At 33.6% G+C, this 251,007-nt stretch overlaps 23 protein-coding genes, 1 long non-coding RNA gene and 4 pseudogenes across 48 annotated transcripts; 13 read left to right on the forward strand and 15 right to left on the reverse strand.

Moving 5' to 3' along the window:
* Positions 1 to 6,259: 6,259 nt before the first annotated feature.
* LOC138337021 (cytochrome P450 CYP72A219-like) lies at positions 6,260 to 9,022 on the reverse strand. Its single transcript, XM_004243209.4, has 5 exons — positions 8,375 to 9,022; positions 7,669 to 7,889; positions 7,330 to 7,574; positions 6,856 to 7,246; positions 6,260 to 6,776 (listed from the first exon to the last, which is right to left on the reverse strand). Exons 1-5 carry the CDS (start codon positions 8,661 to 8,663, stop codon positions 6,351 to 6,353), a joined length of 1,572 nt encoding a protein of 523 aa, XP_004243257.1. The 5' UTR covers positions 8,664 to 9,022; the 3' UTR covers positions 6,260 to 6,350.
* Positions 9,023 to 12,383: 3,361 nt separating this feature from the next.
* Positions 12,384 to 13,777, reverse strand: LOC112940051 (cytochrome P450 CYP72A219-like). Of its 3 annotated transcripts, none has more exons than XR_011210823.1 (3): positions 13,755 to 13,777; positions 13,467 to 13,662; positions 12,384 to 13,267 (listed from the first exon to the last, which is right to left on the reverse strand). XR_011210823.1 is itself a non-coding variant. In XM_069287116.1 (3 exons), exons 1-3 carry the CDS (start codon positions 13,549 to 13,551, stop codon positions 13,059 to 13,061), a joined length of 243 nt encoding a protein of 80 aa, XP_069143217.1. In that variant the 5' UTR covers positions 13,552 to 13,743; the 3' UTR covers positions 12,384 to 13,058. The 3 variants fall into 3 exon arrangements, 1 of the variants encoding a protein (XP_069143217.1); XM_069287116.1 differs by lacking the exon at positions 13,755 to 13,777 and having other exon boundaries at positions 12,384 to 13,062; positions 13,163 to 13,267; positions 13,418 to 13,743; XR_011210822.1 differs by lacking the exon at positions 13,755 to 13,777 and having other exon boundaries at positions 13,467 to 13,748.
* An 11,477-nt stretch (positions 13,778 to 25,254) lies between these two features.
* LOC101263726 (cytochrome P450 CYP72A219-like) lies at positions 25,255 to 30,258 on the reverse strand. The gene is made up of 5 exons (XM_004243208.5): positions 28,530 to 30,258; positions 27,868 to 28,088; positions 27,087 to 27,331; positions 26,558 to 26,942; positions 25,255 to 25,946 (listed from the first exon to the last, which is right to left on the reverse strand). Exons 1-5 carry the CDS (start codon positions 28,801 to 28,803, stop codon positions 25,521 to 25,523), a joined length of 1,551 nt encoding a protein of 516 aa, XP_004243256.1. The 5' UTR covers positions 28,804 to 30,258; the 3' UTR covers positions 25,255 to 25,520.
* A 253-nt stretch (positions 30,259 to 30,511) lies between these two features.
* On the reverse strand, positions 30,512 to 34,220 carry LOC101263430 (cytochrome P450 CYP72A219). 2 transcript variants are annotated; one of them, XM_026032114.2, is made up of 6 exons: positions 33,848 to 34,213; positions 32,441 to 32,672; positions 32,030 to 32,250; positions 31,703 to 31,947; positions 31,209 to 31,593; positions 30,512 to 31,057 (listed from the first exon to the last, which is right to left on the reverse strand). In XM_026032114.2, exons 2-6 carry the CDS (start codon positions 32,457 to 32,459, stop codon positions 30,632 to 30,634), a joined length of 1,296 nt encoding a protein of 431 aa, XP_025887899.1. In that variant the 5' UTR covers positions 32,460 to 32,672; positions 33,848 to 34,213; the 3' UTR covers positions 30,512 to 30,631. The 2 variants fall into 2 exon arrangements, with proteins under 2 accessions (XP_025887899.1, XP_004243255.1); XM_004243207.5 differs by lacking the exon at positions 32,441 to 32,672 and having other exon boundaries at positions 33,848 to 34,220.
* A 1,102-nt stretch (positions 34,221 to 35,322) lies between these two features.
* Positions 35,323 to 40,575, reverse strand: LOC101263131 (cytochrome P450 CYP72A219-like). Its single transcript, XM_004243206.4, has 5 exons — positions 38,702 to 40,575; positions 37,612 to 37,832; positions 36,904 to 37,148; positions 36,148 to 36,532; positions 35,323 to 35,828 (listed from the first exon to the last, which is right to left on the reverse strand). The coding sequence occupies exons 1-5, from the start codon at positions 38,979 to 38,981 to the stop codon at positions 35,403 to 35,405; spliced, it is 1,557 nt and encodes a 518-aa protein (XP_004243254.2). The 5' UTR covers positions 38,982 to 40,575; the 3' UTR covers positions 35,323 to 35,402.
* A 1,838-nt stretch (positions 40,576 to 42,413) lies between these two features.
* On the reverse strand, positions 42,414 to 46,171 carry LOC101262827 (uncharacterized). Its single transcript, XR_182937.5, has 3 exons — positions 45,893 to 46,171; positions 45,657 to 45,717; positions 42,414 to 42,610 (listed from the first exon to the last, which is right to left on the reverse strand). It is a non-coding gene; the product is annotated as an uncharacterized lncRNA (long non-coding RNA).
* Positions 46,172 to 48,753: 2,582 nt separating this feature from the next.
* Positions 48,754 to 54,107, forward strand: LOC101262533 (cytochrome P450 CYP72A219). Its single transcript, XM_004243205.5, has 5 exons — positions 48,754 to 49,188; positions 49,427 to 49,644; positions 52,630 to 52,877; positions 53,082 to 53,466; positions 53,548 to 54,107. The coding sequence occupies exons 1-5, from the start codon at positions 48,909 to 48,911 to the stop codon at positions 53,971 to 53,973; spliced, it is 1,557 nt and encodes a 518-aa protein (XP_004243253.1). The 5' UTR covers positions 48,754 to 48,908; the 3' UTR covers positions 53,974 to 54,107.
* A 759-nt stretch (positions 54,108 to 54,866) lies between these two features.
* LOC101253206 (G-type lectin S-receptor-like serine/threonine-protein kinase SD2-5) lies at positions 54,867 to 57,327 on the forward strand (annotated as a pseudogene).
* Positions 57,328 to 63,404: 6,077 nt separating this feature from the next.
* LOC112941850 (G-type lectin S-receptor-like serine/threonine-protein kinase SD2-5) lies at positions 63,405 to 64,442 on the reverse strand. The gene has a single exon (XM_026032115.2). It carries the CDS (start codon positions 64,327 to 64,329, stop codon positions 63,613 to 63,615), a length of 717 nt encoding a protein of 238 aa, XP_025887900.1. The 5' UTR covers positions 64,330 to 64,442; the 3' UTR covers positions 63,405 to 63,612.
* Positions 64,443 to 86,557: 22,115 nt separating this feature from the next.
* Positions 86,558 to 88,262, reverse strand: LOC101252902 (G-type lectin S-receptor-like serine/threonine-protein kinase SD2-5). The gene is made up of 2 exons (XM_026032231.1): positions 88,246 to 88,262; positions 86,558 to 88,187 (listed from the first exon to the last, which is right to left on the reverse strand). The coding sequence occupies exons 1-2, from the start codon at positions 88,260 to 88,262 to the stop codon at positions 86,558 to 86,560; spliced, it is 1,647 nt and encodes a 548-aa protein (XP_025888016.1).
* Positions 88,263 to 88,913: 651 nt separating this feature from the next.
* On the forward strand, positions 88,914 to 94,692 carry LOC101252604 (disease resistance protein Roq1-like; annotated as a pseudogene).
* Positions 94,693 to 94,871: 179 nt separating this feature from the next.
* Positions 94,872 to 97,995, reverse strand: LOC101262226 (G-type lectin S-receptor-like serine/threonine-protein kinase SD2-5; annotated as a pseudogene). Its single transcript, XR_011210824.1, has one exon. The product of XR_011210824.1 is annotated as a G-type lectin S-receptor-like serine/threonine-protein kinase SD2-5 (transcript).
* Positions 97,996 to 98,004: 9 nt separating this feature from the next.
* Positions 98,005 to 101,026, forward strand: LOC101261932 (G-type lectin S-receptor-like serine/threonine-protein kinase SD2-5; annotated as a pseudogene).
* Positions 101,027 to 102,699: 1,673 nt separating this feature from the next.
* On the forward strand, positions 102,700 to 105,365 carry LOC101261634 (G-type lectin S-receptor-like serine/threonine-protein kinase SD2-5). The gene has a single exon (XM_004243203.5). The coding sequence runs from the start codon at positions 102,700 to 102,702 to the stop codon at positions 105,202 to 105,204; it is 2,505 nt and encodes an 834-aa protein (XP_004243251.2). The 3' UTR covers positions 105,205 to 105,365.
* Positions 105,366 to 117,976: 12,611 nt separating this feature from the next.
* LOC101261340 (G-type lectin S-receptor-like serine/threonine-protein kinase SD2-5) lies at positions 117,977 to 123,503 on the forward strand. The gene has a single exon (XM_010325364.4). The coding sequence runs from the start codon at positions 119,452 to 119,454 to the stop codon at positions 121,957 to 121,959; it is 2,508 nt and encodes an 835-aa protein (XP_010323666.2). The 5' UTR covers positions 117,977 to 119,451; the 3' UTR covers positions 121,960 to 123,503.
* A 67-nt stretch (positions 123,504 to 123,570) lies between these two features.
* Positions 123,571 to 132,738, forward strand: LOC101261042 (uncharacterized). Of its 2 annotated transcripts, XR_011210825.1 has the most exons (3): positions 123,571 to 124,493; positions 127,577 to 127,658; positions 131,357 to 132,738. XR_011210825.1 is itself a non-coding variant. In XM_004243201.5 (2 exons), the coding sequence occupies exon 1, from the start codon at positions 123,866 to 123,868 to the stop codon at positions 124,487 to 124,489; it is 624 nt and encodes a 207-aa protein (XP_004243249.2). In that variant the 5' UTR covers positions 123,571 to 123,865; the 3' UTR covers positions 124,490 to 124,493; positions 127,577 to 128,244. The 2 variants fall into 2 exon arrangements, 1 of the variants encoding a protein (XP_004243249.2); XM_004243201.5 differs by lacking the exon at positions 131,357 to 132,738 and having other exon boundaries at positions 127,577 to 128,244.
* LOC101260740 (G-type lectin S-receptor-like serine/threonine-protein kinase SD2-5) lies at positions 125,292 to 127,910 on the reverse strand. Its single transcript, XM_026032116.2, has one exon. The coding sequence runs from the start codon at positions 127,908 to 127,910 to the stop codon at positions 125,406 to 125,408; it is 2,505 nt and encodes an 834-aa protein (XP_025887901.2). The 3' UTR covers positions 125,292 to 125,405.
* A 1,399-nt stretch (positions 132,739 to 134,137) lies between the features above and the next one.
* LOC101260448 (epidermis-specific secreted glycoprotein EP1) lies at positions 134,138 to 135,866 on the reverse strand. The gene has a single exon (XM_019214958.3). The coding sequence runs from the start codon at positions 135,754 to 135,756 to the stop codon at positions 134,410 to 134,412; it is 1,347 nt and encodes a 448-aa protein (XP_019070503.2). The 5' UTR covers positions 135,757 to 135,866; the 3' UTR covers positions 134,138 to 134,409.
* A 798-nt stretch (positions 135,867 to 136,664) lies between these two features.
* On the reverse strand, positions 136,665 to 147,862 carry LOC101260154 (probable sugar phosphate/phosphate translocator At1g06470). 2 transcript variants are annotated; one of them, XM_004243198.4, is made up of 13 exons: positions 147,684 to 147,862; positions 146,111 to 146,828; positions 145,832 to 146,001; positions 143,770 to 143,855; positions 143,412 to 143,461; positions 142,656 to 142,723; positions 141,120 to 141,220; positions 140,967 to 140,979; positions 139,303 to 139,487; positions 139,013 to 139,099; positions 138,461 to 138,555; positions 137,918 to 138,073; positions 136,665 to 137,085 (listed from the first exon to the last, which is right to left on the reverse strand). In XM_004243198.4, the coding sequence occupies exons 2-12, from the start codon at positions 146,593 to 146,595 to the stop codon at positions 137,953 to 137,955; spliced, it is 1,461 nt and encodes a 486-aa protein (XP_004243246.2). In that variant the 5' UTR covers positions 146,596 to 146,828; positions 147,684 to 147,862; the 3' UTR covers positions 136,665 to 137,085; positions 137,918 to 137,952. The 2 variants fall into 2 exon arrangements, with proteins under 2 accessions (XP_004243246.2, XP_010323664.2); XM_010325362.3 differs by having other exon boundaries at positions 136,665 to 137,124.
* Positions 147,863 to 151,062: 3,200 nt separating this feature from the next.
* On the reverse strand, positions 151,063 to 152,801 carry LOC101259859 (heat stress transcription factor A-4c). Its single transcript, XM_004243197.5, has 2 exons — positions 152,325 to 152,801; positions 151,063 to 152,236 (listed from the first exon to the last, which is right to left on the reverse strand). Exons 1-2 carry the CDS (start codon positions 152,544 to 152,546, stop codon positions 151,292 to 151,294), a joined length of 1,167 nt encoding a protein of 388 aa, XP_004243245.1. The 5' UTR covers positions 152,547 to 152,801; the 3' UTR covers positions 151,063 to 151,291.
* A 4,807-nt stretch (positions 152,802 to 157,608) lies between these two features.
* LOC101259555 (17.4 kDa class III heat shock protein) lies at positions 157,609 to 159,553 on the forward strand. Its single transcript, XM_004243196.5, has 6 exons — positions 157,609 to 157,913; positions 158,240 to 158,350; positions 158,462 to 158,654; positions 158,757 to 158,871; positions 159,043 to 159,204; positions 159,325 to 159,553. Exons 1-6 carry the CDS (start codon positions 157,815 to 157,817, stop codon positions 159,359 to 159,361), a joined length of 717 nt encoding a protein of 238 aa, XP_004243244.1. The 5' UTR covers positions 157,609 to 157,814; the 3' UTR covers positions 159,362 to 159,553.
* Positions 159,554 to 166,847: 7,294 nt separating this feature from the next.
* Positions 166,848 to 168,030, reverse strand: LOC543656 (uncharacterized). The gene has a single exon (NM_001247537.2). The coding sequence runs from the start codon at positions 167,983 to 167,985 to the stop codon at positions 166,930 to 166,932; it is 1,056 nt and encodes a 351-aa protein (NP_001234466.2). The 5' UTR covers positions 167,986 to 168,030; the 3' UTR covers positions 166,848 to 166,929.
* Positions 168,031 to 179,834: 11,804 nt separating this feature from the next.
* On the reverse strand, positions 179,835 to 182,962 carry LOC101259266 (protein STRICTOSIDINE SYNTHASE-LIKE 10-like). The gene has a single exon (XM_004243195.5). It carries the CDS (start codon positions 182,026 to 182,028, stop codon positions 180,937 to 180,939), a length of 1,092 nt encoding a protein of 363 aa, XP_004243243.1. The 5' UTR covers positions 182,029 to 182,962; the 3' UTR covers positions 179,835 to 180,936.
* Positions 182,963 to 183,038: 76 nt separating this feature from the next.
* On the forward strand, positions 183,039 to 214,239 carry LOC101258972 (F-box/FBD/LRR-repeat protein At1g13570). Of its 17 annotated transcripts, none has more exons than XM_010325352.3 (10): positions 183,039 to 183,179; positions 186,716 to 186,810; positions 192,838 to 195,193; positions 196,534 to 196,630; positions 197,864 to 197,941; positions 204,800 to 204,920; positions 209,612 to 209,695; positions 212,457 to 213,280; positions 213,376 to 213,537; positions 213,637 to 214,239. In XM_010325352.3, exons 8-10 carry the CDS (start codon positions 212,471 to 212,473, stop codon positions 213,943 to 213,945), a joined length of 1,281 nt encoding a protein of 426 aa, XP_010323654.1. In that variant the 5' UTR covers positions 183,039 to 183,179; positions 186,716 to 186,810; positions 192,838 to 195,193; positions 196,534 to 196,630; positions 197,864 to 197,941; positions 204,800 to 204,920; positions 209,612 to 209,695; positions 212,457 to 212,470; the 3' UTR covers positions 213,946 to 214,239. The 17 variants fall into 17 exon arrangements, with proteins under 17 accessions (XP_010323654.1, XP_010323655.1, XP_010323656.1 ...); XM_010325353.3 differs by having other exon boundaries at positions 192,906 to 195,193; XM_010325354.3 differs by having other exon boundaries at positions 195,110 to 195,193.
* Positions 214,240 to 216,094: 1,855 nt separating this feature from the next.
* Positions 216,095 to 221,201, forward strand: LOC101251699 (protein trichome birefringence-like 43). 3 transcript variants are annotated; one of them, XM_004243732.5, is made up of 5 exons: positions 216,095 to 216,576; positions 218,383 to 218,554; positions 218,836 to 219,014; positions 220,379 to 220,540; positions 220,884 to 221,201. In XM_004243732.5, exons 1-5 carry the CDS (start codon positions 216,317 to 216,319, stop codon positions 221,158 to 221,160), a joined length of 1,050 nt encoding a protein of 349 aa, XP_004243780.1. In that variant the 5' UTR covers positions 216,095 to 216,316; the 3' UTR covers positions 221,161 to 221,201. The 3 variants fall into 3 exon arrangements, with proteins under 3 accessions (XP_004243780.1, XP_010323651.1, XP_010323652.1); XM_010325349.3 differs by having other exon boundaries at positions 220,898 to 221,201; XM_010325350.3 differs by lacking the exon at positions 220,884 to 221,201 and adding an exon at positions 220,716 to 220,869.
* Positions 221,202 to 223,408: 2,207 nt separating this feature from the next.
* Positions 223,409 to 225,755, forward strand: LOC101251399 (protein trichome birefringence-like 43). Its single transcript, XM_004243731.5, has 5 exons — positions 223,409 to 223,736; positions 224,585 to 224,756; positions 224,883 to 225,061; positions 225,220 to 225,378; positions 225,477 to 225,755. Exons 1-5 carry the CDS (start codon positions 223,468 to 223,470, stop codon positions 225,733 to 225,735), a joined length of 1,038 nt encoding a protein of 345 aa, XP_004243779.2. The 5' UTR covers positions 223,409 to 223,467; the 3' UTR covers positions 225,736 to 225,755.
* Positions 225,756 to 226,863: 1,108 nt separating this feature from the next.
* Positions 226,864 to 230,031, forward strand: LOC101251108 (protein trichome birefringence-like 41). Its single transcript, XM_026031832.2, has 5 exons — positions 226,864 to 227,223; positions 227,788 to 227,959; positions 228,353 to 228,528; positions 228,669 to 228,827; positions 229,538 to 230,031. The coding sequence occupies exons 1-5, from the start codon at positions 226,931 to 226,933 to the stop codon at positions 229,782 to 229,784; spliced, it is 1,047 nt and encodes a 348-aa protein (XP_025887617.2). The 5' UTR covers positions 226,864 to 226,930; the 3' UTR covers positions 229,785 to 230,031.
* Positions 230,032 to 237,368: 7,337 nt separating this feature from the next.
* On the forward strand, positions 237,369 to 247,499 carry LOC101258671 (probable LRR receptor-like serine/threonine-protein kinase At1g07650). The gene is made up of 24 exons (XM_004243193.4): positions 237,369 to 237,743; positions 238,453 to 238,627; positions 239,321 to 239,392; positions 239,494 to 239,562; positions 239,669 to 239,740; positions 240,323 to 240,394; positions 240,482 to 240,553; positions 240,652 to 240,723; positions 241,008 to 241,079; positions 241,170 to 241,241; positions 241,350 to 241,421; positions 241,584 to 241,655; positions 241,761 to 241,826; positions 242,275 to 242,337; positions 242,420 to 242,458; positions 242,618 to 242,676; positions 243,046 to 243,440; positions 243,529 to 243,724; positions 244,220 to 244,396; positions 244,741 to 244,859; positions 245,484 to 245,694; positions 245,808 to 246,048; positions 246,587 to 246,737; positions 247,052 to 247,499. Exons 1-24 carry the CDS (start codon positions 237,635 to 237,637, stop codon positions 247,415 to 247,417), a joined length of 3,084 nt encoding a protein of 1,027 aa, XP_004243241.1. The 5' UTR covers positions 237,369 to 237,634; the 3' UTR covers positions 247,418 to 247,499.
* Positions 247,500 to 251,007: the final 3,508 nt, after the last annotated feature.

The raw sequence follows: 251,007 nt of genomic DNA on the forward strand, positions 1-251,007 counted from the left end.
TTTCGGGGATGGTCCCAAAATTGTGTCTAAAACGGGACTCTCAAAAATCATTTAATATATGGAAAAATGTACAAGTAACCCCCTTAGATTATGATCAAAATCCAGAGACACACCTTAACTAAATTAAGGTCCAATTACCTCGCTGAACATATTTTATTTTGTAAATTTGTACACCTTTGTCTTACGTGGCACACTCCGTGACTCCACACAATTGAGACACGTGGAAGATATTTGGATGTCACATAAGCTAAAAAGGTGCACAAAATTACCAAAAAAATAAGTTTAGGGGGTAATAGGACCTTAGAATAGTTAAAATGTGTCTCTGAAATTTCGGTCATAGAATAGGGAGGTATTTGTGCATTTTCCCTTTAATAAATAGAGATAACTTAGTTAACTATATCTAATATTTAATCCTCCTCACATTTTTGGCATAATACATATATTGGACCCTAAACTTGACTTCATATTTTAACTTTGACCTCCAACTTTTGTAATGCACAAACAGACACTTTAACTATCCAACTATTAAATAAATAAATACATGAGTCCTACATGACACAATACAAGTAGGACACCACGCAGGACAAAAAATGACATGTAGGACATGTGTGTTTTTTTTTGTTCAACTTCATACAAATTTAAGTGTCTATTTGTGCACATCCAAATTTGAAGGGCATAAATGTAATTTTGAAGCCAAGTTAAAGCCATATTTTAAATAATTATTTTTGTCCTATAAAAATCAATCAAAAGCTAAATTTGAAGCATGACTTCCGCGATCACACAACAATTTAGTATCGATTATTTGAATGATGCATGTAGATCAACGTACTGTTGGGTTATGGGTCTTTTTTCCCTTCCTATGTGGATAAATAAAAGCCCAATTTGGACCAACTCATTTTTGTCCATAAGCTCATTCTTATGAGGCAAATATAAGCCTATTTTAGGTCTTATTTTCAGATTTTTTAGAGAGTTTTTCAGCAGCCAAAAGAGAGAAAAAAGAGAGAAATTCGCAGTCAAAAATCCAGCCATAACAACCAACTTCAAATTGCGATTCCCGCTTCGTTTCTTGTCCGATTGAGCTGATTTTTGGACAGCATATTATCTTCATCTCAATCTTTGATTAGGAACTGACAGAGTTGGATTTGGTGGTCTGCAACTTCAGTTTTGCTGTCGTGAACAGTAGCTGCGAAATTGGTGATTTTGCTCCTTTAATTCTCTAGATTTGGTGCAATCTTATTTTGTTATTGCTCGTTGTTTGGCACTTTGTTTTGTGGCTAATTTTGGAGAACAATATTGTAACTCTTGGTGATTATAGTGGAGCTTTTGGTCCCGTGGTTTTTTACTCTTCACATCGAAGAGTTTTCCACGTAAATCTTAGTGTCTTGTGTGATTGGTTTATTATTGTCTTGTTATATTTGTTTGGTTGAATTACTTGCTGCCTTACTATCATATTGCTTGTGGTTGTTTGTTTTCTCTTGGTTCAAATCGAAAAGGGAAAGTATAGACTTGGGTATTCTTCCGCTGTTATCCTGTCAGGCATTCTTTGTTAGTGCCTTGTCTTTCCCAACAAAGTGGTATCAGAGCATTGATTATTGTTGATTGTCGTTTTGAATGATGGATGCAAATATGAGCAAAATGGTGTGTTTAACTGGTAGTAACTATCATATTTGGAAAGACAAGATGAAAGATCTTCTATTTGTCAAGAAGATGCATTTACCCGTGTTTGCTTCTAATAAGCCTCAGTCTTTGAATGATAAAGAATGGGAATTTGAGCATCTGCAGGTTTGTGGCTATATTAGACAATGGGTTGAAGATAATGTTAGAAATCATATTGTGAATGAGACACATGCCAAAAGTTTGTGGGACAAGCTCGAGACACTTTATGCTTCGAAGACTGGCAACAACAAGTTGTTCCTATTGAAACAATTAATGAATATCAGGTTAAAGAGGGCACTCCTATTTCTGATCATATTAATGATTTTCAGGGTGTTCTTGACCAGCTGTCCGGAATGGGTGTAAAGTTTGATGATGAGATACAGGGACTTTGGCTTCTTAATACTCTGCCAGACTCTTGGGAAACTCTTCGAGTTTCTTTGACTAATTCTGCTCCAAGTGGTGTTGTAACCATGGAATATACTAAGAGTGGTGTCTTGAATGAAGAAATGAGAAGAAGATCTCAAGCCTCATCTTCTTCAGCTTCACACTCCGATGTTTTGGTTACTGAAGATAGGGGGAGAAACAAGTTCAGAGGTCAGAATGATAGAGGTAAAAGTAGAAGCAAGTCAAAGTCTAAATACAAGAATATTACATGTGACTATTGCCACAAGAATGGGCATATCATGAAATATTGTTACAAGCATAAGAGAGATATGAGACAACAAAAGAGAGAAGGCGATAATGAAAATCGTGTTGCTGTTATTGCTAATAATGATCTTCTTGTTTCTTGTGATGAAAATGCCATTAATCTTATTCGTGATGAGTCTAGCTGGTTTGTGGATTCTGGTGCTACTTCTCATGTCATGCCAAAGAAGGAATTATTTTCTTCTTATACTCCAGGTAATTTTGGAACGTTGAAAATGGGCAATAATCATGAAGTTGAAGTTATTGGCATTGGGACAGTTTGTTTGGAAAGTAACAATGGTTCCAAACTAGTTCTTAATAATGTCAAGCATGCTCCAGATGTTCGCTTGAATTTGATTTCTGTGGGATATCTTGATGATGAGGGTTATGTTAATACATTTGGTGTTGGCCAGTGGAAGCTTACTAGAGGTTTGATGGTTGTGGCCCGTGGTGACAAGTTGTCTAACTTGTATGTATTTCAGGGCTCCATCTCCAGAGACTCAGTAAATTTGGTGGAGAATGATACTTCATCAGAGTTATGGCATAGAAGGCTGAGTCATATGAGCGAGAAGGGGATTGATAGTTTGGCTAAGAAAAATTTGCTTTCTGGAGTGAAACAAGCAAAGTTGAAGAAATGTGTTAATTGCTTAGCCGGTAAACAGAAAAGAGTTTCTTTTCAGAGTCATCCGCCTTCAAGAAAGCTTGATCTGCTGGAGTTGGTACATTCTGATTTGTGTGGTCCTTTTAAGGTAAGATCTCATGGTGGTGCACTTTACTTTGTGACTTTTATTGATGATCATTCTCGCAAACTCTGGGTATTTCCTTTGAAGTCCAAGGATCAAGTACTTGATGTGTTCAAGAGTTTTCAGGCCTTGGTTGAAAGACAAACAGGGAAGACATTGAAATGCATCCGCTCAGATAATGGTGGTGAGTATATTGGTCCTTTTGATAGATATTGCAGAGAGCAGGGTATTAGGAATCAGAAAACTCCTCCAAAGACTCCTCAGTTAAATGGTTTAGCAGAGAGGATGAACAGAACTCTAGTTGAGAGGGTTAGATGTATGCTTTCAGATGCTAAGCTGTCAGATTCTTTTTGGGCAGAAGCACTTAATACTGCTGCTTATGTTATCAATTTATCTCCTGCTATTGCTTTAGATGGTGATGTCCCTGACAGAGTTTGGACTGGTAAGAATGCTTCTTATGATCATCTTAGAGTTTTTGGGTGTAAAGCCTTTGTACATGTTCCTAAGGATGAAAGGTCAAAGTTGGATGTTAAAACTAGGCAGTGTATCTTCATTGGTTATGGTCAAGATGAATTTGACTATCGTTTCTATGATCCTTTTGAGAAGAAACTTGTTAGAAGCCGTGATGTTGTGTTCTTTGAAGACCAAACAATTGAAGATTTTGACAAAGCTGACAAGGCTGATTTTTAGAGTAGTGAGAGCTTAGTTGATGTTAATCCAGTTCCTTTGACTATTGCACCGGAAGAAAATCTTCATAATGAAGAAAATCAAGTTGAGAATGAAGATGGTGATCATGTTCAGAATGACCGGCATGATGTTGTTGATGCTCCAGAGAGTTCTCTCAGACGATCTAGTAGAGAGAGAATTCCTTCATCTCGTTATTCTCCCAATGAGTATGTACTCTTGACTGATGGGGGAGAACCTGAGAGTCTTGATGAGGCCATGGAAAGTGAAGAAAAAGAAAGGTGGTTTGATGCTATGGAAGATGAGATTAAATCCTTGCATGATAATCATACCTTTGATTTGGTTAAGTTACCTAAAGACAGAAAAGCTTTGAAAAACAGGTGGGTTTTTCGGGTGAAACATGAAGATGGTAATCCAGTTCCACGGTACAAAGCTAGATTAGTTGTCAATGGATTTAATCAGAAAAAGGGAGTTGATTTTGATGAGATATTCTCTCCAGTTGTGAAGATGTCATCCATTCGTGTGGTTCTAGGCTTGGCTGCAAGTCTAGATTTAGAGGTTGAGCAAATGGATGTTAAAACTGCTTTCCTCCATGGTGACTTAGATGAAGAAATTTATATGGAGCAACCGGAAGGTTTTGAAGTCAAGAGTAAAGAGAATTATGTTTGCAAATTGAAGAAGAGCTTGTATGGTTTGAAACAAGCTCCAGGCAGTGGTACAGGAAGTTTGGTTCTTTTATGAGTCAGCAGGGCTTCAAGAAGACTTCTTCAGACCATTGTGTTTTTGTGCAAAAGTTCTCTGATGGTGACTTTATTATTGTGTTGCTTTATGTTGATGACATGCTTGTTGTTGGTCATAATACTTGCAGGATTCAGAAGTTGAAGCAAGAGTTGAGTAAGTCTTTTGCTATGAAAGACTTAGGACCAGCAAGGCAGATTCTTGGCATGCAGATTGTCCGTGATAGAAAGGCTAAGAAATTGGTATTATCACAAGAGAAGTACATTCAGAAAGTACTTCGCAGATTCAGCATGGACAAAGCTAAGGTTGTCAGTACACCTTTAGCTATGCACTTCAAATTGAGCACGAAACAGTGTCCTTCTAGTGATGATGAGAAGGAAGATATGAAGAAAGTTCCTTATGCTTCAGCTGTTGGTAGTTTGATGTATGCGATGGTTTGTACAAGACCGGATATTGCTCACGCTGTTGGAGTTGTTAGTCGTTTTCTTTCTAATCCGGGAAGAGAACATTGGAATGCTGTGAAGTGGGTTATGAGATATCTTTGTGGCACTTCTAGTCTGAGTTTGTGTTTTGATACAGGGAAGCCTATTCTTTGTGGTTATACTGATTCAGACATGGCTGGTGATGTTGATACTCGCAAGTCTACTTCAGGGTACTTGGTTACTTTTGCAGGGGGAGCTGTGTCTTGGCAATCTAGGTTGCAAAAATGTGTTGCTCTATCTATTACAGAAGCTGAGATTATTGCTGTCGTTGAAGCTTGTAAAGAATTGCTTTGGATGAAGAGATTCTTGGGGGAACTTGGTTGTGCTCAAGAGAGGTATGTGCTTTATTGTGACAGTCAAAGTGCTATACATCTTGGCAAGAATTCTACGTTCCATGGTCGGTCTAAACACATTGATGTGAGATACCATTGGATTCGAGATGTGTTGAATTCTAAGTTGCTTGAGCTTGAAAAGATTCATACAAATGACAATGGTTCCGATATGATGACTAAAACTTTGCCAAGAGGGAAGTTTGAAGATTGTTGCATGGTCGCCGGGATGGCGGTCTCCTCCACATAGTCGTGAGGGGGAGAATTGTTGGGTTATGAGTCTTTTTTCCCTTCCTATGTGGATAAATAAAAGCCCAATTTGGACCAACCCATTTTTGTCCATAAGCCCATTCTTATGAGGCAAATATAAGCCTATTTTAGGTCTTATTTTCAGATTTTTTAGAGAGTTTTTCAGCAGCCAAAAGAGAGAAAAAAGAGAGAAATTCGCAGTCAAAAATCCAGCCATAACAACCAACTTCAAATTGCGATTCCCGCTTCGTTTCTTGTCCGATTGAGCTGATTTTTGGACAGCATATTATCTTCATCTCAATCTTTGATTAGGAACTGACAGAGTTGGATTTGGTGGTCTGCAGCTTCAGTTTTGCTGTCGTGAACAGTAGCTGCGAAATTGGTGATTTTGCTCCTTTAATTCTCTAGATTTGGTGCAATCTTATTTTGTTGTTGCTCGTTGTTTGGCACTTTGTTTTGTGGCCAATTTTGGAGAACAATATTGTAACTCTTGGTGATTATAGTGGAGCTTTTGGTCCCGTGGTTTTTTACTCTTCACATCGAAGGGTTTTCCACGTAAATCTTGGTGTCTTGTGTGATTGGTTTATTATTGTCTTGTTATATTTGTTTGGTTGAATTACTTGCTGCCTTACTATCATATTGCTTGTGGTTGTTTGTTTTATCTTGGTTCAAATCGAAAAGGGAAAGTATAGACTTGGGTATTCTTCCGTTGTTATCCTGTCAGACATTCTTTATTAGTGCCTTGTCTTTCCCAACACGTACAATGCAAATGACCGTAAATAGTCTTAAAGTTTGCGCATATGCAGAGGAGCACCATACTGAGGATGAATAGACACTACTGCAACTGGAGCATGTGTATATGATGGAGAGAGTTCAAACGAGAACTTCTGTAGGATCATTGCTATTGTCATCTTTGCTTCCGTCATTACAAAGTTTTGTCCGATGCAAATTCGGGGTCCCCAACCAAATGGAATAAACGAGACTTGTCCGTTTGTTGCCTTTGACACTCCTTCACTGAATCGGTCTGGTTTGAATTCCTTCGCGTCTTCACCCCATAATTCCTTGTTATAATGTACTAGGATTGCGGGTATAATGAGTAGTACTTCAGCTGGCAGACTCAGCTCACCCAATTTGACTTCATCTTTGTTTGTTCTACCATATAACAGTGCGGGGGGGAACAGCCTTAACGTCTCGTACAAGATCATAGTCACCTAAGAAAAACAAACATGTATAACATAAGTTGGCATTAGAATTAGTGCACTAATGAGAGAAATTGTTAAACGTACTTACAATTTTGAGGCGACTTAGTCCTTCAAAATCTGGTTTTTCATTTCCGAATACATTCAATACCTCCTCTCTGGCACGTACTTGCCACTCTGGATGTTGGCACAGTAATATCATCGTCCATACGAGCAACACTGAAGTGGTATCTTGCCCGGCAAAATAGAATAACTTGCACTCGTCGATTACTTCTGTTATCGTCATTCCAAAATCTTTGTTTCCATGTTGTTCAATTTCTTTCGTATTGGATTCAAGTAATATGCCTAATAAATCTTCATTATTGTTACTAGTCTCCCCTGCTTTCATCGTCATCAATCTTTTCTCAATGATACGCCTAATTGTCGTTTGTATTTCCTTTTCGATTTCCACCATTCTTTTCTTCTTCTTACTAGGCAAGAACCTTATAATACAAATCTAAGTAATTTCTCTATGCTATGAAGTATGAACAAGAAATTTGATCAAATAGTTTAATATTGTACGTACCTCGACCCTGGTATATAAATCGAAAAAATTTGTTCCATTACATACTCAGCTTGTTCTTTTTGAAGTTCAAATATTATTCTCCCTTCTTCATAGCTACTCCCAAATGCAGTTCGAGAAATGACATCACCGGTCATTAGTTGAAAATGTGGCCATACATCGAGCTCGGCTGATGTTTCCTTTGGAACAGCCTCCTCCCATTTCCTTAGCATTTCGCTACAACTCTGATAAAATGCTGGAACCATATGCTGTTACGCAGACAAAGTTAATTTCATTCATGATCACTGAGTTCTATATACTAGCTATACGCAAAAACAAAAAGATATAGTAGTATGTATAAACCTTTAGTTTCTCAAAATGGAAGGCGGGATTGATGATTTTTCTATGCTTAGCCCATTTCTGTTCCTCAAGGGTAACGAGACCTTGAACCAATAACTTCGCGAATGGATTAGAATGCTTATTCTTGTGATATACATAATGTTTTTCAAAAATTTTCTTTATAAGTGAAGGTTCTGTGATGAATACTATAGGCTTGGGACCTAGCCAGGCAAAAGAATTTTTACCTGCAGAGTATTTATCAGTTTTGTGTTAGTAAAGCTTATACTAAAACAGATTGTAAGTGATCATATCGCCTACCGGTTTCAACAAAACTAGTACTAGCTTTAGTTCAAACTCTATATTTGTGTTTAAAAATCTATTTAATACGTATCAATAGTTTATCAAGAACTCAATAATCTGCTTTTTCAAGAATACGGAATTCGTAAACTCAATTATACTATGTCACGGTACTTCAACTAGAGGAGCGACTAGTTGGTTCACCAAACCCCAACCTAGCATCACACATTCTAAATATGAACTGCGGAACTCCTCCCAAAATTACATTATTCGAGCTAGAAATGACCGCTAGTGGACTATCTTCACACATTTAAACATGATATTAGATCAGACAAAGATCCTGAATTCAAGTCGTGTATAAAAATCAAAAACTATACGATTGGTCCATGAAAAAGAATATGATTAAACAAACTTGGTAGTTTGTTGTACTTACCATTTTTGTTGATGGAGTCACAGAAAAAAGGGATGAGCCTTTGAGGTACATCACCAGAGAAACTGATGGGCTTAGACTTGGCTTCATTGAGTTTATTTGTGAGTTCCTTCAAATCTCCATAGAGTAATTTGTATGGATTTCCATTAAGACCACTTTTTCTTAAGTATTTCTCAAATTTCTTTGGCCTAAACCATGCCCAATTCAACACTTTCCATGTGTATATTACTAACAAAATTGCAACACAAATTGTTGCTATCATCTCTACTTCCACAAGTGATAAGTACTCCATATGAAGTTAATAAAAAGGCTTCTCTAAAGTACTTTTGTTTTCTTCTAAATATGAAAAATTAATTAAGAGAACCTACTTTTATATTAGTCATAATCATAATAAATTGACACTTTAACTTGGACTCAGCTGATAAATAGAACACTCTAATTTTGAGGATGTATATCCAGACAACTTAATCCATCTTCATTGTGTCAGTTGAACACTTTAACTTACAAAAATGATTATCTAAACACTTGTAAAATTTATGTGTCACGTCAATGTTGGGTGTCCACGAGGCATAGTATTAAATAGTAAATTTTAATTACTATAAGGGAGAGTTACACATTAAGCAATATCAAATTTATCAAATTCTTTCAGTTACAATTTATTTATGTTGATGGTGAACTAATATTAAATTGTAAGAAACAATTATTATCAAGAAGATAAAAGATTCTTAATGATATTGTTCAATGAATCAAAGGTAAAGACTAAAGGTTACATAATTAAGTAGGAAACTGATAGGTCTCTTTTATTTTTTTTCCTTTCATCTCCCCTCACCTAATATTTTCCTAGTTAAAGTCACCTAGAAATGAAAATTTAACTTCATCTGATTTTCTTACTAAAGTATGTTAATATGTCAATTCTCTCTTATAAATTAAGATTCATTTTCTCATTTTTGGTATATCATCTCTTTCTTCTTTTTTGATTTTTTTTTTATCATAGTCATAGACTGCTAAAGAAAAGTTGTCATCAATCTTTGTAGAATTGTTGAGTGCAATAGCATTATTATTGTATTTGGATCGAAGACATTATGATTGATTGATTGATTAATTAGAAATAATATTTTTTATCACGTTATATGAATGATAACAAAATTATGAATTGTTTGTACTATTTTATGTAAAGTGATTATAGCGTTGACCATTTATAAGTGATTTTCATATTAGTTTTAAATGTTCTTTTAATATGTATTCTCTTTTTATTCCTTTTAAGTTAAATATATTCTCTATTTATATAAAGAAGTTCGTGTCTAGATTATAATTAACTAGATATTACTTATATAGACTTTATATATTTATTGGCGTAGAACATGTATAATATTATATTTCTTATTTTCAAATGAAATTAAAAATTATCTCAAATGATATTAGATATTTTATTATATGTCAAATTATTTGACAGATATGTTAAATGACTATGCATGCATTTATAATTAGTTTATTATTCATAAATTAGTATCTGTTTCAGGTACTTCTTATCCCCTCACCCCCATCTTTCTTACTTTTTAAATACTCATTTGTTTGAGTCAAAAAAATATTTTATGACTTCTAACCGTATTTATGTTGCGATTCAATATATGTATCGATTTGAAAGATTTACTAATATTAGCTTATGAATTACACGTATATTTACCTTTTTATGTATATTTTATTTTTTAAGTTATGACATATAGCAAATCCAACAATATATGTACCACTTTACAATTTATTGATTGTAGTACAAAATGTATATTAAGTAGTTTAAAATAAATGTGCAACATATATATATATATATATATATATATATATATATATATATATATATATATATATATATATTAAATTTATGTGTTTATGAGGAAAAAAATACCATGTAAGAAATTCAAATTGCATAAATCATGGAAAAGTCTTCCAATCCATATTTTGTCAATCAATCATCCTATAAAAGTCCACAAATTTGACTAATTGGGACAAACACTTTTGTTAGTTGTGGAAAATCCATCAAATGTATACCCCATGTTGTCGTTGATATATATATATATATATATATATATATATATATATATATATAATTGATTGACAAAATATGGATTGGAAGACTTTTCCATGATTTTGGCAGTGAGAATGCAATTTGAATTTCTTACATGGTATTTTTTTCCTCATAAACACAAAAATTTAATAAGTTGTGAAAACTATCCGACTTTCATCAATTCTTATATAATCTTATCAAATGAGCAAATCAAATTCCATAAATAAGATATTGAATATTCTTATATTGAATATTCTAAGGTGTAACATTAATAAATCACATATCTCCATATTCTTTAATAAATAAATACACATAATTTTATAAAGATTCACTAGTCAACAATAGTAGTACTTAGTTATTATTTAATACCCTTCACAATGGTACAAACAATTTCTTCATGACAAGCATGACATTTTTTTTGAATAATTTAAAATGGTTGGTCTTTTTTCTTATACAATATATAATTTAATGGGTTCAGTTTCATATTTTTTTTAAAAAATAAATTGAAAGCACAATTTGGAATGACATAATACATATATTTGACCATAAATTTGGCTTCAAATTTTAACTTTGACCTTCAACTTTCATAATACACAAGCAGACACTTTAATTATCCAACTTTTATATAAATAAACACATGAGTCCTACATGACATAATACACGTAAGACACCCCATATGACAAAAAATGATACGTTATGACATGTAGGACATGTGTGTCTATTTGTTCAACTTTATACAAGTTTAAGTGTCTACTTGTGCACACCCAAAATTGAAGGACATAAATGTGATTCGAAACCCATTTAAAGGACATATTTATGTATTATGTCATTTGGAATTCGAAATCATTGTTTTTGAAGAATTTAGGATTTGATTTCAAATCATGATCCTTCAAATACTGATTTGGAATCATGACTACATATCTCATGATTTGCGCCCTGAAAGTAGGGGTGACAATTTCATCTCATATTAATAAAAGGTACATAAATGTGACATTTAACTTGACTTCAAATCACATTTATGCCCTTCAATTTTGGATGTGCACAAATTGACACTTAAACTATATAAAGTTGAACAAATAGACACATGTCCTGCATTTCACATGTCATTTTTTGTCCTACGTGGTGTCTCATGTGTTTATTTATTTAAAAGTTGGATAGTTAAAGTGTCTGTGCATTATGAAAGTTGAAGGTCAAAGTTAAAATTTAAAGCAAAGTTTAGGGTCAAATATATGTATTATACCTTGATAAAATGAATCCATTTTGATCATATTTAATGGCTTCGATCACTCATATTTTAATTGGTTAAATATGAGTTTCAAACTATTTTAAGAGTCTCTACAAATATGGTCAAAATTGATTAAATATGGATATTCATATTTGACCCATAATAGATCACTTATTTTCACTTTCACTTTCACACAATATAATAATTGTGCTAAAAAATAAAAAATTTAATATTAGTTTTTCAGAAACAAATATTTTTAAAAATTTAATTTGAGAGTAGATTGATGGAAGTGTGGGGGAGGTAGGGGGTAAAAAAGAATTTCTTTTTTGAAAAAACAGTTGTTTCTTTTTGTTTTGAAAAACAAAAAAAATTTAGGAGTAGGTTGTTGGAAGATGGGGGAGGGGGGTCTAGGGGGTGCGGTGGGGTGGGGGTGGGGGGCGCCCAAGGGGTGGGGGTTCCCCAGGGAGGGGGTAATTGCTTTTTTTTTTTTTTGAAAAACAATTTTTTAAAAATAGGTTGAAACCATTTCACCAAACATATTTGACCAAATCCATATTTGCCCATATTTTATTTGGATGGATTATAATCCAAACTATTTTTGCTCAATTCATATTCAATCCATTCAAATCCGATCTGATCCAACCATTTGTCACCCTACCTAAAAGAACTTATGTCCCACTAAAAATAAACTCGATTGCGGAGGAAAAAAATAAATAAAAATCAACCCATTTGAAGAAAAAAAAGTACAATTAAAGGAAGTCAGTATTGTCCTCCACCAAAATGTTAAACAAGAAAAATAGGAGATTTGAGATGGAGCAAAAACCATATCAAAAACTAAAAAACTTTGATAACATTAACCAAACTGCAGTTAATGTTTGAATTCGAACAATGACTTCCGCGATCTCACAACAATTTAGTATATTGATCATTCAAATGATGTATCTCGATCAACGTACAACACCAATGTCGTAAAATATCATCTTAAAGTTTGCGCATAAGCAGAGGAGCGCCATACTGAGGATGAATAGTCACTACTGCAAATGGAGCATGTGTATATGATGGTGAGAGTTCGAAAGAGAACTTCTGTAGTATCATTGCTATCGCCGTCTTTGCTTCCATCATTGCAAAGTTTTGCCCGATGCAAATTCGAGGTCCCCAGCCAAATGGAATAAACGAAACTTGTCCTTTTGTTGCCTTTGACACTCCTTCACTGAATCGTTCTGGTTTGAATTCCTTCGCGTCTTCACCCCATAATTCCTTGTTATAATGTACTAGGATTGCGGGTATAATGAGTTGCACTCCGGCTGGTAAATTGAGCTCCCCCAATTTCACTTCCTCTTCAGACCTTCTACCAAATGATGGCAATGGAGGGAATAGCCTTAACGTCTCGTACAAGATCATCATTACCTAAAAAAAAAAAAAAAAAACGCTGCAAGTCAATTTCAACACTTAATCTTTCATATTGGATTCGAGTAATATGCCCAATAAGTCATCTTTACTAGTATACCCTCCTTCGATTGCTCTCAATCTTTTGTCAATGATACGCCTAATTGTCGTTTGTATTTCCTTTTCGATTTTCAGCATTCTTTTGTTCATTTTTGTAGGCAAGAACCTATATAAACAAACTTACTCAAATTAAAAGAAACATCTATAGTAAAAAAAATGTTAAGGATCAGATGTTTCATATTGAATTACAGAGAGATTTTGCAAGCAGAAAAGAAAGTATCGAACGTGGAAATGTGATGTACATAAATAGTTGTACCTTGATCCTGGTATATGAATTGAACGCGCTATTCTGATCACATACTCACCTTGTTCGCTCTGAAGTTCAAATACTGTTCTTCCTTCTTCATAGCTACTCCCAAATGATGTACGAGATATGACTTCACTAGTCATTATTTGAAGGTCTGGCCATACATCGAGTTCGAATGATGTTCCCTTTAGAACAATTTCTTCTCATTTGCTTAGCATTTTACTACAACTCACATAAAATGCTGGCAGCATATGCTGTAAACAAAAGAAAAAACGAACAACTATAAATGGATTTCTTAATGTTTAAGGCATCTCAATAAACAATACTAAGTCGCGTGGAAATTTACCATTTTTTCTAAATTCTAAATTCGGTTCTCCCTATTATTCAATTAGTTGTCTTACTTCCGTTCTAAGTCAGTTTAAAAAGAACGCTACTTTCTATATATAGTAATTCTTTAATTCTGATATCTCACGTGGCAGGTTTCAGACTACAAGATTTAAAGCATATTCCGGTACAATATACACATATTTAGTTTAAGACTACAAGAATCAAAAGTCTTAATTTCTTTAATCACGTCTCTAAACAATCAAACTACAACAACAATAACTCACCCACTGTGCAATTCCTACCAGGGTGGTGGGTCAGAGCGGATTCCCTTGCTTTAGGGCAGGAATAGCGGAATGGCAGGATAATGTATACACAGAAACTTACACCTACCTAGCGAAGGTTGAGAGGTTGTTTCAAAAGACGTGATTTTCCTTCCCTGGAACTTGGAAACCATCCGGCTGAGTCATGTATATCTCTTCCTCCAACTCTCCATGTAGAAACGTTGTCTTCACATCAAGTTGTTCAAGCTCCAGATTCTGATGTGTAACTATCGCTAGTAACACTCGGATGGAAGTATGTCTGACCACTTGTGAGAAGATATCATTGTAGTCCACTCCCTCTCTTTGGTTGAAACCTCTGGCAACAACCCTGGCTTTATACTTGACTCCTTCTGCTGGTGATATCCCTTCCTTCTTCTTGAAAACCCATTTGCAAGTAATAATCTTTCTCCCCGAAGGCTGTATGAGCAGATCCCATGTCTGATTCTTGTATAGGGACTCCATCTCATCTCCCATAGCAGCAAACCATTTTTCAGAATCAGGACTTAAAATGGCTTCTTTGTGAGTAGACGGCTCAGATGTATCTACCTCTTCAGCAACCTGCAGTGCATAACCCACCATGTCCTCAAAACCATACCTCGTAGGTGGCCGAACTCCAACCCTCCTTGGCCGATCTTGAGCTATATTCCGATGGATATCTGATGGCATAGATTCTAGAATATCAGTTTCTGTCTGTGGCTCTTGATCCTCCTCTTCAGGTTCTTTCAAATCGCTCTCGTTCTGAATGACTTGAAACTCCACCTGTTTATCAAGACTCCCAGTTTCTGACGTAGTTGTAGGCTTCACAATGGTTCTAAGCAGAGAAATTTCATCAAAGACAACGTTCCTGCTCATAATAACCCTCTTTTCTGCTGGAGACCAGATTCTGAAACCTTTCACTCCATCTCCGTAGCCCACAAATACTCCCTTTTTAGCTCTTGGTTCTAACTTACCTTCACTGACGTGATAGTAAGCCGTACAACCAAAAGCTTTCAGATTTGAATAATCAGCAGCTTTTCTTGACCACATCTCCATAGGTGTCTTGCACTGTATGCCTGTGTGTGGTCCGCGGTTAATCAAGTAGCAAGTTGTACTAACCGCTTCTGCCCAAAATCTTCTATCTAGCCCAGCATTAGAGAGCATGCACCTTGCTCTCTCCAGAAGTGTTTGATTCATCCGCTCAGCTACACCGTTCTGTTGTGGTGTATTTCTGACTGTACGATGTCGAGCAATCCCTTCATCCTTACAGAATTGATCAAATTCAGACCAGCAGAATTCCAGCCCATTATCAGTTCGCAACCTCTTGATCTTCTTCCCTGTTTAATTTTCCATCAAAATTTTCCACTCCTTGAACTTCTGGAAAGCTTCACTTTTATGCTTCATCATGTACACCCAAGTCATCCTTGAGTAGTCATCAATAATGGACACAAAAAATCTGCAGCCTCCCAAAGACTCAACACGGCATGGACCCCAACAATCAGAATGGATATAATCAAGTGTGCCTTTTGTTCTGTGAATGGCCTTTGGAAACTTGTTGCGATATAGTTTTCCAAAAACACAATGTTCACAAAACTCTAGGCTCTTAACCTTATGACCAGCAAGAAGATCCTCCTTTGACAGAATTTGGATCCCTCTTTCACCCATATGACCAAGTCTCATGTGCCATAACTTAGTCATATCCTTCTGGTGAACTTCTGACGATGCAACATGGGTTGAACCTGTAACCGTGGAACCTTGTAGAAAATACAAAGTACCACGCATGACACCTTTCAGAATCAGATTTGAACCCTTCCAGACCCGCAAGACTCCATCTTTTCCCGACCAGCTGAATCCCTTGCTGTCTAAAAGACTGAGAGATATCAGATTTTTCGTCATCAATGGAACGTGCCTGACCTCGTTCAATGTGCAGAAGCTACCGTCATGTGTCCTTATTTTGATCGAGCCTGTCCCAACCACCTTGCAGACAGAACTATTGGCCATTGAGATGCTGCCTCCGTCTATCTGCTCATAAGTCATGAACCACTCTCTCCTAGGACAGATGTGATAGGATGCCCCAGAATCGAGAACCCACACATCTGAATGATGAGTGTGCTCATCCGCAACTAGGGCAATGTTTTCTTCAGAATTGGTGCCTTCTTCAACAACATCAGCAGACACTGATTGTTTTTCTGATTGCTTCTTCTTCTTCGGACAATCCAATTTCCAATGTCCCTTCTCCTTGCAGTAATTACAAACATCATCCGGCTTTGCACCCTTCGACATCAGCTTATTTTTCTTTCCACCGTTTTTCCTTCCCTTTCCGCTACTGGTGAACAGACCGGAAGGCTGTATGTCCGTACTTGTGCCGTTAGCGTTATGCCGTAATTGCCTGCTATAAAGGGTCGATCTGACTTCTTTCAGCGACACAGTATCTTTCCCAACAATGAATGATTGAACAAAATTCTCAAACGACATTGGGAGAGATACTAACAGAATCAGGACAACATCTTCATCCTCGATCTTCACATCGATATTACGCAATTCTAATAACAAAGTATTCAATTGCTCTAAATGTTCCCTGAGTTGTGTACCTTCAGCCATTCGTAAACCGAATAGACGTTGTTTCAGAATCAGCTTGTTGGTTAGAGATTTTGTCATGTACAAACTCTCCAGCTTCAACCACGACCAGCAGCAGTCTCTTCATCCGAGACCTTCGTGATGACGTCATCCGCGAGACACAGCATGATCGTCGAGTGTGCCTTTTCCTCCAGAATCGCCATCTCAGGAGTAACGACGTCGTTCTTGTTTTTCGACAACGGCGCCCAGAAGCCTTGCTGTTTCAACAAAGCCCGCATCTTGATCTGCCATAAACTGAAACTGTTCCTCCCTGTGAATTTGTCGATTTTCACGTTCAAAGCAAACATCTCGAAATTCTCCAAGAACACCGATTAACCGAGAGGCTCTGATACCAATTTGTTGTGCGGAATTTGATATAATACGAGAAAATATAAACGCAAAAAACAAGACAACAGATTTACATGGTTCACCAATAAATTGGCTACGTCCACGGGAAGAGGGGGAGCAGTTTTATTATGGAGAGGCAAAAGACAGAATTACAGAATAGGGTTTGCCATAGCGTCTATATATAGTGCTAAGCTACGCCCTAACAGGCTTGGGCCCAAAATACATAATTGACAGATAATTAAGGGCCCAATTCAAGGCATTCAACAGGATTGATGATTTTTCTGTGTTTGGCCCATTTGTCTCCCTCAACATTTGCTAGACCATAAGCCAATAACTTGGTCATTGGATTGGGATGATTTTGCTTTAGATACACATAATTCTTTGTGAAAATCTCCTTTACATGTTCAGGATCTGTGACCAACACTACTGGATATGTGCCTAGCCACATAAAAGAATTTTTACCTGCGAGTAATTAATTTAATTTTTGGTTAGAAAAATTAAAAAAAAAACTTGAGTTTTTGCTACTTTCTCTACCTCAATTTATGTGTCGCACCTTTCGTTTAATCAGTTCAAAAAATAATGATACATTTCATTATTTGAGAAATAGTTAATAACTCTATCAACATTTTATCCACGTTGGATCACACTTATTTGGCAAAAAACCCACAAAAGATGTTCGACATTTCTTAAATTTTATATCCAGTCAAACTACACCACACAAATTAGAACAAAGGGGAGTATGATTTATTGCATTTTCCATAAATAAATTTCAACAACAAAATCACTAATGAAAGCAAATAAAAAAAGGCATATTACATTTCTTCAGCTTGACTTCAACTGACATCTATGTCCTTCAACTTTGGGTGTGTACAAGTAAACTTGTATAAAATTAACAATAGACACATTCATCTTACGTGGCATCCTACATGACAATTTTGTGTCATACATGGTGTCCTATGTGTGTTATACCACGTAGGACGTGTGCGCTTATTTGTTTAATTTTATACAAGTTTAGGTGTCTCAGTATGCACACCCAAAGTTGAACGACATAGAAACATACCATGCATGTTTAAGTGTCTCGTCCTGCATGACAATTTTGTGTCATTCAGCTGAATTCGTTCATCCATTTTACCAAACAGTTGATACACATTACTAAACACAGAAACATACCATTTTTGTTGATGGAATCAAGGAAAAAGGGGATGAGCCTTTGAGCTATATCGTCGGAGAAATTGATCAGCTTAGATTTGGCTTCAATGACACTTTCTTTGAATTCCTTCAAATCTTCATAGAGAAATTTGTATGGATTTCCCTTAAGACCACTCTTTCTCAAGTATTTCTCACTTTGGCTTAAACCATGCCCAATTCAACACTTTCCATATGTATACCAACAAAATTGCAACACAAATTGTTGTTATCATGCTTCTCATCATCTCCATTTTAACAAGTAACAACTCTACGAAAAAGAATTTTAAATCTCATGACCTGCTTCCTCTCAATTAACCTCATATGATTTATATACATAAAATTTCACTAAAATTTCGAATGATGGTACACACTATACTATATAGTACTATAAATAGTAAGTAAATGAATGAAAGTCAAATGCAAGTAGTTATAGAACTATGTGTGTGACTTTCATTTATTTTCTTACTAATTATAGCACTATGTAGTAGTGAATTAAACATTCAATTTCTTATTTTAGACACTTTTGTTGAAAAATACCAATTGAAGTGGTAACATTAGAATAGTCTAACTTCACAATACAATGTGTTGAATGCCTTGAATCGGGCCCTTAATTTTCTGTTGATTCTGTATGTTGGGCCCAAGCCTGTTAGGGCGTAGCTTAGCACTATATATAGACGCTATGGGAAACCCTATTCTGTAATTCTGTTTTTGCCTCTCCATAATAAAACTGCTCCCTCTCTTCCCGTGGACGTAGCCAATTTGTTGGTGAACCACGTAAATCTGTTGTCTTATTTTTCGCGTTTATATTTTCTCGTATTATCTCAAATTCCGCACAACAAATTGGTATCAGAGCCTCTCGGTTAATCGGTGTTCTTGGAGAATTCGAGATGTCTGCTTTGAACGTGAAAATCGACAAATTCACAGGGAGGAACAGTTTCAGTTTATGGCAGATCAAGATGCGGGCCTTGTTGAAACAGCAAGGCTTCTGGGCGCCGTTGTCGAAAGACAAGAACGCCGTCGTTACTCCTGAGATGGCGATTCTGGAGGAAAAGGCGCACTCGACGATCATGCTGTGTCTCGCGGATGACGTCATCACGGAGGTCTCGGATGAAGAGACTGCTGCTGGTCTGTGGTTGAAGCTGGAGAGTTTGTACATGACAAAATCTCTAACCAACAAGCTGCTTCTGAAACAACGTCTATTCGGTTTACGAATGGCTGAAGGTACACAACTCAGGGAACACTTAGAGCAATTGAATACTTTGTTATTAGAATTGCGTAATATCGATGTGAAGATCGAGGATGAAGATGCTGCCCTGATTCTGTTAGTATCTCTCCCAATGTCGTTTGAGAATTTTGTTCAATCGTTCATTGTTGGGAAAGATACTGTGTCACTGGAAGAAGTCAGATCAGCCCTTCATAGCAGGGAATTACGGCATAAGGCTAACGGCACAAGTACGGACATACAGCCTTCCGGTCTGTTCACCAGTAGCAGAAAGGGAAGGAAAAACGGCGGAAAGAAAAATAAGCCGATGTCGAAGGGTGCAAAGCCGGATGATGTTTGTAATTACTGCAAGGAGAAGGGACATTGGAAATTTGATTGTCCGAAGAAGAAGAAGCAATCGGAAAAACAATCAGTGTCTGCTGCTGTTGCTGAAGAAGACACCAATTCTGAAGAAGATATTGCCCTAGTTGCGGATGAGCACACTCATCATTCAGATGTGTGGGTTCTTGATTCTGGGGCATCCTATCACATCTGTCCTAGGAGAGAGTGGTTCACGACTTATGAGCAGGTAGACGGAGGCAGCATCTCGATGGCCAACAGTTCTGTCTGCAAGGTGGTTGGGACAGGCTCGATCAAGATAAGGACACATGACGGTAGCTTCTGCACATTGAACGAGGTCAGGCACGTTCCATTGATGACGAAAAATCTGATATCTCTCAGTCTTTTGGACAGCAAGGGATTCAGCTGGTCGGGAAAAGATGGAGTCTTGCGGGTCTGGAAGGGTTCAAATTTGATTCTGAAAGGTGTCATGCGTGGTACTTTGTATTTTCTACAAGGTTCCACGGTTACAGGTTCAGCCCATGTTGCATCGTCAGAATTTCACCAGAAGGATATGACTAAGTTATGGCACATAAGACTTGGTCATATGGGTGAAAGAGGGATGCAAATTCTGTCAAAGGAGGATTTACTTGCTGGTCATAAGGTTAAGAGCCTAGAGTTTTGTGAACATTGTGTTTTTGGAAAACTACATCGCAACAAGTTTCCAAAGGCCATTCATAGAACAAAAGGCACACTTGATTATATCCATTCTGATTGCTGGGGTCCATGCCGTGTTGAGTCTTTGGGAGGCTGCAGATTTTTTGTGTCCATTATTGATGACTACTCAAGGATGACTTGGGTGTACATGATGAAGCATAAAAGTGAAGCCTTCCAGAAGTTCAAGGAGTGGAAAATTTTGATGGAAAATCAAACAGGGAAGAAGATCAAGAGGTTGCGAACTGATAATGGGCTGGAATTCTGTTGGTCTGAATTTGATCAATTCTGTAAGGATGAAGGGATTGCTCGACATCGCACAGTCAGAAATACACCACAGCAGAACGGTGTAGCTGAGCGGATGAATCAAACACTTCTGGAGAGAGCAAGGTGCATGCTCTCTAATGCTGGGCTAGATAGAAGATTCTGGGCAGAAGCGGTTAGTACAGCTTGCTACTTGATTAACCGCGGACCACATACAGGTATACAGTGCAAGACACCTATGGAGATGTGGTCTGGAAAAGCTGCTGATTATTCAAATCTGAAAGCTTTTGGTTGTACGGCTTACTATCACGTCAGTGAAGGTAAGTTAGAACCAAGAGCTAAAAAGGGAGTATTTGTGGGCTACGGAGATGGAGTGAAAGGTTTCAGAATCTGGTCTCCAGCAGAAAAGAGGGTTATTATGAGCAGGAACGTTGTCTTTGATGAAAGTCCTCTGCTTAGAACCATTGTGAAGCCTACAACTACGTCAGAAACTGGGAGTCTTGACAAACAGGTGGAGTTTCAAGTCATTCAGAACGAGAGCGATTTAAAGGAACCTGAAGAGGAGGATCAAGAGCCACAGACTGAAACTGATATTCCAGAATCTATGCCATCAGATATCCATCAGAGTATAGCTCAAGATCGGCCAAGGAGGGTTGGAGTTCGGCCACCTACGAGGTATGGTTTTGAGGACATGGTGGGTTATGCACTGCAGGTTGCTGAAGAGGTAGATACATCTGAGCCGTCTACTTACAAAGAAGCCATTTTAAGTTCTGATTCTGAAAAATGGTTTGCCGCTATGGGAGATGAGATGGAGTCCCTACACAAGAATCAGACATGGGATCTGGTCATACAGCCTTCGGGGAGAAAGATTATTACTTGCAAATGGGTTTTCAAGAAGAAGGAAGGGATATCACCAGCAGAAGGAGTCAAGTATAAAGCCAGGGTTGTTGCCAGAGGTTTCAACCAAAGAGAGGGAGTGGACTATAATGAGATCTTCTCACCAGTGGTCAGACATACTTCCATCCGAGTGTTACTAGCGATAGTTGCACATCAGAATCTGGAGCTTGAACAACTTGATGTGAAGACAGCGTTTCTACATGGAGAGTTGGAGGAAGAGATATACATGACTCAGCCGGATGGTTTCCAAGTTCCAGGGAAGGAAAATCACGTCTGCAAGTTGAAGAAGTCCTTATATGGACTTAAGCAGTCTCCAAGGCAGTGGTATAAAAGGTTTGACAGCTATATGGTGAAGTTGGGCTATACTCGGAGCTCATATGATTGTTGTGTCTACTACAATAGGCTCAATGATGATTCATTCATCTATCTGGTGCTTTATGTAGATGATATGTTGATAGCTGCAAAGAAGAAGTATGACATTCAGAAGCTGAAGGGTTTACTTAGTGCTGAGTTTGAGATGAAGGATCTGGGAGCCGCTCGGAAGATTTTAGGGATGGAGATCATTAGAGACAGAGAGAGAAGGAAACTTTTCTTGTCACAGAGAAGCTACATTCAGAAGGTCTTGGCGAGGTTTGGCATGTCTTCATCTAAGCCCATTGATACCCCCAGTGCTGCCAATATCCATCTCACTGCCATGTTCGCTCCACAGTCAGAAGAAGAGAAGGAGTATATGTCACGAGTCCCTTATGCCAGTGCCGTAGGAAGTTTGATGTATGCTATGGTCTGTACAAGGCCAGATTTAGCACATGCAGTCAGTGTAGTGAGCAGATTCATGGGACAACCAGGGAGAGAACATTGGCAGGCTGTGAAGAGAATTTTCCGGTACCTTAGAGGTACATCTGACGTTGGTCTCATTTATGGAGGTGATACTCAGTGCTTGGTTACTGGCTATTCTGATTCAGACTATGCTGGAGATGTTGACACAAGAAGATCGATGACTGGCTATGTGTTTACCCTTGGAGGATCTGTCGTCAGTTGGAAGGCAACTTTGCAACCTACAGTGACTTTGTCTACTACGGAAGCGGAGTACATGGCCTTGACAGAGGCTGCAAAAGAAGGGATTTGGTTGAAAGGGCTGGTTAGTGATCTTGGTCTGCATCATGATCAGGCTACGGTGTATTGTGACAGTTTGAGCGCAATTTGTCTAGCCAAGGATCAAGTCCATCATGAGAGAACCAAGCATATTGACGTAAGGTATCATTTTCTAAGAAGTGAGAAGAGAATCAAGGTGAAGAAAGTAGGAACTGCTGATAATCCTGCTGATATGTTCACAAAGCCGGTTCCACAGAGCAAGTTTCAACACTGTTTGGACTTGCTCAACATCAGAAGCTGTTAATTGCCCTGCGGGGCAACTCTGAGGAAGAGGGGGAGGCTTGGCACTATCATAGTGCGTCTGAAGAATCTGTTCGGAGAATTCAAGTCAAGGTGGAGATTTGTTGAATGCCTTGAATCGGGCCCTTAATTTTCTGTTGATTCTGTATGTTGGGCCCAAGCCTGTTAGGGCGTAGCTTAGCACTATATATAGACGCTATGGGAAACCCTATTCTGTAATTCTGTTTTTGCCTCTCCATAATAAAACTGCTCCCTCTCTTCCCGTGGACGTAGCCAATTTGTTGGTGAACCACGTAAATCTGTTGTCTTATTTTTCGCGTTTATATTTTCTCGTATTATCTCAAATTCCGCACAACACAATGCACTAACTCAACAACATCACTAGCTTTAGAATACTATTAGCTAAATAAGATGGAGAATCTCACATTTGTTTCACACAAATTCAAATCTCACACAAATATGAAATTTGAATTCTATCTGGCAAAATGCATGAAATACATCCAGGTCACATGAATCGAGGTACAATTCAAGTGTTTATTCGTATTATTCACTTTGTGTTTGCGCCTCTGTTTTTTACTATGTTTATGTCTTCTCTTTTTTCTATTCACATTATAAGTTTTTGTCCTTAATTTAACATATTCATATCTAACTTGTCTCATTTAGTAAAATTTTGACATTTATTCTTGGCATAATACATAAATATGCCCTTTAACTTAATATCATTTTACATTTATGCCCTCCAACTTTGGGTGTGTACGAGTAGACACTTAAATATGTATCCTACATGGCATCCTACACGGAAATTTGTGTCCTACGTGTATTGTGACAAATAGGACTGTGTGTATATTCGTTCAATTTTATACAAAGTTAAGTGCTTATATGTGCACACTCAAAGTTGGAGGATATAAATGTAAATTTTGAGGTTAAGTAAAAGGATATATTTATGTGTTATACCTTTATTCTTAATAATAGATATCGCCCTTTCACACATTATCTCCATAAATTTTCATATGAATTTACAATACTCAGAATTTCGTTTTATCTTTTCTTTGCATCCATCTATATTACAGATATGAATATAGGAGTAAATGTTGACATTTTGTAACTAATGATGATGCAGTAAGTGAACAGCTCATAATAAACTTCTCTATATAATATTTTTTCAGGTAGTAAAATATTATTCTCTAATTAATATGTAATGAAATATATTTATGTAAGTTAGATATGTTCTGTTGTTTGATTATTACGAAAATCGTTTTATAGAAGTTAAGAAGGCTCAATTAATCAAATTTCATAATAAAGAAAATGCACCTAACTTGATTAATTTTAATAAATAATTTTGGGAAAATGCACAAGTACCCCAAACCTATGCTCAAAATCCAGAGACACACTTATACTATATTAAGGTCCTATTACCCCTGAACTTATTTTCTAAGTAATTTTCTACCCCTTTTCGGTCTACTTGACCCTAATTTGGAAAAAAATCAACCAGCGTTGGGCCCACAAGATAGTGCACCGAAAAAGATAAAAAATTATTAATAAAATGAGTTCAAGGGGTAATAAAACCTTAGTGTAATATAAGTGTGTCTCTGAGATTTCGGGTGTAGATTAAGGGGGTACTTGTGCATTATCCCAATATTTTTAAAGCTGAATTCCGTTTTTACATAAATCTAATATTCTAAAATTCATATATATGAGGTTCTCCATATAATTAGCTAATAGTCTCCTAAAGCTGGTACTGTTGATGCGTAAATGCATTGTGTTGTGATGTTAGACTATTCTTGCGGTACCACTTCAATTAATATTTTTCAACAAAAGCGTCTGAAATAACAAATTTAGTGTTTCACTAAGATTTCGAATAGCGGTCCGTACTACAATATATTACTATAACTAGTTGAATGAAAGTCAAATGCAAGTAGTTAGGTATTCCATCAAAATAGGCTTACTAGTTTAGAGCTCTAAATTGAATAAGAACTTAACTTGGCATATCTACAACTATCTTGATCTTAACTAACTATTAAACACTCCAACTTTAAAAATATGCATCTACACACCTCGAACTCGTTCCCAATGTGTCTCGTGGATACTAGATGCTGATGTGTGACACTTAAATTTGAAGGTGTCTGGATATGCATCCTCAAAGTTGGGAGTGTTTAATTTTCAGTTGACATCAAGTTACAATGTCTATCTGTGTATCTAATAAACTATCCGTTATGTTTTGTGGTATATAGAGGTTTAGGACACGAATGAATGAGAGAAGTATATACAGGCCCAAGAAAAAAAGAAAGTACATAACACTTTAGAAACATAGCAGTAATTTTTGTTGATTCCTACATATGGACAAACCAAAATGAACATAGAGGTGCAATATGAAGTTCATCAGAAATGACCTAGAATAGTTGACCAATAAATTCTGATAATGGTAACCAAGCTGCATTTTAACGTTAACGTTTAAATTCGAAGCATGACTTCAGGCATCATGTGACAATTTAGTATCGATCATACAACACCAATGACGTAAAATATCATCTTAGAGTTTGTGCATAAGCAGAGGAGCACCATACTGAGGATGAATAGTTACTACTGCAAATGGAGCATGTGTATATGATGGTGAGAGTTCAAAGGAGAACCTTTGTAGTATCATTGCTAACGCCATTTTCGCTTCCATCATTGCAAAGTTTTGTCCGATGCAAACACGGGGTCCCCAGCTAAATGGGATAAATGAAACTTGGCCTTTCGTTGCCTTTGACACTCCTTCGCTGAATCTCTCTGGTTTGAATTCCTTCGCGTCTTCACCCCATATCTCCTTATCATAATGTACTAGGATTGTGGGTATAATAAGTAGCACTCCAGCTGGTAGATTTAGCTCCCTCAATTTCACTTCCTCTTCAGTCCTTCTACCAAATATTGGCAATGGAGGGAATAGCCTTAACGTCTCGTACAAAATCATCGTTACCTGAGGAGAAGAGTATTGCATAAGTTGACAGTAGAATGAGAGTGTTTGGGTAAAGCTTTGACCAAATTGCTTTTAACCCAAAATTAACCGAAAGTAGTTTATTAGCCTCAACTTAAATTTTTAAATTTCTGCTTATAACTTTTAAAGCACTTTTGATCTGACCAAAGTTTCTTAAGTACTACTTTATCCCTACTGTATTTCGAAATCCAGTAAATATCTTCTCAAAACAACACGACTAACTCCCTCTCCATTCCTTTCCGTTGTCCGTCCTTCCCCTTGTAAATATACTTTCCCATTTATATCTTTTGTGAATAGCTTTCAGAACATTTAGTCATTTTAACACAAATTCTTATGCACACTTTTTTACCAAACATGTTAGTTGTGTATGCTTCGGTCCCATCACATAAATGTCTATTTGTAAAATCAATTTCAACACATAAAAATGGTTTTCAACCCTTTATGTTTATCAACTACCCTCAATTAGCTAAGCCAATCGGGGTCTTAGTTCACTTCTTGTCAACTTCGACAGTCCTGTAGAATCATTATATTGAGGACACAAAACGTAATCATTCAAAGATTGGAAGAAAAGAACTTGTGTGAAAAGTACTTACAATTTTTAAGCGATTTAGGCCTTCCAAATCTGGTTTATTATTTCCAAAGATCTGCAACACCTCCTCTCTGGCACGTACTTGCCATTCTGGATGTAAGCACAGTAAAATCATTGTCCAAACGAGTAACACTGAAGTTGTCTCTTGTCCAGCAAAATAAAATAGTTTGCACTCGTCTACCACGTCTGATATAGTCATTCCAAAATCTTTTTTACCATGAAGTTCGATTTCTTTCAAATTGGATTCGAGTAATATGCCCAATAGGTCATCTTTACTGGTGTCCCCTGCTTCCATTGCCCTCAATCTTTTGTCAATGATACACCTAATTGTGGTTTGAATTTCCTTTTCGATTTCCAGCATTCTTTTGTTCCTTTTAGTAGGCAAGAACCTGTATAAACAAATTTATTCAAACAGAAAAGTCTATTAGTAGAATAATTGTTAAGAAGTTTTTTCATATTTAATTACACAGAGATTTTGCAAGCACAAAAGAAAGTTTTGAACGTGGAAATGTGATGTACATAAATTGTTGTACCTTGATCCTGGTATATAAATTGATTGTCCTTTTTCGATTACATACTCAGCTTGTTCTTTCTGAAGTTCGAATACCGTTCTTCCTTCTTCATAGCTACTCCCAAATGCTGTACGAGATATGACTTCACTAGTCATTATTTGAAGGTCTGGCCAAACATCGAGTTCGAATGATGTTCCCGTTGGAACAATTTCCTCCCATTTGCTTAGCATTTCACTACAACTCATATAAAATGCCGGCAGCATATGCTGTATATCAAAAAACCAGCAAGTACTTGTTATCAATTGATAACTTCTTAATGTTAATTAATGCAGCTAAATAAGCAATACTAAGCCAAAGGCATATAAAATTTACTGTTTTATCTAAATATGGTTCTCTCTTTGATTCAATTAGTTGTCTCACTTCCCTTCTAAGTCTCTTTAAAAAAGAACGTCACTTTCTATATCTAGTAATTCTTTTTAACTCCAATATCCCACACGGAATATTTAGACCACAAGATTCAAAACATACTTTGCTACATTGTACACATCTTTAGTTTAAGACAACAAGATTCTAAAGACTCCCTTATTTTCTTAAACATCACTCGTGCCTGATCAAACTACAATAACAATAACATATCCAGTATAAGTTCACAAGTGAGATCTGAAAAGGGTGGTGTGTGCATAGACCTTAACCCTACCTAGTACAGGTAGAAAGGTCAAGTATAACAATTCAAAACTGGTTTGAAAAAGCAATACAGTAATGACGAAATCACGTTGAAAATAATGGAGTAATAAAGTAGAACCTTTAACTTCTCGACGTGGAAGACGGGATTGATGATTTTTCTATGTTTGGCCCATTTGTCTCCCTCGATGTTTGCTAGACCCTGAGCCAATAACTTGGTCATTGGATTGGGATGAGTTTGCTTTAGATACACATAATTCTTAGTGAAAATCTCCTTTACATGTTCAGGATCTGTGATCAATATAACTGGATATGGGCCTAGCCACATAAAAGAACTTTTACCTGCAAGTATCTCTTAGTTATCGCTATGATTTATTGTTTTTTCCACAAAAACAACAAAATCACTGATGAAATTCACAAAGAAGGAAAAGGCATTTCACGCGCCCAATGATTTAGCCTAGTGTTTGATTGTTAAAGCGTGTGAGCATCTCATCTAAAAACATAATTATTCGATTACATTCTCAACATTAATGAAGTAAATAATTGAAAGTCATGAGATCTCAGGTTCAATCCTAACAGAGACAACAACACTACATGATTCTTCCTATCTGACCTAACTTCAGTGGACAAACTAGTGGAGGTGTACGAAAACTGATCTGAATACCACAATTATAAAAAAAAAATAAGGAATAAACATTTCACAACTTCATCAAAAGTTCATTCAGGCATTTTACCAAACACTTGGTACGCATTACACAAAATCTTTGTAACTAAGAAACTTACCATTTTTGTTGATGGAGTCAAGGAAAAAGGGGATGAGTCTTTGAGCTATATCATCAGAGAAATTGATAGGCTTAGATTTAGCTTCAACTATACTTTTTGTGAGTTCATTCAAATCTCCATAGAGTAACTTATATGGTTTTCCTTTTAGACCATTTTGTATAAAGTATTTCTCCAATTTCTTTGGTCTAAACCATGCCCAATTCAACACTTTCCATGTACAAATTAATAAAATTGCAACACATATTGTTGCTATTATTTTGCTCAACATCTCCATTTTCACAAAGTCACAAAGCTTCTCTCAGCTCTTCATCTTACTTGCTATACAAAAATTATCACAAGTCAAATGAATCTTTCTTGATAATTTTAAAATGTAAATATTTGATTCATAAGTTAATATTTTATGTAATTTTTAGAGATACACTAATACATTTATACTATGATCAAAATCTCAACACATATTAACTAAATTAATATCTTATTATCTTTAAATATTACACATTCTGTGATTTTAGGTAGGACGTGTGATATAATTGGATGTCACGTAAATAAAAAAAAATGTATAAAATTACAAAAAGAAAATTGAAATAGTAAGATCTTAGTTTAGTTACTACGTGTCTTTGAAATTTTGATTATAATTTAACATATTTATGTCTTATCACTAATTTTTATTATTATTTAACATTTTGCAAAAAAAAAAATCATGTTCAAGTACAAGGATTGTTTGTACTCTAAAAAAAATGTTGCTATTGTTGATAAGTGGATCTTGATAAAGATATGTGAATTTAAAAATATGTAATTGCACATATATTTAGTTATAAAACAAATATAGTGATACGTGATTTATTAATATGGTGCATTAGTATATTTCGATATCTTGTTTAGGAATCACAATTTTCTCATTAATAAGATCGCATAAGAGTTGATTTGTTTTTTCTTTATATATATTATAATTCGTGAGATTTTTTATTAATAAAAACATACAACTAATGAAACCAATTCTATCTGATTTCAAATCATGCCAAAATAAAACCTTAATTTAATCCATTCATTACCAAGAATTTAATGGATGAATAAGAATTTTATGTCCTTAATTTGAGATCTCAAAGTTACATATTAAAATTTTCTAGAGGACATTTCCCCTTGAATGAATCATAGAAGATCCAATATAAATAGTAAATATTGATTAAAAAATTAATTTAAACAATTACACATCCTGCTATGCCTGTTTAGTAAGTATTTCTTTTTTCATAATTTTGTTCTGTCTCTCTGGTCCTGTCCAACCAACAAGACAAACCCTACCTTACATCATCCCATTTATGTCTTTATTTTATTTTATTTTTTTGTCCTACTTTCCATCCTATCTTTGTTATTATTATTGTTCAACCTTTTTCAATATAAAAACAAAATAAAACAGAAGTAGTTGTGTGATTGTGATTTGTGACCTCTCTTAGATTCCATGAAAATATCTTAATAATAGTTTAGAGATCCAAAATGAATAATAAGGTTGTGGCCCCAAGAAAATAAAAAGAACTTATATATACACAAAACTATCTTGATCTTAACTGACAACTAAATATTTTAATTTTAAAAGTGCACATTTAGACACCTCAACTCATTTTTCGTGCGTCTTGTGGACACTCGACACTAACGTGATACATAAATTATAATGGTATCTAGATATGCATCCTGAAAATTGGGAGTGTCAAATTTTAATTGACACCAAGTTAAATATAAAGTGTGTTTCATGGTATATAGAGGTTAAGACACAAATGAAGAGTAAGTATATACAGGCAAAACAAAACAATAAAGTACAGAACACTTTAGAAACTTAGCAGTAGTTGTTTTGGTTGATTCCTACATATGGACAAACCAAAATGAACATAGAGGTGCAATAGAAAAAGTATATGCTACACAACTTTAAGAAGAAGAAACTTTTGCTCCACCAAGAGGCAATATGAAGTTCATCAGAGATGACCAATAAATTTTGATAATGATAACCAAGCTGCAATTTAACGTTAAACGTTTAAATTCAAAGCATGACTTCAGACATCATGTGACAAATTAGTATCGACAATACAACACGAATGGTGTAAAATATCATCTTAGAGTTTGCGCATAAGCAGAGGAGCACCATACTGAGGATGAATAGTCACTACTGCAAATGGAGCATGTGTATATGATGGAGAGAGTTCGAAGGAGAACCTTTGTAGTATCATTGCTAATGCCATTTTTGCTTCCATCATTGCAAAGTTTTGTCCAATGCAAATTCGCGGCCCTCCTCCAAATGGGATAAACGAGAATTGTCCTTTGGTTGCCTTTGACACTCCTTCACTAAATCTTTCTGGTTTGAATTCCTTTGCGTCTTCACCCCATATTTCCTTATCATAATGTACTAAGATTGCGGGTACTATGAGTATCACTCCAGCTGGTAGATTTAATTCCCCCAATTTCACTTCTTCTTTATTCGTTCTACCAAATGTTGGTAATGGGGGGAATAGCCTTAGCGTCTCATACAAGATCATGGTCACCTGTGAAGAAAGGATCGCGTAAGTTGGCAGAAGAATTAGGGGTGCTTTGCTAAAAGATTTAACAAACTTACAAGTATTTCTTGGCTAACAAGTACCATTATATTGAGGACACAAAACATACTATTGAAAAGAACTTGTGGACAGTACTTACTATTTTCAAGCGACCTAGTCCTTCCAAATCTGGTTTATCATTTCCAAATACCTGCAACACCTCCTCTCTGGCACGTACTTGCCACTCGGGATGTAGGCACAACAAAATCATTGTCCATACGAGCAACACTGAAGTGGTCTCTTGTCCAGCAAAATAGAATAACTTGCACTCTTCAATCACTTCAACTGTTGTCATTCCGAAATCTTTGCTTCCGTGTTGTTCAATTTCTTTCATATTGGATTCAAGTAATATGCCTAGTAAGTCATCTTTACTAGTCTCCCCTCCTTCCATTGCCCTCAATCTCTTGTCAATGATACGCCTAATTGTTGTTTGAATTTCCTTTTCAATTTCCAGCATTCTTTTGTTTCTTTTTGTAGGTAAGAACCTATATAACAGTCATTTAGCAGAAAGGCAGAGTACAACTTCTGTTGTATTGTACTTATGTAACGACAAAGAAAGGTAATTGTCGATATATGATAAATAAATTATCGTACCTAGATCCAGGTATGTAAATTGAACGTGCTACTTCCATTACATGCTCAGCTTGTTCCTTCTGAAGTTCAAATACTATTCTTCCTTCTTCATAGCTACTCCCAAATGCTGTGCGAGAAATGACTTCACTGGTCATCTTTTCAAGGTCTGGCCATACATCGATCTCGGTTGATGTTCCCTTTGGAACAATCTCCTCCCATTTGCTTATCATTTCACTACAACACACGTAAAATGCTGGCAGCATATGCTGTACAAAACAAATGAGAGAACCAGCAGTGTTTGTTATTAACGGAAAACTTCAACAAAAACAAAAAAAAAGAAGTATTAACCTTTAGCTTCTCGACATGGAAGGTAGGATTGATGATCTTTCTGTGTTTGGCCCATTTGTCCTCCTCAAGGCTAACAAGACCTTTAGCCAATAACTTGGTGAATGGATTGGGATGAGTTTGCTTTAGATACACATAATTCTTTGTGAAAATCTCCTTTACATGTTCAGGTTTCGTGATCAACACGATTGGATAGGGGCCTAGCCAGATGAAAGAACTTTTACCTGCGAGTAATGCTAGCTCAATAGACGAAGAAACAAATGAAAGAAACAGAGAAGAACATTTTAACTAGACTATCTTCTTATATGACAAAGAATACCCCCAAATTCGCGTAAATGATATATACCCACATATCCTCCGTCATACTTTTGGGACATTGGTACCCATGTCGTCAAAAAATTAGAGCATACATACCTTTTATACTAACTGACATTCACGTGTCATAATCTTATTCACCGATCCAACATTTATTAAATATTGAATCGACAGATAAGATTGCACCATGTGTTCCTGTTTAGTCTTTCGTCAGAGTAAAAGGCATATATGCAATGTCTCCAAAATATGACAGAGGATATCTGCATAACATTTACAATAGTTCGAGAATATATTTGTCTTTTTCCCCAATAATAAAATCATGAGGAAGTAACTGTAAAACAAAGCAATAAACTCGATTAGGCATATATTCGACAACAAAATCACTAATGAAAGTAAACAGGAAATAAGCATTTCAAAACTTGATCAAACAGTTCATTCAGACATTTTAACAAACAGGTAATAGGCCTTTCAAAACTAATTCAAACAGTTTATTCAGGCATTTTCACAAACAGGTAACAGGCATTTCACAAATTAATTCAAAATAATTTTTCTAATTATTTACTTTCCTGACAAATTTTTGACTAAAATGTCATATGTCATCATTTAATTTGTCGCCTTGTCATGTCACTACAAGTGTATTACATATATCATATACTTTTAGTCGATTCTCAAAAAAATATCAAACAAGTCTCAATTTTAAGCCATAGAAATGTTCAATAGATATAAAATTGTTGGGTTGAGATGTGTAAGTGATTTACGTGAACAACTTTAAGAGTTCTAATGAATTAAACTAAAGTTAAAATTCTAACTAACACATGGATAATGACACCTCATTGATAATTACAATATATGTTTACAACTGTGTGTGACACAATCTCATCTCAGTATACCATATCTTCACAAAGTCTTGATTAATATCAATCTGATATATATATATATATATATTTACATAATTGTGAAGATAATTTTTTTTCACTATACTTGAAAAAAAGAGAAAAAATAATTGACCTAAAATCAGGACCACATAAAAGAACAAAAGTAAACTAGAAAAAAAAAGGCATAAGTATCTTATACGGTCTGATCGGAATTTATTGATACACATTAACTAAAGTAAAGTCTTATTACTTTCTTGAATTCATTTGTTAGTCTGCACACCTTTTTCCTTATGTGCTATACTATGTAATTCAACGCAGTTATGACGCGTTAGAGATGTTTAAATGTCAGGTAAGCTGAAAGGCGTATAAAATTATAAAAAATTAAAATATATATAGGATGGCTAAAAAAAGTCTTAATTTAGTAAAGTGTCTCCAAACTTTCGATTATAGTCTAGAAAGAGAAACACTACCCACCTAATCAATATAGCTCACTTTTTTTTTGGTGAGTTACAAAAAAAATTATATTTATAGTCACATATACATACAAATTTCAAAAATTCGTTTTGAAACAAAGTGTTAAATCAAATAACATCAGATAAATTGAAACGAAGCAAGACGAAGAGAGACATACCATTTTTGTTGATGGAGTTGAGGAAAAAAGGGATGAGTCTTTGAGCTATATCATCAGAGAAATTGATTGGCTTAGATTTAGCTTCAACTATACTTTTTGTCAATTCATTCAAATCTCCATAGAGTAACTTATATGGATTTCCTTTTAGACCTCTTTGCCTTAAGCAATTTTCCAATTTTTTTGGTCCAAACCATGCCCAATTCAACACTTTCCATGTATAGAACAACAAAATTACAACACAAATTGTTGTTATAATTATGTTGTAAGAAATCTCCATTGATCTCATAAATGATAAAAACTCCATTGAAAGGGGTTCTCTCACTTGCTTTCTCTTTATTAACTACACTATATAATATAAAAATGATTAGAGTCAAAGGAGTAGTTCTTTGCTATTATAAATTTATAATAAATTGAGTGGGGCCTGGCGAAACAAACCAAGTCTTTAGTCGACTGAGCTGTATCGATCGATTCGATTTAGTTTTAAGTATTATCCGTTTAATTTACTGATATGTTAAATTAATTATTAAATTAATAAGATATTTATTATCAGTTTTATCGAATTTTGATCTTTACGATTTGATTTTTCGTTTCATCACTAAGAAAATATTTTCGTAACAAATATATGACTTGTTCAATAATTTGACACAATACAAGAAAATCAGACTAATTACAACAATAAAAAGACTAAAGTAATACTAAAACCTAAAAGGTAAATGCAGAGGCGAGATAGGATTTTTTTTAAGAATTATAGTGTAATATAGTAATTATATATTAATATTTTTCTTTTGATATTCATGCATGACTAAAAATTAAAATAAATAATTTTATTCTTAATGGGTTATCGGTTAATTCAATAACTCAATATCAAAAGATCAATAACAAACGAATAATTCAATAAAAAATTTTTATAAAACTATTAAATAACCATTAACCTAATGACAATTAACTAATTACAATAAATGAATAACACTTTTTTCAATCTAAATTATTGATCAATTCGAGCTTTCACACCCTTAGTTATATCGTGATAAAAGTGTTTTTGTATAAAATTTTGATGAGAAAATTTGTTTTTTCTTAAAAATTATATTTACACGAGGTAAATTGAGATTAATCACCGCATCGATATGAATATTAAATATTAGACCGGGAAAAGGAAGAAATTTTAGGAGCAATTGACTAGTTATTTAAACTTTGATTTTGTTGCTGGAATTTTTTCCCATCTCCTCTGCCATATATAATATAAAAGAATATAAAACTTATACTAAAGATTATGCAAGTTTATTTAGTCAAAACAAAATCATAATTTTATCCTACCTTGCCGCATGCCCTCATCCACACTCAAATTATCTTTGTAATTTATAATTTATAATTTTATATTTTTTTATAAGAGATTTTCATAATACTAATCCATCCGAGTATATCTCATGTGATCAATTGTCATGTAAGACGTGTATGTCTACTTGTTCAACTATATACAAATAGTAAAATGTTCAATTGAACCTATAAAATTCGTCTTCTTATAAAACAACGGTCCGAGTTCATTTGTCACCAAAAACTAGAGCTTCTGCAGAAGTAAAGGAGCACCATACTTAGGCTGCAAAGCTACAATACAATGTGGAACATGTATATAAGATGGAGAGAGCTCAAACTCGAACCGTTGTAGAATCAAAGCTATAGCCATTTTTGCTTCTAACATGGCGAAGTTTTGTCCAATGCATATTCTTGGTCCTGCTCCAAATGGAAAAAACGTCATTTGGCCCTTTGTCGCGTTTAAAACGCCTTCACTGAATCTCTCTGGCTTGAACTCCTCTGCATCTTCGCCCCATATTTCTTTGTCGTGATGCAATAAGATTGTTGGTATGAATAGCAACGATCCATTTGGTAGATACATATTTCCTAATTTAGTTTCTTCATTAGTCCTCCTGATACGAGTTGCTAGTGGTGGATATAGTCTTAAGGACTCGTACAAAATCATCGTTACCTGAAAAATATATGTGAATTACTTATATCTGGCTTCACCATCGTCAATTTAGTTTCTAAGATATTAACCACTACGAGTAAATCCAGGATCTAGAGTCAGTTAATCCGAGCTCAGAGTGATCACACATAATATGTATGCATATCAATTTTTATTATGTGATCACACTCAGTTCGTAAATTGAGAGTGATCACATAATACATACGCATATCAAATTTTCCTCATATATGTAAAAGAGATGAGTTAGTTCATCAATTGAACTTACAGAACCCGTCCTAAATATGTCATTCACCAACGTATGAGTAGTGTTGAAAGAACTTACGATTTTCAACCGACTTAATTCATCAAAAGCTGGTTGATCACTTCCAAAGGCTTGCAAAACTTCCTCTCTAGCTTTTGCCTGCCAATTTTGATGTCTAGATAACAAAATCATAGTCCAAACAAGCCACACTGAAGTGGTTTCTTGTCCAGCAAAATAAAATAATTTGCATTCTCGAATTACTTCATCGATAGTTAATCCAAATTCTTTGCTTCCTTGTTCTTCGATTTCGTTGGAATTTGATTCTAGTAATGTACCTAATAAGTCATCACCAAATTCCTGCCCTGCTTCTTTTGCCTTCAATCTGTTGTCAAGTAGACGCCTTATCGATTCTTGAACTTCTTTTTCAGTTTCTTTCATTTTCTTGTTGCTTTTGGTGGGCAAAAATCTACATGTTAAAGGATTTAGAAGTTGATAAAACGAAAATAAAACATAATAGCAAGTCTAGTGGTGCAAAACCAAGCAGAGGTCGATTCAGAATTTAAACTTTATGAGTTTAACCTCACAACTTACATCCACCACAAAGAACAATCTATCAATTAGCAACTCTTCCAAGTGTAAACAAGTTGGACCATACAACAACAACATACCGATTGACACCCCACAAAGTGATGCTTAGGAGGGTAGAGCACACCCAGACCTTACTTCAACCCGCTCATTTGTCACCTCTATTAATAATAGTTGGATTGGTGCTCGATGTAGATAACTCTAAACGAGTATGAATAATGTAGAACCATAACTTTAGTCGTAATTACGTACCTTGATCCTGGGATATAAATGGAATTGAACTGTTTCATAATAATCTCAGCTTGTTCTTTTTGAAGTTCAAATATTCTTCTTCCTTCTTCATAGCTACTACCAAATGCCGTACGCGAAATCATATCACTTGTTAATTTTTGAAATTGAGGCCAAATATCCAACTCTTTTGATCCTTCATATGGGATAATTTGTTCCCATTCTTTTAGCATCTCAATACAGCTCAAGTAAAAAGCAGGCAACATAAGCTACTTGCAAAACAAAAGAAAAAATGCATCTCATTAGTTATATATATAAGCGGATTCAAGATTTTAATTCTATCGATTCATTACAAGTTCAAATATAAAATTTGCTGAAATTTTACTATTCTTTTTACCTAGATATCTATGTTTTGAGTGAAAAATATTGAGTTCAGATGAATCTTTTATCCAAGTGTTGCATCCGCCCCTGGTTGCAAGTGGTGTTTGTGGTTTAAGAGCATTTAAGGGAGTTTTAAACACGCGGGTTTCATATCATGAATGTACACAAGACGTATGTCTGACATTCATTGATTTGATGTAAATACTCAGTCACGTCAGTTATTACCAAAAAAAAATGTGTATACAAAAGACACGTGTCTGACATTCGTTGATTTGAAGTAAATACTCAGTCGGATCAGTTATTACAAAAAAAAAAATGTGTGTGTAGACAAATAATTAGGTAGAGTAGAACCTTCAACTTCTCCATATGGAAAGCTGGCTTTAAGATCTTTCTATGTTTTGCCCATTTATCTTCTTCATAGTTTGCTATGCCTCTAGCCAACAAATTGGCAACTGGATTACTGTGGTGAGGCTTTTGATAAACATAATTCTTAGCAAATATCTCTCTAATTTGTTCACTTTCCATTATTAGTATCATTGGTTTTGGCCCAAACCATACAAAACAATTTTTCCCTGCATATAAACACAATATTATTGAGTCTATAAAAGCTTCTATTGACAACTTAAAACCAGGAATTTTATTAAAAAGTTTAAAATATGAAGAAGTAAAAGGGTCAAGGGAGTTCAACATTTACTATGTATATATAAAAATAACGAAAAATGCATAAGTATCCTCCAACATATGCTTGAAATTTCAGAGACACACTTATATTATAATAAGATCTTATTGCCCCCTGACCTTATTTTATAAATAATTTCGACCCCTTTTTGGCCTACATGACACTAGCTTGAAAAAATGTGAACAGTCGTTGGGCATAGATTAGGGGGTAATAGGACCTTAGTATAGTATATGTGTGTCTCTGAGATTTCGGGCATAGGTTGAGGGAGTACTTGTGTATTTTCCCTAAAAATAATTTTAACCATATATAAATAGTGTAATTTTCCAAACCCTTACTAGCTCCGTCCCTAGTTGATTGGACACTAAGTTTGAGAAAGAAAAAAAGAAAGAATTTTAGAACTTGTGGTCTAAAATAAGTCATAGTACACGTTTGTGTGGCTACAAATCAATCTCGTTAAGCATAAGGCAGAAAACTTGAAGTTAAAATTATCTCTAAATAAAGAAGTATGACATTCTTTTTCGACGCAAATTAAAAAGGAAAAGTATATATGACACATAAAATTGGGAGAGTGTGGTATAAGCCATGGGTTAATCCTAACACTATAATTTTGGCTCAAACCCTATATACGTGTAAAAGAAATCAACTAAATACATATACACATTAAATCTTGAACACAAAAAAATCAAAATAGGCATAGATTCGACATCATCTGAACTCATAAAGTTTAAATTCTGAACACGCTTCTAATTTTAGAAGACTTACCATATTTACTAATAGTTTGAATAAAATAAGGAATGATTCTTGGAGCTATGTCATTTGAAAGATTATTAATAGGCTTTGATTGTGCTTCCTTGATGCTCTTAGAGAACTCTTTCAAATCTCCATGGAGTAGCCTATAAGAATTTCCACATAAGCCTTGTTGTCTAAAAAACTTCTCTAATTTCTTTGGCCTAAACCATGCCCAATTCAACACTTTCCATGTATGTACCAACAAAATTGTAACAAAAATTGTTGCTATAATTATGTTGTTGAGGGTCTCCATTTTTTTTTTAATTTTTGGTATCAGAAATGTTTATGACTTTATTAAACAAACATATACTTATAACTGATAAGACAACAAGGGAATCTATATGTTTGCTGAAATCTAGATACCTTGTATTTTAGCGTAGAGTCGGAATTTTAAGTTTATAGGTTCTGAATTCTGGTCATTTTAAGTTATTGACGTTTAAATTAATAATTTGTACATATTAAGATAAATTTGAAGGATGATATATTGTTTGAACTAAAGCTAGTGAATTCAGTGGAACTCGTAATCTGCCCTGCGGTTCCAAATACAAAGAGACAAGAGAATTGTGAATATTAGAGATAAAAATGGAGACGAAAAGGATAAGACAACCTCAAATATTGTTGTTTCCCATTGAAATTGTCTTAGCTTATAGCCGTTTGAATATGCTTAACATTATTTGCAAATATATAACATCGAAATATATTATTTACAAATCAATATTTGTTTTTTTCCCACTATTTAATCTATTTCCATTTCCCGGCCAACTCATTATAGAAAATAAGTAATAATAATATTTCGTCTATTTATTTTTACTTGTGGTATAGTAATATTGCGTTTCATTTAATGTTTGTCAAGGAGTATGTCAAATCAATACTGAACATGTAAAGATGAATTTCTGCACTAACAATACTTTTTCGTCTCAACTCTCAATTTATCAAAGCAGTTTGACTAGATACTTTAAAAATATATGAAAAGAATTTGCAAGATTTCAAAAACTGTCATTAAAATAAAATAAACTTTTAATATATCTTTATAAGTGAGACCAACATAAGTAAAATATTGATAGTATAATTAAACATTCATCAAATAAGAAAATATGTTATTCACTTTAAAGTGAGACAACCACAAGTTCATTTGTCTTTTATTTTTTGTTATAACTTATCAATATAACTCTCGACTTGTCTACTATAGAATACAATAGATTAGGATTCAATTGTCATCTACAATGTATATAGTCAAAATCCACTGATTTAATAAAATTATTAATCTCTTTTTGTAATTTATGACTTTTAACAGATCTCAAGTTAATATATCAACATCATAATAAGATATACAGATACTTAATAAATTTCTTTGTATAAGGCTGGAACAAATTCTATTGGATTCAAACTTGAACTGATTCATAAGAAATGCAACAATATAAAAACAAATCACGAGAGAAAATTGTTAAATTCAAGAAAATGTCAAAGCACCCCTTATTTAAATGTTACACCCCAAATTAACATAACAAGTCCTAAAGCACGGGAGAAATGTTGAGTATATGAATAAACAGATTTAATTCACTAGAGACACGTTTTAAAGTCGCACGAATTTTAATTTTAGAGCTGACAATATCACTAGTAAATTGCGCTGTTACATTAAAAACCAAGCAGTGCCTACACTTTGCTTTTCTTGAATTAAGAGATATTTTAAAATACCAACTTTGCCAATATACAAGAAAAAGAAATAAGAAATGTTTAATCTCTAATTGTTTTTTTCAAGGCAAAGTTAAAGTGCTAAAAGTCTATTAAAAAAGGATATCCACATAAACTATATTGTGTTTGTGGTTTGGTGATAAAGATACAAAACAAAAAAATAATAATCATATATTCAATCCCACTAATAAACAAAATAATTAAAACTTTGATTAATCTAGTGAATCCATATCACAATGCCTTCATAAAGTAGTGTCGGAAAAATAACTTCAAAACATACAATGGATCCCATCTATCTCATGTACCACAACTTTACATGACACCTATGATTTTGATATGAAGTATTTAAAAATAAGTTTTAAAATTTATGATAAAAATAATTTTAGATATTTGTAAAATATTAAATTATTTTAATTAAAAAAGGAAATTTTAATATTGATTAGTTATTTCTTATTATTAAAAAAATAATACACTTCTTTAACCATACTTAAAAAGGAAAAATGTTTTATATAATTGAATAGTTTTTAAGTATTTGCTCAAATTTCTTTGAAAATTTTCCAAATTGTGTGTTCCTTTTTTAAAAAAAAAATGAATTTAATGAGGTTACTTCATTCTATATTTCACATTGTCTTTATATAGTAAACTTCTCATTTCAGAATATAGACGTAAATCGATTGATCAAAATTTAAAAGTTCGAACGAGTCTAATAACTTTTACTTTAATATTTGACAGAAAAAATTCATAAAATATTATTAAAAATATTAATTTAAAATAACTGAAATTTTAAATTTTAACTCGACCTCTTTTCTTAGCACTTTGGATTTATATTACTATATATCATGTCTTATCACTAAGCAATAAGTGCCATTACCTCTTTACTTCGGCTCCACACACCATGTTCAAGGATTCATGTACCATCATGATAGTTGTATTATTGTTTCTTTAGTCTCTTTCTAAAATATTCTTAACTAAGTCAACCATTTTATTTTATTTTTTGAAAGTGGCTATGTTATTTTGTTGCCACAAACTAAGTCAAATTATATAAGGATGAAGTTATTGCATGTATTTTCAATATTTTCTTGTCATGCGAAGGTCAAATAGGAACAACGTGCGGGAATTAAGTTGTAAATTTTAGCTAAAGAATACACAATTGCATTTATATAAATAAATAAAAATTTCACGCTCAATCAAATAAATTTGCATACTACATCATTTATCTAGTGAATATATATATATATATACTAGATAAGTGTTGCCCGTGCTAAGCACGGGCCCAACATTTAATATTTTAATATTTTATGCATTTATTTTACGATATATGTTTTATTTTATAATACATTATTGGTCAAGTCTTGTCTTTTATTTTTGTTTGATTTAATTACGGTATCAAGACAAAATATTTCACCAAGATTTCTTAAGCACGGTGAAAATTCCCTTCAATAATAAAACTTCAATTGGGAATTACTTTCATACATACGAATACATGTTAGCCATAAAACATTGTGGTCACTTTCCTTGTACATTTTGATTTGAAACAATAGGATATAAAAATGATAATTTTGTCTTTGAATTAAGAACAATATATATCAAAGTGCAGGTATCAGCTCTGCTTGGCTGCTTTGTATTGGACTATTAGCATACTTCACAATATTAGATGACTATTTTGTATTGAACTATTAGCATACTTCACAACATTACATGGTTAAATAACATTTTGTTCACAAAACAAATGCACTGTTTACTAAGCAAATTGACAGTATGAAGAAAGTGAACATCAAGAGTAGCTGAAAGTTAACAAATTAGCAATTAACATTTAGGAGTTGCTAAATTTGTATGCATAATATTGCTCTAGGCTTGCAGACATGCTTTCAGCTGATGATGCTGTAGTTGGGAGCATTATAGGTATTTATAATGGACCTAAATTTAATTAGTTGCATATTAAACAAACAAAATTAATATTTCAATGAGAAAAATTAGTAATTCGAACACATTATAGCTGCCAAATTTGTTCATAATATATTTTCATGTGAATGTCATACTACTGAATGTCGAAGTGAGATACTTACTTAGTTTAACATTTTCATATGTGGGAATACTAATTATATACATTTACATACTGTATAGAATTAGACAAAAACAGATACATCTTTCATGCTTGGATCTTCTGGATCATCTTTGATAAAAAATCACCTGTTAGCACATAATCACATCACATAACTTATACAAGACAAAATGGAAAAAATGTGGCAACATTAAGCTTCAACTAAGCCTCATCTTTGAAGCCCTATTTCACGATTGACATAAGACATTTTATATAATAACACCAATATGAACAGAAGTATGTTATTTTTTTAAACTCTCTCATAAATAGATCATTTAGCAAGATAATGTCAATCAGAATAGCACAAACACTACATTTTGTCGTATTGGAATAGAATAGAGAATTAGTGAAAGAAAATAAGAAAGTCAAATGTTTGGCATGTAAAGCATCAATTACAAATGTATGAAATGAGATCTTAGTTAAAGATTAATATTATGTTTATAGTGAAAGATTGCAAAAACAGTCAGGAAAGCAAAGTGACAATATGACCAAACAAAGTTGAACAAAGCTCAATAGGTGTAAAAATGACCACCCTCATCCAAGATTAAGAAAATCTTGGTAAGCCATAAGATACAACTCAAAATATTTTATATGTATAAGACTAAAGGATCATTATTTATAAAGAAATGGATTCATAATGGTGACATTAATGTTAAAGGATTAATCAATCTGGACAAAAAATTTATGAAATATCTTTAATATTTACCTTTAAACTTGTCTTGGAAAAATTCAGTTCAAGAGTTTCAAATTAGATCATCAGCAGATAGTAAATGGACATATGATGACGATATTAAAAATCTCAAGTTTCGATAAATCATGAAGAGGTGGAAACAGAATAACACAACCCAAATTTTAACCCTTATAGAGAAAGAAAAAAATAGCATGATGTACAAATAAAATGTGATGAAAAATGTGAAAGAATCAACAGATTACTATAGTTTTGAAAAGTAACATACCAATAGTAGTGTTTGATCAAAGCCTATTCCAGAGTTTAGATCAATTTTATAGGGTCATGATAAACCAAATATAAAATGACATAACTTGTGCAGGTATATATATATATATAAAAGAGGAAAAGTCTTTGCTAAAAGCCAAAAAAAGTGAAAACAATAACATACACTACTGCTAACAGCCTAAAAAGGAGGAGCCTACACCACTCCATTTGTTATTTTGTAAAGAAATATATATTTTCTTTAAGACACGTATCCTTTTTACTGCTGTAATACATCTCATATAATTATTATACTGCTAACAGCCTAAAAAGGAGGAGCCTACACCACTCCATTTGTTATTTTGTAAAGAAATATATATTTTCTTTAAGACACGTATCCTTTTTACTGCTGTAATACATCTCATATAATTATTATAACCATTTCTCCTATTTTTTCTTTTTTTCTTTTAAATTTAAATATTAATCTACAAAGAAAAAGAAATTATAAACACTTCTTGTACATATACATCTCTATGTTTCATATTTATTTATTTATTTATTATAATAATTATAATTATAAATTATTATTCATATTTTTTTGGTTAGAGAATTTTGATATTCAGACAAAATGAATGAACATATCAGAAATTAAAATTGATTATTTTAAATTTAAATATTAATCTTGAGAAAAAAATTATAAACACTTCTTGTACATAAACATCTCTATGTTTCATATTTTTTATTTATTATAATAATTCCTATAAAGCATTTGATTAGTGGGGGCATCGCAAATAAGAAAGCTCACAAAGCCAAGTGTAAGATCTGAAACATTAATTAGGATAGATAACTTTTTTATGATTAAAGTTAGTAAGCTGTCGAAAAATTGATACGACCTACCTATCGTGAAATAAACAATTAAAACATTATATAATTACAAACCATCTCTGTTCATTTTTAATTACATTAATTTAATATTTTAAGCAAAGAGAAAATTAATATTCAAAAATTATATAATAGTACTATAAATTACAATTTTTTTCATATCAATGTGATAAAGAATGCACTGTAATATGTTAGTCAAAAGGGGAAAAGTCTTTGCTAAAAGGCAAAAAAATGAAAAACAGTAGCCTACACTGCTAAAAGCCTAAATAGCAGGAGCCTACTCCACTCCACTTGTTATTGTGTAAAGCAATATATATTTTCTTTAAGACACGTATTATAACCACTTTCCCTATCTTTTTTTTTTATATAATTTAAATATTAATCTAGAAAGAAAAATAAATTATAAACACTTCTTGTACATATACATCTCTATGTTTCATATTTTTTTATTTATTATAATAATTATAATTATAAATTATTATTCATTAAGACACGTATTATAACCACTTCCCCTATATTTTTTTTTAAAAAAATTTAAATATTAATCTAGAAAGAAAAATAAATTATAAACACTTCTGGTATAAATACATCTCTATGTTTCATATTTTTTTATTTATTATAATAATTATTATTATAATTATTAATTTTTTTTGTTAGAGATTTTTGATATTCAGGTCAAAGGGGGAAAAGTCTTTGCTAAAAGGCAAAAAAATGAAGAACAACAGTCTACACTGCTAAAAGCTAGGAGCCTACTCCACTCCACCTCTTGTACATATACATCTCTATGTTTCATATTTTTTTTATTTATTATAATAATTATAATTCATATTTTTTTTTGTTAGAGATTTTTGAGATTTCAGACAAAATGAATAAACATATCACAAATTAAAATTTTTTATTTTAAATTTAATTATTAACCTAGAAAGAAAAAAAATTATAAACACTTCTCGTACAAATACATCTCTATGTTTCATATTTTTTTATTTATTATAATAATTATAATTATATATTATTAATTTTTTTGGTTAGAGATTTTGAAGTTCAATTAATTTTGACGTGATACATAGATCGAGAACTTCCCTATTCATCCAACGAAGTAGTTTGTGAAAATTTGTAAAGAAAAGGGAAATAATTTCCAAAGAGAAAAAGCTGAAAAAATGAAATTCGCTTTATAGAAATGAAGAGAAAAATGTTTTGTGGACTTACTCTAATAACATTTGAATGAAACCAAGTTAGAGATTGAAGAACACATGCACTTGAAATAGTCGCAGGGCTGTTAGAAATCAATATTATAGTTCATAAAAGTAGAATTTGGAACTTACATTCCTCCAGTGCATTTGTCAATTCGTCACCAACATCATATATTTTTGAGAAAAACTCTCCCTACAAAAGTTTACTGATCATAAAATTTATGCATGTTTTAATCTCAATTTTCTGTCAATTCTCTACTTGCTTTCAAAGTTTATGATATAAAATTTCTAAATTGTATTTATATTATTATTTATTATTTCGTCTAATCCTTTCTTTGACCATGTTTTACCAAATAAAGAAAACATACCTGAAATTTTGAATTGCAAATCGATTAATGGTTGTTGAAAGAAGAGAGCTGGAAGAAATTATGCTTTAGAATCATGTTTGAGTAAGTCTTGTGCTAAGGATGAATTTAATTTTTTTGTTTGAAGAAAGACTGATGTTCTACAAAAAAATGGATCTGCAAAAATTTGCTATTGAAATTGAAATTTGTCCCTTTTTAATGTAAATTACATATTTGCCCTTATTGCTTTTGGAAATGAAATTTGTCCATTTGTTATTAATGCAAAATGACCACTATATCCTTGGTCGTCCTCTTTACCACTCTTCTATATAATAGTAATAGTAATTTAGTTTATTTGACTTATAAGATGGGTACGTTTGCGTAAGTTGAAAGAAATAAACGATTGCGTGATATATTTTAAAAGGGAAAATGCTTGATATAGTACCCCTTAACTGTTATATAAATGACTGATATATACTCCTATCGTTATAAAAAAAAACTCATATATATCTAACGGAAGTAAAACCTAGTTTTAAATTTATATTTTTGACTCTTGATTACAAAATAAAAAATAAAATGACGTAGGGATGTTCAGGGTATATATATTTTTTTTCCTTACATAAAATATTTTTTGACTTCTTTGATTATCATTATTTGAGTTTCTTATTCTTATTTTATTTTCTTTTTTCATTCTTTAGTGTAAATAAAAAAATTTAAATTAATTTTTTTGTGGCTATATTATGATAAAAAATTGGCTATTTTGTAATTTAGTTTTTGCATTTGTAAAAAAAAAATTGAGACATCTATAATAATTTTTCAAGAAAATAGTGAAACATAAATAAATTTGACCACAAAAATAATAAGTTGGTCGTTAAAACAATTGAGGAGGATCAAGTACACCCTATATGGATTATACATATGATTAAAAAATTAAAATTAAAATTAAAATTTTCACTTTCATTAAAGGAAAAGGATATATATAGGTCATTATATAGTACTGAGGTATACATGAGCCACTTACCTAACGAGCGACATCTCGATTTCAAATAACAAAATTGAGGAGAATATCATACACTTTCCCTTTTTAAAATACCTAGTAAAAAATAAAAAGAACTATATTTCTTACATACACATATATTTAATTTGTAAGATATAAAGTTTATTCACATGTCCATCTAAAAAAGCTTTTTTTTTGGTTTTATTGTTAACTAAGGTTTGATTAATTAAACATAACACATGAAATTGTATTATAATTATGTTATAATTAACAGATGCATTTATGCAATTAGTTTTATTTTTCTGGTAATAATTAGGTTGTGTTATTGGTTACTTGCATCACTTGACTTCTTGTGTGGGTATTTGTCAATAAATTGATCAATGATTGGGTATTTGCTAAGTCATTTTAGTCCATAAAAAAAATGAGCTACTATGTTACTCTAATTGGTTAATGAAAATTTTTGTCCATATTTTTTATTTGATATTTTATAAATTGTTATAATAAAGAAAAACAACAATTTATCAGACACTAAAGAAATTCTAAAAAAGAAATATTGCCTATATAGATATTGGAAAAAATACAAGCAATTTCCTTTCGGATACAACAAAATCCTTGTATATACCTATAAATTTTTCTCAGTCTACTTCGAGAGGGATTAATTAAATTTATATAATTGGAGATATGACTTTTTAAAACCTCTATATATTACAACATAACTTTAATCCGTAAAATTTAATTAAAACCATCCGATTGACACCTCTAATAGCGAGACATATTCATCATCTTTACAAAAATCCAATACTAATCTTTTGTTCAAATATTTATAAATATTTAACTATGAACCGAATTATTATCATATTATTTTATCTAAGTTAATCAGGGATTTTGAAACCAACACGGAACAAAACTATATCATGTAAGAGTGGTCCATCCAAATCTTTTATATACACCACTCTATGTGAAAATTTGTTTGAATGTGAATTATGAGGTAGTGAATCTTCTAAACTTATAATTCTTGTCCAAATTGATATTTTACATTTATTGTAACAAAAAGAGCACAACACATATTTGTATAATGTATATTTTTTTCACTTATTATAGTAAGTTATATATATTATACGCGCTGCAATAAATTCTCAGCTCAAGTAAATTGTATCAAATATCAACGTATGTAAAGTAAATATAATACTTTCTTTGTCAATAATGCTTGTCTGCTATTGACTTTACACACTTCTTAAGAAATTATAAATATATAGAAAAATAATTTTACTTTATTATATTACCCTTTGAATATAATCAATAAAATGTAATAGAAAAGATAATTATAATTAATGATAAGGTTAAATTAGAAACTAAGCGTAAAATTATTCATTGATTTCATAAAGTGGATAGATATTATTAGACATCCCAAGATAATATAGTGAAAAATTATTGTTGAACGAAAAAAAGATAACAAATTCATATTGAGAATAAATGTAAAAAAAATCGTAATAACAACAAATAATATGATAATTGACGCTAAGAGACGCTAAAATTGAAATACAGATAGTAGGAATGTAATAAAAACATTTTGTTCAAAGTAAGGTCCACAATACAACACCCTTCTAGAAGGTGTCTTTGTCACAATAGATATCACTATTATTTGTGGTGGAAAAACAAGAGCAAATTTTTTATTTCAAATTACGTAAATCAATAGTTCAAACCGCACTCAAAGCTCTCTTTGTCATTTTCTAACTTATTAACTAAAGAATAAAATTTGACCACGCATTATGTATCGCGAAAATCAGAATTTAAATTTTATGAGTTTAAATTTTAAAACAATTATTTTAAATATATTAATAATGAAATTTTAAATTTAATATATATACATACATTTAATAGTATTTATAAAATAAATATGTAATTTAAAAAACTATTGAGGTCAGATGAATTTGTATCTAAACTTCTACCTCCGCCTCTGAATATGAGGTCCCTTCTTAACTTCAACAGTATAAATAAGTCATTCAACTCCTTAAGGGAAATATCAAATATATAAAAATAGTAATGGAGATTGTTGCTTACTACTTAGTTTCTTTTTTATTAACAATAACTTCAGTAATATATGCATGGAAGTTGTTAGATTGGGCATGGTTTAGGCCAAGAAAACTAGAAAAATGCCTAAGAAAACAAGGTCTCAAAGGGAACTCTTACAAATTAATTTTTGGAGATCTCAAAGAGTTAGCCAAAAGCTTTGAAGATGTTAAGTCCAAGCCATTGAATGTCTTTGATGATGACATAACTCCTAGAATTGTTCCTTATTTTGTTGATACAATCAAGAAACATGGTAAGCTTTGTTTTTGTTTCTCATCTAATGATGTTCTTTGTACCTGTTTTGAAGTTTGATTAATTCAGATTCTGACTGAACATGAGACTTCATATTCCCAGGGCTCGAATTCAAGAACTCTAATTAAGAAGGGACAATTACATTAAAAGTTTACCTAAGAAATTTGTTATTAGTTTATCGCTAAATAACCCATAGCTAACATGACATATTGATATAAATCCATTATACAATTTTACAGGTAAAAATTGTTTTATATGGATTGGGCCAAAGCCTATGGTATTAGTAAATGATGCTGAGGTAATAAGAGATGTGTTTAACAAATATGTTCTCTACCAAAAGCCTAAACCAACTCCCCTCACCAAGTTGCTAGCACAAGGACTTGCAAGCTATGAAGAGGATAAATGGGCAATGCATAGAAAAATCCTCAATCCTGCTTTCCATATGGAGAAGATTAAGGTATTTCTCAAGATATATTTTTATTAATATTTCCTTCGTTGTAACATATGTGATACACTTTTCTTGATAGTCTGTTCGATTAAGAATATCATCTTTCTATGGTTAGAAAGTATTATAACTTTGAAATATTCCTTTTGCCATTAGTGAAATGAGTTATAGTCGTGCAAGTTTAACATTTGTTTTATACCTAAAATTTCAAGTCTGTCTGTTTTTCTTTCTTAAACTTTCGACCAAGGGGGCTTCACACACTCAGAGGCGGATCTAGGATTTGAAGGTCCTAGGTGTTACATCGTTCAAGTAAGATAAGCGGGTCGGTTGCTTTAATTTTGAGTTACAATCGAGTTATTTATCTTTTTTCGGTCTTTATAAACAAATCGATCAAAACATGCATGTTAGTAATATTTTCTTTTAGATATGCGAAAAGGGTCTGATATACCCCTCAACTTTGTCATTTGGAGCTGATATACCCCTTGTTATAAAAGTGGCTCATATATACCCCTACATATAAACAAATGGCTCACATATACCCTTTTCCTCTAACGGAAATGAAAAAAAAGATAATTTTAATCTAACTTTTTATTATTTTTTTCTACAATATATAATCCTATATAAGTAACTTTAATCCTCGTCAAACATATTTTTTTTGACTTTTTTTTGTTTCAATGACTAATTTAGAATTATTATTTTGATAATCAAATTTATTTATGTTTCACTAATATTCTTGTAAAACTTTTTGTAGATGGCCAAATTTTTTTCTTTAAATACAAAAATCAAATTACAATATAGACAAAAAATAGTTTAATTTTTTTTCTTTAAACAAAGGAATGAAAGAAAAAATAAAATAAGAATAAGAAACTCAAATAATTCTAATAAAAAAAGTCAAAAAATAATTTATGTAGTAAAAAAAATTAAAATATACATTGAACTTTGATAAAAGAATCATATATACCCCTATGTAATTTTTAAAAAAAATTAAAAGTAATAAATATACACTTAAAACTATTTTTTTTAATTCCGTTAAATGAAGGGTATATGTGAGCCATTTTGTAACGGCAGGGGTATATGTGAATCTTTTGTATAACGGTAAGGTCATATATGAACCACTTTCATAACGAGGGGTATATCAGCTCCAAATGACAAAGTTGAGGGGTATATCATACCATTTTCCCTTTTAGATATTATGAGATAGAGCTAAGTAACAGTTCAATTTTTATTTCTTTTTAGGAATTAGTGACCTTATTCGCTGAAACTTTGAGGAAAAAAGAGTTTTTTCACACTAAAATTTGAGCTTGTATAAACTATCTAATATTGTTATTTCAATATATTCATATTTCATTAGCTTTATGTGTTGTTGCAAAATATAAAAAAGAAAATACAAATTTTAGTTTCAATCTAGTCATCTTACTTAGCAAGAATGTTGGTGAAGATCGAAAGATCCTTCAAATTAAAAGAACTCTAATTAAAATATTCATCATTATTAAAATTACTATTTAAATACATTCTTAATAATATTTATGTCACGTTCCTAATTTAATTGATAAAGTATAAACATACGACACTCATATCAAGAGATTAATAATTAGTGAAAGAGAAAGTAAAAAAACATAAAGGGAAAAGGGTCTGATATACCCCTCAACTTTGTCATTTAGAGCTGATATACCCTCGTTATAAAAGTGACTCATATATACCCCTACATATAAACAAATGACTCACATATACCCTTTTCCTCTAACGGAAATGAAAAAAAATAATTTTAATCTAAATTTTTGTTATTTTTTCTAAAAAATATAATCCCATATGAATAAATTTAATCCTCGTCGAACAAATTTTTTTTGACTTTTTTTTTTGTTTTAATGACTAATTTATAATTACTATTTTGATAATCAAATTTATTTATGTTTCACTAATATTCTTGTAAAACTTATTGTAGATGACCAAATTTTTTCTTCGAATACGAAATTAAATTACAATACACACAAAAAAAATAGTTTAATTTTTTTTCTTTAAACTAAGGAATGAAAGAAAAAAAAACAAAATAAGAATAAGAAACTCAAATAATTATAATAAAAGAAGTCAAAAAATAATTTATGTATGAAAAAATTAAAATATACCTGAACTTTGATAGAAGAATCATATATACCCCTAAATAATTTTTTTTAAAAAAAATTAGAAGTAACAAATACAAATTTAAAACTAAGTTTCTAACTTCCGTTAAATGAAGGGTATATGTGAGCCATTTTGTAACGGCAGGGGTATATGTGAGCCGTTTGTATAACGGCAAGGGCATAATGAGCCACTTTTATAACGAGGGGTATATCAGCTCCAAATGACAAAGTTAAGGGGTATATCAGACCCTTTTCCCTATTAAATAATTATGATGAATAAGAATTTAAATTAACAAAGAATACTTGTAAATAAATAAGAACGAATGGATCACACATCAATAAAAAAAAAAGACAAAACAAAAGGAAAAAAAAGAAAGAAAAAGCTTCCAAAAATTGATGCGCCAACAAAGGTTCAAACTTGTGCTGCCAATCTTGCAGATTAACTACTTTGCCAATTGAACTGTTAATCATTTTATTTAGTGAGTGACAAAGAAAAAAAATCGTTTTCTTAAACATGTATACACACATATAAAGTTTTTTTCGAGATCAACGGGCACCCATAGATCCGCCCCTACACACACTTATACAATAAGTATGTTGTTTTGTATCCCCTTTGAGAAAATCCTGGCTCCTCCACTGTCGTCTATATGTATGGCTTACATATGAATGTTGAAGATATGTTTCAGTTTTTAACCGTTTATGCTTTTAAATAAGATAGTCGCACATAATTCAATAAAAGAAGTTTGTTTCGTGATCCACTTGTATTGATTATCACAAATTCATGATATGATATAATCAACTCTGCTTTCATTCTGTTTTTGTTTTTCATTTTTTGTTCCTTTCTATGACTTGCACTAATGTGTGGTTTACAAATGTGTAGAATATGGTTCCAGCAATTCATTTGAGCTGCACTGAAATGGTGAGCCAATGGGAGGAGTCAATCTCAACGAAAGGAACATCTTGTGAAATCGATATATGGCCTTACCTTCAAAAATTGTCTAGTGATGTGATTTCTCGAACAGCCTTTGGAAGCAACTATGAAGAAGGTCGAATGATATTTGAGCTTCAAAAAGAACAAGCTCAGCATTTCATTGAAGCTACTCGTACCTTGTATATTCTAGGATCGAGGTATTAAAATTAAACCTTGTTTTCCCCCGAGTTTAAGTTATGTACATTAGCACATATAATATCTATAAGGTCATAACACGTTAACTTTTTGAGGATTCCTTCACATAGTGATTGTAAATGACTGATTTTTGCAATCTTTTCGACCTTGGAAAATAGTGAGTATTGATGATGATATACGCGTTGTTGTGTGTTAAACTAATGTAGGTTTTTGCCAACTAAGAAAAATCGAAGGATGAAGGAGATCGATAAAAACGTTCAAGCAATGATTAGAGGAATAATTGATAAAAGAGTGAAGGCATTGAAAGCAGGGGAGGCCAATACTGATGACTTATTAGGGATGTTGTTGGAATCCAACTTTAAACAAATTGAACAACATGGCAACAAGGATTTTGGTATGAGTACGCGAGAGATCATCGAGGAGTGTAAATTGTTCTATTTTGCTGGACAAGAAACCACCTCTGTATTGCTTGTATGGACTATGATTTTGTTGAGTAGACATCTAGATTGGCAAACTCGCGCTAGAGAAGAGGTTTTGCAAGTCTTCGGTGATAGCAAACTAGAATTTGATGGATTAAACCGCCTAAAAATTGTAAGTCTATTACCTTCTTTGACACACACATAGTTTATTGTTCTATGTTGAATTAATATTGATCAACTCTTTTTATTATAGGTGACAATGATTTTGAACGAGTCGTTAAGGCTATATCCACCAGCTGATTCACTTAATCGAAAGACTACAACCAATACCAAGCTAGGGGAACTAAGTTTACCAGCTGGAGTGATGCTCGTATTGCCAATAATTTTATTGCATCACGACAAGGAAATATGGGGCGAAGATGCAACAGAGTTCAAGCCAGAGAGATTTAGTGAAGGCGTTTCAAAGGCAACAAAGGGTCAAATGACGTTTTTCCCATTTGGCGGGGGACCTAGGATATGCATTGGGCTAAACTTCACGATGATAGAAGCGAAGATGGCTTTGGCTATGATTCTACAACACTTCTCCTTTGAACTATCTCCTTCTTATACACACGCTCCGCAGTCTGTAATAACTATTCAACCCCAATATGGTGCTCCTCTTATATTGCATAAATTGTAAGCTAGCATTATTAAGTTGAAGCATTTTGCATCTTTGGTCTTTACTTTTGTTCGATAGCAAGTCTACATCATCAATAAGTACATATGTAATTTGTGTAAGTTGAACGATCGATGTTAAAAAAAATTCTTAACTAGATTTGTCTCATCGTCAATGTTGAAGAATTCACCATGTGAATGCTATTAACTATTACTAATAGCTAAATGAATAAAAAGATTTTAATTTGACTAAACACAAATTAAGAAAAACAAGAAAAAATTCTTAATTAGCTTGTTACCTTAAACAAAAAAAAAGTGTAATATTAAAGAAAAATTCTTGGATCTTGTGGACTATCAAAACACATAAATGAAACAAATGAAGTATAATTCTTGCACTTGGGATTAATATTCTCATTCCATTACACATGTACTTTTTATGTTCAAATTTAGGTAGTACCGTTTGATCAGAGATGAAATTGAAAAAATAAATTAAAATGCATAATTTAAAAATAAGTAATATATTTATAATTATAAATTATTTTATTAAATATAATATAAAGTTTTAATAGGTATAGCTATTTAGGACAAAAAGGGGAAGTGAGCACTAAAACCGGAATTTTGTTTTATTTGTAGGCATTATCTTTTGAAATGGTCCAATTTTCCAAGCTAACCAAGTTCGAATCCTCGTTGCCACATTTTAAAATCCTGAATCTGCTACTGATTGTATCATTTCTAGAAAAATGGACCAATAGTTCAGAAATTCTAATAATATAACAGGCTGGCAAGTAAAAAGAAGAAAAACAAATTATAAAGGCCGGCAAAGAGAATTATATATATATATATATATATATATATATATATATATAATATTCGGAATTAATTTATGGTTGGACATATATTTAACTTGATATAGGATTATCAATATATGTCCTCTCGAGAGAAGGGAACGAGACTGTGTTTGTCTGTGGTTTCTTATGTGATTACAATGGTACTGCTTGCGTTTTTGGCGTCCTTATATTACCAAATATTTATGATTCTTATCTATACTACCCGAGATTAGTATGGTCAGCAAATCGGAACAATCCGGTTAGAACCAATGCAACCTTGCAACTTAGGCAAGATGGAGGCTTATTCTTGATGGACTCAGATGGAGCTTTGATTTGGAGTACAAACACAAGCGGAAAGGCTGTGGGGGGATTCAACTTGACAGTAATGGGAAATGTTGTCCTCTTTGACAAAAGTAACGACATCATTTGTCAGTCTTTTAATCATCCTACAGACACTTCGGTCCCGGGACAAATAATGGTCCCTGGAAAAAAGCTGATATCCAGCATATCAGCAACAGACTGGAATGAAGGTATGTTCACACTTGATTTTAGAAGTTCTGGCCTTTCTGCTTACATTGAGTCAAATCCACATCAAATCTGTCTCGAGACTTGGTGTGAAAAACCCTTTCCAGTTTCCTGGACTAAGCTCTTTTTTGAAAGGCTATGGTTCCAGACAGATGTTAACCTTAGGTTTCGAATTTTCAAATGCTCGATTCATGGTTGACGGGCATTTAAGGGTGTATCGCTGGGGAGATCTTGGTCAGAGGAGGCTGATCTAGTTACATACTACATTGGTGAGTGCCAGTATCCAACCATCTGTGGAAATTACTCTGTTTTTGCAAATGGGCAGTGTACTTGTCCTCAAACCGCGGTTGATTAGACTAGCTTTCTCCAGCAAATAAATTACTGGCAGCCGAACCAGGGGTGTGTGCTTATCACACCTATCTCTTGTGATCATTCCCAATATCATATTTTGATGGAGCTTAAGTACATAGCTTATATTCCACTCTATTTGCAATATGGTACCAACAAAACAGATCTGGAGAACTGCAAAACATCTTGCTTAAGCAATTGTGCTTGCAAAGCAGCTCAATTTCGATTTAGTAGTCCTAATAACATAATGGGTCACTGCACATTGTTAAATGATGTGTTTTCGCTCACATACGATTATGGATCACCCAATAAGACCACTCTTTTCATCAAGGTCCAGAGCTCTTCTAACTTACATGCCTCTCCATCACTTATCTCTTCAGAGAAGAAACCAAAGCGTGTCCCAGCGATTGTAGGATCCACCATCGAAGCTTCATTTGGTTTGATTCTCATGGTTTTAACTTGCTTTGCCTATATTTTCAGAAGGAGAAAAGGGCTCGAGGAAGATGAGGAGGAGTTCCTTGATCAAATACCAGGAATGCCTACTAGATTTTTCCTACGAGGAACTCACTGTGATGACAGAAAATTTCAGTGAGAAACTTGGGCAAGGGGGATTTGGTGCTGTATTTGAAGGAACACTAAGTGATGGCACCAAAATAGCGGTGAAGCGTCTGCAAGGATTTGGCAATGCGAAGAAATCATTCTTAGCTGAGGTAGCAACAATCGGTAGCATTCAGCATGTTAATCTGGTAAAACTTGTTGGATTTTGTCCTGAGAAATCACACAGGCTTTTGGTTTATGAATACATGGTCAATGGCTCTTTAGATAGGTGGATTTTTCTCGGAACATGGGAAAAATCCCTCGGATGGGATGTCAGGAAAAAAATCATATTAAAATGTCGCTAAGGGCCTAGCTTACCTACATGAAGATTGCAACAACAAAATTATTCATTTGGATATTAAATCTCAGAACATTCTTCTTGATCATAATCTCAATGCAAAAGTATCAGAATTTTGGTTTATCAAAGATTGTGGGGAGAGATGAAAGTAAGATAGTTACAACAATGAGAGGAACACCAGGATATTTAGAACCTGAATGGTTACATGAGGTCATTGCTGAGCAAGTGGATGTTTATAGCTTTGGGGTTGTGATCTTGGAAATCATATGCGGCCGGAAGAATTTGGATCGTCGTCAAGATGAGGATGATATGCATTTGCTTAGTTTTTTCATGAGAAAGGAAGAGGAGGGACAACTCTTGGAAATGGTGGACAAGAAGAGTGAAGACATGCAGATACATAGAAAAGAGGCTGTGGAAATGATGAAGATTGCAGCCTGGTGTTTACAAAGTGATTATACTAAGAGGCCTTCCATGTCCTTGGTAGTTAAGGTGTTGCAGGGTTTAGTCGTCGCTGAAACCGATTTGGATTACAGCTTCACATTTCCAACAATGACGAGAAGAGTTGCGTAACTAATCAAGAAAGGGATGCTGTGGTTGGTATCAGTTTACCACTTCCATCACACTTGTCAGGACCTAGGTAAGTTGCTGGTTAAGTTCCAACAGTGTGACTGCATAATTGCTCCTCCATTTCATGCTTTCATTCTGCTATAAATTGTATCATTCCAATTTTTACAACTTGATTTGTGATTCTTACTAATATTTATCATCAAGATTGAATCGCTAATGAGTCAAAACCATATGCCCATACCTTTGAGTTATCACTTATTATTTGCTGCAAAAAGCCACCAAGTGTTTTTCATAATTCCTTATTATATCGAAACTATTTCAGAAGCATAATGTAGAAAAGTGCAACCCATTGTCTATTAGAGAACGTTAGATTGATTGCAGTCTAATTAACTTATTGAGTATCATGATCCATTTTCTTTTTTCGAGCTCTCATTCATCTACCTTTCAGTCTGTTTAGGATGTTAACAGAGATCAAGTGAACACGTTACTCTTAGAAATATAAAAATGTACTGCATATGAAGATGTATTGATATGCAACGATGCAAATTAGAAAAGAAATTCAAAGCTGAGGGAAGAAATTGGAAACTGTATGTACAACAGACAGATGGATAATGATGAAGGGCATTTTAGTAATCCAATTTTAAACTCAAAACCTTCCCACTTATAATAATATACTAGTTTCTGACACGTGTGTTTCATATGAATTTTTATAGATACGTTAGAATGACTAAAATCTCATGAAAATATATATGTAAATTGTAATGAATAATAAAATGTATCATTTACAAAATTCAAAGACTTACGGCAATAAAACATTCATAGAAAACTAAATTAAGAAGTCTAAAAGAGTGAAAAAAACGACAAAAAGAAACTAAATATTTAAGAAAAAATACAATATAGACATTATTCTTAGAGTCTGTTTGGCTCAGCTTAAAAGCTGGTCAAACTGACTTAAAAGCTGGTTTTTGACTTATTTAGCTGTTTGGCAATACTCAAAATAACTTGTTTTAAGTTTAAAAAAACTTATTTTAAGCCAAAAGTTAAAAGTTGTGGTAGGGGTGCTTTTTTTTTTTAGCTTATAAGTTGTTTTAAGTTGACCACATTTTTATCTTTTTGCCCTTAATATTTTAATACAATCTCCAAATAACGCACATAACCCTAACATCTCTTTCTTCCATTTTTCCCTTTTCACGTTTGGCATAGCAACTTCAGCACTTTTATCCAAACGCATAACTGCTTATTTTAAAAATAAGTTTCAGCACTTTCAAAAGTACTTTTTTAAAGCTGCTTTTATTAACCCCATCCAAATGGGCCCTAAGATTGATGTATATATAGATGATAATATAAGTACAAAATTAGTACATAACTCTCTTAGTTTTTATCGACTCCTTTCATATCCTATCAAAATTCAAGAGTCTTCATCATCAGTTTTTACTACAGAATAAAAATAATAGCCTAATAATTTTGATAGGGGTTTCATGAGATAAAGAAGTTGAATTGATATAAATAGAATAGAAGGAATATCAAAAGATATCTTAAAGTTTTAGTTTTAATGTTTGGAGGTTATGAATATGAATAGATGAGAGTTATGAATATTAAGAGTATAAAAGTTAAATAAGTAATTAGAAAATAATGATAAATAAATGAAGAATATGGGGAAAAAATTAAAGTTAGCAAACCATGTAAAAAGAACAACTAAAGTTCTTATCATGTAATTAAGCATTAATGAATTTAAATTTGTGAAGCTAGAGTCATTCTTTAATAATAATCAAGAGGACATTATCAATGTGCGTCTCCATTTTGTAGATTTGCACCCTTTAAATTATTAAATTTCGTTATTTATCATAAAGGATAATACTTTATTCACATCAATTTTATTATTCATGAGAGGGGGGTTAAGGAAAAAGTTATAAGAAGAGGGAAAGAAAAGAAATTTAGGAAAAGATTTTTAAAAAAATTATAACTATTATATATATATATATATATATATATAGATTATAGATGATAAATATTAATAAATTAGATATTTAATTAGGAATTAATCTTAGGAAGTCTAAAAGTAATTAACATTTAATTAAATTTATACAATCAAATATTTAAATATTTTATAATAATTGAATTTATAGAAAGGGTAAAATCGTAATTCAACTTTCAACTTTTTTGTTCATGCTTTTAGTAATATATGATTAAAAAAAAATTATAACTATTATATATATATAGATTATAGATGATAAATATTAATAAATTAGATATTTAATTAGGAATTAATCTTAGAAAGTCTAAAAGTCATTAACATTTAATTAAATTTATACAATCAAATATTTAAATATTTTATAATAATTGAATTTATAGAAAGGGTAAAATCGTAATTCAACTTTCAACTTTTTTGTTCATGCTTTTAGTAATACTAGATTTTGAAAACGTGCGTTGCATGTTTTTGTCCCTTGTAATTACTACAAAATATATACATACTTAAAAAATTGAATTTCATAATAGAAAATATATTTGTATTGCAGGCTACTTAGTATAAATATTCGTAAAATTATTTAAATACAGTTACAAAATGTATAAATAGTTATTCATAAAACTAAGTAATCAAAAGAGAAAGAGTGTAACACCAAATTAGCTAATGAATTCGAAAATAAAATGAAATAGAGTAGACTAAAAACAATAAAATAGCTAATGAATTCTAAAACTTTTAAATAACAAGAATTAAAGAGAGAAATAGTTCTAATTTATAAGAATAGAGAAACTTCCTCAATAACTAACAAAAGCATAAATAGGTCTATCTCTTTTTTATTGCATATGTGATGAACAATACATTCATCAACAATTATCCATCAATAATTATACATTAGAATAACAAAGCATATGCATCAATAAAAAGTAATTGTGTTGAACAATGTGTCAGTGTAATTACATCCACCAATAATCATTCATCAACAATTATACATCGGAATAACTAAGTGTATGCATTAATATAAAGTGATTTTGAAGATAATTTTTTGGTATTTATAGTTACAAGTTTGGAATTGTAAAAGTCATTTAAAAATTGATGATATACATAACGTCTATGAGAATTAGATTGTTTAAAGTTGAGAATGTGTAAAGTGTCTTACTAAAATCTAAAAATATGTGCCATATTAAGATGTATGGTAATTCAAGGACATTTTTGTTCTTTAATGTTAAAGGATATTTCGAATATAATTTACTGTCTTTTGTTGTTACGAAACACTTCATCTACCGAACTCTATTTTAGAATAAAAAACAAATTAAACATTTCTCTAATTAATCCTACCTAGAAACATAATGGATTAATATTAGTATTATTTAAGTAATGTTTTATTAATTATTTCTTTAATAATTTTTAAATTAGTAAAAGGGTAGAATCATAATCCTATTTTAAAGTTAAGATCTTCAATACACATTTTTCAAAAAAAGTATAAAGATTAATAATAATACTATTTTATGTTTAAAAATTAAAAGGAGTATATACTCCTTAAAATGAGTATAAAGAATCTATGAGATTTTTTATCCAAATATTTTTTTCTAGATAGAATAAATGAAATAATAAGTTCTAAATTTAATCAATAAAAACATAAAGTTGCAGAATATAAAATTATTTAGCAATACCGTTTTTCTTCTTCGACGCTTCCTCGTTTTTCGTTATTAGGGGTATTTATTTACAAATATGAAATCACACCATGATTTTATTTTCATACAAGTAGTAAATCATGTACAAATTCTAAAAAAGCACATTAAATATAATGCATGCTAATATTTGTAGATTTAATTATGAGAAAAAACTAATTACATGAATTATTCAATCCTCTTATCCAATAACCTAGAGTGTTCACTACATGATAATCAACTTGTTATAACAAACATAATCTTTAAAAGAAGATTTGTACATCAGACATGTAAATGAAAAATTTTATTTTCTTTTTCATTGCCATTATTCAAGAAAAAGTAGTCAATTTACCTTCCTTCAACCGAAAAATTGAATGTAACAAACAATGAACTAAGTAAAATATGCAACATTGAAATGAAAAATAATACTTACCAAACAACAAATAAATGTCCATGATGTCTTTAACCTTCTTGAAGAATGCATCGAATACACTGAAATGATTAAATTCTAATTCAGATACCATATTCTCCAAAAATTTATCGTCAATAAATTAACGAAACAACATACATATTCTTTCTCACACAAGTAGGTTTGTTTTACCTCATGAATGTTGAGCAGACTTTTTGTCCAAATGAAAAACTCTCTAGAATTATTTATCACCTGTTGGTTAAAAACATAAATTTTCGATGAGACAAATGAAACAAAACATGTAATATTAGTTCTATCTATTTACATATATGTCTAAAATTTATTGATCAAAAGAAACATGAAAAATTTGAAGAAGAATTTTGTGAGATAAATCACTTCACATGCTATTGTCATGAGAAGACATCAAAATAATATTTTTGTTGAAAAAATCATGTAAATAATTTTATCAATGGAACTCTTCAAATTCTTTAACTTAAAATTAAATAAGAGATGTTTTGAAATGTTTGAACTTCATTTGTTTGAATGACTATTTATCTTTCATTATATCTTTATAACTTTAAAGTTTACTATCTAATTGTTTATTAAAAATACTAATACATTTTTTTAAAAAAAAATATTTAAGTGAAGGATAAAATGGTAATTCAACTTTGAGGTTAGGAGCTTCCCACTTATAATAATACTAGTTTTCGGGCACGCGCTTTGCGCGTGTAACCATGAGTGTATTATTTCTTAAAAAATAATACTACTAAATAATAAAATATGTCTAATTGAGATTTTTTACTTTGTTTTACTACTAATTGTGACACTCCAATTTTCTGACCTCTAAGTGAATGCATCGAGATAATAATATGAGAAATTAATAAAATAAACTTTGTTTGTAATTCAAAAAATAAGTTTGCAAAGCTAAAAGGAAAAATAACAACTATCTAAATTAAATTTTTCTTGATAGTTCCGGTTTATTGGTAGAATAATGCTAGATAGTGTAAGATTAACTTTGAGTGAAGGAAAACATAATCTTTCAACTTTTTTAATGAATGTGTTTTAAGTATTGTATTAAATTTTTATCCACAAACACTTTAAACTAATTAGTTAACTATAAATATTTAAAACTAAGATGTAAATAGTTTTATTATTTATATTTTAAAAATCAGGATATTTATGAATAACTACTTATTTTTATATAAAATTTAATTCTGTCATATATAACTTATCCACCATTAATCTAATATTATATATTTCACCTTTTTTTTTCCATAAAAAGAAAAGAAAAGAGTTAACATCCTATTTTATCACATTCATTCTTAAAGATGAAAATTAATGTATATGTAAAAATTATAAGTACGGAGAAAAGAAAAAAAAAAGTACACACGAGCAAGACAATTAGGCATTTCATTTTGTTTGTCTCTATAGTGAAACTAAACATTTGAGCATATAAAATGCAAATATGAATTTAGAGCAACTTGCTAATAAAACAAGAATTCAACTATATGAAGACAGACAAAAAAGTCTTATTATAATTCTTACTACAAATAAATATAAAACTAACACATCAAGCTCCGATGCTTCAATAATTGAATTCTTATCTATTCTCGTAACTGCATAAGGGAATCTCACAACTTTCACCTCAAATTGTGACATTATTTCACATGTTTAGAGTTCCTACATAAAAGAATTGTAGGAGTGACAAATAAAAGTTCTTCTTGAAAAAGTTAAATTTATAGAACAAAATTATGGAAACATGAAAAGTCACATGAATTATTTTTAAAATAAATATAAAAAAGATAGAGATGAAATTTAATTTTAAAGATACATGAATCTACTTTAATTTCTTGATAATTACTCATTTTTATTTTTATTTACATTTATGTTAGAAATTTGAAAGGTCAAGATTATGAAATGAGAATAAGAAGATTATATATATAAATTATATAAGCTTTAATTTATTAGAGGGGCAAAATGGTAATTGAATTATTGTTAAAATAAATATAAAAAAGATAGAGATGAAATTTAATTTTAAAGATACATGAATCTACTTTAATTTCTTGATAATTACTCATTTTTATTTTTATTTACATTTATGTTAGAAATTTGAATGGTCAAAATTATGAAATGAGAATAAGAAGATTATATATATAAATTATATAAGTTTTAATTTATTAGAGGGGCAAAATGATAATTCAACTTTTAAGTTTTGAGCTTCATGCTTATAATAATATATATATGATATGATGATATCCTAAAACAGAATTTAGTTACTACACATTTATCAATGTAACTAACTATACAAACTAACTAACTAAATTGAATATAACAACTAACTAATTTCCAATAGGAATAAAACGAGGAAGGTTTCTTCACATGGAAATACAAAGGAAGAAATAGACCATGGAAAAGAAAAAAAAAAAAAAAAAAGTGGAACTCACAACCTCTTAAGCTAGTTCTTCACCTTGGACCGGATAAAATTGAAGGCAATATTAAACTAATAGTGTCTTCCCTCTGTCGGTTGTCATCCTCAACCTCGGGTAGGCTTGTGAAATCGTAATCCAAGTTTGTTTCAACAGACACCAAACCTTCCAATGCCTTAACCACTAATGACATGGAAGGTCTCTTGGTGAAATCTCCCTGTAGACACCACGCAGCAATGCTCATCATTTCTGTCACTGCTTCTTTGTGGATCTGCATATCCTCATTGTTTTTGTCAACAATATCCATAAGCTGTAGTTGTTCCGCTTTTGTTTCGAAAACACTTAGCAAATGGACATTCTCATCAGCTTGGGACCTATCAAAATTCTTTCGCCCACACAAAATCTCCAAGAGCACAATTCCAAAGGCATACACGTCAACTTTCTCAGTGATTACAGACCTCAACCATTCAGGAGCCAAATACCCTGGTGTTCCTCTCATCCTAGTTACCACTTTGCTTTCGTCTTTATCGATCAGTTTCGACAGACCAAAGTCAGATATCTTAGCATTGAAGTTTTTACCTAGAAGGATATTTTGTGGTTTGATGTCCAAATGAATTATCTTCTGGCTGCATTCGTCATGAAGATAAGCTAATCCTTTGGCAATATCTGTTATAATCCTTTGCCTTATACGCCATCTAAGCCCATTTTCTTCATCTTTATGATAAATCCATCTATCTAGTGATCCATTTACCATATGTTCATAGATCAGAAGTCTTTGGGTCTTTTCGGCACAAAATCCAATGAGTTTTACCAGATTGACGTGGTGAATCCTGTTTTACCGAAAAAAAGAGGGTTGATTTTCGAAAAGAGTTTATTTTCGACTTTTAGGAGTCGCCACTTAATTTTTTAAGAAAAATCAAGAAAACTTCGTTTCTAAACAACTTAAACAGAAAAATTGTTTTGAAACATTTTAAGGGTTCGGGATTCCTATTAGTATCTTAGGAAGGTGTTTAAGGCACCTAAGATACTCCGTTAATACGGTTTTCCGACGATTAACTTATTTGACTATTTTTTAAAGGCTAGCGAATTTTTTTTTTTTTTTTTTTTTTTTAAAGCTAGATTTCTCAAATCTTAATCAAACTTAATAAAACATTATTACTTTAAAATCCGTTTAAAGTTAACTCTTTTTTTTTTTTAAACTTTTTAATTCTAAGTCAACTCGCGAATTTGAAACTTTATTGTTTTAAGATTTATTTTAATTTTGATAAAATAAAAGGCGTCGGAGGGGTTTGGAGTTTCTAAACCTAGACTATCGATAGTCTACACAAACATGTAAAACAAGTAACGGGGAGGGAGAGAGAGAGAGAGAGATTTGGGTCCAAACTCGGGTTCTGTTCGCCTTGACCGAGTTTTGGACCCACCTGTTTTTGGGTTTTTAACCCATTTACCTGTCCTAATCTAAACATATAAAAGAAATACAAGAAAGTAAAACGATAAGGGCTTATGCCCATTACAAATAAAATACAACATAATAAGAAAATATTCTAATTCGCCTTTGGATTCTTCTTCAATACTTTCAACTTCGGAATCTCCTTGTCTGTTTCAAGGCCTGGCTCTAATGAAAGACTTTTGAGCCTTTACGGCTCTCTCGAAATAAAGAAGACGAGAGTTTAATAATAAACTCAGACGGTGTTACATGCATAAAGATGGAAACAATGATTAGTATATCGCATAATCGAAACCGCAATACATACAAGATAAATCAAGACAACATCCCAAACAATAACAACAACAAGATTTAATTTAAGATAAGGACGATTAGTATAGGGAAACAAATTCTAAAGAACTTAATAATTCAAATCACGCCACTTACCACATGACAAATTTCCTAAGCAAAAATGGCAAATATAGAATACACAGCACTAAGTGAAAGTAGGCAACTAAGTTATTCATTCCGTACTTAGTTGACATATGACATAAACGTATTTGCGTGATAAATCCAAATGACCTCGAACATTCCTCACAAGCTTTGAAACAACAGAAAGCATGCATATTCTGAAACACTTAAGTCAAAGTCTAACAAGAAGAAGGCAACCGGTAACTTATAACAATCAAATGCTAAAGTCTCAAGAAAAGGTTATGTAATTTCGCTAAGCATACACAACTATGTATCGATGAAGTTAGGGTAGGCAGTAAAGGCCTTCTCCATATCAATAATAATCAAACATTTAGACAATTAGGAAGCAACCCCCAACAGCTCATTTCCCCCCCCCCTTCCAACTGGACCACATGGACTCGAATTCCCAACAGATGCTAATCAATGAAAACTTCAGAGAAACAGCACGAAATAGCGATAAACTTCGCGTTACAAACCAAATGCCAGCCAAAACGGTCCTAAATACTGATACGTAAACATCTATGCCATGATGACCACGTGATAAACAAACTAACAACACAAACGAGCAAGTGTGACGGGCAAAACTACGACGTGTGATATATCATGAATTCGAGCTAAACCCAACAAATAACATTCTATATTTAATCTACAAGTCATATATATCATAGAACAGAACCAACTTAAGACCAATGCGATACGATTTACGCTATGACAACCTCATAATCAACATGTGAGCAGCCTCAGACGAGAAAACATAATAGAACAACATCATGTTATATGACACATGCGACATCCTGCAGTTACGGCAAACAAACCATATGCTTAACGTTCACGCATTTGATAATAGACCCAGCACATGAGAGGCTCGCCAAAACGAATAACAGTAGATAACCCATAGCACGAAACGACGAAGAAACAACTTCGAGACAGAAGAAACGAGAAGACGGAAAGAAGGCAGGGGAAGATTACCTTTTCGAGAGCAGCGACTGGTACGATGGCGAGCAGACGACTGTTCCACCACGCGAACCCGGCCAGGCGTTCCAACCAAAGCAACGATCTCACTCCGTTTTTTCTTCTTTTTTTTTCGAACAGAAAACCAGAGGCGAGCGAGAGACCTCCGAACTACGCTCTCTCTAAGATTCCTCTTCTAGAGAACCTATCGTCAAAGCTAGACTACGATATGTCTTTTCTAAGCCAAGAACAGACAGAACAACAACTTTTTTTTTTCGCCTAAAGCTCCAACTCTCGAAAATTTTCTCCAACAAAAATGTCCAACCCCCGCTGCTGAAGAAGAAAAAAGGGGTTTTTATAGCGGAGGAGCGTTAGCCCCCCCTTTTCTCCTTTTGAATTCGAAACTAAATCCCACTTTCGGTCAAACTTCACATGGCACAGGCGTGTTGGAGAGGATGAAATTGACACCTCGCAGACCTACTCGACAGCGTATGGGTCTCTGCGCTTCCGTCTGATTCACGCGAAGAGAAAGATGGAAGGAGAAGAGCGTGGGGTTGTTGGCGTTTGCAGGAGTCGGTCTGTTTTTCCGGATTTCTGTCGAGAGGGGAAGGAGAGAGCGAGCGTGGGGGAGACGCGGGGTTGAGGGAGAGAGCACGGGGAGAGGGATGAGAGGAAGGGAGAAAGCGAGGAGAGAGCGTGGGGAGGGGGTCGCGTGGGGGGTGCTGTTCTTCCTGGGAATGGGGTCGTGTGGGGGAAGGGGTGGAGAAGAGGGGAGAAGGGATGGGTCGGGTCGGCGGGTCGAATTAATGTAGTGGGCGGGTATTTTAAAAGCTGAAGGGGATTTGGGCCTGGGGGTTAATTTTAAGTTGGGTTGGGTTGTTGTTTAAAAGCAATGAAGTGGGCTGTTAAGAGTTTGGGCTTGGAAATTAACTAATTGTCTGAAATTGGGAGTGGGCTTGACAGTGTTGAGTTGAAAGGAATTAAGTTAGTGTTGGGTTGAGGGGTAATTGGGCCTGGGAATAAGATATACATATATACATATACATATATGTATATACATATATGTACATATATTTTATTTTCGCAAGATTTATAAAACTAACTAACTTATACCGATGCGGGTCAAAATTGGGTGTCAACAACTGTCCCTCATTTTACTCGGGTTGACGCAAGCAACTCGAGGAAGATGAAATTGACCAACCAATTTTGATCAACCCCAATCGTTTTAAAGGAAGGATTCGACACAGGGTTTAGGAATTATGGCTGAACCCTTGCACCTACATATCTCAGGCTATATGAGAATTCAGGCCACTTGTAGTTCGATAAGCTTGATTTACCGCACGATTTCAAAGAATCAAAAGCCACCTCGACACCGAATTATGAAGGCATCGAAATGCTCGAGAATAGAATTCGAGAGCGAATGTTGGAATACAGCCGAGTTTTCAACATTGAATCCGCCTACATACCCTTAAACCTTCGGAATCAGGCTGTGTGTAGTTCGACTCAATCGTTGGAAAAGGAAAACTATTATGCTAGCTAACCTTCGGTTTTGGACGAGTGACACATTAAACGAGTATGAAAAAGAGGCTTGTAACCTCTTAGCCATGAATGTGGCGCGCTTCACACCCATAATTAAGAACTTACACGGACATAATTTCCAAATCTTTTGGCGTATTGTCACTCAGATTGGAAACTTGCTTCCGATAAAACAAAACTTTCGGAAGCGAGACAGAAACTGACAGAACTAGAGAAAACCCGTAAGCCTCGAGAGGGTGGTTCGATTGTGGTGGAAGTCGCTCCTCTGCTCGCGTCCTAAGAGTTTGACACTCCTCTTTGGACTGTGTCCCAGTTCGCTGCTAAGAAAAAGTTCCACGTTGTGCTGCATCCTTTTTGATGTCGTCCGCACCTGTGGTTTTTGGAGAATTCATCCTTTTGGATGCTCTCGACAAAGACTGAGATAAAACTCGTCAGCTTAAAAAATGCAATTAGGATGGGAGACAGTGTCTTTTACCATGTCGACACTTCATTGTTCTCCTCCATGTTCGACGTCGACTCGATCGGTCTGACGTCCAGCAAATAAAGCTTATGCCTCGTGTTTTGCAATATCATCTTCAATGTATTCCATACTTGATGTCGAAATAAATAAATAAATGCTGATGCGATATTGATGTTTCTTTTGTTGTCATCTTCGATGCTCTCCATGATGTTTATTTTTATAAGAAATAACATAATGCAGTCGAGGCCAATGGATAAGTATTGCTCTTTCTTTATCCAAGTACGTCTTCTTGCGGGTCATGAATATCTTCCCGCGATACGTAAATTCCTGCGAGATATGAATCTTCTCGCGATGCATAACTTTCAGCGAAGAATAAAATCTTCTTGCGATGTGCAAATTTTGACGAGGCATGAATTCTTCTCGTCGTGCATAAATTTTGACGAGGCATGAAATCTTCTCGTCATGCATAATTATTGACTCGCGATGCATGATTCCGCGATGCATGAATTCCAGCGAGGCATAAATTCTTCTCGCGATGTATAAATTTTGACGAGGCATGAAATCTTCTCGTCATGCATGATTATTAACTCGCGATGCATGATTTTCCGCGATGCATGAATTCCAGCGAGGCATAAATTCTTCTCGCGATGTATAAATTTCGACGAGGCATGAAATCTTCTCGTCATGCATGATTATTGACTCGCGATGCATGATTTCCGCGATGCATGATTCCGCGATGCATGAATTCCAGCGAGGCATAAATTCTTCTCGCGATGTATAAATTTTGACGAGGCATGAAATCTTCTCGTCATGCATGATTATTAACTCGCGATGCATGATTTCCGCGATGCATGATTCCGCGATGCATGAATTCCAGCGAGGCATAAATTCTTCTCGCGATGTATAGATTTTGACGAGGCATGAAATCTTCTCGTCATGCATGATTATTGACTCGCGATGCATGATTTCCGCGATGCATGATTCCGCGATGCATGAATTCCAGCGAGGCATAAATTCTTCTCGCGATGTATAAATTTCGACGAGGCATGAAATCTTCTCGTCATGCATGATTATTGACTCGCGATGCATGATTCCGCGATGCATGAATTCCAGCGAGGCATAAATTCTTCTCGCGATGTATAAATTTCGACGAGGCATGAAATCTTCTCGTCATGCATGATTATTGACTCGCGATGCATGATTTCCGCGATGCATGATTCCGCGATGCATGAATTCCACCGAGGCATAAATTCTTCTCGCGATGTATAAATTTTGACGAGGCATGAAATCTTCTCGTCATGCATGATTATTAACTCGCGATGCATGATTTCCGCGATGCATGAATTCCAGCGAGGCATAAATTCTTCTCGCGATGTATAAATTTCGACGAGGCATGAAATCTTCTCGTCATGCATGATTATTGACTCGCGATGCATGATTTCCGCGATGCATGATTCCGCGATGCATGAATTCCAGCGAGGCATAAATTCTTCTCGCGATGTATAAATTTTGACGAGGCATGAAATCTTCTCGTCATGCATGATTATTAACTCGCGATGCATGATTTCCGCGATGCATGATTCCGCGATGCATGAATTCCAGCGAGGCATAAATTCTTCTCGCGATGTATAAATTTTGACGAGGCATGAAATCTTCTCGTCATGCATGATTATTAACTCGCGATGCATGATTTCCGCGATGCATGAATTCCAGCGAGGCATAAATTCTTCTCGCGATGTATAAATTTTGACGAGGCATGAAATCTTCTCGTCATGCATGATTATTAACTCGCGATGCATGATTTCCGCGATGCATGATTCCGCGATGCATGAATTCCAGCGAGGCATAAATTCTTCTCGCGATGTATAAATTTTGACGAGGCATGAAATCTTCTCGTCATGCATGATTATTAACTCGCGATGCATGATTTCCGCGATGCATGAATTCCAGCGAGGCATAAATTCTTCTCGCGATGTATAAATTTTGACGAGGCATGAAATCTTCTCGTCATGCATGATTATTAACTCGCGATGCATGATTTCCGCGATGCATGAATTCCAGCGAGGCATAAATTCTTCTCGCGATGTATAAATTTCGACGAGGCATGAAATCTTCTCGTCATGCATGATTATTGACTCGCGATGCATGATTTCCGCGATGCATGATTCCGCGATGCATGAATTCCAGCGAGGCATAAATTCTTCTCGCGATGTATAAATTTTGACGAGGCATGAAATCTTCTCGTCATGCATGATTATTAACTCGCGATGCATGATTTCCGCGATGCATGAATTCCAGCGAGGCATAAATTCTTCTCGCGATGTATAGATTTTGACGAGGCATGAAATCTTCTCGTCATGCATGATTATTGACTCGCGATGCATGATTTCCGCGATGCATGATTCCGCGATGCATGAATTCCAGCGAGGCATAAATTCTTCTCGCGATGTATAAATTTCGACGAGGCATGAAATCTTCTCGTCATGCATGATTATTGACTCGCGATGCATGATTTCCGCGATGCATGATTCCGCGATGCATGAATTCCAGCGAGGCATAAATTCTTCTCGCGATGTATAAATTTCGACGCGGCATGAAATCTTCTCGTCATGCATAATTATTTATATTGCCCCCGTGAATAGTAACGGCAAGACGACCTCCAAATAATATATCAACTTGATCGATAATGATAAAAATAATAATTGCATAACTGTCTCTTCTGAGGTAATGCATTGTCTTGATCGACAATAATCATCTTGCTTTGATAACGCAATGCAAATAGCGTCTTCTATAGAAATCGTGAAATCTTCGCTAAGATTCCTTTTTGATCCACCTTTGAATCTGGTCAGGCACTTTGTAAATTTCATGTATTGGGGAATGGCTTGAAATAAACAAACACATTCACAAGCATCTTGGCATAAAGATATGAAATGCTTCTTGCTTTCAATAAAATCACCGGCTTTGGAGATAGTTTTCTCCTTCTCCGTATTCATCAGTCGAAAGAATTCGGCCGATTTCGAAGTGAAGCTATAAACCTGCATCCACAGAAAAATTGTCAGTTTTAAACATACTGATCTGTGTCGATCCCTTCGATTGTTTGCTCCCTGTCTTGACGTCCTCGGTTGATTTCCCGATTTCCCGACTCTTGATAGATAAGAAAATATCTTATGCCAAAACAGATGAAATATAAAAGGGAAATTTTTAAGAGAAGCAAGAAATTTTTTTTAAGAAATAGTATCTCGAAAAAGTCAATGCCAAGTCATGTCATGTCAGGCTTAACGAGCTTCTTTGAGTCCGACGCTTGTCGAATGAATTTCAAAGGCATTCCGTACTTGTGGGGAAGTCCCATGACAAAATTTTGAGGCCATCCTCAAAATTTCTGTCCCAGTTTAGTATCTTGCTCATCTTTCCATTGTAACCGAACAAATCTCGGAATTTTTGAGATCTTCTCAAAAATTCTGTCCCAGTCGCAAACTCGAAATGTCTTTAGTTTGATCCGCTGAGGAGAAGGTTCCTTTTGGAAAATTTTTGAGTCCCTCTCAAAAATTCTATCCCAGTTTCTATTGTAGAAGGGGGAAATAGAAATCTTACGAGAGATATGACCGAGCCCTTGTGGCGCCTACGTATCCCGTTGAGGCAGGAATCAGGTCAAACGTAGTTCCCCTTAAAGGTTAACAAGAATAAAATTTACAAAGAAACCGACCGAAGCCGACAAAGGCCGCCTACGTATCTCATTCTTGAGAATTCAGGTCGAACGTAGTTCAGGTCGTAGAATTTGGTCTTCTGTTTTGACTTGTTAAAGAAGTCCAACTTCAAATGAATTTTTGAGATCCTCTCAAAAATTCTGTCCCAGTTTCCATTATGGAGAGAAATGGAAATCTTCTGGGTATATGACCGAGCCGTTGTGGCGCCTACGTATCCCGTTGAGGCAGGAATCAGGTCAAACGTAGTTCCAACGTAAGGAATAATCAAGGGGAATAAATGGGGTGACCGAAGCCGACATAGGCCGCCTACGTATCTCGTTCTCGAGAATTCAGGTCAGACGTAGTTCGTTACAAGAGGGATAAGAATTCAAATTCGAACAAATACAAACAAACAGAAGATTACAAGTAAAAGATGGGAAATGCAAAACGAACTTCACGCGTAATATCTCTTGACAGCATCTGAGTTGATAGGTTTGGGCCACACAGCGCCATCCATCTCTGACAAGACTAAAGCACCTCCAGATAGTACTTTGCGGACCATGTAAGGACCTTGCCAGTTTGGTGCGAACTTCCCTTTGTACTCGTCTTGATGAGGAAAAATACGCTTAAGAACCAACTGACCAACTTCAAAATTTCTGGCTCTTACTCTTCTGTGAAAAGCGCGAGTCATTCTTTGTCTATACAACTGGCCATGACAAACAGCAACCATCCTCTTTTCATCAATCAAGGCTAGTTGATCAATCCGTTTGCTAACCCACTCAGCATTACTTAGCTCGGCTTCTTGGATGATCCTCAGTGACGGTATCTCGACTTCGACAGGTACGACTGCTTCTGTTCCGTATACTAGCAAGTATGGAGTAGCCCCAGTTGATGTTCTGACCGTCGTTCGATAACCCAGTAGAGCATATGGCAACATTTCATGCCAACCCCGCTGCTTGTCAATCATTTTCCTCAGAATCTTCTTGATGTTCTTGTTGGCGGCCTCTACAGCTCCGTTCATTTGAGGGCGATAAGCAGTTGACCTTCGGTGGATAATCATAAATTGTTCACATATCTCTTTCATCAGATGACTGTTGAGATTTGCACCGTTATCAGTGATGATGGATTCTGGAACTCCAAATCGGCAGATCAAATTGTTGCGGACAAAGTCGGCCACCACTTTCTTGGTTACCGATTTGTAAGAGGCTGCTTCCACCCATTTGGTGAAATAATCGATGGCAACCAAAATAAATCTGTGTCCATTGGAAGCGACCGGTTCTATAGGGCCGATGACATCCATTCCCCAAGCTACAAATGGCCAAGGTGAGCTCAAAGCATTGAGTTCGTGAGGTGGCACACTTATCAAATCTCCGTGCACTTGACATTTATGGCATTTTTGCACGAATTTGCAACAGTCGTTCTCCATAGTCATCCAGAAGTAACCGGCTCGAAGGACTTTTCTTGCCAAGGTAAGCCCGTTCATATGTGTGCCACAGACTCCAGCATGTATCTGTTCAATAAGCCTCACGGCTTCAGCAGCATCCACGCATCTCAAAAGACCCAAATCTGGAGTCCTCCTGTAAAGGACTTCTCCATTCAAAAAGAAATTGAGAGCCATACGACGTATCGACTTCTTTTGATTAGATGTGGCGTCTTCTGGATATGTCCCAGACTCCAAATACCTCTTTATGTCGAAGTACCAAGGCAAACCATCTGGTTCTGATTCCACGTGTGAACAATGGACTGGGTGCTCCTTCAAATCTATATCCAGCGGGTCGATGTAATCAATATCTGGATGTTTGATCATTGAAGCGATGGTGGCAAGAGCATCAGCTAATTCATTCTGTATTCGGGGAGTATGTCTGAACTCGATCTTGCGAAACCTTTTACACAGGTTTTGCACATATTGTACATAAGGTACAATCTTTGGGTTCTTCACAGCCCATTCTCCTTGAACCTGATGGATCAAGAGGTCTGAATCTCCAATAACCAGTAACTCGTAAACATTCATGTCAACGACCATTTTCAAACCGAGAATGCAAGCTTCATACTCAGCCATGTTGTTTGTGCAGTTGAACCGTAGCTTAGCCGCCATAGGATAGTGCTGACCAGATTCTGATACCAAGACTGCTCCAACACCTTTACCCTGGTGATTCACCGCTCCATCGAAGAATAATCTCCAACCTGGATAAACTTCAGAGATATCCTCACCCACAAATGACACTTCCTCATCGTGAAAATACGTCTTGAGAGGTTCGTACTCTTCGTCAACGGGATTTTCCGCAAGATGATCAGCCAAAGCTTGTGCTTTTATTGCCTTCTGAGTCACGTACACGATGTCAAACTCACTCAACAGCATTTGCCATTTAGCTAGTTTCCCGGTCGGCATCGCTTTCTGGAAAATATACTTCAACGGATCCATCCTGGAGATAAGATATGTAGTATACGACGACAGGTAGTGCCTCAGCTTCTGGGCAAGCCACGTCAGAGCACAGCATGTTCTTTCCAGCAAAGTTTAACGAGACTCGTACGGAGTAAACTTCTTGCTGATGTAGTAGATAGCCTTTTCCTTCTTCCCTGTCTCGTCGTGTTGACCAAGTACACATCCAAAGGCGTTATCCGAGACAGACAAATATAGCAACAAAGGATTCCCTTCTCGCGGAGGAACCAATACTGGTGGGTTAGACAAGTAGCTCTTGATAGCGTCGAAAGCGGTCTGGCACTTCTCAGTCCACTTAGTTGGGGCATCTTTCTTCAGCAACTTGAAGATAGGCTCACATACCACCGTCGATTGTGCTATAAACCGACTGATATAGTTTAACCTCCCTAAGAAGCTCATCACCTCTTTTCTCGTCTTAGGCGGAGGTAACTCCTGAATTGCTTTGATCTTGGAAGGGTCGAGCTCAATACCTCTTCTGCTGACTATAAACCCTAACAATTTCCCAGCTGGGACTCCAAAAGCACACTTGGCGGGATTTAGCTTCAAGTTGTACCTACGCAAACGTTCAAAGAATTTCCACAGGTGTGTCAAATGATCCGAACTCTCGCGGGATTTAATTATGACGTCGTCCACGTACACTTCAATTTCCTTGTGAATCATGTCGTGGAAGATAGTCGTCATGGCTCTCATGTAAGTGGCACCGGCGTTTTTGAGCCCAAACGGCATCACCCTGTAGTGATATACCCCCCAAGGCGTGATGAAGGCCGTTTTCTCCGCATCTTCTTCATCCATCAGAATCTGGTGATAACCCGCGTAACAATCCACAAATGACTGCATCTCATGTTTGGCACAGTTATCAATCAGAATATGGATATTTGGCAACGGGAAATTATCCTTTGGACTAGCCTTGTTGAGATCTCTGTAATCAACGCAAATCCTGATTTTTCCATCTTTCTTGGCGACCGGAACGACATTCGCCAACCAGGTGGGATATTGCGTTACTTCTACCAACCGGGACTCTATCTGCTTGGTGATTTCCTCCTTAATCTTCAAACTCAACTCAGGCTTGAATTTCCGAGTCTTTTGCTTCACTGGCTCGAACCCTGGGTTGATAGGCAGCTTATGAGATACGACATCGGTACTCAGCCCCTGCATGTCACTGACCTCCCAAACAAACACATCGCTGTATTCGGCAAGCAAATGAATCAGACTCTCCTTCTGAGTTTTATTCAGGTGAGTGCTGATCTTAACCTCTTTGACACATTCTGAATCTCCCAAATTTACCGTCTCTGTTTCCTCCAGATTCGGTTTATGTTGATTCTCGAATTGTTGAAACTCTTCTGCTACATAGTCTGGTTCCCCACTTTCTTCGTCGTAGTCGTCAGCCTCGTCATCATTTGCCTTATTTTGTTCGTTTAGCTCATGACATGACATGACGTTGGCAGGTTTGTAACTTACGTTACTGAAATCATAAACAGACAAAATTTAGAAAAGTAAAATATAACAAGCAATCGAATCAACAAGGTCAAAATAAAGAGGCTTTCATTTAAATTGAATCAAGATGCAAAGTTGGGTCATGGCACAAGGCCATGTCGCCCTTTAAACAATCATAACAAAATTCAAAATCAAGAAAATGCAGAAATGGTGGGTCTCGGGCCTCTTCCGAACGACCACCGATTTTGGCATGCACAAAATAATTCCTTTCTACCCAAAAGTCCGGGACATCAGGATTGGTGTGGACGTCCAATTCTTCAGCATCTCCCCCGGTTCAGCATCGCGAAAGCCAGCTGGCTCGGCCTCCTCCTCTATGACGGCATTGATCTCCTTGAACAGGTCACAGATTCCTTCCCCGTCGTCTTCAGGCTCGGCATGCTCCCGAACTGGAAAGGAGTGATAGAGATGCGGGATCGGCTTAGTCAACTCTTGATCCCTTCTCCTCTTCATCTTCATATCATCATCTGTGGGGATGTACCCCAAACCATACTTTGATCCCTGAGCAAGGACCGGAACAGGCTCAATAATTCCTTGGGAATCTCTTCCCAATCCGAAACCTGGCTCGAACCCATTTTGCAGCATCACCGTGGCTATCATTTTGTACACGGTTGGCATGGAGTTGAGGGCCAAATCTTCGTTGGTGGCATTCACCAGCTCCACCGTGTAAAAGTCTGCGCCTTGCGGCATCTCATCAATGACCGACACCTGCTTGCCCGAGCGACTTCCCTCGCCGTGAATCACTAACTCTTCATTTTTCCACACAAGTTTCATCATCTGATGGAGAGTAGAGGGGACGGCTCCAGCCATGTGGATAAACGGCCTTCCCAAAAGAAGGTTGTAGCTAGTGTCTATGTCCAATACTTGGAATTGCGCACTGAACTCTGCGGGGCCCATTTGAAGGGTCAAAGTCACAGCCCCTAAGGTGTCTCTTTGCACACCATCAAATGCCCTTACATTGACCTGATTCTGCTCCAGTTTCCCAAGGTCAAAATTTAGTTGCCTCAACGTCGTCAATGGGCAAATATTCAAACCGGACCCATCATCTACCAAAACACAGTTGACAACCTTTCCACGACATATCACGGTAATGTGTAGCGCTTTGTTGTGGGATCTTCCTTCGACTGGCAACTCATCGTCACAAAAGCTGATCCGGTGCCCCCGAATGACTTGATGAATCATAGCGGCCACGTTATCACTACTTGTACCTGAGGGTACGTATGTATCATCAAGAGCTTTCATTAAGGCCTGCCTGTGGGACTGAGAGCTCATCAGCAGGGCCCACACGGAGATCTGAGCCGGAGTCTTCTCTAAATGTTTGACGATGGAATAGTCCTTCGGTTGCATCCTCCTCCAGAATTCTTCTGCTTCCCCCTCGCTTATCGGCCTCTTAGCATGGTCCTTCTTCTGTCCTCCGAGAGCAAGCTCATCAGGAGTGTAGCACCTTCCGGACCTGGTCATGCCTTGGGCCACGGCAGTTTCAATGACAAATTTGGGCTTAACGAGGGTTTTCGAGGGCACCAAGGCAACAGCCTTTGCAGGTGTCAGAATAACAAACTTCCTCCTTTCTTTGACGCTTAAAGAAGCGACAGCCCTTTCCAAGTCCTCATGCATAATAGGGGTAATCATCTTTGTTCCACACCCGTCTTCATCTGTTTCAATCATATTAAGGTTGTCACCTCCATGATTCGCCAACGGATTTGTGTTGACGTTTGGCACCGCCGGTTGAAGAGAAACTACCTCCTGATCGATCAGGTCTTGGATTTTGTGCTTGAGGTTGATGCAATCTTCCGTGTCATGTCCAACACTGTTGGAATGATAAGCACACCTTTGATCTGGCCTGTAGAACTTCGAGTTAACATCCCCGGGTTTGGGCCCCACAGGGTGGATGTATCCATCTGCGGCTAGCCTCTCAAATAGTTTGGTCCGGCTTTCAGCAAGTGTGGTAAAGTTCCTTGAAGGCCTTTTTTCAAATCTCGGACGGGAAGTATCATAACTGCTTTGCCGAGGGGGAGGCACCCGCTGATAATTTGGGGTATTTGTACGAGGAGCTTGGCTCCGGGGATAAGGGTTTGCCTGGAAATTTGGCATTGGAGCTTGGTAATTCGGGAGGGGGTCCTGGTATAATGGAGCTTGGACTTGATAAGTGGGCGGAGGTGGTCGGTAGCTCGACTGTACGTTGGCACAGTTGGGAGCAATATTCTGATAAGGGGATGGGATCTGGTATGGTTGAGGGTAATTTGGGTATATGGGAGAAAAATTTTGGAGATTAGAGGGTGTACTTTGGTATGACGAAATTTGAGCATTCTGATAGGTGGGGACAGTATTGTGGTTATTAGGATGATTGGGTTGTGGGTAGTTGGATCGGTGGGACTTTAGGGAAGGCCTGGAACGATCTTGGGAATGTGACGGGTTTCTAGGGGTTTTTCTTCCCCCATACGAGACAGCGGCAACTTCCTCTCTTCGCTTTCTTATCAATCCTGAAGACCCAGGCGACGCAGACACACGGGCTATCTTCCCCGATTTTAGACCATCTTCGATAGTCTCACCGACTTTGACTATCTCAGCGAATTTAGCTCCGACCAGCAACATGATTCTATCATAGTACTCGGGCTCCTGTACCCGCACGAACACTTCCACAATCTCTTTCTCGGTCATGGGTGGCCTTACCCTCGCCGCTTCTTTCCTCCACCTATAGGCAAATTCCCTATAGCTTTCAGTTGGTTTCTGCTTCATCTTCTCTAGAGAATACCGATCGGGCACTATTTCAACATTGTAGGCGAATCGGTCAATGAAGTCCTTAGCCAATGCATTCCAACTGGGCCACTGCCTGGTTTCATGTGAAGTAAACCACTCGAGGGCCTCTCCACACAGACTTCGGCTGAAAAGCCGCATCAACAAGGCCTCATCCCTGCCAACTCCCACGAGCTGGTCACAATACGCTCTCAAATGCGCCATAGGATTGCCCACTCCTCCGAAGGTGTCAAACTTCGGAATTTTAAAACCTTCGGGAAGGTTCAAATCTGGATGGATGCACAATTCTGCGTAGCTAAGTCCGACGGCGTCTGGGATGCACTGCAGCTCTTTCATAGCCCTTTTGATTTCTTCCTTTATATCGATCTTCACTTCTTCTTTCGCCTTCCATTCTCTTTCCTGTTCTTCATAGTGATCCAACTCAGAACCGTGCACCTCGTGCTCGGCAGGAACGGGAACTTGGAAGGTGGCTCTTTTTGGTAGGGGTGGAGCTATAGAGGGACTTGGAACGTTTTGGGCGGTCTGGTAGTTTTGTGGGTAGGCCTGAGGATTGGTGTTCTGACTCAAATGCGGATGAAATGCTTGGGTATTGAAGGAAGTTTGAGTTTGGTTTTGATTTTGTGGCGGTGGGGCAGTTTGAGTATTCTGAGGATGGGGTGGTATTTGAGGGTGGTTATTTGGAAGAGGTGAAGGAGTTTGGTAAGATGCAGAAGCATATTGAGGGTTTTGGGTTGTGAGGTCAATCACAGACGGATTATGCACAGGTGTAGAAGGCTGGTTCTGAGTTGGATCTATGTTTGATGAAGGGAAGTAGACCGGAGGTCTTGCATCAGCAGTATTAGTACCAAATCCAGGTGGAGGCGCATCCTGTCTCCGTTGCATTTCAACTTTCATTTCAGCAATCTGTTGCATCAGCTGCATGATCAATTCGTTCTGTTCCACCACAGTGGGCTGAGCCACCACAACGTCCGTAAGACGCCCTTCGTCATTGTTGTCTCCCATAACTGTTTTTCCTTTGTCTGAACTTGATCGAGGGAAGGAATCTGTAGGACCTTTCGATCTGGTGAAGTAAGGATGATCTGCCAGCTTTATTGACACAGATCAGCAAAAAGGTACCTGAGAGGTAAAAACAACTCAAAGGCAAATTTGTTAGTGCATATCCAGAGTACAAAATGCATAATATCGCACATAAAACAGATAAGCACACAAGTCGTTTTGTTTGAGGATATCTTAACCCACGAATAAGGACGGATATATATTTTGAACAAACAGGAATTTGTTTGTTTGGCGCTATCTTGGGAAATCTGAATCACGTTGAGCTATGGTCTTCTTGCAGCTGCTTTGCGACGTCCGTTGATCTTATCTTCGTATCTCCGAAACATGGAGGAGAATGAAAATTTTCTGTGATAGGGGCCGGGCCGAGAAGGCTGCCTACGTATCTCACGGGGAGAATTCAGGCCCAACGTAGTTCGGATTTTAGGATGAAAATTTTCCATTCATTCTTTCGTTGTGATTACAAGGGAATTGAAAAACAACATTGAGATTTCTAGAAGACCACATTCGGAGATTTCTTGTCTTGTGGCTGCGTATTCCTTTCCTTTCAGACAGTCGAAAATGGAGGCTTGTAGACGATTTCTTCTTCATCATCCTCCTCAGTCACTTCACGGCCAGGGCCACTGTTATCTGCTCCCCGATCACGGGCGAGGTATTTTCCGCCCTTTGGGTCGCTATGGGTCGCCAATTCCTCGTCGAGCGCCGTGCTTCTGTCCAACAACACAGCAGTCTCGATATCTATCTTCGCCTCTCTCGCCTTTCCTTCGTGTATCTCCAAACGAAGCAAGTTTAACCTTTTCCTTAGGCTTTCGGTTTCCATCTCAACCTCCTTCTTTCTCCTTATCTGTGACGCCAGATCTTCATCCAATGTTGTGACCGCAGCTTTGTAAATCGCCGTGGTCGCGTCTACTTTGAGTCCTTCTTCCTTAACCTTCTGAATCTCTCGAGTGACTCGCTCGATCTTTCTTCGCAATTCCTCCTCAGTGAGCTCCGTCTGGACGTTCTTGCCTTTGTCCATAGCGGTGATTCGACTTTCCTGAGATGATAGAGCGGTATTTAGGATTTATGGTATGGATTTTGTGTGAGAAACTTGAGACTCGGGAATTTTGGTCGGACATTTGTAATGTTGGCTTCTGTATACTCTTTTGAATTTTGGCTAGGAGTGGGTTTACGATATCCTCAATCAAAGCAACATAACACATAAACATTTAAACAAATATATCGTGTCCTAAACATGCATGTGACCCTTTTGTGCCAAGGGTAGGCCTAGCGATCTGAAGGATGTATTGCGCCATTTAAATAAGTAATTGTACCCCCGAAACAAATTTCACTAGATGTCATAGCGTTCATTACACAATCAAAATTAAACGGGATATATCTTGGGAAGGGGATGTAGTGCAAATACACATATAAAATCAATCCCACGCAGGGGAGTTAAAAGGTCGATGATCCAGCTCCTCTTCTGGCCTTCTCCACTTCTTCTCGGATAATGCACTTGCTGGTGAACACGTATGGCTCAGCGAACGCAGCTTTGGAAGATGTTGGTACGGCTTGTAAGGTGTTCATCTGCTCGTCCAAAATAGTGTCCAAACGCATTAGACAAGTCCTTGTGTCAGCTAATTCTTGTGACATTACGGCTAAAACTCTCTGATTTTCTAATTCCCGGAGTTGGTACGCTTGCTCCCTTTGTTGAAATTCCTGTTCTTTCTTATAGAATTCCTGCTCCCTCCGGTCCCACTCTTGCTGAAAATGGTACGCGTGAATCTGAAGCCTTGTCTCCACGTCTTCGATTTTCCGACTCGTGCGTGGTGTCGGATCCACTACACCATGCAAATTATTATGCAACCATGTCTTATATTCGTCGACATACCCAGCTCCATACCTATCTTCGGTGACCTCCCACTTCATGTTGACACGTCCGGCCCATTCCTGGAGGATAATTTTAGCGAAAGGTATTTTGTCCTTCCCGTTGTAATCAACAATGAAAGAGCTGGCATCTCCTTGGGCGGGTATGATTTGGACTTTCCCAAATTGCCGCATTACTCGTGTCGGGTTGTAAGGACGCAATCCTCTGATGCCGGGAAGGACTAAAAATGGCAATTTGGCCCCTTGGGCTGCTATCATCTGAGACCTGAAGCTCGGTAATACCCATTGTATGTCTCCTTCTTTCAAATTGTAAAACACCTTTGCCCACGCATCCCTGGTGGTGTGAATTGGAAATTTACGGATACTCAAGTAGAACTCGTAATTATTGAGAGGACTTGTTTGACTTGGTTCGGCCAAACCATGTAGCTGGGGGTTGTCTCTTTTGCATAGATGCTCTGTCAACCACCATTGAAGTAAGATGTTGCAACCTTGGAAAAACGGAAAACCATTCTTGCACAGGCTCAAAGATCGGTAAATGTCGGACAGGATGACTGGGGCCAAACAGCAATATTTCTTTTCTTCAGATTTTCTACCGACTCCTCTGAACATGGCATTCACTACCATTATTACCCGGGTGTCGATCTCTTTTCCTTCGTCTTTAGGGAACACCATAGTTCCCAAGAGGCATGCGGAGAAAGCGATAGCTTGGGTTTGCCTCCAAGTACTGTGATCATGAAATTCGTCCGGGAACAATCTAAAATAATTATCGTGCCCCCACCTCTCGAAAAACCTCATCAGCGGAATGTTGTTGGTCTCTAACCAATCTGCATTCACTAGGAATAGCATATCCCTCAATTCGTTCTTGGTTGGCCTATCTGGTAAGAGAATGTGATGATCGGGACGCTTTTTCCTTTTGCCACACGTCCCAATCGAGTCAAGGCAATCTTTGATCTCTTCTAGTGTGGGTGTTATTTCGACATCTCCAAATCGAAAGACCATCTTCTTATCGTCCCAAAATCGGGTGATGACCTCGATAAACGTGGGCCATACCTTGAAATCCATTATCGAAGGTAGGTGACCCAAGTAAATCGAGATTTCTCTCTTTTGACACTCCTTAAGATTGCCCCACCATACTCGAAGAATGTCGGGTGCCTGGGTGACCATTTTGAAGTGAAGGAACTGACTTGACATCTACAAAAACATACAACTAGTTAATTTCAATCCCCCCGATACAACAACTAGTTAAACACGCAATACATCCTTCAAATTTAAACAACAAACATGAGCGTCCTATCGAGCCGCAGGCTCTTTGGACTCAAGGTGGACTTTTCTAATGGGCCCGACACTCCTTGGGTGTCGGGTCATCCTAGGCCAATGCACTATTTTCGGGATTTGGTTTCGCTCTATCCTAGTTTGACTAAGAGTGGGTTGTATTTAGAGTGGATTGGGTAACCCAAGCGGACTACTTGGGCTGGGACAATTAACGATCGTTTGACTATCAAGTAGTCGACTACACTCGTCAGGGTGCCCCGAGAAGATTTTTGGTTAACGAACGACTGCGAACCCGCATAATCGTCCTTTAGTGGAAATGTAAAAAAGTGTCGTTTGACGGAAGTATGTATGCTATGTATGCAACAGTTTAAAAAATCTAAATAATTTAAACACTTAAACAGTTAATCACAAATAATCAAATGCGTTAATCTTAAGGTTAGAATCCTCCAAAGTCCCCAGCGGAGTCGCCATTTCTGTTTTACCGAAAAAAAGAGGGTTGATTTTCGAAAAGAGTTTATTTTCGACTTTTAGGAGTCGCCACTTAATTTTTTAAGAAAAATCAAGAAAACTTCGTTTCTAAACAACTTAAACAGAAAAATTGTTTTGAAACATTTTAAGGGTTCGGGATTCCTATTAGTATCTTAGGAAGGTGTTTAAGGCACCTAAGATACTCCGTTAATACGGTTTTCCGACGATTAACTTATTTGACTATTTTTTAAAGGCTAGCGAATTTTTTTTTTTTTTTTTTTAAAGCTAGATTTCTCAAATCTTAATCAAACTTAATAAAACATTATTACTTTAAAATCCGTAAAGTTAACTCTTTTTTTTTTAAACTTTTTAATTCTAAGTCAACTCGCGAATTTGAAACTTTATTGTTTTAAGATTTATTTTAATTTTGATAAAATAAAAGGCGTCGGAGGGGTTTGGAGTTTCTAAACCTAGACTATCGATAGTCTACACAAACATGTAAAACAAGTAACGGGGAGGGAGAGAGAGAGAGAGAGATTTGGGTCCAAACTCGGGTTCTGTTCGCCTTGACCGAGTTTTGGACCCACCTGTTTTTGGGTTTTTAACCCATTTACCTGTCCTAATCTAAACATATAAAAGAAATACAAGAAAGTAAAACGATAAGGGCTTATGCTAATTCGCCTTTGGATTCTTCTTCAATACTTTCAACTTCGGAATCTCCTTGTCTGTTTCAAGGCCTGGCTCTAATGAAAGACTTTTGAGCCTTTACGGCTCTCTCGAAATAAAGAAGACGAGAGTTTAATAATAAACTCAGACGGTGTTACATGCATAAAGATGGAAACAATGATTAGTATATCGCATAATCGAAACCGCAATACATACAAGATAAATCAAGACAACATCCCAAACAATAACAACAACAAGATTTAATTTAAGATAAGGACGATTAGTATAAGGAAACAAATTCTAAAGAACTTAATAATTCAAATCACGCCACTTACCACATGACAAATTTCCTAAGCAAAAATGGCAAATATAGAATACACAGCACTAAGTGAAAGTAGGCAACTAAGTTATTCATTCCGTACTTAGTTGACATATGACATAAACGTATTTGCGTGATAAATCCAAATGACCTCGAACATTCCTCACAAGCTTTGAAACAACAGAAAGCATGCATATTCTGAAACACTTAAGTCAAAGTCTAACAAGAAGAAGGCAACCGGTAACTTATAACAATCAAATGCTAAAGTCTCAAGAAAAGGTTATGTAATTTCGCTAAGCATACACAACTATGTATCGATGAAGTTAGGGTAGGCAGTAAAGGCCTTCTCCATATCAATAATAATCAAACATTTAGACAATTAGGAAGCAACCCCCAACAGCTCATTTCCCCCCCCCTTCCAACTGGACCACATGGACTCGAATTCCCAACAGATGCTAATCAATGAAAACTTCAGAGAAACAGCACGAAATAGCGATAAACTTCGCGTTACAAACCAAATGCCAGCCAAAACGGTCCTAAATACTGATACGTAAACATCTATGCCATGATGACCACGTGATAAACAAACTAACAACACAAACGAGCAAGTGTGACGGGCAAAACTACGACGTGTGATATATCATGAATTCGAGCTAAACCCAACAAATAACATTCTATATTTAATCTACAAGTCATATATATCATAGAACAGAACCAACTTAAGACCAATGCGATACGATTTACGCTATGACAACCTCATAATCAACATGTGAGCAGCCTCAGACGAGAAAACATAATAGAACAACATCATGTTATATGACACATGCGACATCCTGCAGTTACGGCAAACAAACCATATGCTTAACGTTCACGCATTTGATAATAGACCCAGCACATGAGAGGCTCGCCAAAACGAATAACAGTAGATAACCCATAGCACGAAACGACGAAGAAACAACTTCGAGACAGAAGAAACGAGAAGACGGAAAGAAGGCAGGGGAAGATTACCTTTTCGAGAGCAGCGACTGGTACGATGGCGAGCAGACGACTGTTCCACCACGCGAACCCGGCCAGGCGTTCCAACCAAAGCAACGATCTCACTCCGTTTTTTTTTTTTTTTTTCGAACAGAAAACCAGAGGCGAGCGAGAGACCTCCGAACTACGCTCTCTCTAAGATTCCTCTTCTAGAGAACCTATCGTCAAAGCTAGACTACGATATGTCTTTTCTAAGCCAAGAACAGACAGAACAACAACTTTTTTTTTTTTTCGACTAAAGCTCCAACTCTCAAAAATTTTCTCCAACAAAAATGTCCAACCCCCGCTGCTGAAGAAGAAAAAAGGGGTTTTTATAGCGGAGGAGCGTTAGCCCCCCCTTTTCTCCTTTTGAATTCGAAACTAAATCCCACTTTCGGTCAAACTTCACATGGCACAGGCGTGTTGGAGAGGATGAAATTGACACCTCGCAGACCTACTCGACAGCGTATGGGTCTCTGCGCTTCCGTCTGATTCACGCGAAGAGAAAGATGGAAGGAGAAGAGCGTGGGGTTGTTGGCGTTTGCAGGAGTCGGTCTGTTTTTCCGGATTTCTGTCGAGAGGGGAAGGAGAGAGCGAGCGTGGGGGAGACGCGGGGTTGAGGGAGAGAGCACGGGGAGAGGGATGAGAGGAAGGGAGAAAGCGAGGAGAGAGCGTGGGGAGGGGGTCGCGTGGGGGGTGCTGTTCTTCCTGGGAATGGGGTCGTGTGGGGGAAGGGGTGGAGAAGAGGGGAGAAGGGATGGGTCGGGTTGGCGGGTCGAATTAATGTAGTGGGCGGGTATTTTAAAAGCTGAAGGGGATTTGGGCCTGGGGGTTAATTTTAAGTTGGGTTGGGTTGTTGTTTAAAAGCAATGAAGTGGGCTGTTAAGAGTTTGGGCTTGGAAATTAACTAATTGTCTGAAATTGGGAGTGGGCTTGACAGTGTTGAGTTGAAAGGAATTAAGTTAGTGTTGGGTTGAGGGGTAATTGGGCCTGGGAATAAGATATACATATATACATATACATATATGTATATACATATATGTACATATATTTTATTTTCGCAAGATTTATAAAACTAACTAACTTATACCGATGCGGGTCAAAATTGGGTGTCAACAAATCCCACCGACTATGTTAACTTCTGTTAAGAATGAATCCATCACATGACCTAGACCATCCAGACGCTTTACAGCTATTTTGGTGCCATTACTCAGTGTTCCTTCATATACTGAGCCAAATCCTCCTTCCCCGAGCTTTCTGCTGAAATCTTCAGTTATTATTCTTAGCTCATTGTAGGAGAACCGAGTTAGCATTCCCGTAAAGTTTGGTTCGAGATCCATAAAATCCCCAGACTTTGTGGAATCCTGTGTCCTCTTTTTGAAGATAACAAAGCAAGCAGTGATACTTAAAATTATCCCAAATATAGCAGCAAGAGTAGATCCGATTATCACTGTGTGACGTCTTGATTTTTTTCCTCCAGACTGATTCTGTGTGTTTGAGGAATTCTGCACCTTAAGAAGTACTCTCTTGTGCCATCTGTCATCGGTGTCTACGAGGGAAAAGACCTCATTCAGTAATAAACAAGCCCCAGTTCTAGTCTCATCAACATCATATCCGAAGACAACAGCTTTGCAGGAACAGTTTCTTAGACAGGCCCTTTTGCAATCTTCCAACGTTATCCCCCCAAACCAAAATTTGCTCGGAATTGTTTCACGATTGTACTCAAATGCAAAATATGTTGTATTTTTTAGCTCTACGAAACTATGATACTGGGAAGAGTTGCAGTAAATGGATGTCAGTTGTAAACATCCAACATCTTTTTTCCTCTCATCTAATGACCTAAAGAAATTTTGATCTGACGGACAACTACATTGGCCGTTACTTGTACAAATGCCATATCTTCCACACACCATTGGATAACCACAATTCTGTGCATATACATTAAGCAAAAGATCAGATATGTCTTTCCAATTATATCTGTTCTCATCCCATTGGTATGCCCTGAAGTGTCCATCAGGCCCAAACTTCATGAATTCAGCTGGTGATGTCCGAGAGTATGGCGGAGCAGTAAGTGCTTGACCATCAAAACTGAAATACGTACTAGCTGGCCTTCTTGAAGTAAAGTAAACCTGAGGTGGATCGGAATCGATGTAAGTGGTTAGGCTTCTATTGAGAATAGCAAGAGAAAGCAAACCTTGACTCAGATTGGTTTCTGAAACGCAAGCCACGAGCTTCCTCCCAGCAACCAAGCTCTGCCCCGGGAGCAAAGAATCTGTAGGATGATCGAATGACTGCCAAACTATGCGATTGGCTTTGTCAAAGAGCACGAGATTCCCCATTTCTGTTAAGGTTAAGCCAGAAACAGATTTTCCAGTAGTATTAGTGGACCAAACAAAAGTTCCATCAGAGTCTGCCAAGACCAAGTTTCCATCTAGGCCTAGCTGCAAGGTTGCATTGGCTTTCACTGGACGGTCTCGATTAGCAGACCAAACCAACTGGGGATCCATTAACTTTATCTCAGTAGAAACGATATCGGGGAATGCAATGAAGATCCCGAGAAGGCATTCAACACTTTGGTCATCATTGCAGTAGAAGCCACAGAAGTGGTACTTATTTCCATCATTTTCACTCACAAGGATGGGTGTTATTCCATATGAGGAATCTGCATCTAACAAATACGGCCTGTTGGTCCATGAAGTGGAAAGTCCAACAGTAGAATTCAAATAAATGGTGCCGCGAAATCTGGGATGAAGCAAACAAAAAGTGGAGACAAATGATGAACAGCACAGGAAAACACAACCTCTGCTCTGCAATCATTTCTTACTAACAAAATGTTTCAAATCTAATCCTTTTTTGGTGTTCTAATAATGCCTTTCTTTTGGGAACGCGTCTCTTTGGTCAATACAAGAGAGCGGCCACACAAAAATACTTTCATTCCATGTGGTATTATTTTTTTACAAAAGTTTTGTCGACTTTCAATCAGGGGCGGAGCTACAAGCACAGATACACGTTCGATGATACCAAACTCAGTAGCTTTTTCTCAAACAGTATATTCGTTTAAAGAAATTCATAAATATTATTGTCATTACTCATATGATACTTTTCACAAACATAAAGTGATCATGTTGTGGATATTCCCTTTTACACGTGAAGGATAAATATGATATAATTATTTACTTTAAAATATTTTAAAGCAAAGTGGGAATACAGACTAATGTCTTCCTTTATCCTATTATTTTAATGGACACTATAAGCGTTCCCTTTTTTATTATTCTTACAGGTTCCAGGTTGCTTCTTTATTGCTATAAAATAATAAAATAAAAAAAATGAGACCCTCATTAGCAGAAACTACATTTTTTTTAGCAACACCCCCATTCATTTCCACAACTAATTGGAGTATGGATTGGGAGCCCAAACAAAAATAAACCGGATAGGGAGCCCAAACGAAAATGTACTTGACTCGGACACATGGGCTTAACTCAATTTGAAAAGCTTCTTCATGAGGGAGGGGAAAAACCTGTTGTCAGATTGCACTTCCCGTTAAAACCTTGCCCTGGTTTCAGTGGCAGAGCTACAACCTAGTAAGGGTGGTCAAATGAACACCTTTCGTTAAAAAATTATATCGGGTAGCAAAATATAGTCTAATATCTGAATGTATAATAAATTGAACACTCTTCACACACGGTAAAGGTAGATAGTGTAGCGGTAAGCACACTTATTTATCTATAGATGTCGCGGGTTTGATCCCCACTAGCTGTATTTTTTAAATACAAATCTCTTTTTGAACAAAAACACACAGAAAATTTTAATTATTGTGCACCTACTCATCCGTAAAAAAAAGGTTTTGTGTACCCATTCTGCTAAAAAAAATATTGACTCTTTAAAGGTTGAACACCCTCGGCGAAATTTCTGGCTCCGCCACTGTCTGATTTGTGGAAGTAGTGAAAAAAATAATTATAATTCAACTAAAAAGGTCCGATGTAGATGTGTATTTGATCCTTCCCACACGCAAACTTTTTATGATTTTTTTTAATTTTAAAAAATGGAAAATCTAAAGAACCGACTAAAATAAAACCCAAAAAAATCGACTTTATGTTCGTTTGATGTGATTTTTAGATTTAATAAATCAACATAATTGGTTTAGTCATTCCCTCAATCCAACAAAAGTTATCCACTATACTATTTTGGGATATCCCACAATATTTGTCCACTTTATGAAATCAATGGATAATTTTACACTTAGTTCCTAATTTACAGTTATCATTAATTCTAATAGTCATTTCTCCGTTACATTTTATAAGACATTATATTTATTATATTCAAAGATAATATAGTAAAATTACTCATCTATTTATAATTTCTTATGGTCATTCTCTGTTACATTTTTCAAGACATCCCTATTTAAGATTGTTAATTCAAAAAAAAAGTTACTTTTTTTATTGTATTGTTAAGGGACAATCATATTAGGGAGTAGGTAACTATCAAATAAAATACTATTGCAAATCCATATCAATGGAAGCTTAAAATATATATAAGTCAGCTTAAGTCATCACTATGCATATATAACACCTTCAAAGATGATGAAAAACTAGAGAAAGGAAAGTTCATTTCTCCGGAACTCGAGAGTTCAATTGAAGAGTCAAGGATAGCTTTGATCATACTCTCTAAAAACTATGCTAATTCAACATGGTGTTTAGATGAATTGACAAAGATCATGGAGTGCAAGAATGTGAAAGGACAAATTGTTGTTCCGGTGTTCTATGATGTAGATCCATCAACAGTGAGGAAACAAAAAACCATGTTTGGAGAAGCATTTAGCAAACATGAAGCCCGGTTCCAGGAGGATAAGGTGCAAAAATGGAGGGCAGCACTGGTGGAAGCAGCTAATATTTCTGGCTGGGATTTGCCAAATACTTCCAATGGGTAAGTATCGATCATGAAACCAAACTCATCGTCGTATGTTACTCTAAATACTTAGTCCATTTCTGTTTTGCATCACAGAACTAGATCATGGACTGTAATGTAATTATGTACTGTTACTTTCTCTAACCAAAATGTTTAGACTTTGATGACCATTGGTCAGGGTTAGGTCTAATTAGGTGAAACTTTGGAAGAATTTTTTGATCTACAGTTTTTCCCAAGATGTTCAGTTATGCTCATGAACTTCGCGAAATAGTCAAAGATTCGATGAACAGTTTTTTCCAGTCACCGCCTCTCATTCCTCTAAATCAATCACTTCCACTTCAATGGGAAATAGTCTGTCAGGGCTCATGTTATTTCTGCGATGAACTACTATTCCAAATCTATGTTATGACAGTTCTCCCTATCAATACAATTCCCCTTCATTACATTTAAGCTCTCAAAATAAGTAAAGATGAAAAAAGGAGTATACCAACTGATGTACTCGGTAGTTGTTTATATTCTAAATCAGCCTATAATTCTTTTTCCGTCTTTGTTTGTTAACTTGTAGATCTAAAGTTGGTTAATGCATCATCCACAAAATTTTGCTTCTCTATAACGATGTCTCACTTCACCTTGCTAAATTCTCTTTACCCATACTTGCAAGCTCCATGATCATATCTGCAACTAACTTGCAGTCCGAAAGCTGCAGCTTCAGCCTCAGCTACATTGTTACTACAAAGCATTGCAAAATGCCAAATACTCATTGATCCCTTATATCTTTCTGTATGCCTCATTATATTCCAAAATAAATTCAGTGTCTCAACAGCTTGTGGGAATTCAGAAATTCATGGAAAAGACGGGCTTCAGGGAACTTGTTTTAAACCATCTCTGCTGTACATTTGGTTTGGCATGGTTATAATTACAAATCATTTAGATCTAATCGAGAAAGAGGAAACTCCTGCTTTATTGAAATTTAGGCAAACACACACACAGTTGTCTGAAGGGCCAAAAAAATAAACATTTTTTATCATCTTTTGTGGTATGCAGACATGAAGCTAGAGTCATAGAGAAAATTGCGGAAGATATAATGGCTAGATTGGGTAGTCAAAGACATGCAAGCAATGCTAGAAATCTTGTTGGAATGGAGTCACACATGCACCAAGTATATAAAATGCTTGGCATAGGGTCTGGTGGAGTTCGCTTTCTTGAAATATTGGGAATGAGCGGAGTGGGGAAGACAACTCTTGCAAGAGTTATTTATGATAACCTTCGGAGTCGATTTCAAGGTGCATGTTTTCTTCATGAAGTCAGAGACCGTTCAGCAAAGCAGGGACTAGAGCACTTGCAAGAGATACTTCTTTCTGAGATCCTTGTTGTAAAAAAACTAAGGATCAACGATTCGTTTGAAGGAGCTAATATGCAAAAACAAAGACTACAGTACAAAAAGGTTCTTCTTGTTCTGGATGATGTTGATCACATAGATCAATTAGACGCGCTAGCAGGGAAGCGTGAATGGTTTGGTGACGGAAGTAGAATCATCATAACAACCAAAGACAAACACCTGCTTGTTAAGTATGAGACTGAAAAGATATACAGAATGAAAACTTTAGACAAATATGAAAGCTTACGACTTTTTAAACAACATGCTTTCAAGAAAAACTACCCTACCAAAGAATTTGAGGATCTAATCAGCTCAAGTGATAGAGCATACTGGTGGACTCCCCCTAGCCCTGAAAGTCCTTGGCAGTTTCTTGTATGGGAGAGGCTTGGTGAATGGATAAGTCAAGTGGAGCGTTTGAAACAAATCCCAGAAAATGAAATTTTGAAGAAACTCGAACTAAGTTTCACTGTTCTCCACAATACTGAGCAAAAGATATTCTTAGACATTGCATGTTTCTTTTCAGGGAAGAGGAAAGATTCAGTGACCAGAATACTTGAGAGTTTTCATTTTAGCCCTGTCATTGGGATTAAAGTACTCATGGACAAATGTTTGATCACTATATTAAAAGGTCGCGTTATAATACACCAATTGATACAAGAAATGGGATGGCACATTGTTCATCGGGAAGCTTCTTACAATCCAAGAATATGTAGTAGGTTGTGGAAGCGCAAAGATATTTGTCCTGTACTTGAAAGAAATTTGGTACGTAGTTGTGAACTTATTCCTTCTTACATTATTTTCCTTTAAGCATCCGCCTTTAATACTCTTGCTTATTAGGGCACTGACAAGATCGAAGGCATTTTGCTGCACCTGACAAATGAAGAAGAAGTTAATTTTGGTGGCAAGGCCTTCATGCAGATGACCAGTCTGAGGTTTCTCAAATTCCGGAATGCATATGTTTGCCAGGGACCTGAGTTTCTTCCTGATGAGTTGAGGTGGCTTGATTGGCATGGATATCCTTCGAAAAGTCTGCCAAATAGCTTTAAGGGAGATCAACTTGTTAGTTTGAAATTGAAAAAAAGCCGCATCATACAACTTTGAAGAACCTCAAAGGATCTAGGAAAACTGAAGTACATGAACCTTAGCCATTCACAGAAGCTAATAAGGATGCCAGATTTTTCCGTTACACCTAATCTTGAAAGACTGGTCCTTGAAGAATGCACAAGTTTGGTAGAAATCAATTTTTCTATTGGAGATCTTGGAAAGCTACTCGTTCTGAATCTGAAGAACTGTAGAAATTTAAAGACCCTACCAAAGAGTATTCGATTGGAAAAGCTTGAAATTCTCGTTCTTTCAGGCTGCTCAAAGTTAAGAACATTCCCGGAAATAGAAGAGAAAATGAATCGTTTAGCAGAACACGCTACTGCTTTGAGTGAGCTACCAGCATCAGTTGAGAACTTTCCAGGAGTTGGTGTAATAAATCTAAGTTACTGCAAGCATCTTGAGAGTCTACCTAGCAGTATTTTTAGGTTGAAATGTTTGAAAACACTTGATGTGTCTGGATGCTCAAAACTTAAAAATTTACCAGATGATTTGGGACTTTTAGTTGGTTTAGAGGAGCTCCACTTCACTCACACAGCCATCCAAACAATTCCATACTCAATGTCTGTTCTTAAAAACCTTAAACATTTATATCTCCGTGGATGTACTGCTTTGAGTTCACAAGTAAGTAGCTCAAGTCGTGGCCAGAAGTCTATGGGTGTAAATTTTCAGAATTTGTCGGGTCTTTGTTCATTGATCATGTTGGATCTTAGTGACTGCAACATTTCAGACGGAGGCATTTTAAGTAATCTTGGGTTCTTACCGTCTTTGGAGGGATTGATTCTTGACGGTAACAATTTTTCCAATATTGCAGCTGCAACCGTAAGTCGTCTCACTAATCTTAAATTCCTTGCATTGGCTGGTTGTAGGAGGCTTGAGAGTTTACCAGAACTTCCTCCAAGTATAACAGGGCTATATGCCGATGAATGCACATCTTTGATGAGTATTGATCAACTAACCAAATATCCAATGTTGCTTGAAGTTTTTCATTCACAAAATGTCATCAACTTGTAAAAAATAAACAGCAGATGGACAAGGTAAGTACTCTTCCAAGCCAAAACATGGAAAACATAAAACGACTGGAGAGGCTTTTGTATTTGTACTCCAATAGCATTCATTTCACGGTGCATGCAGGTACTATTCATGAATGGCTTATTTAGGATGTACGTCCTTGGTGTGGAAATTCCGGAGTGGTTTACATACAAGAACTCAGGGACTGGATCAATCTCAGTAGCCCTGCCCAAAAATTGGTTCACACCCACATTCAGGGGGTTTGCTGTTTGTGCTGTTTTTGACATGATAAATCCTTTCATTTTAAGGAAATTTAAGTGGGACGGTCCCATGAATTTCCATACTGACAAATTCCTAAGAAATTCCCAAGGACCTGAGGTATGGTTTAAGTTCACAAGCCATGACGGTTTGAGGCGCGAATCTTGGTTTTCTTTCTCCTCAATAGGAAGTGAAAACTGTTGGTTTAGGTGATACTTTTCCAGCCCATTTACCTGTTCACCCGTATTGGACGTCGAAGGATGTTAATTATAATAACTACATTCAGCTTGAGGTTGGTTTCCATGATGAAGTTCATAAGGATGTAGTGGTCAAAGGTATGGGAGTGCGTCTTGTGTATGAGAATTGATGGCAACAGGGAAAGAAATGAAGCTGAAATGCATATGAATTTGTTCAACTTAGAAACATAATTATAATCTTGAAAGCTACTTAGAAATGGGAGAAGGAGTCGATAAGAACTCAGAGAATCATGTACTGATTTTGTACTTATAAGAACTCAGATTTTTACTCTCTTTTTGTGTTTTTCCTCTATCAGGCTTCTTAATTTAGTTTTCTATGAATGTTTTATTGTCAAAAGTCTATATACTTATTTTCTAATTGTTGCATTTTATTACTCATTACATATATATTTCCATGAAATATTAGCTCTTCTAACTTATCTATAAAAATTCATATGAACGCATGTGCAAAGCACGTGTCCAAAAACTAGTCTTACAAAAAGTGGGAACAAAAGAAATAAAATCAAACTAAACTGATTGAACAGAAATATAAGAGCTTTTAAAAAAAAATGAAGTAAAAGTTACAAGATAGTACATGAACTCAAAAAACTAATGCAAAGTTACTGAATATTACATTTATGAAGTTACACTAGAATTATTATCATAGTTCTCAAACATATTATTTACCTTGGTCCAGATAAAACTGAAGGCAGTATTGAACTGATAGGGACTTCCATCTTCTGGTTGTCAGTTAGGTTTGTGAAATTGAAATCCAAGTTGGTTTCAACAGACACCAAACCTTCCAGTACCTTAACCACCAATGACATGGAAGGCCTTTTATTGAAATCGCCTTGTACACACCATGCTGGGAGGCTCATCATTTCCGTCACTGCTTCCCTGTGGAGCTGCATATCCTCGTTGTTCTTGTCAACCATATCGATGAGCTTCTCTTGTTCTACTTTTCTCCTAAAAACACTAAGCAAATGGACATTGTCTTCATCAGCCTGTGACCAATCCAAATTCTTTCGCCCACAAAGAACTTCCAAGAGTACAATTCCAAAGGCATATACGTCTACTTTCTCAGTGATCACCGACCTCAACCATTCAGGAGCTAAATACCCTGGTGTTCCTCTCATTCGAGTTACAACTTTGCTTTTGTCTTTCTCAATTAGTTTCGACAACCCAAAATCAGATATCTTAGCATTGAAGTTCTCATCCAAGAGGATGTTGTGTGGCTTGATGTCCAAATGAATTATCTTCTGACTGCATTCATCATGAAGATAAGCTAATCCTTTAGCGATATCTGATATTATCTTTTGCCTCGTAAGCCATGTAAGCCCGTTTTCTTGATTTTCATGAGAAAGCCACCTATCCAGTGATCCATTTACCATGTACTCATAGATCAGAACCCGGTGATCTTTTTCAGCACAAAAGCCGATTAGTTTTACCAAATTGACATGGTGAATGTACCAACTATCTTTACCTCTGTTAAGAATGAATCCTTTACTTGACCTACACCATTCAGACGCTTCACAGCTATTTTGTTGCCATTACTCAGTGTTCCTTCATATACTGAGCCAAATCCTCCTTCCCCGAGCTTTCTGCTGAAATCTTGTGTAATTATTTTCAACTCATTGTAAGAGAATCGAGTTAGGATTCCCGGTAAGATTGGTGCTAAATCCAGAAGATCCCCAGCCTTGACAGACAGTGTCCTCTTTTTGAAAAGAACAAACCATGCACTAATACTTAAAATTATTCCCACTAAAGCTGCAAGAGCAGATGCTACAATCACTTTCAGAGGTCTTGATTGCTTTCTTTGAGAAACGATTGGCGGCTGATACTGAGCCTTTGCGAAATTCTGCACCTTAAGAAAAACTTTTGTCTTGTCAGTACCATACCAGTTGTCCTGAAGTGAGAAGACTTCATTCAGTAATAAGCAGTTTTTTCTTAGAGTTTTAGACCAAACAGCAGCTTTGCAGGAACAGTTACTCAAACAGGCCGCTTTGCAATTTTCCATCTTTGTTCCCTCGAACCACATGTTTGAACTTGCGTAAAAGTTGATCTCAAATGCAAAATATGTTGTATCGCTGAGCTCTATAAGACTATGATACTGTGAAGAGTTGCAAGAAATGGATGTTAGCTGTGAACATCCAAGATCGGGGTTCCTATTTATTGGCCTGAAGAAGTTTCCTTCTACCGGACAATTACATTGCCCGTCATTTGTACAAATGCTATATCTTCCACACACCATTGGGTACCCACAGTTCCCTAGATCTGAATTCATGACCTCACCTAACTGTTTCCAATCATATGTGTCCGACTGGTATAACCTTAAATGTCCATCAGCCCCAAGCTTTATGAATTGGGATGTATAAGGGTCTTGTAGAGCAGTAAAGGTTCGACCGTCAAAATTGTAAAAAGGACTATTTTGAGCATCACCCCCACTTGAAGCGATATAATACTGAGGTGGGTTGGTATCTATGGAAGACACCAAGCTTCCATCAAGAACAGTAAAAGAAAAGGACTGATTGGATCCTGAACTGCTTGCTATCAGTCTCCTTCCCGAAACCAACTTCTGTCCCGGAAGCAAACAATCTGTTGGATTATCAAAAGACTGCCAAATTGCTTGCTTTCTCTTATTAAAGAGCACAATATTTCCCATTTCTGTCATGTTTAAGCCAAAAACAGATTTTCCGGTAGTATTAGTGGACCAAACAAGAGTGCCATCAGAGTCTGTCAAGACCAAGTTGCCATCTTGGCCTAGTTCCAAGGTTGCATTGACTTTCACTGGATGGTTCTTGTTAGCAGACCAAACTAACTGGGGAGTACTCGTAACCCCGTCGGATCTGTTGTAATATAAAAGGATACCAAGAAGGCATTCTGTGGTACTGTTAGTTATAAGGGGGCAATAGAAGGCAAAGAGAAACTGAGGGCTATTCTTTCTGCTCCGAATAATAGGCGTCATTTCAGAAGGCTCGGAGGTATTGTAAACTCTAACATATGGCATATTGATCCAAGAATTGGAAAGTCCAGTAGTAGAATTCAAAAATCTGACATCATAGTTCCATAAAGGTTGCGAGAAAGCAAACCGAGATGAAAAAAAGTGGAGACAAATGAAGAGAAGGATAGGAAGATACACTCTCTTCTCTGCAATCATATCTTTGTTACAAAATCTAAAGTTCTTAGAAAATTAATTCTGGGATATGGCCTTTTTGTGAACAATTGAATGAGAAAAAGATACCAAGTCAAAATTTTAAATATTTGCCGTGTGATATCACTTTCTAAGCATTTGGTAACTTCTAACACTACTTCCAGCAGCTGTAATTTGACTATATCAAATGACTTCACTTTATCTATTAAAAGTTGAAAGAAAACCTTGTGACGCCTTTAACAATAAAGCATGAATATGATTTATATATTTCATTAATGTTGAGAAACCTTTCGAGTTCCATATCTTCAAATTCGATTAGCTTGGATGTCTCGAAAGGAAAAAGTAAAATTAAGGTCGGACCTGCCCTTAGGCCTACTTAACCCCAAAAACTGGTCAAATCCTTGTCCAGTCAAAACGGGACCGGAGGGGCCTCACAGAAATTTTTTTGGATATGTTTTCTGTATCTCCTAAACTTTTGTTGACTTATACACTCTTCCAGCAGCTGACTTGTTCAGCAAAGAAATGGAAGAAAAAAAAACTCATATATTACTTTCTTGTACCCCGCGTGCATGAATTTAGAAACGAGTGGTATCAATTTAGTTGAGAAATCGAAACTAATGCAGTTATGAGAATTTGTCAACTCTCTTGATAATAGAAAATGCAATGAGAAATCATTGTTATAGTCAAAGTTGGCTGCTGAAAATAGTGTTGGAAGTCAACAGAATGGAAGAAATTAAATGTGATGCCTTTCTAGTAATCAAAGATTGAAAAAGAAACCATATTTAATTTAAAACAGATTTATGCTAAGTCTAAAGATTATATCCCAAAAAAAGGCACAACAGAGAGATTACATATATTTTGGAAAACAATGTTTGCAGAACAGAGAATGTGTTTTCCTATCCTTCTCTTCATTTATGTCCTCTTATCTTCGTCTCGATTTGTTATATCACAATCTTTCCTGGACTACAACATCAGTCTTCCGAATTCTACTGCAGGGCATGCCGGACTTTCCTCTTTATGGATCAACAGGCCATCTCTTATTGTTAATTCCACCACCGATGGCTTCTCAACGCCCATACTTCAGCGGGGAAATGCTGGCCCACGATTCCTCTATGGCTTCTACTGCAGGTACAATGACACAGAATGCCTTCTTGGTATCTTTTTGTACCACAACAAATACAACGAGCAGAACGGTATGATAGATAAACCCCAGTTAGTTTGGTCTGCTAACAGGAACCGTCCAGTGAAATTCAATGCAACCTTGGAACTAGGCCAAGATGGCAACTTGGTCTTGACAGACTCTGATGGCACTCTTGTTTGGTCCACTGATACAATTGGGAAATCTGTTTCTGGCTTAAACTTAACAGAAATGGGAAATCTTGTGCTCTTCGATAAGAGAAAGCGCACAATTTGGCAGTCTTTTGATCATCCTACGGATTCTTTGCTTCCAGGCAGAGTTTGGTTTCTGGCCGGAAGATCGTAGCAAGCGTTTCAGCAACCAATCGGAGTCAAGGTTTGTTTGCTCTTACTGTTCTCAAAGGAAGTTGGGCTGCTTACACGGATACTAATCCGCCTCAATATTACTACACTTCATACTATGCTGATAGTTCTTATTACAGTTTTAATGGTCAAACCTTTACTGTTTTACACTATCCTACTAATTCGACAGCTCAATTCATGAAGATTGGGCCTGATGGACATATAAAGGTATTCCAATGGTCTGTAGTTGATTGGAATGAAGTATCTGACATTTTGTCGCCAAATGTAGATAACTGTGCGTACCCAATGGTATGTGGAAGTTATAGCATTTGTACGAATAATGGGCAATGTACTTGTCCGTCACATGAGAACTTCTTCAGGCCATTTTCTGAGAGGAAACCAGATCTTGGATGTTCACAGCTGACTTCCGTTAACTGCAACTCTTCGCAGTATCATAGTTTCACAGAACTCAAGAATACTACATATTTTTCATTTAACATTGATCAGGAACTAAATTCGACTAAATTGTGGCTTGGGCAGAAAAAGTTGGAAGATTGCAAAAGGGCCTGTCTGAGTAACTGTTCTTGCAAAGCTGCTGTTTTTGAATATAATTGGAATGGGGATCGAAGAGGTAACTGTTTGTTACTGAATGAAGTTTTCTCTCTCAAAGACAGCGAAGAAGGAAGAGGCGAGACAGTGTTTCTTAAGGTGCAGAATACCTCAAAGGCGCAGACTCAGTCTCTAATCATTCCTGGAGGAAAGAAATCAAGACCTTTCAAAGTGATAATAGGATCTACTCTTGCATCTTTCTTTGGGATAATTTTAAGCATAGCTACTTGCTTTGTTATTTTCAGAAAGAGGACACATGAGTCCAGAAAGGCTGCGGATATTTTGGATCTAGCAACAATCTTACCGGGAATCCTAACTCGATTCTCTTACAATGAGCTGAAAGTAATTACAGATGATTTCAGCAGTAAGCTTGGGGAAGGAGGATTTGGCTGTGTTTATGAAGGAACACTGAGAAATGGCACTAAAATAGCTGTGAAGCATCTGGATGGTGTAGGTCAAGTAAAGGAATCATTCTTAACAGAAGTAAAGGCAGTCGGTGGCATTCACCATATCAATCTGGTAAAACTCATTGGATTTTGTGCCGAAAAAACCCACAGGCTTCTAATCTATGAGTACATGGTGAATGGATCGCTTGATAGGTGGATTACACATGAAAACCGAGAAAATGGGCTTACATGGAGCACAAGACAGAGGATAATATCAGATATCGCCAAAGGGTTAGCGTATCTACATGAGGATTGCAGCCAAAAGATAATTCATTTGGACATCAAACCACAAAACATCCTTCTGGATCAATATCTCAATGCTAAGATATCAGATTTTGGGTTGTCGAAGCTAATTGAGAAAGACAAAAGCAAAGTCGTGACTAGAATGAGAGGAACACGGGGTTATTTAGCCCCTGAATGGTTGAGCTCGGTAATCACTGAGAAAGTTGATGTGTATGCTTTTGGAATTGTCCTCTTGGAAATTCTCTGTGGGCGGAAGAATTTGGACTGGTCCCAAGCTGATGAAGAAGATGTCCATTTGCTAAGTGTATTTAGGAGAAAAGCGGAACAAAAGCAACTCATTGATATGGTTGACAAAAACAACGAAGATATGCAGCTCCACAGGGAAGCAGTGACTGAAATGATGAGCCTCGCTGCATGGTGTCTACAGGGTGATTTTTCCAAGAGGCCTTCCATGTCATTGGTGGTTAAGGCATTGGAAGGTTTGGTCACTGTTGAAACCAACTTGAATTATGATTTCACACATGTACCTGAGGTTGGGGCAGGCAACCAAGAGAGGGAAGTCATTATCAGTTCAATATTTCCTTCAATTTTATCAGGACCTAGGTAAACAAATCCATAGGTTTTTGTCTTTGAAGCAACCAATTATTGCTGCATAATGTCAAATATCCAACATTTTCAATTCTAGCATAACTTTTTTACAGTGTATGAGATTATAATTCATAATGTTCAGTAACTTCTATATTAAATTTTTGAGCTTCATGTTACTATCGTGTAGAGGGATCTCAATTCATGTGCGAGTATAAGTATGCTGTCAGCTTTATTGTGTTATGCTATCGGAAAATCTTTATTTCTCTTCATCTAATCTTAGAACATTTAATTTTCCAAAAGCTTCCGTGCTGTCATTTCTGTTGAGTTGTAAGTTGTAACACTCTTTCCAGCAATCATTTTCCAAATCCACAATTTAATTTCACGTTTTACCACTGAACTCATTATATTTTAGTAGTTAAAAGTTTACACAAACCAGATGAACTATTAGTGGATCTTTAGTTACTAACATTCAACTTGGAATTATTGGGCACTTTCCACTGAATGGGATGTGCCATAAATTCCAAAGTCTAAGTCAATACAGAGAGGGGCCTCAAACAAACTTCTTCAATGTGCTATCTTTTTTCAAACTTTAATAATGGGGCCGGGTTCTATCTTTCCACTAACGGGACCATTTGACCATTTCCAAGTTATAATTTTCGTTATTGCAGACAAATCAAGGTCACTACGACTTTCATTTACTTCATGTTATGCTTCTTATCCTCACTCCTCTGCATTTGAGGTGCATGGATTTGATGATTTTAACGTAGGCTAGTACATCGTATGTGTGTTAAACTATTTAGTTTAGAATTATTCTTCAGCACCTATATAGACTCCCTAGTAATGTGATTATGTAAGAGTGGAGTTATTTTAATGCTATGAAATGTATCTCGATCCCTCTTCCATCCTCTTCATAACCTAGCTGTGATGATATTATCAAGGGTCCGCCTTAGATATTTCTAACAAGACTTGTTTTTTTTTTTCCTTAATCAATGAATAGTGACTTATTTATCTCCATCTTCCATCTTTTTCAATCTTTGCCTAATCAATACAAAAACAAAAAAAAATCTTCCTCATGCTATCATTTTCCAAGTTAATTTCACTATTTCGGAACTTTCCTCCTCATTAACTATGAGTCTTCCATAAGAACCATTCCCATATTGATATACGATGACTTCCAATCAAGCAGATGTTATCTTCCAATTGGTTAAGTGAGACGTGTGATTTGGGAAACATTTCCTTTTGACTTGACAGTAAATGATTCACAAAATTGGGCATAACTGAACTCCACACGTTTCAAAAGTATTCCTAGCCACAGCATTCATTATGAACTACTGGAAGATGCTAGCTGACCTACATGTAAAATACAGTTTGATTCGAAAGCTAGCAGGATACTGTTTAACGCTAGATACTTAGCTCGAATATGACTACCTCAGCTTTCAATAAATAACAATTGAACCAAATTGTTATGTAGCAGCCAACAGTAACAAATTAAAGATAATAAATAGAAGAATATAGGAAAATGCAGTCTCTTTTCTTCCTAAAGGAAACCAAAGCAAATATAAATATCAATGTCACAATCTTTACACTGATGGGACCATTTTGACCATTTCTAAGTTACAATTCCGTTGTTGTTCAACCTTGCAGACAAGTCGAAGTCACTAGGACTTTCATTTACTTTGTGGATTGGACGTGAGGAAAGCTTATCATCCGATTGTTATGGTTAATGTGAACTGATTTATGGAGAAAATTACAATTACAGATATCACTTTGGATATTCTGTATGCTCATATCTTTCTTCAACTATACACAAAAAAAATCCATATATTTTATTGATTTTGATTAGGAAACAATGTTTGCAGAAGAGAGAATGTGTTTTCCTATCCTTCTCTTCATTTATCTCCTCTTATCTTTGTCTCGATTTGTTATATCACAATCTTTCCTACACTACAACATCAGTCTTCCGAATTCTACTGCAGGGCATGCCGGACTTTCCTCTTTATGGATCAATAGGCCGTCTCTTATTATTAATTCCACCACCGATGGCTTCTCAATGCCCATACTTCAGCGGGGAAATGCTGGCCCACGATTCCTCTATGGCTTCTACTGCAGGTACAATGCCACAGAATGCCTTCTTGGTATCGTTTTGTATCACAACAAATACAACGAGCAGGACGGTATAGTAAATGAACCCCAGTTAGTTTGGTCTGCTAACAGGAACCGTCCAGTGAAATTCAATGCAACCTTGGAACTAGGCCAAGATGGCAACTTGGTCTTGACAGACTCTGATGGCACTCTTGTTTGGTCCACTGATACAATTGGGAAATCTGTTTCTGGCTTAAACTTAACAGAAATGGGAAATCTTGTGCTCTTTGATAAGAGAAAGCGCATAATTTGGCAGTCTTTTGATCATCCTACGGATTCTTTGCTTCCAGGGCAAAGTTTGGTTTCTGGCCGGAAGATCGTAGCAAGCGTTTCAGCAACCAATCGGAGTCAAGGTTTGTTTGCTCTTACTGTTCTCAATGGAAGCTGGGCTGCTTACATGGATACTAATCCGCCTCAATATTACTACACTTCATACTATGCTGATAGTTCTTATTACAGTTTTAATGGTCAAACCTTTACTATTTTACACTATCCTACTAACTCGACAGCTCAATTCATGAAGATTGGTCCTGATGGACATATAAAGGTATACCAATGGTCTGAAGTTGTATCTGACCTTTTGCCACGATTTGTAGATAAATGTGCATACCCAATGGTATGTGGAAGTTATAGCATTTGTACAAATAACGGGCAATGTACTTGTCCGTCACAGGAAAACTTCTTCAGGCCATTTTCTGAGAGGAAACCAGATCTTGGATGTTCACAGCTGACTTCCGTTAACTGCAACTCCTCGCAGTATCATAGTTTCGTAGAGCTCAAGAATACTACATATTTTTCATTTTACATTGATCAGGAACTAAATTCGAGCAAATTATGGCTTGGGCAGACAAAGTTGGAAGATTGCAAAAGGGCCTGTCTGAGTAACTGTTCTTGCAAAGCTGCTGTTTTTAGATATGGTTGGAATGGGACTCGAAGAGGAAACTGTTTGTTACTGAATGAAGTTTTCTCTCTCAGAGACAGCGATGAAGGAAGAGGCAATACAGTGTTTCTTAAGGTGCAGAATTCCTCAAAGGCGCAGACTCAGTCTCTAATCATTCCTGGAGGAAAGAAATCAAGACCTTTCAAAGTGATAATAGGATCTACTCTTGCAGCTTTCTTTGGGATAATTTTAAGCATAGCTACTTGCTTTGTTATTTTCAGAAAGAGGACACATGAGTCCAGAAAGGCTGCGGATATTTTGGATCTAGCACCAATCTTACCCGGAATCCTAACTCGATTTTCTTACAATGAGCTAAAAATAATTACAGAAGATTTCAGTAGAAAGCTGGGGGAAGGAGGATTTGGCTGTGTTTATGAAGGAACACTGAGAAATGGCACTAAAATAGCTGTGAAGCATCTGGATGGTGTAGGTCAAGTAAAGGAATCATTCTTAACAGAGGTAAAGGCGGTCGGTGGCATTCACCATATCAATCTGGTAAAACTCATTGGATTTTGTGCCGAAAAAACCCACAGGCTTCTAATCTATGAGTACATGGTGAATGGATCGCTGGATAGGTGGATTACACATGAAAACCGACAAAATGGGCTTACGTGGAGCACAAGACAGAGGATAATATCAGATATCGCCAAAGGGTTAGCGTATCTACATGAGGATTGCAGCCAAAAGATAATTCATTTGGACATCAAACCACAAAACATCCTTCTAGATCAGTACTTCAATGCTAAGATATCAGATTTTGGGTTGTCGAAGCTAATTGAGAAAGACAAAAGCAAAGTTGTGACTAGAATGAGAGGCACACCGGGTTATTTAGCCCCTGAATGGTTGAGCTCAGTAATCACTGAGAAAGTTGATGTTTATGCTTTTGGAATTGTCCTCTTGGAAATTCTGTGTGGGCGAAAGAATTTGGATTGGTCCCAACCTGATGAAGAAGATGTCCATTTGCTAAGTGTATTTAGGAGAAAAGCGGAACAAAAGCAGCTCATGGATATGGTTGACAAAAACAACGAAGATATGCAGCTCCACAGGGAAGCAGTGACTGAAATGATGAGCCTCGCTGCATGGTGTCTGCAGGGCGATTTTTCCAAGAGGCCTTCCATGTCATTGGTGGTTAAGGCATTGGAAGGTTTGGTGACTGTTGAACCCAACTTGAATTATGATTTCACACATGTACCTGAGGTTGGGGCAGGCAACCAACAGAGGGAAGTCATTAGCAGTTCAAAATTTCCTTCAATTTTATCGGGACCAAGGTAAACAAGATGCTTAAGATTTTGTCTTTGAAGGAACCAACATACATATGGTTGTGTAATATCAAATATTGCAACATATCCTATTCTAGCATAACTTTTTATAATTCATGAAATGTATTGTTCAGTAACTTCTATATTGATTTTTCGAGCTTCATGTTACTATCAGATAGAGGCTTCACAGTTCATGTTAACTCAATATTGTACGCGGTGGTGCAGCTACTGAATTCAAAATGGTAGTATGCTGTAAGCTTTATTCAAAATGGTAGTTCACAGTTCATGTCCTAATCAGAGTACTGATGCCAAGTTTGCCTCTTTTTTGTGAGGGAAAAATACTAATAATCCACATGGCCTCATAACAGGGAAATAGCAATATACAAAAATGTTGTGCGGAATTTGAGATAATACGAGAAAATATAAACGCGAAAAACAAGACAACAGATTTACGTGGTTCACCAATAAATTGGCTACGTCCACGGGAAGAGAGGGAGCAGTTTTATTATGGAGAGGCAAAAACAGAATTACAGAATAGGGTTTCCCATAGCGTCTATATATAGTGCTAAGCTACGCCCTAACAGGCTTGGGCCCAATTCAAGGCATTCAACAAATCTCCACCTTGACTTGAATTCTCCGAACAGATTCTTCAGACGCACTATGATAGTGCCAGGCCTCCCCCTCTTCCTCAGAGTTGCCCCGCAGGGCAATTAACAGCTTCTGATGTTGAGCAAGTCCAAACAGTGTTGAAACTTGCTCTGTGGAACCGGCTTTGTGAACATATCAGCAGGATTATCAGCAGTTCCTACTTTCTTCACCTTGATTCTCTTCTCACTTCTCAGAAAATGATACCTTACGTCAATATGCTTGGTTCTCTCATGATGGACTTGATCCTTGGCTAGACAAATTGCGCTCAAACTGTCACAATACACCGTAGCCTGATCATGATGCAGACCAAGATCACTAACCAGCCCTTTCAACCAAATCCCTTCTTTTGCAGCCTCTGTCAAGGCCATGTACTCCGCTTCCGTAGTAGACAAAGTCACTGTAGGTTGCAAAGTTGCCTTCCAACTGACGACAGATCCTCCAAGGGTAAACACATAGCCAGTCATCGATCTTCTTGTGTCAACATCTCCAGCATAGTCTGAATCAGAATAGCCAGTAACCAAGCACTGAGTATCACCTCCATAAATGAGACCAACGTCAGATGTACCTCTAAGGTACCGGAAAATTCTCTTCACAGCCTGCCAATGTTCTCTCCCTGGTTGTCCCATGAATCTGCTCACTACACTGACTGCATGTGCTAAATCTGGCCTTGTACAGACCATAGCATACATTAAACTTCCTACGGCACTGGCATAAGGGACTCGTGACATATACTCCTTCTCTTCTTCTGACTGTGGAGCGAACATGGCAGTGAGATGGATATTGGCAGCACTGGGGGTATCAATGGGCTTAGATGAAGACATGCCAAACCTCGCCAAGACCTTCTGAATGTAGCTTCTCTGTGACAAGAAAAGTTTCCTTCTCTCTCTGTCTCTAATGATCTCCATCCCTAAAATCTTCCGAGCGGCTCTCAGATCCTTCATCTCAAACTCAGCACTAAGTAAACCCTTCAGCTTCTGAATGTCATACTTCTTCTTTGCAGCTATCAACATATCATCTACATAAAGCACCAGATAGATGAATGAATCATCATTGAGCCTATTGTAGTAGACACAACAATCATATGAGCTCCGAGTATAGCCCAACTTCACCATATAGCTGTCAAACCTTTTATACCACTGCCTTGGAGACTGCTTAAGTCCATATAAGGACTTCTTCAACTTGCAGACGTGATTTTCCTTCCCTAGAACTTGGAAACCATCCGGCTGAGTCATGTATATCTCTTCCTCCAACTCTCCATGTAGAAACGTTGTCTTCACATCAAGTTGTTCAAGCTCCAGATTCTGATGTGCAACTATCGCTAGTAACACTCGGATGGAAGTATGTCTGACCACTGGTGAGAAGATCTCATTGTAGTCCACTCCCTCTCTTTGGTTGAAACCTCTGGCAACAACCCTGGCTTTATACTTGACTCCTTCTGCTGGTGATATCCCTTCCTTCTTCTTGAAAACCCATTTGCAAGTAATAATCTTTCTCCCCGAAGGCTGTATGACCAGATCCCATGTCTGATTCTTGTGTAGGGACTCCATCTCATCTCCCATAGCGGCAAACCATTTTTCAGAATCAGAACTTAAAATGGCTTCTTTGTAAGTAGACGGCTCAGATGTATCTACCTCTTCAGCAACCTGCAGTGCATAACCCACCATGTCCTCAAAACCATACCTCGTAGGTGGCCGAACTCCAACCCTCCTTGGCCGATCTTGAGCTATACTCTGATGGATATCTGATGGCATAGATTCTGGAATATCAGTTTCAGTCTGTGGCTCTTGATCCTCCTCTTCAGGTTCCTTTAAATCGCTCTCGTTCTGAATGACTTGAAACTCCACCTGTTTGTCAAGACTCCCAGTTTCTGACGTAGTTGTAGGCTTCACAATGGTTCTAAGCAGAGGACTTTCATCAAAGACAACGTTCCTGCTCATAATAACCCTCTTTTCTGCTGGAGACCAGATTCTGAAACCTTTCACTCCATCTCCGTAGCCCACAAATACTCCCTTTTTAGCTCTTGGTTCTAACTTACCTTCACTGACGTGATAGTAAGCCGTACAACCAAAAACTTTCAGATTTGAATAATCAGCAGCTTTTCCAGACCACATCTCCATAGGTGTCTTGCACTGTATGCCTGTATGTGGTCCGCGGTTAATCAAGTAGCAAGCTGTACTAACCGCTTCTGCCCAGAATCTTCTATCTAGCCCAGCATTAGAGAGCATGCACCTTGCTCTCTCCAGAAGTGTTTGATTCATCCGCTCAGCTACACCGTTCTGCTGTGGTGTATTTCTGACTGTGCGATGTCGAGCAATCCCTTCATCCTTACAGAATTGATCAAATTCAGACCAACAGAATTCCAGCCCATTATCAGTTCGCAACCTCTTGATCTTCTTCCCTGTTTGATTTTCCATCAAAATTTTCCACTCCTTGAACTTCTGGAAGGCTTCACTTTTATGCTTCATCATGTACACCCAAGTCATCCTTGAGTAGTCATCAATAATGGACACAAAAAATCTGCAGCCTCCCAAAGACTCAACACGGCATGGACCCCAGCAATCAGAATGGATATAATCAAGTGTGCCTTTTGTTCTATGAATGGCCTTTGGAAACTTGTTGCGATGTAGTTTTCCAAAAACACAATGTTCACAAAACTCTAGGCTCTTAACCTTATGACCAGCAAGTAAATCCTCCTTTGACAGAATTTGCATCCCTCTTTCACCCATATGACCAAGTCTCATGTGCCATAACTTAGTCATATCCTTCTGGTGAAATTCTGACGATGCAACACGGGCTGAACCTGTAACCGTGGAACCTTGTAGAAAATACAAAGTACCACGCATGACACCTTTCAGAATCAAATTTGAACCCTTCCAGACCCGCAAGACTCCATCTTTTCCCGACCAGCTGAATCCCTTGCTGTCCAAAAGACTGAGAGATATCAGATTTTTCGTCATCAATGGAACGTGCCTGACCTCGTTCAATGTGCAGAAGCTACCGTCATGTGTCCTTATCTTGATCGAGCCTGTCCCAACCACCTTGCAGACAGAACTGTTGGCCATCGAGATGCTGCCTCCGTCTACCTGCTCATAAGTCGTGAACCACTCTCTCCTAGGACAGATGTGATAGGATGCCCCAGAATCAAGAACCCACACATCTGAATGATGAGTGTGCTCATCCGCAACTAGGGCAATATCTTCTTCAGAATTGGTGTCTTCTTCAGCAACAGCAGCAGACACTGATTGTTTTTCCGATTGCTTCTTCTTCTTCGGACAATCAAATTTCCAATGTCCCTTCTCCTTGCAGTAATTACAAACATCATCCGGCTTTGCACCCTTCGACATCGGCTTATTTTTCTTTCCGCCGTTTTTCCTTCCCTTTCCGCTACTGGTGAACAGACCGGAAGGCTGTATGTCCGTACTTGTGCCGTTAGCCTTATGCCGTAATTCCCTGCTATGAAGGGCTGATCTGACTTCTTCCAGTGACACAGTATCTTTCCCAACAATGAACGATTGAACAAAATTCTCAAACGACATTGGGAGAGATACTAACAGAATCAGGGCAGCATCTTCATCCTCGATCTTCACATCGATATTACGCAATTCTAATAACAAAGTATTCAATTGCTCTAAGTGTTCCCTGAGTTGTGTACCTTCAGCCATTCGTAAACCGAATAGACGTTGTTTCAGAAGCAGCTTGTTGGTTAGAGATTTTGTCATGTACAAACTCTCCAGCTTCAACCACAGACCAGCAGCAGTCTCTTCATCCGAGACCTCCGTGATGACGTCATCCGCGAGACACAGCATGATCGTCGAGTGCGCCTTTTCCTCCAGAATCGCCATCTCAGGAGTAACGACGGCGTTCTTGTCTTTCGACAACGGCGCCCAGAAGCCTTGCTGTTTCAACAAGGCCCGCATCTTGATCTGCCATAAACTGAAACTGTTCCTCCCTGTGAATTTGTCGATTTTCACGTTCAAAGCAGACATCTCGAATTCTCCAAGAACACCGATTAACCGAGAGGCTCTGATACCAATTTGTTGTGCGGAATTTGAGATAATACGAGAAAATATAAACGCGAAAAACAAGACAACAGATTTACGTGGTTCACCAATAAATTGGCTACGTCCACGGGAAGAGAGGGAGCAGTTTTATTATGGAGAGGCAAAAACAGAATTACAGAATAGGGTTTCCCATAGCGTCTATATATAGTGCTAAGCTACGCCCTAACAGGCTTGGGCCCAATTCAAGGCATTCAACAAAAAACATAGCCAGAGGAATCCCACCAAGTGAGGCTTCGAGATGGTAGAGTATACACACACCTTACCTCTGCTTTGGAATAGAGAGATTGTTTCTTTTAAATCACTAACCCTCTTTTGTGTACTAACAAATTATTTTTTCTATATTATAACTATATCATATCATATATTATTATAAGCATGAAGCTCAAAACTTAAAAGTTGAATTACCATTTTGCCCCTCTAATAAATTAAAATTTATATAATTTATACATATAACATTTTGACCTTTTACTAAATTAAGATTTAATTTATTATTTAATTAAATATAAATATTTTAATTACACAATGATATATATATATATATCTATTTAATTTTCATAAGTATTTACAGTTAGGAAGAAAATTTAAATTTATTCGGTCAATGACTTTTAATTAGAAAAACAATGATAAGATTCCTAAAGTCTTTCTATTACTCCTATTTATTCATGCATCACTTAATTACTGAAGTTGAAAGGTTTTTTCAGTTTTAAGTTTTGAAGGCACTACTAAACTTACATTAATTACAATGAATATTGTGAATGAAAAGATCACTCTTTTGAACTTTCATATGTTACTTCACTCTTTTTAATTAACTTGAATTATTTTCATCTTCCACATATTATTGAAATGTATAGATATTTAAGACATAGAGAAAGAAAATAACAACGGAAATCAAGAACACTCAAAAACACAAGAATTCATATTCTAACCCTTTTTTCGAAAATTTTCTTGGTCTTCTCTATTGCATGAAACTACATGATGGCACAGTATGGTTCTAATACATTTGAAAATGTTATACTAACATTTAGATGAACTTACAATAAATCTATTGAAAGAGTAAGTCACGATTTAGATTACAATTTTTTCCTTGTTCTTCCCGTTTTAGTTTCGTTAATTATGATTCTTCCTTCTATATTAAATGATTTTTTGTTATATTTAGATAATATGTTGATATATTAATAGAAAAAAAAAAGTAAGGTGGACTACAATTTTGAGATATGTTGTTCATAAAAAAAATTATATTTCTTTGATTAATAGTCACTGTATAAAATTAATTTCATTGTATATGTTCTTTTTGGCTATATATGATACAATCCTAATGCATAAATTTTCTTTCTGATATGGTGTCTTCTCTTCAATCTTTTAGTGTTATATTACACTATTTGATAAGTTTTCATTGTATTTGTCTATTTTTTTTCCTTATGAAGGTTGTTTTTGGTTGAAGGGTAAAAAAATATTTAAATAATAAAGTATAAAATTAGATTATCATTTTATTCTGTGTTAAATTAAAATATTATAAAATATTTATTTATAAATAGTAATCATTCTACATACCACACTAAATATTAAAAATATTGGTTATTATGAGATCATTGAGTTAAATCAATATATAAAGACCATAATCAATGCCCAGATGCCCACTAAAGATTTGCATTGTTATATGATTAAAGTCTTCAAAAGAATGTGTATGTTGTCGCATGTTTTTTTCTTTGTTTATTTTGTATGTGTTTTCTCTCTATAAACTTCTTTAATTTGATTTTCCATAAATTTCTTATTGTTTTAATTGTATTTTTATTAGGCTAAAGTTAATCTTTTGTGACTATATATAATGCAAACTGGCTAATTACTATCTAAAGTTCTAAATTTACAGTTGTTGATAAATTTTATACATTAAAATAAGATTCCTCGTTTGATGTTATTGTGATTAAACTTCTTTAATTTGATTTTTCATAAATTTTTTATTGTTTTAATTGTATTTTTATTTAGACTAAAGTTAATCTTTTGTTACTATCTAAAGTTCTAAATTTACAGTTTGTTGATAAATTTTATACATTAAAATAAGAATCCTCACCTGATTTTTTTTGTCATAATTTTATAATTTTATTTGTAATTGTTGGATTTTGTTATTCGTTACATGCATGTACATGTAGAATTCTAATTGTTATAATGAAATATAAAAAAAAAAATTAACATAGGATACACGTGCAACGCGCGTGTGCTGAAACTAGTATAATATATAAAATCAAAAAAAAATAAGTTTTTAATAATATTTTGACAAAGATTTCCCAAAAATATGTCCAATTTATAATGGGTTGGGTTGAGATAGGTCGAGCTAACAAATGAGCTGGTCAATAACAAATTCAAACCTAAATGATTGGATCGTTTGCTACCCTACTTCACACGTCGCCTAGGGTTTGCACTACAGCCCAAGCTTGGCGTACCCCATCATAAAAAAATATATATATTTATTCAACAGAAGGGGGAAAAAATTGAATAACTGATATATTATGTTTCTTGTGCTCCATATGGACATAGTACATGAAAAATCGATACAAACTAATGAGAACATAAATGGCTTGTCAACATTCTGGAAAATTGAAATTAATAATCATCTTCAGACTTTACTTTATAAACTGAATATATTAACGTGATTCGTTTTCCAATTTCAGTAAATACAATATGAAGTCATTTATAATAGTCAAAGTCAGCTGCTAAAACAGTGTTGAAAGTCAACAAAAGTTTGGAAAAGGACACTAGCACATGGAGGAAATTATATGTCATGCCTTTTGATCTAATGTTTCGTTTTGAAAATATCGACAAAATTGTAAACTAAAAACTTCATCAAGTTAAAAATCAAATAAGGTACTATTTGAAGTATATGCTGAAATTGCTCATGACGGGTAAAAATCTATGGACTAAAAGATGTTGAACACTCATGTAGAATTCCTCTCGCTCAAACAAGGTTTCACGGAGTCGAGTTCAAGTAGCATCTTTATATGTATCGGATCATTTGTGGATTGAAACTCTCATCAGGATCTGCGAGATATGGATATGAAACTGGATATGCTCGAACCGGACCGCATCTCGATTTGCACATGGATAATCTGCTGTATTACCCTAAAGAGTCATACTCATATCCAGGGCATTTTGCGTACCGCCCTGCCATAGTCACGAGTCTGTTTATAGTCGCGACTGTTGTCATAGTCAACAAGGTTGAAACTTCCAGGAAAAAACTTCGAATTGGGAGGCTTACAACAATGATATCCTGCCTTAGCTGCTTTATCCTTCCCTCAACCTCCCCAGAAAGAGTCCATTCATTGTTGTCTTGGGGAACCATTAGAATCATCTAGTCATTTTCTTCGATTTAAAAGTAAAAATCTTTTACATAAAATAAAATCATCAAGCAGTTCGTGATTTTTTTTCTTCTCACACAAAAAATGTATCCACAAATGGAAAAAAATATGCAACTAAAACCTAATTCAAAATTAAGAAAAACAAACCATTTCTTCTTGTTTTAATTTCTTCTCTCTTACGCTTGCCTTTTCACGCTGAATCATCAACATTGCAACAGCCTTCTGGTTTGAGCTCCATCAAATCTGATACTACCTCTATCATCAACACTCGATCTGAGTAATTTCTATTATTAAACGCAAATCCATAGTCCGGTTGAGGTTCCGATACATTCGAAGTAAGTAGAAAATTCATTCTCGCAATTGAATCGAAGAACATAGTTTTTTTTCAGAGAGAAAATTAAGAGAATTGAAGAAAATCACTGGCTGAAGCACTTTAAATAAGTGTTTGCTTCTTTCTTTTTGTAATTATCTTAAGTAGTTACAAAAATTAAAATTTACTGGCTTCATGACAATTTGTCTTCTAATGTAAATAAAAACAAAATATGAACGTCAAATTCAAAATTAGTTCTTCTAATTGATACTATTTTTCTTGTTTTTCTTCTTCTTCGAGTAGTTGGATAACATCACTTTGAATTGCTTCAAATCTCTAATTTGTATTGAAACTTTCAAAAGCGTTAAATTCGTGACTTTTTTTTTTGTTTTTTTGCTTTCTGCCATTGAAGAAGTTCTTCATAGCACCATTGTATATCATTATTTCATAGTAATGACTCTCATTAAAAGCATATGAATAGTACAATTGCATACCCAAAGTCATTAGAGTTTTTTCACAAATTGAGAAATTTAAGAAAAACTCCAAATATAAAAGGAAAAACAAATTGAGATAACACTGTGCATTTCAAATATGTTTTTTTTTTTTGTATTTATGCCAAATCACAAAATCAGTTACAACTCAAAAATTTGGTCTACTAATTTATGTTCTTCTAATCTGTTTTCTTCTTCGTCTTGTTTTCTTTATTGTTCCAACTGTCTAATTTCTATCAAAATTTGCTAAAGCATTAATTTCATGACTTGTTTTATGTTTTTCGCCATGTAATTTCTTCAAAGCTCATTGTAGCTTAGTGTTAGTGACAAGGACAGGTCAGGACGGATCGAATAATATAAAATATACTATTAGTGTTATATACGTGCAAATATATAAAATATTATTAATATGAAATTAGTGTTGGTTAAAATATGACTATCCAATCTTGATTGAAAGTTTTTTATGTGTGTTACTGATTAACAAAGTTGGTATTTTTATACTTTTTTTAATATTTTAATATGATAGTTTTTAGGATACATGTGCAAATTTAGGCACATATTTTGCACATTGTGTATCCTATATTTCTTACTATGAAATTTTTAAACATAAATTATATTAAAATACTCAACATATCTGATGTTACTACTTTAAATAAGTGTTTTGCTTCTTTGTTTTTGTAATTATCTTAAGTAGTTACATAATTTATCGATTTTCATGGCAATTTGTCCTGTAACGCAAATAAAACAAAATATGATCAAAGGCAAATTCAAAATTAATTCTTCAAATTGTTAGCTATTTTCTTGTTTTCTTCTTCTTTGTGTAGTTGGACGACATTGCTCAAAATCTCTAATTTGTATCAAAACTTCCAAAAGAATTAAATTCGTAACTCGTTAGAGTTTTTCACAAATTGAATCAATGCATATAAATTTAAGAAAAAATCCAAAATGTAAGAGGAAGACTAGATTGAGATAACATTGTATTTCAAATCTGTTTATTTTGTCTTTTACACACGACAACTAAGAATTTGGTCTTCTTTGATATTTTAATATTAATTTTTAGGATACATGTGCAAATTTGGACACGTATTTTGCACACGTACTTAGGTATATATCTATCATCAACACTTGATTTGAGTAATTTCTGTCATGAAAAGTAAATTCATAGTCCAATTAAGATTTTGATATTCGGAATACGTAGAAAATTCATTTTCAAAATTGAATCGAAGCACAAAAAAAAATTCACAGAGAAAATTGAAAGAAATGCAGGTAAGAATTGAAGAAAATCATTGATTGAAGCACTTTAAATAAGTGTTTTGTTTTTGTATTTTTGTAATTATCTTAATCAATGTAACTGATTTTTCAAATCAAATAAAATATTAAAATCAAATTCAAAATTAGTTCTTCCAATTTATACCTTTTTTCTTGTTTTTTTTTTCTTTCTGTAGTTAGATGACAATGCTCCAATATCTAATTTGTATTGAAACTTTTAAAAGCATTAAATTTGTGGCTATGTTTTTTATTTCTGCCATTTAAGTTCCTTCATAGCTCCATTGCATATATTATTTCAAAGTAATTCTACTCTTTAAAAATAAATGAATAGTCAAATTGTGTACCCAAAGTCATTAGAGATTTTTCACAAATTGAATCAATGCCGTGAAATTTAAGAAAAACCCCAAATGTAAACGGAAGACCATATTGAGATAAATCTCCATATTTCAAATCTTTTTTTTTTTGTATTATGAAATCACAAATTCAGTTACAAAATGAACTTCGGTGATTCTTTATCTTTTACACATGACAACTCAAAATTGGTCTACTTTAATATTTTTATATATTAGTTCTTATGATACATGTGCAAATACGGGCACGTATTTTGCACACATATTTGGATACGATCTCTATCATCAACATTGATCTGGATAATTTATGTCATTAATCGCAAATTCATAGCCCAGTTGAGATTCTGATATATTCGAAGTAAGTAGAAATTTTATTTTCAAAATTGATATGAAACACAGAGTTTATTTCACAGAGAAAATTAGGAGAAATGTAGATGGAAATTGAAGAAAATCAATGATTGAAGCACTTTAATTAAGTGTTTTGCTTCTTTGTTTTTGTAATTATCTTTATGAGTTATAAAGTTTACGAATTTTCATGACTAATTTCTGGGTACGCGCCACGCGCGTGTGGCTAAATAAATAAAAATATTTTTGTGAAGATTGTATATTAACAATATTTTTAAGTTATATTATGTGTTATAAAATAGAAAATACAAATTACATGTTCTTAAAATTGATAAGTATCCTATATGGTGTTTTTATTTCTAAGATCCAAAATCCAAAAAACTATACAACTACAATATTTGAATGAATAAGTGAAATGTTATGTGCTACGTTAATGAAATATGTGTAAAATCAGTAACATATAGAAATCTTTTACCGTAAAATTAATGTTGTGTGTTGCACATATTAAGCCCTAGCGAGAAAATTAAATAATAAGTGACATGTGTGTATTCTTCACTAAGAAACTTCCTTGACGAATCCAACAACATCCATACCTGTAATTCTTGTACAAATCCAACAATGTTCATAGCGTATTTTAATAGCCTTTAACTTTGATATTGATTGAGAAAAAATTGCTCAGAGAAATGATATACTCTTCTTTAGAGCCCATAAAAATGGAGAGGGGACTTGAGGAAAATGAAAACTATTCTTGGCTTTATATAATACTCACTTTAAATGATTAATTAGTCTCTTTAGCTTCTTTTCATGTATTTATCATTGAAAATAACATATATTAATATATTAACTATGTGACATTGTATTGAAATCTACAACTTTTAAGATTCTAGCAATGTAAGGGTAACTGCAAATATTAATACCTATTTGTTCTCATTGACTAACATTTGTCTCTTCATTTTCTTTAACGTTTAGATTATTTAATTTTCATAACTGTTCAAATATTCTCAATTCATTAATAGTAAAAAAAAGTTTACTGCTCAATATTTTTCAAAAATAAAATAATCAAATATGAATATAACATTTTTATTTAGTATAAGAATAAAATGGTAATTCAACTTTACATTTTGGAGTTTCCCACTTATAATATAATATGATGTTTTGTTTTGAAAATATCGATAGGTGCATGTCAGATATTTCAAAAAGGCATATAATATATAAATATACCATTTAACTTGGTTTCGAATCACATTTATGTCCTTCAACTTTGGGTGTGCACAAGTAGACACTTAAACTTGTATAAAGTTGAACAAATAGACACACATGTCCTACATGTCATTTTTTGTCCTACATGGTGTCCTACGTGTTTTGTGTCATGTAAGACTCATTTGTTTATTTATTTAAAAGTTGGATAGTTAAAGTGTTTGTTTGTGCATTATGAAAGTTGGAGTTCAAAGTTAAATTTTGAAGCCAAGTTTAGGGTCCAATATATGTATTATGCCTTTAAAAAATAATGCAATTATGTAGAGTTTGACATGAATGCAACAACGATTTGGAAGAGTCTGAGCAACATAAACTCTAAAAGAAAGTGAATTATGGAGCAAAATACAACTGAAATAATGTCACTAAAGATTGGCCCTAGTTTTGCTTGTGGGGTGGAACAATTATTGAGTTGAAATTGGGAATTGTTCTTCAGTGGAAAATGATGGCATAAGGCAACTCATTTGTGAAGCTAATAAATATATAGAAATATCACTTTTAGAATTTGTTTATGATTTCCTTTTTTTTTTATCATCGAGAAATCGATCGAGATCACCTAGATTTAGAAACTTGAGATAACGGACTCATTCTTCTGCCTTTCTCCACTTAAATACAAGATTGGACACGATGATTATTGTCTCGAGACTCAATTTTCCTATCTTTCTCATCATTAATCTCCACATTTTTTCATTCAGGTTTGCTTTTTCTCAACATTGGTGGAAGTTAAATACCAGTCTTTTGTATTCTACTTCTGGAATTTCTACTTCCTGGATCAACAGGCCCGGTTTTTATTGCTAATTCCACCGCGGAGTTCTATGCATCGACACCCATCCTTGTGAGTGGAATCAGTGGCCCTAGGTACCACATTTGTGGCTTCCACTGCAATTACAGTGCAACAGAATGTGTTCTTAGTGTCCTATTAGTAATATTCCAACACAGCTCCATCGTTGAGAGTATCGATTTATATATATATATATGAACCACAATTAGTATGATCTGCTAACAGGAACCGTCCTGTGGTACAGCATTTGTTCAAATGATGGGCAATGTAGCTGTCCAGTTGAAGGAAACTTCTTCAGGCCATTTAACGATAGGAGACCACATCTTGGTAAACTCGATAGAGTTGGAAAGAGGATTCAATTATCTTTAATTTGATAGGTCATGGATCACCTAACTAATTTTGTGCTACAAAATATGACTTCCCTTTTTTTTTTCTCTTTATAACTGTCGACCCTCACCAATGGCCAGACCTACTGTCCAACCACGGACCGTACTGGTCGACTACGTCAATACGTCGAGAGGCATCACAACACAAAAGCATCTGTGCTGTCATTTTTTCCAAACTTCTGTGCCATAAATTCCAAAGTCCAAGTCAATTGTTGTTCCACTCTGCACAAATATCTTAAATCTTTGCCCCAGTCAATACACACAGGGCCGGGCCTCAAAATAATTTCTTCAATGTGCTATATTTTTCCATACTTAAATTGTCTATGGGTGTGTTCACATATTCGATCGGAAGGAAAATATTTTCTAGAAAAATAATGAGACCGGGTTCTATCTTTCCACTAATGGGACCATTTCCAAGTTACAATTTCGTTATTGTTCAACCTTGCAGAAAAATCAAGGTCATTACGAACTTCCATTTACTTTGTGCTATGCTTCTGCTCTTCACTCCTCAGTATTTGAAAACTAAAGGATCTAGCTAGGTGCATGGATTTGATGATTTTAATGTAAGTACATCGTGTGTGTGTGAAACTATTTAGTAAATTTATTCTTCAGCAACTTTATAGTGAATTACATAGATTTCAGTTCTGAGTTATCACAAGTTATTTGTAATCAATATATCCAAGTTTTATACGAAAACCAACACAGTATATACAATCAGGTTGGCGTCAAGTCGTCCACTGAATGGGACCGGCCATCAATTATAGCTCAACTGTACGGAACATCTAATAAATATACGATGAAAAATGTAAAACAATTTCACTTTCATCTTTCATTTGCATGCATCTTCCAGCTTCTGGGATTTTTCATCCACTTTATTGGGAAAAAATCATTTCTTTTTGACATAACGCGTGAAATTTTTGAAAGAAAAAAAAGAGAGCCTAGGCTAATTTAAAACTGTTTTGTGCTAGTTTAAAGAGAGGTCATATCCCCCAAAAAAGGCACAACTTAGGAAACAATGTTTGCAGAAAAGAGACTGTATTTTCCTATCCTTCTCCTCTTTTTTTCGTCTCGATTTGCTATATCGCAATCTGTACGGGACTACAACACCACTCTTTCGAATTCTACAGCAGGGCTTGCCGGGGTTTCCTCTTTCTGGATCAACAGGCCCTCTCTTATTGTCAATTCCACCAACGACTTCTTTGAATTGGTGACACCCATACTTCAGCGGGAAAATGCTGGCCCACGATTTCTCTGTGGCTTCTACTGCAGGTACAATGCCACAGAATGCCTTCTTGGTATTCTTTTGTACCACAACAAATACAATGATGAGAGCGGTGTGATAGATAAACCCCAGTTGGTTTGGTCTGCTAATAGGAACCATCCAGTGAAATTCAATGCAACCTTGGAACTAGGCCATGATGGCAACTTGGTCTTAACGGACGCTGATGGCACTCTTGTTTGGTCCACTAACACTACTGGCGAATCTGTTTCTGGCTTAAACTTAACAGAAATGGGAAATCTTGTGCTCTTTGATAAGAGAAAGCGCACAATTTGGCAGTCTTTTGATCATCCTACGGATTCTTTGCTTCCAGGGCAGAAATTGGTTTCCGGGCGGAAACTCATAGCAAGCGTTTCAGCAACCAATCATAGTCAAGGTTTGCTTGCTCTGACTGTTCTCAATGGAAGCTGGGCTGCTTATACAGATACTGTTCCGCCTCAATACTACTACACTTCATCCAATGCTGATAGTTCTTATTACAGTTTTGATGGCCAAAGTTTTACTGCTTTACACTATCCTACTAAATCAAAAGCTCAATTCATGAAGATTGGGCCTGATGGGCATTTAAAGGAATACAAATGGTCTCTAGTTGATTGGAATGAAGTATCTGACATTTTGTCGCCATATGTAGATAACTGTGGGTACCCAATGGTATGTGGAAGTTATAGCATTTGTACAAATAACGGGCAATGTACTTGTCCGCCACAGGAAAACTTCTTCAGGCCATTTTCTGAGAGGGAACCAGATCTTGGATGTTCACAGCTGACTTCCATTTATTGCAACTCCTCGCAGTATCATAGTTTTGTAGAGCTCAAGAATACTACATATTTTGTATTTCAGTTCAATCATGAACTAAGTTCGAAGATATTTTGGCTTGAGGGGAAAAAGTTGGAAGATTGCAAGAGGGCCTGCCTGAGAAACTGTTCTTGCAAAGCTGCTGTTTTTAAATATGATTGGAATGGGGCTCAAAGAGGCAACTGTTTGTTACTGAATGAAGTTTTCTCTCTTAAAGACAGCAAAGAAGGAAGAGGCAATACAGTATTTCTAAAGGTGCAGAATTCCTCAAAGGGGCAGACTCAGTCTCTAATCATTCCTGGAGGAAAGAAACCAAGACCTTTCAAAGTGATAACAGGATCTACTCTTGCAGCTTTCTTTGGGGTAATTTTAAGCATAGCTATTTGCTTTGTTATTTTCAGAAAGAGGACACGTGAGTCCCGAAAGGTTGCAGATATTTTGGATCTAGCACCAATCTTACCCGGAATCCTAACTCGATTTTCTTACAATGAGCTGAAAATAATTACAGATGATTTCAGTAGAAAGCTGGGGGAAGGAGGATTTGGCTGTGTTTATGAAGGAACACTGAGAAATGGCACTAAAATAGCTGTGAAGCATCTGGATGGTGTAGGTCAAGTAAAGGAATCATTCTTAACAGAGGTAAAGGCGGTCGGTGGCATTCACCATATCAATCTTGTAAAACTCATTGGATTTTGTGCCGAAAAAACCCACAGGCTTCTAATCTATGAGTACATGGTGAATGGATCGCTGGATAGGTGGATTACACATGAAAATCGAGAAAATGGGCTTACGTGGAGCATAAGGCGGAGGATAATATCAGATATCGCGAAAGGATTAGCGTATCTACACGAGGATTGCAGCCATAAGATAATTCATTTGGACATCAAACCACAAAACATCCTTCTAGATCAGTACTTCAATGCTAAGATATCAGATTTCGGGTTGTCGAAGCTAATTGAGAAAGACAAAAGCAAAGTTGTGACTAGAATGAGAGGAACACGGGGTTATTTAGCCCCTGAATGGTTGAGCTCGGTTATCACTGAGAAAGTTGATGTTTATGCTTTTGGAATTGTCCTCCTGGAAATTCTGTGTGGGCGAAAGAATTTGGATTGGTCTCAACATGATGAAGAAGATGTCCATTTGCTAAGTGTCTTTAGGCGAAAATCGGAACAAGAGCAGCTCATGGATATGGTTGACAAAAATGAGGATATGCAGCTCCACAGGGAAGCAGTGACTGAAATGATGAGCCTCGCTGCATGGTGTCTACAGGGAGATTTTTCCAAGAGGCCTTCCATGTCATTGGTGGTTAAGGCATTGGAAGGTTTGGTGACTGTTGAAACCAACTTGAATTATGATTTCACACATGTACCTGAGGTTGGAGCAGGCAACCAACAGAGGGAAATCATTAACAGTTCAAAATTTCCTTCAATTTTATCAGGACCAAGGTAAACAATATGCTTATGATTTTGGATTTAAAGGAACCAAATATGGTTGCATAATGTCAAATATTGCAACGTTTTGAATCTAGCATAACTTCTTCTTTTTTTTGACAAAAAAAAAAGTTATGCTAGAATTCAAAACGTTGCAATACTTTTTTTATGGTGTATGAGACTATAATTCATGTAATGTAATGTTCAGTAACTTCTATACTAAATTTTTGAGCTTCATGTAGAGGCTTCATGTGTGAAAATAAGTATAACATTGTATGTGTTGGTCCAGCTACTGAATTCAAATGGTAGTATGCAGTAAGCTTTATTGTATTATGCTATTGGAAAAGGCCATTTTCTTGTTTTTTCGTGAGATACACACCTATCAAATGATCCATTAACCATGTAAGCCTGTGTATTATGTATGCTAATATGATTTGGTTCGGTTGGTTTCTCTTTACCCAATCTTAGCACATTCAATACGTCGAGAGGCATCACAACACAAAAGCATCTGTGCTGTCATTTTTCCAAACTTCTGCGCCATAAATTCCAAAGTCCAAGTCACTTGTTATTCAACTCTACACAATACCTTAGTCAATACACACAGGGCAGGGCCTCAAAAAAATTCTTCAATGTGCTCTATTTTTCCAAACTTAAATTGTCTATGGGTGTGTTCACATATTCGTTTGGAAGGAAAATGTTTTCTAGAAAAATAATGAGACCGCGTTCTATCTTTCCACTAATGGGACCATTTCCAAGTTACAATTACGTTATTGTTCAACCTCGCAGACAAATCAAGGTCACTACAACTTTCATTTACCTCGTGTTATGCTTCCGATCCTCACTCCTCTGTATTTGAGGTGCACAACCTCCTACTCATCGAGGCCTAGCACTTGTCCCAAAGCATTATTCATTTTTTGAGGCTACTTGATTCGGCAAGTGAGTTGCTACACACTCCTTAGGGATTTCAACTTTCTTGACATGAATAAGTTGTTGCATCTCTTCGCATAGATTGAGACTATATCCTATCATATTATTTATTTATTTTGCTTGAAGAAAAAAACATATAACTCCATATAACTTGTTGGAAGTAAACTAGGATTATAATGGTATTAAACACAATGCAAAGCATACATTGATACAAAATTCAATTATTCCGAAGAGAAAGATAACGCAAGCAAAAATAATGATCTACCTGGGAGCATAAGACCTCATACTGCTCCAAGGAAACTTTGCTGGTGCAACGCCAACATCACTACGTTCTCCACCACGGCCACGACCAAATCTCAACTTCGAGGGTCTTTTTTTATCTCAATCTTGGAAGCAGAGGGGATGGTTTTGAGGGTGATCGGCATGAGAAGTTTAATCGGAAGATGAAATTCACAGTTCTTCTGCCCAATTCACAATAATACGAATTACCTTGACAGAACTACAAAGTCGATCAAACCGCAAGTTTCGAAGAAAGCAGATGGCGGATGAAGAGAGCAGCAGCAGAGAACAGATTAACGCAGGATTAGCCCTAAATTAAAGAATGACCGAAATACCCTTCAACTTCACCGTTTTTACGGGTTTTTTATTTCTTTTCACTCGTACATCTATATAGTAATCTTTTAGATACTTTTATTTTCAAACAAAATATTCTAAATATTATATTCTTTGGATACTTTTATTTCCTTCGGTGACCAAATAATCTTAATATATTATATTTTAAAATCATATATTTTATATACATATATTCAAAAATTAAAAGAAAGAAAAAAAAAAAAACTTTAAACAAGCATTGCAGAGAATCACACGTTTCTCTCTTCTACCGCTTGAAAATTCCAAAGCAGCACCATATAAATTGTCTTCTTCTCGTAATATCTAACTTCCCATTCTAAAAATTGATTGATTTTTTTTCGAAATTTGCCCTTTGAGATCGATAATCAATGGAAGTTTCTATGATCTCCGATACGCTAACGGCTGTGGTAACCACTCAAGGCTTAGGTGTTTCAAAGTTTCTGCTGAATCGCAATCTCAATTTCTCATCAAACAACGTTTTCTCACTCTCCGATTCCTCATCGGAGCAGCAATCACCTTCCACCGCCGGAGTTCGTCAAATTTCCGCTGTGATTTGTCCGATCGATGCCTTAGCGCCGCCTCCTGTAAAGTACAATAAGGTCAAAGCCGCACCTCGAAGACTGGCTCGTAAGACGAGGCGGATTATACGGAAGTCGTTGATCGGTGGAGCTGATGAAGGTGATGAAAACGGATTTTTATTTGATGGAGGTAATTATGACGGGCCGTTTGGTGGTGGTAGTAGCTGGGGCGGAGGTGGTGGTGGTGGTAGAGGATGGAATTTTGATGGATTTGGAGGGGCAAATTGGGAAGAATCTTCGTCGAACTCGTTTTCTGATCCGGCTTTTGATTTTGTCTATGAGTTGATGTGTTGGGCTGCGTTGTCGAATTGCTTGCATTATGCGTTTAAGAAAGTGGTGAGAATTGTGGCTGGTGGATTCAGTGATACAGCTAGAGAGAAGGTTGTTCCAGTTAGACTCACATCTGTCTACTGAATCAGTAAGCTCAATTTACTGAGTAAATTCTGTTGACGTTGCAATGTCATTCCAAAATTAATATGTAAATAGTAGTGTATATATTTTATCAAACTCTGATCATGATAGCTTGTTATACATAAAGCAATATGTGACTATTCATAGTTGTTTATATGGAATTAAAAAATCGTCATCCTCCGATTTTAGTTTACTTGTACATGATGTTCTTTCGTTTCCTTTACCTTGTATAGCCATGGCTGAAAGGTTCATGTAGCTAGACATGAGTTCAAATCTTAGATACTCTTTTGCTTATTGATGATCTATTAATCTAGTATGGAGGTACATATTACTACCCTTCCATATTCGAAAACTGTTTTGAGTGAGTTTCTATCAGAAACAGTATCTCTACCTTCTCAGGGTAAGGTCTGCGTACCTACCTCATACCTCACTTGTGGTAATACATTGAGCTTCTTGTTGTTGTTTTTAGCTTATATCTATCAAGGGCGGACAAAAGAGGATGCTTTTAGCTTCTCCGGTCATGTGCATGATCAGTGATTTGTTTTTCCTTAGATTTCCTTAAATATGTATTCTCACTTTAAATTTTAACTGCTTCAGTGGAATTTCTTGATTTGGAGTAAACAGCGGGTGTGCATGTAAGTATTTACCGTAGACAACATGCAATTTCAAAAATGTTGCTTTAATCCCTTTGAAGTGTTAGGTTTGGAATGTTCTATACGGTATAAATTAAACCGTCCTTGTTCATTAGATCCACATTTTGATGAGTTGATTAGTTCTCAAAGGGAGAGACTTTGCATGAATAAAATTGAAGACAACAATCATAACTTCGTGAACATTGGAGAAGAAATTTACACAGCAGCAAACAAGCTGCAATAGCATAAAAACAAGAAATTTACAAAAATTCCAAGGAACTTCCTCCTCACCTAGGGCCTGATAGGACCGAAGGCAGTAAAGGAGCTGAATCTGCAAAACAGATATTTGGTATTGCGGAAACAGTTTGTGGTCTAAAGCTGTAGTCTAGATCCTTGTCAACATCTATAACACCCTCCATGGCCTTGACCACCATCGACATTGATGGCCTCTTCGTGTAATCACTTTGTAAACACCAGGCAGCAATCTGCATTGCCTTGACTACTTCTTCTTTGTAAAACTGCATATCTTCACTGTGCTTATCAATAAGATCAACCAACTGCCCTTCCTGTGCTTTTCTCCTGAATAAGTTCACCATTACCTGTTCGTCTTCAGACTCCAATGCTTCAAAATGTCTTCTTCCACTCAAAATTTCCAAGATCACAATGCCAAAGCTGTAGACATCTACCTTCTCTGTTATAACTCCACTAAGCCATTCAGGAGCCAAATAACCAGGAGTGCCTCTCATCTGAGTCATGACTTGGCTCTGATTCCGATCAATTAGCTTTGAAAGCCCAAAATCAGCGAGTTTAGCATTGTACTTCTCATCCAGGAGTATGTTTGGGGGCTTAATATCCAAATGCAGAATCTTTTGCCTACATTCTTCGTGAAGGTAGGCTAATCCTTTGGCTATGTCTTGAATAATCTTCCTCCTGCAGTTCCAGTCTAGAGTTTGCTCCTGTTTCCCGTGGTAGATCCATTTTTCTAGTGATCCGTTGCTCATGCACTCGTATACTAAAAGCCTATGAGATTTCTCAGCGCAGAAGCCAATCAATTGCACCAAGTTTACATGATGTATGCTGCCAATAGTTTCAACCTCAGCTAAGAATGACGTTTTGACTTGTCCTATTCCATCAAGGCATTTCACTGCAATCTTTGTGCCATCCACTAAGCACCCTTCAAAAACTGACCCAAATCCTCCTTGACCAAGCTTCTTGGTGAAGTTCTCCGTTGCAGACTTTAGATCATCATAAGAAAATCTAGTCGGCATTCCTGGTACATGATCTAGATAATCCTCCTCATCTTCATTAGCCTTTCTCTTCTTCCAGAATATGAAAACTGCAACTCCAATTATGATCCCTAAAATGGAAACTCCTATGACAGATCCCAGTATAGCACCATTAACACGCTTTTTCTCTTCAGCAGCAGCTACTTCAGGTTCAACCTGTACTTTTATAAATGCATGGGAATCATACCTTGTCTTGTCCTTCTCATTATTCGCTAGTGAAAAGATCTGGGATGGTAAGTAGCAGTCCCCCGTGGATGAGTTTAAACCACTGCGAAACAAAGCAGCTTTACAGGAACAGTTCCTCAAACATGCATCTTTACAGGTATTCATACTAGTGTTTCTGATATCTGTCGTAAATGTGAAATAGTCCACATCTTGAAGATCCAAAAATCTGTGGTTACTTAAAGCATTACATGTAAGTCTTGTGACCTCAGAGCAACCCAGATTACCCTGTCTATCATCTATCTGTCTGAAATAGGTCGTTGAATTAGAGCTCGATTTGGGACAACTACACTGCCCCCCTGAGCAAATGCCATATCTCCCACATGCCATGGGATAATAACACTCTCCGTAAAAACCTGTGAGGAGATCATCCACCTCAGTCCACCCATTTTGCCACTCATACACTTTCAAGTGTCCATCAGACTCCAGTCTCATATATTGAGCTGACGTCGCTACACTAAATGAAACCAGTTTCTCTGAATCGCTGGAATTACTAGAGTTCGAGAGTAAAGCTAAGCTACCATTCAAATACACTACATAATTTGAGCCTCTACTTGCATTCAATCCACCAATAGTCGCGTCAAAGTATGTTTGGGGAGGATTTGACTCTACAAAAGCAACCAAACCATCATCGGTAGCAGAGAGGGAAAACAAACCTCCTTTAGTCCAGTTTGTTGTTGAAACACTTGCTGTTAGTTTCATCCCGGATACTAACCTCTGCCCTGGAACTAAAGCATCAGTCGGGTGATCAAACGATTGCCAAACAGTTGCATTCTTCGAATCAAACAGAACAAGATTCCCCTCATCTGTCAAGTTTAAGCCAGCAATAGACTTGCCAGTAGTGTTAGTTGACCAAGCCAAAGTACCATCAGCATCTCTAAGCACCAAATCTCCTTGTGCTGTGAGTTCCAAAGTAGAATTGATCCTAACAGTTTTATTCCTGTTTGCAGACCAAACAACCTGTGGGAATCCAATCGATGGAGAAGTAATTCGGGACGCGCTGTTAGTTTGCACGATGAAAATGGCAAAGAGGTAAGTATCACAATTGCCATTACAGTAGAAACCACAAGCATATTTTGGACCAAAAGTTCCTTTGAGTAGTATGGCTCTTACTGTTGAGCCATCACTGAAATCCACTGAATGGTCTGCAGAAATGCTGTTAACCCAAGTTGTAGAAAGATTTGCAGATGGATAATCATAAGGTTGGCTACTTATCAAATGAAAAGAACAACAAAGAATTAAAAAGAAAAAAGGTAAAAACTGGCATAAAGCCATAAAGACCATCCAAACAAGGCAAAGGGCCTTTAATTCATCATTGAGATGAACTTAAATTTAAGATGTTGGGTTGTTTGAAAGTTTCTTAGATCTTAATTTGCTTGTTATAGACCCATTAATACAATTTTTTAATCCTTAATGCAAAATATAATTATGGTCAAGAAAGCACCAACCAACCTACTTCCTACAACTTGGAGAAATGGTGGACTAAAGGAACGCGTTGACCTTACCAAGTCTTCCAGCCACGTGTACTCCTTTCGTTGAAATATTATACTATATAAGTACGGTGAAATAATTAATTCTCGTACATGTAATATTTAAATATTGAATCGCCTTGGCATAATTTTTTTCTTTTTTTTTTTTAATTTTTAGTCCGTTTATGTTTGACTTGACATGCCTTACAAGAAATATATATTTTATTAAATTAATCTAAATGTTGGAAAACGAACGGGGAAATAGAGAATAAGGACGAAGAAAAAAGGTATAAAATGATAAATTTATTTCTTAATTTTTGAAATTTTACAATTGAAAATAGACTAAATGTGTACGTAAAGTTCCTTTTTCGTTCCCCTCTTTTTGACTAAAAGCTTTGTTGGAAGAAATTACAGAATGTGAAACCAATTTTCAAGTGTGAGAGAAAGAAAATGTAATAATCTTTTGATCATAAACAAGTCTAATTTTTTTAATTATAATTTTATTTTTGTTCTTTTTTTTTATTATATCTTAAGATTTTTCCTCTTTTTTGCTTTATTGATGATTTGAAGTCACATTTCTAAAGTCAGAGATAGATTTGCTTACTATCCGAGCAATCCTATTATCCGAGTCTATTTCATTTTAGGTGTAGTTTAATGAATCAAACTCAAAGAATGATATATTTGTCCCTACTGTACATAGTTAAAAGCATATTACCCATGAAAGGGAAAAGAAAAAGCAGCTTATTTTTAATTTATTTTTACTTTTACATATACTAGTTCTGAAAATGTGTCTTGCATGTTTGATTTCTATTGCTGTTATAATTTATATAGGCCTAACTTAAAATTGTTCAACATTGTCTGAAGTACTCCTATCTGTGTTTTTATGCATATAAAATAAACTCTTTTTAGTGCTAACTTTCTGCCCTAAAACTTAAATATCAATTAAAAAAAAATTGTGGGGAAGGAAAATGAGCAACTTATAAGGCTAGAACAATATTTTTACTAATTAGAATTAACACTCAAAAATTTTAACCCCGAAGGCTGATGTTTCTTTGGACTAGGGCTGGCAAGGGGAAGGGGACTGGGGGATGGAACGAAGGGGGACGGGACGGGACGGGGGACGGGGAGGGGGGATTTCATCCGGGACCGGGATTGGAGGGACCGGAATTGGGGGACGAAAATAGGTCCCATCCCGTCCCACTATATATATGGGATGGGATGGGATTTGGGGGGACGGGACGTGACGGGAAGGGACGGGATGGCATGGGCCGGGGGATTCTTTTTTTTTAATATTTATATATTTTTATTGAAATGGTACGTCTTTAGCTAATAAATTTTTGATTTTCAAATATCAAAATAAATTTTCTAATTTAAAGTTTTAATTTTCAAATTTTAAGATTCATTTTTCAAATTTCAAGTTTCAACTTTAAAGTTTTAAATTTCAAATTTGAGAAGTTTAAATTTGTAATTTAAATGTTTTAAAGTAATGTAAATTGTAAACTTTAAATTAAGTATTTTAAAATTAGTTTAGTACTTTAGTATATATATTTAATTGTATATATTAAAATTAAAATTCAAAACAATAATTGTATAAAAAAATTTATTCAATAGAACTTATAAGTTACAACTTACAATTAACAAATATTAGTGGAGTAACTAATCTACGCAGCCACCTTCTAGGAAGGGTTCTGTTTCAATAAGTTCTCATACGTAAAACTAATATTTGAACCAGATATTAGATGAGTAACTAATTTTACGCAGCCACCTTCTAGGAAGGGTTCTGTTTCAATTAGTTATCGAATGTAATCTAATAATATCTGTTTTCTCCTTTAAAATTTAATTCTAATTGTCGCATCATATCGATGGTGATATCCTCCGGTGTTGGCAAACTTGTTAGAAATTCTTGTGCGTCTAATTCATCATCACTGCATTCAATACAAGTTTTGATCCAAGTTGCTTGTTTTTTACTTAACTTTGGCAAATTGTTATTCCTCCTTTCGGCATTGCACCAGTCTCTAAATAAAACTGTTGTTTACAAACTGTCTTCCGCCAATGAATGTCTATGATCACCGATTTGAAACTTTGCCGCACTGAAAGCAGCCTCCGATGCAACTGATGAAGCTTGAATAGCTAGAATATCACGAACCATTTTGCTCAAAGTTGGAAATGCATCGCTTCGTCTACTCCACCATCCTAATAAATCTTCATTGCCATCTTTGATTTCCAAGTTTTCTAAAGATTGATTAAGATATTCTTCAAAATCATCACGGTTAGTAGAATTAAAGATTGATTAAGATATTCTTCAAAATCTTCATTGCCATCTTTGATAGTAACGGCTACATTTTTAAATTTAAAAAAAAAATTGGGGGGATCCCGCGAACCGGCCAGTTCAACCGAGCCGGGTCGACCGGGACGCAGGGGTGAACCGGCCGGTTCAACCGGGCCGGGTCGACCGGGACGCAGGGGTGAACCGGCCCCTGACCGGTCCCCTCAACCCCCATCCCGTAATCCCCTTAAACCCTGGGGGATGGGCCGGACGCGGGACGGGTCGGGACGGAACGTGGGCCGGGGCGGGATGACCCGGTCCCCCTGCCAGCCTTACTTTGGACATAAATACTCCAACAATCATTAAAATAAAAAAAATGAACGAAGGGCACAAACCAATAAATATTACATGAGAACTATTAGATGATGTGTTCCTCCATCATTAAAATAAAAAATGAACGAATGCACAAATTAATAAGAAAAATAGTTATCAATAAAAAAATATTACATAAGAAATGAAACACAAAGTGTAGTGGATTAATATTTTTTATTCAATTTATAAAGGGAGAAATTAAGTACATGGAATGTTGTGAATGAATGTATTTGATGGTATAAGCTAAAAGGTTTAATAATCAAATTCATTAAGAAATGAAAAATGATAAGTTGTAATATCTAATCATGTATTTAGTCTAGTTAAATTGTCATTATTGATTTAATTTTAAAAATTAATAAAAGATCTTTTAATTTAAAAAAATTGATGAAAGACATTTTTGTAATCTAACTTTAGACTTAAAATCTTCCCACTTATAATAATACTAGTTTTAGGGACGTTTGTCCCTTATTGTTAAATTTTTATATTCTAAAAAATTGAGTTATAAAATAGAAAATTATGAAATTAGCAATAGTAGTTTTACCATTTATATTTTGTTCACTAAATAATAAAAAAAATATATTATGAATACTTGAGCATTTTTTGTTATCCTTCATTTGCCGCAGGTGGGAGCGAGCCGAGTGAGACCAAAGCAAGTTTCTCATTCTCTTTTCTTCTCATGTTGAATTATGCACATAACATAAATCTTTGTAAATTGATTCATAAAGCATATTGAAATTTGGGAAAAAGGTCTAATATACCCCTCAACTTTGTCATTTGAAGTTGATATATTCCTCCTTATAAAAGTGGCTCATATATGTCCTTACCGTTATACAAACGGCTCACATATACCCCTACCGTTACAAAATGGCTCACATATGCCCTTTATTTAACGGAAGTTAAGAAATTAGTTTTAAATTTATATTTGTTACTTCTAATTTTTAAAAAAAAATTATTTAGGCGTATATATGATTCTTCTATCAAAGTTCAAGGTATATTTTAATTTTTTTCTGACATAAATTATTTTTTGACTTCTTTTATTATAATTATTTGAGTTTCTTATTCTTATTTTGTTTTTTTCTTTCATTCCTTAGTTTAAAGAAAAAAAAATTAAACTATTTTTTTCTGTGTATTGTAATTTAATTTCGTATTCGAAGAAAAAATTTGGTCATCTACAATAAGTTTTACAAGAATATTAGTGAAACATAAATAAATTTGATTATCATAATAATTATAAATTGAAATAAAAAAAGTCAAAAGAATATGTTTGACGAGGATTAAATTTACTCATATGTGATTATATTTTTTAGAAAAAAATAGTAATAATTTAGATTAAACTTATTTTTTTTTCATTTTCGTTAGAGGAAAAGGGTATATGTGAGCCACTTTGTCTACAAGTAGGGGTATATATGAGCCACTTTTATAACGAGGGGTATATCAGACTATTTTCCCTTGAAATTTAATTCCGAAAGTGTTCTTACAGAATAGTGGAGAGAATCTTCATATTCAACTTTCAATTTTAAAAAATTATGGATATGAGTAATAATTAACATTTAATAATCACGCTGAATAAAAACACATTCTCTTAAATAAAATAAAATATCTAAGGCATAAGTAGACATTCTAATTAGGACAATTACTACTTAACTATTTATGGGTCCAGCCAATAATCTAGAAATCGAAGTTAACAATTTTTTAGCCATAATTAAAATTTTACATTAATAATAAATAGCTTCTCATCACAGTAAATAGAAGTTTGATGCATACTATATAAGTTCTAAAAGATGATCATCAATTTGGTACATATGCAAATGATACAAACACTAATTGATATATTACGAAAAACAGCCGCAGTCATCATAATAATTATTATGTTAATTATTTTTATTATTCTATCACATATGCATCTTCTTTTTAACCTTAGAGAAATATTGTACATATAATTTATGAAGAGAAAAGAATAATACTCTTTTTCTCATAAAATTTCTCTTTGAATAATTAATATAAATGGAGCAACACAAACTTTTTAAAATAACTTATTTACAGATATATGATCAATTTGAAAAATGAATATTTTCACAAATAAATAATAAGCTAATAAGATCAATAGATTATACAATATAAACAAAAAGTCAAATAAAAATACATTTTAAAAAATCATATGTGATTTTTCTCATTTAGTTATTCCTCTCACTACAAATAAATAATAATCTTGAAAATATATCTAAACTAAAGTAAAGCACTCTATCGATAGTCTTATATAAATTAACTGATTAATCTTTCATTATGAATTTCATCAATAATTAAAAAATACAGGAGAACATAAATTGTATATCACTAATTTTCATATAGGACACAAGATATTTCAATAGAAAAACAAAATCATAAAAAAATATATGAATCAAAATATTAAAAAAAGGATGTACGAAATACTTAAGCTTTACAAGAGGAGTAGATAAAAACAAAAGGAAATTAGTACAATATAACGAGCAAGATTAATTTTTTTGCTTGATAATCTCTCATCTTACATGAAGACCACGCTATGTATTTTATATCAGTAGGTAGAATGACTTTTGAGTTGGTAAAATTAATTTGCATTAAATTAGTTCGATGATTTTAGTCCATATCAAATTTATTTAAAGAAAAAACTCTTCTAATACTCTTGATTTTTACAATAAAAGAGAAATTAATTATTAATGTGAATTTGATTCATGCACTGATTTAAACGAGTTATATATTAAATATTTAATTATATTTTATATTATTTATTTTAATCATTTTAATATAAAAATAAAATATCAATTCAACTTTAAACTTAAAATCTTCCCACTGTGATTAATAGTTAAAACGTTTGAAAGTGACAATGTACTAATGACAGGTTAAAAGAGTACAATAACACATTTGACCAATTTATTTACATAAAAAATATTAATTTGTGATAATACGAAAAATCCTTCCTATATTTGGCTGGATTTATAACTTGTACATCTATAATCTACATTATGTTGTATTTGTATTACCCTAACAATCCCATCGATCGAAGGCCTCCTCAACCTAGACTGTTCATGAAAAAATCAACGAAATCGATAAGAGAATTGAATGAAAATTTTCTTGTATTGAAGAGAGCGATGTTTAAAAAAAGTCAACATGGTGAGTACGCACGTCTAGACATGACCTTAACTTATCGTCATTATGTCAGCTGAACACTCCAACATACAAAATGATCATCTAAGACACCTCTAAAATTTATTTGACGTGTCAGTGTCGGATGTCTACTAGGGACGAATTGGAATGTTTGGTTGTCAGGTGAGACCAAGTTTGAGCGTCTAAATGTGCATTTGTTTACTTGCTAGGACAAGCTTGAGTGTCTGTTTATGCATTATACCAACACTTAATTCACCAAACAATTGGAAAAAATAAATTTGTCTTTATTATAGTCTGTTGAATCGAAATTACAGATAACATAGAGAAATGAAAGTGTAATACAGAGAACTCTGAACTCTAATTTGGCTTATCAAACCATTTATTTATGTATTTATACCTTCATATAGTTCATGTATAGCATGAAATTTTTCCAGATTACGTTCATAATCTGCTAAGTTTCTATCCATGTCCTCCTATAGATCATTTTTGTACATAAAACGCGATTTTTTTTCCCTTTAGCAACAGCTGGTTTAGCTTAAACCTGTACTTTTATAAACGCGACAGAGTCATACCTTGTCTTGTCCTTCTCATTATTCATTAGTGAGAAGATCTCAGTTGGTAAGTAGCACTCCCCTATGGCCCTGGAAGAATTTAAACCACTACGAAAGAACGCAGCTTTACAGGAACATTTATCCAAACATGCGCGTTTACAAGTACTCACATCTGTGTTGCTGATATCTGCAGTAAACGCGAAATAGTCCACATCTTCAACTTCCAAAAGTCTGTGTTTCTTTAAGTTGTTGCAACTCAGCTTTTTGGCCTCAGAGCAACCGAGATTAGGCAGCCTAACGTTTATCGGTCTGAAATAGGTAGTTGAATTAGAGCTTATGGGACAACTACATTGTCCCATTGTGCAAATGCCATATCTTCCACAGACTGTAGGGTAATTGCACTCGCCACGAAAGCCTGTTAAGAGATCATCCACCTCTCTCCATCGACTTCTCCACTCGTACACTTTCAAGTGTCCGTTAGACTCAAGTTTCATATACTGAGCAGAGGATGCTGGAGTAATAGAAACCAGAACCATCTCGGGTGAACTACTCGAATTTGTGAAGAGAGTTAAGCTTCCATTCAAATACTTAACATAATTGGATCCTCCACTAGGATTCAACCCACCAATAGTCGCGTCAAAGTATGTTTGGGTAGGATTTGACTCTATGAAAGCAACCAAACCATTATCCATAGCAGAGAGGGAAAACAAACCTCCTTTAGTCCAGTTTGTTGTTGAAACACTTGCTGTTAGTTTCATCCCGGATACTAACTTCTGCCCTGGAACTAAAGCATCAGTCGGGTGATCAAACGATTGCCAAACAGTTGCATTCTTCGAATCAAACAGAACAAGATTCCCTTTATCGGTCAAGCTTAAACCAGCAACAGATTTTCCAGCAGTGTTAGTTGACCAAGCCAAACTACCATCAGCATTTCTAAGCACCAAGTCTCCTTGTGCTGTAAACTGCAAAGTTGAATTGATCTTAACAGGATTATTCCGGTTAGCAGACCAAACAACCTGTGGGAATCCAATCGATGGAGAAGTAATTTGGGACGCGCTGTTAGTTTGCACGATGAAAATGGCAAAGAGGTAAGTATCACATTTGCCATTACAGTAGAAACCACAAGCATATTTTGGACCAAAAGTTCCTCTGAGTAGTATAGCCCTAACTCTTGAGCCATCAGTGAAATCCACTGAATGAGGTGCAGAAACACTGTTGATCCAAGTTGTAGAAAGGTTTGCAGTGGGGTAATCGAAACGTTGGCCCGATATCAGATAACAAGAACAAGAAAGGATGATGAAGGCAAAAGGAAAAATATTGCATAAAGCCATTAAGAACACTTATAGGAAGATGAGTTAATATTTGATGAATTGCATTATCTAATGCAGAACCTTATATATAATATAATATAATCAAGAAAGCAACAAGCACCTAGTTTTCACAAATTAGATAACATAGAAATTGACTAGTAAAACTCAAGCCAGCTGGTAGTTTGTTATACAGAATTCAAGTTGTCTTTGTCAAAAGGAATATATTGCTACATGAGATGATCTTTGACTATAATTTAAAAAATGAGCCTAGTTGAAATTTTAGATTTCATTACTCCCTGTCCAACAATAGTTTTGTATAAATATATTAGAATTGAATAGCAAGGATAAAATAGACACAAAAGGGCAAATCATCTCTTGATTTTTCAGACTGAACAAGTATTGTTGGATAACTATTTTTAGTCTAGTGGACAAGTAAAAATGAACAGATAAAAACGATAGAGTATATTATAATATTAACCTTACTTGTCCTATTATACAACATAGTGTAACTTGGACAAGCAATTAACAAGTCAAAGAATTCTATATATAAAAAAAATGGTATTTGACCCGTATATTTGCTCAAATCATTGACCATGAATTCTATGTTCTACTTGTATTACAATCCTCCTCTATATCGTATCATATCACGTTGATTTCTTCTTGTGTTTATTTCTTTAAATTTTGAATTGCGTAACTGTGCAAACTCCATATGAAAATAAGCAACTCCAACTAGCTATATGAAGGTATCTATGGTGTATGTTACATAATATATGGTTTACGATTGAGAGCAGAGAGTTTCATCGAGTAAATATCAATAGAAAGATGTATCGTGTCCTTAAATGAACGATGTTTTCTTCGATATCTTACAATATTATTCATTTCATGATAAAAGAAACATTGACAGGATACAAATCAGTTGACAAACTCTCTTGAATCAAAGCAAAAACTCATCTAAAATACAATGGCAAACCTGTTTTACAAGTAAACAAAAGATCTATAATCGATTCGTACTAAGGTCATATTACACCGAGGAGATAGACCTCGAAAAATACTTGAATAAATGTGGATGAAAATTCCAATATAGAGATACAAGAACAATGTCGAAAATTTGTCCAACCAAAAATAGGCCCCTTAGAATTTATGTATGGAAACTGATCAATCTTTTTTACAAACAATAATGATGAAACGAAAAGCTTCTTTCTTTCACCAGAGCAAACTGATCAAAGGCTGTCCCGTGCAGGGTTTAGTCGAAAATCAACCTATCGATGATGCCACATTCGTCCTATTTGGAATTAATTCAAATATGGCAACTCATCCTCTCTTGAAAACATCAGCATTGCCAGCAGTCATCTAGCAATCATATCACAATCAAACAGCTGTTTGTCAAATCTACACATAATGCAGAGTACAAGTTATCTTAGATCAACTCGTAAGCGTCTATCCATAGTTTATCAGTATAAACAAGCATAGATGAAAGTTGAACAAGTACATAAAAAGAAACAAGGATTTGTATCCAATTTCCTCCACACCAACTATTATGGTATGTCCTGTGAGAAAAGCCAGGATAGATGTAGATCACAGAAAATAAAAAGAGTTCTCTAACTACATCACATATACTAAAATAAAAAATTAACGATCAGGCTGATCAAAGCGGGGGCCTCATTTGTTTTATTAAGACTTGGATGTCTCAATCTGAATATACATCTGGATATGAAGATGTTTGCATTAAGATCTGGATACCAAAAAATTAAAACGGTTTGTTTTCTCAACATCTGAATGTATAAAACTTGTATATATTCAAAAATTAGTAGATACAGAATTCAAATAAAATACCAATTAATCTAATTATTATATCAACAAAACATTTTTAAAAATTATATGACAGTTGGTGGTGGTGATGGCAAATGGTGGTGGTTGTGAGTGCCGACGGGAGATGATGTTAGTTGATGGTGTTGGTTGTGGGTAATAGCTAAAGGTTTTCGTGGCCGGTAGTAGAGGTTAACATTGGTGTGGTGGCTGATAATGGTTGTGGATGATAGTGATAGTTAATGGTAGATGTGAATGATAAACAAAAGAGAGAGAGATTATATTAAGTTCATAATAAGCTACGACAATGAAAAACAATTCCTCCGTCGTATGTAACATACACAATGCATCAGAACCTTATAGTTAAGAAGCTTACTAGGTTTGCAAATGCAGATAATGTGATATAAGACTTCAAGGACCATCATCTTGATCTTCCAATTCTTCAAGAATAACATACTTTGCAGCCTCATTTTGCATTGAGGATCGTGAAATTTCATCTTCATTTGGATTACCTTTCTGTAATTTGTCATACCTGAGAAGAGGAAGCAGAAAACAAATTTAATACCTAGCAAAAACAATCTGACACTTCAAATCTTCTTATAATTTTCATGACAACCCTATATTATTAGCGATTTGCAAGACCAGTTATTAACAAGTACAGTTTGACTAGATGCTGTCACTCAAGTGGAATACATCACCGACATGTTTCCCGTAAAACCCTGGCTACGCTATAAAAGAATATTCAAGAGCTAGTAAATTACTAGATAAGTTGAAATTAAATGCAAAGCGGTGTCGAAAATTAAAGGATAGACATCCACAGTAGGTCGTTAAAGAGAAAATTTATCTAATATCAACAGCAGTTGGGAGACAAAAATCACATGACAACTTCTCACAAAAATATGAGAGCTCATAAACTTACTTGTACCAATTAAACAAACTCACACCAAACATTATTGTGATGAGACCGACCCCTTTCATCCAGGTAAACTTATCATGGAAGTAAAACACAGCAACCTGAAAATGCCACCGACATAATTGCCAATTAGTTTCAGAAACTGAAGCAACAACAGATTCCAAAAATCAGAGATACTTTTCAACTAGTGAAAACTGATTTGATATCAGTCTAATTCGATTGAAGATACACAGTAGCTTGAAGTGAAGATATCTAGGAAAATGAAGTCTGAGCAATATAAGCATTTGTAGCAGAAAAATTGCAGTTACATCCTACATAACCATTCACGGGACATGGGGAAGAAATTTCCAGGCTTTTTAATTAACAATCCCAATGTTCATCGAGAAGAAACAAATAACAAATTCCATAGAGTAAACTGCTATCAAGTAACTGATGAAATTTGAATAACTAAACCAGTTATTCAGCTACATTACTTGTATGCTCTTTTTTCTTTGATGAGTCAGTTAAATTACTTCACTAAAGAAAAGAGATATAGATAACTTGGTTTTTAGCTTATACCACGATAGTGACAGCCTCCTTTACAACTCCTGCTATTGTCACTGTTACTGCACTAGTAACAGAGACAAGAATATATTCCGTCAACACCTGAAAAAAAAAAGCAGAGGAAGAATCATTTGTACAACATGCATAGAAGGTCTATCAAATTTGCTTTTGCTTTTAGATATTATAGTATTTTAGTAGACAACAACTTTCTGCAAATGGAAAAGATCCAGCAAAGAAATTTGCCACTAGAATGTTGGATAATCAACAATTTGGACTTATTGACATTGAGTCAGATACATGCATACCATAAAGAAAGCCAAGGTTCCACCAAAAAGCATCAGCAAACAACTTCTAGTTATGTGCCATGAGCTATCGAAGTAACTGCTGCTTCCAAACTCTTGCCATGGATCAAAAATCAGAGACAGCATAGCAGTTGAAAGAGCCATTACTGGAGTAACGTAGCTCATTAGTGTGAGTGGATTTTTTAAACCTGAAAAAACAGAAGAAAGTGTTGACATATACAGCGTATGCACAAGCTACATGGTTAATATTTCAAAGGACATATCTCACTATATTAAATTACAATTAGCTACTTTTCTTAAAAGTAAAACATGACTTTGCCAAAAAGAAACACAACGATAACTCCCTCTGTTATGTGAAGGTGTTTGAATGAGCACGAAGTTTATGATTGAAAAAAATATTTTTGAAATTTGTGGTCTAAAACAAGCCATAGATATTTGTGTGGCTATAAATTACCTTATCAAGGATCAAAATGAGAAGTTTAAAGTTAAATTGTAACTAAATATAGAAGAGAGCCATTTTGGAGGGGGATTGACTAAAAAGCAGAGAGGGTCACCTAAATTAAGACAGAAGGAGTGTTCGGGATTCGTGCAACTCAAAGAATGCCTTGTAGATTAGATGAGTAGAAAATTGTTCTTTGAACTCAGAGAGCGTACTCACTTTTATCTGGCTTAACATTTTAATAATTCCAATGTACTACTTATTTTTGTTTACAGGTCCCATAAGTGCCGAGAAAAAGACTAAGCACTTCGTGCATTTCTTGGGAAAGTGTAGATGGGGCATCAAAAGACCACTACATTAGTTTGAACTTTCTCACAAGCTTATGAAATGCTCTTACGGGATCGGGCCACTGACAAGAAATTTGTTACTTTCCTCCAAGAATTAAGGCCTTGTAAATAAGGTTGTAAAAGTCAGAGGAAAATTTAACGAAGTAGTATGGACGCGAGACTTGGAACCGAAACAACTTGTCTAACTCCTGCGGCAATACGAGACAACCACTTTGTTATCGCATAAGACACCGGATGTGAGCCTCAATTTCATCCACCATGTATCAATACGATATGTAACATCATCATTAATCTCCCCACTTCCTTGGATTCTTGACTCAAGATACTTGAAACTCTCTTTTGATTATGACACGTGTACCGATTTTCACCTCCACATCTGACACGTGAATTATGTCCCTGAACTTGCACTCTAAGTACTGAGTCAAATTTTAAGGAGCTTCATGCGCTCAAATTCGACTGAAAATAATGTGTTTTGCCATGTCATCTTGAGGGGTCATGAGAAAGTTCTGCCAGAAAGAGGTGTCTAACTGATCACTGAATAGTTAAGGTGTATACTTAAGTGTACACTTGGCAGTTGGTGGCAAGTTTAAGAGGCTATCTATGAATTCCACCTGCAATAAATGTTGCTTACCAGAACTTAAACTATCCAAACAAAAAATTGATGAACTATCAAATTTGGCAAGAGTAGGGTTAAAACAAAATGTGACAAAACAAAAATAATAAATAGAATACTTTTTAGGGGAATCCAAAACTAGGTAAATGAAGAACTGAGTTACCAACATGCAATCATCCACCAACAGTATTAATTAACAGAAATACTCTACGAATAAATTCATTTTCAGTGCTTTGATAGCTAGCTATAATTTGCTGAAAGTCCTTACCGTAGATTTCTTTCTTTATGACAGTTTTTGGTCAGCGCACGCCCGTTGGATGGAGTACAGGAAAATGAACACAAAATAAACGAAGTGAGCACAAGTATGATGATGAAAATACTTTAAAAACAAATTCATTTTTAACAGTTTCTGGAATCCTACCTGCAGAAGTATCTGAGTCATAGTCCAGCGGAACCCAGACATAACAGCAGCTAGCATAACAAAGATAAACCCCCAAAATTCAAACTCCGTTTCCTTTGCAACTGTATTGTCGATAAATAAAGGTCAGATGTGCTTATTGAACATATATCCGTCTACAGACAACAGAATTAATCACAACATATAAAGTAGCTAAGCACTCAAAAAACTGAAAATAACAAGGTAAAAAAATGGACAGAGAGAGTTTTGAAGAGAACCACAAACTACTTCGGCATTTTCTTATATATTCATCTATGCTGCGTAAGTTCCATTTTTCTCGGTTTTCTTTTATCTACATTCAATGTATATATTATTGACTAATAAGTCATGACATTTCTCTAAAATTACTCTTTTCATCTCCCTTTTTGGTGTCCATACTAGCTGGCACGCATCTCTGCTATTCCACCTACTACCTCTCGCCAACACAACTACCAAGTAACTCAACTCTCTTAAGGGGTAAATACAAAGAAATCACCAAGTACTTTTGCTTCTACTGCAATTTCAACCTGGGTCTCCAAGGTTTGCATCCACTTTATTGACCACTAGGCCACACCTTTAGGTGCAATTACTCTTGGCATCTCATTTGTTACGATCTTTTTTTTTTACTCTTCGCATCAGTGGTTTTAGAAGTGCTTTTTCCAACTGATACCACCCTTGCTATAAGAAAAACTGTGAAATGAGAATGATTTTAAACTATTTCTTCACACTACCTAGTGGAGCCACTACCCAATCACTATCCTCCGCATTTTTAATACTTGTGTTATTGTACCTTTCCTTTCTTGTTCAACATAGTATCCATCTCAACTTTCTCATTCCAGCGAGTATTTGTATAAATATATATATTTTTAGCCACCTTATAGTTGAAAAGAGAATGTGTCATGACTAAAACAAATGAAGAGGATAGAAAATCAGATTATTAGGTATGAAATAGCAATTCTAGAAACTCGAGCCCCAAAATATTCCTTTCTTAATTTTAAGAAAGTAAAAACTTACTTATAAAAAGTAATGATTTTTAAAGGCTACAGCCAAGACAATGGAGAAATGTAATTGAAACAAATGAAATTCATATCGAGTCCAGCACATTTCGGTCCCATCCTTATTATTTTTAAACAAAAAACGATAGTCATGCATGGATCGTGATTTTTAAAATAGAATAGAAAACAACAAGTCTGAAACACATATAGACTCAAAGCACTACTTTTACCAGCGTATAAAATGAGAATTATTAATGTCATATAAGAAAAGTGGCAGATAAATAGGGAGATCTTGAAAAGTTAAGAAGCTAGGGATAGCTCATGGGTTGAGGCCCAACCTGGAGATCCCATGTTTGAGTTCCTACAACACTAGGTATGAGTGAGTCTATCGGTTCCAGCATTGGTAAGTCAGATTACCTTCACAAGGACAAGCTACCTAGCGTGTGCATAACTGATATTACCCAAAAATAAAATTAAAAAAAAGGAAGAAAGAACAAACAAACATGCTAATAAGTGTATAGGATACCTGTTAATAATACCCCAATAGAAATAATCAACATGATCCCTAGCAGCTTCAAACTCGGAGACTCCAACCTTTCAAAAAAAAATATGAGGTTAAAAACAAGGCAGTAGACCAAATATACTCAAATAAGAACTCATTTTTAAGAGAGAGCAAATGAAATCATTCATGAGAGATGGATGATAAATTTAATGCTTGAAGGGTCAAGTATGCAATGGACAGGAAAAAGACTTCTTTCTCAGTATGTGTACCACTAATGAGGGACTAATTGAAAATCAACAAGTGATGGTTGTATCCTGCTTCCTTTGAGTTCATGGAGACTGAGCTTTAAAGATGGACTACATAGATTTTTTTTTCCTGGACAAGAAACGGTCCGTCAAAAATTGAAGATCCTTATATGCCAAAATGGCTACTCCCCCCATTACATATATGGCAGAGTTTTTGTTATGCAGAGTTTAAGAGAGAAAACAGACTTCTGGCACATACCAAAATTACCCTTAGAAATTATTGTCGTATACAAGTCATAATATTTCTATGGCTTTAACTGTGTATAATTGTGGGTAAAGTGAAAAGTTTACAGCCAAAAAGCACTTTGAATTGTAGAAATATGGCATTCTTTTAAAGCAGACTAAAAAAAGAGGAGTGTCCATTAAGACATATCAAGTAGTTACTATGCAGATTGACGAATAATTCAATAGGACATGCATCTATTAAATATAGTAAAGACTCAATGAAAAATTGAGCAATGATTAAATGAAGTACCTGAAAGCAAAAGCGAAGAGTAGGAGAAAGATCGGTGCTGCAGATTTGCACTGCAATGACAAACTTGTGTTTAGGAGTCAAGAATTTATGGAGGAAAATGAAGGAAACTAGAGGATTATTCTTTTTTACGAGTAATAGTTGAAGATCGTTTCACTAACTCTCCCTTCAAGTCTTTGAAAATTATTCTTATTGCAATCTCACAAATTGTTGTTAGAATTTCGGAAGTGCTTCTACAGACCTAAAGGAATGCTGGGTTGTGAGAATCCTTTTTGAGTTTGCCCAGTGACTTAATTTTCTTAACAAATCTGTTGACCATTTGATTGGTATGTTAAAATTTACAGGGAAAACGAATACACACCATAGTAGCAAATGTCACTGATATGAAAACAAGGGATGCATTGCTGAGGTTGACATCCATTGCCGTACTGAGAGCTGTGGGAACAACTGTGAAAGGCAAAGGCCATCTGTAGCATTAGTTGTCAGAAAAGTCAATAAAAATTGGCAGGAAACTATTGGAGGCCAATATCTAGAAGTAATGCTCTAGACTTCACAAAACAGTTTCAAATAAAGGGCATAAGATTAAATGTTTTAAATAAGAGAAGAACGAGCAGTGCAACTTTATGATGTCAGAGAGAGCAAATATGCTTTAATGCACAAAAGCAGCTTTGGGTGCCGTTAATTCATGCAGGCCGCAAAAAATCTTTATTTTTTTATGTGTCCGAGTACGATTCCCTTTGCAGGCATTTTAATAACTGCTTTTCTTATTAAAAATATATGTTTTCAACAAATCTTCTCAAGTGGGGGTCGTGGAAACTCTTTTTGATAATTGATGGTGGTGACCCGAATCCAAGACCTCGGCTACTTTAATACCATGTTGAAGTGTGCAATAATCTTATCTAAAAGCTTAAATTGTTAGATAGAATACACATTTATGTATTTTATTATATATTCAACACGCCCCCTTACTTGAGGGTTGATTCTTTTTTATGAGTCAACCACATGGAAATTCTTTTTGATAAAGGATAGCAGTAAGACTCGAACCCAAGACATGTTCTGTCTCTTATATCATGTTGAATTGTGTAACCATTTCATCTAAATGCTTATAATTGGTCTCATTATATGGTCTTGGACAATCCCCACATTGTGAGCTAACTTTTGCAGTTGAGTTAGGCACCAAGGTCATTTCTTATCATCCGTATCAAAGTCATACTCATCTAAAGGAGGTCATCAACAAGAGAGGCCCGAAGAAACCAAAGCAACCTAAAGTCCTACGGGATGTTATAATTGTACATTGTATGGATAGGGTGGAAGGAGAGGAACTCTAGGTTCTCTATAAAGCTTAGGTGTTAACCATCTTTATCTTTTGAGGTGCGTGATAGATGTAAGTTAGTCTGACACTTTTTCGGACTTAAAAAAACTCCTAAATCATAAATAGGCGTTACTAGTCATTCATCATTGTACAAATCTCAGAACTCATTTTCCTGTTGTTTTTACAACTAAAATTCAAAAAAGAAATGTGGGGTTGTGCTAAGAGCCTGTTTGGCTCAGCTTAAAAGCTGGTCAAACTGACTTAAAAGCTGGTTTTTGACTTATTTAACTGTTTGGCAATACTCAAAATAGCTTATTTTAAGTTAAAAAAAACTTATTTTAAGCCAAAAGTTAAAAGCTGGGGTAGGGGTGCTTTTTTTTTTAGCTTATAAGCTGTTTTAAGTTGACCACATTTTTATGTTTTTTCCCTTAATATTTTTATACAATCTTCAAATTACCCATATAACCCTAAAATCTCTTTCTTCTATTTTTCCCTTTTCACGTTTGGCATAACAACTTCAGTACTTTTATCCAAACGCATAACTGCTTATTTTAAAAATAAGTTTCAGCACTTTCAAAAGTACTTTTTTAAAGCTGCTTTTATTAAGCTCATCCAAACGGGCCCTAAGTGGCTTGCTAGTTGAAGCCACAAGTTAAAAAGGTGTACTAACTGGGAACATAGAACTATGCAAGGATCATTTTTGAGAGAGGTAACAGAACTATGCAAGGATCATTTTTTAAGAAAGGTAACAGAACTATGCAAGGATCAGGCAGTTTGTCTTCCCAATAATGAATCTTACAGACAAACTTTACAAGAAAAGAAGTGTGCCTAATATAGAACCCTTGGGTTACAATCTCCTGCTAATAAATTGTCATACAATCTCAAATATTTCAATATTTTTATCTTACCTACTCTGGTCTCTGTTTCTCTACTGATTTCTTTAAAGGAACTGACGGTCAGAACAGTTCCTTGCATCTCGCTATTTATAATCACACAGTAGAAAACAATGAACAGTCTGTTGAAAACCCATAATAACGCATAAAACAAATATAACCTGTATCTCAGTATAGCTTAAAGAAAAAGGATATGACAAATTGACAATCATAGTTACCTCTCAAAAAATAATCTCTCCAAGTCATCTTTACAGTGGGTTGAAATTTTCGGGACCAGAACCAAGTAATGCCTTTGGACAAAATGGCTTGCATTGCGAAGTGGAATGTATTCATCAGTAAAGGAGCAGGGAATCTCCCTAGATGATCCCCTAGAAGAGTTTTATTATACCTAGACCAAATGAATGCAAGATAAGAACCAATGTGTCCAAAGCTTCAACACAGATGAGAGAAAACAAATAACTTAGTAAAATCATAAGCTCATGACCAAGTAGACTTACAATGTCAAGAATGTACTGAATATGTACCATACAAGGACTAAGAACAGTGTCTTCAGCACATCAGCTACGGAAACAACATTCTTTGACTTTGTTTGTGATGCACCGTGGTGGTCCAGATGAGTAGATCCTTCCCCGTGCACATTTGAATATGTTTGATTACTTCTAGAACCGTTCTCCACATCAAACGGAACATATCTATCTTTTCCATTCGTAATAGATGCAACAGCCAAATCACCACCACCCTTCATCCTCGGCTTAAAGTTGTAATTTTGTGTATCTACGTCTACAGATCCATTTCCTATACCGGTTTGATTCACGAGAGGCAGTTCAAAGTCAAAGTCGCCAGTGAGTGTATCAGCATTCCCTAGCTCAGCTGAATGGATGGTGTCATTATTATCAAACCAGCCTGAGAAAGAAGGCGCCCTACGAAAGTTGTCACTTGCACTCTGTTCAACCTTCTCTATAGTCAATTCACTCTCTAACATCTCCTTTTTCCTCCACAATCAAAACCATCTTTCTCCCATTGACAGCCAAGCTTATACGCCTAGTCGTCTATATAGCACTATATTTCCAATTATCTTGACCAGACTAATTGTAGTGAACCCTTTAGAACTTCAAGTTGACACTACTAGTTCTTATAAACACACCTACTAAGCAATTGAAACCAGCACTGAGCTCTCGAATCCAATTAACTAGAGACCAATATAAGTTCAACAATCTGCATTAAAGCAATTTAAAACTTCACTCAAATTTCACCAAAAGAAACGGTAAAAATCACTACTTAGAATCATATCGAATCAAAATTTCATGAGAAGGGGGAAAAACAAAAGAACCCCATTTCTATAGCAGATTAAAAAAAACAAAAGAAGGGTGAATCTATCAAAAAGAGTAACCGCTATTGAAGAATCAAGAAAGCAACTATTAAAATCATGGAGAAAAGATAAACTAAAACTGAGATGAGCTTCACTGGTGAGCAAAATAAATTCAACAATCTGACATTAACTTGAAATTTAACTCAAATCCAATAACAAGAACTAAGGATATCTGCCAAAATTTCACAAAAAGAAACAATAAAATCACAACTTTAGATATTGAATCAAATTTTCAAGAAAATGGTAAAGCAAAAGAACCCCATTTCCCATTTCTATAGCAGGTTGAAAAAACCCAAAAGAAGGTTTAATCAATCAATAAGAGTAACTGCATTCAAAGAATCAAGAAAGCAACTTCTAAAAGCATCGAGAAAAGATAAACTAAAACTGAGCTGAGCTTCACTGGTGGCCAAAATAAGTTCAACAATCAGCATTACAGCAACTTGAAATTCAACTCAAATCCCAGAACAACAATTAAGCAAATCTCCCAAAACCCAACCCCAAAAAAAAAATCACAACTTTGAATCCTATGGAATCATATTTTCAACAAAAGGGGTAAAACAAAAGAACCCCATTTCTATTACAGTTCTATAGATTCTAAAAAACCCAAAAGAAGGTTGAATCAATCAATAAGAGTTGATGCAATTGAATAATCAAGAAAGCAACTACTAAAAGCATTAATAAAAGATAAAATTAAAACTGACCTGAGCTTGTTTGAGTTGATAGATTCAAATGGTGTAGAAGAGAACAAAGCATAGAAGATCTGATCTACCAATTCCTTCGAGTTTAAAGAAGAAAAAAGGTTATTGTCGCCTGTTAGATGGGTAAAATTGAAGGAAAATAAACTAATGCCGACAGCTTACAATTAGTTGAATTTTTGTATACTTTTATAGAAAATGTTACTCTTTATATCAATTTGTTTATATTTTGACTTGTCCTAAAATTTAAAAAATAGGTATTTTTATTAAGGAGGTACGAGAGATTGGATATAATAATCACAAAAGAGGTAGTGGTTGGTCAAAAAAGTATCGAAAAAAAATTTTTAATAATATCCAATACAATTTCAAATTACGAAAGACATGACCGTACATAAGAGGGTGTCGAATTTACCATAATAGAGGTTTACTTGTATTTTTTTTGTAGTGTGTCTTTGCTTTTAATTTCACCTATCACTTAGCTTGTTGTTGATTGTGTTTAGTTAGTGCATCATTCTATAACTATTATTATTTCTTTTATAAGTTGTTTTGTTTCTCCATTATCGTTAAAAATTTACATGTGGAATATGTCTTTTTACATATCTAATTTTGATATGTTGAACTCGAGTTGAGAATCCTTCGGACATAGCTTATTCACCTTCACGAGGTAAAGGTATGATTGGTACACACTCTATACTTTACATACCTCATTTATGAAATTTCATTAAAATCGTTATTGACATTGTTGTATGATCAGACACAATATTTTAAACAAAAGAAAAATAATATTAAATGATATAGGATAAATGTAAAGTGGGGATGATACCCTTAGCTAGTCGTCAAATAAGAAAATTTAACATTCTTTTGGAGACTAATTACAAAAGAAAAAATTATCATATAAATTGAAACAGATAATAAATTTTTAACTCGTATAATCTCAAATGATAAGTATATATGACATGTCATAATGTATTTTACTTGTAATCTTTTAATAATATAATATATAGAAGATAAAATTAAAAAGTTGCATAAAAAACATTTTTTTAAAAAAATGGATTAACAAATAAATAAGATAAACAAATTAAAATAAAATATTAGTAAAATCTAAGATATGATTGGCACCAAATTTTTAGGTTGCTAGATCTCTACTTCTTCTCCCGCGAGATCTCTAGTTTTATGACTAAGACGTGCCAACATCTGTTCCAGGTGGCATGGTTCGATATGATACGATATTGAAAATTTTGATTTTTTATTTACGTAATTATTATATGATATTTTAGTAGTATATATAAAAGTATGCATGTGTATATATATAGGGGTGGATTTACATGAAATTTATCTGGTGTTCAAGTATTGACTAATTTCGTTACGAAATATATATATATTTATGCAGAAATTAAGATATATTTGAATAAAATTAACATAGAGGATTCAATAATTAAAAGAATAATTGTACGAAGAGCAAACTATTAATTCAATTTAAATGTTAAGTTCATAGTTTATTTTATTTGTAATTTGCAGCAAATATCTCATTTTTTTGCTATCTGATTTGATATACAATTTCATTTTTGATATACAATTACACATTCGATATACAAATGTATAAAATGTGTTTGTGTTTGTAAAACGCGAGAAAAGTGTATATATATAAAGATACACTACATATATTTTTTTCGTATACACTTATAGTATACAATACGGATCTTATTATACAAATTACAATGTAAATAAATTTATACAAAACTAAACAGTTTGTATAAAAGTGGATCTGTATCTAGCGAATTATAAAAACTTGTTACGTGGCGCAATTATGTGAACAATAGTTATAACATACAAATATGATTTTTATGTTTACAATATGTAAAAGTTGTTTATGATTAAACGATCTTATTGGCCCATTGGCTCTTGGGTGGATACGTAAGAGTCTTTAGGAATTGTTAAAACATGTCCGAATCTCATTGCTAATATATAATAAAGTTCAAGAAAAGTCTAAAATAGTCTCTCATTTTTAGGTTTATGACTCAAAGTTATTCTTTTGTTTTTACATGGAACACTTATAGTCCCTCATACTTATATTATTAGAGCAATTTTGGTCCTCCTTCGAAATTTTTGTCTTTTTTAAACAATGATTTTGTCTACAAATTTATATATGAAATGCCATCTTCTTATAGATTAGTAAAAATAATTACTCTATGTGAGAGCAAGTGAAGAAAAAATATTTTATTTTGTTTCGTGAAAATATTACTATAATTAACTAAATATATATCTTTGGTTCTGTAAACTACATTAATTTATTACTGATATATGATATTGCGAGAAAAGAAACTTTATATTAGTACAACGTCATATTTCATCAATAAATTAATACAGTTTAACAAACAAATGTAGATTCTTAATTTAGTTTCAAAATTATTTATACCAAATAGAATAAATTGTTCTTTTCTCAGCTTCTCTTACATGGTGTTATTATTTTTTTTAAATATAAAAAAAGATGATTGAACATTTTAAATATAAGATTTCATATAAAAACAATGTTAAAAAATAAGTAAAATTTAGGAGAGAACTAAAAGTGAATCAATATTACAAACATAAAAATCATCAGTATTCTATTTTAAAATTCAAAAATATCTTTAAGATTTTAACCGACTATTTTAAAAAAAAAAGGTCAATTGAGTCCTTAAACAAACTTCTTTACAATTTTGACCAGAAAAATATGACCCCAGGAAAATTAATAAATTTTAATTATATATCAATTAATTATTAAAAGAAAAAGTAGTCATTTATCAGATAAATTAATAATTTAAATTTCTGATATGATAAGTTATATATGTATATTATATTTCTTGTATTAATGGTATTCTTGTAATAACTGCTTTGACTCCCAATAAATGAGTCATTTGCATATAGCAGCCGCTCACGAATATTGACATAAAAAAGACAATGACCATTAATTTAATGGTTTAAATTTTTTTTATTTTTTTTTTAAAAAGAAAAAGTTTAAAAAATTGGTGCAAACATTTTTGTGGAACCAAGAAGACTTTTATTATTGTAAATGATTTTAAACAAATATAATTTATAAAAATATTTGACAAATTTGTCTAAAACCATAAGTTTCTTTATCTTGTAATTATATGTTTGATTTGCTTAGGAAATTGTTTCGACAATTCTTTTGGCATAACTCTAATTTGCTTGTGTAGAAGGTCAATAAGTTGTATTACTTTTCAATAATATTAATATTCTTTATATTCCTTAGATAATAGGACCTTAGTCTAATATAAATGTGTCTCTAAAATTTCGAACATAGGTTGAGGGGATACTTGTGCATTATCCCTTAAACTTAAAACAAAGTTAAGCTTTAACTCAATATTGTTCAATATCACTAATCCTCTTATCAAAAATATAGATGAGTACCTTACTATAACTCTGATAATTACAAGCAAAGTCTACACTAAAAGTTCCACATAAAGTGGTGTACTTTAACATCTAGCTTCTAGTGAATGATCTCAGTATTACAACAACAAACCAACAAGTGCTCTAATGTGACATATCTGATCATCAAAACTAGAAGAAAAAAACAACAACAACAATAGCTATAAAATGTCAAATACTGAATCAACTCAGCTTCCTGTTGCTGGACTACTAAGATGTCCCATTCTTTCAGCAAGATTTTCTAAATTAACTCCGCGATTCCACCAATATCTATGACTATCCCCTAATCTAATATCACGCGTTGATTCGTTTATCCCTTTGTTCTCAACTTGTTGTGGCTCAGTGCAACCAGGCGTCTCTGTTAAGAACTGTTGCCAAAATACATCATTACCCGAGTTTGATACTAATTCAGATGTTTTACTGGTCTTACACTCAATCTGATTATCAGATGGCTTAAGTTGACGTTCTAAATTTTCATAAGTTGATGACATGACAGGATTCAATGGCCCTAACTCGGAGGAGGATGGTGAATGATCGATGGGAGAGTTTCGTTTGGCAGAATCATTAGATGATGTATGTGTAACAATTGGGGAATGTGTATGCTCGAAATCTTGTGTTTGAACACCATACAGAAACCGCTCCCAAAAATTGATTGATGAATCCAACTTTTTAACCATTTCCAAGTCGAATTTTGGTGAGTTTTCCTCGTCAATCAAGTAATTTGATATCAACAATCGTCTCTTCCTGCTCGCGCTTTGAGTGAAATCAGATGAAAATCCAGGTGTTTGTAGTAATTGAGCTAAAAGAGAAATCAATTTCCCCTGTCTATGAGCAACGTTCTGTAAACGTTGCTCCATAGACTTAATTCCACTTTCGTACTCCCCATTGAATTTCAATTGATTCTCCGCAGACGACTGAAGAAGACTGTTTTCTCTCTTCAACCTCTCGATTTCATCTTCATACTCCTGTCTCTCAGAATCCGTCAATGGAGCTACAGATTGCCCTGTTCCTGCTGCAGCAGAGTGGCTATGGATCGGCTTTCGTCTATAAATATTCTTCAACAAATGTCTACGTCCTCTTAAAAAATCCTCGTTCGCAAACTCCCATTGTTCAGGATCAACCTTTCTAAACCCCTAATAGAAATAAATGAATATCGTCAAATAACAAAACACAATTGGTGATGATTCGATAGAGATATTTTTACGAAATAATTTTACTTACATAAGTATTAAGTTGTCTGATAAAACTTGAGAAATTGTTATGCTTAAAGTATTTCGGAAGCAAATCTCTAGCGAATTCAGGTGGATTCCAAACAACGAAGCTACGTCCGTTATGGCTCCATGAAACAACTGGATTAGTATACGAATCATCAACCAGTTCATAAGTTTTCAACAAAAAAGGCGCCGGAGAAGAAGAACTTGATCCTCCATTACAGTTATCCATGACTATGCACACTCATATACTACTTTTAACGATTCTAATGTGAATTGCGAAGATTATTATACTTTGAGTTTTCAATGAGAAAGGGGAAGAAAAATGATCAGGATATTGAAAAGGAGATAATTTATTTATAAAAAAAAAAAAGGAGAAATACAGTGTTTCTTCATTATTCAGCTTGACTGTGAGAGAGGGTAGACGACTTGGACTTTGAATGTGGATTGTTGAACAAGTTGGAGGAGAGTGGAAAATTTTTAGTTTGTGTATTTCCCATTTTGTCCTAAGTATATATAAAATATATTAGTTTTTCGAGATTTAAATTATATATATATATATGAAAAAGGAATTAGTAATTTTTTCTACAAATTTTAAATACTTAATCTTAATTTCTTTTCTTTAAAAAAAGTAAATTATTCTAAGGAGATTCGTTAAATTTACCATTGAGAAGAAATAAATCAGAATAATTGTCAGAGCATTTTTTTACTATCTTTGTTTCGAATTATTTGTTTTTCTTTTCTTTTTAGTACGTTCAAAAAGAATGTTTTATTCTTCTTCACGTTTTGATATATATCTTTTAATTTTAACTTTCACATGATATGTTTAAAGTAGTTTTTGATTTTAAAAATGTTGAAAGTGTTTTAAAGACTTTTAAACACTTATTTTTATGCCAAAGAAAATATTAAAATAAATTAGAAATCAAAAGTAAAATACGAATAAGTAACATTTTAATATGTTCTATAGATTTTTAGCTTAAAATTATATAATTCTTTTAGAAAAAGGTTAAATTAAAATTAGATAAATAAATAAAAAAAAACAAAAAAATTACTATGTGATGGAATATTCAACGGTCTTTTAGTTAATTTTTTCTTTTGACTATAATTTGGTTCGTTTTCAGCGTTCAAGTTTGAAGAGATAATTATTAATAAAGAGAGAGTATGAATAGTGAAGTCAGAGGTATCAATTATTATTATTTATGACTTCTTCTATTTTCTTTATATTTTATTTAATTAAAACAGAGGCTGCCATTTTGACTGGCTGTTTTTTCTGTTTCCCTTTTAACAATTGTTTATTAATATATAATATTATTTTTATTTATTATCAATAGAGTGTACTACCCCACTTCTCATAATAAAAACATTTGTTTAATTTCATGAAGATCTGAATTTAACTTGTTTATATCTCAATCATTATTTATTTATTTCATAGAAGAGACCCCAATACTTATTCATAATCATCTGAGAAATGAAATATAATTTATAAGGCGTAATACATAAATATGTCATTTTATTATATTTTTACTTTTGAAGTAGTACAAGTAGACTTTTAAATTTGCCAAGAGTTAAAATAACTGGACGTACATTTATGAATATTCACGAAGAAATCATCGTAGTTCGAGAAATTCGTCATAAACAATCTTAAATTAAGAGAGAAATAATTATACCAGCTATTTATCGATAAGATATTCATATTTTTTCAAAAATAAAATAAAATATTAGACACATACGTCTTACGTGATAGTTCACATCATACACGATATTTTATGTCAAGTTCTACGTGTATTAAACGTGTTTCTACTGTCTATTTATTCAACATTATATAAATTTAAATGTCTATTAGTGTATACTAAAAAATGAAGAGCATAAATGTCAAATAAGACCAAGTTAACAAATATACTCATAATATATAAATGTGTCGTTCAACTTAGTTTTAGTTGACATCACTACAACAAAAATAACTTTTAGCGGCATTAAATATTGTCATTAATAAAGAGTGCTAAAGTCTTTACCTATATTAATTAAGTGTCATTAGAATCAATATCGCTAAAGGCTTTAGGGACATATATAAAGAGTATCAATTGCCGCTAAAAATACATATTTAGTGACAATTAAGAATTAATTGTCGCTAATGATCATTTTTGTTATAGTGCATTTATGTCCTCTAATTTTAAGTAGGCACAAGTTGACACTTAAAATCGTACAAAATTGAAAAAATAAATATATTCTTCTTGCATAGAGTCCTACATAACAAATTTTGTTTTAAGTGGCATCCTACATGTATTATGACACGTAGAACAAATATGTATATTTATTTAATTTATACAAATTTAAATATAATCACACACATCCAAAATTTTAAAAATGTAAATATAAGGTAAAGCCTAATTAAACAACACATTAATGTGTTTTTAGAATTTACTTGAAAAAAGAAATAACACTATGTATTGTGTGTGAGCATGAAAAGCTTAAAAAATACAAAGAAATGAGCTTATATAGAAATGAAAATAACAAAAATATAACATTTGCATTGCATGATAAATAAATGAAGCCTATTTTCGTAACAAAATTTTTTTAAAAAAGGAATATTATTTAAAAACTAGCCACATGCAAACTTTTCGATTAAGATACTATTTTCGATTTCTAATAAAGCGTTTCATTTTATAAAGAGAAAAAGACAAAGAATTAACATTAGATGTTAGTGTTAATAATTTAATTAAGCATGCATATTAGTACTTTAGATTATGAAACTATAGTGTATGTGGCAAACAGATTAGTGGATATTCACTATAGTTCATTAGGACTCTAATTATTCCTTTTACATGAAAATTCAAAGTTTTCTACATGCTATGTATCCTTAATTTTCTATTATTTTTGTCTTTTTATTGCATTAGTTAAGCCGACAACATTGTCTTTTAATCTTATCATTTAGTCTAATGAAATCATTTTTAATAATAATTAATATACTCACCCGGTCCCATATTCTCTAAGAGGACGTGGCGAGAATATAATTAAATTTTTATTAACAAAGTAAAAATTCAAATAGTCGAACTAATATGCTCTCATCATCGAGAGAAAATTAGATAACTAACTGTCTGAGTCACTATAATTTTTCTTTCAATATGTTTGTTATTTCGCGAAATCGAGATAAAATTAATTATATTTATCTTATTTTATCTATAATATTAAATATTTAAAATAAATTAGATAGAGTTAAATAATAAAATTATTTTTTATTTATGATATTTCAAAGAACACATAAAAGAAATATGCTAATTAATATGAGAAGAAGTAAAGATTAATTAAAATCTAATAAAATTCTACATAGAGCTAATAGCTCAATTATTTTATGTTGAACAAACTTATTATCGTAATTAATGACGTAACATGATTAAAAAATTGGGTCAATGATATTATTTGATCAACTTTTTGTCATCATGTGATTATATTTTTCTTTGGTCGTTACTCCTCCTAATCTAATTTAATTAATAACAATATTATCCACTCTTTTTTTTTTCTTTTTCTTTTTTCTTACAACTTGTTATGCTACTATTTTAAAAGAAGTTTCTCGATAATAAGAATTAAGATGACCATAAATTTATTATTATGGCAATAGATTATGCCACGTGTTTGAAGTTGGTCTTCAAGTATATGGAAATAAAATCTCACCAAAAACAATAGAAAATTTTCTAGTTTTTCGTTTTGAAAACACTATATTTTATCTTTTCTCACAAATCTAACAAAAATATTATGGGAACTTTTAATGGAGAATAGTTTTTTCTAAAGAAATGATACATAAATATGTTGTGGAATAAAGTGTCTTAAAAAAAATGTTTATATTTAAATAATTATAATTTATATTTTTTAATCACGAAATTTTATTTTATATAAGATACGTCATACGTCATAAATGAATTTATTATTATTTTGACTGTTAAAAATAAGGGTAAAATAGAACCAAAAGGTTAACATCAATGATATTTTAAGCCCAAAAGGTAAAAAAAAATAATTTTGTACCAATTCGCATAGTTAAAGAATATTTTAGATAAATAAATAGATTAGAACAATATTTACCCTTGTACTTTTAGAAAAGAAGGTCATTTTTTTTTTAATAATTATTCCTTCCATCCGACTTTAATTTCATATTTACCCTTAAACACATGTAGCGCCTACGTGGAATGCCTACACGGTTATATTTACTTTTTGTATTTTAAAATTTCTTCTAATTTAATGATTATACGCATTCAATTTAACCCATAAAAGTCAATTCCTAATAGTTATTTAGTAATTCTTGTTGCAACTTGGATATACAAATGGAATATGTCCTTCCTATCACCATTATCATGAACTCGAAAAAGAGGAAAACACAAGAGTGATAAATCAAGTAAAACTGAAGCATTTTTTACTCTCTCAAACAAATAACAAATGTGCCCTAAGATATAATAATTAAGTTAGAAGAAAATTTTAAATAATAAAATATATATATATATATATTTCCGTGTAGGTGTGCCACATAAGCGCCACATATGATACTAAAAGTAAAGATATGGGACTTAACTGTTCAAAGGATAAATATATACCTAAAGCTCGATGGGAGGGATAAATATATCTAAAAGAATATGACGAATGACAAATATAACCATTTTCTAAAAGTACAAGGATAAATATAACTCTTTTTCGATAAATAAATCATCTTATGAATGGTAATTTATCGAATTATTATTAAATTCATGTGTTAATCATTATAAAATGATTAATATTACAACTCTTATAAAAAAAAAGTTCCAATATCTTTTGTTCGCATAAATTGTTAAATTTGTACAAAATTGAATAAATAAATATATATTCGCACCATGGCGTCTTACGTGTATGATGTAATGTAAGACTTGTGTTTATTTGTTCAATTTTATACAAATTTAAGTATTTACTTATACACACCTTATCACCTAAAATTGAAAAACATAAATAATAACTAAACCCAAGTTTTTTCTTTAAAAAAAAAAATACATATTTTTGTATTATGCATTTTTTCCAATCGTGATTGTTTTCATATTTAAAAATATACTCTTTCCGTTTAAAAAAGAATAATCCTATTTTTTTTAGTTAAATTTTTCTAAAAAATGACTCATTTCCTTTTTTTGGCAATACTATAACTTTAACTTTACACGTGACATGTTTAAGATCACACGATTAAAGAACATTTTGATACAAATTACAAAAATAAATTATTATTTTTTTCTGAAACTCCGTTTCAAGTCAAACTAATTCATACCTTTTGTAAACCAGAAGGGAATATGACAGTTGCTGCAAGTGCCAATAATATCTAATCTGATTGCCGATATTTGTGGAATGAAAGATCTTTTCCACCAAAAAAGTTAACTTCACAATATTATCATCATTCATATCACCATATCCAAAATTCCTTTATCTTAAACAACATTTGTATCTCAAAGCAAGTAGAGGAACACTTTCTGTATTATATTCACTCTGTTTTGGAGCAATGGAGAGTCAAATTGTTCGACGAAGAGTTAACATGATTACTGCTCATTTAACTGCACATGATGATATTTCCGCCTCCGCTACTCATCTCTTTCCTATGGTAATCTCTTTCTCTGTCTCTACTCATAGTAATGTTAGCAGGGACGGAGTTACAGGTTCGATAGAACTAGTAGCTTTCGCCAGCATTTCGTATTTATGTTTAAAAAATTATGAATAGTATAATTTATTTGAAGTAAAGTCAAAGGTGTCTTTACGAGAATCCAGAACCTCTGAATGGTAGGACTTGTCACGAGCTAATTTGAAAATAAAGTAATCTACTCATAGCCCTTTGGTTAAAGTCATACCACTATTCATTTCCCCTGTTTCTTTTAACTATATATCTATTGATGTGCTTCTATTTGATTTTTCACTTTGTTTACTGTATAGAGCTGTAGCAGTAGCTTGAATTCTGCTATTCCGAGGAGGTACGATAACAGAATGAACTATGCAAGACAAAGTTCCAGTTCTCAAGCTTGTTTCATGAGGACAAGTGAACAGGTCTGGGAATTATTACTAATATAATTGACATTACTTTAGTTTCAATGAGTTTGTAATATTCGTTCTGCAGGTGTTAGCTTTTTTCATTTTTTTTTCTTGCTTTGGGAGCAGGGAAGCTGTACTGAATCCACTGCGGCTTTCAAGGCTAGTGATTATGCAAAGAAGAGTTCTCGCGCCTTTGAAGGACCAATGTTTTCTAGACCTGCAAATAATTGCAAACACAATGGAACTGTTGAAGAAGCTCCTAAATTTGCTAGGCCTCGTTTCCAATTGAAAGAAAGAAGAAATGAACTTGAATCTAATGGTAAACAAACCTATGCTTTACTTTTGATTGTTATATCGCGTAATTGAGAGGTACGTCCTCTTTGGAATGTTGAAACATTTCCTTTTGTTTTTGCTAATGCAGGGAGTGAATGGTCTCCTAAGATGGATGTTGCAGAATCTGGAAGCATGTACGTCGTATCTATAGAACTTCCCGGTGTCAATATAAATGATATAAAGGTCGAAGTCAGCCACAAAAGGTAAATAAATGACAACTATCCATTAGTCTTTCTTTGATTTCTCGTATAGTCACTATTATCTCAGAATGTCAATTTCTTTGTGAGATCAGCATGTGTTATAAAGTTCCATCTTCTGCAAAGATGAATTCAATTTGCGTTGATCTAATAGACGCGTGTTATGTTCCTTGACAGCTTAATAGTTTCTGGAAATCGTTCCACTCAGTGTAAAGTGGCATCATACTTGAATGGCTTGGTATCAGCCTATCATAAAAAGGAGATTGTTCAGGGACCATACCGTGTTTTCTGGCCTCTTCCAAGTAATGCTAATAAAAATCGCGTCTCAGCTGAGTTTGTGTAAGTTATCAATATTTGTGATTGTTTACCTATATATCGCCATGCTTAATGTTTTTAGTCGAGAAAAAACACTTCGTTACATATAGACTTGTGAAATTTCATGACTCTAAAACAATGCAGGGACGGACTTTTACAGATTACAATCCCGAAACTTTGAGAAACATGGCAAAGACAGATATATACGTATAGAATATATACTCGAAGCAGGATAAGCAACAGAAGTTACCATACAACATGAACCACTTATAAGTAATCGCACGCTATTTACTGAACCAGTGTAAATTGTCATTTTTTATGAGCTATACTTGTAATGCTACATTAGTAGGTATATACATAAATGTTCATGTCATGTGTGTTTAAGTTATATATATATGGGGAATAGGTTCAAATTTATATTTGATAAATTTGAACTATGTGAAATGATCAACCTTCTTCGAACTCTCCAAAATGTTGTTACATTCGTGTCAGATTCTCCAAAAGGCACTACTTTTGGAGTATGTCACGTAACCTGTTGATATTTTTGAAGAGTCAGAGCAACATAGCCTTGCCTCGCTTGTTTATCACCAGAAAGAGCCACGTAGACGAATAATACTAAACCTTTACTTGAACAACGCCTGTTTTTGTCATTAATAGTATAGAGGTCATTCTCTTGGATGGCTTTTCCATTTATAACGTTGGTCCACTCTAAAACAGATTACTATAAATGAAGAAAACTTCAACATAATCTCATCACTGAAAGACTCTCCATGAATGCGTCAAATCTATTGTTGATCAGTGCAACAACAACACTAGCAATTATCTCAACAGAATTAGCCTTCAACGACGAAAATGTGTTAAAACAGGCATGCTAATGAAATATGTTAAATCCACACAACAAACTAAAATACTAATAAGAGGCCTTGCTTTTGCCAACGGTGTAGCATTAGTCAAAAACAAATCCTTCAGGCAGAGACAAAAATACATTAGGTGATTTTTTTCATCGATTTTAGCCTTGATGGTTAGAGTTATTTAATATCTATTTCAGTGCATAATTCAAATTTAATCGAGACTCTAATATAAGTTCTGAACATCAAATTCCGATTGGTTTATTATCCTTTTCAAGACATATGATGTATCTTCCAATAATTAGTTGTTATTTCTGATTAATAAGGAATATAAATGTGTGAAGTCAACTTCCAGGAATTTAAGGTGTCATTAAATAAATCTTTTAATTAAAACAATAGGCTTAATTTGCCAACTAATATTTCCATTAGACCATTACTATGAAGTCAACTCTTATAAAATGAATTATTTATTGTTAGTTTACAAATTATTTATTTCTACTTTTTAATTTAAAGAAAGGTCTCAGTAATATAAGGGGATTTTTTGCCGACAAGTTTAAATTTTTAAAATTAAAGTCCTCATATTTTCTGACAGTGATCCAATGACACCGCTTGATTAGATTCCTAATGCAATAATTTAGAGAAGAAAATATTATTTATTCAAATTAAAAAATAATAATAAAAAAGATATAAAATTAATTCATAAATATTATGAGTAAAATATGAAAAAATTAATTCTATTTTCTTAATATGAAATATAAAAATAAAGATTCTTTTTTAAAATGATAGATAAGTAAAAATGAAACGAAGAATACTCATGAAAAGTACTAGGACATAATATCATCACCTACTTTCGTTTATTTTTATTTGTCTAATATTTCAAAAATTGATTTTCACTTTCAGTTTTAACATATTAAGAAAAAGTAGTTGTTCTTTTCCATATTTTATGATTAGCATTAATTAATTATTATTTTCAAAATCTAATACGAATACTAAACATCAACTAATAAAAATAGCACAACAAACTAATTATTTTATTAGCTGTCATATCAAATCCAAATATAACAAATAAAATATTAAATAATAATTTTCTTAAATATATTTGACAAAATAAAAACCGTCAATTTAAATTCCCCTTATATATAAATCTCATGATTATGAACATGTAAATAAAAAAGAAAAATAAACCGCCAATTTAAGTCCGAATATTCAGCAATTAATGAACGTGGTCATTAAAATAATAAAATCTCTATTTTTAACATTTTCATTTTTTTCCCCCCTTCTTCTCATCACAATTAAATTAAATAAATAACTCATTAAATTATTAATTAATTTTATCACAAATCTCACCCCCTTTAAATCCTCCTTCACCTACATTATACCTTACAACACAACTATCCTTTTTTCCCTTTTCTTTTTTTTTTCTTTCTTTCTCCATATACCATGAAAAATTCTCTAATAATTTTTCATAATTGCTTCTTCAAATTACTAGTAATTATAATCAACATTATTTTGTTCATCAATAATAATGTTGATTTTCTAGTAGAAGCAAAACAAAACAAGCTACTACATCCTCCCTTCAAAAAAAAGGGTGCAAATTGTGATTTATATGATGGAAAATGGGTTATTGATTATAATTATCCACTTTATAATGCAAAAAATTGTCCATTTTTACTTCAACAATTTGATTGTGTAAAGAATGGTAGACCAGATAAAGCATATCTCAAGTATAGATGGCAACCCACAGATTGTAACTTAGCCAGGTAATGAATTACATCTATCTATCTTTTTTATCGTGTTTTTCTTGCTGTCTTTCGAAAACGTCTATTTACCTCTATGAAGTAATGGTTAAATCTATATATGTTTTATCTTTTTTGTATGGTACTTAATGAAATAATACTGAATATGTTAGTATTATTCGTATAAATAATAGATAAAAAAATAAATAGATAGAGAAATTTTGAACGAATTGTTTCATCTTGTATGTATCGAAAGTTGATTGATGACAAGTGGCTGATAAAAGTTACTTATATTTAAAAAGCCAATGCTTATGGTGAGGGTCGAGGCGGAGAAATTAGAAATTTCGTTAAAGAAAGTTTTAAGAATTAATATATACATAATTTTATATATATATATATATATATATATATATATATATATATAATATATTTTTTTAACGAAAGATGATTAACTAACATTCTTTCGTTGTATATGGCTGAGTCACTAAACGAAGACCATATTTTATTGTGACATTTGAAAAATATGATTTTTACTTTAAAAATCGAAAATGATACTGAAAATGAAAGTTATGCATAATTACGGATACAAATTAGAGTTGTTTTTTTAAATTTTTTTTATGAGAGAAAAAAGTGAAAAATACTTTTTGTTATTTTCTAAAACTCTATTTTTTACATTCTAGTTGAATTCCATATGCTTATTGTCAAATGTGCTTTCCCAAGTTCAACTTTAGAGAAGAAAAAAATTGAAACAATTTCATAGACAAACAAATATTCGATTTCTCACTTTATAATATTCTTTTCGTTTAAAAAAAAAAATATTCTCCCCAATTCTTTAATCTCCTATCTAATATTTTTTTAAATAAATATAAAACAGATGAAAAAACTTGTCTCATCTATATCGTGCTTCGTAAATATTCGATTATCTAGGTGAACATGTTTTGCTTGATAATTGAATTATTTGTTTTCGCGCATTCTGTTTTTTGCCATTTACGTTGTTGAGTCCTCTCTACAAACCAAAATGTTACTTTCTACTTATCGTCTCAACTTATATCATAATTCAAAATTTATCGTGACTTATAATATTTTTATGTAATTTTAAATATATAAATTATTTTTTAATTTCTTAAAAATTATATGACCAAATGAATGGTCAAAATGAAAATTAGTAATTTAAATGATATCATACAAATTGAAATGAAAAAAATAATTAAGATTTCTTGATGAATTACTAATCAATTAAGGAATTTTTCTAATAGTAAATAATTTCACGAGATCACGAATTGATGCAATTAATATCCAAAATAGGTGGGAATACTGCATTTGTAGATTAGTAATTTATGAAGAAAATAATTAAGATTCCTTGATAAATTACTAATCTACAAATAAAATATTCTCGCCTATGTTAAATATTAATTGCATCAATTTGTAACCTTGTGAAATTATTTATTGTTAGAAATTTAAGGCATTTATGATATAAACTTGTTTTTCACGTGTTATACAACTTGTAACTAACAATAGACAAATTTTATATATATATATATATATATATATATATATATATGTTAATAGTGTTTTATTTGTAAAGTTTTTATCAAAAAATATTTTAGAAAATAAAAAATCAAGTCTTTCAAACTAACTAGTTTTTTGTGGGATGAATGGTAGAATGATCAATATTTTTCCTTTAAATTTTATGTTGACTATTATGTATTTTTGTAAGTATTCACCGAAGTATGTGATTCATAAATATATTTTTGTAAGGTATTCACCGAAGTGTCTGATTCATAAATATATTTAGTAAGTATTTCTACGTATTAATGTCGTGTTCATAGACGTCAACGTTTGATACTCTTAGATACTCTTTCTAAGGGAGTAACATTGTTATTTTTTGGTTGAAGGGCCAACTCGTGGCCCACTCAGGTCTGGACTGAGCTGCTATTTTATAGGCCCTTTAATTAAAGGATTAATGACAAAAATCCCACATTTAAGTTCTCTTATTACCATTATCCTCTATTAATTTACAATTTCCCAAAATTCCTCATTTTCATGCATCAGATCAATGTATCAGTGTATCAAATTAATGTATCTCTCGCATCAAATTAGTGTATCATGTATAAAATGTATATCATATTAGTGTATCATGTATAAAATGTAATGTATCTTACTTAATGATTAATGTATCTCGCTCATCAGATTAATGTATCAACGCTCATATTATTGTATCAGTTGGAGGGATTTTTGTAATTATAAACTTATAAGCGACAAATGGTAATGTTACCTTAAAAGTATGTGATTTCTGTCATTTGCCCTTAATTTTGATTAAAAGGGTCAGCCCATCCAACGCGTTTAACTCTGTAGCCCGTTAGGGTTGGATCGGATACTCAGCCTATTTTAATAGCTCTAATGATTATAAATATTTTCAAACGAGTGACCAAACACATAACTATTTCCCTCTTTATTTTGTTATGTCTTTCCATGAAACATTAGTAAAAATACTTTCTTAATATTTGTGTACTGTCTAACGACTATAAATATTTTCGACAAGTGATCATTTACGTAACTATTTCCCTCTTTATTTTGTTATATGTCTTTCCATGATATGTATACTGACTAACGACTATAAATATTTTCTGCGAACGACCAAATACGTAACTATTTCCCTCTTTATTTTTTTCTTATATATGTCTATCCATGTAAAAATAGTTTTTAAATTCTTGAGTTTAATTTTTGTATATACACATATAGGTGGGATGGAAGTGACTTCATGAGAAGAATTAAAAACAAGAAGGTATTATTCGTGGGAGATTCATTGAGCTTGAATCAATGGCAATCTTTGGCTTGCATGCTTCATTCTGCCTTTCCAAGTCTTAATTACTCTGTCACCAGAAATGGACCACTCATGTCAACCTTTTCTATACCCGTAAGTGAATCGAGGTGAATTCAGAATTTAAATTTAATGAATTCGTATGATTTGTGAAGGGTATATTATGCATCTTCGTTGTTTTTATTTTTTAAAATTTGAATTTGATGCACTTAAATCGAATATCTATTGAAAATAGGAGGCAGTAATAACTGATAATGTACAAATATACTTTACCTTTCTAAATCTCATCTAGTGACATTTTGCTGAATACGTTATTGTTAATATATAGTATAATTATTTCTTTAATTCATTTTTATTTGTGCGTATTGATTTGAGATAGCTCTCAAGGTGCAATATATTGAATATATATAGTAGACTCAATATTTTGACAAATGATGATAGTTATTAATAAATGATAAATTAACTAGAAATAAGTGATATAAATTATTACAAACTTAACCTCTAATATGGGTAATTAAAAGGGTTGACACATAATAATTGGATAAATTGTGAAGATTTCTTCTTTTTTTAAAAAAATAAAAAAAATAAAAAATTTCCCATGTTTTTGGGGGAATTGCATTTATGAGAGAAAGGGACTTGACCTTACCTCATAAAGCACAACACAAGATAAAAATTGTGAATATTAATTGGGGGAGTTGTATTAAGTTATTGAAATAATAATTTTGTAACACTTTAGAATTTTTTATTATTTATATTATTAGGTTATCAGTTTGGAAGTATAGAGAAATAAAAAATATATATTTCAATTAATCAAATGTAATTATGTATCATACGGATCAACATCGATATTTATTTATATTTCAAGAATTGATAATATAAAATCTCAAGATATACACACATAACTGATCAGGACCAAAAATACTAGATTCAACTGAACTTATTAACTAAAACTAATTTATCTATCCTCTTTTATGCTTAATTTCTCACATTTGTCTTTCAATATAATATTGTTAATGTCAAATTGATAATAATCTCTCTAATAATGTTTTTTTTAAAGAAATTACATTGTTGAATTTATGTAGTCAAAGCAAGTGAGATTGAGTTATGTGAGAAATGCATTGCTAGTAGACATAGTGAAGGAGAAATCAAAAAGAGTATTAAAGTTGGACTCAGTTGCAATTTCTTCAAAGCTGTGGACTGGTTATGACATTTTGATATTTGATACTTGGCATTGGTGGATTCATACGGGAAGAAAACAACCGTAAGTTTTAATTTTTATGAAAAAATATTAGAGATTTTGATGTCTAAATTGAGAACAACATATTATCGTGAGAGTGTCGAGAAGGTAGAATGTATGTAGAGAAAATTGATGGACATGGTGGGTCTAAATATAGGGAGAAAATCGTTTTTGTTTGACAAATATTTTTTTAAAATTGAAACCGATGGATGTATGTCATAATTCATATCGAAATTTATATGATTGACCTCCTGATGGTCTTTCAGAAACAATATATTTGCCTGTACGAGGTAATGATAAGCTCATCATAAACTCTATCCTTTTTAGACCCTTACTTAGTTCAATTTCACTGTTTATGTTATTGTTGTAGACCCTAGTTTATATTCTGTACAAAATAAATATCAACTAAATTGACACTAATTTTACAGATGGGATTTGATTCGCGATGGGAAAATCCTACGTCGAGATATGGATCGTTTAAAAGCTTATGAAAAAGCCTTAATAACATGGGGTAAATGGATTTCCAACAACATTAATTTCAAGAAAACTAAGGTCTTTTTTCAAGGCATCTCACCTGATCATAGCAAGTAAGATTTCAAATATTTCAAACTTTCGTGTCTGATCAAATAATGTCATATGAATTAACATTTTATTTTTTTACAGTGGCACTCAATGGGGTAAAAAATCCAACCAAATGCAATGCAAAGGTGAACAAAATCCAGTAAAAAAACTGAGTTACTCAGGAGGTGAAGATGAAGCAGATATATTATTGGGGAAAATATTGAGCAAAACAAAAAAGCCAATACATATGTTGAAACTCAACAAAATGTCACAATATAGAGTTGATGGTCATCCTTCTATTTATGGTAACCCTAGATATAAAGGAATGGATTGTACACATTGGTGTTTACCTGGTGTACCTGATATTTGGAATCAACTTCTTTATGCTAATCTCATTTAAATTAACAAAATAAACAAAAGCATTATCATATCACCAAACATTTGAAAGAAATGACAAAATTATATATCACAAATATTTGTTACTACTACTCAAGTTGGGAAATATTTTATTTTATATGGTACATCGATCTGATAATACTTAAAAATTTACATTTCATAAACTCGCAAAAAAGGCATCACAACAGAACCAATCCATAACTTCCCATCTTTTTCTTCAATTTCACTTATAGACCTTAATGTCTTGCCTTCAACATCTTCTAGAACTTCCAAAACTTGCCCGTCCTCACTTAGCTTGAGGGCGGTAGGGTGTAGCTCCCCGTCATCTCCCATTTGCTGAGGGTTGAAACTAAACATTCCAAATTTCGAATCTGAAACACTGGGTACTGATCTTATTGCTTGTAACGCGACCCAAAAGTCCCCTTTAGGGTTTATTCTGATGTTGTCCGGGAACCCGGGCAACTCAACAAATACATCATGTGTTCCTACTAAGGGGCCTTTAAGCCAATACCTTAAAATTCTAAAATTTGTAGTTTCAGTCACTAAAACAAACGATTTGTTTTTACTCAACGCAACGCCATTTGCAAAAGCAAGATCACCTAATAAGACTGTTACTTTTTTCGTAGATTTATCATATTTCATCAACCTACCAGTCGTATCACCACTTGAAAACGACGTTAGAAACTGCCAGCGTTGATACTTGGTGCTTGTATCCGTGAAATAAATCACATCATCGTCAATGTCAACGTCATTTGTGAAAACAAGAGGTTTACCTTCGAATTTTTGAACTAATGGAGTTGCTAGTCCACCTTTGGGTCCAACAACTTGTAGACCTAAATACGCGTCTGCAATGTATAATTCACCTGTTTTTGTATCGAATCGTAAGCCTAATGGCCTACCACATATATGTTCCATTTTAGGAGCGAATGGTGAGGTACAATCCCTTCGATGAGAAGAAGTGACCGCGAATTCAGCCCAAAATAATCGATTATTTGACCCTAATTGCAACTTGAGAATGCGTCCATCGGCTACTCCTATGTATGGACCTTCGCCATTTGGATCGAACGCAACACTCTCCGGTCCAATCGACCCATTAAGATGGATAATTTTCGATTTTGAGAGAACGTTTTGAGTTTTCTCAAAGGCTAAATTTACTGAAACAAGTTGTACAACGATAATCAACAATAGTATATTTGAAGCATTCATGGATGGAAGAATGTCTTTTTTTTTAATTTTTTTTTGTGTGTATGTGATGATATATGTCCAATATTTCTTCTTTTTATAGGACATATATTTGTGTTTATAGGCTTATACGGACAGACATTTAAATGTGGACAAAGTCATACACAGAGAGTAAACCGTAGACAATTTAATTAATGTTAAGATGTCCCACGCGAGAAGAAGAAAGAGAATTTAACCTCTTTAAATAGACTTTGACAAACGGTCTCTCATTAGCTAGTTTTTAGGGTTGAGTTAGGTCACATGTCATATCTTGACATGATATCAGAGTCAAACTCATCCCAATTTATTGTTCATCGATAATGGATCCCCGTTTAGAAGTGTTCACGCTCCAATTGAGGTTTGGGCATGCCCACACCAGCAGTGGCGGATTCAGAATATAAAGGTTGTGGATGCTCACTTCCAAGTGTAAAATTCGATGGAAAAAATTTTAAAAAAGAAATGCTACTGGCGCGATTCAAACCGCCGCCAATGGCTTCGCGCACCTCTTATTGCAGAGGTTTAAACCAGCTCACGCACAACTACTTTTGTTCTATGAATGCTCATTTAAATTATAATAACATATGTATCATATTATATATATATATATATAAAATTTCGGAAATTAATGGGTGTTCAAGCACTCACGTCTGACTTATTGGGTCTGCCCCTGCACACCAGTAGAGGAATGAGAATAATTTGTTCTTGTTATATGCCCAAGTGTCATATCTTAAAAATTACCCCCTCTGTTTCAAAAAAGAGTAGTCCAGTTTGACTTGACACAAAGTTTAAGAAAATAAAGAAGACGTTTGAATCTTGTGGTACTTTAAAATTACTAAACATATCACGTAAAAGTTGAAGTAATTAAAGTGTTATCAAAGAAGAAAATGAATTATTCTTTTTTAAAAAACAAAAAACAAAAAATAAAAAATTGAATCAATTCTTTTTGAAATGGAGAAAATATTAATGGGGTCAGAAGGCAAGTGGCGTTATATAAAATAATTGGTCAGATCGATTGAAAATTACTTGAATGCAAAAGAATAAACAAGTAGGGTTACTTTGTTCATAGTTAGGTATGATTACTATTATTCGTTATCTACGATTTGAAGACGAGCATTTATAGTTTTTCGGTGGGATTTTTTCGAAGTTATCTACGGAACGTATATTTTATCCTCCTTGAATTTTATTTGTAGAATTTCATGAATAGATTATACTGAATATAAAATTGGATTAGTTAGACTCGATTTCATTTTTTTTTCTATTTCGGTTCTTTAGTATGATAGTATGAGCTGATTAATGAGTTATTTTTCTAAAATTCAAAAGGGCTATTTTTTAATTTTTTATTTTCGAATAAAACTTTAAAATGTGACTTATTCAATTGTGAGATTTTACTGGATATGTTATTGATGTTGTTATTTTTGTTAGTATGTACAGAATATCAAGCCGAATTAATTTGACTTGATCCATTTTTTTCTAATTCGATTCTTTGGTATAAGCTTGATTAATGGGTTATTTTTCTGCTCGTAAAATGAATTATTTTTAAAAAATTTATAAGGGCTATTTTTTTTTCTGAATAAACTATAAAATACAAGTTTGATATTTTCTATTTACTTTTTTTTTTAATTCGATATTTTTTAAGTCCTCAAATTAACAGACTTATTCAAACTGGATTAAATTTTTTATTTTTAAAATGGGCTCCAAAAATCTTAATATAACCCTAATAAATTTCGAGTTATGCCAAATCGACCCAACGTGCCCGGCAAATGCGGTTGTAATTGACCTATTTATTGGTAGGCCAAAGGTAACTATTTGAACTGTATTGTAATTATTTTATGGTAGGCCAAAGGGTAGCTATTTTGAACTGTATTGCCATAATTAGTCATGGGTTATAATGATGAGAGAAAGGGTGTCATTTATTTATCGATTTTATTATTTAGATCTGATATATTTTTTCATTTCTTATTATAAAAGTGATTTATATATGTTTTTATCATTATAAAAATGATTCATATATTATTTTTATCGTTCCAAAAGTGAAAAAAATACCTATAAATTAATTGTTTTAGCTTTTAGTTTTTCTTTTCTAAAAGAAAATCTTGATTTTGATCTTTTCACACATAATTTAATTTTTTATTATTATTTGAGTTTTCTTAAATTTGTTTTTCTTTCCTTGTCTAGTGTAAAAATAACAGAAATAAAAAGAAAGAAATGTGTAATGGAAAAATATCTAAAAGTTAAAAAAATATTTTTTTTGCCTTAATATTGTAAGTTAATTTTATATTTTTAAAAAATAATATTTGACGCATTTATAATAATTTTATAAGAAAATAAATGAAAAAAATAAATTTAACCATCAAAATAATAAATTAAAGTAATCAATGAATAAAAACGGCGAAAAGAAAAAAAATTGCGTGAGAAGTACCCCTACATTGATTATCTTTTTTAATTAAAGATATTTAAAATTATTTTTTTCACTTCCTTTAGAACGAAAGAGTTGTGTGAGTCATTTGTATGGTAATATGAGTATATATATGAACTACTATCATAACGATGAGGATATCAACTCTAAAAAGCAAAGTTACGACGTATCAAATTTTTTCCCCTATAATAAGTAATAAAGGTAGTAGTAAAAATATACGAAGATTATTATTTTTGCGAGTTTTATATTTTAACTATTAGATATTGATATTTTCTAATAAATTATCACCAACTATTTAACAATATGCTAACGGAGACAATTAGTGTAGTTGTAGTCAATAGCTAGCGGATTTAAGATTTTCACTATGAATGTTCGAAAAATAAAAATATAATATTTAAAATTTGAACTTGAAACCTCAAAGTAAATTGCAAAATGTCTGAACCACTAAGTCAACATCTAACTTATGTTCAAGAAATTAAAAATCTATATATGCATAATTACATATACGCATGAAATTTTAAAAAATATCTTACATATGGTATAACTTTTTATCGAGGGAGTTCGAATGAACCCCTCACGATCCTCTACATCCACACTTGGGCTTAGCAGTGATTTTATCAACAAACGCTCTCTCTGTTCAATTTGTTTATCCTACTTTAGAAGTATATTTTTTTTACTTAAATTTTGTATGAAACAGAAAGAAATACTCTTTCCGTTTTAAAATGAATGTCCATATTTCCTTTTTAGTTTATTTAAAAAAGAATGACCCTTTTTCTTTTTTGGCAATACATTAACTTGAACTTTCTACATGACATGTTTAAGACTACAAGATTAAAGGGCATTTTGGTACATTTGACATAACTTTAATTTAGAATCACAAGATTAAAAAGTCTTCTTTAATTTTTTAAACTCCGTTCGAAATCAAACTAGATAATTTTTTTTAAACGGAAGAAATAATAAATTTGAAGCATTAGTTCATAGAGCATAGGTGTTTAATTTTCCAGTGATGAGAATTATGTCCTAAGTTATATTTTTTTAGGAGCTAATTGTACGCATCAAGTTGATTTGACTTTTAATCATATTGGACCTTAAAGTTATATAGTAATATCCTACGTACAATATATATATATATACAGATTTAGTACTGGACAAGTTAGTAATTATTGTCAGAAGGTAAGCAAGTGGTATTTAATTAGTCTATCCAAAAATTAAATGCATCCATATTGAAGATAAAACAAGTTAGTAAAAAGAAAAATTATTGTAATATGTTGTTATATCTAGGATTAGAGAATATAAATATAACAAATCGAAATTTTATGTGATTGATTATTTGAAAAATAGAGAATTTTTTAATTTTTAGATTCAATGGGCGAAAGAATATCATATGAAATTTATGAAAGTCCTTAGTTTGAATCCTTGAATCAGGGTTTAAAGTTGAGAAACTCTGGCTTTTTGTTTGAAAGAACTAAGATTGATTCTAGTTGTCTAGGTCTTCCTAAATTTTCCTTAATTTAATTGAGAATAGGTTAAAATGATATAGTAAGGTGTATTTGGTATAAGAAAACAATTTTTAGAAAAATAAGTGCATTGTTTTAGTTATGTGTATTTTCTTGAGTTTAGTATGCGATTAAAAAATATTTTTTTAAAAAAATATTTGATTTCTATATATCTAAAACAAAACTATAAAGATGGGTCGAGGTGGGTGGCCGGGGATGGGGTATGGTGTGGTGGGGGGCAGGTACTGAGGGTGGAGTCGATGATTGTGAGGGTCGAAACGAGACAGTGCGATTTTGTTTTCACTACTTGCATAAAATATTTGATTTCTATATAACTAAAACAAAACTATAAAGATGGGTCGAGGTGGGTGGCCGGGGATGGGGTATGGTGTGGTGGGGGGCAGGTACTGAGTGTGGGGTCGATGGTTGTGAGGGTCGAAACGAGACAATGCGATTTTATTTTCACTACTTGCATTTTCGAGCTAAATTTTCTTTAAAAAAAATATTTTCCTAAATTTTTAACCAATAAAACAAGAAAAAGTCGAAAAACATTTTTCACGCCAAAACACACCCTAAACCTAAAATAATTAAATAAAAGTCCTACATAGATATTCAAAAGAATATTTCTCTCTCTATCAAATTCATACAATAAATAATTTTACATATCTTTTCAAAGTTCCATCAATAACAAGTCAAATTCATATTATTAAATATTCGAAATAATATATGTTATGTCAAAGCCCAACAAAAAACTACTTCACATTATTATATTTAAATGTACGTACAAACATTTAAACGTGAATCTCAAATCATATAGAAAGTAGATACTAGACAAGTTATTAGTTGTCTTCATAAGCCAACTACCAATTCTGCTATAATTTACTTTTCTGATTGATATACATAACAACAAGCAAGTGGTATATTTAATAATGATACAGTCGGTTAGTAATATTATTCGCTCTCTTTGTCTAGGTTCGCAAAAATTTTAAAATGTGTCACTAGTTGGTAAGATATGCTTATTTATATATTCAATATCTCTCCCGAATCCTGTGTTTTGTCTATGTGAGACTTCTTATCTTAAGATGGAGTTTCACGTACAGTGCCCTCTCTATGTATTGGACCCAACGCCTTAAACTCTGTTGAATTCAGGCCTGCATCGACAAGACTCGTGAGTGACTTTGATTTCATTTCTAATGATCTAGTCCGCTAGTGATATCGTCAGCTATGGGCCTAAGCCCACATGACTTTAAAACGCGTCACTAGTTGATAAACACGTTACATCAAGGTAGAACAAAGAGTTACAATAATACATTTCTCGCTATTAAATAGCAAAACATCGAGATATGCTCAAATTTATCTAGATAATTTTTGTTTTACGTGAGCGCATGAAATCGTGCATAGATTTTAATTGGAGATTGTTGATGATTTCAATTGTAAAGCATATTTATTTATATTCAGGTAGTCTGAGATTTCATTTCTCTTTTTCTTTCTATTATTTGACAATATGAATAGTAATTCATCTTAGATAGTTTGTAGATTTCTTACCTCGTATTATATCTTATTTTCTACAAGTGTTGGGTGGTTTATGATGTCTTCTAAGGGAAGAAACCATTGTTATTGTTTAATACTTGGCATCCTTAGCTATCTTGCTCATAATGTAATCGATGTCATTTAGATTCATTTGCATTTTAGATTAGGGAGTGTCTTACTAAAGAAATGAAGATATCACTAATTTAGTCTTAAAAGCTGATGCTTTATGAATCTATATGAAAAACAGGAAAAAATTTACTAAATCCTACACTCAAATTTCTGTAGATCATCTACCAGCTTTTGATCCTTTATGAACGATCCATTTGTAAGTTCACCCTCAATATTATTCATCTACAAAGTTTTATTGAGATTGAAAACTTCATATGTTTCCTTTCAATAAATGATATTCAACATTTTTTTCTTCACCTTCCATATAGAAAGAAGTAAAAATTGTGCATCAATGTCATTCATCGAGAGGAAACATATTATCAATCTTAGCACTAACTATCTAGACGAATAACATCGAGGATAAACTTAGTAATGTGACCTTTATATATGAAGGACAAAGTTTGATCGATGATCAACCTAAATTCGACTATAGGGATTGGTAAGTTTTTTCTTGTTTCCTAAAGAGTTTCATCAAGCACCCACTCTATAAATACACTAGTAATACCTCAATTCTTTGATAAGACGATTTTTATCACAACTTCTTTAAAAGGCAAACACATCATAAAATAAGAAACAATATAAGGTAAGGAGTCTACAAACTATATGGAGAAATATTCTGTAAAATATTTGTATGAAACTACTATTAACATTGTCAAATCAATTAAAGAACAAAAAAAAATTGGAAGAAAAGTCGATTGGAGTCCAATGGTGAATTACATTGTTAGCTAGGGCTTTTTCTTATACAAACAATGATGCCCAGAGAATGGATTTTGAGGAAGAAGAAGAAACTTTTTGCTCTTTTTTTTCGAAGGCTATTATGTGTGAGTCTCTAACTTCACACATAATAATTTGTTTACACTCTATCTTTGACAAGATATATATAGTCTAACCTTGCGTACATTTTATGCTTCTATCTTGGACTATATATATATATATGTATTCTTTGACTAGATATATTAGTGTATGATTAATAGTCTGCGTATATTCTACTCTTTTTTTTTTTTACCGAATACATATATGTTTAAAACTTAAGTACATTCTTTTCTCTTATCTTTGACTAAATATTTATATATTTTACCTTTCTTTGACCTCTGACCTTTGACTAGATATTTTATTGTTACAATATGAGTAATGATTATTTTCCATTCAATATATATAAATAATAACTTGTTTTTACCTCTAATGATTAAATATTTATGTGTTTTTCATTCAATATTCCTTTGTAGATAAATCCTATTTTAAAATGGTCAAAATAATAATATAATAATTAGTATTGAATTCATGAAATATAACAAATAGTTTTGTAATGTTATTTTTATGATTTTATTGTATGTCATTAATACTATTGCAAGTGTTATTTAGTGATGTAAGGTTTTTTTAATGATTTTATTTATATAAGTAGAAAAAGAAATGAAATGAAACAAAAAAAAAGATCAAATAAACGTAAAATCATTGATGAGATAATTTCCTAGTATCTTTTTTATTTTTTAGCGTTTGTGCTTTTCTTTTCATATACTTTTCTTTAGTATATAATTATTTAATTTTCTATTTAACTTCAAAATTTTAATATTTAAGTTATTATTCAAAGAAAAAAGATGAGAGAAGATATAACACTTGCAATAACAATAACATTGATGCCACACAATAAAATCATAAAAGTTAATATTTGAAATTATTTTGTTATATTTCGTAAATTCAATACTAATTATTATTTTGACCATCCTAAAATAAGTGTTATATGTATAGGAATACTGAATGAAAAATACATAAATATTAAATCATTTGATATAAAAATAAAATAAATAAAAATAGCTTTTTGATATTGAATGAGGAAAGACCATTAACCATAATATAACAATCACATATCTAGTCAAAGGTCAAACAAGGATTAAATGTATATATATTTAGTCAAAAATAATAGTGTAAAATGTACACAACTATCAACCATATTACAACATTAATATATATGTTATTTAGTCAAGAAGGATTAAATATACATATATCTGCTCAAAGATAAGAGCGTAAAATATACGCAGATTTTGCCTATATATATTCCACCAAAGATGGAAGTGTAGAATATACACAAACATAGTACTATGTGTGAAGCTAAAGACTCACACATAGTAGTCTTAAAAAAAAATAGCAAAATTTCCTCCTTCTTTCTCAAAATTTATTTTCTAGGCTTTATTATTGATGCATGAAAAAAACCCTAATAGTGCCAATTCACTCTTCCTGGACTCTATTCCTTTTTCCCTTGAGTATAGGTAAATTTTTATTTAATCTATTGATATTGTTTATTATTTTGAGGTAATATATATTAAGACATTGATTGTTTGCTTGTATGCATATAACATTTGCTTAATTTTATTTGAAAGTTTACCCCTTTTGTTCTTCTCGGTCCGATTTGCATGCTATCCTTTTTTTTATATATATAAATTGTTTTAGTGAATCGTACCATCAACTTTAACTTCCTTTTATAGTTCATTCAGGAATACCCTAAATGATTTGGCTAATTTGTCACAGTAGACGAATATTTTGCAAATTCGTAATGATACACCTATATAGAATATATTTTCTCAATTCCTCTAAAGAGATAAAATCGAAATTGCTTATTCTAAATTAAGATTAAAGACTTGAAGAGTCCAAAATGTGTCCTATAACTAAATCACTCATAAAAGGTATTTAAATTTTATTTACTATTTTTTAAAAAAAAATAATTACTTTTTCTTATTGGTCACTGTTATGCTATAATTACAAAGGTTCTTAAAGGTTTTCAAATTTTAATGCTAGTAAAGCTATGATTTGATGTTCTAAATCTAGCAAATGCAACAACTTCTATGTAATTATGTTTATTTATTTTATTATTTAAAATAAATAGATTTTAATAGAAGCAAATTGAAACTGCTTGAAAATATTTATTATTTTTCTTTTTGGGTTGAGCTCTATGAAACAAAGGAAATTTGAACAAAAACGCAGGGTACAAAAAAGGGCTAGATTTGAAGAGATGAGATATAGACAACCTATTTTATGAAATAATTTTAGATTTGTCAATTTTTTGTGGTTATTTAATTTATTTTGATCCTCGATAATTCTTGAGTATGATTTGAATTGTATTTGTGTATCAAAATAATTTGTTCATTTAAATATTGACACCATTTACTAAATCTTTTGTGTAGTACTTAGTATATCAAGTAAAATTAACTATCCATATAACATACATATTAATATGAAATTGTTGATGATGTCATGCAATGAACCATTATTTCATATTCATATAGTTTAGGGTTTCATTTCTTTTATTCTTCATCGATTTGACAATGTAAATAACAGTTCAATCTCAATAATTTGGAGATTATCTTAGTGTTGATCTCCATATAGTTTGGAGCTTCATTTTCTTATATTGTTTCTTATTTTTTACATGTGCTTAATGGCTTATAATGTCTTTTACGGGAAGAAACTATTGTCAAAGTTTATCTTTTAGATCATTAGCAACCTTCCTCATGATATAATTGATATTATTTTGATGCCTCTGCCTTCTAAAGATGTTGTGAGGACAAACATCTATCAAAAATATGAACTTATCACTTTAGTATATTTATAGAGTTGTCACTTGATAGATCTCAATAGGTAAAAAAAAATTATGTGGAGTAAAATCACTTTTGTTTTTCAAAGAGATCTTCAAACGTCAACTCTGTAAGTCTACACCGGTGATATCTCCATTACTTTGACAATGCACTTTCCTCACAACATCTTTGCAAGGTAAAAGCATCAGAATGATATCAATTACATTTTGAGAAAGATTGCTAAATAAAAGATGTCTGATCCATTAAACTTCGAGAATGCGTTCTTCCCTTATGATACATCATAAATCATCCAAGACTTGTAGAAAATAAGAGATAGTACGAGGTAAGAAATCACCAAACTAGATGGACAGTACTGAAATGATCTTCAAACTATCTAAATGTAATTATTATTCATATTAACAAAGATTTCATGTGCATCACCTAAAGCAAAACTTGTATACATTGATATAAGTAGATCTCGATCTTTTGATAAGAAATTTAAATTGAAAAGTGAGAAAGAAACGTTGATGTACGTAGTATCATAACTCTTTGTTGTGCCTTGTCTTAATGGCTATTTTAGAACATGAGCATTGCTTGAATGAATGTTTTGATTAGTTTGTTTTCATTACATGTTTAAAGATTTCTACATTTATTGTCTGCTCATAAATAAGTTATTGAAGAGTTTTTGGATGGTTTTGAACTTGTCTGCTCATATATTACCTCAATCACATCTATTAAATGTTGCATATATACCTTCATTGTCTACAAAAGTTGCATAGTTGCCCTTTTCATTTATATTTTTTGAGTTCAATTTTTTTTTTATCTTAAACTATTTTTTTTTAATTTCTAAAAATATCACACGACTTTAAAACAATCATTTCACCCCTTTTAAACCCTTTTCGATTTCAGACAAATTAAAAAAGCAAATTCCTCTTTTGTTTTGAGTCAGTTTTAGGCCAGTTCAGATGATAATTCAGGTAAAAACAAGAACAACTGATAATTAAAAAGTATTTTGATAATTTGCGAGTGAGTAAGAAAAGTAAAAGCATGATAGTTTTGATAGATAACTTTAAAAAACATGACATCGCAGATGTGTTTTTGACTATTATTAATTATAAATAAGCAGAATGCTCCAATGTACAAATCATTTCTTAATGCCAATAAATGAAAAGAACAATCTATATATCTAATATAAAGGTGAAACATAGATAAGGTGATGTTCGTAGGCCGACAATTTTTCTGGATAGGTCGAACTATTGGAAGAAAATAGAAAAGGAAGACCGAGTGGGATCAAAGAAACTAGCGGGCTGATCACTAAATAGATACAAATAGGTGCAAATTCTGACATCACCACTCTATAACCTCTATTCATATTTATCTTTTTTCTCTTTTTGAGAGTTTTTCCATTAAATATATTATTTATTAAATAAAAGATTCAATCATATATATTTACAATTCTAATTATATTTAATGAGTTACAAAAAGACCCTCCATCCATTCATATTTCCTACTTAATAATATGTCTCTTCAACTCCTTTTCTAATTGTTCTTATCGATTCAGATCTATAAATAACAATCATCCATGAATATGTTGAATATAGAAAAAATAGGGACATGATATGTTCTGCACTTTGATGAATTTAAAAGATACATTCTTTAACAGATTCATTACAAAGAGATGATCACACTAGTTTAATACAAGTTCATCAAACGAAGAAGGCAAAACTTAATTATGTTGAAAGATTTATCTGATTATATTAGTACAAAGTATGACTGTTTTCAATATTTTAAAGATTTATTAATGTATTATTTATGCATGATAGATATATTATCTATGGTATATTTCTCATAGTTACTAGATATTGTTATGCTTAGAAATCTATATATAATATAAAGAAGATAATAGAAAAGTGAAGTTGCGCCGCCCTTTGGCCAAGAATTCTATTTATTTTTATTTCTCAATTTTTCATATTTTTCTACTTACTTATTATTGTACAAAAAAGAATAAATATATCAATTACTACTCCTCTATTTATTGTTGTACTTAAATGTCTCAAAAATTATTTATACTCATTATTACAAGAAATTAAAAGTCTTAATATTTACTACTTCAATCTTTCAAGATATTTGTCTTTTTTTTAATTGTATTTTTTTCCCTATTTCAATTTTTTAAACACAATGAAGTAATAAAAAAAAAAAAAAAAGGTGATTTGCTTGCTCCTTTGATAAAACTGACACCCAACAAACGTTGAATAGTTCATAAGTTTTTTTTGTCTTCATTATTTTATTTATTATAAAAATTTTACCTTCATAACTTATACCTATTGAATTTCTACTTTAATTAATATTGTTAATTCATTTCCTTAAAATCTTAACTTCATAACCCCCAACTATTTAATTCCAAAATATAAGATAACTTATGATATTCCTTCAATTTTATTTATATAAATTCATATTTTTTGTTATATAAGATTCTTACTCAAGATCATTATTTTTATTCCATATTTCAAATAGTAATATTTTCTATATTATTAGTTTGACTCCATGAAAAGACTCTTGGATGTGGATATATAGGTGCCGGATAAAAGCAAAAATAATTGCACGTAATTTTTATTTCGTTTTTGTTTTTGTGATTTAGGACTTGACAAATTTGTGTTGTTATTTTTTTCTTTTTGCTTACTTTTTCATACTATATATTTTTTAAATTTAGTTTATTATAAAAATTTTAATCATAGTAAATTACATTCTTTATTTAGGTTCAAATTAATTATTTGTAACTTTGTCTGACAAAGTTAACTACGCAAACAGACGATCAAATTTTACTACTCATAACTCAAAAGAAATGCATATTAAATATTGAAATAAGCAGTTCTTGAGTGTTTCTTATAAGGAAAAATCATTTATATTTTTCTTAAAATTTGCTCATTTCTTCTATATTTAAAGAATTGCCAAAAAAATAATATAAGATACATACAAAAATTAGCAATAATGATTTATGTAGATGATAAAAAATAAGAGATAAGTATTTATTTAGACAACGATGAAAAATAAGAGAAAAACAAGTACAATGAAAGAATCAAATATAAAAGAAGAAATGAAATACAAATACTTATCTCTTTTTCCTCCTATTTTTATTCATGACTTTCTTTTTCGAATAAAAGGAAGATTTATCGAACATTAAATTTATCATTTAACAAATATAAGAAGACAAAAAAAAACAAGTCCATAAATATATTTATTCGCATTATATGTATCAAACATCATAACATATGGATCTTTTTCTTATAAATAAATTAGCTTTTAAATTTTGAAAAATATTTAATAATAAAAATGTAAATTCACTTAAGCTCTAATTCTACAAAAATATTTGTATGGTGATTTTATCATTTTCTTATCTGTATAGTTAATCTTTTATTTCTTCTTTCAGAATTAATTTTAAATAAATTTACATATATATTTTTTATAACTATGCGGAATCGGGACCAAATCTCCTAGTAACAATAAAGACCGAATATTATAATATGTTAAAATAGATCAAAAATAAATGTTAGGCAACTACCAAATTTGAGGCAGTATAATTTTGCATTAATAATCTGCTGCAATGTAAATGAAAAAATTAAACAATTTTTTTTGAGATATTAAAATAATTATTTTTTCAATAATAACATAGTAAAATCACCATATTAGAAACTTGAAAAATGACATAACTTGACTTGTATATAACTTAAATTACTCATAGCGCGACCTTGTAAAGGACTTAAACTTATAATTCATAAACTCCCAAAAAAGGCATTATAACAGAACCAAACATCAACTTGTCATATATCTCATGAACTTCACTTATAGACCTCAACGTCTTGCCTTCAACATCTTCTAGAACCTCCAAAACTCGCCCGTCCTCGCTTAGCTTGATTGCTGTAGCGTGCAGCAGCCCTCCACGTAACAAATTGTTAAATTTTTGCGCGATGAATCGGAGCTTCAACAATTCATTTCCCATTTCCGAATTTGAAAAACTCGATTGTGATCTTATTGCTTGTATAGCTACCCAAAATTCCCCTTTCGAGTTCATTCTAATGTTGTCCGGAAACCCTGGCAACTCAGCAAATGTATCATGTGTTCCCTCAAGAGGGCCTTTAAGCCAGTACCTCAAAATTCTAAAATTAGAAGTTTCAGCTACTAGTACGAATGATCGGTCTTTGCTCAAAGATACACCGTTCGCAAAAGCAAGGCCTCTTATTAGTATTTCAGTTGTTTTGGTTGATTTAGTATATTTCATTAGCCTGCCAGTCGCGTCTCTGCTTAAAAGAGAGTCGACAAATTGTCTGCGTTGGTACCTTGTGCTTGTGTCGGTGAAGTAAATCACATCGTCTTGATCATCAATATCAACGTCGTTTGTGAAGACGAGAGGCTCACCTTCTAATATTTGGACTAACGGTGTAGCTAATCCTCCTTTTGGTCCAACAACTTGGAGCCCGAAATAGGCATCAGCAATGTAGAGTTCCCCTGTTTTTGTATCGAATCGTAAACCTAATGGCCTCCCACATATATGCTCCATTTCTGGTGCAAAAGGCAGTGTACAACTCTCCCTTTGAGAAGAAGTGACTGCAAAATCAGCCCAATGTGATCCTTGAAACTTGAGTATTCGTCCATCGGCTACGCCTATGTATGGGCCTTCACCATTTGGATCGAAAGCAACACTCTCTGGTCCAATTGCTCCATTAAGTTGGATGATTTCGGATTTTGAGAGTACATTTTGGGATTTCAACGCATTTTCCGAATCATCAAAGGCTAAATTAACTGAGGAAAATAACGCTACAGTAGCAATGAACAACAATAGTATATTTGAATCATTCATTGAACGGAAAATGATTTTCTGGTGATGAGATTATGTACAAGTTTTCTTCTTTTTTATACATACAAATTTAGTTGATAAGTTAGTTATTGTTGCAGAAGCAATGGTATTTAATAGTTGTCTCTACTACAATTAGCCCACAAATATTTAGTGACAGTAAAGTAATAATTGCCACTACATTAATAACTAAATGCTGGCCATTGAATGTAGAGATAATTGTCCGAAGAGATAGTGATAACACTTACATACATTCTCAAACAATATTTGTGTACGATTTCACGGAATATATTATAGTTATTGTTACCAGAAACTACATATATACACACTCCATAACCTTAACATAATTTGGCCAAGTTTTATATTAGTTACCTGAATTGGCCTTATCTTTTTTCTTATGTTCAAATTCTTTAAAGCTTTTGTCGATTGATTCTTGAATAGAACACAAATGCTTCTCTCTCGATTCGAGTTCAGTGAAGCAACACATTGCATATCGAAAATATATCAAGGGTGTATCTAAATTTAGTTAATCAAGTACAGAAATATTTTTAAGACGGTTTGTTTTAGGAGATTAGGGCTACTAATCAAGACACTTTCAAATTAGGGATTGACTTGCGGATAAAAGAATAATTTTAATTTTTAACCAAATGTATTTATATAAATTTAATTTTTAACCAAGTGTATTTATTAAGTAAAACAAATGTGTGTAAGGAATGTGATTAGCCGTTTTATTATCTCTCGGTCCACTTTTATTTTTCATCATGTCTTCTTCTAAAAAAAAAATCAAATTATAAAATTTTTTACTAACATATATTTTCATCAATATAAAAATTTACAATTTATAATTTTATTTGTATAATTTTTAATATTTAATCTTTTTATTAAAAGTATCACATCAATATAATATAATCTAATCTAATTTTGAAAATTAATAAAATTGGCTTTTTTGAAAACACAAGAGCGAATATTAATTAACTACGAAGCGACGTTCTCCTAATCTTCAATGTCACCGGCGGAGTTTCTTGTCGCCGGCAGGATGTTATTGCCATGCTTCAGGCTCTCTCACTTCTTCTTCTTCCGCAAACTCCATTATTAGGTTTCACGGGAAAGCCCCAACAGTGCGCAATTCGCCCTTCCGGATTCCACTCTGATTTTAGGTAAGTCTTTAACTAATCTAGAGGCATACAATATTTTGATTTCCTGCTGAGTTCAACCTTCTATTTTTATTTTTGATGAATTTGTCTGCATGTTTTTTCCTGTTCCCAGACTCCATGTTTGCTTGTATATGTAGCTTTTGCTCTATTTCATCGGAAAGTTTGCTCCTTTTGTTCCTCTCTAAAACTGAAAACTAAGTATATTTGTAAAATATGAGTTTTTGTATTTATTTGGGACGAATAAAATACAAGTATTGACAGCTTTCACAAAATTGAATGTAAGTTTATTTTTAGAACCGAATCTAGTGAAGTCACTCTGTTGTTTAACTTATGAAAAGTCTATCAGAGATAAATGAATTAAATAGTTGGTTTTGGGAGAGTTGGAAGCTGTATATAGTTTCTCAACATGCTAATCATCCTCTTCGCTATCATGCACTACTTCGATGCAATCATTTTCTTACTCCACTTCCTCTTCTTTTGGATTTTTGGCCCCAACCATAATCATCATAATTAAGTCTAGGGTTCTCCGCAGTCTCCCTAATCTCTTTGAGAAAACTGCTCGTTTTATTTGACAACAATATGGCCTCCCAATAGATGGATAATAATCTAGTGTTTCCGTCAATGCTTTAAAAGTTCTTTTCCCTCTTGAATTGTTGAATATAATGGACAAGAAGGTAGTTTGGGACCCCATGGAAAATACCAAATACTGTGAAAGAGTTGATATTTAGTTGGAAGAGTGTGAGGAGAAGATGAAGAAGGGCTTGGAACATGGTTATGCTTTCTTTAGTCCAGGTTGTTTGGAGATTGAGAGAAATAGGAGAGATTTTGAAGGAGCTGAGTCAATTTCTCTCAGTTGAGGATTAGTTTCTGATCCCTTATTTTCTTTTGGTGTAAACAGAAAGGTCCCAGTTGTATAGTTGTATAGATGAGGGGGTGGAGTTCGTAGAGAAATATGTTCTGTAGATTCTTTTCTTTGTGGTGTAATCCTTGTATATGGCCAGTTTGACCATATTCATGAATGATATACTAATACTTTGACTTGAAAAAAAATACAAACAATCCAGTGTCACGTAAAAGAGTCATCAGATGGTAGAGAATTACCTGATCATAACAGGCTTAAACTAAACACCAGTGGCTGTTGGAAAGGAAACTTGGGGAAGCTAGCTGCTAGAGGTCATTATTTAAGGGTCGACTGAATTCAGCCCTGTGGAAAGGAATTCAATGGTGTGTTCAAAATTATATGTTGGATGTGATCTTTGAAACATACTCTTTGTTTTCGTTATAATTGCATTCATTAGTCGTTGTCCCATAATAAATTCCAGATTAGAAATTGCTAATTGTATATATAACAGACTCTTTAGCTAACGTTGGAGAAACTGGAAATCCTCTCTACTTTGTTCACTGTAATCGTCTCTTTGCCATGACAAGTTAGAGCTACACTAGAACGGATTGCATATCATTATTTGTACTCTCTTTTTCCCTTCTGCTCTCTCATTCACATAAAGACTTTGGGGTCGAAAAATGTTTATGGAGTTTAAATGCCTTGTGTTTTTAAGGGTCTTCACCACCCCAATGTAAGACTTGGGGTCAGAAAACTATACTTCACTTCTTCAGTACCTGTAATGACTTCACCCACTCCAATGTAAACTGACTTGAATCCTATCTTGAAATGTTGACATGTCCGATGAACATTTAACACATAAATGTGTACACAATTTTTCATTTTATAAAATGATACACACACCTTGACAATCTTTTTAACCTTCAATGATTCGTTAAGTATAATTTTTTTAACAGATGGTAATGGTGTATAAAGTGCATAAAATAACCTGTTGCATCTTCCCTTAAATAGTTGGAAGAAATCATATTCATCAAATACGACTTGAGTTACAATGTACACAGGTCAATCAACAGGCACGGGTGTGTGCTACAAACACAGAGAACAAATTTAAGAAATGTAATTTACAAGTTAGCTCAAAGGTGACTTGTGACTTGAGTACAACTGATTGCTGTAATTCTGAGAACTGTACAATTTGATTCGCTGAATTGACAAGTAATATCACATAGTTGCAACTCGTGAATGTGCTTTAGTACAAATATTCTCTGCATGTCAGGAATCTAAAAAGATAAATTGCAGGCTATGAATGTGTCCGTCATTGCAATTTTCAACTATGAATATTTGTTCTCAAAATCAGAAATAAAAATTCAACTACGGATACTCTCTGCAACATGATCAGAATCTTGGAAATAGTAAACATAATTAGCCATTGAGACTTACAAGTCACAACTGGCAATTGAGATTCATAAATTACATTCCAGCACTGAGTTCTATAAAACATCTGAATGTGACTTGAGCTATTACTACTACCAGACTGATCGTTAACTCAGTTAACTAAGGACATATGCGATCACATTCATGGACTTTGCATATTATCAAAATTCTCACAGAATTTCTGGAATTTGGCAGCCAAAAGTCCACATTTTGGGGGAAATTCCTGACTTTCTCTATGCTGTTTTTCCTAATATCTCTCTTAAGCAGTAGATTGAGATTGAAGACTTGAAGAGTCCAAGCAAATATTTCCCACCAACCCTCTACCTTCCTCCTTCTCTTCCTGCCACCATCACCCTCCATTGATCTGTGGCGTGTCTTTCTGATTCTTCCAGCTTAGTTGAGCAAGACAAATCTGCAATGATTGATTTTATACATATTAGGCTACTATTTTTCAACAAATTGATCTGCCCAACTTTCATAACAGATTTCCGCCACCATTTTTCTGCAAATTCGATCAAATAGCACATTAAGAAAAATGAAATTTGAGCTTTTACAGAAAAAAGATAAGTTGGTAATTAAAAGCTCCAAATCACTTCTTACAACCGAAAAGGTAAAAACAAACAAACTGCAGTTTTGCATAATTAGTGTTTGGACTAGCAAAAAAAAGTTGGAAGAGAGCTCCCGAAAACACAACTACTGCGTTCCATTCAATAAATCTATGGATCCTGTTGAATTTAAATTGCGTGACTGAAATTCATTCTGATCAGGCATAACGTAGTTATACCCTTTTCCAGCAGCACTACTCTGGCAAACAATTTCATAACTTCGCTCAGAAACTATGCTGTTACCTCTTTAACATCAAACCTGTTTCTTATTCCTTGACAAAATCATCACTCAAATGGATTTAGTAAACAGCAGACCTCTAATCTCGAGAAAATTAGTAGCAGCCTCTGTTGCTTGAAGTGGCAAAGTAACAAATGGTGAAGAAGAAGATGTTGGTGGGCTGTAAACAACATTGTACCTTCTTTTTTTCTTGCAGTAACTTCTAACACTGTCACAGAAATAAATATTTATGTGGTAGTATAACACTGTTTTGCCTTGCTGTTATGTCTGTTCAGAACTGGAGCAGTTTTGGGTGGATGTCTTGATTAGTTTGTTTGTAAAAACATTATCATTACATGTTAAGGGTTTTTACATTTAGTGCTTGTTCATGAATGATTTATGGAATGATAAATGGATTGTTTCAATATTTTGTTGTGGTTTGCAGTCTGTTGATTCTCTATCTGGTCAATTCCTTATATATGGCCCAACTTGAAGCTATGCCTGTAAGGGAGATCCATGGAGGTCTGAGATTTGTTGCTGGTATGAATATAGTCTGTCTACTAGCAAGCACATATGCAACTTATACTTTGTATGATATATATTATTCATGTAATCTCCCATTTTGTGGACCTTTTCGTTTCCAACTGGAAGTTACATTGTTCTTATTCACTCTTTTCATAATATTTGAACGGGTGTGAACTTCTTTTTGTATGGTTCCCATGGCTATTGGTCTAGTGTGATGTGTGTGATAGATGTACGGCAAATGGGCAGATCAAATATAGATGGGTGGAAAACGGTTTAGCATTATTGCACGAAAGTCATAAAACTAATTGTTTTAATTGAAGGTTAGAACTTTTTATGGAATTGCACATATATTGTATTAAGATTAATTGTATGTTGGTTGCTCTCTTTAAAAAGGCTGACTTAAATTAATAGTGATCTAGTAAGGTTAGAAGTTAAATGGGTCTAAAGTCTCTTCATGAAGTATGAGGTCTATAAAGTATGAGGCCTTATGTTATATACTGGGATGTTATTGACGTATTACCAGTTTAATGATGGGCTAAACTAGAATTACATTAACTTGAGCATTTTTAAATAGGGTTACGATCCCCAAAAAGTGTTTACTTTTCTCATATGAGGATATCCCATCATTGGAAAATTTAAGAGCCTAGACGAAAAAGTAGTGGAGAGAGCTAGTAAGATGTGACATGATGCAACTTTAGGTTACCAAGGACATGAACATAGATGCGAGGGCGTGGAGGACACATATTAGGTTAGAATGTTAGTAGGTAGTATAGTGTAGCGTTATCCTGCTTAGGGTGGTTGGTGTTTTCCATCGTACTAGTTATATTATTGTAGTTCTTGTTTTTGATATTTATCATTGTTTACTGTTAGCGGAAACGTGAAACTAAAGAACAAGGAAGAACAACAATATTTAACATGGTTCGGATCAAAATGATCCTACGTCCACCAAAGAACAACTGCACCAATATTTATTTCACTATACAAAGAATATAAGTGAAATACTACAAGAGAGAGAACACAATGCCTTAGAAGGTGAGAAGGCAAGTGAAAGGATGATTTGAAAATGAATTAAGAGCTACCTATTTATAGGAATAAATTCATCCTATTGATGTCATCCATGACATCGCTATGTGTCAAAATTTTCAAGGTTAAGATAGCAAACCATTATATGGTTTGCCTAACTTTCACCTACCAAGATACAATCTTTGACTTGTATTTCCTACTAATTATCTTCCTACCAAATATTCATATTAATTCATCTTCCATTTAGTTTGATTCCACAAGAACCAAAACCAACTCTTTCAATCTCCACCTTGGTTTGTGTTCCAAGCATGCGTATAAACAACTCCGGCCAAAACTTCTAAGCTTACTGGGCAATCCCATTGTAAGAAACAAGAAGAATCAAACCTTTGTTGAACATACCAGCTCCACCTAGCAGTTGTTCTCTTAGAGTTTCATCAATTGATGCATACTCCCGCCAAGTCCTTGCAGTGTGCAAACTTGGCAAGCGGGACTATTTTGGTCAACATGTCTGCAGCGTTATCGTCTGTGATAACCTTCTCAACCTTGATAGCTCCCTTTTCTACGACATCTCGAATAAAATGAAATCTGACATCAATGTGTTTGGTGCGCTCATGAAATCTTTGATTTTTAATCAAATGAATAGCACTTTGACTATCACATTTTAGAATTGATTTAAGCTGAGCTGAACTCAATTCTGCCACCAAACCTTTCAACCAGATAGCTTCGTTCACTGCCTCCGTTGCTGCCATATATTCTGCCTCTGTTGTAGACAAAGCGACAATCGACTGTAAAGTCGATTTCCAACTAACGGCACTGCCAACGAGAGTAAAGATGTATCCAGTTGTGGACCTCCTTCGATCAAGATCCCCTGCATAGTCAGAATCAACATAACCGAGAATTGAAATACCTTCACTTTTCCGAAATGTTAGGCCAACATCAGGAGCTCCTTTGAGATATCTCAATATCCACTTGACAGCTTCCCAATGCCTTTTTCCTGGATTTGCCATATACTTGCTTACTACACTTACAGATTGGGCAATATCTGGACGTGTGCATACCATAGCATACATAATGCTACCAACTGCACTCACATAAGGAACCTTTGACATATGCTCCACCTCATCCATAGATTGAGGCATTTGTAACTCTGAAAGCTTGAAATGAGAAGCTAAAGGTGTACTTACAGGCTTGCTCGTATCCATATTGAATCTTTCAAGAACTTTTCGGATGTACCTCTTCTGAGAAAGATGTACAACACCATTTTCTCTTGAAATTTCCATTCCAAGGATTTTCTTTGCAACTCCTAGATCCTTCATGTCAAATTCCTTGCTCAACAGTTTCTTCAAAATATTTATCTCAGACATTTTCTTGTGATACACACAACTATCAAATGCACTCCTCGAAAATCCATGTGTAGTCATGAATGCATCAAACCTCTTGTACCACTGTCTAGGGGATTGTTTCAAACCATACACAGACTTCTTCAGTTGGCATACATGGTCTTCTTTTCCTTCAGCTAGGAAACCTTCAGGCTGATCCATATAGATTGTCTTTTCTAGATCACCATGTAAAAAAGCTGTTTTGACATCAAGCTGTTGAAGCTCTAAATCAAACTGTGCAACCAATGCTAGCAGCACGCGAATTGAGCTATGTTTCACGACTGGAGAAAAGATCTCATTGTAGTCAATTCCCTCCTTCTAACTGAAACCCTTTGCAACCAATCTCGCCTTGAACCTAGCAGCTTCCACTTCTGGAATACCTTCTTTCTTTCTGTAGACCCATTTGCATCCAACTGTCCTTATCCCCTTTGGCCTTTTAACTAAGACCCATGTCTCATTTCTGTGAAGAGACTCCATCTCTTCCATCATGGCCAACTGCCATTGTGCAGCATCTTTGCAAGAAGTTGCTTCAATATACGAAGAGGGCTCGAGATCCTTAATCTCTTCTTCTGCAGCTACGAACGCTTGTGCAATCAGATTTTCTTGCTCTATAAGACGTTCCGGTTTCCGTATCCGCCTTTTGTCCCTTCCCTTCGCAATTGTGTATGGTTCATTGGAAGCAAGTTCTTCTGCATCTTTTGACTCATCACTTTGAGTCTCTTGATCTCGTTTCTTGGTAAGCTCCACCGGTAGCTCCACCTGCTCGTTGTTCTCGTTTCTAGATGACTCCACAGAAACTTTACGAGGATCAAGTATAGAGGATTCATCAAAGGTAGCATCTCTACTAACTACAAATTTGAGTAAAGACAAACACCATAGTTTGTACCCTTTTACTCCATCAACATACCCTGACCAGACCTCATTTGGAGTCTTAAAGTCAATCGCTGATGCTGGAGACCGATTGACAATATGAGAAGCAGTATAAACTGCTTCAGCCCAAAATACTTTGGACATCTTAGCTTGTAAGAGCATACAACGAGCCTTCTCAAGAAGAGTTCTGTTCATTCTCTCGACAACTCCATTTTGCTGTGGTGTGTGCCTGACCGTCTTATGCCTTGCGATCCCATGAACCTTGCAGAAATCATTGAACTCTTCACTGCAAAACTCCAAGCCATTGTCCGTGCGAAGATACTTGATTTTCCTCTCAATTTGATTTTCAACCAAAATCTTCCACTCTTTAAATGCTTCAAAAGCATCACCTTTTGTCTTCAGGAAACGCACCCAAACCTTTCGTGAAAAATCATCAATGAATGTGAGAAGATACCTCTTTCCTCCCTTTGATGGAAGCTTAGAGGAACCCCATAAATCTGAATGGATGTAGTCTAGCACCCCTCCCGTCTTGTGCTTGCCAGTGTTGAAGCTGACCTTTTTCTGCTTCCCTAAGACGCAGTGCTCACAAAATTCAAGTGTGCTGATTCTTCTCACTATTCAAAAGGTTGCGGTTGCTCAACATCTCTAATCCTCGTGCGCTCATATGGCCTAGTCTCATGTGCCATAATTTTGCCTTGTCATCATTAGATAACTGCACTGTAGATGCATTTACAGAGCCAATAATGGTGCTTCCCGCAAGTGTGTAGAGGCCATCCTCCAGCTTGGCCTTCAACATGACTAAAGACCCTTTAGTCACTTTCATAGTTCCTCCTTCACTCATGTACTTATAGCCTTGTTTATCTAAAGTACCCAGGGAGATCAAATTCTTCTTGAGATCAGGAACATGACGGACTTCTGTAATAGTCCTCATGATTCCATCATGGCAGCGAACATGAACTGAACCAATGCCAACTATTTTTCAAGTTGCATTATTGCCCATTAATACAGTTCCTCTGCTTGTTTCATAGCTGCTGAACCAATCTTTTCGGAATGTCATATGCAGAGTACAACCAGAGTCTAAGATCCATTTGTTGTTATAGACTCCATTATTGCATGATGTTGTTAGTACATAATCATCATCATTATCATGTACTCTCTCAACAATGGATGCACTCGCCTTTTCTTTGGACTTCGACATAGGGCAATCTCGTTCAAAGTGCCCCTTCTTGTGACAGCCCCAACACTCCGCATTCTTTTTGTTCACACGAGACTTTGATCTGTACTTCGATTTGCTCCTTCCCTTTTGGCTAGTACGACCTCTTACAAAGAGTCCACTAGCTTCGTCACTTTTGTCTCCTTCAAAATGCATTCGCACATCACAAGAGTTTAGTGCTTGCCGCACTTGCTCAAGTTTAATAGGTTGTTTGCTATACATCATTGAATTCTCAATATCACGATATTTTGAAGTCAATGAAAATAGTAAACAACATGCAAGTGTCTCCTCGTCCTTTTTAATTCCAGCAGCTTGTAAGTCCATCACAAGTTTATTGAACGCATCTAGATGGTCTTGCAACAAAGAACCTGAATCCATCTTAAATGTATGAAGACGCCGTTGTAACAACATCCTTGTTGTCACTGACTGGTCCTGGTAAAGCCCTTCCAGCTTTTCCCATAACTCTTTGGCCGTCTCTTCGGTACTTGTACTCACTTCACAAAGTACGTTAGGTGTAAGGGACAGTTGGATTGCACTCAATGCATCTCCTTCAATCTTTTCCTTATCGGATTCCGATATCTTATCGGGGTACTTTCCGTCAATAGCATGGATTGAACATTCCCTCCGCAGTAACGCTATCATCTGGATTTTCCAGATATTGAAGTTGTTGCATCCACTAAATCTATCAATTTCAAACTTCATGGAACTCATTTTTTTTTACTTGTTCTTCCTTTTCTACTACAATGTATTTGGAACTACAGAAAACCAAAGTAATCCTTTTCTGATGTGGAAGTTCAGACTGTGCTGCAACCACAGAGCATACTCAGACAGAACCTTGCTCTGATACCAATTGTTAGCGGAAACGTGAAACTAAAGAACAAGGAAGAACAACAATATTTAACGTGGTTCGGATCAAAATGATCCTACATCCACCAAAGAACAACTGCACCAATATTTATTTCACTATACAAAGAATATAAGTGAAATACTACAAGAGAGAGAACACAATGCCTTAGAAGGTGAGAAGGCAAGTGAAAGGATGATTTGAAAATGAATTAAGGGCTACCTATTTATAGGAATAAATTCATCCTATTGATGTCATCCATGACATCGCTATGTGTCAAAATTGTCAAGGTTAAGATAGCAAACCATTATATGGTTTGCCTAACTTTCACCTACCAAGATACAATCTTTGACTTGTATTTCCTATTAATTATCTTCCTACCAAATATTCATATTAATTCATCTTCCATTTAGTTTGATTCCACAAGAACCAAAACCAACTCTTTCATGATGTTAAGTTGTTTGTCCAGAATTTGTTGATATGCCAATAGCATAAATATGAAACGTTAGCTCCAGTTGGTTTCTTACAGCCTATACATGTTCCTAACAGTTTGGGAGGATAGTTCCCAAGACTTCATTGTGGACTTCCTCCTAATGTCTTTAATACTATTCTTGTGGTGGTGGACAGGTTTAGCAAATACAGCCAGTTCTTGCTTTATCTCATCCCTTTACTGCTACAACAGTGGTTGATGTTTTCTATAATGAAATTTTCAGGTTGCATGTTTTTTACCCTGCTTTGTTCTTTCGGATCGTGATGTTGTTTTACAAGTGCATTTTGGCAGGAACTTTTTCGCCTTAGTCGCACTTGTCTCAGTATGGGTACATCATATCATCCCAATCTGACGTGCAAATGAAGGTGTGGTCAATCGATACCTTGAAATTTACTTGCATTATTTTGCTCACGACGAGCCAAAATCATGGCTTCAGTATCTATCTTGGGCTAAATACTCATTCAACGGTAGCTACCATTCTTCCACCAATATGACTCATTTCCAGATTGTGTAAGAGACGGAACCACCACTCTTGTATCCCTTTGTTCATGGAGTGATGGAGAAACTAAGCAAGATCAAATGTTAACAGTACTAAGCTCCAGTCTAATGAAGGCTCAATCAAGAATGAAATCTCAAGCTGATCACAAGCGGTGTGACCTATCTTTTCATGTGGTTGATGTCGTATTCCTTCGTTTGCAACCTTATCGGCAGAAGAGTTTAGCCAAACATCCAAATGAGAAACGTTCACCTAGATATGACCATACAAAGTTGTTCGCAAAGTTGGTCTTGTTGCTTATGAATTGCTGCTACCTCAAACATCCAAGGTCTATCTGATTTTTCAAGTCTCGCTGTTTCGTCCTGCTTGTGATTGTTCTGATATTGCTTCCCCTCCACCCTTACCACTATTGGGTGAATTGGAATTCATGGTGGAGCCTGAAAAAGGTTTATCACATCCATGGGTGAAAGAATTGGGAGTACCAACTCTTAAATCACTTATTCAATTGCGTCGTACCTGTTGAAGAGGCTAGTTGGGAAGACTATGACTTTTTTTTAGGACAAGGGAAAACCCGCAGCCGCTATTCTTTGGATGTGCACAGGGTAAAACCCCGCTCCTATGCAATAGCTCAAAAACCACATAGGTTTTCGCTGGCAAGGGGTTTCGAACTTGAGACCTCCAACATGAAAGTCTCAAGATCAAACCCCTTGCTATGACTTGCTTGGTGTTCAATATCCTTTTTTTGCCTCAAGAACAAGGTATCTTTCCGGAGGGATACCAATCCACCTTTCCAGACGTACTTCAGAAGAAACTGTCAACAAAAGGTTAAAGGTTTGAAGAGTTCTGGAAAAACACAACTGCTACAACACTGTTTCCTTGATTTGCAGCAGTTAGTCTAGCGGTTATTGTTCCTAGTTTATTTTGTAAGGGGTCGTTCGGTGCGAGGGATTAAAAATAATAGTGATGGGATAAAAAAATTTATCTTGTTTGGTTGCCATGTTTGGGATAACTTATCCCACCATTTATATCATAGTGATGGGATAAGTTATCTCACATAGATGGTGGGATGAGTTATCTCAGGATAGCAAACCTCAGGAGTTATCCTGGGACTCATAGTCTTATCCTATTATATGTTCTCTATAAATATGTGATTAGGATTATGTTTATTTTCAGAAAAATGTAACTTTTAAATATGTAATTAGGATTAATAATTTGGGTAATACAACATATCCAATGAAATCCCATAATTGGTGTTTGGGAAAGGTAGAATGTATGCCAACCTTACCGCTACCTCGTGGAGGTACAGAGGCTTTCTTTTAAAGACCTTCGGCTCAATGTAGCAAATCCAGGTAAAAAGAAGGAGACGAAAAATATAGCACTTAACAAGAAAGCAATAAAAGTCTACCAAAATGGAGCAAAGATAACAAAATAGTGCGATAATCAATACATAATAAACAACATACTAGGATAGGTTATTGAAAACAATAGTAAATGAAAGAGTTGGTTTTGGTTCTTGTGGAATCAAACTAAATGGAAGATGAATTAATATGAATATTTGGTAGGAAGATAATTAGTAGGAAATACAAGTCAAAGATTGTATCTTAATAGGTGAAAGTTAAGCAAACCATAAAGCAAACCATTATGGTTTGCTATCTTAACCTTGACAATTTTGACACATAGCGATGTCATGGATGACATCAATAGGATGAATTTATTCCTATAAATAGGTAGCTCTTAATTCATTTTCAAATCATCCTTTCACTTGCCTTCTCACCTTCTAAGGCATTGTGTTCTCTCTCTTGTAGTATTTCACTTATATTCTTTGTATAGTGAAATAAATATTGGTGCAGTTGTTCTTTGGTGGACGTAGGATCATTTTGATCCGAACCACGATTTGGTAACAGAGGAATAACATGAGAATGTGCTCTAAGTGGTGGAAGGGATGTTGTTTCAGAAAATACAAACTGAAATTCATTTATAAGTGTTTGGATTGGATTAGATTACCAGGGGTCTCTGATAACATGTTAAAAGATTGGAAGATTGGAGGGAAGCCGTGGCGGAATTTGTTGATCTCATCCTTGCGGTTTGTAACTTTTCCTTTTCCATTTGAAAATTACTGCCTGCTCATGAATGAGTTATCGAAGAGTTTTTGGTTTCTTCAGTTTTTCTTTTCTTTCTTCAATTTTGGAGGGATAGAGTCTGATTGGATTGACTTAAAAAAAAATAGCTTGTAGGTCAAAAATAAAAATTCAAACTTAAATGACTTTTAAGTCAAAAAAAGTAAGAAAGTAGCGGAGGCCTATTTTCGGTTTTTAACTTGTTTTAAGTCATTTTAATTTTATTTGAAGTTATTTTTAACCTTGCCAAATACTTTCTAAACTTATTTTAAGTCATTTTTGACTTATTTGAATTTATTTTAGTATTTGCCAAACACTTCTGAAAGTCAACAACTAACTTTAAAGTAGGTATGACCAACTTTTAAGCCAATCCAAACACATTCTAAGAAACTGATCAGTTTCCAAGTTTACTTAAACCAAGCAAAAGACGATTCACCCTTTTGTATGAAAAAAACTTAGCTGGATTGCGTGTTTTACATCAAATCAATAGATGCATTAGAATGAAGGTAAGTTTTATACATAAGATTTTGTTCATGAGAAAGTCCACTGTTTCTGGTATTTGGTTGAATTGCTTGTAATTGGACTTGTCAGTTTGAATGAGTGGCATTGGCATACCAAACCTCAGATTGTTGAGTAATTGATCAGGGAAGATATCTTCATACAGTAAAAGGAATCCATACTCTATACTAAAAGCAATGTCGCATCAAACAACATTAAACACTAACACATGCCAATGATTTCAACATCTGATTTTATTCATTTTCAATAACCACGAGATGATTGATATCAACATCTCATTTAATTCGTTTTCAACTGCCATGAGATGATCCTTTTAGGCTGATCCTTCTGTCGGCGAATACTCTTATTACACTCAGTCTCTGAAGAATGAGAAATAACTACGCACCATTTACATAGAAAATTCAAGCATTGTATATGTCATTAGTCTGATCCTTCATAGGAACTACTCCTAAATCCTAATAACGAACTAGCAAAAATGTGACTTTATTCACACGTTTCCAACTCAATTAATTCAAGTAATGAACTTAGAATGATTGTTACAACAGTCTAATTTGAGTAGCTAAAGAATTTCTAACTATTTTCAGTTTATTCACACCCAACTATTTTTTTTAAATGAAAGGGGTAAAAAACGATTGAGATAATTTTTTGCGACTAGACCTTTTAAATTTTTTTTTTAGTTCAGTAAATATTAGGTCAATTCAAAAAAAGGTAAAAATGTTTTATATTTCCCTTTTTTCACATGAATAATTTTTTCCTCTTGCCCCTTTTTCTTTTGGGGGCACATTAGGTGCGGCTAACCTGCCTATTTCTCCGACAAGCGACGAAGGATGATGACGGAGGAAGCTTACGATGGTACCGATCTGAAATGGCCTAATTATTTCCAGGTACTTTAGAGCTTTCTTCACATCTTTTTTGCTACATAAGCGTAGAATTGCTACATTAACTTGTGATTTGCTTGTATCTGTTTGTTCAATAAATTCTATTTGTTTTGGAAAGTGCACACACTTTGGAGTTCTAACCAGATGTCTCCAAACAGACTAAGAAGTGTTTGTGATTGTATACTCTGTAGTTGAAGTAACAGAGATAGAGAAAAATTAGAAAAAGAAAAAATTCGAGTTATTCTTGTGTTAATATGATTCTCACATGTCATTTTAGAGTTACTTGATCATTTTGATTTCTTTTCGTTCACTTTACGTTGTTATAGATAAGAAACTGTAGAGAAGAGCAAATCAACCATCTATAGGAAACCTCTGGTGTAAAGCCTATGGGCGGTATGATACTTCACATTTGATTCGTCTAAGTTTTTTTTGTTCAACTTTTTTCCCCTCTTTGATTTATTATTGTTTTGGTAACTGAACTTTGTATTAGTTATCAAATGTGAAGCATTTACAACATCATAGCGGAAAGGACACACACTGCTATCCTAAGCTTTAAACTCAGGAAAAGTGTGCTCTGCAGAGCTAAAATAACTAGAATTTAAGTTGTGAAACAAAAACAGTAGCAATTTTTCTGGCCAGACCTCCCCATTCGCTGCTTTTCTGCTCAAAGATTTGGGAAAAGGTACAATTACCCCCTAGACTATGACCGAAATCCTAGAGACACACCTTAACTAAATTAAGTTCCTATTACTCCCTTGAACCCATTATTTGTAATTCTGTACACCTTTTTGGCTTACATGGCATTCAAATATCTCCCACACGCCTCAATTGCATGGAGTCACGGAGTGTGCCACGTAAGCCAAAAGGTGTGCAAAATTACAAAAAAGAAATGAGTTAGGGGTAATAGGACTTTAGTTTAGTGAAGGTGTTTCTCTAGAATTTCGATCATAGTCTAGGGGTGGTTGTGCCTTATCCCCAAAGATTTTCATATTTCTCTCTATCTAAAGACCATGAATATACTCAGCGTACAACATCCTACATATCTGAGCCTTTTGTGTCTTCCCCTCAGCACTCTTGAGTGTATTGGTTCTCTGTTGAGATAGAAAAATACAATTGTTATATATGTTGATTTGAGACTTATCAACATCACCTTGTCTTTGCATGATTTTAATATATATAGAGATTTAATTTAAGACAATTTATTTCATATGTCTAGATTGTCTTTAATAACTTCTACAGGAAATTGGACTGTAGGGCGCCTTTTTAACACCAAACAAAAGAAAACTCCAACGATGTTGTGTATATCGATTTCTGAAGGTGAATTCAGTTAAATTTTTGCATTAGGTTTATGTTTTATATTTTACCGTGCTAATAATATAGAGAGAGGTCATTAAAGACAAGGTGACTTGACATCTCTCTTTGGCCAATAAAACTACCTTTTCTCTCTCTTTCTTTTTTTCATTCCTTCGCTATGTTAAAAGCTCACCAAGTCTCTGGATTAACAAATTGTTAAAGCTGCGCGCTTGCTTTCCCCAAGCAAACGCAAATAGCAGCAGTTTCACCAAATGTATTGTAACTTATTTAACTGCATTCAAGTCTTTAATTTGTTGAATGTTGGATGAATATAGAATTGTACAAGAAAACGTTTTTTGGGTTTTTTGAACTGTATTAAAATAAAACGTTTGACACTTACTTTCTCTATCTTTTCTCGCAAACCTGCGTGTATAATTACTTGTTTAAAACCATAGTTTGTTACCAAATACATTTCGAGCAAGTCACCACTGCCACTGTTTTGGAAAGAAGGAAAAGAGTAAAGGAAAGAGGAAAATGTTTTTTATTATATGTGGATGACACTGGTTTTCACGAAGCTAAACAAGAATAAATTTGCTACCTAACGTTGATACTGGTGATCTTTGAAGCTTGCTCTGGGTTGAAGGTTAACCGGAGGAAAAGCAATATTTTTCCAGTGAAAGAGGTGCAGCAAACTCAGTCTCTTGGCAGATACTTTGAAGTGCAGGGTAGAGGAGTTGTTGCCCACAATTTATTTGGGAATGCTCTTGGGGGCTAATCACAACGTTGTGAATATACGGGATGGAGTAATAGAGAAAACAGAAAAAAGACTAGCTCTTTGGGAAGCACAATACATTTCCCTCGGAGGTAGAGTTGTTTTGATCAATGCAGTCCTAGATTCTTTGCCAGCATATGTAATGTCTTTATTTCCCATTCCTTGGTGAGGTGGTGAAAATCTTAGACAAGTTGAGGCTGGATTTCTTGTGGAAAGAAGCAAGATTGAGAAAAGTTTCAACCTGGTAAAATGGAGCACAGATTAGCAAAGCAAGAGTTTTGGAGGTCGAGTGAGGAACCTAAAGCTTCATAATAAGATTTTACTTATCAAATTGCTATGGAGATTAACTCAAGCAAATCAGTCCTTGTGGAAGGAGATTATCCTTCATAAGTATGGTCCGGAGGGGCAGTGTACCTTTAGGTTTGGGTTTGGGGTTTGGAAATCTATCAGGAATCTATTGATGACTCTCAAGCTTAACACTAAAGTTAGATTTGGTAGGGGAGGTCATGGCACTCTTCATTCCCTTTTCCCTGGACTGTTTTCAATAAGCTTGAATACTGGATGTCGTATACAAGAAATGTGGTCCCCTCAAGGGTGGAACCTGACGTTCAGAAGACTCCTAAATGATTGGGAAATACCATGAGTAGCAGATTTTCTAAACCTAATAGGAAACTTCCTAAGGCACTAATAGAGACTCGAACAAACTCATTTAGGGGCACCACAATGATTAATTTTTCACTGTTAACTGGGTATATAAGAGGGGACTGAGTGTAGTTGCAGGCAGGTCAACTATACCTTGGAATACTATATGGAAGAGTGTGTCTCCTAATAAAGTGAAATGCTTCACTTGGCTGGTAGCTAGGAAAGCATGCTTGACACATGAGGCAATGCAAAAAAGGCGGTCCATCTTAGCATCTAGAGGCACTAGAAATCAACAAACACCTTTTCATGCATTGCAAAGTAACAACACTAGTTTGGGCTATGTTCACTTCTATTGTTGGAATCAACAGGGTCATGCTCGAACATACTGTAGACTTGCTTAGCTGTTGGATTAAAGGAGGAGGAAGCAAAATCCAGAATTGATGGCGGAGGACAGTCCCGACCTGCATCCGATGGAGTGGTGGACCATTTGGAAGGAGAGGAACCAGAGGATTTTGAGGGAAAAAATCCTCTATTTTGAAGATTAAGTGGAAATTTATTACTTCACTAGGTTTTTGGTGTAAAGAACAGAGAGTGGATTTTGTAGGCTCATTGTAAGTATCTCTCTTTTCCTTTCCCGTAAACTTTTTGGAGGTGGCCAGCATAGCCTTGATGCCGAATAATACAATTAACCAATTTTTTAAAAAAAAGTAAAGGAAAAAGGAAAAATGGAAGTAAAAGGAAAAGGGATGTAAGGTATAATAAATCTCCTAATTTGATTCCTCCTTCACTGTCAAAAGAGGATTCAAATTAATTTCTCTATATGACTTCATTATTGTAGGAGGAATCCCATTTTTGTTGTCGGGTTTTTCCCTTAATATGCTCCCTTCTCCAAACTTATATTTTTATCTCCTTTCCTTTGAAACCATATTTTGTTGTCAATTACTTCAATGCATTTAAAATTCATCTCCTTATTTAGTTCTTCTTTCAATGTCAAAATTATTTGGTGATGATTTAGATTAACTTTTCTCTTTAGGACTTTATTGTTGTTGGAGGAATCCCATTTCCATTGCATTTTTTAGTGTGCAAAAATTCTATTCACATTGTCAATTCAACACAAGAACAAAAGGAGCACTTATAACAATAATCACCAAGAACTTGCAGAGAATTAATAACAATATGTAGCATGGAATCCCCAAACTATCTAGATAAGAAATAAAGGTGTATCATCAACTATTCCTATTTTTTTATGACAAGGAAAACCTGCATCCAATACCCTTTGGATGCACATAGGAGAAGTAACCCACACTAAGCAAGCATGGTGCGACAAGCTCGATCTAGAAGACAAATCCTTTACTTTCGATACCAAGGGGTTTCGAACTTGAGACCTCCAATATGGAAGTCCCAAGCCCAAACCACTGCGCTTGATATTTAACTTGATTTGAGATACCGTGGCATACATATAAGTTTAAGTGGTGTCAATACTTAAAGAAGTGACAAGTGAAACAAAATCATTTTAATACATCATACAAGAAAACACAATTCAAATCCTATCAAGAAACCATCAAAGATCAATATGACGTAATTGACCTTAAGTATTAGATAAACCCCAAATTGTTTTATGAAATAGATTCTTTACATGAATACCCATTAGTATACAACCCTTCCTCGGACCTTGTATTTTGTATATTGTGTTTCCCTTTATTTCATAGAACTTAAACCCACAAAGAAAAACAATGGATATATTCAAGTAGTCTCTGTTTGCTTTTACTAAGATTATCAACGCATAAAATCTGCTCATTTTAAGTACTCCCTTTCACTATTAATTGTCATACTTTCCATTTTTAGTGTCAAACTTTAAAAACCTTGACTAACATATTAGAATATATTTTTTCATCATATTGATATGTAAAAAATTGCAATGTATAGTACTTTTCAAATAGATTTTGAATATCTAAATTTTTTGTTTAAAAAATCGAATTAATGTAATATAATTAAACTTTGAAATTAAGTCAAATTGATTTTTGAAAAGCACAACATGACAATAAAAGTGGACGGAGGGAGTAATAAATTATACATAAAAAGTTGTTTTTGCTAAATTTAGAATGTCAAATAATTACCTTTACTAGTATTAAAATTTGTAAACACTGACATTATAACAAATAAAGGATTTCGCGGGAATAATAAATATGAGTATTTATAATAATTACTCAATATAAATGGCCCAAACGCGTTGGTGACTTCGGATACAATGGTATTAACTTATTTATTACCGCTAAAGGAAAATCTATTGCTACTATGTCTCTTTTGTTGTAGAGTAAATAGCATATATAAGTGCAGTTTGCAGCATAACACTAACCCAAAAGGAAAAATAGTGATTTTTTTTAGATGGTAGTAAATTCCAAATACCTTTTATGAGTGATAACTTATGTTTTTGGGCGTGATTTGAACTCTTTATTGGGAGAGAGAAATTGAGGAAGTTCAATATATGTTTTTAGAGAAAAAATGATTGTGTACTTGGCCAAATACATAAAACATGGAATGTCAAATAGGAACATGTCTTAGTTGAGGTGTCAAAATGAAAATTAGAGTTAAGTTTAAGGGGCGCTTATGAATTTGGTGAAGTATAAAACCATTTTCTCTACAAAATATATAATGCACTTCCCCAATTCATCTCTTCCTATCTAAAGAGTTGAAAGACAAATTGCTTACCCTAAGACTTGAGTAGTCCAAATAGTGTCCTACAACTAAAGCACTAATAAAAGGTATTTGAAATATACTACTTTCTCTAAGGGTTAGTGTCATGCTACAATTAATAGATTCTTTAGAGTTCGCAAATTTTATACTAATTAAGCTATTGATTTGTTGTTCTAAATCTAGCAAAAAAACAATTTCTAATTGCTCAACAAACATCTTGTCAATTAAGTGCATAATATATTCTCCCCCAATTAGTTCATCCTTTAATCCAAAGAGTGTCTTAGTCTTGTAATATCGTCATAGTGGAACATTGAGATTATAACTCCGTTGCCTCTTCGGAATCAGAAGGATCAATAGTGGCCCCATGGCTTCTATCAAGCAACGCTAAAATCTCGACGTATTTGCTCAAGAAGAATGAATACAAGCCAAATATGAAATGGAGGATCTCTAGATAACTAAAACGGGGCTTATAGCATATTTGGCCAAACTTCTAAAATGAGCTTATTTTGAAATGTCTTTTTATTATTGCAATGGAGGGGCTAAATGATATTTTGAAAATCGCTCGAGAAAAGGCGCGATTGAGAGGTTTTAGGGTTTCCAGTAGAGTGGGGGCTGATCTAGAGATTACTTACTTACAATATGCAGATGACACTGTTGTCTTCTGTGATGCTAACAAGAACCAACTCAAGATTTTAAGGGATCTTGGGCGGAAGGACAGGATATCTACCGACTACATACTTGGGGATGCCCTTGGGAGCCAAAAGCAAATCTTTAGGCATTTGGAATGGGGTGATTGTAAAATGTGAAAAAAGGTTGGTGAATTGGAAGAGCCAGTGCCTTTTCTTTAGGAGGAAGATTAACACTCATCAATAGTATTTTGGACTTTATGCCTACATATATGATATTACTTTTCCCTATGCCTGATGTCGTTATTGACAGGTTTGCTGCTTTTTGTGGAGGAATTTCCTGTGGGAAGGAAACAGTGAAACCAAGAAATTCCACTTGGTGAAGTGGGATACTCTGATTGAGAGTAAACAGGCAGGGGGGATGGGGATACGGAATTTAAAAATTCAAAATCAGTGTCTTATGATAAAGTGGCTATGGAGATTGCTTCCAGTAAGCAAGCTCTGTGGAAAGATGTAATACAGCCAAATATGAAATGGAGGATCTCTGGATAATAAAACGGTCACTAGCACTTATGGATCAAGCCATTGGAGAGCCATCGGAAACCATTGGCCAAAGCTCAGAGAAAATTGCAGTATTAAATTGGGGAATGGTAGAAAACCTCTTTTTTTGGAAGATAGTTGGCTAGAACGAGGATCTTTAAAAACCTTGTTCCCGAGTTTTTTCACCCTAAACCAGCAGCAAAGGGCCACTGTAGTAGAGATGTGGTCAAACCAAAGATTGAGTCTGTGCTTTAGAAGACCTCTAAATGACTGGAAGATCCAAAGGGTGGTGGATTTTACAAGGTCTTGGGGCAATTCAAAGGAACTATTCATGCACAAGATAGTTTGTGATGGCAGGATCACAATCGGGACAGTTTCAGTGTTAGAAGAGCGTACAAAAAATTTAATCCTTGTAACAGTCAGAGGAATGGGTGGCCATGGAAGTTTATATAGAAAACTAAAATCCCCTACAAAGTGTGTGTTTTACTTGGCTCGTTGCTAAGCAGACAGTTTTGACCCAGGAAAATCTTATGAAAAGAAAAATTCAATGAGTCCTAGGTGCCTACTATGTGGTGAAGAAAAAGTAAAGACTGTCAACCATCTCTTCCTTCACCATACAATAACCAACATTTTGTGGAATGTCTTTATCAATCAAAAGGACATGAAATGGGTTATGCCTAGGAAAGTTATGCACACTTTGAAGTTATGGAGCAGGTACACAAGCATTATCGGGCATAAAGAAAGATGAAAAATCATTTCGGCTTGCATCTGGTGGTCAGTGTGGAAAGAAAGAAACCTCAGATGCTTCCAAAACAAGAGCAATTCCATCCAGAAGATTAAGATGAACTGCTTAGTTTTGTTTCTTTTTTGGTGTAAACAGGAGTACATGGTAGATCTAGAATCACTCAAAGATGTTTTAGGTTCCTTGTAAATTTTGCTATAGGATTAAAGATCTTCCTAGTAATCTCTACAATTGTAATTAGGAACCTGTAACTTGTTGTGGCAGGTTCTCGTTTTTTGTTTTGGAATAGAATACAAGTTGTTACCTTCTCAATAAAAAAAGTATTGATGAGAAACAGTTTGTGTTTGACCAATAAATTTTGAAAGAACTTTTGAGTAACTTCTTATTAGTGATTGGCCAAGCTATTTCAAAGTGCTTCGAGGTGTATATTTCTCAAAAATATCTTTTAATTTTTTTTTCTTGGGGAAAAGCTACTTTTGAGCTTATGAAAAATAGATTGGCCAAGCACTAATTGCAAGATGGAAGGGTCAAAAACCCACTTAAGAGTATTGACTAATTCCGCATGTGCCAAAAATTGAATTAATTGTTAGGTTGAAAATTGAAAGGATTTATATTTTTGGGTAAAATCAAAAACCCACTTAGAGTATTGACTAATTCCGCATGTACCAAAAATTGAATTAATTATTAGGTTGAAAATTGAAAGGATTTATATTTTTGGGTAAAAGTTGTAAGTTATTGTAAGAAAAATTGGGTCGTAGCTGTTGTTCTCCGCTAGTGATCCTTCTCCTTGGCACCCAAAACTTTTCCCTTCCGCAGATATTCCTAACAAGGAATAAAAATTATATCTTACCCCTTTTCTCTATCAGCACACACATGGTGACGACTTCCTGAGGAAGCACAAGAACAAAACTCAGGTGACGATTGAGGAAGCTTACGATCATACCGAACTGGAATGGCCTTCCACTGTTGATGCCTAAATATTTCCAGGTATTATATAGGTTTCTTCACATAATTAAAGTGGAAAAATGCCAAATCTTTTTTGCTTATTTTTAAAAGAAGTATGAGCCTAAAATTGCCATATAAACCTATTTTTCCTTGTTGCTTTTATTTTATCTTTTTTTTTTTTGGTGAACGAAATAGTTTCATTTCAAAACCCAAGTGAATCACTACAAAACTAAATAGGTGCAGACCACCTATTTCTCATAACTCTGACAGCCACACCGTCTATTCATTTCCTACTAACAGAAGGCACTATAATAGGCTTACAATCAAATCTATCTCAAACTATTCAATGACTACCTTAACATTCAAATGGACAATGTCTGCCTGACTTGATGGAACTCCAGCTATCAAAGTAAGAGCAGCCTTCCAACTTGGAAGACCTTGAGCTCTCACATGAAGATGATATGAAATTTCCCTGCCCAACTTGTCCACGTGAAGCTGGCCCTGTTCAAACCTGATTTTATTCCTTTCCCTCCATAGTAATGCAACCAGTGTAGCGAAAACACAACTAACTAGAGGACGCTTTTCAGATGTACCTTTAACCTGAGTGTTGACCCATTGTAGTTCATTTTTCCAGTCACCAATTCTTCTAGAATAGCCTAACCAAATCAGTGTTCTTGTCCAGAAAGCCTTAGTGACAGAGCAATCAGAGAACAAATGCTCTACAGTCTCCATTGCATTGTTATAGAAGCTGCACTCTAGGGGAACTTGGACTCCAACCTTCAGTAGTCTGTCAGCTGTAGTGAATCTTTGTCAAGCAGCTAGCCAACATGTGAATTTAAATCTTGGATGGATGATGGGATGCAAAACAATACTCTTCCATGGCACCTTCTTGTAAATAGGAAGTAGGCTAACGTACATTTTTTTAATAGAGAATTTACCATTATGGACCATCAGTGCTAACCTGCTCCCTAGATCACCTTGTAATTGTTGTGTAACAATCTTTCTCAAACACCCAAGTAGCATTCATTGAGATACAACATACTTTAACAGATTTCCCTTTCATATAATAGACCTGCAACAATTGTATCCACAAGCTTTCCTTCTCTTTTGTTGCTGCCCACAATAGCTTTAGGATGGCTGCTTGATTCCAAGTGTCATATTTATTAAGTTCGGCCACCAGCAGCTTGAGAAGTACACAGCTTTGCCCAGGATATTAAAGCTTTCTTGGAACTCAGAGTTTTAGCTGTCCACAAGTAGGTTCTACAGATACTATCATTTTCAATATTCTTTTTGAGGCAACAAAAAGATCTGGCCCCAATATGTTTGAATGCCAAATATCACTGATTTAATTAGTTGGGTCCTTCAGCATAGGACAACAAATTAGCTGACCTGCACCTAATTTTTGCAGTATCTTTTCAACTATTGGTAAGCACTGTCCCACAGTCATTTTCTTGGAGGATATAGGAACCCCCAAAATGGTAAACTAACCTTCTTGATAACCAAGATAGTTAGGATCTCCTTTCTCAGCCTAGGTTCCACCCTAGGCATATATATACAACTCTTATCTCTGTTAGCCTGCAGCCTTGAAGCATTAGAAAACCTGATGAAAGCATCATGTAACATCTAAGTAGACTACACCTCAGCCTTGCAGAAGAGCAGTGAGTCATCTGCAAAACAAACGTGAGTGACACTCATCCTTTTACACCTGAAGGTCGTTAGTTCTCTTATCCAATTGAGTGAGTTCTCTTTGGAGGTATCCCATAGCAAGCACAAAAAGGTAAGGAGATATAGGGTCCCCTTGCCTTATACCTTTCTTCCCCTCAAAGGGTGTTGTGAGTCCTCCAAACAACAAAAAAGAGTATGATACTGAGGTAACATATGCCATCACCCACTTTATCATTAAGTAGAGAAACCCCAACTCTGCCAAGACTGATTTCAAGAAGCACCATTCTATCGATAGGTCTACCTTCATAACACGAGGAGATAGCCCTTTCCTAGTGACCACGTTAGGATTTCATGACTGATGAGCGCATTATCTATAAAACTCTTTCCTATATGAAAGCAGACTGTGCAGGACTAACAATATGGTCAATCACTAGCTTCATTCTGTTCGTTAAGATTTTTTAATGATCTTATAGAATGTGGTGCAACAAGCTATAGGTCTGCAGTTTTTTACCTGGACGGGATTAGGGACTACAGGGATAAGAGTAACTGCAGAACAACTAAAGGCTTTGAGCATTTTACCTGTGTGGAAAAATTCCAGGATAGCCTTAACCACATCTGATTTGACTATTGTCCAATTCTTCACAAAAAATTCTATTGGAAATTTATCAATCCCAGGAGACTTATCAGCTGGCATACTTTTGATAGCAAGCATGATCTCTTCTTCAGTTACAGGGATCACCAGCCTACATTTCTGTTCATATGTTAGGCAAGGCCCCTCTCTAATGAAAACAGCATTAGGGCTTGGTAGATTTTCAGCTCGAGCTCCCATTAGTTCTGACTAGAATCTAATAAATTCAGCTTCCACCAGCTGAGGATCATGCACCTTTGTAATAGAATTTTTACTTTCCCTGATCTTCACCTGTGCATGAATAAACTTTATATTAGCATCTCCGCTTTCAATTCAGGTCACTCTAGATTTTTGTTGCAACACTAGAGTCTCAACATCACTCCATTTCCTTAGTTCTCCCAATAGGTGTTTCTCCTTTTCAATTAGCCTTGGACACAAAGGATTTGTAACTAAGCTGCTCTTAGTGATTTCTAACTCCTGTCTTGCATGCAACAATTTCTGACCATAAGATTCCATGTAAGTATTTAGATCCTTTATTCCAATCTTCACGTGTTTCAGTTTTTGCCACAATGGTTCCATTACTGTTCCCTTACCTGCTTATGCCAATCTTCATCAACTAGTCTACAAAATCTGGATGATTTAGGGGATGATCAGATATACCAGAGCCTAGGTAGTCAGCCACATGACTATAAGCTGTCATCCAGGGGAAATTGCCAAATCATCAATCTATTTTAGAGTAAACTCTGCTACTACCCTGTTGTTTATTACTGGAAGTATAATTGCACCCTATGACTTTCAGTGCTGTAAGTCCCAAAGTGTCTATGGAGCCTGAAAGTCTTGAGTTTCACCTGGCAACACATGGGATCCCAATCTATCTTCTGATGAGAGGACATTGTTGAAGTCTCCTGCTATAATCCAGCACTCATGAGTTAGTCTCCGTATTCCAATGAACTCTAACCAAAGTTGAGCTCTTGTAGGACTGTCATTCTTGGCATACACAACTGTGAGCTTACTCTTAAAGTCACTTGTACGGTCACTGAGTGTACGGTGGATGAATTTCTCGCTTAGCTTCTCTATATGTATTTGGACCGAATTCTTCCACAGTAACCAGATTCTACCATTCCTTCCCATTGGATAGTTGCAATCCAGTCAACTCCTAACTTATATATAATGTTTTGAGCCTTGTTCTCCTTTACTCTAGTTTCAATGAGTCCCAACACATCCACCTTATTATTATTAAGAAAGAGCCTCCTCTTTCTGTTTGCAGGGCTGATTCAGCACTCTAACATTCCACGTAACTAATCTCATGGTGGTGAAGACCCATGGGGTCACCTGTACTTGTGGATGCCTCCATGGTTAGACTTTGGAAGCTATTTAGGACTGGTATATTCAATCGTATCAAGCAACCAGATGATGCCACTAGTTCTGGTTCCCTTGGAACGTCGTCCTCATTCTTTGTCTCTTCTACCATTGGAATTTTAGTCTTAACAATCTTTGTCTCATCTTTGGTAGCTTGACCCTGCATTACTTCCATCACACCCCCATCAGTCTTGTCCAACATTGCGGGAAGCTCACGGCCAAACTTCATACAACTAGAACAGAACTTAGGCTGCCAATCATACACTACTGATTGTTGTTTTTATTTTATCTTTTTTATAGTGCTTTGTATAATATTTTTGCTACTACAATATTGTGTTTTCTCTAATACACATTTTTCAATATTCGTAAACATACGATAATTACTTTAATTAAAAAATTGTATCTCTGTTATCCAATATTCTTGCTTTGTAGTGATAAAGTCTTCATGTTTTTTTTGTTTTGTCCATTTTGTGAGATTTGATTAATCTTGAATGGGTTCACATATTGAGTTTTTCATCTTAAATTTTATGCACATAAGATATTTTATGAAAGCTCCAAAGTGTTTGCACTTATGAAATCAAGAAGTTTATTGAACAAACAGATACAAACAAATATCTTATTATTATTTTTACCTTCTCAAAAAATAAGATATTTGTTTGTATCTGTTTGTTCAATAAACTACTTGATTTGATAAGTGCAAACACTTGGGGGTTTTCAGTCGCCCAAATAATGAAATATCACTCATTTAGTATGAATGTTCTTAATTGAATGTTCCTATCTTAGTTTGTGAAAAATAGGCTGTAATATCAAGTTATGTTTCCATTATTCTTACAGCAGATTATGTTGGAGATATTGAATTTGGTCAGATCAATATTTGAGCATTTTGATTATTCATCAGCAGTAAAAGGAGTGACTATTGAAGTTTTATTTTGTTGGGTCTTTTTTAATTTTAATTTATTTATATATGAAACAACAAACAATAGAAATTTCTCTGGCTAGACTTCCCTGTTCTCTGCTTTTCTGCTCAAAGATTTTCATATTTCTCTAAATCCAAATGCTTACTTACTCAATGTATCAGCAGTCATCAGTTTCTCTTGAGTCGAAGCCACTTGGTGAACTTTGCTTCGGGGCCTTGCACCGTTCTTGAACATAAGGCACTTCCAAGGTACGTTGGCATCACCTAGCAATAAGTAAGATACCTGTCTAATTAGAATTCCTTATAAGAGCTAGTTTAGTCCTTGTTTCAAATACTTTACCATCTAGGAAGCTTGTTGTGGTACAAGAACAACTTCAAAAGGCTGATCTTTGAGATGATACTCATGGATCCATTTGATCCATAATTTGCCATGTTTATGACTATTGTCCCAATAAGTTTTTCCTATACCTGCTTGATTCCAAACTAGTAGATTTGTAAGATTCAGTGCTCCAGTACAAGTTGTTGTGGTACAAGAACAACTTCAAAAGGTTGACTTGTAGTTCTCCAAAGGAATAGCCCTGATACTGAAGCATTCTGTCTATCTCAGATTAATTATCCCCTTCACAATATAATGAACTCTTAATAATGTTAACTTGTAGCTCAGAAGCTAAAGAGAATTGCTGGAAACAGTGTTGAAATGCCTCGACAGATAGTAAGTCTTTTATGGAGAACAATAGTAGGTCATATGCAAAGCATAGATGTGTGCTCCTCATTCTAGATCATTTAGGATGGGAGTGGAACTCCTTTCACTGTGTTAGCTGATTCAGACTTTTGCTCAGATATTCCAGAGCTATTTTATTATTTCTTTTTTTGAGAAGGTTAACTGGTAGATGTTCCAGAGTTATGGCAAATAGAATAGGAGTTATGTGTCTCCTTGCCTTAGCCGACGATTCTCCATTAACCAAAATAGTATAATTCACTATTTTCACACATTCAAGGACCCAACCAATAAATTGTCTAGGAAATCTAATTCACTATTTTGAAAGTCTATGTTAATCATGCATGTTGAGGATATATATGTCCTGGAATAAGTATGCACCAATTCATGAGCTAGTATAATGTTGTCACCAATCTTCCTTTGAGGAATAAAACATCTTGAGCATCACTTATAATACTAGATATGACCTTTTGCAGTCTAGCAGCTAGAATCTTTGAGATTAGTTTTACAAAAAGGGCTAGTAACATGTTCCAATAGTGTGTTGCAGAGGTGGTTGATGCTTTCTGATGTTAACTGACAAATGCAACACTTATTGACCAGTTGAAATCTTCTTCTCATAAGATTGTCGTGAGGCATGCTTCTTTTAAGGCTGTCCAAGTAAAAGATGAGACTTTAGGGGCGAGTTTACGCTTCCTGACTAATTTCCAGGACCATTGATTGATGTCATCGTGTTTGAGCTCAAGTGTTCACATCCTACCTTGACTACATATAAACTTTTTTTGTTGAAGCCCCATGTTAGCTTATCACTGCTCTGAATGTTAATGTTGCTGTTCTCCAAGCTTTTGAGCAGATTCAATAACTCTTCAAATTCCCAATCTTGCTAATTTCTTCTTAGGTTCAGGTTCCATGAGTTATCGTTCCTGTTCTGTACAATAGAACAATTAGGATGTCTGACAATGTTAAATATATTTGGGAAGACTTCTTTCAAAGTGGAATCTCATGTCCACTTGTCTAGCCAAATTTCATATGGTTCTCATTCCCTACCTCAAAGTGAGTCTGATTGAAAAAGTTAACCCACAAGGTATTAAATGGCCTTCCATAATCCAGTTACCTAGGAACTGTTGATTGTTCTGTACACCATTGAGTGTTACTGCTATGCTTAGCCACAATTACCTTTTTCCACAGACCAGCATCCTTCTGAATGAACCTCCAATGCTACTTCATAAGCATACACTTGCTACATAGAGCAAGAGCTTTGATACCAAGGCCACCAAGATGTTTGGGAAGAGTGACTTTTATGTAATTTGTGAGATTCACAGTTGCCTTCCCATAAAAAGTCTCTCCTGATTTTATCTAGATGCTTCAAGACTTCTTCAGATATTGGGAAGAGACATGAAATATGTTGGGATGCTACCCAAAACGTTGTTTATTAGTCTTTTCGCAAATTTCTCAATAACCACATTCCATATTTCAGTTGCTTTGTATTTGGCTCCCAAAGGTATTCCCAAATGGGTTGTTGTGAAATTGCTAATGGTGCACCCCATACATGAGCCAGCTCCACCAAATTTGGCACCACATTAACAAGATAAATAACATTTTCAACATGTTAATATGAAGGCCTGACAATACTTCAAAAATGATAAGGGTGAGGTTAAGGTAGAGAACTTGTGGGTTTTTTTGACACTGGCAACATTTGTATTTAAGTGAGTACTTAGCTAGTACTGAAAAATCATATTTGCAAATAAGAAGAAAAAGAAGTTTAATCTTCCCCAAAACTGAACCAAAATCTTGATGGACCTCTAAACATCTATGATTGACTCTCAGTCTCATTGGAGTAGACATTCATACACCAAAAACAGAACAACGAAGTACATTTAGAACTGACATGTGCAGGTTGTTGTTCCTATTTTCAAAACATCTATCATTTGTCTCTCTCCATATAGTCCACCATATACAAGCAAGGATCATCCTCCATCTTTCTTTGTTTGTAGCCCCAACTCCAGCCTCCTTCCAACTGAAAAGAGTCTCATCAATCTTACTAGGCATACTCCAGGAAGTGCCTCTGAGATTAAGGAAAATCCTAACTGTTATCTAGATATTTTGAGTATTCCATGCTTTATGTTATTATTAATTTTCTGGAGGTTCGTGGTGATTATGTTTTTAAATGCTCCTTGTGTTCTTGTGTTGATTTGACAGTGAATAGTAATTCCGTCCAGATAATTTGGAGATTGTTTGAGTATTGTCCAAATAGCTTAGAGATCTCTTACCTCATATTATTGTTTATTTATACAGGTTCTTAGTGGTTTATGATGCCTCCTACAGGAAGAGAGTGTTGCCAAAGTTTAATGCCCGACATCATTAGCAATCTTCCCCATAATGTAATCGACGTCATTTTGATACTTTTACCATTCAAAGATGCTGTGAGGACAAGTGTTTTATCAAAGAAATGGAGGTATCACTGGTGTAGACGTACGGAGTTGACCCTTGATGAATCTCTATGGAAACAAAGAGAGGATTTAAACCCTACAGTTAGATTTAGGGAGATCATCTCCCAGCTCTTGACCCTTCACGAAGGGCCCATTACTAAGTTCACCCTCGACATCGTTCATCTAAAAAGGCTTCCTGAAATTGACGACTTCATTTATTTCCTCAGGAATCACATTCAAGATCTTGTTCTGCGCCTTCCATTGAGAAAGCAATACGCATTGCCATCTACACTTTTCACATGTTCACAGCTGAGACATCTAAATCTTCATTCTTGTTCAATTTATCATCCATCTGCCTTTGAAGGTTTTGATAAGTTAATCAGCCTGGAACTATGTGGAGTCTCAACTTCTTCTGAATTGCTGGAAAGTTTGATATCTCATTGCCCCTTGCTTGAGCAATTGGAGCTGTCTACTTCAGAAGATTTAGACATGATTGAAATTAATGCTCCTATGCTAAGATTTTTCAGTTTCACAGGCAATATAAGTTCGATCTACCTAAAGAATGTCCCTCGTCTGGTTGAAGCATTTCTGCTAGGTGACATTGAGCAGACAGAGAGTCTTGATTTTGCAAAGATTTTCGAATCTTGTTCTGCTCTCGAGCAACTCAGCTTGGACTTCTTAAGTTCAGAGGTAAATGTTTCTCCCTGTCTTTATTGTTATACACTTTAATGGATGGAATATCTTTTGGGCTGACTTAATCTTGAATTTGTGTAATTTTTTCTTAGTTCGTTGCTGAGGAAGGATATAAAGTACCAAAAAGGCTTCCATTTAATCTCAACGTCAGACGATTTGACCTGCTCGACATTTCGCTTGTGGAATCATATAAACTTTCGCATATTCTTTGCTTACTAAGAAGCTTTCCATATTTGGAATATCTTGAAATGCAGGTTTGTAGTGCTTTGACATTTTTTAATCTTATTTAGTGGTTATTTGCTGTACTTTTATCTTCAACAATCTGATAGGCAACTTCTTCTTGTCTTTCTAAGGTTATTGATGAAGATGATAGTGATACTGATGAAGATGAAGATGAAGAATCTCTTCAACCCGAAACTTTGTCAGACCTGACATTTAATCACCTTGTGGAATTTCAGCTTGGAAGCTTTATAGGAGGTACATCCGAGATGCAGTTTATTAAGCATTTATTAGCCAACTCCCCGGTGTTAGAGATACTGGTAATCAATCGACAGTTTCTAGATAAGGAGCCTCTCGACACAAGAGAAGAAATATTCACTAAGATCTCAAATTTTCCGCGGACATCACCTAAAGCAGAAATCGTCTACAAAGATTTTAGCTGATCTTGATATTTGGCTTAGAAGAACCAATATTGACAAGCGAGAAAGAAACATTTATGTGGTATTATAACTCTCTGGTTTACCTTGCTAGAATGTCTATTTCAGAACGTGAACATTGCTTGGATTGATGTTTTGATTATGTTGTTGTCATTACATTTTAAGGATTTGTACATTTACTGTGTGTTCATGATTGTGATATATATCCCGGAGTTGTTTGTTTGCTTCAGTTTTTGGAGGGATTGAGAAACTGAATCAGTCTCGAAGTTTACTTGCAAACAAAAAATGATATTTTGATTATGTTGTTGTCATTACATTTTAAGTTTTCTACATTTACTGTATGTTCATGATTGAGTTATATATCTAGGAGTTGTTTGTTTTCTTCAGTTTTTGGAGGGACTGAGAAACTGAATCAGTCTCGAAGTTTACTTACGAACAAAAAATGATGTTGTTGATACACCCTTTCATAGGAAAAACTTTACCTGCGCCGTGTGTTTTATATCAAACCAATAAAGGTAGTAGAATGAGGGAAGGTTTTATACACAAGCCTTTGTTCATAGGTGTAAATTTCGAGTAGCAAACTATTAAGCAAATAGTCTGACATTGTTGGGGATATAGTGAGTTAAATTTCTTGGATTATCGTAAAATTTACGAGTATATTTTGTTATTTGTTAAAGTTATCTTTGTTTATCTTTTGGACCAAGTTTAAACATCAAATCATATTTGAGATATGATAATTGGATTCCTCATTTCCTAATAAAAGTATAAGAATTGTCTATTTGAGATATGGTAATTGGAGGACAACACAAAATAATTTTCAAAATATTTGGTCTTTCAAAAGGATTTTCCAAAAACTAATTCATTCTTCTAACAGTTGGAAGAAGAAATACTGACAAATCATTGTCCATCATATATCATGCACTTTCTGTTTACATACATACATTACAATAATAATAATAATAATTTTATACTATAGTTTTAAATTCATTCCATTATCTTTTCCTCTTTAGCCATCATCTTTTTTTGTTACACATATTCTTAATATGGTTATAAATAAACAATACTAGCCTTAATAAACAAAACCTACTGGCTACTAGCCTATTTATACATCAAGAAAGCTACTAGTCTATGTGCTAAATTAGGTGTTAAAAGTAGGATCAAAAGTATCATTTCTAAAAACAATTGTACTATATTCTAAAAGACTCGAAGATGAAACATCTAATTAAAGGATAAAAGGATCGTGAATCATTCTATTGTGATCCGTGTTGGTAGAAGTATCATTTTTTTCATCTATAGTTCAATACTCATATTGAGATTCAACTAAATTTAAATTTTTCTTATTGTAAAAGCTATATATTTGTAGAGACAACTTTACTAATAGGTATATTTTCATTTGCAAAGACACAAATTCAAACTCTTTAATTAAAAAATAAAAAAATCTCGAATCATTCCACTGCGACTCCGCATTGAATTGTTGGTGAAAGTGTCAGTCTAACTAACACGTGAACCTTTTTATTTTCATACTTAAAATTTAAAATTTTATTAGATACAAACTACAATAGCTTTAAATTCATTCCATTCTCTTTTTCTCTTTACCCATATATCTTTATTTGTTACATGATTTCTTAATTGGTTATTAATAAACAAAAACTACTAACCTTTTTTTCCATCAAGAAAGCCACTAGTCTATGTGCTAAATTAGGATCAAAAGTATCATTTCTTTTTTATTTTCGTACCATATTTATATTGAAGTTCGACTAAATTAAATTCATGTATTGTAAAAACTATTTCTAGGAATAACTTTATTAATAGGATATTTTCATTTTCATAGACTAAATTTGAAACTTTTGATTAAATGATAAAAAGGATCTTGAACGATTTTACTCCGACCCAAGTTGGTAAAAGTATCATTTCTTTCTTTTCTTTTGCTTTTTCATCGGTTGTCCGATACTCATATTGAAATTCAACTCAATTTAAATCTTCTTATTGCAAGAGCTATATATTTCTAAGGACGATTTCACAAATAGACATATTTTCATTAATTTCTAAAGACTCAAATTCAAAATTTCTGATCAAAAAAATTAGAAAACTCAAATTATTCCACTGCGACCCACGTTAAATTGTAGGTAAAAGTGTCACTCTATAACTAACATGTGAACCTTTCTTTTTTTTTTTCATACTTAAATTTCTTTATCACATTCTTAGCGTTTCTTTGATTCTCTAACTTCTCTTTCTCACATTAATTATTGTAATTAGTTTACTTATATATAGGATTCTCTATACTATCACTTTATTATATATTATTTTCTCCTCATATTTTTTGAAGACAAAAAAGAAAAAAAGTTAAGGAGAAATAATTCAACAGAAAAAAAAAACAATGTTTTCTCTATTGCTTCTTTTTTACATATTGTTGAGCAATTATAATGTATATGGGAAATTAATCAATGATTTTAACCAATTGGAAATCAACAGATGTGATTTATTCAAAGGAAATTGGGTTTATGATGATGATTATCCTCTCTATAATTCATCTATTTGTCCATTTATTGAAAAACAATTTGATTGTTTGAAGAATGGAAGGGTAGATAAAGATTATCTTAAATATAGATGGCAACCCAATGAGTGCAATTTACCCAGGTATACTCTTAATTTCTCTAAATTATATGTTTCATTTTATTTTTTTCTTCTAAGGTTTACCTACGGTATATTTTGTCCTTTCCAGACTTTACTTGTTCGATAATATAGGTTGTGTTATTACCATTGTTATAGTTATTGTTATTGTTATTGTTACTGTACGTGTACTCTACTTTTTTCAGACCCTGCTTATTGGATCATGCTAATTGTACTTACTACGATTGTTATTGTACGTGTATTTTACCTTTCTCAGACCTTATATGTACTGTGTTATTACGATGGTTGTTGTTGTATGATATTTGATGGGATAAAAATTTATCCCGGTTGAATTTTTATGTTAAATTAATAAAAAAAATATTAAAATGACAATTAAAATGAATCGGAGATAGGGCTATGTTTAATGTTTTACCTTTGTTTTCTACTTTAGCTGTCTGCACAACTTCCAAATTTTAGAGTGGAAACGATTTTAAGTTTTAACCCGTGACTGTTTGTTTGTCTTCTTTATTTTCTGTTTTTTTTTTTATTAAGGAAAATTTATTAATTACTCTTTTTTTTTTTAACTTACTCTAGCAGAGTTCAGACGTATATATGTTTCTAATATTTAAAAAAATATATATATTCTTTTAAAAAAAATATTAGAAATAAAATCTGTAGGACCAAATGTGTTTGGATTCATCAATTTTGGGGATCATTACTAGCTAATTGGAAAATAACATGCATGCTTTTAATTAATTGTTGAATGGAATTGCTCGATAGATACGTCTTACCCACTTATCCTATTAAATTTTTCGCCACGTTTTATTGTGAAATTTATTTTTAAAAAAATAGTTTTTGTTTTCAAAATAAAAATGATAGTAAAAAATTAACTTATGTTTGATCATATGATTACATATTGGAGTAGTTTATACATTTTGTGAGTAATTTTTAAGTGTTTATTATTTTTCAAAACCTTAAATTTAATTTCATACTTTATAGATAAATGTATTTTCAGAATTTAATTCCAAAAAAAAAATCATGATCAAACGTTTTCTTTGCAATACTATTATTGAAAAAGTTTCTCTCATTTTTCTAACATTAGTCATAGATAAATAAGTTCTTAATTGGAAAAAAATCACGAGACTTGTGGACATTCTATTTTTTATTTTTCTTTAGTTTGCATTTTTTTGGGATTTTCCTAATTAAATAAAAAAAATCTGAAATTATCACATGTCACATCATGGCAATTATTAATCAGGGAGATAGAAGACAGTTGGATTTTTTTTGGACTAAAGCTAGAAAACAATATAAGCAAAATCAAATTTAACACTTCAATATAGTTTAAGATTTTCCAAGTTGGTTAATAATATTTTTTTTTAGTCGAGTTTATCGTATAAAATTTATTTAGTTTGATTTATATTGTGGTTTGTAAGTTATTATACAATGAAAAATTTATTTACTGTGCATAAAGTTCTCACTATAAAGTGCTTACTCGAAGAACGATACTTGTAGCAAAAGATTATAGCGATAATGGCCGCGAATTATTCTGAATTGTTTTTGTAAAAAAAAAAAAAAAAGCACTTCGTTAGGATCTTTTGGTCTTATTAGAAACTTATAAGTCATTTGGACATATAATTTTTTGTTCTTTCACTTTTCCAAAAGAATATAATTGTTTGGTTATTAATTTTGAACAATTTCTTTTTTAATTCATAATTTTTTTTCAAGTAAAATACATGTTTAAATATAACTTTTTTTTCATTTACGAGCTTCTCGTATTGTAAATTAAATATATATATATATTTTTCCTTAATTTTTATTTTTATTTTTTGTTAGGTTTGATGCTAAAGAATTTCAAAACAAATTAAAGGGGAAGCAAATAATGTTTGTAGGAGATTCAATAAGCCTAAATCAATGGCAATCTCTTACTTGTATGCTTCATGCTGCTGATCCACAAGCTAAATATATCTCCAAAAGGATTGGAGGCACTTCTATCTTCACATTTCCGGTATATTCCATCTCAAAATACTTGTCATATTTTTCTTCTCGAAAATCAAATTACATAAACTTTGACCAACATTTTACGTAGCAGTATGTTTTCACCATGATAATTAGTTAAATTTACTCTCGATAGTGAAACGTGACAATTGACAAGTATGCTTGTCATAAATAATGAAATAGAACAAAAATCCTACATAGACTATACAACATATTAATTAATTATTCTATGAATAGATCAATTCTCGAGATTACTGACATATATATTAAATCTTGAACACGTTAATGCAGAAATACAACACGTCGTATTTGATGTATCGAAATGCTTTTCTGGTAGACATTAAAACGGAGAACAATGGAGCTAGAGTTTTAGAGTTGGATTCTCTAAGTTCAGCAACACAATGGAAAGAAATGGATGTTCTTATATTTGATTCTTGGCATTGGTGGCTTCATACTGGAAGAAAACAACCGTAAGTCCTCGTCTAATTATATTTATAACGAGCTAAATCGATTATTTCATCAGATACCTGTTAATAGTTTCTATATAATACGGTAATTAATGCGTGTGTGCCAAATAAGTGTGTTGAACTCGATTTGGATAGGTTAATAAAAGGGCAACTTTCACATATAGCAAACAAAAAATTCATATTTGTATGCCATAGCAAAGTTTGCATAATTGCGCTCCATAGCAAACATAAAATTGTATAATTTGCTATACATATACAATTGTATAATTCGCTGGCCTAAATTGTATAATTCGCTGGCCTTTTTCACTGCAATTGTATAATTTGTTTTGCATACAGTTGAATCGAATGAAAATGTATGTATAGCAAGAAGATATATGTTTTTCTCGCTTTATACAAAAACAGAAACACAATTTATACACTTTTGTTGTATAAAGCTAGAGAAAATTGTATTTCACTGCAATTGTATAATTCACAATTGTATAATTTGTTGGCCTTTTTCTTTGCAATATTTGAAGTAAAATGTTTGTAAATTGTATAATTAAGTGTATAACACGAAGATATACATTTTTGCATGTGTATATATAATTTTCTCTCGCTTTATACAAAACAGAAACAGAATTATACACTTCTGTGTATAAAGCGAGAGACGCGAGCGAGAATGGAGAGTGGCGAGCGAGATTTTTGGAAGAGAGACGCGGGCAAATTTTAGCTAATGTTTGCTATGGAGCACAATTAAATCAAACCCTAGCTATTTCATTTAATTTAGGTTATTAGTTTGAATTATATACAATTTTCCCTTAATAAAATGAGTTAATAAATAAACGGGTTATTAATATATAGTACTTGAGCTGAGCTAGGCAAAGGCTAATTCAGTATTTAAATTCTATGTTAAACTTTAATTTGTGGGGAAGTTCTGACAATCTGAATAAATTGTGCAGTGTTTTATGTTTACGAGAAAAAATACAATTTAAGATATCAAAATTACATGTTGGAACATTATTAGAAACAAATATTTTTCTCATCGCGAATTAATGAGAAATTTATGTTATAAAACGTGATTTTCTCACTAAACTGGCCCACTAGAAAGATGAAGAATAGATTTTCTCTGAAATGCTAGGAAGCTTTCTAAATTTTCCTCGTGAAAATACTACTATTTTTTTATTTTCTTACTAATTCAATTAAATTATCTACGGGGATAACACTATACACTTTTTAGTGAGAAATATCACTGAAAAATACTAATTTTTAAGTATCGAAATAAAATTTCAACTCCAAATCACGTCGATACGGGCCCTCATATAATATATGCCTTGGAAAATTTTAAGTTTTTTATTATGTGACGTTCTATTATATGGTTATTTTTGCAGTTGGGATTTTGTTCAAGATGTAAACTCTACATATAAAGATGCACCTCGTTTAACTCTATATGAAAAAGCACTCAATACATGGGCAAAATGGGTAGATACTGAAGTAGACACCACAAAAACCAAAATATTTTTCCAAGGAATTTCTCCTGACCATGACAACAAGTAAGTTCAACAAATATTTTATACTATACTATTTATCGCGATATAATATATAATACACGTCTAATTTCTGTATACTTAATGTCAAAATTAGCCCTGGAATCTCAGGTTCAAAGAGGTGTCAGCGATATAACATATAATACACGTCTAACTTTTGTATACTTAATGTCAAAATTAGCCCTGGGATCTCAGGTTCAAAGAAGTGTCAGCGATATAATATATAATACACGTCTAACTTCTGTATACTTAATGTCAAAATTAGCCCCGAAATCTCAGGTTCAAAGAGGTGTCAGCGATATAACATATAATACACGTCTAACTTCTGTATACTTAATGTCAAAATTAGCCCTGGGATCTCAGGTTCAAAGAGGTGTCAAGGCGTGACGCAACCATTGAAGAGTACAATAGGAGTTCATGAAGAAGAATTGGTACTAGAGAAAGTATTGAAAGGGATGAATAAATCAGTTTATTTATTGAATATAACAAATTTGTCACAATATAGAGCAGATGGTCATCCTTCAGTTTTTGGGCATGGTGGACATAGGGACTTGGATTGTACACATTGGTGTTTGGCTGGTGTTGTTGATACTTGGAATTTACTCTTAAGTGCACTTCTTGGATAATTAATCAAAAAATTAATAATATTTTATGTTATTATCTCTAATGATGGTCCAATATCAACATCTAAATCATATGTTAATTATTATATATGTATAATGTGAAGAAACTCCAACCATTTGAGGCGCTAATTACATCGTACATATCCTAAAAGTTTCAAACATAATAATGATTTTGGATTTTTCAAAAACTCGTGAATACATTATTATATAGCAAATGATACATAAGTTATGTATCGGATACATAACTATAAATCAGATTTGTATTGATTTAAGTATAAAATAAGCGAGGTGATGTATCAACAATAACACTAATGCCAGATACATTGTAGACAAGCAAAATTGTTATGTATCTGATAAAGGAAGACGGTTTGTGGTTTTCTTTTAGAGCAACTTTCACATATAACAAACATAAAAATCATATTTGTATGTTATAGTTATAGTTTATATAATTGCGGTTCATAGCAAATTTATGTTTGCTATGGAGCTTTTGATTCGTATAATTCGCTAATACTTCCAGTTTTATACAAATTGTTCAGTTTTGTATAAATTTATTTATATACATTGTAATTTGTATAATAAGATCTGTATTTACGAAAATATATGTATTTGTATATACACAATTCTCTCGCTTTATACAAACACATTTATACACTTATATAACGAATGGGTAATTGTATACCAAAAAATGTATAATTGTATATCGAACCAGATGGCAAAAAAATTGAATGTTTGTTGCTAATTGCAAATGAAATAAACTATGGCTATAACATTTAATTTGAATTAATAATTTGTTATTTCATATCATTTTTCCTTTTTTTAATCATAGAAATGAAAGATTTGTTTGTATATTGTGTTTCTTGATTGACATGCTAGAGCATGTGTAAAAACATTTGTTCAACTAACTTTATGTAATGTGTTTCGAGTTCATTGTTTAATATAGTTGAAGATAGTTACACAATGAAAAGGGTGATCAGTTTGAAAATTTTCGATAAGATTTATATTGTGTATAAAAATTTAAAATTAATTTAAGTTTTAATTTTAAATTTTAAACACTCGTGACAAAATTCTTTAACTTTGCCAGTAGTTGAAAACCAAGTTTTTGCAAGATTTCATTTTAATAGTACAAAAGTGTATCCAAAATTATGCAAAATTTGTACTATAGATTATTTGTTTTGAAAGGCTATGAAATTTGGATAGACGATTGTAAAATTTTGGATCGAACTATTGCTTTGATGTAAATATTTAATTTTTTTTCCATTCGATGATTATATTAAACCAAAATTTAATATTTGTACAAGTATTATATACGAAAATAAAAATATAGAGATACATTTTATCTTACTATTATTTGTACACACTCAATAACCATTCTTACAAGTTCAATTTTACCCTCTAATATGCTTAACACGTAAGGAGAAGCTTCTAGAATTAACTCTTATATACTTATGTAAAAGAAATAGAAAAAAGGTCTTAAAATATATCCGAACTTTTATCGACATCGCCGAAAAGGACTTGTTATTTTTACACTATTTAATAGTGTTTTTTAAGGCATATATGTATTCACTATCCACGTGAACATCATAAATGTTGCATAATTATAAATAGTAACGTGTCCACTTGGGCACATATATATCTTTAAAATACACTATTAAATAATGCAGGGGATAAAAGATCCCCCATAAAATTTGTAATTGTAACAACAGTTTCGACTAAAGTTGAAGCGTCTTTCGAATCCTTTTACCATAAAAATTAATCAGCCACAATTCAATCCACTTCAATTTTAATCAAGACTTTAAATTGTTTCATGTGATCTAGATCATTTAATTTCCTTTGTTTTCTTCATTTTTAATTTTTAATTCCTTCTTAAGATCGATTTAAATCAAGAACATGAAAATAGAGAGAATTCATTCAAATATATTAGTAGTTTTGACTAAATCTTTTTATGATGCAAGATATTTATTATATACTCCAATATTTATCACACCTACTACTTGTAAACTTCTAACCAACATATTTCATGCACTTTATGTTTACATAATTCCCAATCTGATTACCTTAATCTACTTATTATTTCCACCTTCTTTTTGTTTTTACTTCCTTTTTCTTTAATAAAATTACTCATTTTCTTTATTTGGAAATTTATTAATGACTAGTAATTAAAGAAAATTAATTAATGCCCTTTTTTCTCATTGATTCTTTTTTTTTTTTGAAAAAAAATTATATATATATAGGACCCTTCCAAGTATCAAATAGACACAAATAAAAAGAGACTAAAGCATTTTTATTTTTAGTTTTTTGGCTAGTCTTATAATGATGGCTAGTTTTTCTCTAGTATTATTTTTTATTGTAATTTTCATGTTGAAAAATGTAGATGGGAAGTTGATGAATGATGTGAACAAATTGGGAATGGATAATTGTGATTTATTCAATGGGAATTGGGTTTATGATGATGATTATCCTCTTTATGATTCATCTATTTGTCCATTTATTGAAAAGCAATTTAATTGTTTGAATAATGGAAGGCAAGATAGAGACTATCTCAAATATAGATGGCAACCCCATGGGTGCAATTTACCTAGGTACATTTTTTTTAATCTATGTTGTTCTTGTTTTTAGTTTTTGTTTAGTGTTTATGTACTTAATTTGGCAATTTTTTATTTTATTTTTTCGAAACACTTAATTAAGATATGGTTGACAAGAAGGCAAATGTTTTTTTAAAAAAATAAACGATTTTTTAATTTCTTCCCCTATTTTTTTTTTGTTGGGAGTCGACAGAAAATTTTGTCTTAAATGTTTATATGTAACCAGGGAAAACATTGTGATGAAAGGATGATTGGGGACTCGAGGTAGGGGAAAAGATCGAGGTGGGCTCGATGGTGGGGCCCTGGGGTTGGATAGGTCAAAGATGGATGAGAGGGGTAATTTCCTGTGAGAGATAGGGTGGGGAGTGGGGTTAGGTGGGGTAATGAGGCGGAAGAAGAGAGGTGACAAATTAGCTCGTGAAAACAGAACTTATCGATGTTTGGGATTGACCCGTCTTATTCAGCTTACTAAATATCGGATTGATAGGTAATCCAGATTCACTCATCAAAAATTTCAACAAGATTTTTTTTTGTGTTTAATATAATATTACCATAACAACAAAAAAGATAAGTTTTATTGGGCAGTTGAGTTATGCCCTATATAATTTTAGCTCATTTCAATTCAAGTAACTTTTGGATGGAATCAGTAACCAACTCAGATTTATCAACTCAATCAATTTTGACTCGTCCAAACTTGACTTAATCTGATTATTTAACACCTTTTATGAAATGAACAACCACAAAACTTATTTTCCTTACTTTTATTAGAAAAAGAAAAATCAACTTTTCTTATTCATAAAGGACTAATTTTGCCCTTAATGTCATGTATGTTCATTTGTGTATAGGTTTAATGCTAAACATTTTCAGCACAAATTAAAGGGGAAGAAGGTGATGTTTGTAGGAGATTCACTAAGTGTGGATCAATGGCAATCTCTCACTTGTATGCTTTATGCAGCTGATCCACAAGCTAAATATATCTCCAAGAGGAATGGATCCACTTCTTTCTTCACATTTCCGGTGCGTACCGTTAAATTTAGCCTATGAAAATATAAGTCAAACTTATTAAACTTGTTGTTGATATGCATTTTCAAAATAGGGTTTTTCATTGTATATAAATAGACTTTCGTATCCTACTCTTTACAGAAATACAACACGTCCTACCTGGTATCTCGAAATGTTTTTCTAGTAGACGTTGTCAAAATGGAGAACGGAACCCGAGTTTTACAGCTCGATTCTCTAAGCGCCGCGGCTCAATGGGAAGAAATGGATGTCCTCATCTTTGATACTTGGCATTGGTGGTTTCACACCGGTAGAAAACAACCGTAAGTTCTCGTATTTTAACATGTAATAGCACGTTAGTCAATAAAGACGTTAAACTTATTCAACATTATCTTATAAATTAAAGTAATGTAAATTTATAAAAATACTTTTTACATCGTCAATACATAGAACATATTGTGATTATAATTGTTTTTTGTAGTTGGGGTTTTGTTCAAGATGGAAACTCTACGTACAAAGATGCAAATCGTGTAACTCTATATGAAAAAGCATTGAATAGTTGGGCAAAATGGGTGGACACTAAAGTTGACACCACAAAAACCAAAATATTTTTCCAAGGAGTTTCTCCTGACCATGACAAGTAAGTTCGAACACACACGTCTCAGTTTACGTGACATTTTTTTAATATTTAAATTTTATACACTGACAAAATATATTTATTTTTGGTTATAAAATTAGTTGTACCGGAGCGACGCGACCGTCGGAGAGTACACAAGGACCACATCCTGGAGAAATTGTGTTGGAGAAAGTATTGAGAGGGATGAATAAATCAGTTCATTTGTTGAATGTAACAAAGTTGTCACAATATAGAGTAGATGGTCATCCATCAGTATATGGATTTGGTGGACATAGAAATGTGGATTGCACACATTGGTGTATTGCTGGTGTTGCTGATACTTGGAATGTACTATTAAGTGCAATTCTTCATCAAATATAGATCAAATTAATATATTATTACTCCGTTTGTTCACTTTTATTTATTATAATGCATCTCAAATCGGGAAAACGGCTTATTGACTTCCAAGAAAAGCCCATAACATTAAAACTTTGGGTCAAAGTCCAATAGTATGATTCCCCCGATCTCTAAAAGTTCGTAAACTGTCTAAAATTTATGATTTTCTGTATCGATTCAAATTCATTCTATAATAATAATAATTCAGTTCATGATTAAATATTTATAAATATTTAAGTAGATTTTTCAAAAGGTTCACATGAACTTGTAGATCTACCCTTGAAAAACTAGATACATCATACTATTAGAACTATCAATTTAATTTCTTCTCCCTATGTCAAAAAATGATTTTTTTTTTTAAATATATGTTTCGATGGAAACTTTTAGAACCTTAATTTTAAACCATAACCAAAATTTATTAGCAATAATAATTAGCATATATTATAATTAGTGAAGTGAATCAAGTGGAGCTAGTAATTAAGGATACAAGTTTTTGGTTTCCAAATCAAGTTGTCAATATCCATTGAATGGGTAGATAAAGCAAAAATCAATAAGTAAAATTTTACATAAAAAATGTGTAGCTTTCACACTACGTTTGGATGGTTGTTACTTATCATATCATATTATAATTTATATGATATTATATCATATAATTTTGATAAATATAATAATTGAATAGATCGTATTATTTATCGTTGTTGCATAATAATATAAGCAATTTGATAGATAAATTAGAAAGAATAGTAAGATGCGGGACAAAGTTATTATAAAAATATAGGTAAAAGATAAATTATTATAGCAAAAAAAAAAATAACAACGTCATTCACACAAAACTTTTATCTTTATGCAACAACATAAAATTAGCAATAATTTAAATAACAATCATTATAAATATTATATTTAAATCAATAATACAATATAATTATTATTGGTAACACTCCAAACAAGCTTAAGAAATTAATATTTTTCTATAAGTTACTAATTAATCATCATGATGATCACTTACTATGCCACATAAAGAAAATGAACACATGCATGAATCCATTTCAAAAATTCATCAAATTCATTTCATCTTCACCTATATATATATATATATATTGCACACATACAAAAGACCAAAGATCCCTCATTTTGTACATCAAATTATTGATACAATAAAAATAATTGTAAACTTTTTCTCATGGTTTATTACTCTATATCTATCATTGCCATTGTATCAACATTTTTAACCATCTATGCACTTTCTCTTTTCTTGAATTCAAAAACCAAAATCTTCAATGAGGTAACTTTAGTAGGAATAAATAAGGGGTGTGATATTTACAAAGGGAGTTGGGTATTTGATGAATCATATTCTCTATATAATACATCAACTTGTCCTTTTATTGAACCCTCATTTGATTGTCAAAAGAATGGACGCATTGATAAAGATTATTTCAAGTATAGATGGCAACCATATGGATGTAATTTGCCAAGGTAATTGATTTTTTAAATAAGTCTTTTTTTTTTAATTAATTGTTTCATTGATTATTAAGGGTGTGTTTTTGTTTTACAAAATACTTTTCGATTTTTTCATTAGATGATCGATCAAAATGTTTCTTTAAATATTAAAGAGGATAAATAAATTTCATCAACCCCACTTTCACTGAGTATTTACCGAACTTAATAAATTTGATTCAAATCATGTATTGTCCTAAAAAAATTATTTTGAAATTGTATAAATATATTATTAAGTTGAAATCCCATAAATTAAAATATAAAATTCTGAACTCACAGAAAAAATCTTAATTTTGCATTTACCCTAGCACCCCCACTAGTATCGCGCTCCCACCCCTCCAACTCACACCGGCCTCATAGTATTTGTCAAAGTATATATAACTACTTTTTGAGATAATAATTTCTGTTTACTTATCAAATATCAAAGGATAATTTTACAGAAAAATATTTTCGTTCGTACCAAATGCACACCTAAATTAAAGATTTCAATATTATTGAATGGGATTTTTTTTTCTTCTCATTTTTATGTTCTCATTCTTATAGATTTAATGGAACTGAATTGGTGTTGAAATACAAAGGAAAACGCATAATGTTTGTTGGGGATTCACTTGGTCAAAATCAATGGGTTTCTCTTGCATGTATGCTTCATGTTTCACTACCACAAGCCAAGTATAGCATGGACAAAATTGGAAAGATTTATACATTCACCCTTTTGGTAAGCTATATATTATTTTCAAATTTATCTTTTATAATTTTACAATATGATATTTTCTTTAGACTATCAATTCATTAAAAAATATCATATATATATATATATAAGAATTAGTAGCACTTATAATATCAGCTTATATAATGTAAATCTTATTTTTTTCATGTTTTATCCGCTCTTTGTTTGTACATAACATCTCTTGTAATAATAGGAATACAATATTTGGTTATTGTTCCTTGAAATTGAGATTAGTAACTTGTAAAATAATCCAAATCACCAATACAGAATATCAGTTCTTTACATTATCAACGTATATAACCTAAATCTTCTTTCATATATATATGTTCTATGATTTTTCCCCTCTTTATTTTAATTTACATAACATTTTTTGTGATATAGGAATACAATATTTGGTTATTGTTCCTTGGGAATCCACTCATTGTTGATACTATCACTCAAAAAGGGTCAAGAGTACTCAAGATTGATTCAATTAGTTCTGGAAATATTTGGAAACAAATGGATGTGTTGATTTTTAATACATGGCATTGGTGGGATCGCAAAGGGCAAAAACAAACGTGAGATATACATGTGATATACAGTGATATTCTTCATATTTTTTTCGATATACTATATAGTATGTTTGTTATTGTATGGAATATTATTAATTATTATCTATTTAATGCAAGATTATTTTATTATTATCATTATTTTGCAGTTGGAATGTGATTCAAGAAGGGAATATTACGTATAAAGATATGGATAGAATGGAACTTTATAAGAAAGGATTAAATACATGGGCCAAATGGGCTGATTCTAATCTTAATTCAACAAAAACAAGAATCTTTTTTCAAGGAGTTTCTCCTGATCACGAGGGGTAAGTATCATTTTGATTCCTCGATTATTGATATATTCTTATTTTAGTTCCTATAGTATCTGATTAAACGTATTAAATCTTTAGTTTTGTTGAACCGTGCGACTTTTGGTCTCATTGCTCATAAATATTCATAAGTTTACCATAATTATTAATCTTTTCGATCCACTACTTAATGATTACTCATTTCATTATATTTGTATTGTCACTCCATATTTAACAGTGATATAATGCAAAAGTAATCCCGTAAAACATACCTTTTTCACCAAAGGGATTAAAAAGACTTTTTTTTAATCATTCAACGTAACATATTTTTTTTATTCATTGAAAGTTGAATATGTTGAGTTATATACTTTTTTTTGTTCCGATTTATGTGATAGTACTCTTTCCTTTTAAGTTTATCCTCAAACTAACATTATATTTTTATATTTAATTATAATTCAATTTTAAAACTTCTCATTTTACATTTAATGAAATGATATAAAGACATAAAAAAAATTAGTTAATTATTCTAGACTACAATAAATTTTAATTAAATATTTTTATATAAATTAAAACAGAGTGAGTATATCACAAGTACCAAAAAGCAAAATTTACCAGGACCAAAATTACTACTTTATCTATTAACTTCTTGTTTCATTTAGATGATAATTTATATTAATATATCTTGAAATTGATTTTTTTAAAAATTATTTTATTTTTTTTATATTCAGATGTAAAGGAAAAACAGGACCAGCACAAAGTCCAGGAATTATACATCCAGGAGAAATAGAACTGGAAAAAGTTTTGAAAAATATATCAAAATTATTCATCCGTCTGATCAACATCACAAGATTATCACAATACAGATCGGACGGTCATCAATCCATCTATACTAATAGTATGGATTGTATCCATTGGTGTCTACCTGGGGTCCCTGATGCATGGAATCAACTCCTTTATCATTTTCTTATTTCATAATTTTACTACATTTGTTTTTTTTTTAAAAAAAAATAATTCTTAAATTAACATGAAAATGTATATAAAGGTATAGTTGAACGGTATGAATCTGAATTAGTCGGATTAGTAGGTTATGAATCAGATGAGACACGACCAGCCAACTTCCTATCAAGATCAAAACCTTATAAGTTAAATGTTTTCGTTGTCAACGAGGTATTATATTTGAATTGATAAAAATGATCTATTTACGAATTTTAAGATTTTATTTTCGGTGTAAGTGTGGTATTATTTTTGAATTTTGTAAAATGTAAGTCATTTCATCTTCGACCCAACCCTAGTTTAGTTTATTTTTATCTTTACTTATTTTTAACTTACTAAATAAACTCATCTTAACACGTTCATTTGTCACTCTTAAGCTAAATCACGATATGCTAATATGACGAAATTCTATAATTAGTTCTGATTCGCTTAATTTCATTTTTGATTTTTTATTTGGTATTTGAAATCAACATTAATTAAAGTCCTAATTAAATCTGATCCGTATACTAATATTCATTTAGAGATAAAACTCCCAAATTTCGATATAAATTTCTGTATACCCGAGGCTCGAATCTATTTGCTTCCTTATAAAGATCTAAAATAAGTTTGAGCGAAGAGTTTGAATCTGATTTTGACCTATTCTAGGTTTATTTATTTGTATTTATTAAGAAGTGCTGGTCAACGTCAACATAATGCAAACAAATTTAAAGTCCCATTATATTTTTTTTTCCAGCTAATAAGTTCAAAAAATGTTTTCTTTTTTCAGTATCGTCTCTATCAGTATCTCAATCAACGTTTTTAATATATTGAAAGTATTTTAATTAACCTCTTATTATTTTATTGTCTTATTACAAAGAGTCCGTTTGAATTAGTTTAAAAGAATAATTCTTAAAATTAAAAATAAAAAGTACTGAAATGACTTTTAAGTTAAAAATAAAAAACAGAGAGAGACTTACTTTTGATTTCTAACTTATTTTAGGTTATTTTTTATCTTATCAAATACTTCATAACTTATTTTAAGTTATTTTTTTATATCTGTTAAACACTTTTAGAAGTAAAAAACTAATTTAAAAATAAATTTGACTAACTTTTAAATCAATTTAAACGGGCTCAAAGTACTGAAGTTTCAAAAAGGTAAAATATATCGATAGATCTTCGAGACTATTAGTTTTTTAAAACTTAGATTTGACGGGAAGAATTTATTTATCATGGATGGAATTAATTAGCATTAACAATTTATCGAAGAATAGAAATATAATTTATAATAATTAACTAGTTGATTGAAAATAAAATTATTATAATTAGACAAGATTAATTTATGACAAACGCGTTTTCATACACCAACCCTGTTGTCTCTAATTTTTCTTTTCGTAATTATAAGCGCGTTTTTTTTTTCGAGTAACACCGCCGTTTTTTACAATATTTATAATATTCTCCCATGCAAATATTCCCAATATTAATTTTAATATTTGTTCTCCGAGAGAGAATTTTCAATATTTTGTTTTAAACACAATTAACTTAATTCACGCCAAAAATTTTCATCGAAGAAAAAGTTAAAATCTTCTTTAATTATATCCCTATATGGTACATTTGCGCTTATTTGGAGAGATAATCATAAATGATTAATGTGTGTCGTTTACGATACATATTCAACCAGAGCTGCTCCTGTATAAGGAGCAGGATATTCGATAATTCAAGTTAAAAATCAAAAAAATACTTATCACCGACCTTGCACTAACTTTAATTAGTGCCTTACTTTAAACAAGGTTGTTAATTTTCTGTTGATCTTCACTTGATATTATAATGTTCTATACAATGTTTCTCTAGTATTAAAAAAGAATTTTATTGTTACATATAAGTTATAATAATAACTTTGTTTTTCTTCACATTGGATCTTGCAATTCCTTTTTCACAAATATTCTATTATGTTACCCTTTTTCTATATTAAATTAATTATCTATGGACAATATCATAACTTTTATCAACCTTTTACTTTATTGAATTTATTTTGAGAAAAATATAATTTTAAGTTATTATGAAAATATTAGTAACTCAATTGATTGACAGTCTAAATTTTTTACTGTTCGATTTAACTAAAAAAAATAAAATATAAATATGCACGTTCTTAATTTCTTAAGGTGGGTACTTAAATTGGACCAAATTTGCAAAAACTAAAACCGACATTTAAAATCAATGCTATGTCATAATCAACATAAATATAATTAATGTTAGAAGAAATTCTAAAACTTTATAATTATTGGTTCGACTGTGTTTGACCTTTGTTATTATTATTTCTGCATTAATTTTTATAATGAGAAAATTTTATGATTACACAAATTAAAATTGTGGAGCCATCATTTTTGTTTTTATAAATTCTTAAGTTTTAGGGTAATGTTATCAAATGCTGGTATACATTCTAAATGTTATGAGCTTAATACAAATATAAGGCTTTGAACAAAAAATAACTAATCGTTTAAATTTGTACACATTAAATTTTAATTTTATTCTGATATAAATATCATAACATGTTCAAGACTATAAATATTAAGAGTTATAATAATATAATATTATAATAATATACATAAAATTTTATATTAAAATATGACAAATAAAATTAAACGTGCAATTTTCCCCATTGATCAATATTTTATATAGTGAGTAGAAAAGGACACATTTCATAACGCGTAAACTTATGTGTCTCATAATGAGTTTGACCCATTCTTTCACATAATATTCTTTTTCCAATTATTAAAGGCTATTGTTATTTTGGCAACTTAGCATTAAAAGTAACGATTGACAATTTTTATTTTTATTTGACACTTCGTTAAATTACTTAGGGCTCGTTTGGATGAGCTTAATAAAAGCAGCTTTAAAAAAGTACTTTTGAAAGTGCTAAAACTTATTTTTAAAATAAGCAGTTATGTGTTTGAATAAAAGTGCTGAAGTTAAAAAAAAAGTTGTTAAAAAAAGTTGTTGATGTGTTTGGCAAATAAGTGCTGATAAACAGCTTTTTAAATCAAAATGTCTGAAATACCTTCAAAGCTGTTAACATAATAAAAGTTAATTAATTTATATTTTACAGCCATAAATAATTATATTTTGCTATCATTCACATATTTCTTTCTCATCACAAATTATTTACAAGAGGAATATAAACTTATTATAGATTTTAAAGATATATAATTTGAATATATCAAAGAACGATTTAAGATTTTATTTTAGTTTCATCCATATGTAATAATAATTGTCTATCATTCACATATTTATGTATTATTACAAATTATTTATAAGAGGAATATAAATTTTTATTTAAGTTATATCTGCAATTTATTTTATATTTTTTAATACTATATAATTTGAATAGATCATTTGAAAGATTTTAAATTTATTTTATTTTCATTCATTAGTAATAGTAATTGTCCATCATCCACACGTGAAAAGGGAAAAACGGAAGAAAGAGATGTTAGGGTTATGTGGGTAATTTGGAGATTGTATAAAAATATTAAGGGCAAAAAGGTAAAAATAATGATCAACTTAAAACAACTTATAAGCTAAAAAAAACACTTCTACCCCAGCTTTTAACTTTTGGCTTAAAATAAGTTTTTTTTAACCTAAAATAAATTATTTTGAGTATTGTCAAACAGCTAAATAAATAAAAAATCAGCTTTTAAGTGAGTTTGACCAGCTTTTAAGTTGAGCCAAACCGGCTCTTAATTTGGATTTATCGGTTAAATTTATTTTTTTTTAAAAGAAATACGTCTTAATATAATTTTTTTAATGAATTTAAACTGATCAAAACTTTTAATTAAGAAATTAGGTAGAAATTTTATAAATTTTATTCATCCAATTATAATATCAAAGACATGACACCTTTGACTTACATCCATAGTACCCATAGTACTCTTTCACTTTGACATTTTAATTTTTTTTCCGTCAAATTAATGTCATTTAAATTTTTTAAAAAATATGGTTGGCAGTTTCCTCTTCTAGAATTGATTGTCATTACTTTATTTTAATTTTATAAGTAATTCTTTGTTTGTAATTTTTTTTCCATATATTGTGTTGAATACTATGAAATTGAAGGACTAGACAAAAAAAATTAAAATCAAGAAAACATTAAGCATATATAGAATGAAGTAAATTAATGTGCCGATTTTTAATTAATGAAAGTTCTTAAATGTGCAATCGAGGAAATCAAATTTCTTCCCCCAACAAAATATGAGTTATAAAAAAATATCAAATTTCTTCCCCCAACAAAATATGAGTTATAAAAAAATAATAATAAAGCAATTTTCCTAGTGTTTTTTATCCCAATTTTCTTTTAAAAATGATCTATATATTAATTGATCTATGTATTTATGATTTTTTTTTTCATTTTGATCACTTTTTATTTTGCACGATACTTAAGAAATCATAAATAAAAAGATGATTTTACTAATTCACCTCGTAAAATTTCTTTTGAAAACTTTATAGACAATGTGAACACTTTAAAAGAATTACTCTCTCGTTTTATGATAAACTGATCACATTTCTAAGCGTACTGTTTCAAATTACTTGATTACTTGCTAAATTAAGATAAAACTAATTAATACTTTTTTAATTCAGTAAAACCATCAATTAATGTGAAACAATTAGATGATCAACTAATCTGAGATGAGTCAGAGAATAATATAAAGAAAAAATAACTAATAACTTATTCATTAGGGAGTATGTACCTATGACTAAAGTGTCAAGACACCCACTAAAACCAAAAAAAAAAAAAAAGAAGTTAAGTTAGATTACCAGTTTTTTACAGAATAAATATTCAATAATTTGAGAGACAAAACAAATTGTTTTTGGAAATTAATTAAAATATTAGAAAGAATACGATGCATAAATAACACTTCTTTTCAATATATTTTATTTACTCATGATTAAAATATCAAAATATATACAAAAGGGAAAAACTTAGTTATTTTATCTTAAAACAAGTCCGCAATATTTTTTTTTGTTATTATTAATTTAATCATTCGAATCTAATTATTTGATACTCAAATTCAAAAAAAATTGAAATTCTTAACTCGTATTTAATTTATACTATTACAACAATCAACTTAAATGCTACATTAACAAAATAAAAGTCCATCGATCAAGTATATATGTATTATGAAGGACGTATGCGTTAGTGTAACCAAACATTAAACTCTGCGACCAAATCCATTAATGGTTAAAAAAAAAGAACGGGAATGGAATATATAAAATAAAAATATTTTTAATTAGAAATTTCGAATTCAAGTTTTGAATATGAAACAAAAAAAATGAATGTTAAAAAGTGTTTGTCTCCTTACTTGACACAAATCAAGATTAATCTGTGAGATCAAATATTAGGTGGAAAAAAATTAGTTATGATTTATGTTATAAGTGACATATATTAATATTGATTAATTAATGGATATAAATATCAGCACATGATTAATATGATAATTGCCTTAAGTATCATTATCTGAAAGTGCTAATTTACTTACTTGTAAGTTCCGTGTCAAAATTAACACCTTAATTAATTCCAATCCACTCAAATACTTAAAAAGTAAAATTTAAGGATATGTCATCTACCTTAATATGAAGCTATATATATATAGGGTATTTATGATAAAGTCTTATAGTTTCAAAAAATTAAATAATATTTTAACAAGTACAAAGAAAAAAGGAAGATAATTCAGTAAATATAAAGAGTTTGTTTCAATAATTTGTGTTCTCTATATATCTTGATAATTTGTTTGGTTTAACTTTTAAAAGTCTAAGAATGCTTTATTTTGGAGAATTTAGATGTTTGTTCTAATTTTTAGGGGAATTTTATTTTATTTTTTTAGTGGCAATCAAAAAAAGTATTTTTTTCTTCATGAGGACTTTTGGAACGTTAGTTAATAATAAATTACTATTACAATACTAAAAATATGCTTTTTAAATTAATTAACCAAATATAAAAGATTATTTTGCAAGTATATCTTTTCGAAAATCACTTACAATAAAATATTTTTTCAATTAAATAAGTTTAAAGTCCGATACATTCATTAAACCTTATTTATTTGCATTTGATGAATGACTCAACCTTTATCATTAAATTTGGAGAAAAGTCATAAAGCTATCATTGAAATTGTATCGAATTTTTTAAAAGATACCTTAACTTTGTGTGTATCCTGTTACTTCACGAAATTATCAAAATCCATAATAAACATACCCTTTTGACTAATTTTAACACCACTCGTGTTGTCACGAAATTTGGGCACGTGAAGGACTGTTCATACAGCTTCAGACCAACGTAAAATTGCCATGTGGCACTCCCAATGTGACTTATTTTGAAAAAAGTATAAAAATCATGTATTGATTTTTTTTAAAGCTTTATTACGAATAGTTTTTACTTTTCAAATCTTTTTTCTCATCTTCCCTGATTAGCTTACCCATATTTCTTTGGATATCTATGTCTTCCTCAATTTTTTTTTAAAAAACAAATGTTATTGTGTTCATTTTTTTTTTTTTAAAAAACAAATTAGTTTAGTGATTTTATTCCTCCTACAAATCAAATTTTAGATTTTAGGAAAACTATGAAAAACTCGATTTGGGAGTAAGAAATTGAAAAAGGAAGTTATTTAAATGTCGTATTTTGACTTGGTGATATTTTGAGTATATAGATTTTGATTATTTATCAATATTTATATTCATAAATAAATTAATTGATGGTAATTTGACAAATAACTAATAATGTTATAAAAAATTTTACTCCGTCACAACAGATTTAGCGGCTATTCTACACAACGAAAGAAATGACAAAAATTAAGAAGAGAGAATGAGGGTGAAGAAGAAAGAGAAACAAGAAAAAAGAATACAAAAGAAAAAAAATTAAAAGAAAAGCAAAGAAATCAAATAAAAATAATGTAAAATTACTTTTAACATGTGTCAAGTGACTATTCGTGCGTGACTTACAAACATTTTTGTATAAGTGGTATTGGGCGAAAAATGGGATATACATATTATTGTGAAGTTGTTTGATAAGGTAATAGGATACCGACAAAGTTAAAATGTCTTTTTAAAAATTTGAGATAACTTCAATAGTAATTTTATGTTTTTTCTCTTAAATTTGTTTAATTTTAAAATCTGAATCTTGATCATTCTATATGTTTTATTTTTTAATTTTACAATCATTTAATAATTAATACATTCAAATAGATTTGAAATGATTAAGGTTTATAACATATCATTAATATATCTATTAAATATTTAGAACAAAAATGACATACATTTAACCACTATCCTATCCATTATCACATTAATCAATATTATCATGTACACCATTAATCATTATCATAGCCTTTAATTTACTAGTTAAATCTTAATGAAAACAAAGACACGCTCAAAATGTAAGGGTATGTAAGTGCACAATTTTAGTGCAAGTGTTTTAAGAATCTGAATAAAATATTAAAAACATCACAACTTAGGTAGAAAAAAAAAAATCTTAGAAAAAATTTGTAATATTATAATAATAAAAAAAAAGATCCAAGAAAATAGTGCACTTGTCACTACCATCAAATCACCATTGTTCAAATTAAATTATTTTTCTTTATCTCTTACAAAAATAATATAAATATTTCTCCTGCCCCATCAGCATTCAGCACAATAATTTAATCCTATAAATAATAAAAGATTCCATAATGAAATATAACCCAATCTTCAATTTTCTCTTCTCCAATTATTATTACTACTATACTATAACAAAATGACAATAAGGAAGTGACTGAACAATTGAAACTCTTTTAGGATTTTTGCACTGTTTTTATAGAGTTCAATAGTAGCTTGAAATGAGCATAATGAAGATTTTGTTTCTTCAATCTTTTTCCTTTTCTCTTTTTCTTGTTTTCTTCACAGTTTTAGCAGTAACTTCAAAATCTAAGCTCCCACAAGAAGAAGGTAACCTCATAATGATCTTTTTTTGAGTTTCTACATGTTCCCATTTTGTTTTCTTGGAAAATGCTAGAAAAAGTTTCAAACTTTTTGTATTTTGAAGCTTGCTGTTTAGTTTTTTCAATTACCCTTTATGTTCAGTTTCTTGGAAAACTGAAAAAAGTTTGGAACTTTCTGTTCACTGAAGTCTGTTGTTTAGTTCTTTCAATTACCCATGTTTCATTTTGTTGGAAAATTTCAGAAAAAGTTTTGAACTTTCTGTTTAGTGAAGATTACTTTGTTAATTTTCTTGGAAAATATCAGAAAAAGTTTGGAGCTTTCTGTTCTGTTTAGTTCTTTCAATTACCCATATGTTCATTTTCTTGGAAAATATCAGGAAAAGTTTGTAACTTTCTCCTCATTGAAGTCTGCTGCTTAGTTTTTACTTTCTCAATTTCAATGTCTAAAAGTGACTCTCTATTTACTGTTTTTTTAGGAACTTTTTAACTTTCCACATTACCAGACATGTTCAAGAGCACATTAAAAACTGTACTTTGTTTTTTAAAACTTTGTGTCGAGTCAAAATAGGACAAGCAAATTGAAATAAAGGGAGTATGAATTACTCATATGTTTCATTTTCTTGGCAAATATCAGAAAAAGTTATGAGCTTTCTGTTCATTGAAGTGTGCTGCTTAGTTTTTTCAACTGCCCATATGTTTATTTTCTTGATGTGTAGTGAAAGCATTGAAAGTGATTGCAAAAAAGTTTGGGAAAAGAGATTGGGATTTTAACAAAGATCCTTGTAGTGGAGAAGGAAATTGGAGTACTGCTATTACTGTTAAAGGATTTGAGAGCTCTGTTGCTTGTGATTGCTCTTTTAACAACAATTCCACCTGCCATATCACCTCCATGTATGTTTTAATTTGTTCCTTATTTGAATTAAAGTTATGTTACTCGGACTTTCCAAAAAATGTAACTGCACTATTTCTACTCCTCTAAAAATGCACATTTTTGGAGGATCTGTCACACACCTGACCACATTTTTAAAGAGTTCAAGAAGAATAGAATTGAAGATTTGATTTTTCCAGTTTTAGAACTCTTCTTTTTACAAGTTTGAAAGGTTGAGACTTTGAAGTGATTAGTGTGTGAATAGGAAATGAAATGTGTGGACTATATAACACTCAGTTCTATGAGTTGACTGAAAATTGAGTCAACTTCTTATATGGCAGCCCAGCTGTAAGGAGGTTGTCTCTGAAGTGTGGACCCATGAACATAAACATTATTTTTTGTAAAGTATTTCAAAACTCAAAAGACATTTCACTTTCAAAAAAATTCTACAAGATATTTTAACAAAAATACTTGTTGTAACAAGTTAACATGTCTTATAATTAGGTTACTAATTCAATTTTTTATGTATAATTGCCTGTAGTTAATAAGTTTCTGGTTATCTGAAATAAGTAATTATCATTTGAGATGGTCAGTATATTGAAGTTAAACTCTATCTTAAAATAACCAAACAAATCAACATTGTATACTTCTTGTTTATGTTGAACTTGCATGTAATGCAATGAAGTAGTCAAAAACTAACACTAAATATGGCACAGAGCTTTGAAAGCACAGAATATTTCAGCAAATATTCCACCAGAATTCGCGCAACTTCGCCATCTTAAGTACTTGTAAGTCCTTGTTACAGAATTATCACTCAATAGACTGAAGCACCTGATATTACTATGTTGAAAACCTGCACTAATCCAACTGGTAAATGATGATTGTGCAGGGACCTCAGTCGCAATTATCTCAATGGTTCAATCCCATTTCAGTGGGCGTCACTGCGCTTGCTTGAGCTGTACATATTATTTCTCACTTAAACTATTCTTCGTTAGTGTTTAAATTTTTTTTCAGGTTTAGAATAAGCTACTTGACATGAAAACTCTTGTTATTTGAATGTGCAGTTCTTTCATGGGAAACCACTTGTCTGGTCGATTTCCAAAAGTTCTCACCAAAATTACTACGCTTAGGAACCTGTAAGATCAAATCTCTTCTGATGCCTACTAGTCATTTTCAGTGTTGCATACTTGATTTAATCTGTTTTACTATTGAGTTCAAGTTTTATTTGTTGACTGCATAAAGTATTTAAACAATCGAGTTGAAGTTCTGTTCGCTGACTTTATAAATAATTACAAGTAAAATCTCTATGATGAACACTAATTCATAACCTGATAAAAATGTTAAGTCATTTACCAATTCAATATGGAGTTCCATTGATTCAACATATTATACTGTAATTTGGTACAGAAGTGAGATTCATATTATGGAAGTTTGGAAAAAAGATCTCTATATGTCATGTCTATGTTCAACAACAACATACCTAGTGAAATTCCATAGGAGGGGTTTGGGGAAGCTAGAGTGTATGCAGAACTTATTTCTACCTCGTAGAGGTAGAGAGGCTGTTTGCGGAAGACCTCAGCTCAAGTAAAACATATCAAAACAGATTTCTCTTTTCCCAAGGCATTTTGTTTCAGAAGCTAGCTGCTGCTCTGACAAGAACTTTTGATTACCTGTATTTGATTCCCTGGGAATTAAAATACCTCTTCTATACAATGCAGGAGCATTGAAGGAAACAAATTTTCAGGAACAATACCTCCAGAAATCGGCAACTTGGTTCATATGGAGAAACTGTAATTCTCTTTTTCCTGTTTTAATTTTGTTCTGGAAATCTTTATTCGTTTCACGTTGTATTAATGCCTCTGTGCCTTAATTCTCAGTGTGCTATCGTCAAATAAACTAACCGGAGCTTTGCCAGCCACATTAGCCAAACTAACCAACTTAACTGATCTGTGAGTTCACAGTTTTAAGCTCTTTCTTATTTGGTCATTCCTTGTGTCCCTTGTGAATGTGATGGATGATCACATAATTAACTTTGGCGATATATTAGGAGGATAAACGACAACAATTTTACAGGAAAGATACCAAAATTTATCAGCAGCTGGACAAAAATTGAAAAACTGTAAGCTCTCTATTCTTTACTTTTCTGTAGATGAAGTCTAGCTTCTAGCTTAAAAATAAGGGCAGTCCATTGTGCTAAGCTTTCATTATGTGGGGGTCTGGGGAAGAACCTGACCACAAGGATCTGTCGTACACAGTCTTGTCCTCCATTTCTGCAATAGGTTGTTTCCACAGCTCGAACTCGTGTAACAATCTCTTTCTGGAATATTAGAAGTTATTACCCCAAATTTTCCTTCATATTATCAGTTATTTCTCTGATCTCATAAGATGCTATAATTTTTGCAGGCATATACAAGGTTGTTCTCTTGAGGGTCCCATTCCTTCTTCTATATCTTCCCTGACAAATTTAATTGATTTGTAAGCCAATGTGAAATTCCTTTTTGATTTCATTTGTGGTTGCTTTGAGAAGTAAACTAATTTATTCGTTTTTTCTTTCATGAATTTCAGAAGGATCAGTGATCTAAAAAGTGGAAAATCTGGTTTTCCACCATTAGATAACCTAGAATCCGTAAAAATACTGTGAGTTTTTTACTTTTTCTTCCTTTAATGGACTTCTTGAAGGACATTTCATTTTGAATTCGGAATCAAATTCAGATCAAGATTCTGAATTCCTCTCATGCAATGCAGGGTACTAAGAAATTGTTTAATTCATGGAGAAATGCCTGAATATATTGGGGAAATGAAGAAATTGAAGACACTGTAAGTTTGAAAAAATTCAATCACTTTTTTTGGTTCAGTTTTCCTGCATGTTGATACCTTTTCTGTTTTCATGCCATATACACATTCTTCAAGATTCTGAATCTTTTTTAGCTGAAATTTGTTTTGTCATGGAACTTACTATTATCTGCTTTTTGAATTTAGGGACCTTAGTTTTAACAGCTTGTCTGGTGAGATTCCATCAACTTTTGTACACCTATCCAAAGTAGATTTTATGTAAGTGGATATTCTTCAGATATCTTTTATTTCTTTGTAGCCAGATGCTTATCAATATTAGGCTTCCGTTTTTTTCTTTTTGCTTATTCTTCTTGTACTTTGCAGATATTTGACAGCAAACAAACTTACTGGACTTGTTCCTGGATGGATTTTAAACAGAAACAAGAACATGTATGTGTTTTCCCAACTTAATTCATAGTCCCCTTTTTAGTCGGTCCCAAAAAGAATAATACAATTATTTCCGTATTTACTAACAGTTTTAACTTTAAAATGCTCACAAACATTGATGTCCTATTCTAGACCACAAGTTTTTAAAGTATTTCTTTCTTTCTTAAACTGCATGCCAACTCAACCAACATCACATAAATTGAGATGTATGAAGTATAAATGTGCAAAAAACTTGATTGCTCTTAAAAGTTTTTGCTTACTGACCTACATGCTTTTATGCTAGTAGAGGCTTTAGAATGCATTTAATATTGAGTAACCTATTTTTGCCAAAAAAGAATGGTGAAAAGTAACTAAAAAATTGTAAAAGATCATCTCTAAGCTTCAAAAAATTGTTAGTATTATGGACTTTTTAATCTTCTAGTCTAATTTTGTTGTCTATTTTGCTTCACAGAGATGTTTCAAATAACAATTTTACATGGGAAACCTCGCCTTTTGAATGTCCCCGTGGAAATCAGTAAGTTTTCTGATAAAATTGTTTTTCTTCATTTGACTTGTTTGTTTGTGATAATTTTCTAACAAGAGGACAATTTATTCAGAAACTTGGTGGAGAGCTATTCTGCATTGGGACAAGAATCGTAAGAATAATGTGCCTATAATAAAGTTATCTGCTGCACTGATCTTACAGAGGAAACTATTGTTCCTTTAGTTCACCTATAACGAAGAGTGAACTCTTACATGCAATAGAAAACTTTTGTAGCACTTAACAACTTTTTCTTTTGTTTTCTGTGTTGCAGAAACAAAACTCATCCTTGCCTGAAGCAGAATTTCCCTTGTTCTGAGCCAATAGATCGGCGTAAGTAAACTTTTATGTGTCCATTTCTGTAATTGATAAATCTTTTTCTCCTGTCACATAAATAGGTGCACTTGTAGTGTTAGGTCAGCTAGTAGCACAAAATATAAACAACAACAACATAGCCAGAGTAATCCCACAAATGGGGTATGGGGAGGGCGGTGTGTACATTGTCTCACCACTGTTAGAGTGGATTAGAGTCCCACATTGGTTGGGGAGTGGACTGGTGGTTTTGCTTATATTGACTTGGGCAATTCTTTCCTCATGAGCTAAAACAACAAATAATATTATCTATGATGCTGTCTTCTGATCTTTCCTTTGTGATTTTCTGCTGAATTCTTGTTAAGAGTGCCCTTGTCTACTGGTTTGCAGAAAAATATTCTATGTACATTAATTGTGGAGGCAAAGAGGTAACCATCAAGGATGGTACTAAATACACAAACTATGAAGCTGATTTAGAACCCAGAGGTGCTTCTATGTATTATTCAAGACATAACTGGGCGTTTAGCAGCACAGGAAATTTTATGGACAACGATGTTGAGTCTGATGTCTATATTAATACCAATGTCTCTGCCCTGCAAAATGTCAAGGCCCCTGAACTGGAACTGTACACTACTGCACGTATATCTCCCCTCTCCCTCACATATTATGGACAATGTCTAATGAATGGAAACTACACTGTCAAGCTCCATTTTGCGGAGATAATATTCACAAATGATACTTCATTCAACAGTCTTGGAGAGCGTATATTTGATGTCTACTTGCAGGTAAATTTCATGCTCTGGGGGAAGTGAAATGTGTGTGAATTTCGTGTTTGCTTCCACCGCTGTATTTATTCAATCTTTCATGAGACAGGAAAATTTGGTCTTGAAGGATTTTAACATTGCCAATGAGGCTGGTGGGCCTGGTAAGGCCATTGTGAAGACGTTCACTGTAAATGTGACAAGCCACACACTGAAAATCCATTTTTACTGGGCAGGAAAGGGGACTACAGGAATTCCATTTAGAGGGGTTTATGGTCCTCTAATTTCAGCTATATCAGTTGTTAATAGTATGTTCCTTTACTCTCTTCAAGTTTATATATCTGTCTTGCTTACAATTGTATGCTCAATTCTTTTTAAATGAATGAACATTGGACATTATTCTTATGTACTAGTCCTTAGAAAAAACTTTCCGAGACCAAATGACTCTATATACCAAGGCTTAATAAGTTTTGGTTGACCATCTTGATGTTATAAATTCTATTCCTACTGATTCATTATGCATCTAAAACCGCTGTCAACATATTCTTTAGGAAGTTTATGTGTATCCGAACCTAAGAAACTTCATATACCCTTGAATTTCATGATGCATTTCGAATACAGTGGGGAGACCACTTATAGTGTCCCCAGTTCAGTTCCTAAATCTTGTCTGGTACTGGAAGCATCAAAACTCATACTAAGACTTCAAAGGAAAATGTTTCAAATTGCATATGCAAGTCATTGAAGCTTTGCTAAAATCATCACAAGTTTTGAGATGTAATTTTAATTTTTTCCTTTCCTTGCAGATTTCCCCCCTCCTCTGCCTGCTCGTCTGCCTGCTAATCTGCCTGCAGCAGAAAAGAGTAAAATTCATGTTGGCATATTGGCTGGGATAATAGCTGGATCACTATTTTTTGTCCTTCTGATTATTGGTTTCTTGTACAAGGGAGGTTGTCTAGGTGAAAACGTATCTACTGATAAAGGTAATAACTTCAAGTAGTTTACTTCTGAAAGTTTTACCATACTATCCTTTTCATTCATTTTATTTGACCTATGAGACAGCGATAATGTTCTCAAGTTAAATGCTAAACTACATAATTACTTTCTAGCCAGTATTTCAGTTCATGCCAAATTATATCAGCTCAAATACTTGAAGCTATGCTTTACTTTGTCTTACTTGCTTGTTCATCTCATCAATCATTTATTCATCTTAGGCTTTGAAAAATCATTAATGGTCTAAAGCACTTGACCAAAGTTTAAATGAACCATGAAGAAACATAGTGTTATAGCCATTAGCTTCCACTGAGATACTTTTCCTCTTGAACAGAACTTAAAGGACTGGATCTACAAGCTGGACTATTTACTCTCAGACAGATCAAAGCCGCGACAAAGAATTTTGACCCAGCAAACAAGATAGGGGAAGGTGGTTTTGGTTCAGTTTATAAGGTAATCATCTTTTCCTTGTCTATTTTAAATCAAACACATAACTATAAATGTCATTATATTTGCATGAGAAGGATCATAATGGCATAGTGCAAATGCCTCTTAGGAGAGAAAATGGAAGACCAAAATCTTAAATTATATAAACCTTCAAAGGATGTGTGAATTTTCGCCTGTAATTAGGAGACTGCACAGGAATGCTCTATTACCATATGTGTTTCTATAGCCATGAGAAGTGGAGGAATTTACTTATCTTTTTCCATCAACTGAGATGCCAATATCCTATTCATAGGAATACTATATGTGGGGTTCATTTCAATCTAGGTGTTTTATCTTTGCGATATAGGACCAATCTAATATAATCTTACTTGCTGACCATAAGCTGCACAAGTCTGAAGGGGATCCTTGATGTAACTGGTAAAGTTGCATCCATGTGATGAGAAGGTCACGAGTTTAAGCTGTGGAAACAGTCTCTTGCAGAAATGTAGGGTAAGACTGCATACAATAGACCCCTGTGGTCCATCCCTTCTCCAGACTATGCACACAGCGGCAACTTAGTGCACCAGGCTGTGTTTTTTTTTAAGCTACACAAGTCTAAATAGAGTTCTAAATCATGATTTTTGTACACAGGGTCTATTATCTGATGGAACAGTAATTGCGGTGAAGCAACTTTCTGCAAAGTCAAAGCAAGGAACTCGAGAATTTTTGAATGAAATAGGGATGATATCTGCTGTACAACATCCAAATCTTGTAAAGCTTTATGGATGTTGCATTCAAGGAAACCAATTATTGCTAGTCTATGAGTACATGGAAAATAACTGTGTATCTCGTGTTCTTTTTGGTAAATACTTCCCGACTCTGATCAATCAATATATGTCTGCTGCTTGTGCAATTGTTTATCTAACTGAGTTGGTATATACAACTTTTTTCTTTTCGTTTGTCTTTCTCTTACAGGCAAAGGTCCAATTGGCAAAATGAAATTAGACTGGTCTACTCGGAAAAAAATTTGCCTAGGAATTGCAAGAGGTTTAGCATACCTCCATGAGGAGTCGAGCCTGAAGATAGTCCACAGAGATATCAAGACCAGTAATATTTTGCTTGACAAGGACTTCAATCCAAAAATATCGGATTTTGGCTTGGCAAAACTACATGAGGATGATACTACCCACATTAGTACCAGGATTGCAGGAACTGTGTAAGTATTATGAAACTAGTTCCTCTTCCGATCCCATTAGTAATGACATTTGGTTGATATGATTCAAAGAAAATGGCCTAACACTTAATCCACTCATTTATCTTGAAACACTCGTGCTACTGTTCTTATTCGAAAGCAACTTTGCAGCTATAATCTGCCAAAAAGTTAAGCAAGCCAAGAATTTATTACCTGCCTAAAGAAATTTAACTTCCCTAGATATTAAACAGCCATTGTAGAACAGTAACATAGAATTTTATTCATCAATGGTAAAACCACCTCTCTTTCCCTATCATATTTGTAACTCATTGGTTTGCTGATTATTAGCACCTCAACATCTCACTTCAGTCATAATTTTACATTTTGCAATTCAACATAGCTATAGGTGAACTTCAAGAAAATATTTATTTTCTACTTCAAATTTTAAGAAATGTGAAGATCGCCTTTATCAGAATTATCTGTAATTAGCAAGTAACTGTATTACTGATGAGGAAACCATGATCTAATATGTTGGAACTACTTTGGTTAATTGGTGACACAGGGGTTACATGGCTCCAGAATATGCGATGCGGGGCTACTTAACTAGTAAAGCAGATATTTACAGCTATGGAGTTGTTGCATTGGAGATTATTAGTGGGAAAAGCAATACAAATTATAGGCCAACAGAAGATTGTGTTTATCTTCTTGACTGGGTAATATATATTTCTCTCTACCACAACAAAAAAACCCAGTATAGTCCCAAAAGCAGGGAATTTTTATATTTCTCGCTATTCGACCAAATATCTGGGCTTTTATCATTGATCATCCTTAAATCACTTCCCCTTCTAGTTTCATATCAATTAAAGAATTTTATGAACATTCTGAGTAAAACTAATGGCATCTTATTAATCTTCCCCTGCATCGACTTGTAACATTTAGAGCCAAAATACTTTAAAATTGGCTTTGGCAAATGAACATATCATACTTTGATAGTACATTTACTGTTCTTCATTTTCTGTTTTGATAGGCTTATGTTTTGCAAGAACGCGGAAGTATATTGGAATTGGTTGATCCGGACTTGGGTTCTGACTACTCGTCGCAAGAAGCAATTGTGTTACTGAATGTTGCCCTTTTATGCACTAATGCATCTCCAACACTTAGACCAATAATGTCTCAAGTGGTAAGCATGCTCCAAGGTCAAACTCTTGTTCAAGATGTCCTTTCTGATCCAGGGATTTCAACAAGCGGTTCAGGATTCAGATCAACGAGAAGTCACTTCTGGCAAAATCAAAGCCTAACTAATGGTACGCTTACTGATTCCACTCTCTCAACTGGAATTGCGGAAGAAATTGGCATTCTTCAAAGAGTAGAGCCTAATGTATCTAACAGTTAAAACAAAATGTCTGTTAACACAAGCAAGTGTATATATGAACATCAAAATGTTTAATGAATATGAAGTTTATTCTTTTACAAAACTGCTTACTGGTCCTCCTTCTATAGCTCTTCATTTGTTTATTTTCCATGCCAACCTCATTGTTGCATAGTTCTATCAGTTCCTTCTTTATTATTCCTTTTCATAGTGACCTATCAGAAATGATTACTCAGTTTAAATCAGAGAATTTAGTAATGAAGACTTCACTCCACTATTTCTGTGATTCATCTAGCATAGATCATTTCGAAATAACAGAAAAGTGATCAGTAAAAAACAATAAAACTTAAACACATTAGATTGCAACATATTCATTGATTATTAGTGGTACTAGATATGCATACTTTAGTTTCCTAGCTTCTGGATCTCCTCCAACTAGCCAAAGGCAGCATGGTATCCCGAAGAACCAACAAACTGAAAATAGGCATGCCTCCATGAACTTTTTATTATTAGAACCGCGCATACTCCCCAGAATCCCACAACAAATCCTACTCCGATACTGACAAAGAACCCCATTTCTCCAAATTCACTAGGAGAGAAATGAGAACGAGGATCCTGATGAAGATCAGGTTCTTCTTCTGTTTCATCATTGCATTTGTCTTGCAATGGATCTCCACATAGATCAGGCTTGCCTGTGTAAATTGAAGGGTCATAAAAGGAGTTAAATTGGTTAGCTGTGGAAACTGTTGTTTGACAGGTCTAATGTGTACAAAATTGGTACTTCGTCCCAAAAATCAGGTATTTCTCCGGTAAGATGATTATTCGAGAGAACTAAAGTTACCAAGTTGGTGATTTTGCTAATGGACAAGGGAATGGTTCCATTGAGAGAGTTTTGAGAAAGATCCAAGTCAGTCAAATCTGGATATCTGTAGCCAATATCAAAAGGAACAGGTCCTGAAAATGAATTGTTACTCAGGCTTATCCAGACTACATTTGAGGACCAAGGTGGAATTGGACCCTCAAAAAGGTTAGACATGAAATAGACAGTGGAACCAGACTTACATTTTAGAGTAGTTGGCACTGTGCCCCTAAGTTGATTATAACCAAAATCCAAATTCTTCAAGTTCCGAGTTCATTTCCCACAACCAATCAGGGAGAGTATCTGAAGTTTTAGCACGCCTGAACGTTAAAGTTTGCAATTCAGTAAGATGTCTGATCCACATAGGAAATTTAGGACCAAATCGACATGACCTGAACTTGAGATACTGGAGACTAAAAGGAGGAATCCACTCGGTGTCAACGTTTGCCACCAAAGGAAGACTAGGAGGTAATGAGTTTGAGGATATATACAACTCCTTCAAACTAGTTAGGTTTGTGAAGTGAGCTTCTGTGATGACACCCCCACCAATTATTTTCAAAAAGGTCTGACAACCAACTTTGAAAGTTTCCCTAAAGTGACTGGAATTTGTCCACTCATTTGGTTCCATACAAGGATCAAATCCTCCAATGATGACAAATTTCCAATTGAATCGGGGATCATACCAACAAACGAATTCTTCCTTAGCTCAATATACTTGAGATTTTTCAAGATCCAATAGAATCTGGAAGAATTCCACCTAATCCAGCATTATATCCCAAGTTCAGCCTCTTTAGCTTGCTTTCGTTGCACCTAGAAAGACCATCAATGAGTTTTGATTATATCGCCTGTGAAATTGTTTAGAGAAAGATCCAATTCTCGCAAGTTGCATAGATTTCCCAGTTGCTCACGCAACTGACCCTCCAGGAAAGAATCCTTAGATAAGTCAAGTATCTGGAGTGAAGTCGTGTTTGCAAGTTCAATTGGAATAGTACCTTGAAGAACATTCGAGATCAAATCAAGATAAAGCAAGTTTTCCAAGCTTAGATAACCAAGATGGGAATAATGAGCTGAACCTGTTGTTCGAGAAATCAAGGACTAACAGTGAAGAGAGATTGAAGAACTCAAAAGACAACGGAAGATTTGAAAGCATGCATTGTGGCAAATGCAACTCTAGAAGGGAAGGAATCATATCGACAGACTGAAGCCAATGGTTCTTCACCTTAGACAAATCCACGCTACCTAAATTAAGAAACTTCAAAGATTGAAGTCTAATGAACCATTTCAAGTTGTTAGCAAATGGTCCATTAGTTGAGTAACTACTAAGATCAAGAAAATGCAATCTTGAAAGATTTCCAATGTGAGGAGGAACAGGTCCATCAAAACCAGAATTCGACAGATTAAGGTATCTCAATATTCGAAAAGATCCAAAGAACTTTGGAATTTGATTCCCTCCAAAGTTGTTTGAACTCAAATCAAGATACCTCAAATGACTTTAAATCAAGCAAAGAAGGACTAATTTCACCACCAAGTTCATAACTTTGATATCCATCACCTATATCATCAACGCGATTAAAAGTGTTACGTAGCTTGATCTTGATTACATTTCTTGTTTTTTTATGTCACACAATGCCTTCCCATTTACAACATTCTTCTCCAATCCAAGAAAAAAGCCTTACTCGAAGGATCGATAAGACCTTTCTTGAGATTAAGTAGAGCTTCCTTCTCTACTTTTATACAACTAACATTAAGATTATTGTGACAAGAAATGAAGTTGATATTTAGTGTGTAATGAAATGTGAACAGAGAACAAAATTCGATATTGGTAGTTAAAAAGAAAAGAAAGTTGCATATATAGTAATATATAATGTGAGAACTTAAAATGAAAAATTGTGTAAGCTTGAACTAAAGCAGATAAAATCACATCGTATTAAGAATATCTTTGAGTTATTTTAGTGTAGCAAAACATAATGACATAACGGTACTTGAGAAAATATAATATGGGGTTGATTTAAACGGACAAATCACTCTATCTTAGAGTTTTTATATCAATTTAACGTAGCAATTTGTATGTAAGTCAATAATTTGACAGGAATTATATGAATTTAGTCCAATGAATAATATCATATCATATTAAAAATATCATTGACCGACCTGGCCTAACAGTGTTCATATTAGAAAGTTAGCGAAAATAAAAAAAATACTAGTGATTTTTTGTATTTGTGCTAATTTTGGTAGACAAAATTACATGTTGCTGATGGAGGACGATAAATATCTCATATAATTAATCGAGACGCATAAAAATCGACTGATAGCAACAATAATTTAATAAAGTTCACTTTATATAAACCTTGACTCACTGGGATCACTTTACACAAAGTATGCGTACTCTTTTTTCTTTTTTTACTTCAACCCCATTTGCACGACAAAAAAAAGGATAAAATAAAATACATTGCATTGCAGAAAACTAAAAACAAAAGGTATCACATGTATATGCGAATCCACTTGGATATAATGTATCTATAACAAATTACACCTAATTTTGATCATTTATACAAAGATACATATACAAAAACGTACGTGAACACACCAACAAACTTGTAAAATTCGTGTTATTGCGAAGTAGAGCGTATCTAAGTAATTACTTCCTTTTGTCCCATTTATTGTGTCACCTTTTTACTTTGCACTTGCATTAACAAAAAATGTAACTTTACCTTCTATCCTTATTTAATGTTTTCTTAAGTTAACTTTAGAATAA

This window comes from Solanum lycopersicum, chromosome 7 (genome assembly GCF_036512215.1).
Source record: "Solanum lycopersicum chromosome 7, SLM_r2.1".
Classification (NCBI taxonomy): domain Eukaryota; kingdom Viridiplantae; phylum Streptophyta; class Magnoliopsida; order Solanales; family Solanaceae; genus Solanum; species Solanum lycopersicum.

Bases quoted from the DNA above. Each gene is read 5' to 3' on its own strand.
- LOC138337021 (XM_004243209.4), bottom strand. From the start codon at position 8,663: ATGGAGTACTTATCACTTGTGGAAGTAGAGATGATAGCAACAATTTGT. The intron at 7,575-7,668 runs GTTTATACATAC...TCTGCGTAACAG, and splicing joins TCCATTTTGAGAAACTAAAG to CATATGGTTCCAGCATTTTA. The intron at 7,247-7,329 runs GTACGTACAATA...TTGTATTATAAG, and splicing joins ATTTATATACCAGGGTCGAG to GTTCTTGCCTAGTAAGAAGA.
- LOC112940051 (XM_069287116.1), bottom strand. From the start codon at position 13,551: ATGACTAGTGAAGTCATATCTCGTACATCATTTGGGAGTAGCTATGAA. The intron at 13,268-13,417 runs GTACAACTATTT...TTGTTTATATAG, and splicing joins ATTCATATACCAGGATCAAG to GTTCTTGCCTACAAAAATGA.
- LOC101263726 (XM_004243208.5), bottom strand. From the start codon at position 28,803: ATGGAGATGTTGAGCAAAATAATAGCAACAATATGTGTTGCAATTTTA. The intron at 28,089-28,529 runs GTAAGTTTCTTA...AGATACTTGCAG, and splicing joins TGACTCCATCAACAAAAATG to GTAAAAGTTCTTTTATGTGG. The intron at 25,947-26,557 runs GTAAGTACTTTT...TCTTCTCCTCAG, and splicing joins GCCTAAATCGCTTAAAAATT to GTAACGATGATTTTGTACGA.
- LOC101263430 (XM_004243207.5), bottom strand. From the start codon at position 34,151: ATGGAGTTTTTATCATTTATGAGATCAATGGAGATTTCTTACAACATA. The intron at 31,594-31,702 runs GTACGATAATTT...ACTGTTATATAG, and splicing joins ATTTACATACCTGGATCTAG to GTTCTTACCTACAAAAAGAA. The intron at 31,058-31,208 runs GTAAGTACTGTC...CTTTCTTCACAG, and splicing joins GACTAGGTCGCTTGAAAATA to GTGACCATGATCTTGTATGA.
- LOC101263131 (XM_004243206.4), bottom strand. From the start codon at position 38,981: ATGGAGACCCTCAACAACATAATTATAGCAACAATTTTTGTTACAATT. The intron at 37,833-38,701 runs GTAAGTCTTCTA...GTTTATATGCAG, and splicing joins TCAAACTATTAGTAAATATG to GGAAAAATTGTTTTGTATGG. The intron at 35,829-36,147 runs GTAAGTTCTTTC...TATATTTTTCAG, and splicing joins AATTAAGTCGGTTGAAAATC to GTAACGATGATTTTGTACGA.
- LOC101262533 (XM_004243205.5), top strand. From the start codon at position 48,909: ATGGAGATTGTTGCTTACTACTTAGTTTCTTTTTTATTAACAATAACT. The intron at 49,645-52,629 runs GTATTTCTCAAG...ACAAATGTGTAG, and splicing joins TCCATATGGAGAAGATTAAG to AATATGGTTCCAGCAATTCA. The intron at 53,467-53,547 runs GTAAGTCTATTA...TTTTTATTATAG, and splicing joins GATTAAACCGCCTAAAAATT to GTGACAATGATTTTGAACGA.
- LOC112941850 (XM_026032115.2), bottom strand. From the start codon at position 64,329: ATGGTAAATGGATCACTAGATAGATGGATTTATCATAAAGATGAAGAA.
- LOC101261634 (XM_004243203.5), top strand. From the start codon at position 102,700: ATGTTTGCAGAAGAGAGAATGTGTTTTCCTATCCTTCTCTTCATTTAT.
- LOC101261340 (XM_010325364.4), top strand. From the start codon at position 119,452: ATGTTTGCAGAAAAGAGACTGTATTTTCCTATCCTTCTCCTCTTTTTT.
- LOC101261042 (XM_004243201.5), top strand. From the start codon at position 123,866: ATGGAAGTTTCTATGATCTCCGATACGCTAACGGCTGTGGTAACCACT.
- LOC101260740 (XM_026032116.2), bottom strand. From the start codon at position 127,910: ATGGTCTTTATGGCTTTATGCCAGTTTTTACCTTTTTTCTTTTTAATT.
- LOC101260448 (XM_019214958.3), bottom strand. From the start codon at position 135,756: ATGGCTTTATGCAATATTTTTCCTTTTGCCTTCATCATCCTTTCTTGT.
- LOC101260154 (XM_004243198.4), bottom strand. From the start codon at position 146,595: ATGTTAGAGAGTGAATTGACTATAGAGAAGGTTGAACAGAGTGCAAGT. The intron at 141,221-142,655 runs GTATCCTATACA...TCGACAATACAG, and splicing joins TATTGGGGTATTATTAACAG to TTGCAAAGGAAACGGAGTTT. The intron at 138,556-139,012 runs GTATAAGCTAAA...TGGCATTTTCAG, and splicing joins AGGAGGCTGTCACTATCGTG to GTTGCTGTGTTTTACTTCCA.
- LOC101259859 (XM_004243197.5), bottom strand. From the start codon at position 152,546: ATGGATAACTGTAATGGAGGATCAAGTTCTTCTTCTCCGGCGCCTTTT. The intron at 152,237-152,324 runs GTAAGTAAAATT...TATTTCTATTAG, and splicing joins TCAGACAACTTAATACTTAT to GGGTTTAGAAAGGTTGATCC.
- LOC101259555 (XM_004243196.5), top strand. From the start codon at position 157,815: ATGGAGAGTCAAATTGTTCGACGAAGAGTTAACATGATTACTGCTCAT. The intron at 158,655-158,756 runs GTAAACAAACCT...TTGCTAATGCAG, and splicing joins AAATGAACTTGAATCTAATG to GGAGTGAATGGTCTCCTAAG. The intron at 158,872-159,042 runs GTAAATAAATGA...GTTCCTTGACAG, and splicing joins GTCGAAGTCAGCCACAAAAG to CTTAATAGTTTCTGGAAATC.
- LOC543656 (NM_001247537.2), bottom strand. From the start codon at position 167,985: ATGAATGCTTCAAATATACTATTGTTGATTATCGTTGTACAACTTGTT.
- LOC101259266 (XM_004243195.5), bottom strand. From the start codon at position 182,028: ATGAATGATTCAAATATACTATTGTTGTTCATTGCTACTGTAGCGTTA.
- LOC101258972 (XM_010325352.3), top strand. From the start codon at position 212,471: ATGATGCCTCCTACAGGAAGAGAGTGTTGCCAAAGTTTAATGCCCGAC. The intron at 213,281-213,375 runs GTAAATGTTTCT...ATTTTTTCTTAG, and splicing joins TGGACTTCTTAAGTTCAGAG to TTCGTTGCTGAGGAAGGATA. The intron at 213,538-213,636 runs GTTTGTAGTGCT...TGTCTTTCTAAG, and splicing joins TGGAATATCTTGAAATGCAG to GTTATTGATGAAGATGATAG.
- LOC101251699 (XM_004243732.5), top strand. From the start codon at position 216,317: ATGTTTTCTCTATTGCTTCTTTTTTACATATTGTTGAGCAATTATAAT. The intron at 218,555-218,835 runs GTATATTCCATC...ACGTTAATGCAG, and splicing joins CTTCTATCTTCACATTTCCG to AAATACAACACGTCGTATTT. The intron at 220,541-220,883 runs GTAAGTTCAACA...TGTCAAAATTAG, and splicing joins TCTCCTGACCATGACAACAA to CCCTGGGATCTCAGGTTCAA.
- LOC101251399 (XM_004243731.5), top strand. From the start codon at position 223,468: ATGATGGCTAGTTTTTCTCTAGTATTATTTTTTATTGTAATTTTCATG. The intron at 225,062-225,219 runs GTAAGTTCTCGT...TGTTTTTTGTAG, and splicing joins CACACCGGTAGAAAACAACC to TTGGGGTTTTGTTCAAGATG. The intron at 225,379-225,476 runs GTAAGTTCGAAC...TTATAAAATTAG, and splicing joins GTTTCTCCTGACCATGACAA to TTGTACCGGAGCGACGCGAC.
- LOC101251108 (XM_026031832.2), top strand. From the start codon at position 226,931: ATGGTTTATTACTCTATATCTATCATTGCCATTGTATCAACATTTTTA. The intron at 227,224-227,787 runs GTAATTGATTTT...TCATTCTTATAG, and splicing joins TATGGATGTAATTTGCCAAG to ATTTAATGGAACTGAATTGG. The intron at 228,529-228,668 runs GTGAGATATACA...ATTATTTTGCAG, and splicing joins CGCAAAGGGCAAAAACAAAC to TTGGAATGTGATTCAAGAAG.
- LOC101258671 (XM_004243193.4), top strand. From the start codon at position 237,635: ATGAGCATAATGAAGATTTTGTTTCTTCAATCTTTTTCCTTTTCTCTT. The intron at 239,393-239,493 runs GTAAGTCCTTGT...ATGATTGTGCAG, and splicing joins CTTCGCCATCTTAAGTACTT to GGACCTCAGTCGCAATTATC. The intron at 243,725-244,219 runs GTATGTTCCTTT...CTTTCCTTGCAG, and splicing joins AGCTATATCAGTTGTTAATA to ATTTCCCCCCTCCTCTGCCT.